This window comes from Takifugu flavidus, chromosome 7 (assembly GCF_003711565.1).
Source record: "Takifugu flavidus isolate HTHZ2018 chromosome 7, ASM371156v2, whole genome shotgun sequence".
NCBI classification, from domain to species: Eukaryota; Metazoa; Chordata; class Actinopteri; order Tetraodontiformes; family Tetraodontidae; genus Takifugu; species Takifugu flavidus.
The window spans coordinates 4830035-5071279 of record NC_079526.1 but is presented as its reverse complement, the minus strand read 5'-3'; the positions used below and the strand labels follow the sequence as shown (position 1 = coordinate 5071279).

Below are 241245 nucleotides of genomic sequence, written 5' to 3'. Positions count from 1 at the left end.
AGAAACGTACAGATTTCTCTTCACCTGTTCTTCAAAATGTAAAAAAAACAGTTTTGACCTACCATTCTTTTATTGATCGCTTGCAATAAGTTATCCATGATAAGTTATAGTTAGTTTCAGGTTTTAGCAACAAAATTAATATTTTCTTCGGTTGTAGTAGATACAGACTAAATATATATACGTAGGTTTGGTAAAATGTACAGATTATATATATATACAGTATATATGTAGGTTTGGTACAATATACAGTTTGACTTAACCTTTTATAACCTAGCTCTTTCATATTTGTTTTCATGTAGTAGGATCAAAAACCTTATATATATGTGTGTGTATATATATACACACACACACACACACACATATATAAGGTTTTTGATATAAAAAGGTTTGATAAAATGTACAGATTTTATTTATATATATATATATGTAGGTTTAGTAAAATATACGGTTTGACTTAACCTTTTATAACCTAGATCTTTCATATTTGTTTTCATGTAGTAGGATCAAAAACCGTACTTTGATCCTTAAATTGGTGACCAAACTTTTTTGCATAGGACCAAAGTAGATAAAGTGAAGCTCCGCGAAGTTGAATAGCTTGGTCAGGGTTCGAGCTTTGCTGAAGTCTTTTGATGAAAGATTCTCTAGAGCAGAAATCAGGACTGTTTTAACAGATAAAAGACTCATCAACTCTTCACAGTTCTCTGAATACTTCGGAGGGAGATTCTGAATGCTGCATGATTCCTCTTTCTGCTTGTTGCCAACAAAAGTTTCTGTAAAATTCTGTGGTGCAGAATCTGCTGTTGTAAACGTGGCAGCACGTGTCCCTCTGAACGGATGCTGGTTTTCATTGTATTTTATCTGTAAGGGTGACGACTGGAGTGCAATGACAACTGACTCTCGGGGGCCACTGATTTCTTCCTGTGATATAGTTGCATTGACATAAGACTGACATTTTTCACAAATTCACATGCGCTTTAAGCGATAATACCGGCAGGCCAGCTCTAATAGTCAATTGGTATGGCTTCTCGGGCCAAATATAATTACATTGCGGGCCAAATTTGGCCCACGGGCCAAAGTTTGACACCTATGATGTAGGGGTAATGAGGAGCCAGAGTTTCACACCAGAAAAAAAAACAAGTCTTGGATCAATTTCTGCCTTCTGTGTCGCTATGTGTTTAGAATGTTACTGTCCGTCTTTGAGCTCTTGTCACATAAGGTGCCCAGGACAGTCTGCTGGATGTGAGGCTAGCGGTACAGATTGGTTCATTTGTCTTTGGAGGATATTGATTTTAGAGGAGTATCAAAGGCAACCCTGATACTAAAGGCAGCCCCGATACTACTCCTTCCTATGCCATCCCCTGCCCTTGTTTTGCGTGTGCCACAGCCTTTGCACACCTTCTCTAGTCATGATAGGGGCAGTTTGGGCGACAACTCCTGAAACAGTTCTTCTTGAATCGCTACACCTTGCCTGGGCAGATTGCTTTTAACCACTCCAAACTATTCCAACTTCTTCATGGTGGTGCTTCTGATTCCTTGTAGGATGTTGCAATGATCATTTGGACAGGGTCTTTGCCATACCACTGGCTTAGGTTTGTTCAGTATGAAATATGAGTGACTACTGTTTACAGTCGCTTAGATTTTCATTGTCAGAGAAATGTTGCGGATAGGTGAGGGCGAGACAAGTGGGTAAACTAACAACAGTTTATTTGTTGGGGGTCAGGTTTGATTAAATTTCTCCCAAGAGGCAGCATTTTTGTATTTAGGTGGCTTTAATTGGTGTAAATGCCATAGCGTCAGCCAAAGCCTCCTTATTGTTTTCTGGCCTTCCTGAGGTTGCTCTTAATCCTGTTACGGTTCTTTTCATATTAAAGCCAAAATTTTCTCTGTGCCGGCTTCATCATCCAAGTCATTAAGGAGGGCATATCCATGAGCCCTGTAAAAACAGCAATCAAGAAAATGTGTATCAAATGTGTTTTATCTGTTCAAAGTGGATGAGGCACAATCATGATCTAACCAACAAGTTTGTTTCTAAACTTGGTTTTAGGATTTTTTTAAAGTGTCATTCTTTATTTGACATGATCGGCTGATAATCTGTCCCTGCATGGCTGGCTGTTTCCACAGATGCTTGGTCTAAATATTTTACATCGGCTTTAATGTAGCTTTAAAAAACTGACTAGACTTAAAACAAAAAGTTTGAGCACCTGTGATAACTAGTTACTTGAAAACCAAGGCAATCGCAACAAAGGCAAATAAGAGCTCTCCTAATCCAGTGACCATGACAGAAAAATAATTTGTTGTTGTTTCTGTTTAACTGTACCTGCTGTGGATGGTGACAACAAAATGAAACTCACCTGGTTTTAGGAGAACTGTCCAAACACATTTTGGTGATGACAATGATAAAGCTTTTTGACTTCAGGATCTTTGTTATGCCCATTTTTTTGCCAGCAGAGTAAGAAGATAAGCTGTGCCATCCCGGACGGCACCGCAACGGTGGCTGTGGAAACGCAAAGGTAACGTTTAAATTTCAAGCTTCTACATAAATTCTTTTAAACTGATGCCCACCTTACCTCATGCCTTTGGACAGCAGAAAATCTAGAACTTTGTTTGGGTTGCAATGGTCAACCATTTTTTCTAGGGTGATGGTGGCTCTCTCCCGTAAACCCTGTAGGGAGGCGAACCGTGCCAGCAGAGGAACGCCTGTTAGATCCACAAGTCTGTTCATGTCTGGCGGCAGGTGTTCATAGAGAACACCCATGGTCTCCATGGCTTCGCAGCTGACAGCAGAGCGGTTGGAAGAAATCTGAAGAGTAAGAATAAGCTTTAACATCTGTAAACAAAGATGCAAATGGCGAGAGGGAGAAAGAAAGCATAACTCAGTACCTCAGAGCAAATTTTGACACACACTTGTTGAAGTCTATCTTTCAGGATTGCGGGATGGTCCTGCGCCAAAGTTTTGAGTTGCAGCAAGCCTTCCATGTGCTTCTTCCTGTACAGAGGTGTTGAACATCTTGATACATATCCAGTTAAAGATTTATACGATTTATATATAAACCAAAGTGCATCAGTTTTCAGCTTGGCATTCAACAAAATTTACAGGGGAAAAATATTGATATATTGTGGTGTGCTGTCAAACTTACCAATCTTTTGATGAAAAATTCTCTAGAGAAGATATCAGGAGTGTTTTAGCAGATGAAGGAGTCATCAACTCTTCACAGTTCTCTGAATACTTCCGAGGGAGATTTTGAATCCTGCATGAATCCACTTTCGGCTTGTTGCCAACACGACTTCCTGTAAAATTCTGTGGTGCAGAATCTGCTGTTGTAAACGTAGCAGCACGTGTCCCTCTCCCATGTTGAGGTGCAGAGGCCCTTGGTGCCACTTTAGCCATTGATTTTCCAACATGCTTTTGTTGATTGCCTTTCATCTGGAAAGGTGGCGGCTGAGGTGCAACGACAACTGTCTCTCGAGGGCCAGTGATTTCTTCGTCTGATATAGTTGCATTGAAGTAAGACTGAATCTTGCCAAAGACTCTCTCAAACGTGGGTGTGACGTTCTGGAGTCTGATACCAGCCACACGCTTTTTTCTGGAGAAACATCAGTAATAATCAGTTACTTTTGGTTGTCATTTAATATTGAATGCAAATATTACTTTAATTGCCAAAATGACTAATCAAAGACCATTGTTGATGACCTAAATATGGTCCACTTATTTTTGGGACTCAAACCCAAACTCAAGATGACAAATCTGCTGTTTAAAAAGCTTATAAGCGCAAAAAGAGAACATTTTTTAACCTATATGATTTGTGCTGTCATGTGTGTGAGTTGTGATTGACTAAATCCTGATTGGTCAAGCTAACCTAGGGAACAACCTATTATTAGAACATTACTTTTTATTTTTACAAGCACTCTTTCTGTACTATGGAAAACACTTTCCTAAGTAAAAATCAAATGAAAATAAATTTGGAGAAAGGGGAATTTGGATAGAATAAAAAAACTTTCTCTTTTGTGATGTGTGTCAAAAAACTGACCTGTCTTTCCGTGACAATGCAGTACAGGTAAATAGGATAATTTCACTTTAGGTTTTGAGGTAAGTTGTGGTACTGAAGGCCAAGGAGTATTAATTAATGATAGTTCTGTTTGCTCAAGCTTTTCCAGGCTACCGCACTTACTCCTGATGACATTGAATGCCTGTAATTACAAAGAATAAAACCGAAACATGATCAATGTTCTAACTATATACATATGTATATGTACATAGGTATTATGTGGAGAAACGTACAGATTTCTCTTCACCTGTTCTTCAAAATGTAAAAAAAAAACAGTTTTGACCTACCATCTTTTATTGATCGCTTGCAATAAGTTATCCATGATAAGTTATAGTTAGTTTCAGGTTTTAGCAACAAAATTAATATTTTCTTCGGTTGTAGTAGATACAGACTAAATATATATACGTAGGTTGGTAAAATGTACAGATTATATATATATACAGTATATATGTAGGTTTGGTACAATATACAGTTTGACTTAACCTTTTATAACCTAGCTCTTTCATATTTGTTTTCATGTAGTAGGATCAAAAACCTTATATATATGTGTGTGTATATATATATATACACACACACACACACACATATGTAAGGTTTTTGACATAAAAAGGTTTGATAAAATGTACAGATTTTATTTATATATATATATATGTAGGTTTAGTAAAATATACGGTTTGACTTAACCTTTTATAACCTAGATCTTTCATATTTGTTTTCATGTAGTAGGATCAAAAACCGTACTTTGATCCTTAAATTGGTGACCAAACTTTTTTGCATAGGACCAAAGTAGATAAAGTGAAGCTCCGCGAAGTTGAATAGCTTGGTCAGGGTTCGAGCTTTGCTGAAGTCTTTTGATGAAAGATTCTCTAGAGCAGAAATCAGGACTGTTTTAACAGATAAAAGACTCATCAACTCTTCACAGTTCTCTGAATACTTCGGAGGGAGATTCTGAATGCTGCATGATTCCTCTTTCTGCTTGTTGCCAACAAAAGTTTCTGTAAAATTCTGTGGTGCAGAATCTGCTGTTGTAAACGTGGCAGCACGTGTCCCTCTGAACGGATGCTGGTTTTCATTGTATTTTATCTGTAAGGGTGACGACTGGAGTGCAATGACAACTGACTCTCGGGGGCCACTGATTTCTTCCTGTGATATAGTTGCATTGACATAAGACTGACATTTTTCACAAATTCACATGCGCTTTAAGCGATAATACCGGCAGGCCAGCTCTAATAGTCAATTGGTATGGCTTCTCGGGCCAAATATAATTACATTGCGGGCCAAATTTGGCCCACGGGCCAAAGTTTGACACCTATGATGTAGGGGTAATGAGGAGCCAGAGTTTCACACCAGAAAAAAAAACAAGTCTTGGATCAATTTCTGCCTTCTGTGTCGCTATGTGTTTAGAATGTTACTGTCCGTCTTTGAGCTCTTGTCACATAAGGTGCCCAGGACAGTCTGCTGGATGTGAGGCTAGCGGTACAGATTGGTTCATTTGTCTTTGGAGGATATTGATTTTAGAGGAGTATCAAAGGCAACCCTGATACTAAAGGCAGCCCCGATACTACTCCTTCCTATGCCATCCCCTGCCCTTGTTTTGCGTGTGCCACAGCCTTTGCACACCTTCTCTAGTCATGATAGGGGCAGTTTGGGCGACAACTCCTGAAACAGTTCTTCTTGAATCGCTACACCTTGCCTGGGCAGATTGCTTTTAACCACTCCAAACTATTCCAACTTCTTCATGGTGGTGCTTCTGATTCCTTGTAGGATGTTGCAATGATCATTTGGACAGGGTCTTTGCCATACCACTGGCTTAGGTTTGTTCAGTATGAAATATGAGTGACTACTGTTTACAGTCGCTTAGATTTTCATTGTCAGAGAAATGTTGCGGATAGGTGAGGGCGAGACAAGTGGGTAAACTAACAACAGATTTTATTTGTTGGGGGTCAGGTTTGATTAAATTTCTCCCAAGAGGCAGCATTTTTGTATTTAGGTGGCTTTAATTGGTGTAAATGCCATAGTGTCAGCCAAAGCCTCCTTATTGTTTTCTGGCCTTCCTGAGGTTGCTCTTAATCCTGTTACGGTTCTTTTCATCTATTAAAGCCAAAATTTTCTCTGTGCCGGCTTCATCATCCAAGTCATTAAGGAGGGCATATCCATGAGCCCTGTAAAAACAGCAATCAAGAAAATGTGTATCAAATGTGTTTTATCTGTTCAAAGTGGATGAGGCACAATCATGATCTAACCAACAAGTTTGTTTCTAAACTTGGTTTTAGGATTTTTTTAAAGTGTCATTCTTTATTTGACATGATCGGCTGATAATCTGTCCCTGCATGGCTGGCTGTTTCCACAGATGCTTGGTCTAAATATTTTACATCGGCTTTAATGTAGCTTTAAAAAACTGACTAGACTTAAAAAAAAAAGTTTGAGCACCTGTGATAACTAGTTACTTGAAAACCAAGGCAATCGCAACAAAGGCAAATAAGAGCTCTCCTAATCCAGTGACCATGACAGAAAAATAATTTGTTGTTGTTTCTGTTTAACTGTACCTGCTGTGGATGGTGACAACAAAATGAAACTCACCTGGTTTTAGGAGAACTGTCCAAACACATTTTGGTGATGACAATGATAAAGCTTTTTGACTTCAGGATCTTTGTTATGCCCATTTTTTTTGCCAGCAGAGTAAGAAGATAAGCTGTGCCATCCCGGACGGCACCGCAACGGTGGCTGTGGAAACGCAAAGGTAACGTTTAAATTTCAAGCTTCTACATAAATTCTTTTAAACTGATGCCCACCTTACCTCATGCCTTTGGACAGCAGAAAATCTAGAACTTTGTTTGGGTTGCAATGGTCAACCATTTTTTCTAGGGTGATGGTGGCTCTCTCCCGTAAACCCTGTAGGGAGGCGAACCGTGCCAGCAGAGGAACGCCTGTTAGATCCACAAGTCTGTTCATGTCTGGCGGCAGGTGTTCATAGAGAACACCCATGGTCTCCATGGCTTCGCAGCTGACAGCAGAGCGGTTGGAAGAAATCTGAAGAGTAAGAATAAGCTTTAACATCTGTAAACAAAGATGCAAATGGCGAGAGGGAGAAAGAAAGCATAACTCAGTACCTCAGAGCAAATTTTGACACACACTTGTTGAAGTCTATCTTTCAGGATTGCGGGATGGTCCTGCGCCAAAGTTTTGAGTTGCAGCAAGCCTTCCATGTGCTTCTTCCTGTACAGAGGTGTTGAACATCTTGATACATATCCAGTTAAAGATTTATACGATTTATATATAAACCAAAGTGCATCCGTTTTCAGCTTGGCATTCAACAAAATTTACAGGGGAAAAATATTGATATATTGTGGTGTGCTGTCAAACTTACCAATCTTTTGATGAAAAATTCTCTAGAGAGAAGATATCAGGAGTGTTTTAGCAGATGAAGGAGTCATCAACTCTTCACAGTTCTCTGAATACTTCCGAGGGAGATTTTGAATCCTGCATGAATCCACTTTCGGCTTGTTGCCAACACGACTTCCTGTAAAATTCTGTGGTGCAGAATCTGCTGTTGTAAACGTAGCAGCACGTGTCCCTCTCCCATGTTGAGGTGCAGAGGCCCTTGGTGCCACTTTAGCCATTGATTTTCCAACATGCTTTTGTTGATTGCCTTTCATCTGGAAAGGTGGCGGCTGAGGTGCAACGACAACTGTCTCTCGAGGGCCAGTGATTTCTTCGTCTGATATAGTTGCATTGAAGTAAGACTGAATCTTGCCAAAGACTCTCTCAAACGTGGGTGTGACGTTCTGGAGTCTGATACCAGCCACACGCTTTTTTTCTGGAGAAACATCAGTAATAATCAGTTACTTTTGGTTGTCATTTAATATTGAATGCAAATATTACTTTAATTGCCAAAATGACTAATCAAAGACCATTGTTGATGACCTAAATATGGTCCACTTATTTTTGGGACTCAAACCCAAACTCAAGATGACAAATCTGCTGTTTAAAAAGCTTATAAGCGCAAAAAGAGAACATTTTTTAACCTATATGATTTGTGCTATCATATGTGTGAGTTGTGATTGACTAAATCCTGATTGGTCAAGCTAACCTAGGGAACAACCTATTATTAGAACATTACTATTTTTATTTTTACAAGCACTCTTTCTGTACTATGGAAAACACTTTCCTAAGTAAAAATCAAATGAAAATAAATTTGGAGAAAGGGGAATTTGGATAGAATAAAAAAACTTTCTCTTTTGTGATGTGTGTCAAAAAACTGACCTGTCTTTCCGTGACAATGCAGTACAGGTAAATAGGATAATTTCACTTTAGGTTTTGAGGTAAGTTGTGGTACTGAAGGCCAAGGAGTATTAATTAATGATAGTTCTGTTTGCTCAAGCTTTTCCAGGCTACCGCACTTACTCCTGATGACATTGAATGCCTGTAATTACAAAGAATATAACCGAAACATGATCAATGTTCTAACTATATACATATGTATATGTACATAGGTATTATGTGGAGAAACGTACAGATTTCTCTTCACCTGTTCTTCAAAATGTAAAAAAAACAGTTTTGACCTACCATTCTTTTATTGATCGCTTGCAATAAGTTATCCATGATAAGTTATAGTTAGTTTCAGGTTTTAGCAACAAAATTAATATTTTCTTCGGTTGTAGTAGATACAGACTAAATATATATACGTAGGTTTGGTAAAATGTACAGATTATATATATATACAGTATATATGTAGGTTTGGTACAATATACAGTTTGACTTAACCTTTTTAAACCTAGCTCTTTCATATTTGTTTTCATGTAGTAGGATCAAAAACCTTATATATATGTGTGTGTATATAATACACACACACACATATATAAGGTTTTTGATATAAAAAGGTTTGATAAAATGTACAGATTTTATTTATATATATATATATGTAGGTTTAGTAAAATATACGGTTTGACTTAACCTTTTATAACCTAGATCTTTCATATTTGTTTTCATGTAGTAGGATCAAAAACCGTACTTTGATCCTTAAATTGGTGACCAAACTTTTTTGCATAGGACCAAAGTAGATAAAGTGAAGCTCCGCGAAGTTGAATAGCTTGGTCAGGGTTCGAGCTTTGCTGAAGTCTTTTGATGAAAGATTCTCTAGAGCAGAAATCAGGACTGTTTTAACAGATAAAAGACTCATCAACTCTTCACAGTTCTCTGAATACTTCGGAGGGAGATTCTGAATGCTGCATGATTCCTCTTTCTGCTTGTTGCCAACAAAAGTTTCTGTAAAATTCTGTGGTGCAGAATCTGCTGTTGTAAACGTGGCAGCACGTGTCCCTCTGAACGGATGCTGGTTTTCATTGTATTTTATCTGTAAGGGTGACGACTGGAGTGCAATGACAACTGACTCTCGGGGGCCACTGATTTCTTCCTGTGATATAGTTGCATTGACATAAGACTGACATTTTTCACAAATTCACATGCGCTTTAAGCGATAATACCGGCAGGCCAGCTCTAATAGTCAATTGGTATGGCTTCTCGGGCAAATATAATTACATTGCGGGCCAAATTTGGCCCACGGGCCAAAGTTTGACACCTATGATGTAGGGGTAATGAGGAGCCAGAGTTTCACACCAGAAAAAAAAACAAGTCTTGGATCAATTTCTGCCTTCTGTGTCGCTATGTGTTTAGAATGTTACTGTCCATCTTTGAGCTCTTGTCACATAAGGTGCCCAGGACAGTCTGCTGGATGTGAGGCTAGCGGTACAGATTGGTTCATTTGTCTTTGGAGGATATTGATTTTAGAGGAGTATCAAAGGCAACCCTGATACTAAAGGCAGCCCCGATACTACTCCTTCCTATGCCATCCCCTGCCCTTGTTTTGCGTGTGCCACAGCCTTTGCACACCTTCTCTAGTCATGATAGGGGCAGTTTGGGCGACAACTCCTGAAACAGTTCTTCTTGAATCGCTATGTATGAACATTTGGCAAAATCAAGCACTTCTTATTCTGGTGATAAGCACAACTTTCATCTTTGCTTTTATAAGCTTTAATCAAAGTTTTTCTTTGATCAGACTTATATAGTGGCATTAACCCTTTGGCAAAAATAAATTTCCTTGGGGTCAATATTTTCTAATGTTTAATAAGTAATGCATAGGTGTCTGTTATTTCCTCCACCAAGGGAGGAAATTATGTGACAGCTGGTGGTTTCATGTCTATTCGATTGTGAACCAAACAACAAAAGTTATGAATAGATTGTGAAAATACTCAATCATCCAGGTCATAGTTATCCAAATAAGATCTCTGTGTTGACTAAATTTGTTAACATTTTTCTTGAATGCGTTTTGCCTCCTGTCCAGAAGGGGAAGAACTGAAGAAGTCTTCTGGAGAGAAGGCGAAACCTATCCAAGAAAAACCCTAACAAGTCCAGTCGACACAGAGGTCTTATTTGGATTCCTCGTACTTCGTATCACATCTACAGGTACGTTATATCAACATTTCCAAGAAAGAAAGCACTCTAGGGTAATACAGAGGAAAATTTGGTCAATAGTCATACTCCAGATTGAGGACAAACCATGCTATTTTAGGTCATGACAAACTGGCCTAGCTCTATAGCCTAGGTGGGCAATGAGCCTGGTATCACTCTGGCAATGTGACTGTATGCTTGCTAAATCTTCTGCAGCTGAGATGAGCCAGGTTGGCTCCTGATGCACATGTCTGCAGGATTCGAGCAGATGAGTACTTATACTGTGGTCAGGTAGGACATTTTGTTGCAGTCTGTGCGGCGTCACCAAAATACCAGGCTTATTATTCATGTAGGGGTAATGAGGAGCCAGAGTTTCACACCAGAAAAAACAACTCTTGGATTAATTTCTGCTTTCTGTTTCACTTTCTGTTTAGAATGTGGTTGTCCATCTTCAAGCTCTTGTCACCTCAGGTGCCCAGGACAGTCTGCTGGTTGTGAGACTAGCGGTACAGATTGGTTAATTTGGAGTCTCTTCCTACACCAATACACCGACAGCTCTGGACGGGAGTGATTCGGGAGTGATTCCTAAACCTTGTTATTTCTGGTAACCATTCTGATATTGTCTCATTATTTGTTATCTCAACTCACAACACCTCCTAGTTCTCAGTCATCCATGGTTTCACACTCATAACACCTAGATCGATTGATTACAGCCAAGGCAATAAGATGGAGCCCCCACTGTCATTCCACCTGTTTGAAGTCCACGCTTGCTCCTAACTGTGGTCCTGCTCCTCCAAGACCCCATGATCTTTCAAATGTGCCCTGGCAGTACCACAACTTAAGAAAGGCATTTAGTAAGGAAAAGGCCCTCTCTTTGCCTCCATACCCCCCAAATGACTTTACCATGGATCTGCTAGCTGGAGCTCCTCTTCCCACCAGCCATCTGTTCAATCTATCACCCTGAGAGAAAGCCATTGAAAGCTAAATTGCAAATTTGCTCACTGCAGGCAATATCCATCCATCCCTTTCTCCCCTCGGGATAGGTTTTTTACTTGTTGCGAAGAAAGGTTAGACACCAATGCCCTGTATTGACTATTGGGGCTAAATAATATCACCAAAAAAACAAATATCCACTATTGTTAATTTCTTCAGCATTTGAACCTCTTCACAGGGATAGGAGTTTCTCCAAGATGGACCACTTAATAACTACCACCTCATCGGGATTCGTGATGGGGACGAGTGGAAGATGGCTTTTAACACTCTCTCAGGCCACTTTCAGTACCTGGTTATGCCTTTCAGCCTCCCCAATGCTCCAGCAGTGTTCAGGCCTGTGTCAATGATGAGTTGAAGAACTTTATCAAACGATTTGCCTATGTATACTGTAATAACATTTTGATTTTCTCTCAGTCCATCAGGGAACATGTTGTTCACGTCAGATAGGTCCTGAAAAGATTATTGGAGAACACGTTGTTTGTCAAGAGCAGCGAATTTCACACTTATTATTATGTTCTTTTCTTGGGCTTGTTCTCTCTTGTGTGTGTGTGTGGAGCTGGAGAAGGTCCGAGCAGTGTTGGAGTGGCCTGTAAAAGGGGACCCAGAAGGAGTTGCATTTCCTGGGATTTGAACTTCTACAGTAGGTTTATCCATGACTATAGTAAAATCCTCACCTCTCATGAAACGCACCTCAGGTAATATGAGTTTTAGTTGCTCACCCGAGGCAACTAACACTTGAGAAGCTCAAACGATTGTTATCCGCTGACCCGGTCCTGGTTCAGCCTGAAAATTTATTGTAGAAGTAGAAACCTCTGACATTGGGTCAGTATGGTGTTGTCTCATTACACCAACCCAGAAAGTTGGCTGCACGCCCATGCCTTCTTCTCCTGCAGATATATGTCTGCTGAGTGCAACTATGTTGGTGGTGATGTGGCTTTCAAAGAGTGCATGCATCTGCTGGAGGGGGCAGAATGACCCTTTGTTGTCTGGACTGACCATACAAACCTTGCCTATATACAGTCTGCCAAGAGGCTTACCTCACAAGAGGTCAGATTCTATTCTTTACCTGTCACTATTTCACCATTACCAACCCTCCTGGGTCCCGCAATCGTAATGTCTTCTCCCATCAGCTTGTCTCAAAGCGTTCTGCGTGCGTGCGTGCGTGCGTGTGTGCGTGTGTGCGTGCACAACATATATAGTAAGTAAGTAAGTAAATTGTAGGGCAGAAAGTGTTCCCGAATTGTGCAGCATGTAATCGAAGATCAAGGAACAATCCTCACTGAACTGTCCTAAAATGACCTTATTGTCCTCCATTTTGTCATGTAAACTTTGATTTTAAAACAGTGAATTAGGTATGAACATTTTCACTTTAATATATTGGGAGAGAAAGCAATGATTGGATAGTTGTGTGTGTGTGTGTGTGTGTGTGTGTGTGTGTGCCTTTATTAGTAAAAAAAAAAAGACACCTGTGCCATGCCATGTCACTGTGATGTCATGCTAGTTAGGAGTGCATCTACGATGAAAGGACAAAATGTATTAAGCTGCTAATATAAGGACTGTGCGTACAGGTCGAACATGCAGGTTGTTTTGTGTCTTAAAACCATCAATGTTTATCACATTAACTCATTTATCTCATTCTCATCCAATGAGATGACCCTGCTTGTGGTCACAGCTGATCAGTGAATAATCCTGGTATATGTATTTATTTACTTATTTTGTTGATTTCCCCCCCCCCTTCACTCCAGTCTACCATTTGTTGTAGCTGCCCTAAGCTTTCCGTGTTATATTTGTTTATGTTTAGCTGGTGAAGGGGAGGGCTGAAAACTGCAGAAAGAGGAATCATTGAAGTGTGAGCCAGTGTTTATGTTTGTGTCTGGGTTTCCATCTCTCTTTTCCCTCATAGCCACAACAGCTTCAGTTTCTTCACCAAACCCCTCCTACCCCTCCCACACTTAAGTACAATTCAAGACGGCCCCGGCTGAACCTGTCTCTCCTTCACTCTCCCCCCAATGTCCTGCTGTCTGACTGTACACCTGCCAACTCCAGTGTCCCACCTGTGTTTGTGCTGCAGTCTGACTCTTGGCATGGTCTGTCTGGACAGCGAGGAGACGGAAAACCTGTCAGGTGGGAGGAGCTCTGAGGCTGGGAAGAAAAGATCGCCTGTGGTGTGGCACAAGCTTTTCGGATTTTCCATCGCTGAGCGCTGAAACCCAGACGTCTGAGCAAGCTTTATCAGGAAAAAGGTTCTGCCAAATGGACATAAACCAATACAGAATGTGACGTGATGGAGCTTGCCCTCCCTGTTCACACCATGAGTCAACCTCTACGGTAGAATGCTTAATTTGCATGAATTAATCATGTTTCACCCCACAAATACACACACACACACACACAGACAGCCACACAGCAATCATAAACATACTTTAAATTGTTAAGAAAATCAAAAATCAAATGTAAAAAATGAGTTGTAAACATTCCAGGGAGAGAATAAAATGTGTAGGAAAAACATCGAACAATGGTACTACATCAGCTGAAGAAAAAAATGAATTTTTGCATTATTTTCTGCTTTACATTGTTGTTTTTGACAGCACACATCGGCCTGCCTTTTAAAGCAAACCCCCTCGCTGCTGTTGGAAAACTTATATGTTATCGCACAGACAGAGCTTTCTGTCCATTTCTGTCCTTTCCTGTGATTTTCACGATACCTGTGGAGCTTTGCAGGCTTGCTCTGCTGTCAGAAGATGATGGAGACAAATAACCATCCATGCATCTCTCATCACACACATTAGCATCAGTGTGGAATTTGAACCCCCCACCCCCCCAAACCCCACACTGTCTTCAAGTCAGTTTGTCTCAATGTTCGAGCGTCCCCCCAGGTCATAGTCTAGAGACATGTGACACCAGAAACCAGCCATTCAGCCATTTACACAGACAGGTATGACACCTATCATCCTACAGCAGAAGTGAAGAAGATATATTGGCATGCAGCGTTATTTTTCATTTTTGATTAAAGTTATATGTCTGTTTGATGCTTTTGTCAGATGTACACGTCTTCCTTCTGAGTTACCTCAAACTGTTGCAACAGCCACCTGCTAAAGTGAACATTCTGAGTGCCCGTGGGGGGAATGGGGGGGAAATTGTGGCTTTTCCAGAAGATAGCTAACCGTTATTTAAAATGACTGGTTAGTCACTGTGTGGCCTCAAAAAATTGGTGTAATTGTCAATTACTGGAAGTGAAAGGGGCACATTTGAATTCTCAAATTTGAATTTGCATGTCCCTCCCCCAACTTTTTTCTTTGGCATGACATTGTTGTCAGTTTGGCTGTGAATATAATGACTATAATGTTTAGCAAGATGAGGATTGTAAGGGTTTGCAGCGTGTAAAAAAATGTCAGGTTAGTTTCACCTGAAATCAAGGACAGATTGTTCTAACCAAAAACTCTCTGACTCTTTCTCATGGGACTTTTGCTGTAGTTTACCAATTAAATATGTAACCACAGAGTGCTTTCTGTCAACTTCTGCACCAGATGCTCCCGTATTTTCAACCTTTCAACCTGACCCCCCACAACATCATCATACCCCCATTTGATCACGGCTGAGAAGGATTCCCAGAACCCCCCCTTGCTTCACACTCACCGCCCACCTCCTTTGTGGTTTCTCCTGCCTACACTGTGGTAAGTGTGCAGCGCTCATGAGTCAGCTTAGTGTTACGGTGGAGACGCCGTGTGGTTAGTTGATCTTTACATTTTCCCTGATGAAAATCCATAAAATGGAGATATCTGCCATTAGTCACTCACCACCACGTAGGGTCACACAAACAAATGCAGTGTCTGAGCATGTGTCTCATTTATGTAGAAATGAAACCAAGTGCAAGTGTCCTCCTTTAAAATTTGCTATCTGTGCATGTGTAATTTTTTGATGAGAAAAATAAAGCTTTTGGAAAAATTACATTGATGTAACCTATTTCATTAATTTCGTTAGCTTTAAAAAAGCGCTGGTGACATCTGATTGGTGTCCTTATGTATTTTTTTTTCTCCATATCAGTCTAAAAGGTTTATAGAACAGAAAGTATGCTCGCATATCAGTCGAGATAGCACACTAGCAGTATGAAATGTTGTAACTCGAACGTATGGGCTTTATAGATATTGCAAATATTTCTGTCTCTATTTCTGAGTTTCTATTCAATATGAATAATTGCCTCAGACGGTTCAAGAACAACGTAGTTCTACCTTGGTGCAGGACGCATTGTTTCTAACCCGTCTGTCCTTCATTAACACCAGTGGACTGTGGGAGGAAGTCAGAATACCCAGAGAGAACCCACACAGACAGGGGGAGAAAATGCAAACTCCACGCAGAAAAGCCCCCGAGCCCCAGGAGGATTAGAAGCCAGAACCTTGCACTGTGAGGCGACAGTGCAACCCACTGTATTTTATTTCAGCTGTGTGAGTGAGGGAAACCCAGCAGAGCGTCACTCACTCTTGCCGGAGCCTTTGCATGGAGCCCCTGCAGTGTGGGGGAGGCCTGCCCCATGTCAGCTTAGCACTTCTGGGGGATTCCACATCTGTTGCACTCACATATGTATAACTTCAGTAATACAGGAACGTATTACTACGTATTATAACGTATACAGGAATTCACATTGTGATGCAATGCTGCAAAAATGAGCAGCACCGAGCGTTTAGGTGTTATCAACTGCTGGATCAATAATGCCCTGGGAGTTTGCCTTTATACACTGTAGGTGAGCCTGGGCAACACCAAATGGCATTAGGCTGTTAGGATTTGTTTGATTTTATGTGTTCCTGTTCTCCCCAGCTGGCCTCGGGCTGGCCAGGGCTGCTCTTCTTCTGGCTCCTGCTTGCCACCTTCACGTGCCTACAGCTCAGCCGTTGCGATCATCTCACCTGCGCAGCCCAGCTCACTCATCTACTCCTTGTCTCTGTTGACCAGCCTGTGGTCACCGTTTGGCTTCTGAAAACATTGTTTTTGCCTACAAAGTTACTGAGATTCACCTGGCTAATCTTTTCCCTCTTCTTAGTTCACCTGTGCCTCCTGTTCCCTCCATCCTCGTCCAACCTTGTGTTCCAAGCCTCGGCAGTTTCCAGCCCTGCATGCAGCCTATTGTGCAAGTCATGCACCAAATAAAAAACGTGCAAGCAATGCAGACAGCTGCGATCGCAATGACGACCACAAAGTGTTTCTGCATCTCTTTTTCATTTCCTGCTGTTGTAGACTGAAAATAGTTCAATACATGAAAGAAAAAAAAGAACTTAATAGCAGTCAAAGCAAGGTGCCAGAACCCAAGGGACAAATATAAGAAGCTAAGGAAGGAAGTGTTTTGAGTATATTGAGTATTGTTGAAAGCGTTGCATTTCAACGAGTTGACCCAGTGTCATTTCTGCCTTTTACATTCTGGGATTCTTCAGCACCAGCACAATAAAATGTTCATGTGCTTAGAAAAAAGTTACATGCTAAGAATAAACCACAACCCCCCCCCCCCCCCCTTCCCCTTTTACATTTTGTGAGTTGCATCACAGCGTTGTGGCTTTTTTCATTGTCACACACAGTCAGCTAAGAGGAACTATGAGAAACCAAACGCAGGTTGGGAGGAGCTGAAGGCAGCTGAGCAAGTATCCTGCAGCTGAAGAGCCGCGGTGTGATCATTAACCAGCGAGTGTTAGCATGAACTTGGTGAGGCTGTTGTTCTCAGCAAGTGGGTGTCCTGGTTGATAATTAGGTCAGTGCAGCCCTCCTGGGAAGAGAGGGCAGAGGGGACAGCGTAGACACCCCAGAGCCCCAGCACAGCCAGATGAAAAGAAAACACTCCCTGTACAGGTTCCACATGTCAGAGCGAAGGCTGAAAATGTGTTTTAGATTTCCCCCCTCCGCCCTCCTTTCTCCCCCAAAATTAAGTAAAGCTCCTACAGCACCTCAAGTCCCGCTGTTTAAGGTTTATTCCAACATTATGTGAGAGTATGAGTAGTGCGGCATATCTGTTTCTTCCTTCCTTTGGGTTTTAGCTAATCCACTTCTCCAGGCTTCCTTCCCAGAACAGCGAGACCTTTCTAAAGAAAACAAAGCAGAGCAGCACCTTGGAAATCCTTCCCCCCTTTTCATTAAAGAGCAGGATGAAGACAGAGTTGATTTTCTTGATTCAATTTAGGCCCGTGAAACCGAGACGTGAGCCCCCGCTACTCTGACAGAGCCCTGGAGGTGAGAGAGCTGGAGATGGACAAACTGTGAGAGGTGGATGCAGGGTCTTTGGTTGGTGCAATGAGCTATGCTCAGAATTGGACTTCGGCGTCTTGTCGGAATTCTTTCCTTGTCCGAGTTTACATCATCTGATGGTGAGATGTCCTCCCTTTCAACACTAGGGGGCGATATGCATTTTTTTGGGCAGGCTAATATGGCCCCACAAGGTATCCCTTGTGGTCATATACTGATTTTGAGAGGCAGACAAGAACGCAATACACTAATGCCGGCTGAATGGTTTTGTTCCAGGATCATACGCCAGTATGGAGGTTGTGGAACATTTGTTGTCTAGTTTAACTCAGATTAAGGTGTAGCATTTTTCCGATTGCATTATCTGCATGTCTTAGCCGGATAGGGAGAGCACCGATATCTGTCGGACTAATACGTTTACATGGACTTCAGTTGTTCAGTTACAATCGGATTGAAGGAATAATTAGTTTCTTGGAGTGTTATGGCCTAGAGGAGACTGGTGGAACATAAATGGGGCTAGTCACATTTACCCCAAAACACAACCAGCATCTCAAACTGTAAATAAGAGCAGCCTTCATTTGCTTCAGGTGTAAGCAAATCATCATTAACAACATAATTAACAAAAGAAGTTAAGTTCCCTGACCTTGGTTCACAAACATATCAAGCAGCATAAGGACAGGTATCATACCTAGCTTCCTAAAATAAAAATAGGAGGAAAAAAATCCAACATTAAGGGTTTAAAGCCTTGGGGCACTGGAGGACCCAATCAGGAGACCAGCAACCAGAACTCCTTCCTACACCCACTGACAGACAGCAGAGTTCCAGCAGCATCCTGTGAGCATTTAAAGCAAATCTGCATCCATTACATTATGCGTGGTCAGTGTAGCTTAATTACCCATTACTGGAGGGCCAGCTCACCCCTCCCCAAAGTTACAAAAACTGATGGGATGTTTTTACACCGAAGGAACTGAGAATTATTGTCATTATGGGAAGGTCTTCTGGGGGGAAATCATTTCACGATGTATGTTGACTGGGCGAACTCAAAAGAAAACCAGCTGTACGATTACTGAAAGGCTCTGAGGACTAACAGGTTAAAGTCGATCACAAACGCTGAAGCGAAGGTCGACAGCATCAGAGGCAGGCTGTGAGACACAGGGGGAAAGTTAGGTCGCTTGAACCAGACGTCATCTCGAGTAGCTCGACCTGTGCGCTTGAGAAAGTTAATGACAATCACGTTAAACTGGGTTTAAGAGAGCAGTTATACAGATGTCCTTATAAAGAGGAATGGAGCCAAACATAATAACAGAGGAAGCGAGCACAAAACTGTATGAGAAGCAATTAATTCATCTTTACAGATAAACATGGACGGATCCTTTGTGGTCACATCCTGCACGCCCATGCTGCCCCACCTGATGAGCCACCAGCACAAGTGCACGTGAGGCAAATGACAGACCTCGAAAGTTAAAGACAGTTCTTATGTTCGTGTAATTCAACTAATGATCAGCTGTGGCCACGCTGATCCTGCCAAGATGAGCATCTCCTCTGTAATCACGCTCTTCAGGTTTGGCCTGAGGACCGGAGCAGCACTTCCTCAGGTCTGCCAGGCCTCTCACTCAACCAGACCCCTTTGTTCATCAAGATTTATGGTTACGTAAAACCAGGATATAAATATATATGAAAAATAAATTAAGAATAGATTTGGGACCATATTGTGCAAAGAAAAATCACTGATTCATTATTATGTTCTCTTGGGGAGGGTAACAGTCATTGGAATGGTACAATATTTACAAAATGTTTTTTACCAAAAAAGACTGTTGTCAGTGACATTAATTTGCACCACTGTCTAAGTGCATTCTGGGAAACAAACACAGCATGAGAAAAACTAGCAATGTGGAATAAAAGTTATGGATGAAAAATGGCCGAAATTACGCCAAATATGTGCACGTATGACCTCACATTAAATGTCAAGATTCAATTTGTCAGGGCTACTGTCACAGCACCGGTGTTAGCATAGTGACGCTCCCACTAAGGGCTTAACCATAAAATGTGGCATTTTCTCAAAGTGTCTGTTGGCCTATCACAAACAGGCCAAAAACTTTTTTTTTTAATTGTAAAAAATTAAGAAAAAGGTTTTAGCCAGTCCAAAACTGGTAGTGTTTACCGGTAATGTGGGATTTCCCACTTGATGCAGTCTCATTAAGAGGTCGCGATAATCAGCAAAGTTGGCACAAACACATAATCATGTGGGCAAAGTGCAAACTCGGCATTAAATTGTCAGGGTGCAACACCTCAGACCAGAGTGGGAGGCTCAGGCGTTGAACGTAGACCAAGACTGTTTTCACAACTCAAATCTGAGACTTTCCCCTCTCATCTGGGACTGCCGGCTGTGTTTCTGTTGTCCTCCCCCCGTTTTCTGTCTTTTCGTTGCATATTAAGCACTGACAGGCTTCTCGGAACACTGTTGAAACGCTTTCGTCGTTCTGAGTCGAGGCGTCTGCATCTCTACGGTGCGTCCAGACAAACATGAGACCAATTCAAGAGCGTTTACACGGTGGAATTAATTCCTTGGCTTCAGTTAGAACGATGCAAATCTACATTATTTAGAATAAATGACACGGTGTGACTAATTGAGCGAGTTCTGTTGTGCAGATGAGTCTGCGGTGGATCAAAACCTGCCCCCACTTTTTCAAATGTGAGAAGTCCCTGTACACCCCCTTCAGGCTCTCCTGGGAGCCAGTCCAGGCAGTCTGGCTCCAGCATTCTGAGCTCTGAGGCAGGGGGGTCTCCGTGGTGGGCATACCCAAACGGTGAGTGGTTCCTGGGGGCACGAGCACACTCATCAGCCTGGAATCACAGAGCGGGAGGAGGGACACACGTGTTCATAAACACTGTACGAGCACAGATAATGAGTCACTGTAAAATCTTGATCTTGGCTGGCGTCCTGTATTGTTTGGTGGAAATTCAGGCAGGAAAGTAACTGTGGAAAGACCTTCGTTTTCTACGTGCACCAAGAGCAACATCCACCTCAGATAATGTCGGAAAGAACGTGAGTTAGAGAGGGAAGTTATTACTTAAAGGCATGACAGTAGATCCACTATATGGCCAACAAAAATGAAGGGGGCATATTGTTCCCTAGACATTAAAACACAAGTCTGCTTTTCTTTGATGATGTCAACAGCATTCCTCAAAATAACTTAATTAGGCAGAACTTTTTGGAATCTTTTGAACTATGCGAGCAAATTGCTGATGTCAAATGCTAAAACCTTCCTTTAGAGAAATCAGGTTTCTTTGCTTTGTTTCTGCAGCCCCAAGCAGATCAAAATGCATCCAACCTGTTTAAACCTTGTTCATTTGTAGGACGCGTCCCTCCCACTGACTGCTTGCTCAGCTCGTGCGTCTCTGTCCTTTGTCCTCTGGACTCCTCTGTTGTCTTCTCGCTGTCACAGATTCATTTGTGAATTGCCCCGTTAGAGACCCACAGGCCACTTAGAGCCTGTTGCCCTCTGGCCTCTGGGAAGGGTTAAGTATGGGAACGAGGGGTCACAGAGAAGCTAAGGTTAATTGTGGTCCCTCTTAGAAGTAATCGCCAACATCTCCCACGCCTTGTTGCGCGCCTCAAAAAGACACAGACGCTCGCAAGCACTTGACAGACAACTTGACTACAACAGTGGCGCGGCTCTTTATCTTCTGCAGCGTCCTTTCATATCCCGCCTGCAGGCAAACAGTCTCTCTTTTTATGTAGACGGATAGATCTTGAGCTTGTTTCCTGCTACATATTTAGCATACCACTGTGTTACGAGGTCATGCTTTACCCAAGCCATTCTGCCACAGGGACTTGATATGGACTGTATGCTCGGGTCACCCAAACACACAAGCAGGCCACAGTCTCAGTGATACAGATATCCCTGGAAGACTGATCCCAGATCACATACAGCCCACGAATGATGCCAAATGCCGCAGCAATTAACTGCTAAGAGGAATGTTAATTTGTGGGAATTGGACTGGAGATTTATTTTCTTCGACAGTTGCAATTTGACTTGTGTGAGATGTGAGATTTTCATTGAAGGACAAGGGTGTGTGTGCGTGTGTGCACGCGCACGCGTGCGTGCAGTGGATGCGATTAGAGCACTACAGCGGGGTAAAAGAGGGGAGATGAAGAGACGGTGGAAGGATGGCTGGGAATGGGAGGGTAATTGGCTGAGATGAAAAATGAGAGTCCTTGACCTTTTGTTACCCCCAGGGATGTTTGATAGCACAACAGCCCATCCAATCGACCCATCCCCACACTACTCCCGCACCCATAAAATCTTTAACTACAGGGAGGGACGACAGGAGGGAGGAAGGTAAAATCAGCTCAGGAGGGGCGGTTCTTAAGTTGCTAGTTGCTTTTGAGGTGTGGTTGTCTTTCATTGTTGGTGTCAGTGCACACGAGTGTGTTTGTGTGTGTGTGTGTGTGTGGTGTGTGTGTGTGTGTGTGTGTGTGTGTGTGTGTGTGTGTGTGTGTGTGTGTGTGTGTGTGTGTGTGTGTGTGTGTGTGAGTGAGGGTCTCAGCTGTTTCAGCCTCCATTAGTCTCTAAAAGGGCTGTCACTCCAGGCTTTTAACTCTGCTTGTTAGCATGGCAAGCAACCAAGAAACCTGCTGCCCCTCTCTTTGTTTCGCTCCCAGTCCTGGTCCCACAGATGTCCCCATTAGTGCCGCTCCTCACCAGTTCACAACTGGACGTGATGGCTCCCGCACCTCAGCCGCAACACCTGCGAAAGAGTAAGATTCCTGACGGCGTCCTTGGGAGCCGGTCCACACGCAGGCTCCAGCATGTGATGTGTCATCCAGTTTTAGTGGGAATTCCCCAGCGTCCCCAGTATGACCTGCTGCGCCTGTATATGCTGAGGTGACAGGTGGGTCTGTTAATTAAAGCTCAGAGCTAATGACAGGGCAGAGACCTGAAGCCTGCTTGAAAAGAAAAAGGGGCCCATGGGATGGAGGTTTGTCAGCACAGGAGGGGTCATGCGCTAAAGCCTTTACTGACAAATGCCTGACGGTGGGGAAAAGAGAGCACAGATACAAATGTAGGATCTCGATCCGCACGGATTCATGCTGCTCCGCGGCTGTGCAGCAACAGGAAAGAGCAGCCTGAGTGAATTAGCCATAAGAAGCTTTCGGCAATATTGTGGACTGAAAAAAAATATGGCAAGAAAGAGCTGAAGGGTAGAAAAGAGCGAAAAAGGCAGAGAAGAGAAGTACGGAGCCCCAGAGAGCAGGCAGCTGTGAGGAGGTGCGGTTTGTCCTTGTTAAACTCGCAGCCATATGGCCGGCATCTGAGTTGGTTCTGGAGGTGATTTTTATAGCTGCTTTTATAGCTTGGCGAGCTCTCCGGGGGTAGAGCGCCTTCCTACCTGCCAGTGCACAACGATTCAGCTGATGGAGAGGAATAAACATGAGTAATGTTCCTGAACCCCCTTCTGCATTTGGAATATTAAAAGCACCGAGACCCACTGAAAGATGGGTTGGGATACGACGGCGGCTCCTCCGCTTTGGTCTTTCCGATATTTCTGTCCTCTGCTCCAATCAAATGTGTTGGAAATTAAATCAAACACTTTAAAACATTTTTTTGAATTAACTATGCCCTCTGTGCACTCTGCAGTGGACCGAGACCAAATCACAGATGAACATTTTGCCAACAAACATGCTCAAAGATTGTTAAAAATAAAATAAAATCTTGCATTTAGAGGATAAGCACAAGGTTAATAGTTCATAGTGCAAAATGCTGCACATATTTTCTTCCTGCCTTTTCCATTTTTCGTCTCCCCAACCAGTTCCACACCTGCAGTGGTTGGCGTCGCGGTGGAGGGAAAAAATGCCTTTGTGTATTCCAGGCTTGCGGTTTGGAGATAATGGTTTGCAGCGCCTGAGCGCGGCTCTGCAGAACTTCTGGCCGATTTAATCCACACTGCCTCCTTCACCCACCAACAGTGTCCCTTCCCCACCTATGCATGTCTCAGAAGTTATTTTAGGCTGCGAGACTTTCTGTTATCAACAGTCTGAACGGTCTCAAAGAGGTCACAATAAGCCGCTGGTGGGAATAAATACAACCATCCATCCATCATCTGCCGCTTTATCCCTGAACAGGGTCGTGGGGTCGTGGGGTTGTGGGTGGGGGGGGGGGGGGGGGGGGGGGGGGGGTGCTCTCCCTGCTGCCTTCGGCTGAGAGGTGGACAAGTTGCTAGCTCAGTGCGGGCTAACATACACTCACATTCACATTGACAGTCAATTTCAGAGCCGCCAATTCACCCACCCTCAGTTTCATGTCTTTGGACTGAGGGAGGCAGCCAGAGGACGCACACAGACATGGAGAGACCATGCCACCTCCATGGCCGCCTTGCTGGGACGCGCCAGTGCTACCAGGGGTGTGAGGACGGTGGTGCAACATTGGCAGGCTGATGGTTTAGAAGAGTAATAATGTGTCAGCAGTTCCCGGAAAGCCTCTTTGAACTCACCTAAATTTATGCGCGGCTCAGCCAACAGGTATACAAGCATCATCCGTGTTTGACAGGATGGGATTTCACTCGTGGTCAGATTAAAACATGTTTAATCCTTGTTTTTCTGAATCCAGTTCACTGGCAAAGGACACTAAAACCATCTAAGGCAGCCTGACAGCTGTTATCCTGTCCCGTCTAAAACATTTAGGCTAACGATTAGCAGATTTTGGCTAAGTGAGCTTGTCTTAATTACTGCAACATTTGGGAGAGGGAACACAACAAGTGTGAGGCTGGAATGTGCAGAAAGACTCGATCTCAGATTTCAGTGCTCATGATCTCTGTGGGAAAAACAGATCAAAATGGGAGCTAGCTTTAGAGCTGCGTGAGTTCAAAGTGAAAATGACGCACGCGTTGGCCACAGAGGTGACTGAGGAGAGCATTTGTTTACCTTGACCCAGGTAACCGCATCTGTGGGCCCCGCGTTCATGTTTACGTCAAGATAATAGGCTCTGAAACAGCCTCTGTATTCGGATTCTCTCTCATCTTCGTCTCCCTCCTTCATGGATCATGGCCAGCTTAAACAGTTCCCCATTTGCCACCCCCCCACCCCACCTCCCACTCGCTGTCACATCAAACCCAACCTTTACAAACCGACTACAGTCCTGCTTTAAGTGTATGTTGTGGTTTTTGGCAAATGGGAAACAGCGAATACGTAGGAAGAAGGGGGGGGGGTGAGACTAAAAGGCAAAAAATGAGAGCTGAGAGGAAGAAAAAAGATTCTGGAGAAAAAAAAGAGACTTGATTTAACGGAATACATGAAAATGTCGGCAGGCCAAGAAGGAGAGGAGCCGACAAGAAGGGTGGTACAGAGCTGAAATCTGAACTCCTGCCAAACTATTGTAAGTGAAGCCGCTCTGCCTGCAGCTGTTCTGCTAATCTTTCCCACCGCTCGCCCCCCCTCCACATCTGCCCCTTTTATGCTTCTTATTCTTTGTTTTCCATAAGAGAAAACCAAAAAGGTGGCCGTGCGCTGTCATGCAGGCACCGTAAGGTTCCTGCCTAATTCACCGATATGTGGTGAGATCTGTGAAGCGCACGTTCCGAAGAACGAACCTGAGAGGCGAGGTGGAAATTACGACCCCCACCCACACACACACACACACCCGCCCTCCCTGATCTATGCTGGCGGGGTGAAATGGAGGAGAATGGAGATGTTAAATGGAAAATGGCTTCATGCCAAGTGGCAAAGTGCCCTTTCAGCTGTCTGCTCAGTTTATACACACTCGAGTACAAGCACGGGTGTGTGTGTGTGTGTGTGTGTGTGTGTGTGTGTGTGTGTGTGTGTGTGTGTACCAGCAAAAACTTGTTCCTTTGACCATAAAATGTAAAAAAAAAAAAAAAAAAAAAAGCTTTTGTTCTGCTGAGGGACTCCAAGAAGCGACTATTTTGCTCCACAGATGGGCTCAGGGACGTGGAAGCTTGTAATTTAGAGCCGTACTTCCTGTCAGAGACTCATAAAGACGGATGAACGGATGATAACACGCTCATGTGGATACGTCTGTCGCAAACCAGCTGACAGGGCAGTCTGTGTGTGTGTGTGTGTGTGTGTGTGTGGGTATGCCTGTAAGCACGCTCATCACTCAAACTCCTCTCCTCGCTGTCTGTGTTCAAAGGAGAGCATTGTCTGCCCCTATCTGTGCATCTGTGGTTGGAGGACAGTGGGAGCTGCGGGGTTGTGTTCAAACCCCCCCGTTGTCTCCTTGTTTTTAAGCTATGATTCACATTTACCCCTGAACTCTGGCCTGAGTGACAGACCGCATATGACTGAGTGCGGGTTGTCACTTTTGATGAAGAGATCGGGCCTCTTCACGGCCTTTAAACGCACTTCTGCCTCTGCTTGTCAGTCATGTGCCGCCGTTTTAGAAGAAATAAGACACAAACACGATGAAATATCGGCCTCTTAGCTGATGGATCTTATACGTGCACGTATGGTTCACTAATCCTGACTGGGGGAGCCGCTCAGTAGATTGAGCTAAAGACTCTAGTGTGTCTTTTGACAGGGCAGCAGTGATAGAATTGCGTGACCTCGACAGGCAAATGATGACAATGGAAATTACTTTCACTCCTTTGGAGAGTTTTGCCGTGTTAGTAAGTGTCTAACGTTAAAACCCGTTTATCAAAACAACCTCTTGAACCACAGTGTTATACTGATACTTTCCATTCCCGTTGGTATGTTACAAACTTTACGCTACCAAGTGGGCCCTGTGTGGTGGTACTGGGACAGTATCAGTATTGTTCCTGCAGCATTTAGAGGTCCCCGCTGAGTAATAACCACAGTAAATGCAATAAAACAAAGAGCGCTGTTTGAAAAAAAGGCGGTTTGCCGTTAAACTGCTGGAGCAGCGACTTGTGGCCTTTGCCCAGTGTGTTCTGTTATGGGTATCAAGTCCATTTTTGTTGCTATTTTGGAGAAGAAAGGACCCCACATTCACTGTATCCCAGCGAGCCCGACTGTCAGCTCCAACATGGGAAAACCTGGCTCCGGGGGGCCAGCTGTGCTCCTCTGGGAACCGGAGAGTCAGAGGTACAAAGGCTCACTGTGCCGCTGCGCCTCGCAGGACCGTGACCTGGCAGATGCTCAGAGAAATGATCGGGATTTATGGGGAAAGCTGAACAGGAGCAGTTACACCTGTGCTGGTGTGTTTTCACTTAGCAAGAACCAGTTTGTGTAATAAAGTTTTCCACCTCACGTCTGCAACTATCTGGGCTGGGCGACGGCGGCCAACTTTGGCTCCTCATACCTGCACTGATGACTTGGCCATTGAAACCAGTTCCATCTGAGGCTGTTGTCAGGGTTACATAACCTGCTTTCTTTCCCTCCCTCTCCCCTCTCAGCACCAATGTGATTAGATCGTCCCCATTGACGAATGTTAGCTTTGTTTCCCAAGGAAAAGTGATGGAGAGCAAGTTGGAGGGAATTTCCAGGCTGGTGTTTTGCATCAGATGCCATGGCGACGTGTTTATGATGGCATCACTGCATGGACGGAGGCCACATGGAGGTGTGAACCTGAAGCCCTGTTCACATGACGTGATCTCCGCCCAGTCACAAGGTCGCCGGCTGGTTGCTGCTCTCCTCCAAATCGGAGTGAGGCAGTCATTCGCTCGGTGACAACTGGATCAGTGCGTGTGAACACCAGACACCAGTCTGCCCAACGAGTCGCCGACCAAAACTGGATATCTGGTGTGCAGCAGCGTGAACAACAGCCGCAGCAGCATCGGTCTTTTCTTCTTTCTTTTTTTTGGGTAAATAACAAGGCACAAACCACCCACAGGGCTCTTTTGTGCTCCGCGCCCGTGTTTGCAGTGAAAATCTTCAGCCTCCCGTGAAGCGTTTGGAGACCAAGTAGAGCGGTTGGCCAAACCTGCTGATGGCGAGCCGGGTAGCACCAGCGGCATAAATGGTAGCCCGTCACAGCGGGGATGAGGGGTCCTGGGTGCAAGTGACGACTCTGGGAATTCCCCGCCGAGGTCACAGCCCCCGTTCTGAGAGGTGAATCCCCCCCTCCAAGCACTCCGGCTACTCCTGCCCTCCCACCTCCAACCTCTGAAGCCTTTAAAGAAACCCCAAACACAGGAAATGTCACTGCGTCTGTGATGCACCTGATGGAAGCTGGTTGTCCCACTCTTTGTACAGCTGCAGGCTCTGTCTCACTCTCACAGATGGCTAAATCACACCGCAGAGGAAAACACAGGAACCGTTGTGAAGAAAAATGTAACCCTGTGGGACATTTGTGACATTTAGCATGATTTGTGATAGCAGAGGGAGCCAAAGAATGTGGTGGACTTAGCTTTGGCGCTAATCAGCTTGTGACCACGTCACAATTGACTCAAATACCCGTGTGCAAATAAAGAACAGCCACAAGTATGAACACAACAGAGGCTTTTGAGGCCTATAAATAACCAGGGTTACTCAAACAACTCGCCCAGTTTGGCCACTTTGGCACCTGCCGCCTCTGAATGTGGGAGGCTTGATGAAAATCCAAGAGCAAACAGAGAATGTTTGACTTAGATTTGATTTAGGGAGACGCTAGCATGCCACCAGTGCAGTGGCGCTGTGCACGGACACATTCAGCGCGGCCTACTCTGATGCTCTGAGTATCACCCGGCGATTCTGCTCGATAGCTTTTACTGTTTGTCAGTCTGGAGAGTGCGTTTGCTGACAGACGTCTGCATCCAGCTGAGCCCTCAGGTGGGACCAACCTTCATCTACGCAGGCAGAAAGGGCAGCTCCCGACCTCTGACCATATAAAGTTTCAGCTCAGACCAGAAGAGATGAGACGCCACCCTCAGTGGCTCCGTGTTCAGCGTGTCAGTCTGAGCTCAGTATTGTGGCCGCCGGCTCAGTCCGAGGTGTGAATCCGCTGACCCGATGTCTAAGCTGCCATTCTTTTTCATCCCGAGCTGGTTGTTGTAGCACAAACACAAAAATCTAAGTTGCTCTGACTGAACCTCCGTTTCCTTCTCTTCCAGGCCTGAACGCGATTAAATAAACACGTGTAGACGGGGTTGAGCCTCCTTTCCTCTTTGCCGTCCCCTACTTAAATAAACACGCAGGGGGAAGTGAGGGGTTAATAGGGCCAAGTTTAGGGAAAGTTGGCGAAGGGAGGGAGCGGCTGAGGAGGGGTGAAGGTGAGGGAGGCCCAGGGGAGCTCATTACGCTCACACAGAGGAGACATTAACTCACACACACCTCCAAACTTCTTTAACACACACACTTATTACTCACCACGCGCAGCGAATTCTGGCGTAGAGCTCCATTAACACAAAGTTTTATAAGCACGCTTATTGCAAGCAGTAACCCAGAAAAATCACTGGTTCCTGGTGCGCCGAAGCCTGCGAGCTGCATTTCGCCCAGAGAGTCGAACGCATGGAGACTGTTCATCTTATTCAGCTGCTTGCTGCAAAGGCTGTGTGCTCTGCAGTTTTTAGGCATTTCTCGTTGTACGGTACATGAAAAAACACGCAGATAATTATCTCACAATAATGTTCCAGTGTTCGTTCGGCCTGAATTTGCCTCTCTGCTCTCCTGGCAGTGTTTATTTACAAGTGCTTGTTTTATGATCATCGCTTTAATTGATAGTTAACTGTGGCTCCGCTCCCCCACCGTTGGACGAACATAAACAAGTACTAAAGGAAAACACGTGTTACTCTCTCGGTTCTGTGTGTGTGTGTGTGTGTGTGTGTGTGTGTGTGTGTGTGTGTGTGTGTGTGTGTGAACAGGACCAGGGATGTGAGAGCCAGGAAAGCCACACTGCTCTCATTATGCTCCAAACAACCCCATTATGGTGTGTGTGTGTGTGTGTGTGTGTGTGTGTGTGTGGTGTGTGTGTGTGTGTGTGTGTGTGTGTGTGTGTTTGCAGGATGGGGGTCATCTAACCATTAAACAGCTGCCATAGCAACAGCAAATCACCTTTTTTTTTAAAAATTTTTATTAAAAAACTGGTTCCTCTTCTCGTCGTTCACCCCTGTGTCTTGGACCACACCTGAGAGCTCACATTAGAGCTGCTGAGCTTCACTGCCAGGCTCCATCTGCCTTCCGCTTAAACACAAATAAACCAGTGGAACAGAAGAAGCAGGATGCCCATGATTTATCTTTTTTCCAGTACTCCTTCTGACCCGTAAGCGTTAGCATTAGCAAAGCAGTATCAGTTCTCTTAGTTCCTCCACTATGGAATCATTTAAACCCCCGAAGATTCAACTACAAGACTGCTCGTATATTTTTGATGTACATAAAAGGAGGAACAAGACAATCCCTCGTCGTGGCTGTCATAAGTCTGTGTAAAACACTTGTTCTCCACGCTAAAAGTAAACAAACCACCATTTCCATAGCAACTCCATATGTCGGATAGAAAAACCTTTTTCTTTGGAAACCACTAAAGAACAAAGAGGTGAAAAGACAAGATCATGTGAACCTCTAAAGATTCATGGCAGAGCTGCTGTGTTTGCAGGTTTTATTTTTTATAGTTGTCATTCCAGTGAGTTCAGGATTTAAATTCAGACCAGGTTTGAGATGTTTGCAGAGGCAGTTACACTTCCATGGATGCCCCCACCTCCCAAACGTTCAACCGGAGCTCAGACTTTCTGTCAGAATGTTGTGTTGAAACGGCGAGATTGTTCATTGGCGCAGACATTTTAGACATCGCCGCTCTTGTGATTTTCACCAGCAATTAAATAAAACTATTTCCAAACACGTCCAGCTCGCGACCCGAGAAAACAAATGGGAGAAACTGTAATCTGATGCATAAATATTTCAGTATTCCTTTGGAATAGTGAATACGGCACACACACAACACACACACACACACACACACACACACACACAACACACACACATACACACACGCAGGCTGAAAGCATTATTAATGACTTAAAGTGGTCTAGCAGAGCTGCAGGTCTGCTGGTCTGTGATCCTTACTGGGTTGTGTTTGAAGTCATGCCCACACACACACACGTATGCATGCACGTACACATGCACGCATGTACATATGAGATGCAGTTTATTATGAGAGCAGCCATTTGTCCTGTCGCTGTGATAAAGTTCTTGGCACTCTACCGGGGGTTGTTTTAAAGCCCAGACACCCTCAGCCATTACTCAGGTGATATGCCAACAGCTAGTGATCAATGTGTCTCTAATAGAAAGAAGCGGGGGCGGGGGAAGACAAAGATATTGATAGAGAAACATAAAGATAAGCAGAGAGACTGATTGCACTTTTACCTTTCGCATCCATCACTACCTGGCCCCGTGACGCTGTGCAGTAATAGCCTGTCTGCGCGCCATATTTACGAGGTGCCATCAAAACAACAGCATCCATCTCGCCGCCCGGTTCATACGCCTTCATCACTTTCATCACTTTTATCATTATGATCTCCCCCCTTCCCCACCACCCACCCATGAGCGTACGTGCAATTCAGCCGAAAAGGCCTACTGACCCGTGCTGCAGCCCGAGCGGCAGCGAGGCCGTTAATGCCCCTTAAAGTTCAGCTAAATCCTGAGGTCATCGTGCATGTTGTTATTTATGCGTTTGACCTTCACGCTCGTCGGGACATCCTCGCTGCACAACGCTCGGCAGAGTCCGTTTGGCACCGCGGCTCATGGGGAGGATTAAAGACAGAAACAGAGCAAAGAACGGCGACTGTGCAGCCTCTCGTCTGTGGGAAAAGGAAGTCGAAGCAGGGGCGCTGATAAGCACAGCCAGTGAGGCAGCGGAGGCGTTACGGTGTGTGTGTGTGTGTGTGTGTGTGTGTGTGTGTGTGTGTGTGTGTGTGTGTGTGTGTGTGTGTGTGTGTATGTGTGTGTGCGTTGGGGGCTTTGGAGCATGACGGGAGGGTGAGAGTGCCAGGCGATGTAGGAGGGAGAGGGGAAAAAGGAGGGCGACGTCTGGAAAACATCAAGCTTTACCTCAGCCTAGGTGGGAGTGAGTGTGTGAGTGTGAGTGTGAGTGTGAGTGTGAGTGTGAGTGTGAGTGTGAGTGTGAGTGTGAGTGTGAGTGTGTGTGTGTGTGAATGTGTGTGTGAATGTGTGTGTGTGTGTGTGTGTGTGTGTGTGTGTGTGTGTGTGTGTGTGTGTGTGTGTATTTGGTTGCTTCTCTGGTCTCTGGCTTGTTAACCTGCAGGTCAAAGGCAGCTTCAATGTCTGGCACACAACATGGGAATAATGACCTCTTCCATCGCAAAGAACATGCTCTTGAGTCAACCCGCGTGTTTACCCACACATGTACGGCGAGCGTGTTCACTGCGTTAGGACGCTGTCGCCACTTTGGCCTGCAGCACCTTTATACAAATACTTAAGGAAATTCTGGCAAATTAGCGAGGCGTACTTGAAACATGGCGAAAGAGCCCTCCTCAGGAAGCACTTTGGATTTAGTTCCTGCAATTTGCACACAAATAAAGTCGCTTGATTGAGATGCGTTGATCATTTACTGCTGAAGATAAATGATTTTAGTTCAGATGCAAAACAAGCTTGATGTTGTTTTGTTCAGATTAAACAGCAAATGCAGAATAATATGCACTGAGTATAATAAAGCGTATTCCATGTATTTGGAAATGTGTGTGTTTTCCTGCTGTTGAAATCCAAGCCACATCAAACCTTCAGTGTCTGTCTTCATGCCACATGTACAGCCGCACCTTTCCACGGCAACGTTAGCGTCAGGGTGCTCGGTACGGGTCATCGTGTGGTTATCACTCGCCGGGAAAACTTCTGGAGGAAAAACATCCCTGTGATTAGTCATGTTTGGTGGAAGGTCACAGCTTTCAGAGCCCTGTTTATGTCTTTGATCAGCAGCCTGTGTGTGTGTGTGTGTGGTGTGTGTGTGTGTGTGTGTGTGAGCGAGCAGCAGCTGGTGTGTTGTTTGTTGCCCCATGAGACCTGGCCCGGTGTTGCGTTACATGTCCCAGTGTTACTGAGACGATGTGGGCCAAGTTGGCTCGGTGGCCAAAAAGTGAGAGGTGACACATGAAGGGGGGGGTTAGGTGGGGGGCATTGGTTGGTACCAGGCAATTAAGCCAGCGTCTGACACCCGGAGTGCTTCTCATTCTCTGGCACAGACTATTGTAGTCTGGAATGTGAGAAATGCATTTGATCGCATGGCCATGCCTGCGTGGGTGTTATTTTGGACGAGTCCTGAGGACTCAACAGTCACCAGAGAAGGAAAAGAGAGAAAAGGCAGATAATGGGGGGGGGGGGGGGGCAGGTTTACCTGGTGTTTTCTTTCAGGGTGCAGTTGAGAAACAAGCATCTACTGTTGTTCTTTCTTCTCTCTCTAAGAAACACGTACTGAGCGGGCTATAAAGTGAGCGCCTGACTGAAAAGACAACATTCCAATTCACATTGTGTGCATGTCAAAAGTGAAAGGGGTGTGTGTGTGTGTGTGTGGGGGGGATTTTTTATCTGGCTCTGCACGCTCTCCGTCTCCCTCTTCGCTTTAAGGGAATCCCTTCTTTTCTCTTTGACCTCAGTCATTCCTCTGACTCACAGCGAGGGCGTGCATCGGCACATGTGTTCAGGAGATCAGTGTTTCACCTCTGGAATGGTCAAAGTCATTAATACCGGTTGGTTTGGAGGGTCGAATCACTCGGCGTGAAACCTGATGCCACACTGACGTTGCCAGCTTCTCCGCAGCGGAGACCTAACTCAAAATTAGGATTAAAATGAGGGGCAATTGTGCATTAAATTAAAGGTCTTGCAAAACGGTTGATGTTCTCTCAGAAGTACACTCGCTAACTGGAGCAGCTTAACTGGGCCCCTTCCAGAGGAGCAAAGGTTATCAAGGAGAAGTCCGTGGATCGTTTCAAACACAACATTTTATCAGAAACATTCTCATCTTTTATAGGACTAATAAGGGAACCATGAGAACCGCCCTCCTGAATTCACAACAGTTCATATTTTAGAATATGGCTGAAGGTTGAAATTTGTTCTCCAGGTTTTCACTATAAGAGCCCATTTACTTGATTAGAATATCCTAAAAAAGAAGTTACGATGGTATATTTTTTACCCTTTAGCGGACAGCAGAACATCTGCCTCTGGTGCTGAGGTTTAAGCGCCGTGCAGAGGAGGCTGCTTGAAAAACGGGGAAATATTTAGAATTGTTTGAATTTCTGCGACGTCAGTGAAGAATTGTAGCATAACCAGAGGAACCTTTTAGGGGTGAAGGTCATGTAGCGTAAGCATTCTGTTCCAAGGATCTGCATGCTAATAAACAGAGGTTAAGGCCCAGGATCAGCAAACCATTATCTGTTGAACGTGATAACGCCGTTTTTTACTGGTGGAAAACATTGATGAGGTCAGTTTATTCTCAAATTGACGCTACCACAAAGCGTGTCCTCAGTGGAGCCCAGTTTTTAAAAAATGTGTCGTTATTCGTGGAAGCCATCGAAGAGACCCTGTTGATTCCCCCACCTACACTCTCAGGTATACAGCTGGATCATGACATTTAAAAACCCTGGATGCAAAAGACAGACCAATCAATTAAAAAGACCAATCAATGGTGCATTAAGACATTTAGAGGCATTAGTCTGAGCTGAGCTGGCACAAAAAGAAAATAAAAAGGTTTAGTAAGCCTCCGTGGATCCGACAAATCTGCCTCAGCAGCACTGATGCAAGACCACATCAAGTTAATGTGGACAGTCCCATGTTTAATTAATGAGAAATGTAAATACTACTCATGACCAGCCATGTGGCACCACCGTCAAAACAGGAGCCGCCAGCAGATCTCCAGTTGAGCAAATACTGCCACCTACTGACCAGAGATGGTCCTGCGACAACTATGGAAATCTTTATTTAAGTAAAAAGGAGCTCGGAGGACACCCAGTGGCACGACCACTCACGACAGGGGAAAGAACGTACAAAAGGTTCTTCCTACAGCAGAGACGAGACCATAGACCTGTGTGCGTGTGTTTATTATAAGGAGGTAAACAAGGCACTGGAATACAGCTCTTTAATGAATCCTGCTAGAATGAAATGTTGTACAACTTGAGAAAAGCAAAAAAACAAACCACCTAGCCAAGTTGCCCATTGTTAGCTCTATATTTAACCCATCAACGCGTCAGATCAATTCAAGAGTGATGATTCAGGGCTGGGTGTAGCGCAGGTACGACTTCCCGGAAGGCATGGGTTTAGTGGTCACGCCGCTGGGAAAGAGAGCAGCAGCTTCAGCGTCTGAGAGCGAGGGGATGACCATGACCTTGTCACCTGGCTGAAAGAGAGAAGAGCAGAGCATCACTTGCTGTTGGGACGCATCTTTGTGAATGTAAAAGGAGCCATTTTTTTCCTGCAACTCTGATACTGATGAAAATGTAGTACAGCAAAATAAATAAAGACAAGGTGCTGAAGTCGTTCATACAAACGTTCGAGTTACTATGGCGCACATGAACAGTTCCAGATTCTAAGAACTATTGTGATGTGGTGTACCGAGTGTGTCCCTGAAGGTTCTCAGTCATCATCCAGTTTCAACACTCCAACTGTTGTGCCGATTGACCTCGAAGAACAATGAGCTGGGAGGTTCCCCAGAAACTGATACGATTTAAAGTAACCGACAGGCCAAGCACCTAAAGGACGCTTAGACAAGAGTCTAGTCTGAACACAATGCTGCCTTCTAATCCACTTACACGGTGGCACTCTTGTCAGTGAGGAACCATCTGAGCTGTGTCATCAGGGTTCCATCCAGGGCTTCATCCATGACCCTAGCAACACCTGACTGGCACCGATTACAAAGACACACCTTTTCCCTCTCAAGTCCACGTCGAGGGTTGAAGTGCTCAACAACACTGCTGCCAGGGAAGCCACCCAACAGTGATGAGCAGGCTCAGGACTGAAACCACCGCTGTATGGAGATCCACGAGAAAGGGGAATAGCTGGAAGAATTCAGTACCCAAGGAACCAGCCACCCCAGGCCTGAATGACTTCTGCCCTGCTGCACTCACACCCACCCTGAAGTGCTTGGCACGTACATCCACCTGACCCCACAAACGACGTGGACAATATTTTTAATTGTCAATTGTTCTGAGCAAAATATGGAAATTCTTCAACCCTGTCACTGCATTTCAAACTGCTTTTCTGTTCAGTGCAATATTCTCCTGCGTATTCATCTTTTTATACAATATATTCATGTTTCCGTTGATATTTTACAGCCCAGGAAGCCAAATCCAGTGGAACTTTCTTCCCAAATGCACTGCTGTATAATTTCTGTAATGATAACAAAGGCAGTCTAAGAGATAAAACCAGGACTGACTCGCCACCCGTCCACCGCCGTCTCTACAGTTCAGCGTGGCGGCACAGCATGACGGTGCATCACCGTGTTGGCACAGAGATCCTGGTTGCAGCTGAAGAAAAGCTGAGTGGAGCAAACCATTGAAAACCTGATCCAGAGAGCTCAGACTGGGCCAAATTCTTGCCTTCCAGTGAGACAAAAGGGTCGTTTCTGTAAACGACCTTTAGTGAACCAGCCGGGGAACCCTGAAAACGGCCCCTTCCAACCCGACTAAGCTCGAGAGGGAGCAATGCAGGTTACTGCTGTGGATGTTTAACGAAGCAGTTGGCTACGCGTCCACCAGTCGCCTCCATAAGGAGGCTGCTCCTTATGGAGCACCCGTTGCCTCACAGTTAGCATTGTAGGTCATGTTTTGGTGGAAAGCAATCCGTCGTGGTGAACTTTGCACAGCTCTTTGTGATTGAATGACAGCTCCCATTGAGGTAATGATTAAAGAGCACAACATATTCAATACAGTTTTAAAATGTACCTTCCAATCTACAGGTGTGGCCACCTTCTTCTGCGCAGTGAGCTGCAGGGAGTCGATCACGCGGAGCAGCTCGTCGAAGTTCCTTCCCGTGGTCGCGGGGTAGAGGATGGACAGCTTCAGCTTCTTGTCCGGGCCAATCACAAACACCTAAAGTGGGACACGTCCACATACTTGAGACAAAGAGCAGCCCGGACTCGATGCACGATGGCTATGAGTGGGTCTTACGCAGCGAGCCGTGAGGGGGATTCCATCCTTATCCAGCTCATCGGGGTCCAGCATGCCCAGCTGGACAGACAAATGCCTCTTATCATCAGCGATGATGGGGTATGGCAGAGGACTGTCAGGCTCAGTGTTTAAGGCCATCACATCCTGGAAGGAGAATAAACACGTTCACATCTGGGTCACGATGATGAGTTACTCCACAGGAAATGGGAATTTTTAACTTTATGGTGATGAATAAACCGAATGAGCTGCAGGTTACGCAAGACTGCGGTTGCAGGTCTGTTGCAACACAAAGTGCCGCAGCATTGAATATTTTAATGCTTTAGTTTAGATAGATTATTTGTTTGTATTAAAAAAAAATTCTTAGTCAAGTGATAGGAAAATGTGTTAATGACACTCTTTCAAAAGAGGTCAAGAGATTAAAGAGATAGGTCTTAAATGTGTGGTTATCTCCCAGCTTTAAAACTCAGGCAGGTAATAAACACCAGAGTTCTACATGTTTTCAGGCTGGTTTAAGCTAACTGGCAGTGTGTGTGTGTGTGTGTGTGTGTGTGTGTGTGTGTGTGTGTGTGTGTGTGTGTGTGTGTGTGTGTGTGTGTGTGTGTGTGTGTGTGAGACCTTGCTCCAGCTGCAGTGATCCTCAACACTGTCGACGGACAAAGCGATCATCTTCACATCTCTCTTCTTGAACTCGCCGCTGAGCTTGGCAGCTCGGGCCAGCTCTGTGGTGCAGACAGGGGTGAAGTCCTTCGGGTGGGAAAAGAGAATACCCCAGCTGAAGGAGAGAGTGCACGTGAAACATTTAGGAGTTGGGTCAGCATTTTACACACAGGTGTGAGGCCAATGCACGTTTGCAGCTGCCACTGACAAAGCGACCTTCCAAAAAATAAAAAAAACCTGTAACTTGCAGAACTTTATTTTATTTTATTTTTTTAAATGGCAAATCTGGGGCAGGAATAACCAAAAGCTTTACAGTTGGGTTCACATGATGCGACCCCAGTGAGGAAGGTCTCCGTTTAATCCAGTTGCAAAGTTCAGGTAAACATAGTATTAATAAAATATATAAACGCAAACATATCGCGTCTGCTCTTTTCCTTAGTTGCAGTTTAGAGATTTATTATATATTGTTGCGTCAAGCCTGTTTACCCAAGTGCGTCACGCTCAGATCAGAAGTCTGGAGAATTACGCAACATTAAACGCCTAATTTATAATCAATCCTTAAACAGAGAATAAATCAGAGGTAATCAGTGGGGAGATCCGAAAAAAGGTTCGTTGTTACTGTGGCGCGTGCACAGTTCTATCAGTTTGTCAAAGCAGAACACGCCAGATGATAATGACGTCACAAAGCCAAGGTCTGCGCACTCACGAGCTGCCCAGGAAGTCGTGGAACTTGATCCTGCCGATGGTTGTGTTCGCCTCGAAGTTGGGGAACTCGTCTCCGAGCAGAATTCCAGGCATGGTGGCTTTTTTTCCAACACAGGACCCGAGACACTCACGCGCTGGGCTTTACCCGGCTGGACCACGTGAAGGAACCCGGAAGTGTGCCTCCTCATCCAATCAGAGCCTTTATGTTCCCAACGCGCTCCAAATAAAAAGTAATTAATACATGTAACATATACACGGCGTTAAATTATGGCGTGAAAGCATTTTAGGATTACAGTTGATCGTCTTTTAGATTTACTATTTTCATTATTCTTTTTTTGGAGACAATTAAAAATGGATTAAATTGGGGAAAATATTTTTATTTGGAAACGAAATAAATGCAGTGAATTTGTATTAATTATTTCTCTCGTGTAAGATGCTATATTGTTTATAAACATGTAAGGCTGCAAATGGCGCTGCATATGTTTTTAAAGCCGCAGATATACTGAAATCCACATTGAAAGTCCAATGTATTGACATATGGACACATAGGGGGACATGGAGATTAATGAAACTGAATGAAATATTTTCTCCTTATTCAACTAAATAAAATAATCAACTCCAGCAGTTATATATAACTTGATTTGTGAGCAACGTTCTATTATTTTTCACCTGCTGTTAGAGATTTGTATATTTGGGGTCATTGTTCATTTATATATTGACACTGTCATTGATTGCAGTCGAACTTTCCACTAAGGACAACGTCCGTAGTGTAAAAGGGTTTGTCTTTTAATCGTTTTATTTCGCGTAAGTAATTTGCGTTATTTGGCAGTTGTAATTCCACCAAAACACCAGAAGAGGACAGTCACGTGTGTTTTGTTTGGAAAAGAGGGAGAAAAACTCCAATTCCCATGAAGCTTTGCAAACACGGCAACAAATATGGCGCATCAGTTCTGGCGACTGTTGTAGAAATGAATTACGGATATTTCAAGTAATCCGAAAGAATATTAGCGTGCACAATTGCACATTTACCTCTGCGATAAACTACACTAAGCTGTCCGGCCTGTGAGCAGACTGATAAAATGCCCTCTCCTAAAGCTAAAAATCCAAATCGTAGCGGTGGAAGCCCGGTGCTTGGAGGTACCGGCGGCCGCTGCGACTTCATGCCGCTGACGAAGCCGCTGAACCGTCCGTCACCACAGTCGCACCTGCTCCAGCGGCAGGGATCCGACCCGACCACCGCCCGTCTCCGAGCCTCGGAGAGCCCCACTCGTCGACGGGGCTCCAGCTCCTCCACGGGCTCGGCGAGTGGTCAGGGGCTGTCAGACGAGGATGGCATACGGCTAAACCCCACTTTCCTGGGCGTCGCGCTCAGCTCTCTTCTCGCCGTCGACCTGTGGCTTTCTAAGCGGATGGGGGTCTGTGCCTGCGAGGACTCGTCCTGGGGGAGCGTCCGACCTCTGATGAAGCTGATTGAGATATCTGGACACGGCGTCCCTTGGCTGGCTGGCACTGCCTACTGTCTGTACAAGAGTGACACTGTTGCGGGCCAGGAAGTGATGCTGAACCTCCTCATAGGTAAATCCTGCATCCTCTAGAGATGGTTACCACAGCGAGGAGTTTATTTACTATATGTCTCTACGAAAACTGCTGATATGCATCAGTCAGCTGTCATTCCTTTGTGTCTGTTTGTTGGCCATCAACAGAGGAGTCACCTAAATTCTTTTGTACTGTTTTTCTAGTTACCTAAACTGGTTTGTGATCAGCACAAAATGATGCCATGGTTTGTGGCGTGACTCTCCTGGTTCACCAATGATGCCATGGAGGATTTCTATCAAGCATTACTCGTGCCAATAGGTGTTCAGCTCTCCTAAGCACTGAGAAGTTTCAAATGATATAAGATCTTAACATGAATGAACATGTTATTAATTGATGAGAGATTTTTTTTAAAATTACATTATGAAACTTCAAGTCTTGAGTAACGTTATCTGGATAAATGACAAAGGTCGATAAGTTCTCCTCCATACTGCTTCTAAAATGTGCACAATTCCATCTATAAGGTTCATTGAAAAGGTTATCTTTTATAAACAATAGACTAGCAAATTGTCAAATGTGAATTAAAATCACTTAAACAATGTTTGTTGAATCCCATATTTCCTAACATTCAGACACTAAACACCTAAATTTGGTCAAATACGACAGAAAATCCAAATATATTAATTTTATTTGCCGAGCTATACATAAAGTAAACATTGTCCCCTTCCTGCTTTCCAGGATTGTTGCTGGATCTTGTCCTGGTTGCCATGGTTAAAGGCGTGGTTCGCCGACCCCGGCCGACGTACAACCGCATGGACATGTTCGCCACCGTTTCCGTGGACCGCTACTCCTTCCCTTCAGGCCACGCCACCCGTGCAGCCATGTGTGGACGGTTCCTCCTGGCTCATTTGGTGCTGGCAGCGCCGCTGAGGGTCCTTGTCCTGCTGTGGACGGGCCTGGTGGGCCTGAGTCGAGTGCTGCTGGGCAGACACAATGTGACTGACGTGATGTTTGGGTTCTGGATGGGATATTGCCAGTATAATCTGGTGGAGATGCTGTGGCTCTCCCCTCAAACCCTCCTGGGACAGTTAACATAAGTACAGGAATGATCTATTGGCTATTATAGTCTATAGTCCAGAGAAAACTTCACTCCTGTGGATTTTACGGTCAAGGTTAAATTGATGTATTTTTGTCTAAATCATTCTAAACTATGAATTGATTTTTAAAACAGATTAACTTCTGAATCACAAACTCAAACACACCCAGATCATATCTCATATGGGAGCGGCACTAATTCGTCTGAGTTTAAACTTCTCACGGAGCCGTTGCCGTTTTGGCTCCAGTCCTGGAACAGAAATGGTGGGGTTTCTGGGTCACAAGGCTTAAAAGAAAAAAATAAAATAAAAGTAGCATTAACCAGTTGGCCAGGGTGTTTAAAATTAACAAGTGGAAATAGAAAATAATCATTTTCATTTTCTTCAGAGACATCATGTTTGGTGTCAGTCAGAATCACTAAGAGTTTGGGTTTTATGCTTGAAGCATAAATGTCTAAATCTAACATTTCTTGATGTTATAACAGCGGGTTTGTTTGTTTTAGTTGGACTTTCATATTGCCACCGAGGCTGCGGACATGTACATAAAACAGAGAACAGATTTGGGAGTGAAATAAGGGCAGGTTGCCTCTCACTTTTTACACACAACACAACACACACATTTTCTATTATCATGGGAATATGTGAACTTGCTTTGATTTCTGTGTAAAGGTGTTTCCGTGTAACTATTGTCTTCTTTGACAGAAAGAATGTAGACTGTTTTGACTGTTGATATGCACCTGGGCTGGAGCTTCTGATTGTAACATTTATCCAGCACCGAGCCTCTCTCTGACATTTAACCTCCAATTTACTAAAAGCTGAGGCAGTTTGTAAAATACCAAATAGATTAAGACAAAATGCTCTTCCAAGTTTTCAAATAACGATCCAAAGCGTTCATTCGGCACAAAAAGACTGTATTTAATGTTCAATCTCACGAGTTTAGTACGTATATAAAGGCTAATACCGTAACTTACTGCAGATTGAAATAAAACAACAGAGCAGTGGACTTCTGAAAGAAGCAAAAGGCAAACGGTCTACTCTACATTTTAGCTTGTCTACTAAACAAAAAAAGTAGCATGGCCACTTCTTTGGCAGTCACTGCTTATATTTTCATCAGTCTTGGTCACCAAGTGGCACTTTTAGTCTTATAGATTGTAACTATAACAGACAATCCCCCATGTTTGTGACAACCGATACCAGATCTGCGTGGCATAACTGACACAGTCGCCTGTTATTTTTGGAACGAGGGTTGTAATAGCCAGATTTCTGGTACAGACTGTTTTATTGAACTCTTATCTGCTCTGCTGCAATATTAGCTCGGTGATCTTGCCGTGGGCAGAACCTCCATTTGCAAAATTCATTGTATGTCATTCCCCTTGTTGCATATCTTAATTGTGAATTTGTGACCAATATTTTTTTTATTTGCCTAATAGGATTATATGGATTCACATTTCTCACTGTGAATTAACAGCAGATTTAAACATTACCAGCAAACATCTCTGCACTCTTTTACCTGTTGATTACTTTAAATGATGAGCTGTTTTTGTTTATTCTTAATGAACATGCCTGTGTATGTGAATTATTCTCTTCTATGTGCTGTAACAGGTTTACTCATTGGTGCTCTGATTGTAGGTGTTTTATAATTAAATGGCATTTAGAGCGAAAACACACCAGTGGGTTTTACCCTCTCTTTGCATAACAGAATCCCATTGGATCCCATTTTTAGGCAAGGAAGGTGGTGAATATTGATTTGATAAAAGGGAGCAGTGCTCCCGTCTGTCCTCAGAAAACCACAGAAAGGTAGGAGGTAAGGCTGATGTCACTCTGAACTATTTCACAGCTTTTTGTTTTAAATATTCTAAGAATATTTGCACTAATTGGGCGAGATTTGGAAGCTTGCAGAATTGGGTGTATATTTTTTCATCATCCACCTTAAAATTTGCAAGAAAGATCAGCATCTTTATCAAACTAACTGACCAAAGGGTTTGTTAATTCCTCATTGGTGGGATACCAAGACTGTGAAGTGAAACAGTTAACAGGTTATTTTATTCTATATAACGAGAATAATTATCGCTCAGGCAATTATTTGCCTCTTGCAAAATGCTTTGTGGATGATCTAAAATGTTTTTAACGTTTGTGAGCTGAGACCAGAGTTGTGCTTGAAGATTTATATCAAGCAGTTCTCGGGTTATAATGAGATCAACACGTCAAAAAACTGAGAAGGCTCTTATTATACAAGAAGAATGACTAAGCAAGCATCCTGTCATTTATTCTATACGAAAGAAAAAAAATATCCAAAAAGTCACAATGAAGTGGCAGCTAATGTTAAGGTATCAAATATATTGTTCTGATTTTGAAGAATATTGAAATGTAATAAATAATTAACATAATCCTGCTATCAACTCTGTAATTTAAAGTTTATAAATTAAATGACACACAGACCATGTTCCAATGAGCAATGTTTCTGAAGTGGTGACTTTTATGGTGAACAGCATAAGTAGCCATTTTCTGCATTGTTTGTAGAGCTCCACCATGGTTTGCAAAGTCGCGATAATCGGTGCAGGGCCCGCGGGGTTAACAGCCATTAAGGCTTGTCTGGAGGAGGGCTTGGTGCCAACGTGCTTTGAAAGCGGCGATGATCTGGGAGGACTATGGAGATTTAAGGCAAGTAAAAAAATAGAGGAAAAAAGGCTACCCGTTCATGAGAAGTAGCCAGTCCCTCTCTATCAACCAACAACCTTCTGTGATATTCTCTTCACTGGCATTCTCTGCAGGAAGTGTCAGAGCCAAACAGAGCCAGTATCTACCGTTCCCTCACCATCAATATTTCCAAGGAGATGATGTCCTACAGTGACTTCCCCATTCCCGCCAATTATCCCAACTACATGCATCACTCCAAAATCCTGGATTACTTTAGGACGTATGCAGAGCACTTTAAACTGACACAGCACATTCACTTCCAGGTAACACCCACACTGCGCAATGAGGAATGGTCCTTGCAACGGTATTTAAAAACCACTTTATTGACAACTCCAGACCTTGGTGAAGAGTGTGAAGCAGATGGCAGATTTCTCACGCACCGGTAACTGGGAAGTGGTGGTTGAGAAAAGAGATGGAGAGGAGCAGAAGCATATCTTCGATGCAGTGATTTGCTGCTCGGGCCACTACAGCTACCCTAACATGCCACTCAAAGATTTCCCAGGTAACCACTTAGCGTAATCTGGCTTTTAGATCAGCACAGGGCGCTAGTAGCAGCACCACAGGATAACCAATAAGTTTAAATATTCTGAAGGAATTGAGACCTTCGAGGGGAAATACTTTCACAGCTGGGACTACAAGGGACCTGAAGACATGTACGGGAAGAGGGTGGTAGTCATCGGCATTGGTAACTCTGGAGGTGACATCGCTGTGGAGACCAGCAGAGTGGCCAAGCAGGTTGGAGCATTTCATTTTCACTGATTTCCCATCCTTCCTCATGTTGACCGATGCGTGCGTCTCGCTCCTGTTCCACAGGTGTACATGAGCACTCGTGGTGGGGCCTGGGTCATCCGTCAGGTTTCCGATAACGGCCTGCCAGTGGACATGAAGTACAACACGCGGTTTGTCCACATCTTATTCCAGCTGTTTCCCATCAATTTCTTCAACTGGTTCGGGGAGGGCAAACTCAACGCCATGTACGACCACACCATGTATGCCATCAAGCCTACACACAGGTACTGCTTATGGGTGCTGAAGTGTTACAAAGAATAATGTTGCATGCAAATATCACTTGGCAAATCTGTGCCTTGTTCTGCCGTCTGATTAGACTCTTCAGTAAGATTCCAGTGATCAACGATGATCTGCCTTTGAAGATTTTGTCTGGATCAGTCATTATCAAACCGAATGTAAAAGAGATCAACGGCTCCACCGTGGTATTTACTGATGGCAGCACTGTAGAGAAGGTCAGATGAATTCCTTTTCTTAAATATTTGTCATTTGAAACATTGTTTAAGATCATCTTGCACCTTCTTCTCGCAGGTGGACACGATTGTATTTGCCACAGGTTACAACTACGATTTTCCTTACCTGCCAAACAACACCATGTACAGGTCAGGCCACCGTCTGGGTCTGTACAAGCACGTTTTCCCTCCAAATCTGGAGCACCCAACTCTGGCTATTGTGGGCTTTGTCCATGCCCTAGGAGCCATCATGCCCCAAGCTGAGATGCAGGCCCGCTGGGTCGCTCGTGTCTTCAAAGGTGAGGCTGTCCAACACTTGGATAGTTTCCAATCACATCTGTGTACCGGTAATTATTTCTCTCTGTCTTCCCATCTTTTCAGGACTCAATAAACTTCCCTCGACCCAAACTATGATAAAAGCTATTGAGAAGGACACCAAGGACATTGAGAAAAAGTCAGCCTCAAGTTTTCCTTTGCATGATTATTTGCTATTTACACTTTTTGAAAAGCTAAATTTAATAAAACATAATGCAAATGCAGCTTTTCCATGAGGTCACTGCTGACATCGTACATTAACTTCGGCTTGTTCCTCTCCGCAGCTACATTGTGTCAAACCAGGCCCCCCTTCAAGTGGACTTTGTTTCCTACATGGATGACATTGCCGGAGAGATTGGGGTGCGACCCAGTCTCCTCAGACTTTTACTCACAGATTACTCACTGTTTAAGAAGGTTCTGTGGGGGCCTGTGACAGCTTACCAGTACCGGCTGATGGGCCCTGGGAAATGGGATGGAGCCCGCAGGGCAGTCTTCACCCAATTTGATCGCATGTACCAGGCCCTGAAAACCAGACAGGTCGGACCCTACCATTATAATTTAGGACTTAAAATAATAAATCTGCACTGTAAGGGAAAGGCATAAACTGAATTAACATCTCTTCCTCCTCGTATTGTTTGCAGGTGAAGGAGCCAGAACCTTCCGTTGCCGGCCGCCTTTTAATCTTCAGCCTGATCATCTCAGCCGGAACAGCTTCCATCTATTACATCCATGTTCGTTACCCAGATACCATCCCCAACCTTTTGACCAAGATCCACATGCAGACAAGCTCACTTATGTAGGATAAGTACATGAACAATATAACTGTCATCTTATTAAAGCTAATCATATTAATCAGACTGATTTTCTCTGTTGTTGTGAGCCACAAATGATAAATGACAAAACCCAGACTTATACATTTACCCACCTCGTGTCTAGATGGTGCTGACAGACAGACATAGGGATGGACAGATGCACGGACAGGCAGACGGGCAGGCAGACGGGCAGGCAGACAGACAGACAGGCAGGCAGGCAGGCAGGCAGGCAGACAGACAGACAGACAGACAGACAGACAGACAGACAGACAGACAGACAGACAGACAGACTACACACAAACCCCACTGCTGCTGTTGCCAGAGCTGGGATCAAGGGTTGCCTTTCCTTATTTCATCAGAATCAGAGTACTTTATTGATCCCTTTATTGACCCCTTTAGGATCAATAAAGTACTCTGATTCTGATGAAATAAGGAAAGGCAACCCTTGATCCCAGCTCTGGCAACAGCAGCAGTGGGGCTGTTGATTTCTGTGGTATGTAAGCTTTTTCATATGACATATATATATATATATATATATATATATATATATATATATATATATATATATTCATATATAATTTACATGGACAGATCACTAGATCATCAAACATTAGGAGCAAACATAGTTATGGGTTACCGGTAAATATTTAACTGTTAGTCACAAAGAATGTGGACTGGTTTTCCAGCATTAATATATTCTGTCTTTGGGTTTTCCACCTGTGTTGGATCCAAGAAAGCAAAAAGTAAATGTGACTAATAATCGTAATGATATTAAAAGTTTACAATAAAAAATGATGTCTGTATATTATTTACACCCACAGAAAAAAATCACCATTCACAGGTTCTGTGGATAAAGTATAAACATGTTGCCCAAAGCAGTACATGACATGTTCTATGGTCTTGTAGAGATCTAGAACTATCTCTACCATATATCTAGTCATCAAAAAGCCACCTAAGGAGGAGTGTGCCTAGATGATTTTCAACAACATAAAGGGTTCTGAAGACCCAACCCCAGATCAAGCAGACACCTAAATACCCCTAACACACCAAGTGCGTGCAATTATGAAGGAAAGTGGCAACCAATAACAAGGCTGGACAAAAGTGACCATCCATGGTGGTCGTCAGCAGTGGCTTATCGCTAACGCAACAGGAGAAATCCTTGCTCTGACCTCAGGGGATGTCATACGGCTTCCTTCTCGAACACCAAGTATTGGCCATAACTGCGTTCTGAAAAAGGTCGAAGATCATCCCAAGTCAGTTACAGTCTCAATGTGTGTCTTTGTGAGATAACAGACCAACCGCACACTAAGCAGAACATTGGCCAATTAGTTGCGATAACAATAGGTCATCATGCCCTGTCAATTTTTTTTGTTAAGCTAAGCAGTTCTTCAAAGTTTATCGTACCCCTCACCCCTGTGGTAAGTACCGCCACTTGGTACCTTGTTCTTTCCTTGAAGTTCTCCAAGCTGTAATTGTGCTATTTTTTTTTACAGTTTGTCTGTTGGTGATTTACTGTTTTGTCTTTCTCCAGTAATTTATTTTCTAAACTACTGACGCCCAATCAGAGATAGACCTATAGCATTCTCCAGCCTATTCTATACTGTAGTCCACATAGCCTCGTGTATGGCTTTTTTAAACAGTGCCACCAATACCGTGGTTCTCTTGATATCTTCTTCAGTCTTTTGTCTCCAATTTTTCTTCTGTTGGGTAATGTGAGCACCTTTGTTTTCAGTTTCTAAGAGTGGCTCCCTGGAGTCCACTCTAGTAGCGTGCTCAGCTTGTAAAGCGGCAGAGCTATGACTCGATATGCATTAAATCCAGTTCCATCTGCAGAAGGCTGCAGCATCCACCTGCTGCTACTATGCATGGAGATATACAGTAGATACTGATGTAGATTTGTATATCTGTTTTGTAGGTGTATGTCTGGTCTGAATCTAAGGTTTTATTTTTGGAAAAACCTTTCACGATGTACCTTATGACCCCTTATTAACCTTATTAATCCATGCCTTCAACACATCTTGGCTGGATTAGTGTAGCATCAGACAGACCTCCTCACTGTCCATCAATCAATTAATTATTTCAAGCCCCAGTGCAGACAAAACATGAAAGGTGTTCTGGTAGTGGGGGGAGGTGCTAAGGCTCAGCCGATTTACCCTGGAGCAAGATCCCGAACCCCCAAATGCTCACATTAGCTGGCACCTCATTCGGGAGTGCATCTTGCCATCACCCATATGCAGCTGTGATTGACTCCCCCCCCCGACTATGTCCAACCACTTGTTTCAGCTATGGTTGTTTTAGAGCGCTGTATAAAAAAAGATGAATTGATTTGAGGTGGCTTGTTTTAATTCTGTTTCTTTTGGACACATTTTGTGGCCTGAGGTAGGAACCCTCTCCTGTTGGTGGTGTTTTTCACATGTCTTTTAGTTTGGTATGCAGTTCACGGGCTTTGGAGTTTCTTTTCCCTCTAACACCACCACGGTCAGCCTTCATCCCTATCACCTTGAATTGTTCCCCTGTTATTATTGAATTTTTTTCGATTGATTCGTGGAAAATTCCCTTTTTTTCAGGTCAGCAGTGCAAACTTTTATTCCAGTTCTGGTTCATTGACCGCGACTTCAAAAAATCGCCCAGTATAGTTCACATAATGTTGGTGGCTTTGGCAACCAATGGTACTCCACTTTTTCATATGAGGTCTTCCACATCAAACACAGCAAGGGCATGGTCAGCTGCTCCACTCTGGAGTTGCCTGCTTGGTTTCTGAAAATACTTCTGAAAATACTTCAAATCGGACCGACCCCAGACTGTATGCTTGAGCTTGGGCAAATTTAACTTGTTAGATTAGGTAAATAAAGCAGGGCAACAAAACCAACAAAATGCACGCAACAACACATCAAGAGTGCAAAGTACACATTTTCAATACTACTCAAAGTAACTTATAAACCCAATTTCTGAAGCATTGCCCAGTTGGACATTTTCTGGGTGTTGACTCTGTGGTTTTTAATCACATGGCACTGACAAATGATTTGCAAGGCTCAATGAATAAAACAATTTTTCTAAGAAAAAAAATACATATAACTTTAAAAGCCTTGACATATTAATTGCCAACAACAACACTATACTTTCTTTACACAGAGTGCCCTACCACCCGTTGTAAGGTAAATGACTACATAAATAAATAATTTGACATTTAACATGGTTTTTATGCATGACCTGGTTCATATGCCTGACTGATTCTGATGTTGGCTGATTCCAGATGCTGAATGTTCTGACAATCAAGTCCTAAATTCACTAGGTACATTTCAACTATACTGGAGGCAGAAACTGTACATGAACTATTTCCCTCACTTGGCCCTCACGGTGATCAAGGTGATCTCCACTGCAAAGTAGGGCTCCTTGATAACATTACAAGTTTCAATAACTATGCAATCATCATGAGCTGAGGTGGGTGCAACATTTCTGGTTTGTGTGTTTGTATACATGGCAGTGAATGCTATAAACAATAGGAGATGCGTTATCTGCGAGACTAAGTAACTACCCTGGAGCAAGGACTCATTTAGGGCCCTGAAAAATTCCTCTAAATGACCCTTTAAGGGAGGTTCCTGCAGTGGAGATGTACAGTGTTGGATCGCGATACCTTTCAAATGTAGCTGCCGATCCGCGTGTTCTTTGAATGAAGACTTCGAGAAGAAAAGTACCAATTTCAAAATGTATTTAACAATAGAACCAATTCCAGACACAAATATTACAGAGCTCCGGGCCAGTTCATAACCCTAGCAACAACAGAGTTAATTGTCAGGGCATGAAGTCTGACAACCTAACTATCCCTTGGCCCAGTCTTTTATAGTAACACACATGCAAATTCACAATGTTCATGCAATCTAATCCAGATCCCCTGCTGGGATGGCCTCGTCCTCTTCCTCCAGTCCCATTCGGTGTTGGTAGAGTTCTTCTTTTCCATTGTTTTCCCAGGTGGCCAGATCCCATTCTTCATGCAAATGTGATCATCAACCCCCTGATGTCCTGTATACAATGAGTGTTTGACACCCCCTGCCTGACTGGCTCCTGAGATTACAATAGAACAAGCAACAATCCTGCAAATGGAATGTCTCTGTTCTTTATTACATTTACCAATGAGTCTACCTTGCCTAACTTCTAAGAGAAGACAGAAACATATGGTGAAACATAACAAGATAAAGACAATTCTCAACAACAGCAATGGCCCCACCCCCCGAAAATTAAAAGGTTCTGCAGTCCAAATTTTCCTGATGGCCGTTTTCATCACCCCGAAATATGTTTGACCCTTAAATACTTTGTTTAATATTTCTAATGAGGTTTTACATCTTGTGGCAAAGAACTCTGTGAAATATTGTAAAATATTTTTCCTTAAATGCCAAATCTGATGCTAGAAAACAAATTTTTATGATTTAAGCTTCAACATTAGCAATTTGTTTTTTAATTTAATTTTTGGTGTGCTTTTTTTTGTTTTGGAATATTTTTTATTGAAAAAAATAGTTATATATAGCTCTATATGCAAAGTTTAAGGAATTGTTAAAAATAATTTTTTTAGATGGGGCGGTTCTGGCTGACGCTGGGGTCACTATAAATGTTGCTTAGACATTCCAACATGCCCACAGTGTGAACCAAATGCTGCAGCAGGAGAGTTGCTTCTCACTTCAGAAAAGGTAAGAAATTTTGTATGCAATGTATCTGACAGTGGGAAAATAAAGTGCTCAATGCTGCATGAGTTTGGGTTCAGTGCAAAATTATAGAAAACATAATTTAATATTGGTTAACCATTTTTAGTAGCAAACGTTTTGTGTTTTTTGGTGAGCTGGAAATGTGGTCTAAGATTTGTTAAATATTCATAGTGCAATCATTTGTTCTGATTCTTCAGATCAAACACTTTTCAGGCTGATCTAGTTGATCACGCAGCTGCAGCATGACTCGTCGTGTGGCCGTGGTGGGAGGAGGTTGTTCAGGACTGGCCTGTATCAAATGCTGCCTGGATGAGGGGCTGGAGCCCGTGTGCTTTGAAAGCGGCGATGACATGGGTGGGCTGTGGAGGTTTAAGGTGAATTATGAGACATTATATAGTAAATTAAAACTAGAAATATTTGTTCTGACGTGATGTCTGTTGCTGCAGGAGAACCCAGAGTCAGACAGAGCCAGCATCTATTACTCTGTCATCATCAACTCCTCCAAGGAAATGATGTGTTTCAGTGACTTTCCCATTCCAGCACACTTTCCCAACTACATGCACAACTCCCTCATCCTGGACTACTTTCGAATGTATGCTGACAACTTCCATCTCACCAAGCACATACGCTACAATGTAAGGATTCTAAGGTGTTTACTGTCATTGGCACAGTTTCTCTGCATAGTCAATTTCCTTGGTCTCCAAAAATAATTGCCAGATAAAAACAGAAGATCACTAGTTTATGTATTGGAGCATCACAGACATGCTGAGAGTAGTACAATATTAGATTATATGTAACCTATTAAATTTTCATGTATGAAATGTACGTATTACTACAGCTGTGCAAAAGGACAGGATTGCAACAGCACCTTCATAAGGTAGCTGTGTTTATAGACTCCTGTTAGCTTTTTAAGAAAGAGCTCTTAAGTATGGAAAGGCTTTCAATGCAAGCTGTTGGTTGTTTTAGCTATTGACTGAATATTGATCATTTTGTCTTATCTTTGGCCATCTTTTATCTTTATATTTCTCTCTACTGAGCAGACCAAAGTCCTGCAGGTGAAGCAGAGGTCAGATTTCTCTCATTCAGGCCAGTGGGATGTTGAGACTGAAAACAAGAATGGCAAAAAGGAGAGACACATTTTTGATGCAGTGATGATCTGTATTGGACATCACTGTGATCCCAACATGCCACTACAAGACTTCCCAGGTAGGTCCCCCTGGCAAAGAAATAAATAATCCAAATTCAATCATTGACACAGTGACATGAGCCTGTGACGAAACCTTGTCCATTCAAAGCTTATATAATGCCTCACTGCCCTTAAAGGGGAGTGGTATCAGTACAATGTCTTCAGTCTTGTCTGAAATTGTGTTTTCAGATCAAAGATTATTTTGTCCTGATCTAATCTGCTTCTCATAAATGTCCTTCTTTTACAGGCATTGACACCTTCACAGGGAAATACTTCCACAGCCGTGACTACAAGACTCCCGAAGAGTGGAGGAATAAAAAGGCTGTGGTGATCGGTATAGGAAACTCTGGAGGAGACATAGCAGTGGAGCTAAGCCGAGTCACCAAGCAGGTGTATATGAAACCCAAGTAACACATTAGTAATGTGCTTTTATAATCTAAAATTAAAAACAAAATGGCCCCAAACATGAAGACCCAAATTACACTAATTCATCTACAACAGCAACATAAAGCCTCACAGTCAACAGTAAATGACTATTAGACGGTAGCACAAACACAGATAATGTCATCCTTTATTTTTCTGCTCATAAGACACAAGACGTTTTCTTGTACAGCTGTCTGGTCTACAATGAAATTATGAAGATACTCCTGGATTCAAATACTGTATCATGGAATGAATAAGTCACCACATTTGAATTGCAAAAAACAAAACTGCAACAATTTAAATATTAAAAAAGACCAATGTACAGTGATTTAAACAGCATGCTAAAAACAGCGAGGGTGAGGCACAATGTCCATGGTTACCGTCTCGCTCATTGTATAAAGGAAGTGTATTGCATAGTTTGTATTGCCCTGCCACATTTGTGTGGTATTGTTGCTGTTAATATCCAATTGAATATTGAGCCTGTAATACCTCCTAGCTGTTTGGATGCTACACTTAAGGTTGGCTCTTCTGAGGCTGCAATACACAGCGTTTTTAGCCTTCTAAGCAGCATCCCTGATCTTCAGTAGGTTCCATAGTTAAACCAGGGTTTCTGGTCGGTGAACACACAGATTGACCTTGTGAGTGTTGCAGTGTTTGTTCCAAAAGTTGATATCGACCAGAAGTGAGGAAGTGTACTGGTCTAAAGCAAAGTCATCCTGGACAAAGACAATTTTTTCTAAGTTTTGTGTCTAAGCACCAGGGACTGATGTAAATACAGTCTCTGTTGATCTGTCGCCATCTGAGCATGCTAACTGCTGGCTCCACCCACAACACCTGAAGCTTCCTTGTTCAGCCATGTCTCAGTGAAAATCCAATTTCACAGATTCCAAATTAATCATTGTGGTTGATGACCTCCTCATCTTCTTTCAGCTTTACCTGAGCACTCGTAGGGGAGCCTGGATTCTGAACCGAGCTGAGGACAATGGGTTGCCCTTTGATTTGTCTTTTAGCAGGGCACTGGATTTTATCACAAAATTCCTTCCCTATAGTGTTTTCTGTAGTCTGGGAGAGCGTCGACTCAACCAAAGATTTGACCACAGCCTCTACAATCTCAAGCCAAAACATAGGTATGGCTTTTCATCGATGTGAGAAAATGTTCTGTATCCCCAATAGTCTATGAATGGAAATCAATTTTCGACTAAGGCAGCAGTAGAACCTCACAGAGTGAATATTGATTTCAGGTTGTTCAGCCAACATCCCACAATGAACGATGACCTTCCCAACCGCATCCTGTCGGGAACGATTCAGGTGAAACCCAACATTCGCAGGTTTCAGGGATCCAGCGTGGAGTTTGATGATGGAAGTGTAGTGGAGGATGTTGACCTGGTGGTACGTAATAGCTGCAAAATCTAACCCTACTAACAGTTTAATAGTATCATGAAGATACACAAACACCTGGATTAATCATTAAGCTTAATCTCGGTCTGGGTCATTGCAGGACAGAACAACAGGTTATAGTGTAGGCTGGTCAACCACATTTGTGTCACTAAAATGCATCTCTCATCTTGCAGGTCTTTGCCACAGGATACACATTTTCTTTTCCATTTTTGTCCTCACATGTGATCTCGGTGTCTGAGAACAAAACATCTCTGTACAAGTACGTGTTTCCACCTGAATTGCAGCGCCCCACTCTGGCTATCATTGGGCTGGTGCAGCCCCTGGGGGCCATTATGCCCATCTCCGAGATACAGGCCCGATGGGCCACACGAGTCTTCAAAGGTAATGCCAGCTCTGAAAAACATAATCACAGCGAGTCACTCCATGTGTCAAGATATTCCGATTTTTATATATATGTATAAAGGCTGCACCAAGCTTCCCTCAGTGGATTCCATGATGAAGGATATCAAATACAAGAAGCAGAAAATGGCCCAGAGGTATTTACTGAAATGATTAATTTAGAGCTGAACTCAATTAACTCAGTTAAAGTTGTGTCTTTTCCTCAGGTATGTCACCAGTTCCAGACACACTATTGAAGTCGACTATATCAGCTACATGGATGAGATAGCAGAGCAGGTGGGTGTTAGACCCAACATCCTGAGGCTCATTCTGACTGATCCCAGACTGGGATGGAATGTGGCGTTTGGTCCCTGCACACCGTACCAGTATCGACTGAGGGGGCCAGGAAAGTGGGCCGGAGCCCGACAGGCCATCCTCACCCAGTGGGAAAGAGTGGTTCATCCCATGCAGACCAGACCCTGCAATGATCCCAAACCCAGGAGATCATTAATGTGGCCCATAATTCTGTCAGCTGCTGCTGTAGGTTTGGCCGCATATGTCAACAGAAGCAGCCTTCCAGAATTTCTTCAGGATCCCACTATTCTGCTTGACAAGATAAAAGCATGGCTGTCTACATCATAATAACATGCAACAATCCACAGAGATAGACTTGTTAAGGTGGAAGCCTCAGAGTGAATTTATGATACATTAAGTGGAAATTTTTCAGTTATAAAGATGCCACTGCTAAACATATTTGTGCAAACCAAAATGTATCAATCTCTTACTATAAAGATGCCACTGCTAAACATATTTGTGCAAACCAAAATGTATCAATCTCTTACTGTCTTTGAATGTTATTATTATTTTTATTTCAAACCCATAAATAGATGTCTATTCCCCACCAAGTATCTATTTTGGACAGTATTCCTTAAATGTGAGCTTTGCATTGTATTTCCCTTAAAGACAATTGATATAAAAATACAGTGTATTGACAGTGTTTTTAACTTTTAAATGGGGCATACAGTACATTATCTCTCTTTTTAATCTGTATTCATTTTTACTTGTGTCTTTAATGCCTTGTTCACACCTTAAGACTCCCAAAGAGATGAGAAAGAGTTGCATAGTGTGAACAGCACGGCAACCCAACCACTCTAATATTTGTGTAGTGTGAACGAGACATAAGGCAGATGACCTGCATTGATGTATGTAAGGCATGTACACATACACTTGTGTCACCACAGTCATTCTTTAATTCTATAGCCGCAAGGCTGGTAAAGCTAGTGTTTTACCTTGGTCCTCTCCATCAGAGAACAGAGGTTACAGTAATAACATTTTAGTCCATTTGAGTTGATTCCCCGACACAAATTTTATGGGCCATATATGGTATATACGCCCTGCAGAGCATTTACCGAACCACAGTCCAGGACTCTAACGCATTGTAGCCCCAACAAAGAGGATATCGTTACTGTGTAATTGAAGGGATTGATGTATCTGAATGATAAATCCGGACCAAAAGTATGGAGTTTTGGCCAGAGCACAGATATCACTCACAGATACCCATTTTTAAAAAAGCCCATTAGGTTGGTTGAATATGTGCTCACCCTCTGAAGCTAACTGGGTATAAGTGAGACAACAGACAACACATGATGGTCATCTGCGTCACAGCTGCGGGCAATCATGCCCATGAGTCACTTCGCCCCGCACACCTGTTGTGCATCTGGACACTAATGAGCCCCTTTCTTAATCGCAGGAGGCACACCTGCTCCCTGCCAGATCGTTATTCATGTTCCTATGACTTTCCAGCGTATTCCTGTTTGCCTGCCTGCCCGGCTCCAACCTTGCCTGTCCCTGACTATTCTGTGTAGCCTGCTCCCCGGTGAATTCTGTCTGTTGTCTGTTTCTGACAATAAAGCAGTGTTCAGCCAAACTCGTGTGTCGCATTTGGGTTCTCATCTGGTCTCATCTGCTTGCTTTGCAAAGGTTCTAAAATTGAGAAGTAGTGCAGTTTTTCAATGAGAGAAATTTCATAGCAACATACTCAATAGGCTCAAATGTAGGTCCATAAAGAGCCTTCATCACCAGAGCTAAATCGCATGAGGGAACCCTGGGATTATTTGCCAGTCTCAACCTGTGGACTCCTGTCAGGAAACACATGGCAAGAAAATAGGCAATATGCCAGGTGGATATGGCTGCCAAATAGGTTGCAACTGTAGAAAGAGGGAGACCCTTATCCAGCATCCAGAAGAATGTTAATACATCCGAAATTAAGCACTGAAACAAGAGAACGTCTCTTATCTCTACTGTTGAAATGCCTGCTAATTGAAGGCATAGACAGGATATGCGCCATCAACTAGAAAGAGGTCTTATTTGTGCACCCTCTGTAGCACAAGTTCCAATTTTCTGCAGCATTGTGGGTGAAGAGCAGCCACCCTGTGGGGTGTTGGACCCTTTTGGATGCTTGTGGCAGGTCCCTACTCCAAGCCAAGTGTTGTGGAGTCTGACCACATAATCCATAGTGTATCTGACATGATTGAGGAGGGGAGCCAGTGAACTGTCCAGATGCATATTTGTCCCAAGCTTTGCCAGACACATGTGTTGGTATGTTTGTAGCTTAGTAATGATAGATATTTTCCAGCAACCATGCTGAGACCCAATAGTGGTAAAAACTGTGATTATGGGACAAGGCCAGAGAAGCTGTCACGGATCCTGCCTTAAGCAAACCCAGATCACCCCACCACTGATAGAGCTCTGTTGTATATACCCGTAGCTGCCCACATTAAGTTTAGGTCCCTTATGCTGACCTACAGAGTATTAGCTGGATCTGCCACTTCTTACTTGAGCAATCTTATTTGAGTCAGTGCTTACCATTGTCCACTTGTCCCAGCTGGCATCTTTATCTGGCAAAGCCTTCTATAGACTATTTTAATACCTTGTTCCCCAATGGTAGATCAATTTCTCAAGCTCTGACAAAGCAAGGGCACCTCGCTCTTGCTTTTAGAAAATCTCAGTCTACTATCACTTCTCCTGAATGACCCATTGAAAAATGAATTTCAGACAATTTTACAAATTTGTTCTAAAAAAGAAAAAATGAGATTTTAAATTTATCGACATTCACACTCTTCAAGCTCCTTTGGTAGAGATTACAGCTGTATCCTCTATCAAAGTAGATGGTCAGGGCTGGATTTCGCACCTGTCATGATCCTGTGTTTTCTGCTTTACTTTTTATGATTGTCCTCTAGGGACGTGGTTGATCTGTTTCTTGGCTCATGCTGGCTGCTTCCCAATCTGCAGCTTATCTGGGTGATTGGGAGTTCTCTTAAGCCGCTGCCAATCTGCCTCAGATCATTTCGTCCATGCCATTGGTCTCCAATTCAAATCAAATCAAATCAAATAAATCTTTATTTATTCTTTTACAATCAAAATTGTTTCAAGGCGCTTTCCAGAATCCCAGGGCCTAACCCCCAACAAGCAACAGTGGCAAGGAAGAACTCCCCTTTAACAGGAAGAAACCTTGAGCAGGACCAGGCTCATGTAGGGGGACCCTCCTGCTGATGGCTGGCTGGGTAGAGAGAGAGGAGAGGGGGGAGGACAGGTAGATGATAGAGAGGAGAGGAGAGGAGAGGAGAGGAGAGGAGAGGAGAGGAGAGGAGAGGAAATCATGACCCAGTGGGGTGACAGAGGCCTGTCAGGTGATCATGTTTCCGGACCCCGGCAGCCTTGGCCTATAACAGCATAGCTAAGATGTGACCTAATGATTAGACGACCCCCTAAGTATGATAGTTTGTCTGTCTATGATAGTAACTGGAACTGCAGAATTAGTAACAATAAGCTTTTTCAAAGAGGAAGGTTTTAAACCTAATCTTAAAAGTAGAGATGGAGTCAGCCTCCTGTACCTGGACAGGGAGCTGGTTCCATAGCAGGGGGGCCTGGTAGCTAAATGCTCGGCCCCCCATTCTACCTCTAGAGACTCTGGGAACCACAAGTACACCAGCATTCTGAGAGCGGAGCGGTCTATTGGGCTGATAAGGTATCACTAGCTCCTCCAGGTAGGATGGAGCTTGGCCTCTGAGGACCTTGTAGGTCAAAAGAAGGGTTTTAAAAATTATTCTAAATTTAACAGGCAGCCAATGAAGAGACGCCAGTACAGGAGTTATGTGATGTCTTTTGTCAATACCTGTCAGAACTCTGGCTGCAGCATTTTGGATCAACTGGAGGCTTCTTAAAGAGCTGTTTGGACACCCTGATAATAAAGAATTACAATAGTCCAGCCTGGAAGTAACAAATGCATGGACTAACTTTTCAGCATCATGGTGGGTCAGTAGTTTCCTGATCTTTGTGATGTTTCTCAGGTGAAAAAAGGCACTTCTAGAGACTAATTTAATGTGTGAGTTGAAGTAGAGATTTTGGTCAAAAGTTACTCCTAGATTCCTCACAGAGAGACTAGATGTTAATGAGATACCATCTAGAGTGATCATGTGATCTAATCTATCCCTGAGAGGTTCAGGACCAAACACCATGACCTCAGTTTTTCCTGCATTAAGGAGGAGGAAATTTGAAGACATCCAGGACTTTATGTCTTTAAGACAGGTCTGAAGCTTCACTAACTTCTCTGTCTCCTCTGGTTTCATGGATAAATAAAGCTGAGTGTCATCAGCATAACAATGAAAATTTATCCCATGCTGCCAAATAATGTTCCCTAAGGGAAGCATGTACAAGGTGAAGAGGATTGGTCCAAGTACAGAACCTTGAGGAACTCCATGGCTAACCCTACTGTATGATGAGGGAACACCATGTAGATGGTATCTATCAGATAAATACGATCTAAACCAGTCTAGTGCTGTCCCTTTAATCCCAATCACATGCTCCAGTCTATGTAACAGGATGCTGTGATCAACTGTATCAAAAGCAGCACTGAGGTCCAGCAGAACCAGCATAGAGACCAGTCCATGATCGGAAGCTATGAGAAGATCATTAGTGACTTTAAGAAGTGCCGTTTATGTGCTGTGATGAGCTCTAAAGCCTGACTGAAACATCTCAAACAGCCTGTTCCTCTGCAGGTGCTCCAGTAACTGAGTCACCACCACCTTCTCAAGTATTTTAGAGATAAATGAAAGGTTGGATATCGGCCTGTAATTTGCAAAGACATCAGGATCCAGTGATGGTTTTTTAAGGAACGGCTTAATCACTGCCACCTTGTAGGACCGGGGTACATAACCTGACGCTAAAGAACCATTGATCTGGTCCAGGATAGAACTGCCTATCAATGGTAAAACATCCTTCATCAGGTGTGTTGGGATGGGATCTAAAAGACACGTGGTGGACTTGGATTTCTGAATAAGCGATGACGCCTCAGAAAAATGTATAGGGCTAAAGGACTTTGAGGGCTCGTTCCCCCATTAAGAACACAGTTGAAGACCGCCGTTCCCTGTTGGGTTTTGTTGCATGATTCACTATGGCACATCAGTCAGTGGGCACTATTGTAAATATTGTAAATAAACTTTTCACCTTGGGATTTTTTGCCTCCTGTCTGCATTTTGGGTCCCGTCACTGTGTAAAAGTCATTTGTAACAGCACCATCTGTTGGACAGAGCACCACCCTTCCATAAAAATAAAATGAAATCCAGGTTAAAACAGTTAGCTGGGGATAAATTGTTTTCTCATTTGGCAGGACTTCTCCATTCTGTCTAAAAAAAAACCCTATAAATATATGTATATATATCAAAATCGAAAACATAGGCAACAACTTTGGGCAGGTATCAACAGATGCCATAGATGCCTTTGCAGCAAGGAAGTCCAGAGTTCGGGTTCAAGTCTGTTTGTTTGTTTTTTTCATGTCTTTACACTTGCATTTATAAAAAAAAATCTGACTTAAGGACTATCAGAGAACCGATGGCGTTTATTTTGTGTGCTTGTTTGTTTTATGCAAAATCCACAGTCAGAGAATGTGGTACAACATGTGTGCTACTGCTCCTTATATGTGACAAGAGGACAGTGCTGTGTCAGCCTTTGTGCAGGCTTTATTTTTGCAGTGGTAATCGTGATAGCTGAGTGAGTGGGTGGGCGAAAAATAATTACGTCAAGGTAGGCTTATCTGGAAAGCACAGGTATGCAAAGGGAAAAGTGATGCAATGCACCCACAAATCCAATTTAAAAAAATAGATTAAAATAATTGGGCTCGTGTAAGAAATGCATAGCCTTCATTAAAATCAGAGGATAAATGGCTAAATAAAAGCGCATTTTATTGCAAGAAAAGCCTCAAGAGGAAGAGATTTCATGCCTGATTTTAAAGAGGAGGCAGTCTCAGAACACCAACAAGTTTGTTCCACCAGTGAAGATTATAAGACCTAAATGCTGCTTCACTGTTTTTTAGTTCTGAATCTGGGAACAGTTGTCAAACGATTGTTTATAGCCAAGGCGGGGCGGTTCTGGGGGTTAAGATAAGGTCCTCGGTCCGACTCCGCCCACAGTGCGGACCAAAAGCTGCAGGGACGTGTGCTTCTCACTTTAGAAAAGGTACGAGCTTTTCAAATGTGTCTGACAAGGTGGAAAAGTAAAAGGTTACATTTTGCATGAATTTGCTTTCAGTGTAAAGTTCGTTTGACCGTTTCAAGTAGTTTAGGCTGCATTTACTCGGTGAGTTGGGCGTCAGTGCGGAGAAATTGAAACGAGACAAGTATTTAAAATTTAAACGTAAATGGTTTGCTATTTCGGATTGTTTTTTGGTGTGATAGTGCCATTTTCCCGTTGGACGTGAGATTTCCTCACCAGATCAAACACTTTTCAGGCTGATCTAGTTGATCACGCAGTTGCAGCATGACTCGTCGTGTGGCCGTGGTGGGGGGAGGAAGCTCAGGACTGGCCTGTATCAAATGCTGCCTGGATGAGGGGCTGGAGCCCGTGTGCTATGAAAGCAGCGATGACTTGGGTGGGCTGTGGAGGTTTAAGGTGAATTACATGATATTTGATGATAAGTGAATGAAAGCTGGGATATTTGTTCTGACGTGATGTCTGTTGCTGCAGGAGAACCCAGAGTCAGACAGAGCCAGCATCTATCACTCTGTCATCATCAACACCTCCAAGGAGATGATGTGTTTCAGTGACTTTCCCATTCCAGCACACTTTCCCAACTACATGCACAACTCCCTCATCATGGACTACTTTCGAATGTACGCTGACAACTTCCGTCTCACCAAGCACATACGCTTCAATGTGAGGATGCTCCACTAACTTCCTGGTGCTGTCGTAGATCTCTAGAGGGGAAATTGCTGTACTATTGCTGTGCTATGTTTCTGATGTTCAGACCAGAGTCCTGCAGGTGAAGCAGAGGTCAGATTTCTCTCATTCAGGCCAGTGGGATGTTGAGACTGAAAATAAGGATGGCAAAAAGGAGAGACACATTTTTGATGCAGTGATGATCTGTATTGGACATCACTGCAATCCCAACATGCCACTACAAGACTTCCCAGGTAGGTCCCCCTGGCAGAGATGAAATCATCCAAAATCCACCATTGAAACAGTTACACGAGCCTGTGATTGTTGTTTTTACAGGCATTGACACCTTCACAGGGAAATACTTCCACAGCCGTGACTACAAGACTCCCGAGGAGTGGAGGAATAAAAAGGCTGTGGTGATCGGGATAGGAAACTCTGGAGGAGACATAGCAGTGGAGCTAAGCCGAGTCACCAAGCAGGTGTATATGAAACATAAGTAACATATGAGTACTGTGCTTTTATAATTTAAACTTAAAAATGAAACAGTCCCAAAAAATGCAATAATACCAACAAAAAGTCTCCAGCCATGTTAACAGTGAACATGGTTATATGGTAATGCTAAAAGCTTTGTGTCTGCTAGGGTACATTTTGTTATAAACGATGGTGATCAGGCTGGAGTCAACCGTTACCATTTCTGCAGATTCCAAATGAATCGTTGTGGTTGATGACCTCATTATCTTCTCCTTCCAGCTTTACCTGAGCACTCGTAGGGGAGCCTGGATTCTGAACCGAGTTGCAGACAATGGGTTGCCCTTTGACTTGCTTTTTAATCGGGTGGTGAATTTTATCATAAAATTCCTTCCCTATAGTGTTGTCTGTGGTCTGGGAGAGAATCAACTCAACCAAAGATTTGACCACAGCCTTTACAATCTCAAGCCAAAACATAGGTATGGCTTTTCATCGATGTGAGAAAATGTTCTGTATCCCCAATAGTCTATGAATGGAAATCAATTTTCGACTAAGGCAGCAGTAGAACCTCACAGAGTGAATATTGATTTCAGGTTGTTCAGCCAACATCCCACAATGAACGATGACCTTCCCAACCGCATCCTGTCGGGAACGATTCAGGTGAAACCCAACATTCGCAGGTTTCAGGGATCCAGCGTGGAGTTTGATGATGGAAGTGTAGTGGAGGATGTTGACCTGGTGGTACGTAATCTAGTCAGACCTTTTTTTTTCTCTTTAAAAAAAAAAAAAAAAAAAAGATTTTCAGTGAATATCAAAACAGGATGATGAAACGTGACCACTGCCAGCTCAAACGCCGGTACCAAAAGACTCACAGATGCCACAGTACTATAGAAGCCCAGTTTCAAGTAGTTTCAGGAGTCTCAAGGTGCTCAATTAGTGTGATAAGGCCCCTTATCCATCGTGAAGAGGGGTAGTTAATCATTAACCGACCCATGTGTATGTATCATTATATACATAATGCAGAAAACAAAGCCAAATCTAACTAGCTTACTGCCAACTTCCTCCCCGAACTGATGTAATCCACAAATCTCCATATCCCTACAAATTTAAAATAGGCGTCAAAAACTGTGTGCCAAATTTCCTCTAAATGTGGACAAGAAACCATGGTGATCAGCTGATTTTTAAATGGGGGAAGAGGCTGATTTCCAATCTTTAAGATGACCTGCTTTGCAACATCCAGACCTGACATAAAGGGCCCGTTCCTTAGATGGAGGGAGAGCTTGATAGATGCTGGATCAACCCATTACCACCACCGCAGCATTCATCTGCCCCCTTCTTAGGCACACAAACATCTAGATTAATCATTAACCTTAATTACATTGCTGGGTCGTTTTCAGGCCACAACGCTTAGCAAAACAGACTGTCTGGAAAATTCAATCTTTGTGTCTAACTCGGTGAAGAAAACAGTTGTGCTTCAAGATTATTGCAGCAAGGAGACAAATTGCAGGCTGACATGAAGATGTGTGACTACTGTCCTCCAACAGCACAACTTTCAGAGTTTCTGGATCATTTGGTCCTGTTATCTGTAGTTGCAATCAAAGGCTAAAGTGTGTAGATGGGGTAGTTCAAGGGTGACGTTTTGGTTCTTCTGCAGTAAACCAAATACCATTAGAATGTCATTAGCTTGTACATCCAGGCCTATAATTTTCATTACACCGGCCACATTTGCGTCACTAAAATGTGTCTCTCATCTTGCAGGTCTTTGCCACAGGATACACATTTTCTTTTCCATTTTTGTCCTCACATGTGATCTCGGTGTCTGAGAACAAAACGTCTCTGTACAAGTACGTGTTTCCAGCTGAGTTGCAGCGCCCCACTCTGGCTATCATTGGGCTGGTGCAGCCCCTGGGGGCCATTATGCCCATCTCTGAGATGCAGGCCCGATGGGCCACACGAGTCTTCAAAGGTAATGCCAGCTCTGAAAAACAAAATCACAGCGAGTCACTCCATATGTCAAGATATTCCGATTTTTTATATGCATGTTTATATATAAAGGCTGCACCAAGCTTCCCTCAGTGGATTCCATGATGAAGGATATCGAATGCAAGAAGCAGAAAATGGCCCAGAGGTATTTACTGAGATGATTAATTTAGAGCTGAACTCAATTAACTCAGTTAAAGTTGAGTCTTTTCCTCAGGTATGTCACCAGTTCCAGACACACCATTCAAGTCGACTATATCAGCTACATGGATGAGATAGCAGAGCAGGTGGGTGTTAGACCCAACATCCTGAGGCTCATTCTGACTGATCCCAGACTGGGATGGAATGTGGCGTTTGGTCCCTGCACACCGTACCAGTATCGACTGAGGGGGCCAGGAAAGTGGGCCGGAGCCCGACAGGCCATCCTCACCCAGTGGGAGAGAGTGGTTCATCCCATGCAGACCAGACCCTGCAATGATCCCAAACCCAGGAGATCATTAATGTGGCCCATAATTCTGTCAGCTGCTGCTGTAGGTTTGGCCGCATATGTCAACAGAAGCAGCCTTCCAGAATTCCTTCAGGATCCCACTATTCTGCTGGACAAGATAAAAGCATCTCTGCCTGCACAGTAATTACACTAACGTGTATTTTAATAGTGGTTATTTTTATTTTTATCTTTACAGAGATATACTTGTAAATGTCACTGCCTCAGGGTGAATTTATGAAAAAACATTATGTTTCAATATGCAGTAATTCCACATCTGAATGTTTCCGTGCAAACCAAAGTGCAAGAATATCTTACTGTCATACTGTGAATTCTTAGTCTTATTTCACACATTATTGGATGTGCTTCTGTCCGCATAAGCTTCAGTTTTGAACAGTACTTGATGAATTCAATCTAATGTAGTTTTTAACTGTTCAATAGAACCTATTTTATCTCTTTTGTATCTGTTCATTGTTTTAATTTACTTGACTTTTAACTTCTGTCTTTTTGTATTAATTCTAATAAAATGATACAGTCAGATATTTATCAGTATGACAATACATTCCAAAATGATCCTTGAGGGGCAATTAAGCGGGCAATGAGCGACACATTAAAGGAGCTCTTTTATATGAGTGATTGTGAATGATCCTGGATGATCCTTTGAATCTTGTTATACTCACTCACTTTCTACCGCTTGTTCCTCCACTGAGGGTCCCGGGGGGACTGGAGCCTATCCCAGCACAATGGGCGGAGGCAGGGTACACCCTGGACTGGACGCCAGTCAATCGCAGGGCTAACACATATAGACAAACAACCATTCTCTCTCACACGCACACCTACGGGCAATTTAGAGTTTCCAATTAGCCTAATCCCCAATCATGCATGTCTTTGGACTGTGGGAGGAAGCCGGAGTACCCAGAGAGAACCCACACAGGCACAGGGAGAACATGCAAACTCCACACAGAAAGTCCCCAATCAATCCCAACCGGGGATCGAACCCGGGGCCTTCTTGCTGTGAGGCAACAGTGCTAACCACCACACCACCGTGCCGCCCTCTTGTTATACTTTATATTAATATTTATATCATACAATATTTAATTATTATAAATGTGTGTTTCGTAAAAGCACAAAGATTTATCTCCAGACAGAAAACCCTAGATTCTGGCCCTGTTTGCTAAATGGTGAAACTTGCTAACTGCTTTTAAGTGTTTGAAAAATCTGTCTCAATGTTGACACCAACGTCTTGTGCTTGATTTGTAACTTTCAATAAAAATTGAGCCAATAAAACCAAGCTTGGGCTCAATGTAATTGCATTATTGCACTTATAAAGACAGAGGGTGCACTTTCATCAGCAATGGTTTTCCTGCCCATTGGGTGGAACAGATCTTTATGGTTTTTACCAGATGTAGAGCTTGACCCAACCTTCCATTTTCAGCTCCTTTTGCTTTAACTGGAAGTCTTGCAATGTCATTTGATCAACAACAGAGGACAGAGCTGCTCTAATGTACAGACTTGGACATACTGTACCTCACATGAATAGTAAAGGGTGGAGTTTGCATATTCTGCTTGGTTTCCCTCCAGCTACTCCAGCTTCCCCCCACAAAGACATGCATTCCAGAGCACAGCTGACCTGACTACTCGAAACTGTTCCTCGGTGAATGTAAGTGTTATTCTTTATATTCCCGCAGATCAGGGTGGATATTCTTGAATAGACACTAGAATTCCAGCATATCATTTAGTTTCTTTAAAAAATGAAGGAACTTGTTTCAATGACCAGTTGACCAGAGATGTGTGGTCAGATTAGAAGTGTACTCAGGAAATACTGCTTGAAAAATGTTGTTTTGCTCATTTTGTTCTAGGAAAGAAGAAAAAAGATCATGTGTACTTGATGCCAAAGATCTCAATTTACTAGTAACATTCCCAGTTGTGAGCTCCAGGAAGTTTTTATGCACTATTCAATTCATCAAGAAACCAAGTTAACTTCACTCCTTACCACAGATGACAGATTAGAAATATGTGCCAACAACAACAAAAGGGACAATGCAAAATAGGAATGACTTAATACAGGGTGTTCTCTTCTTGCCTGACCTCTCCAAGTCCACCTCCTGCAACTGTTCAGGTTATACAAGCGGGACCAGGACCAGTTTCTGTTTGTCTGTCTGTAAAAAACCTGTTGGTAGTGTGAAACATGACACACTTAATGACACACTCAATGATTGGGATGTGACTGAATTCCTTAGGTGGATAAGGAGGGTTTCCTTTGATTTTTCTCCTCATGTCAGAACAGCAGCAGTTCCTCTCAGGAATGTTTATTTTGCTGGAAGCACTGTGACACATCAGTCAGTTGAAAGACCCATTCAGATGTTTGGATTTGTTCAGATGACTCAACATTATATTTACAGTATGTCAGTTGCTACAACAAAACTGGCTGGACCCATTTGCAAACAGTCACTCCGTTCTTTTAGGTCAAGTCTGTAGTTTTTGTAGTTTTTCCGTTCATGAAAAACAACTTATTGTTTTCTTGTGGAACAGACGTCCACTCTTATATTTGGCTTTGGAAAGAGGTGGGCTCAAGTGTCCGAACCTCCTATGATATTATTGGGCTGCTCAAATAAGAGGAAACAAGTCTCCCCCCATTGAAACACATAGAGAGATGCTGCTCCTTTGTCAGCACCTGTTAGAGTACTAAAAAAATGCACTAAAAATTCTATAGTCGAGAACAGTCGTTCTGCTTGGTGCACGGTGTCTAAATATCTGGCAGAAATCCCTACTCTGTCAGGCTTTAGTCGCAGGTGCAGCAACAGCTTCTTTACACCAGGAAAAGGAGACATGGGGAACAAAATTTGGGCAGCGAGAGGGTTACAGCAAATTGGGAAATTATTCACAGCTGATGATAAAAGATTAATGTCATTTGAAGAACTAGTTGTTCTATATGCCATCCCTCATAAGTATTTTTTCAAGTATTTGCAGGTGAGAAACTTCATTCGACCCTCCCAAAGTCAGTCTTTATCTATATCTCGCCTGTCTATAACATGTATGCAGAAAGACAGTTTGGGGAAAGGTGTAATTTCAAATGTGTAAGTTATCTGCTAAACCAGTCCGGTGAATCCTTAGAATGCAAACTTGCCTGGAGAGAAGATACAGAGACACTCATATCCTTAGAGGAATGCAGTAAAGCATATGCTAATGCTCAAACAAACTCACTTAATACTGGGTTTAGACGACTCTTCTCTCTCTAAAATATGCCATATTATGTAATGAATTGCGTATCTTTGTTTGTGAGGATGCTGGCAGCAACGATATTAGCTTAATGTAATGTATATTAATGAGGATCTATGCACTTTTCTTTAAGTACTATTTATGATTTTTTTATATGGCTCATGTTCACATATTCATATTTTATTGAAGTATAATTTCCAGTGCTAATCTAAACATATCTACAAAATACATACCCTCATTCTCTCACTATTAAACCTGGGGAACAGGCCAGTGCATAAGCCCGTTCGTCATCTGCTAACCTCATTATGGCAAAGCTGGTGAACAGTTAGGCCACAAAATCCAGGCCAGAGACCCGTCTGCAGGAGTCATTCATCACTGCAGATGGAAGTGGCAAATGTTACTGCTTCTGACCAGTAATATAAAAGCACATCACCCTGTTGTTGGCCTGGAGGTCCGCTCGCACAGGAAGACTTTTGTTCCCATGACAACCAGAAGGGAACCTCAGCCAATGTTACTATTGTGATGTATGATAATAGGCAGTTTTTATTTTCAGTTTTGGTTTGTTTTTTCAGGCCAAGGAGGCTTAATGCCATACTTAGCTTGCTTTTTGGTTTATGCTTAAATTAAATTAGACTATGTTAATATGTGTAAAAACAAGCACCAATGTAAATCTACTGCAGGAGAAACTGTGAGTATCTTGTGTGAATCTGCGCATTAAATTTGTACAACAACCCTTTCAGAGCAAACCAAGGGCGACGAGCCTGCATTCATTCATTCATTCATTCATTCATTCATTCATTCATTCATTCAGTCAGTCAGTCAGTCAGTCAGTCAGTCAGTCAGTCATTCATTCATTCACTATTTAACACAGTAGTGATCAGAAACAGTACAAAGCTGGATGGAGCAGCAGCAGCGGAGCAACATGGTCACAGAGGTAGCGAAGGGTTAAAAAATTCAACGCTGAAGTTAAAACTCTGAGTTGTCAAAATCTCGGCCTTGATCGGCCTGCAGTTAAACTCTGTGTGTGTGTGTGTATTAGTAAAGTTTAACCTCTGACTCCTCATATGATCATCTTACATAACCAACTTAATCATTATAGCTATGATTCATATTAACATGTTATAATGTGTTTTGCTTAGTTCTCCTTATCTAATCATCGTCTGTGCACTGACTGCTCAAGAGTTTTAATGATGTGTGTGTGTGTGTGTGTGTGTGTGTGTGTGTGTGTGTGTTATGTAGAGATAAGTCGTCTGCTAGACGAACTGGTACCTTTGTAATTATGACCAGGTCCATTCTGTTCTATCTTCTGAGGCAGAACTGCTGAGCAGTTTTGACAATTCCTTATTGCTATTTACATAATCGTCTCACAGCCTTGAGGGCCGTTCCAAAACACAAGATACTTGCAGGAGGCACCTGATCATAAACTGACCTTTGACAACACTCCTGATTTGAAGTATAAGAACTAGAAGTTAGCTGGCGGGGGAATAAGGCGTTGTTCCAAGTCCAGGGAGGTACAGTTGGTTTGGTGCGTTCAGGTACCTTGGAGACCGGAGGCGGTGCAGCGGCGACTTAAGTTCCAGTCAACTGATTTTGGTTGGTGATTTATCACTATATTAGCTTTGTATTTCAATCTTGATCCATTTGGCTGGTGCATTTTCGATCCTTTTGATCTGGGAGCCATTTTGAAAAGACAACTGGTACTCTGTGTCACTTTTTGGCACAAATATGCAAACAGGTACCTCCTGAAACACAGGGTCTATTGTTACGAAACTAAGGTTAAAAATTTCTGTCGGTAGAACGAGTCGTACGTGTACTTTTACACCCTCAACACCAACCAAGCCAAGTCATCCCAAGCACACTGGCAGAAACGCTCTTCACCCCCAGACTTCCTCACAGAGACACAGGGCATCAGGCACAAAGACTGTGAGCATAGGAACACCCCAAGGCTCTGTGCTAAGCCCTTTGCCAAACAAACACATCCATTGTCAAGTTTGCACAATAAACCTATTGAATTGAGTCTGATCTACTACATACACTGTGAATGAACCAAGGCAGGTGCAATTCCACGGCACAGGGAATGTTATAGTAAATAACACTTCCATCAACAAAATGACTAGTGGAAAAACAGTGAGGTAACATTAAACAATGTTTAACACTCTTGCTCTTTTCATTTGCTTTTTTGTTCAGAATTGTCTATTTGAATGTCAGTAAAAGGAATATATGAGCGGTCCCAAACGTTCTTCGTCAAAAAGCCCCAATGCAGGCATATGGCACATTTTATTTTACACTTTATTCTTTTACATTTTATTTTTATCACAGACAGGTAATTGCATTTCTTGTTGATTTTAACACCCTAAAACAGCTTCTTAATTTGCAATAAATTCCAAACATTGTTTTAACATGAGAGTCTAGTACAATAAGTTCATGGCACTAACATTCAGAACATTTGAACGCTCTCGTGCTTCAGGGAACTGTTGATCAGGTCAACTGTTGATTCGCTACTGATAGAAGATAAGCTGAATAAACACAGTTGTTTGTTTTCCTAAAGTGGCTGATTTCAGTGGAGGTAGAACAACCTTGACTCACAGCTGAAAAGCTAGGACGGTTTCTGTGATTCTAGATTTAGTCCAGACATCCACCAGCCATTAAACCTGCAGGAAATCTGTCGCACACCCCAGAGAAATCCAGTTATCCTGCCAAAGCGAAATATGCTTCGTTATGTGTTAACTGGATTGCTAGTGGATGGTATCATATTTGCTGATCTCTCCGAGTCCTTTGACATGTCAGGTGGTTCAGAAAGTGTCAGGGCAAACTCGCCATGTATCAGCAGAATGTTACCCGTGAATTTTTTTGCGAGGGATTTTTAAGCGATGTTCAATTTTGGCAAAAGTTTTATTTTCTTTTTTGAGTAATAATATGGAGAAAGGCACGGCTTCATGGTCTCTAATGTGTCTTATTAAAAAAAAGGCTGCATCCTGGTCTGCACCAAGTGTCTGGAGAACGCCACAGGATGGGGCTAAATCACTCAATCGATCTTTATTTATATAGCGTCTGTTGCAATCAAACTGAAATGGGCTTGTCTGATGTGCGTGTGCATGAGGCTGTGAAGGACACAGAAATGAAAAATCATTTTTTAATTCGATCCATTTTAAAATTATTTGACTACACCACAATAGTCTAAAAGGCAGGCAAAATAATTATCTGAACACAATGTTGATTTTTGCATCTCCTACCTTGTAAGTAAGGAACTGTTTGACCCACACATTTTTTTCGGTGAAACCAAAACGCAGTGCCAAATAATATAAAATAAAAGAGAGGAGCCCATCTGAGTTCAGAATGGCTTCCATGTTGGCTGGTAAGCCCGTGACTGCCAGTAGTGTCTCCAGTCTCTCAAGTGGGATGATGGTAAAGATTCCGCTCACAACATTTTCTCTTTAACAGCTACAGAACCCCAATTTTCTGGACATATACCACTCAATTGTTTTTAACCTCTAATTAATCCTGAATCTGTGCATGGTTTTTCTTCTGCGGCATCTCTTGCACATTGTATTCAAGTCTGTCCGAATTTTTAATTCCAAATTGATACATTTCAGCACCACTGAAACTAAAAAGAAACCTTTGAATTCGAGTGCATGTCGCCCATCCACAGACGGGACTAGTGTTCAGGGGTTTCAGCTCGTAGGGAGAACTGTTCACAGCAGCGATAGAGGACGAGAGGACTGAGTTCATATGAGTCCCGTAATTCCGCTGCCGCATGATTAGATTTTTATGAACATTGACTAGTTTCTTCTACCTTATATTTATTGTCTTTATGCCAAATACTTATTGGTTCCTGGAAAGGTTTTTGTGGTCTGATAATAAACTGTTCCCCAGAACAGCTCTTTTATTGAGACTGATCTTGAGGCCATAACTGTTTACATTGACTGTTGGGAGGTGTTTGTCCATAGTTTTTTAAATGTATGCGTCTTTATTAATGTAATTTATTTGTAGAGATAATTGTTTTTCAACCTCTCTCACCAGCTCCCCCGATCAGCAATCTAATGAAACAGATCCTCGTGTATTTGATGTTACATTTATTGCTGGAAGGTGTTTATCCATTGTTTTTCAAATTTAGATGTTTTATTAATGTAATTTTCGTGCAGGAATCATGTCTACGAAACGCATCAATCCCAACTTCAGCAAGTCTCAGGCTGCTGAAATCACCAAGAGGCTCTTTGATTTAACACCGAGTGAAATGGACCCGCTGCCGAGCTACTGGGACCAGAACTTCTATTTGGCGACTGTAGACGGTGGAAAATACGTCCTGAAGATATTCAACTTTAAGGACAGTGAAAACCCCACACTTATCGGGGTTCAGGTGCAGTGCATGTCATTTCTGTACCAGAATGGTCTGCCTGTTCCAGCAGCCGTACCCACCACCTCAGGGCAGCTCATGAGCCTGGAAGAAGCAGGTAGAGTTGAACTAAAGGAGTCACATCAGCCGCATGCTTAAAATGATGAATATATTCTATATAAATATAGTTGCTGAACCTGCAACAGGATCATCTATTTGACTCTGATAGTTATTACTAAGCTACTACTACTGTTACAGTTTCTGCAGCCTCTGGGATATGTAGGTCACATTTTCTTTGTTTTTTATTTTCCTTGTTTTGTTTTGTTTTGTTGTTTAAGGACAATTTCAGTGAATCGCTCTTCTTGCTTTTCCCATTAACAGACTTTGGCTGTGGCTACCAGAAATACCTGGTGATTCTGTTGACTTTTTTGCCTGGAACAACTATCTCTAAGGTTCCTTCAACACCACAGTTGTTGTATGAAGTTGGCAGGACTGCAGCAAGAATGGATAAAACCCTACAAAATGTATGATGGTGAACATCCCTGCCAAGCTTGCAGATCATTTCTGTTTTATTACTATCTGAGCTTTAGGTGCTCCTATTGTAAATCCTTGCGCCTCCGCCTTTTTTAGAAGAACCCTTCCAGGGTGTATTTAGGCAAATTCTATCTGTAAAGTATTTTCAACTGCTTTTTCTCTGTGGAATATTTGCTCTAATTGTATTTTATGTCACATCAATGCTTTTTCACAGCAGTAGGTGGTGCCTCTTGTTAACATGTCATTTCAAACTGGAGTGTCAAGGACACTCACAGGTTCAAGGAAAAGGTGACAGACCCAGGGACACTTGGGAAACTTCTACCTAATTTTATATATAATATCTTGCTTAAAGAGACTTCAGGGCAGTCTGATGTGCTGTGTCATGTCCTAAGAACAATTATGTGCCTGCTGCTGTCTCTGCAGGCATTGAGGGAAACTCACCTGCCCTTGCAGTGACAATGGCACAAAAGCAGCTGGAAGAGGATGGCTTTTTTCCCCCATAAAATGCACACCCTCCCTTTAATATTCACTTTGTGCATTGGACATCCTTCAATGTGGCCCAGAACACCTTTTACAGTGTGTGAAAACTCCTCAATTTATACTTTTCATGAGAACTAACCATTTGTGATCAGGTTATTTGACCTTTTTGCCCAGTGTTACGAACTTATTTCTGTTAATGTATATAAAAGTGAATCTGAAACATATTTATATATGGACGTATATTCAGTTTCAGCACCCTCATTATGATGAGCTGCAGAGGGACCAATTCATCTGGAGTCTGTCGAACATTCCGCTCCTTGAAGGATACCTGCACGTTCTAGATGGAGATCCTCTGAAAGAAGTTGTGGAGGCTCTAATTAATCAGTACAAGACCTCTGTCATCCCCAAGCGCAGCAGCTTCCGTAGCAGTGAGTATCAGGTCCATGCCTTCTGCTCCCAGCTGTTGTCTCCTTTCTAGCTTCTTATCAGCAATATTCACTTGCCTGTCGCAACGAACGTTACCTTTGCCAAGGAGGTTGACTATTTGTGCAACTGATTTGTTAACAAACTAACAAAAAAAAGTATAAATGGTTTTCAATGACATTTTTAAAGAAAAGTTGATACCAGTAATTGACCAATGAAGAGACAATTAAATTTGGATGATGTTCCCATTCTGGAGGGACTTTAGATCTTCCAACAAACCAAGGGGCTTTGATCAAAAAGGAACCTACTATGTTACCTTATGCCTTCAGAGAAGGCCTAAAAATTCTGGACTGATATTAATAATAATTAGCAATAATGCAATAATTTCACTCATCACTGTGTTAAGTACATTTACTTTCAAGTTCACATCTCTTCTGATATGTATATTGTATTCACCCTCTGTACTATGTACAGGTATACAGGGGCCGAGTATCCATTTACCTGGATTATTGTAAATATACATCCTCTTTGTATATTCCAAATTCTATTCTATTCGATTTTATCTTATTTTTCTCTGCGTGCTCTGCTGTTGTTGCACTGTAAATTTCCCCCGTGTGGGACAATAAAGGACCTGAATCTGAATCTGAATCAGCACTGAAAGGGTCACTGCACTGAAAACACGCTATTCAATCATACGCGTCATCTCTATCAAGGCTTGGATAGCTGTCATTAATTGTTTAGGACTTCATGAATCCCGGGGAGGACCAAGCTATGTATTTTGTTTGAGAGTGACGGGCAGATTGACCAATCACGGTTTGATTTTAATTGGGTGGGACAAAAAAGAAAAGCTCGTAGTCCTATATGAAATCCTAATGCTAGGGACACACCAGCACCTGGGTGACACTCACGTCACCAGACGTTTGGCGTCTGGTGTATTTTATGCAGGAGCCGTGAGCAGGAAGTCAAACTAAGAAAATGAGAGAAATGAGACAATCAAGTCCATTTTCATAATAAAACTATTTTTAAAATATAACACCACGCTCGCACTGTGTTTGTGTGCATTTATATTTGTCAGTATCCAAACAGAGCATGAGACACACACATACCCACACACATGTACACAACCACAGGAAATAGAGAACCACAGAGTGGGCTGGCTATGGCATTTTAAAGGACTGTTAATTAGGCCAAATGTTACCATAAAGTATTATATTAACTTTGGAAATATAGCTGGAAGGATCCAGTTACCGCTTTTATTTAAAAAAAACAAATAAATAAAATCATAGCACACTAAGAAAACTGTCGATATTGGCTTTTCTATGCTCCAACAGATCAACTTATTAGTGTCAATTTGCACTGCATATTGTGCAGGTAAGAATTTCTTTTAATGGAGCTTTCAATTGTTTTTGTTTTTTTCAGAAAATTAGCCCAGTATTAATAAGGCATACTTACCTGAAGACAACCTGATTAAGGGACAGTGCTAGCTTTCATTGCCATGCTGTCTCTCATCCCTCTATGGCCATCAGTTGTTACCATGTTCCCCACATTAGATCACGGCCACGAGTTTGACCCTGGACTGAAGAAATGCTTTGAAATTTAAAAAAAAAAATGGAGCTGAAAATTTGTAACACCTCTTTGTATTTCAACATCAAAACCTAAAGTTTCAGTTTCAAATGTTAGTTTTTGATTTAATTTAAATGATAAATCCTTTTAGCCCTGATTTGTTTCCCAAACATTCTGTTTTATTAATGTGCTTTGTTTCTTTTAATATCAGGCTTGATCCACGGAGACTTCAATGACCTTAACCTTCTAGTGCAGCCTAAAGAAAACGGAGCTCACCGGCTCAGTGGCATCGTGGACTTTAGCGATATGCACATTGGTTATTACATCTATGAGTTAGCCATCACCATCATGTACATGATGATGGAGCATCCTAATCCCATAGAGGTGGGTGGACCCGTGCTGGCCGGATGGGAAAGTGTTCTTCCTCTCAACGAAGCTGAGAAAGACTGTCTCTATACGTTGGTGATTTCTCGCTTCTGCCAGTCGTTCGTTTTAGCACGATACTCGGTGCTGCTCCACCCTGAGAATGCAGAATATCTGATGATAACAAGTAAGAAGGGCATTTCCCTTCTCCATCAGCTCTGGGCGCGAGGGAAGGAGGAGGTGGAGAAGGTCTGGTTTGAGGGGGCTGCTCAGTACAGTGATGAAAAATGAGACCCATTGTTAAAAAAAGGAATTGAAAGTTCTAACCTCCATTTGACTCAGAGTGAGGCTTGCTCATGTATTTTTTTAATTGAACCAACACAGCTGTGAGAACTTACACAGACATTTTTAATATACAGTGTAAAACATTCAATTGGAGAGCAGCACATTTAAAGTTTTGACTGTGTTGATTTTAAGACACTAAGTTGTGCCTTTAACTTGCAAAGGATTGTAGCCATGAATGCAGCTTTACTGTTTTTACTCAAATTCACTGAATTAAAAAAAAAACATTTGAAATCTGGCTTTCTCGTTTATTTGTGTCATTTTGCATATGTGGTTGGTATGTAGTCATACTGCTATAGGTGCCCAAGGAGAATAAACAGGCCTCGACTCTGTGAAGAAATAATATGCAGAATTCAAAATCTGTTGTGTCAATGATCTTGTCGTCTCAATGTGTCATGAGACATGATGGAAGGAACATCTCTTTATGTAGTCTCTGTCGCCATCTGTGTGTGTCTCTCTCTCCACACACACATTTATGTCATTATTGGAACACTGGGACATCATCCTACATATCTAAACAACCTTGATTGTTGGCCATTAAGCAACAAGTTGTCCATAGGTGATAGACTGAAAGGTTTAATGGAATGGTTGTGTCCAAATATGATAATCCTTAACACTTCTGATGTCACTCTTTACCAAGATCTTTAGTGAATATTTAGATCTGTGTTTTTTCGGTGTCCTTTCTCCATGTATGGCAAGATGAAGGTAATTACACCACAAGGGACAATGCCAATGACCTTTGAAAGTGTTGGTGCTCTTGTAAGTGAACAATGTTTCAGACTGGAGGGTAAGTGATGATGGTGCCTCACATCGGACCTCTGTACAGTCAAGAATGACTCATACATTTGGGCATTCTTTGCCACCTTTGAGGCAGAAATCGGATGTGGGATCAGAATTCCGCAGCAGTTGCACAGTACCTGCTGCTGTTAAGGGTACTACACAGATTCCTCATTTGGCTTTGACACTCCTGACCTTAGCTTCCACTTCCCTGATGGTTTTGGCAGCAGCACTACACATGCGGGGTCGCGGGTATAGATGTGATCTGAGCCCTGTTCCTTATCGACATCAGTAGACTGTTCATCCTCTTCCTCCACAGGAGAGTCCCTACCATTAGCCTGACCCTCCTGACTCCAAGTGATACAATAACTTGGTAAAATATTTACTGGTGAATGGTCCGTTTCTTCCCCCTGCTATTCCAGGGAAAATGGCTTGGTGTAGCATTGTTTTTAGCCTCTTCTCTCGCTTTCACAACCACTCACTGCAGAATTTTATAAAAGCAGGTAAGGGACACTCTCTCATTGTTTTACTTACTGCAAACTAGGTTACATCACTTCCTGCTTTGTGTTCAGCATAGTGTGATCTTTTCAGTGGTTCAGCTGGTTGTTCCTGTAGCTGCATGTTGCTCACATCTCCGTATTAGGCTGCACCATTCTGCATCAGCTGTGTGCTCCCAGCAGCAGGTAAGTGCAGGTGTCTTCCAAGCAGGATTAACCATGTGGCAAACTGTCTGTTAGTGTACAGATAATCCTTCGCTGTGTCAATAGCTTTGTTTGATGTACATTGACGTACCAAGAATTGCCTTCTGTGTGTGTGTGTGTGTGTTTGTTTGTTTGTGAGAGAGAGAGAGAGAGAGAGAGAGCGAGAGAGAGATACCCAGTGCTGGTAAATTTTGTGAGAGAGTAGGTGAGTGAGTGATTTGAGGTGAAAGGTGACAGTGATGTAAATTTTATTTTCTTTTGTGTGTATGTTTGGTTGTTCATTTGGTTGTCATTTGATTCACTTTTCTGGTTACTATGGGTGACATTTATTCAACATTTTCTTTGTGATTAGATACACGTTTAGTTGCTTACTGGTATATTGACTAATTACTAAAAGACCATCAATATTTGAAGGGTACCATGTAAAATCAAACCTTACTGCCTTGCTAGCTTTCACAGTTCTCTGGGGAACTACCAGGGGACTATGACCAGGGAAATCAGGGACCCTACACCAGAGAATAATAAATGAAGCCCTTCCTTATCAGTCTTATCCAGTGAGTAGCAGGGTAGATCAGCATGGCACAGCTGCCATTGCTTATTTTATAACAAAGGTAGTGAATGGAGGTGCAAATACGCTGCTCTGCAAATTTTTATGTCCCAGAATCAACAAGTGTAAACAGCAAGTGTAAACAGCATGTTGCTCACAGTGAGAAGTGCGCGGATGCTTTGGATAACTGGTTCTGCAGGGAGCCTTTTCTCTTGAGGGAGAAAGCCATCTCGGCCCTTTGGCTCTTCTGCAAGACTTTATTTTCATCACTAAAGGAATTTATTGAAGAAGAGTGAGAGGCTGTCCTGGGTGTTTCTGGCCTCACTACAGCACCTGCCTGATCTTATTTCCTCTACAGTTAGCCCATATGGTGGCATGTTGACCTGATATGAAATAGAACAGATGGTTACAAAAGATAACTAGGGCTCTACAAATGAAGTTCAACACACCAGCTTGTATTGTCAGACCGTAGGACTCACTCAGAGAAAAAAGACAGGGCAGGTAATCATGCAGGTGTTTAACTAGGCTCTGAATGTGTTGGAAGCCAGAAGTATTAATTTGCCAATTTTATCATGAAAAAGCTCACTCGTGGAGGGAGGGAACCAGATGGTGAAGTGTTGACTGTCATTCATAGAACCACAGTTACCTTCTGTAACCATCCATTTTATTAAGGAAATTAAGAAAAATTAAGAAAAAAAAAAGATCAGATGATGATGTAAACTAGATGACTGGTAGGTGTGCTTGTGACTGCCAGTGAGTCAATTAAAGCAAAGATCGGTTTACAGTCTCTCAAGTAGGAGGCTGTAGTCCTACCATTAGCACCTAGTAGAGCTCTAATTCTGTCCAAAATCCTCTTCCACCTCAGAATCAGAATCAGAATCAGAAGCAGATTTATTGCCATTGTTCATGTAATACACAGTATTACACAAGCTAGGAATTTGTCTTGGTGTGACGCTGCGACATTCAACATAAAGAATAACACTAGAATAAGATAAATAAAATAAGACATATATACAGTATATATATAAATAGTAAGAAATAGTGCAGGTCAATGCAGGAGTAATGTGATGTTCGTGAGTCCGACTGGCTGCTGTACATGGTGCTTAAGTGATAAGTCACTTGGTGTTCAGCAGCCTGATGGCAGAGGGGAAGAAGCTGTTCATGTAGCGGGAGGTTTTGGTCCGAATGGACCGTAGTCTCCTGCCTGAGGGGAGGGGGGAAAACAGTCCGTGACCAGGGTGGGAAGGGTCGGCCGTGATCCGACCTGCACACCTCCGGGTCCTGGAGATATACAGGTCCTGGATGGATGGAGGCCTGCAGCCGATCACCTTCTCGGCAGCGCGCACGACGCGCTGCAGCCTCAGTCCGTCCCTGACGGTGGCACCAGCGAACCACACGGTGATGGAGGAGGTGAGGATGGACTCGATGATGGCCGTATAAAACTGGGAACATCCTGGGAGGCAGTTTGAGCTTCCTCAGCTGCCGTAGGAAGAACATCCTTTGCTGGGCCTTCTTGATGAGGGAGCTGATGGTTGGCTCCCACTTAAGGTCCCGGGTGATGGTGGTGCCCAGGAAGCGGAAGGAGTCTGCGATGGTGATGGGGGAGTCCATGAGGCCAAGGGGGGGCAAAGGGGCTGTGACTTTCCTGAAGTCCACAATCATCTCCACTGTTTTCTGAGTGTTCAGCTGCAGGTTGTTGTGTCCGCACCAGGACACCAGTCGAGCCACCTCCCTCCTGTAGGCAGTCTCGTCGCCATTGGAGATGAGCCCGATGAGGGTGGTGTCATCAGCAAACTTGATCAGCTTGACAGACTGGTGGCTTGAGGTGCAGCAGTTTGTATACAAGGAGAAGAGGAGGAGGGAAGGACACAGAGCTGGGGTGATCCAGTGCTGATGGTGACGGAGTCCGAGACAGTCTTCCCCAGCCGCAGATACTGCCTCCGATCCGTCAGGAAGTGAGTGATCCACTTGCAGAGGGAGTCAGGCACACTAAGCTGGGACAGCTTGTCCTGTAGCAGAGCGGGGCGGATGGTGTTGAAAGCAGAGCTGAAGTCCATGAACAGGATCCTCGCGTAGGTTCCCGGGGAGTCCAGATGCTGCAAGATGGAGTGAAGGGCCAGGTTGACCGCGTCGTCCACAGATCTGTTAGCTCTGTAGGCGAACTGCAGTGGATCCAGGAGGGGGGTGGTGATGGACTTGAGGTGTGGCAGGATCAGGCGCTCTAAGGACTTCATGACTACAGAGGTGAGCGCCACAGGTCTGTAGTCATTAAGCCCAGTGATCCGTGGCTTCTTGGGGACAGGGACGATGGTTGAAGTTTTGAGGCACCTCAAAACCGCAATCTCTAGCTCCACTGATCAAATGTTCTATTGAAACAGATCCTCATGCAATTGCTGTTAACGTTCATTGTTGAATCCCTTTTTCCATTGGTTTTAAATTTATATTTTATAAATTTCTGTGCAGAAATCATGTCTGAAAAGCGCAGCAATCCCAACTTCAGCAAGTCTCAGGCCGCTGAAATCACCAAGAGGCTCTTTGGTTTAACACCGAGTGAAATGGACCCGCTGCCGAGCTACTATGACCAGAACTTCTATGTGACAACTGCAGGGGGTGCAAAATACGTCCTGAAGATATTCAACTTTAAGGACAGTGAAAACCCCACACTTATCGGGGTTCAGGTGCAGTGCATGTCATTTCTGTACCAGAATGGTCTGCCTGTTCCAACAGCCGTACCCACCACCTCAGGGCAGCTCATGAGCCTGGAAGAAGCAGGTAGAGTTGAACCAAATGATGAATATATTATGTATAGCTGATTAGCCTGCAGTTCGATCTCGTATTTGACTCTGACAGCTATTACAAAACTTACTAAACTACAGTTGCACTCTTACAGTGTTTGCAGCCTCTTGAATACGTCAAATTTTCTTGTTGTTTAAGGACAATTTCAGTGAATCGCTCTTCTTGTTTTTCCCGTTAACAGACTTTGGCTGTGGCTACCAGAAATACCTGGTGATTCTGTTGACTTTTTTGCCTGGAACAACTATCTCTAAGGTTCCTTCAACACCACAGTTGTTGTATGAAGTTGGCAGGACTGCAGCAAGAATGGATAAAACCCTACAAAATGTATGATGGTGAACATCCCTGCCAAGCTTGCAGATCATTTCTGTTTTATTACTATCTGAGCTTTAGGTGTTCCTATTGTAAATCCTTGCCAGTCCAGGTTTACTTTATAGATTTTCAACTGCTTTTCCTCTGTGGAATATTTGCTCTAATTGTATTTTATGTCACATCAATGTTTTTTCCACAGCAGTAGGTGGTGCCTCTTGTTATCATGGCATTTCATTGTCATTGTCAAGGAAACTCACAGACAAGAGACCCAGGGATTTTTTATAAACACAATTGATAACAGTCTTCGAGCTCATAGCTACAGGACGAGCCATCCACAACAAATTGACCCTGAGAGAAGCAGAATAACTGCGACTTATGTTAATGGCCAATCTCTCATCTGCTGAATCACCTCTATCCAATGTTACTCCTTAAAAGAGGAAGGCATCTTTCCAGAAACACAAAAAATGAAAATCCTACATGCAGATAAGGGGAGATACACAGTAGTTTTAAATACAGCTGACTAAGAGACTAAAGTCATCAGGCTTCTAAGCAACACAACAACCTATGTAACACACACCCACCAACATCTACAAGAAGAGGGGGATTGACTTCTGATAACATCTTAGATCTTTGAAAAGCTCCAGAGTGGAAGTCAACCTGAAGAAGCTCTTCATCAGTGCCCCCATCAGGAATCTCAGCCTCCTCCTACTACTATTGAAAGGACTACTAGTATAGAAGCCATGCTGGTGAAGATGCAGCTATGCTGGGAAGGACGCATTAACAGGATTGAGGATCGCCATTTACCAAAGATCTTGCTGTATGGTGACCTCTCTTCTGATAAATGTGATGTTGGTGGAGATGAAAAAAAGATTCAAGGATTCTTTCAGGAATTACATCCACACTTGCAACAACAACCCCTTAAAAAAACAACTCAGGACCGACCTTGGAAAAAAGAGGCAAAAAGGAACAACCCAACCACCAAAAAAGAGGCATTTACCTGCAGCCACTATGGCCTAGAGTGCAAAAACTCTTCAATATTGTCTATTTAAACTAACCACTGGTGATCAGGTCATTTAAGTTCATGACCAATGTTACAAACTTAATTTGACTGATGTTTTTAAAATTGAATCTGAAACATGTGAGATCTATATTCAGTTTCAGCACCCTCATTATGATGAGCTGCAGAGGGACCAATTCATCTGGAGTCTGTCGAACATTCCGCTCCTTGAAGGATACCTGCACGTTCTAGATGGAGATCCTCTGAAAGAAGTTGTGGAGGCTCTAATTAATCAGTACAAGACCTCTGTCATCCCCAAGCGCAGCAGCTTCTGTAGCAGTGAGTATCAGGTCCATGCCTTCTGCTCCCAGCTGTTGTCTCCTTTCTAGCTTCTTATCAGCAACATTCACTTGCTCTGTGTCTGAACTCGCCCCCATACCCTATATAGTACATTCAATAGGATGTGCACTAATTTGTGAATGCTTAGTAAACCTGAATGTTAAGTGAGGATCGCTGGACTCTATTGAGTTCACTCATTTTATCCCACAATGCATTGTGAAAATTAACACAAGCCAATGTGAGAAGGTACATGTGACAGTAGACATGACACTAATTATCAATTAAAAATTAAGTTACATATTAAGGACATAGTGATAAATTACAAAAACAAATGACCAGTGATGAAAATAAATGAATAAAATTATAGGGTACTGGTCAATGTCGCTGCTAAGCATCACTATGATGCTCGCTATGTCAACACCACCAAATACCATTTTTCAATAGATGTAGCCACATGTAAAAATCCTGCCTTCACACACTAATTTTGTGAATTGGGTACAAGTGTCCAAAAGTAGTGTTCCAGTAGTGTTATCAGTGATAGCACTAAGTGGTTCTCACAAGCCAACTCCCTAGATTGTAACAATGTAATGGGGCATATAATAAAGCTCTTTATTATACTTTAGTAAAGTGGGTTTTTTTTCTTTTAATATCAGGCTTGATCCACGCTGATCTTAATGACCTGAATATTCTTGTCCAACCGGATGAAAATGGAGATCATCTGATCAGTGGTATCGTGGACTTTAGCGATATGCAATTCGGGTATTACATCTATGAGCTAGCCATCACCATCATGTACATGATGATGGAGCATCCTAATCCCATAGAGGTGGGTGGACCCGTGCTGGCCGGATGGGAAAGTGTTCTTCCTCTCAACGAAGCTGAGAAAGACTGTCTCTATACGTTGGTGATTTCTCGCTTCTGCCAGTCGTGCGTTTTAGCACGATACCTGGTGCTGCTCCACCCTGAGAATGCAGAGTATGTGATATCAACCAGTGAGAAGGGCATTCCCCTTCTCCATCAGCTCTGGGAGCGAGGGAAGGAGGAGGTGGAGAAGGTCTGGTTTGAGGGGGCTTCTCAATACAATCATGAAAAAAAGGAATTTAAAGTTCTAACCTCCATTTGACTCAGAGTGAGGCTTGCTCATGTACTATTAAATCAACTAAGTCATGAGATTTTAAACACCTATTTAATACTATAATACTATATAACATTACATTTCAGAGCAGCTTATTGACTCTTGTGATTACTTAGTCTCTGATTCTGTGTTGTTATGACTTGACTATGGTCAAATACTGTCTTTTGTTTTCACTCAAATTCACCAAATTGAATAAAACCCCTAGTTGAAATCTGGTTTCCTGGTCTATTTGTGTTTTTTTACATACATGGTTGTATGTGGTCATGATGCCATATATATCAGGTAAATGACAATGAACAGGCCTCAACTGCAGCATAAAAAGTGTGTTGTTGCACTACAAATCTTGGTGTCTTGATGTGTCATGAGATGCGACGTGAAGGAACAGTTATGGCCAAAAACAGCTCCCAGAAGCTCTTGTCCTGTGTGTTTTTACATGACATTCAAGGGTTTATCTGATCTGAGAAATCATAATAATGGTGGTGGTGGTTCCTTTCATCACAAATCAGTTTCAAAATTACCATCACCTCATAAAACAGACATTGCACAACTGGTACAGGTAGGTTTTAATTTTGGGTGAAGTTTCGAAACCAGGTTTTGGAAGTCAGCTGTCTAAATATAGATATTTATGGTGTTTTCTGGACAACAAATGATCAATTGTAGGAGGACGTCCAAGAAGTTGCTGTTTTTTGTTGATTTTGAATTTCAATGGGGACATTTAAGATTAAGATTAAGATTAAGATGTACTTTATTCATCCCCGTAGGGAAATTGAATTGTAGTAGCAACCTATACAAAGTATAGAAACAGAATAAATAAATACAAATAAGATTAGAACGTTATAATCATATTTACAGCATATATATGTATACAGCATGTATGTATTGCTGAAGCTGCTTCTCAGTTTGTCCACTGTGTTATGGAGGGGGTAGGAGAGAATGTCCATGATTGTCCGCAGTTTCAACACCATCCTGTCCCTCACCACCTCGTCTAAGTTTGCAAGTTTGTTGAGTCTGTTGGCATCTTTTGCTTTAATGCCTGCACCCCAGCACACTACAGCAAAGAAGATGGTGCTAGCCATGACAGACTGGTAGAACATGTGGAGCATCTTGCTGCAAACACTGAAGGACCTGAGTCTCCTGAGGAACTAGAGTCTGCTCATGGCCTTCTTGTAGACAGCATCTGTGTTTGTGGACCACTCCAGTTTATTGTCCAGCTGAACACCCAGGAACCTGTAAGATGGGACTATTTCCACATCTTTCCCACTAATGCAGACTGGGGAGGGAGGGGACTTGCTTTTTCTGAAATCCACCACCATCTCCTTCGTCTTGGTCACGTTGAGCTGCAGAAGATTCTCCCTGCTCCACCTGACAAAACTCTCCACAAGGTCCCTGTATTCATCCTCCTGTCCATTCTCCACACACCCGACTATGACTGTGTCATCCGAGTACTCCTGGAGGTGACATGTCTCAGAGTGGTACTGGAAGTCAGCTGTGTAGGTGGTGAACAGAAAGGGGGAGAGCACAGTTCCTTGGGGAGCTCCTGTGTTGCTCATCAGAGGGTCGGACACACAGCTCTGCAGTCTCACAAACTGTGGCCGACCTGTCAGGTAGTCCTCGATCCAAGAAACAAGGGGAGCATCCATCTGCATCTTCTCCAACTTAGCCCTCAGCAGTCTTGGCTGGATGGTGTTGAAGGCAGAAGAGAAGTCGAAGAACATGACCCGCACTGTGGTGTTTAGTCTGTCCAAGGAGGAGTAAGCCCTCTGCAGCAGGTATATCACTGCGTCATCAACCCCCACCTTGGGCTGATAGGCAAACTGCAGAGGGTCCTGAAAGGAGCTCACCAGAGGTCTGAGGTGTGACAGCACCAGCCGCTCCATGACCTTCATAATGTGGGAGGTCAGTGCTATCGGCCTGTAGTCACTCGGTGGCACAGGATGGGTCTTCTTCGGCACCGGGACCAGGCAGGATGTCTTTCAAAGCACTGGGATCCTCTGAAGATGAAGGCTCTGGTTAAACAGGTGCTGCAGTATTCCACACAGCTGCCTGGAGCAGCTCTTCAGCACTCGTGGGCTGATGCCGTCCGGTCCGGCAGCCTTTCTCTGGTTGAGCCTCTCCAGCTCTCTCCTCACCTGGCCAGACGTGAAGGATAGTCCTGTCGGGGGGATGGGTGACATGTTGGAATCTATGTAGGGTGTCAGCAGGGGGGAGGGGGAAGAAGTTGGCAGAGGTGTTAGGGGCTCTGGGAGGTGTGAAGGGGACCCATTGTTATCCAGAGGAATATTGGGACAACTGGGGGGGGAGCTAGAATCAAACCTATTGAAAAACTGGTTCAGCTCATTAGCTTGGTCCACGTTCCCATCAGCTGAGCGTATTCCTTTCTTCTGGAAGCCAGTGATCGTCCTCATCCCATTTGTGAGGTAGGGCAGAAACGGATCAAGGTTCAGTGGCAGAATGACGTTACTCAACTATGTACAAAGTTAATTTGTGACATGTGATAGTGACCTGATCGTTAAAATCATGCTTGATTTAGTCTCTGCAGATTATTGACGATCACGCTAATAGTAGTCAGTGCATATGCAGGTTTTCAAGTGCTGATGGTAGCAGCTGTAAAATTAAACCTTTATATCATCCCTTTCGCACAGATTTACAGCTTTGGGTAAATAAAGCTGTAAATCTTTAATTTATAGTTTGCACATCTCCTCTATCTTATGTAAATAGCTAAATAGCTCCTGCACTTATAGTCTAAGGCATTTAATGTAAACACCATCTGTAAAATATGTTTATAGCACAACCCGGTAAACGATTGTAAAAATAACCGCACATACTGTATTTATTAAGTTATTATCCTCACTTGCTGCTTCTTTTGCACTTCTGGTTAGATGCTAAACTGCATTTTGTTGCTCTGTACCTGTACATGTGCAATAACAATAAAGTTGAATCTAATCTAATCTAAATATATATATATATAATATATACACATACACATATACACATACAGTATATGGTATTTATTATGATATTTACACACTGGGTAAACATGGGGAAGAACGTTTGTGGTTAATTATGTCTGATACTTTATGTTTTAGCTTATTTTTAATATATCCAACCCTTAATGGCCTGAAGGGAAGCAGCTTTTTTTCAGTTCTTAGTGTGAAGGAACAGCTTGGCCAGCCTTTCCAAACACATCTGGGAACCATTATTCAGCTAAGGCTTGGCTCTTCTCATGCATTTCTAGATATGCAGCTTATTTGTGTCTATTTTCCTACCATTTCAGCTCAGCATTGTGAGGACGATGAACTACATTGCTGGCACAACCATTGCAGAGACTCGTCATACTGAAAGATCCTAAAGCAGTTGGTATACATACCCAAAAACATCTAAGACATACAAATATATATATTTCCAAAGGAGTGAGAAGTATAACTTATGAGCTCCCACCCCGTCTCCTTCAATCATAAAGCACAATATGGAGCTTCAGGGTTCAAACAATTTAAACCTTTCCAGATACTATATTGATAACCTGTTGCAAATTATCTGTATTGCCAATTCTTAAACTGCGCTTGGTCGGCTGTAGTGACGTTTTGGGCTAGGCTTGGTGTCATGGTTTGAATTCCCGGAGTCAGAAGACGAGACTGTGTTTACTAGCGTTTATTTACACAGAATAAAAAATAACTTGCAGATATCTGATTTCGGAGCAAGTCATGGTGTCCAGAGGCTGAGCTGGGACTGGGATTGATCCAGGAACTGTCACCAAAAAAATGGGAGGAAATAAAGCAAAGTTCAAGGAAGAGTCCTAATGAAATGCAGTTGTTGCCCTAAACTCCAGTTCAGTATTGTAAGTATGGTGAGAGTAAAGAATGTGGAGTGATTTCTGATCCAAATCCTTCTTGATTTGTTTTTTTTTCACAATATTTCTTGAGACTTTAATTTTTACATGATTAATGAGTGAATTCCAATTAACCCTGTCATCTCTGTTTAATCCCCATTACCAGACAGAATTCTTTTTTTCTTGCTCAGATTTAATGATAACCTGTTTCTGTCAAGCCTTTTTCAAGTTTGTTCATTTATACAGTGCCTTCCTTCTGTAATTTCTGTAAATTGTTCCATAAAATATTTGTATCATCTTCAAACTACACAAAACCCCAATACTCATCTAATACGTCATTTTCTACGCTCTCGGGCTCAACACTGACCCCTGGGGGACACCACAAGCATTGTCCAAACATGATGAAACAGTCACCCAATTTCTGGATTTTTCAAAACTGCTGTCTGCTGCTAAAATAACCCAATCCAGCACTCTTCCCCTGACATAATATATTTATTAAGATTCCAGGCCTATGTTTGATAATTGATGTTTGTTTCAGTCCTTGAAGTGAGGTATGACTCTTGGTATTTTCATTTTATTTTGAAATGAACCAGTTTGAAATTATAAATTACAGATGGACGTTAATGGTTTAAAATCCCTTTTTTTCTAACCGGGCCCAGATATTATTACACTCAGTGGATTGTTTGTTCTTATGTTTTTTTGACAATATTCAAATTTTCCTTTTCATCATTAACTGATTGAAGAAACAATGAACAGGGATTTCTCACTGCTAAATGTTCTTTGTTCTTTCAATCCAGGATTTTTTACTTTCTTATGCTTACACAGAGTGAATGAAAGCTTTTTGCCACAAATTTTATGTTACAGATTTTATAATCATCATCAATGAAAAAACATAGGCAGACTATTGCATTTGAATCCATTACTTGTAATATCATTTAATATTTTCCTTATTCCTCTGATGTTATTCCTATTATCTAATATTTTCCACATTCCTTTGATGTTATTCTTATTATTATCTAACATCCTCTTTCATTCTTTTATTCCATCCATTTACCCACAAGACCACAGTATTATATTGTATATAAGTGAATTACAGCATACACACATCTGACCACTAGACGGCGACATTCTCACATAATGTGTTAAATGTATTTTGCATAGTAGCAGCATTAAGGTGGTTAGGCATGTGTTATTTTCTGGGTGATTGGAAAGATTTTGCATCCAGTAATTTAGTTTGAACGTGTACGTGGTGTCGTCTCTCCTTGTTTTGTAGTGGCCTTGTGAACAAGGCCATGACAACAGTACAATAAATACATTTAGCATCAGTTACAGCCCGCTTGGGTATGATGCCACAAACTTTGCACACCTGGATTTTGCACACTCTTCTCTGCAGCTCCTCTGAATCTGTCACATCATGTCTCATTAGAGATGTTAGACCGGCTTCCAATTGGAGCACTGGCTGGTTCCGTTATCTTTACCACCTTTGTGTTGTCATGGTTGTGTGTTTAGGGTCAATTTTTTACTGGAAGGCAAATTTTCAGCCAGGACTGGATCATTCCAGTCCTGGCTGAAAAGAAGGTGTAAGATGCACTGTTATCGTTCCTCTGTGCTAAAGTTCAGCCCTCTTGTATATGAGAGACGATTGTTGAGTCAGCTTTTGACTTTGTAGGGTTGATATTTGCTCCGTGAACCATAAAGGGAAGGTGAGTTACTGGGTGCATGAAAATAATTTAATATGTGCTGATTTTGTTGTGAAAGACTGGGTGGCTCTTGTATTAAATCTTGTCATTAGACTTTGCTGACCACTTTGCTGACCACCCAAATGGTCTTTTTAATGTGGAATTTGACAAGTCTCAGGTGGTCCATCTATAGACTTTATTGGTAGCATGTTTGGATAAAAGGTCAGCTTTTGTTTGCAGTCTGCTGTCCTCCACATTCTATTTATTTTATGGATCATCCTTAAACAATGTTATTGCATTATTACCTCCATAAATACGGGTGGTGACGTTTGATCTGCAGTGTTTTTCCTGCTCGTTATAGTAATGAAGCGATTTTTTACGACGTTTTCCAGAGATGGAGCTTGACACAAAGTATTTTTGACTCCTTTTTGCTGTAACCGTGTAACCTGCAGTTTCATTTGACCGCCAACAGGGGCAGTAGTGTTCCCAGTGAAACATCAGGGGAGATGTTACATGAACTTGTTCCTGTATAGATGCAATAACATCAGCAATATCAGTCGGTTTGCTTCAAAAACCAAGAAATCCATTACTGTGTTGATTGATCGATGAAACAGGCACCCAGTAATTACTGGTTGGGGGAGGGGTCATTTAATGGAAAAAGTTGGTCACGGTTTAGAGAAAAGATGATGCGTCCTTGACTCCAAGAGGTTTCCATCTCAGTTTTCCAACAACACGGGGTTTTTATTTGTGGTTCACCTCAGGAAAGCTGTGGTCATTATTAGAGGATTACAATGCTTAATACAGTGAGGATTTATATTTTCAATAACACATTTTCTGTGAGTGTGATTGTTTTTTAATGGCTCATTAATGCTGATGGATTATAAATATGCGCTAAGGATCCGTTTTGGAAGTCAGCAGCATGTTCAATATGCCATGCTTAGTATTTTAAATATTAGATTACTATATTATGTGTGTTAATGTGAGAAACAAACGGCTCAAGTTGGCTGCATAACTTTGAATGAAAGCGTCGAGTCGGACACGTAATCCGTCCTGTATTGTGTGAGGACGAGTGGGGGGCGCTTCTGTGCTGAGCACTGTTGTTGCAATCCGACTGCATGCCTTCACTTTCATTGCTTCAACAGAATAATTTGGAGCAGCATATTTGGCAGTGTGCATTCATCTCACTGAGCCATCGAGCTCTGCAGCTGAGTGTTTGCAAACTCTTGGTGCAAACGCTTGTTCGCGACGATCACGGCCACATTTTAGGTCGCATTTTAACCTTGCAAATCCGTCGAAATCCGACAAGTGGTGTAGATTCCCAGCTTCTCAGCATCGCCTGCAGTGGATTGACTCTGTTCTGGTGGTTTTTCAGGCCGACCGCTCACGCAGCTGCAGCATGACTCGTCGTGTGGCCGTGGTGGGGGGAGGAAGCTCAGGACTGGCCTGTATCAAATGCTGCCTGGATGAGGGGCTGGAGCCCGTGTGCTATGAAAGCAGCGATGACTTGGGTGGGCTGTGGAGGTTTAAGGTGAATTACACGATATTGTTAAATGAATGAAAGCTGGAATATTTGTTCTGACGTGATGTCTGTTGCTGCAGGAGAACCCAGAGTCAGACAGAGCCAGCATCTATCACTCTGTCATCATCAACACCTCCAAGGAGATGATGTGTTTCAGTGACTTTCCCATTCCAGCACACTTTCCCAACTACATGCACAACTCCCTCATCATGGACTACTTTCGAATGTACGCTGACAACTTCCGTCTCACCAAGCACATACGCTTCAATGTGAGGATGCTCCACTAACTTCCTGGTGCTGTCGTAGATCTCTAGAGGGGAAATTGCTGTACTATTGCTGTGCTATGTTTCTGATGTTCAGACCAGAGTCCTGCAGGTGAAGCAGAGGTCAGATTTCTCTCATTCAGGCCAGTGGGATGTTGAGACTGAAAATAAGGATGGCAAAAAGGAGAGACACGTTTTTGATGCAGTGATGATCTGTATTGGACATCACTGCAATCCCAACATGCCACTACAAGACTTCCCAGGTAGGTCCCCCTGGCAGAGATGAAATCATCCAAAATCCACCATTGAAACAGTTACACGAGCCTGTGATTGTTGTTTTTACAGGCATTGACACCTTCACAGGGAAATACTTCCACAGCCGTGACTACAAGACTCCCGAGGAGTGGAGGAATAAAAAGGCTGTGGTGATCGGAATAGGAAACTCTGGAGGAGACATAGCAGTGGAGCTAAGCCGAGTCACCAAGCAGGTTGGGAAATGTCAATTGTTCCATCCTGTTTTAATAAATCTTTAATTATTTTATCATTAATAACACACCTCTAAAATGATGCACTGATTTTATAATTCCAGGTATATTTAAGTACTCGAAGGGGAGCGTGGATTTTGAATAGGGTTTCAGTTCAAGGCTTCCCTCTTGACATGCTCAAAAACAGGATTATGTCTTTTTTAAGTATGATTCTTCCCTTTGGAACGATCTGCAGTGTGGCAGAGAAACAGCTTAACCAAAGATTTGATCACAGTCTGTACAACTTGAAACCAAAACACAGGTATCTTAATCTGCAGTACGGTGTTTCATAGCTGGCGACACCGTAGTCGTAAACAACATTATTACTGATTTCAGGTTGTTCAGCCAACATCCCACAGTGAACGATGACCTTCCCAACCGCATCCTGTCGGGAACGATTCAGGTGAAACCCAACATTCGCAGGTTTCAGGGATCCAGCGTGGAGTTTGATGATGGAAGTGTAGTGGAGGATGTTGACCTGGTGGTACGTAATAGCTGCAAAGTCTAACCCTACTAACAGTTTAATAGTATCATGAAGACACACAAACACCTGGATTAATCATTAAGCTTAATCTCGGTCTGGGTCATTGCAGGACAGAACAACAGGTTATAGTGTAGGCTGGTCAACCACATTTGTGTCACTAAAATGCGTCTCTCATCTTGCAGGTCTTTGCCACAGGATACACATTTTCTTTTCCATTTTTGTCCTCACATGTGATCTCGGTGTCTGAGAACAAAACGTCTCTGTACAAGTACGTGTTTCCACCTGAGTTGCAGCGCCCCACTCTGGCTATCATTGGGCTGGTGCAGCCCCTGGGGGCCATTATGCCCATCTCTGAGATACAGGCCCGATGGGCCACACGAGTCTTCAAAGGTAATGCCAGCTCTGAAAAACATAATCACAGCGAGTCACTCCATATGTCAAGATATTCCGATTTTTATATATATGTATAAAGGCTGCACCAAGCTTCCCTCAGTGGATTCCATGATGAAGGATATCGAATGCAAGAAGCAGAAAATGGCCCAGAGGTATTTACTGAGATGATTAATTTAGAGCTGAACTCAATTAACTCAGTTAAAGTTGAGTCTTTTCCTCAGGTATGTCACCAGTTCCAGACACACCATTCAAGTCGACTATATCAGCTACATGGATGAGATAGCAGAGCAGGTGGGTGTTAGACCCAACATCCTGAAGCTCCTCCTGACTGATCCCAGACTGGGATGGAATGTGGTGTTTGGTCCCTGCACACCGTACCAGTATCGACTGAGGGGGCCAGGAAAGTGGGCCGGAGCCCGACAGGCCATCCTCACCCAGTGGGAGAGAGTGGTTCATCCCATGCAGACCAGACCCTGCAATGATCCCAAACCCAGGAGATCATTAATGTGGCCCATAATTCTGTCAGCTGCTGCTGTAGGTTTGGCCGCATATGTCAACAGAAGCAGCCTACCAGAATTCCTTCAGGATCCCACTATTCTTCTTGACAAGATAAAAGCATCTCTGCCTGCACAGTAATGTGCAGTAAATATTGAATTCTGATTTGATGTTTTTGTAGAGATTGCACCACACTATCAGTATTTCATTGCCCACTGAATATCTCTGATCATTATGTGAACATTACTTGGAATGTATCTTATCACTTTTGTCATTACAAGTTTTAACATTTATTTTGTCTGTTATCTTATTAGATAAATGTACATGTGCCATATATAATACATTTGACTAAACTTACTAAAAACCATCGTGAAATTACTGACATTTTTAATTGATGTTTTTGAGAAACAAATAAAGTTCTTTTAAAGGACGGAAGTGTTGTTTGCTACATGAATTTTAAATGCGTAGTGCAGTTATGTACGTAAAGGGACGAAATTCCTTTTCAATTCCGACATAAATAACTGGACTTCAGACCTCAAACTGGCCGCCTCCCGCAAACTTCCGGTAGACACCGGAAGAAGAATGGACACGCGTGACTCTTCAGGCGTCGGTTGCCATGTTGTGCAGACTGAAAAATTGAGGGCTGGACATGCGCACAGTTTCCGAATGGCAGTGGCAGCCCTGCCCTATTAATTGAACTACTTCTTTTTAACACATACGTGTTCAACGAAAAATTGTCTCACCAACAACAATATATAGCACAAATTATTACATTACATTGAAAAATTGCACTTGGACTCAATCAACAAAATTATCAGTTCATTTAATAAAGTGCGCGCACGGGGAATCAACATAAATCCTTTGTCTTGTTATATTTTGAGTCAAACTTTTATATATATCAGTGGTATTTCGCGCCTCGTCGGTGTTGTCTGTGGTCCAGAGTATCGTCTGCCTGTTTACCTGTCAGCCGGGTTCGTATTTGAAAGGGGGATACAACGGAACAAATCTGGCAACTCCAGTCTGCCATCTTTAATTGTGCGACAGGCCGCGGCGCGAGCGGGCCCTCACTGAACCAGAAAAACGCTCTGGCACGAGATAACGGGCGGTGGGCTAGACTGAACCACGGGACAGCCGCTTACCGGCCCCGCAGAACCGGCCGGATACGCGACTAGCGGCCAAGGACAAAAGAGCTGCGAACGGGGTATTAAAGTGGAGCCGTGCATGTGCAGAGGGGTTTGTTGGCATCCAACGAGCGAAGTAGCTAGCCGCTGCTAGCCAAAGTAGGTTAGCAGGCTAGCCAGGTTTTGTAATCCGCCGGTTCGACATATATAACCGTCCCGCACAATCCAGGCCGAAGCGGGGTTTAAGTTGAACCGCACGTCAACAAGAAGCGCAGCCGGTGTGACAGGTGAGTGGGTTTGACTTGCGAATTTGAGTATGTCTAGTGCCTGTTGACTTGGTCCTCGCTAGCTGGGTAGCATGCTCCGGCCACCGAAATGCTGGAAGTGGATGTGATGGCGACTACTAAGAAACGAAACTGTGCTAAACGATGCACGCTGGCGGCCTGCTCTTTGTCATCTCCCTGTGTCATGCTGGACCCAAAAGAATGTACCCATCTCAAGGTGACAATGGGACTGTAATGGCCTCTTAACGTTGGTGTCACTGGTAGGTGATTTGGGCTCAGTCTAGTCGTGTTCCGGGCGGAGGGCCGCTACTCCCCACCGGTGTGAGCGATCCATCGTATTAGCAGAGGTGATACATGAGGGAGGATGGACACGTTTTAATGGCTGAGATTTGTAGCAACACCATGACACGGTGGGGAATTCTCCTCGTCTCTGCTCGTATCGGGGAAAGGGTGAACGCGTTCGATCCAGTTCATTCGGATTCGTAGATTTCGAGTTTACGTAAACGGCGAGAGTTGAAACGTGAGATTGAAGGTTCTTTGTGGAGACACACTTAAGCATGGACTGAAACACCTCGGTGCGATTTTGAGGAGCTCCCTCAGACACGTATCGATCGAGGGATGGTTACTTATTGATCGGCTGGTCAGAGATATTATTTGGACAGAGCCTCCAGAACTGCTTTGCTAAGAAAATGTTAATTAATGGTCCTATTGTGGTTCTTGAGGCATAAAAGTGGATATCAGACCAGTCGGATATACCATGCAGTGATTTCCTTTGCAAAGTTCTTTATTTATCCATGTGAAATTTAAAAAAAAAATCGTCTTTATTTGTGTGGAAATTCACCTCCAAGTTTCTTGCTGGCATGTTCAAGTTGATGTTCAAGTGCAATATTAAAGCTGAAATCTCCATTATGGATGTATACTGATGACTTTTTGTGTGTAGATATGATGTTTTATTTCAGGCATCCACAATTTGCTCTTTGTGTTATGAAAAAGTATTTAGACAGCTTCAAAATTGAATATTATCTGTCAGAACTTTGGCTAGACCTGCTGCAGGACCCGAGGAAGCTTGAGCTCGCGTCAGGTTTCGAATTGCTTCAAGAAGCAGCCACAGACCATCATGTTGGTTTGATGTTTTTCTGAAATCCTGTCCCATATGTATCAGGAGGCGCCCCTCCCACAATTTTGGCAGTCCCACCGAAGTCCTGGAAATCCCTTCTTTTTTGGCAAATTGTGAATGGAGACTGTCTTTTTGTCAGCAGTGGTTTCCTTCTAGCTCTTCCACGGATGCTCAGGCCATTCTTATTCCTTGAGTGAGGCTAACAAGGCCTGCAGTTCTTTTTGCTGGGTTCTTTTGTGACACCCTGGGTGAATCTTCCGTGCCCTCATGGAGTAATTTTGCTCGGCTGACCACTCCTGGGAAGGCTGACCACTGTTGCAAGTCTTCTCCATTTGTGGATAATGGCTGTCACTGTGGCTCGCTGGTGACCCAATACCTTAGAAAGGGCTGTGTAACCCTTTGCAGACACATTTATATTAATGACTTTGGTTTCCATCCATGGGTTCCGTTTAAGCGATTTCTTTATACAACAGGCTTGGGTGTGGCAAGTGAAATTAAGCTTAGCCTTTAAACATTATGGTAGTCCATCATTGGTTCATGATTTGACAAGTCGCTGCCTACATTTTCATTCTTAAGGAAATAAATCACCATTTTAAGCTGCTACATGTATTTCCTTCAGTTATCTTTGTCATAAATGATCCTCTCCATATAATAATGGTTTTACTGGACCTACTACAGTTTTAATTGTGAATGTGTTCTGTCATGTCCTGTCCAGATTTTGACGATCAAGCTAAACTGTTCCTTGGATTGTGCTAACTTATTCTTAATTGGGCTCTAGGAGGCTGGTTCTGGGGACGAAGCCAAAGGACCAGACTCAATGAATTTCCAGCGAAATGTCCGAGAAGTCAGGGCAGAGCACCAAGGCAAAGGATGGCAAAACAAAGTATGCATCCCTTAGCCTATTCAATACCTACAAGGGTAAATCTTTGGAAACCCAAAAAACAGCAGGTAAACCTTGGTATTTCACATTAAACATGCACATTTTTATATGCAAAAAAATTCTAAACTGTCTTCTGAATCACTGATTGATTTATTTAATTTTTATCCAAGTGGCTGCCAGACATGGACTCCAAAGTTTGGGGAAAGTTGCTGTCAGCCGCCGCATGCCCCCTCCAGCTAACCTGCCCAGCCTGAAAGCAGAAAACAAAGGAAATGACCCCAACGTCAGCATTGTTCCCAAAGATGGTAGCGGCTGGGCATCACGAAGTGAGGCAGGGGAGGAGAGGTAACGCCAAAGAATGTTAACATTGGTGTCTGTTGCGTTAGCTGCAAATAGTCTGCTAATTGAATGGAATCTAAACCAGACTAACCCAGTTGTAAGAAGGCCGAAATATTCGTGTTCTATCCTGTGTTATTAACAGTCGCCGCTCTGTCAACAATGGTTGTATTTTCTGTTCGAAGGCTCTGCATAAAATCAAACCTAATCTGAAAATGACCAGACTTTCACACCATACAGTTTTATAACCGTATACGCTGGTAATGAGGCAGCGTGATGCTGGAACCAGGAAAACATTGCTTTTAGTTCTATACTGCTTATACACAGAACACAGGCTGCCTTTGTAGTCTTTGGACATTTTTCAAATTGACTGGTTTACAAATATCTATATAACATTTTCTGTTGATCCAGACAACAGGAGACGCCTCCACCCCAGAACAAACCAGTAGTGCCACCGACACAAGAGCTTTCAATTGGGGGAAGCCGCTCCTGGGCCAACAGCAAGCAAACACAATCTGATGGTAAATTTGTTCTCCTCTTGCTCGGTCAGTGTTTTATCTTGTCCACTGGGTGAAAAAGGGCCAAGAAATTCCAAGCCTTAGAAGTTATGCTCATAGTTAAATGTAAATACTCCAAGAAGAAATAACCATTAGCATTTTTGTAATTGGTGACAGGTTTTCTTCCCGTGTTGGCTGTAGCACGGCAGCCTACTTCATTCAAATGTTCTGCCCTCTTCAAGTACATCAGATTTCTTTGAATTTTCTCAAGGAATCGATTGCTGGCCAAATTCAGTACACTTCTGTTCTCAAGTGCTCTCTAATCAAGTGAACCAGATTTTTGAGGTTGGAGCTCCTCTCCAACATGCAACCGCCCTTTTTTCAATGCAATGCAATCTGTTTTTATCTCCACTACATTCAGTGTTGATATGAAAAGGGAGGATCCAACATTTGTCGTTCATTGAGATTTTATTATATTCATAGTCTCTATTTTTGTGTATTTCTAATGTTTTTAACATTGTATGGTACAGGAGCTCGTGTGAGCAGCCAATTTCACCAGGAGTTTCCCAGCTTACAGGCGGCTGGTGAAGTAGAGAAAGGTGACAGTCAGGAGGAGGAGCCTTATGGACCAGGCCCTAGCCTCAGACCTCAAAGTATGACCATTTACTTTCTTTACCCACCTCAAGAAACCATCTCAGTAAGTGAAATTGAGCATTATATCCATCTCTTCCTGTGTCGTGTTAGATGTGGGAAGCTGGCGTGAAGGCGGTGGAAGAAATTTGAACACCGCGCCCAGCCCTCCTGAGATGGACAACAGGCCTCAGGAGGAAAGCAGTGCAGGTCTTGGGAACTCTACACCCCCGGGGGAGGCTGACGAGGTCGGGAGGACCGCTGCCTCTGATGGTCAGAGGTTGAAGAGGGAAGGCAGGGACAGGGTGCCCACCGCTGGCCCCTCTCAGGCTAAACTTAATGGTGGGCAGCAGCCTGCAGGTGGGGTGCCAACTCATTTTGACCCTGCTTTCAGGAGCATGATGCCACCCTATGTAAGTGACATCAGTACCTCTAGTCTCGTCTTTGTCTTGGTGACGTCTTGATTCTCCATTAAATTTCATTGTGCTTTTCTTTTAGATGTTCCACGCCTACCCTGAAATGTCCTTTGCTCAAGGTCAAGGAAATCTCAGATACTCTGTACCACAAGATGGAGCAAAGTGAGTTTCCTTTTTTTTTAACCTTTATTGGTTTTCCTGACATTTATCAACATCTGTTATTTTTAATTTAATTAAAAAAAACACAGTAAACCATGGAGTTTTCTTAAAATATTATATGATATTAACCAATATATCATTTATAAAACTCATTCCAACAACTCTCTTATTTGCTATTTTGTTGGACGTTCAGGGTTCCTCGTTCAGCACGACAACAGCAGCCTCCCCCCCAGTCTTGGCACCAGGACCCTAACAGACCCTCTATCGTGAGTGCAACTGAACTGAAGGAGTTGGACAACTTGGACAATGATGCAGATGAGGGCTGGGCAGGTTTGTATATATTTTTTATTGGTTTAAATAATTGGTTAACAAAGCACCCTCTAGCATCCGTCTATCAATCCCATTTTCCCTGTAATCCAGGAGCTCAAATGGAGGTGGACTACACTGAGAAACTAAACTTCAGTGATGATGAAGAGAACCAAGCTTCTAAAGATAAAAGAGACTGGTGAGTTGATTCAGCCTATCTGCTTCATTTTGCTTATGTCTGTATTCACCATACAAGCTCTGTTGCAAGTTTTTTCTTAATTAATAATATAAACCTCCATTCTCACCCTCCCGTCTTTCCTCATTTTAATGAGTTAAACTTGTTAGAAGAATGCCAGAAATTAATAGATTTGACCAGCAAAACAAATTAAACTACATGTTTTAATTCATCCAAACCTACTCAACAATAATTGTGTAATGTTTGTTATAATTTTATTTCTATTTTATTCTATATTTATGTATATATGCTTATAATGCTTATAATATGTATATATTATATGTATATATATTATATATACATATATATGCTTATAATATATGCTGTATATATGCTTATAACATTCTAATCTTATTTGTATTTATTTATTCTGTTTCTATACTTTGTAAATACAAAACCTAGTCTACAGTTATATTAATTAGGCTGCTACTACAATTCAATTTCCCTACGGGGATGAATAAAGTACATCTTGAATCTTGAAGCAATTTAGATACCAGGCATAAGTGGGTTACTGCTAGATATGGCAAGGTTTGAACTGACATTCATTTTTTAATTTCAGTGTCAACTTGCATACAGAAGATTTGATGTGTACCATGTGGTGAAAGATATAGTTGTTTTTGCTTTACTTTTATCAGGGACTGGATGGGTAAAGTAGAGCGCGCTAGATCTCGGACATCAGACACTCAGGAGGGCTGGAAAGAAGCTTCTGAGGACCACGCAGCCAATAAAACTTCGTGGGCTGACAGTGGTGATCCCAGAGCACCATCACCTGCCAGTATGGGGCAGTACAAGTCAACCTCTCAACAAGATCCTCAGGTAGAGGCAAATGCACCATATGTAAACATCTACACTAGCAAGCCAGTTAGTTTCAAAATCTTGAGGCTTTTTTGGTCTTCTTTTCCAGGGTGGTAGTCGCCCTGCTGGTGCAACTTCACGTGGGGGCAAACCACAGGCTGCAGTGCCCGAAGAGGACTCTGAGGCTTGGCGACACAAACGCAAGAAACCTACAGAGGTTTCTGAAGCTGTAGAGCGAGCAAGACGGAGGAGGGAGGAGGAAGAGCGCCGGATGGAAGAACAGCGGCTTGCAGCATGTGCTGAAAAACTTAAACGTCTCAATGAAAAACACCGCCAGGCAGCTGATCCCAAATCTGCTTCTGCTACCAACATCGATGCAGCCGTTGCTCATGAGGAAGTCTCATCAGTTCCCGCAGCTGCGCTGAGTCCTGCACCTTCGGTCCCAGTTTCACAATCGCAGGTCCAAATCATGCAAGCACCCCCGATGGAGCGGGTGGACAGAGACGCAGAGAGGGTGGACCGAGAACGAGATAAAGAAGATCAAGGTGTAGAGGAGGAGGATCACTTGCTTCATCAGCCGAGTCCCCTGGTCCAGAGACCAGGCAGTAAAGCTTCAGAGCCTCAGAGTGAAGACTCTCCAGCAGCTGAGGTAGGCCCTCTGATGGAGAACAAGGCTGACGGTACAACAGTGCCTATACGGGATTATTTCACCATGGAGGACAACAGAGGTGGGCTTTTTTTTAGAATTGCAAATGTATAGATTAACGTTTGATCATTCTTAAGGGAACTAAATGTGTTTGGGTTTTCCCCCCCCCCAGAAGAGCCCCACCTCTCTTTGCCTCATATAGACACGGCGACCAGTGAGGACGTCGCAGTGGTCTCACCACCACAGCTGGAAGGAGAAGCTGCAGCTGCAATGCGTCCATCTCTCTCCTCGGGCTACCCCAAACAGTTTCAGAAGTCTTTGCCACCTCGTTTCCTCAGACAGCAGGTGTGGGTGCATGTCAGTCTTTGAAGGGTCACGTTAGTATGTTTGGTTTATCTGACCCTTTCTTTTATGCTTAAACCCAACAACTTTATGCCATCACATGTCAAACTAAAAACTGTTCTCTACTGGCATAGCACCAGTGTTTGTCTTTATTTTTTGCTGTACTAAAATGGTGGCATGAGAATTTCGATTGATCTCACTTCCTTCTGCAGTGTTTGAGTGATCTTTTTTTGCCCACCTATTTATGTACTTTTTCACAGGTTCACCACTATAACTTAATAATACATAGATATGTTACACCCAGGTGCAGGTGAAGGCAGGGTGCACCAATTCTGCTAATGTGTACACTTCCCATGATCCCGAAGGGTTAAAGGGGAAGGAATAGAGATGAGACGTTCCACCAATTATTCAAAATTGTGTTGCTGTTCCTCATTGATGTTGTAGGAGCAAATGAAGCAGCAACAGTGGCAGCAACAGCAGAGTGGGGGCTCTGTGTCACCTTCAGGCACCGGTGGTGGAGTTTCAGCTAACCAGCAGCAACAACACCGGTCCATGTATCAACCTATGGGTCCCCATCACCAGCATCTTGCTTCAATGGGCTTTGACCCACGCTGGCTTATGATGCAGTCTTACATGGATCCACGCATGATGTCAGGACGCCCACCAGTGGACATGTCCACAAACATGCATGCTGGTATGTGTATATATATTTTTTTTTTATGCATTGAAAAAGGTTAAATATTAAATCAAAGATTAGAAATGGACACTTTATTTTAAATAAATCTCCAGGGAGGATGCCACCTAAGCAGATTGTGCGCAGAGAGCCTGGTGATAACTCAAGCTCAAGCTCCGACTCCTTTGACCACTTGACACGGCCAGTTCGTGAGCATGGTATACCCTCAGACTCCAGGATGGTATGGGGATCAGACCCATACTCGCAGTCGGAGCCATTGCCTTCTGTAACCCCTCCAAAAGGAAGAGATGACAACAAGGATTCAAGGTAAATATGACCTGAATCGTACAAAAAGCTCCTAAATGGCTTGTTGTGTGCACGTACTTTACTAATAATAATGTCTTTACAGGATGGACTCTGGCTTAGATTTGGACAGGGGTCTTCAATCTATGTATCCCCAGGACCATAGTGCATTGGACTCTCAGAAAAGTAATTTCTTCCAGGATGCCACTGAATCCTTATCTACATTTAATCAAGCCCCAGAGGGTGCATCGAGACCCCTTGATAGGGTTCCTATGGGATCTGCTTTTGATTCAGAGGAGCCCAGACTTCCCAGTGGTGAAGGGGTAGAGACTCTTGGTCAAGCTATCCTTCAGAGGAGCGTTTCACAGGGCTCCAGCCACTCTTTGAAGCTTGATGAGTCCAGATTTGAAATGCTTCCAATGGGTACAAAAGCTCTAGAATTACAGGATACCGGAGAGAGGGTTGATGACAAACAGAATGAGCTTTACCCTCAAGCAGCAGGGACTAACAACAGAGCTACGCCACCTGTTGATGGGTTACACAAACAAGAGAAACTGCCCCTGCCAGTCCCAACCAAGCAGAAGGCTGAACTGCGTTGGGGTGGAAGATCAGGTGCTGGACGCAGAGAAGGACCAGGAGGAGAGAGGCCTGTCAGAAGGTCTGGACCTATAAAGAAGCCCGTCTTAAGGGACATGAAGGAAGAGAGAGAGCAGAGAGAAGAACGTGAAAAGTGCCACGAACGAGGGGATCGGTCCAAAAGAGATCAGCTAGTTAAAGCGCCGTCTGCAGCTGCTGTTGTGTCTGAGGGCCCTAGACCTCAAGCTGAGGGAAAGAAGGAAGTTACTCAGGGTGAGGAAGGGGCGACCGGCCACCAGAGAACTAAAGAGTCCCAGCCATCATCTTGTGTCCCCACTTCATCCTCTCAGGAAGAGAAAACAGAAAAATTGCCTAATAACGACAAACGTGCAGAACCCAAACTTCCTTCTAGGAAAGAGTCCAGTCTTCCTCCACGTGCATATCGCAGAGACGAAAGGGAGAGGGACCGTGACAGGGAGAGGGACAGGGAGAGGGACAGGGACCGTGACAGGGAGAAAGACATGGACAAGGACAGAGACAGGAGCGGTCTAACTGACTCAAATTTCAAAGGACGTGGCCGTGGGGAGTATTATTCCAGAGGGCGGAGCTACAGGGGGACATACAGTGGCAGAAGCAGGGGGAGTCGAGGCCGAAGCCGTGCTGAATATCCGTACCGAGAACCCCGATCACGGTCTGATTTGCCCGCAGGAGGTGCTGCTGCATTTCGGAACAGAGAGGAAAGTGAGACGCGCAGCGAGAGCTCGGACTTCGAGGTTATTCCTAAGCGTAGAAGACGCCGCGGATCTGACACAGATTCCGAAAGTGAAGGTGGACGAGAATCTGCCAGTGATACTGGGCCCTCTGACCGTGAGCCTAGCACCAAACCAAGCCGTCCATTCAGACGGGAGCTATCTGGGGAGGTCCGCTCTGGGCCTCACAAGCCAGGCTTTGGACCTCCTCACATGGGAGAAAAGGTCGGCTCTAGAATGGATAATGAAAACAGGCCCAAGCCAGGATTCCTCCCTAAAGGAGAGCCTTCTCGTCGAGGAAGAGGGGGGTTGTACAGCAGGCGAGGTGGAACGAGGGACCGTGGGGGCCCTCGTTCCGCCCCAATTAGACGGCCGCCGGCAAGAGAGTCTTCCTCTCAGTGGCCCTCCAAACCCATGGAAACCTTCAGACCCGAGGACACTGACATCGCTCCGAGATACGACAATCCTACTGATCGACGGCCACCTAAGTCCGATTGCAAGAAGTTTGGGGATGTTGCCCCTCAGAGTAGCAGAGAGAGGCCTCGTCGATCCAGGCCAGCAAGACCCCCAAGGCAAGATAAACCACCTCGCTTCAGGCGCTTAAAAGAACGGGAGGCTGCAGTTTTGGTCGGCGGGGAAACGGCCCCAGGTCCCCCTGTCCCCCAACCTCCAGTGCCTGCTTCCTCAGTTCCTAGTTCTACCTCTGGCTCTGCTCCAATCTCTGTCTCCCCAACTTTGTCTAGAGCTCCAGGAACACCAGTTAATGTGTCAGAAGTGGGATCCACAATGCCTGTCCCAGACCAAGCCTCTCCTATCGAAGCCGGGTTGGCAGAGACCAGCACCCCTGCTGTCACTGCAGCTGGCACAAAGTCCCCTGACTTGTCCAACCAGAACTCTTCAGATCAAGCCAATGAGGAATGGGAAACTGCCTCTGAAAGCAGCGACTTCAATGAAAGGAGAGAGCGAGAAGAACGAAAAGGAGTGACTGAGGCTTCTACCAACGCGTCCTCTGTCCCGGCACCAGGACCGCCTCAGGGCTCCATAACCCCCAGTAAGGGTCATCTTGAAGGTGGTGCTACTCCTAAGCGTGAGGGAGCTCCTGCAGCTAAGAGAAGTTTCTCGAGTCAGAGACCTGCTGAGAGACAGAATCGCCGAGGAAATAGCAGCACCAAGCCAGGCCGCAGTTATACCAGTGGTAAGGGAGAAAGAAGAGGAGGGGCCAAAGCTGGACGCAAAGGGTGAGTCAGTGTTTTGGTTTTTTTCTTTCCCTCTGAGTTTGCGGAGTTAGGAGGACCCTAAGAGGCAGCATTGCTTCACTAATATTCTTCTTTATAGAAACCTGCAGCATGAGACTAAAGACTATTACAATGTTAAATTGTGAATATAAATCCTTGTCAATGCATTTCAGTTCTCATGCTCTCTGTGTCTTTAAATCAAACAGCCCCCCTGCTCAGCAGAACTCTGAAGGGATGGCACCAACGGCAGGAGGAACAGCAGCACATAGGTCAACTAAAGAACAGTCTGCTCGACGCAGAGATGACACCAAACAGGCGGCCAAGAAGCCAAAAGAGAATGCTCTTTCTCAATTTGATCTTAACAACTATGCCAGTAAGTACTGATCTTTATGGTATTATGCTGGGAGTAATACCAGGTTGCAACTGTGCTTGTGACTGAACTTTGATGGCCGGATGTTTCTTCTGCTGTAGGTGTTGTGATCATTGACGACCACCCTGAGGTCACCACGACAGAGGACCCACAGTCCAGCGCCAATGATGACGGCTTCACCGAAGTCGTCTCTCGTAAGCAACAGAAACGCCTACAAGATGAAGAGAAGCGGAAAAAGGAAGAGCAGACTACTCAGGTGTGTGGGGGAGAACCCACAGCTAAATATAGACAAAATTAAAAAAAGAAAACTAATATATTTAATATTTTACAGAACACAAGCAAAAAGAGCTCAGGAGAGAAGGGTAGAGGTGGTGGGGGGAAGCTGCCACCGAGGTTTGCAAAGAAGCAGTCCTCGTCGCAGCAGCAGCAGCAGCAGCAGCAGCAGCAGGCGGCCTCGGCGGCTCAGCCTCCTCCTGGTCCCACGCCGCAGGCTCAGCAGCAGTCATCCATTTCTGCTCCCCAGCATGCTCACCACCCTCCTTCCCAGCCTGCTGCAAATCCTCCGGCTCTAGAAGCAACGGCGGCTTCCCCCTCGACCGTGGACTTTACCACAAAGAGCCTTCCCCCTCCACCTGCACAGGCACACAGCGCTCTAGGTACAGAACTATGGGAGAACAAGGTAGCGGGATCTGCTGTGCTACCTGATGTCAAGAAGCGTAAGTAGCTGTATTTCCTGGGAAAATGATGTGTTTTTGTGTTGGAGCCAGTATATGTTGAGCCTTATAAAGGAGTTTGGCCAACAATTGGATCTAAATATTCTACCTGTGTTGCAGTTGGTCCGATCAGTCCTCCACAGCCACCTTCTGTGAGTGCCTGGAACAAACCTCTTACCTCCTTTCCTGCCACGGTCTCCTCTGAGGTCTGTGTCACATCTTTGCTGACGTTTAGTCATGAGTTGCCCTTGAGACATCAATGAACGTTGGACGTTTTGTGCTTTGGCTTCAGGGCTTAAAACCAACAGAAAGCAGCGTGGAACTGGCGATAGATAGTATTCAGTTTGGAGCGCCGTCGTCTGCAGGCAGCACCGACAGCGACGGAGTTTCAGCAATGTTAGAAACCGCTTCTGAAAACAAACTGCCTGCTCCCAAAGAACAGAGACAGAAACAACCTCGAGCCGGTCCAATTAAAACACAAAAGGTAATCTGTCCATGTTGAAGAACTAGAGTTTGAACGTTTTCAACGACCGTGCGTAAGCCCTTTTTATTCTTCTCGGCTCCATTGAAAACGTGAATCTTTTATCTCCCCAGCTTCCAGAAATGGAACCAGTGGAGACCAAAGAGTACAAACCAGGTCCCATTGGTAAGGAGCGCTCTCTAAAGAACCGCAAGGCCAAAGACTCGCGTGGAGGGGAAAGTGAGAGACTGGAGGGAGGCGGTCCTGGGGGTGCTGTCAGTAGACCCACCGACTCCAGTCCTCCGACCACCGACGCCACTGTGCCTGAGTTGGGAGGAGATATTGAGGGCATGATCACAGTCCCCTCTGCAGAGTACAGCAGCAACTCCAAGGTATATTAATACAACATGGCATTTTAGAGATTTACATTTTAATGAACGTCCATATCGGATGGAAGACATTACTGTTTCTAATTACGTGAGATCAAATTTAGACGCGCTGGTGTGTGGGGTGTCTGACAAATCTTTTTTTACCTCTCTAGGAGTCCGTCACTGATTACACAACCCCCTCGTCCTCATTGGCCGACAGCGTTCCTACAGGAGGGAACAAAATGGAAGAGAGTTTGGTGGCAAATGTAAGAACACTTCTAACAATCGCCGCCACAGATTTCTGGCACTCGAAGCGGGATTTATTTATTTATTTTTTGGCGTGTTTCAGGTGGCTCTGACACATTCGTTGCCTCTCCCTCACCGAGAGACCATCCAGCAGAGCTCCAGCCTCAGCACCGTCTCTCCTGCGACAGTGGACCTGACACTAAAGGTAAACGATGCTGCCAACACTGCGTCTTTAAACGCTGCTGGAAAATCTGACCCAAATATTCTCCCATCGCCTCCTTCAGATGGAATCGGCTCGGAAGGCATGGGAGAACTCCCCAAGCCTTGAAAAGAATTCTCCGGTCACTTCATCGTCTTCCCCAATCACCTCCTGCGCGTCCTCCTACTCAAGCTTCTCCTCAGCCTCGATGTCTCAGATTCCCGTGGCTTCCGTCACCCCAAGCACTTCGCTGTCAGGTACAAGTTTTCCAAGCTAATACAAGCATATGCCTACACCATTGGAAGTTTATTACATCACTAAGAGGTTTCAAGCCCTACTTGTCTACACAGTTATCATTAAGACTTTTATATCTCCACCCTCTAGGTACTGGTACCTATACAACGTCATCCCTTAGCACCAAGACCACCACAGCCTCCGACCCACCCAACATTTGTAAGGTGAAGCCCCAGCAGTTGCAGGGTGGAAGTCTCTCCTCCAGCAGTAGCAGCAGTAGTAGCAGCTTTTCTCAGCTGGGTTGTGTGCCGCCTCTGCTGCCGCAACAGCAACAGACGCCTCAAGTTTACGTTTCTCAATCTGCAGCAGGTGAGAGGCGAAACAAAACGCAACTATATATTTCAAAGTTGGCTCCCTTTAAATGTTTCCCTGTATATCAGGTCTTCCTATAACTGATAGTTCAGTGTCAATGGTGCGTTCAGGTTCTGCAGCTCAGATTCCAGCCTTCTACATGGACACGAGCCACCTCTTCAGTACCCCCCATCCCCGACTGGCTCCTCCCTCTTTGGCGCAGCAGCAAGGCTTCCAGCCTGGGCTCTCTCAGGTACGGTTCTACACTTTTATAGTACAAGCAAACTTGCGTGAGATTTAATTTGAAACGATAAACATTTCCCCTCTTGTAGCCAACACCAGTGCAGCAGATTCCTATCCCCATCTACGCTCCACTGCAAGGTCAGCCGCAACACCAACACCAACACCAACACCAACACCAACACACACACCAGGCTCAGCTAGGACTTGGCACTGGACCACCTGTGTCCCAGCCACAGGATCTGTTCAGCTCTTCTCTGCAGAATTATAGGTAACCATAGCACCGCACATCTTCATGGCTCATGGGGCCAGTGGGTTCATCTTAAGGCGTGTCCTGATCCGTCCTCCCTCAGGTCTCAGGCGTTTATGCAGAGCAGCCTGTCCCAGCCCTCCATGATGCTGTCGGGACCATCCCTACACAGTTACCCCGGTGTCCAGGCGCCAGAGTTGGGCAAGCCCCAGTCCAGCTTGGCCTACCAGCAGCCGCCCTCCACCCAGCACATTCCCATTTTGTTTGAACCGCAGCTCAACCAGCCCTCTGGCATGGGGGGCTCTCAGCTTATTGACACACACTTGCTGCAGGTAGCTGGAAAAAGTGTTTCTCACCGTTTTATTCCTGTTGGGGATGTGCCTGTATTGCTCCTGGTATTTCCTGTGTTTCATTCAGGCGCGACAGGGAATGAACCAGCATTCAAATCTGTACTCCGGGCAGGTTCAACAACATGGCCAGAGCAGTTACTATAGCAACACACAGTCTCCCAGCTCTGCGATGCAGCAGGTGACAACTAATAACTGAGTTTTCATCAGTTGCCATTGTTGTTGGGAACATTACTCAACATGGACCAATAGTTCTGTTGCTTGTGTTTTTGACATTTCGCCTTGATCTGTCCAGGTAACGGTCCCTCTGCCCAGTTCCCAGCTGTCCCTTCCAAACTTTGGCTCCGGTGGAGCCCAGCCCCTCCTGGCACTCCCCCCAACGCCTCCCCAGGCGCAGCCACCCAACATCAACAGACAGCCCTCTGTTTCCCAGCCCTATAGAGGCATAATGGGCCCCAACCACAGCATGATGCAGCCTCCCACCAGCAAGGTGTGTCAGTGGGTGTTGCTGGCTGATTGATTGTTTATTTCCTGTTTGTTTATCGTGTTTTGACTTGGGATTTAGCATTTTTCCTTACTGCAGATGGACATGGACCTAAAACTCTTTGGCAGTGGAATGGATGTGAAACCTGGAACCCCTCCCGTCAGCGCCAGGAGCACGACGCCCACATCCAGCCCCTACAGGTACCCTTTCTGGACGCACGCATGTTGATGCAGAAATTGTACATCAAAGTGTTTTTAACCCTGATTATTTCATTTGTTTTCCCTGATCCTGCTGTCTGCAGGGCTAACTCCACCTCTCCTAGCAGCCAGACCAGTAAGATGAACAGTATGCTCTATCAGAAGCAGTTTCAGCCCAATTCTGCCGGCATGAGAATGGCCCAGCACTTCCCTGGCCAGTTTAACCCGCAGGTACTGGGCCGTTTTGACGACATACATAATGCACGCCATCATCGCCCTTCTCAAGTGAAGCAACTCTTCATTTCAGATCCTGTCTCAGCCAAACATCGTCTCTCCTCTGGTCCGACCTCCTCATGCTAACTCTTTTGCTGGAGGCGTGCAGCGCTCTCCCATGGGCCCTCAAATGTCACCAAATGTGGGTGGTGGTCTCATGCCTCATCCTAGGCCTCAGCACGCCCAGCACAGTCAGCACCCTCCCAGAGGATCTGCCGGCCCCTCCCTCGGACCCCGTGGCACACAGGCAGCCCTGAAAGCTGAACAGGACCTCAAGGTCTGTTAGCATGCTTAACTGGATTGGACACGTCTTTTTTTTTTTTGTTTTTAAGGTGTAACTTTTAATTTTCCTCCGAACCCTTTAGGCGAAACAGCGGGCTGAAGTGCTCCAATCCACTCACAAGTTCTTCTCAGAACAGCAGCAGCAGCAGCAACTGAAGGCAACGCAGGTCAACAAAGTGCCACGCCTTGATCAGGGAGGAAAGCCCTCGCACGACCCCTCCACCCCCAACCACCAGATGGGAGGCGATCGCACAGAATCTGAGAAACCCCCCATCTCCACGGCCAAGCCCATACGGACTGGTCCCATTAAACCACAGGCTATCAAACCAGAGGAGGGCAAGTAAAGAGCCGCTGACCCTCTTCCGATCGGATCAATAGAAGACAAAGAAACGAGCACCATTCATTCTCAGCCCCGGGGGACAGAGTGGGGGAGGACGAGGATGAGATGACACCCATACTGTGGTGGTTCCAGAGAGGAAGCACCTTCAGCATTTACATAATCCTCTTCTTACTCTCCTGACGTGTCCCACTGTAGGTGGGGGCATTTGAGTTGGATTCTTCCATCACATTTTGATGCAGATAATACGGCTGCACAAGAGGTTCCTTACGATTCTACTGTGATGGTAGATAAGAACGGGAGAGGAAATCGAAATGAGTTGCTGCTATTTGCCATTTTAAAGCTCTTCATTTCTTTTATTTTGTCCCAAATAGGAACACATGCGAGGGCAAATATCTTTTGTTAATGAGAAGTGGGGTTTTTTATTTTTTTGTTGTCAGAACAATCACATTAATGAAATGTCATATAGTGACTCACTTTTTGTTGCCCGTTCTCCATCATGACATATCCAGAGATCCGAGCACGGGGACGTGCACTACATCACCATTCCCTCATTCGATGGTTTCATAATGGCACAGGTAACGGGGGGGGGGGGATCTGAATATTTTCATCATTTTTTTTGTTTGTATCAAATTTTACCACAAAGGAAATGTGAAAATAGCCGCATTTAATTGAATTTTTACGGTTAACGATTAGTCTGCCTGTGAGCCTTTGCTCCCGCCTTCTGCTCTCATCTCCTTGCCTGAAAAGTGTTTGCGAGCACACGTCCTGGGTGTGTGTTTGCAGTCAGAACGGAGGGGCGCTCGTCGTCGGTCTCCTGCGTATTTAGCCAAAGGTTAAGGCAGCGCAGAGATGATGTCACAGCCTTTTAGGAGCGTTGTTGCTGTGATTCGAGTTGACCTAAGATTATATGGTAGGTGCATGATGAATGACCACGATTTTCACTGCTTTCACAACCGTTCTGGCAGACAGACACCTATACACACGTCACTGTAAAGCACCCAGAGCTGCTGCTGCTATTGACTGATTTCTTTTTTTTCCCAGTGCCCTTAGCTAGTTAATAGCAGGAAAGGGGCGATTAGAGGAGTAGAAACCCGGTGAGAAGTTTGATTGCTGATACGGTAGAAACCTGAAATGGAAAGCCTCAGTTTCTGAAGTGTTTGGGCTGAAGAACACTTGTTGTTTTGTTGTCTTTACTGATGAGAACAATCAGTGCTGTTTTTGGTCTCTGCCTCACCTCGCTGGCTGTCCACCCACAATGCTTCATCTCGGGGTTGGGGTGACAAGGGTCCTCCTTCAGATCTGTACCTCCGCTCCCTGAAGTGGGTACGCTGTCCTGATCATCTCAACCCTCGTCAGGGGAGGAGTCCTTGCTTTATACGATGGATGAGGGAGGGAGGGCAAAGAGTTTTTTTTCCTTTTTTTTTTTCCAACTTGTACAGGGGTTTCATCGCTGTATTAAAATATGTACGGTCTTATTTGCATTCTCTCAGTTTGGTTACAGAAACTAATAAAATAATATACTGTAAAGAGGTTTTTAGTACATCTTTTATTCATTCTCGGTCCATTTTGCAAATAAAGTAGGAACCTCAACTGGCCACTGGGTGTCGCTGCAGCACACGGGCCTGGATCGAAACCCCAAAAAATCTATGGTCCCTTTTTCAAATTGGTTATCCAGATATTTTTAGTGATTGATCAGTTTCTTAATAAACCAAAACACAATCAGTTTTTGTTTAAATGAATCTTAGTTTTAACTAAGATGAATTGTCAAATGTAATGACCACTTTGTTGAAGAAATCTCTTCATATTTTAATGGAGCTTCTACATAACTTAATGTTACAAATAAAGTGTGAATTCATAAATTGTTTAGGAAGGTATTTATTCATAACAATGTTGAACATAACATGGAGTTCTCTACAATGGTCGGGTACATGCGATATTCAATAAATGCTGTGGGAGAAACACTTAAGCACTACAGCCTCACCAGGGAAGTGTCAGAATCTCCACAGCACAATCACACATCTGAGTGAAATAAAGTACAAAAATAATATCTCTAAAAATGCCAGCACTGCCGTGTTTTAAAAAGCCCTTCGGGGTCCCCCCTCCCCTATTTCAGTGTTGGGTTTGTAGGTATTGCCGCCACACGTTTCTTTAAGCACTGAGTCTTTGAAGCAAGCTACACCAACAGTCTGTAAAGGTCAACTTAGTTGGCCTTCTTGCGCCCCAGCCTGATGTCGTAGGACACCATGTGGTAATTGTCCCAGGCGAACAGCTTCCTCTGGGCCAGGTTGTAGTCGATCATGCTGTTGTAGCGGTATTTGTTCTTGAAGGGGATGCTCACCACCTTCCCCTGGCCAGCTTCGGTGTCATAGACGTAGTTGATGATGGTGTCGGTCGCCGTGTAGCTGGCCACCGTGTAGAGGCGGCCGCAGATGATGAAGGAGTTGGCCACCGAGTTCTTCCTGATATTGGTCTCCCAGCTCTTCTTCACTTCCAGACTCTGAGGGTCCAGCTGGGAGATCACGATGGCTCCTTTGGCCTTGTTGGTGGAGTACACGGCCCACAGGCCCTGCTCGTCCACGGCCAGGTCGATGTCGGTGTAGCCCCCCCAGGAGTAGGGGAACTGGCCGTGGAAGCCAGCGTGGGGTAGGTCACGGCGGGCCGCCACGCTTTCAGAGGCCAGGTCGTAGCGGATGATGGTACGGCTCCGGCGTTTTTGGTAGTAGAGAGATCCTTGGTACACGGTGGCGCCGGTGCTCTCCACCTGCTCGGGCAACAGCAGCACCTGTGGCGGGAGGACGATTAGAGAAGGTTCGTCTAAAAATAAATCAACTTGTAACGTACGGATAGACACAGCTAGCATCTCTACCTTGGATGGAAAACCTCTGGAGAGCTGGTCCATGCCTTCGTACCCAAACAGCTTCCTCACATCGGCGCCGATGGCGTCGATCCTCCAGATCATGCCAGGGGCGTACGGGGCCACGGCCTCAGGGTCCTGCATCCAAACGCCATATTTGCCTTCTATATTGTCGGCCTTCCGGTGCACGACCGGCTCACCCACTGAAACCAGCTCCCCACAGCCTGTGAGCAGGAGGCGGAAGAAGCACTGAGTAAAAAGATTTATGATCCGGAGAGGTCACAGGACACACACACACACACACACACACACACACACACGGACAGCATGGAAACACCCAGTTTTTCACATTTTTTAAATCCTCTAACATGACGAAGGTTCAGTTTTAGTTCGACCCAATGAGAGACTGTAATTAGTTTATTTTTTGCTCTATTTTTAATTACATTATATAACGGCAAAGGAAACAGGAGCGCCTATCAAGGCTATCATTGGGGCATCATTTCCTGTCATGGAGGCAGACAGCAGGTCTGGAGATGCCTGACATCTCTGTGGGCACCGTGCCTAAAATACACTCCCGCTCCTGGTCCAGGACACGCTGCAGGGCTGGATTAAGGCTCGGACAGGAACAAGTCGTATAAATACACCTTTTGCCCAGTGGCTCGGTCTCATCAGATAATGTGACTTCACGTGGCGACCGCACGTGGACTTCGGGGATCTCCCCGACCCACTGGACCCGCCGTGAGCTTACGCTGAAGTCTGAATGCCAGTAAGGGAGACGCCTGCATTAATGGAACTTCTCCAGTTGACAAAGCAAATATAATGGATACGACTCTGGCATTCTCGCCCCAGATGCTGCAGTATTAATAGCAGTATTAGCTTTGGTGGGGGGGGGTGTCATATTTGCCAGGTCAGAGGAGGAAGAGGAGCAGGGGGTGATTTAGATGGTACAGTTGCTTTAAAGTTAAAAACAACAACTTTGATTCTGTCTAAGGTCCCATTCATGGAGGCTTTTCTGCACTTTCTGTGAGATTTTGCACGAACGCATCACTTAGGATGAAAGCGACCGCGGGAACGCTGCGTCACATGTGTGCACGTGTGTCATTTCGAGTGTGTCCGATAACAGGGGCCTGACGGGGGAGGGGGGGCTTAGAGTTATGGGAAGGAGCAAAGCAGGAACATCTGGCAGGTGAAACGTTTCCTTGCGTCTCAGCCAAAGCTTCGTTTTCTTCTCTAATAAAGTTGAGCCAAACGTTAGATGATTTCATGACCTCAATGCTGGAATTCACTGGAATTGTTGGAAAACATGGCAGTTTATAATAAGGAATAACGGTTCAACCTGTGGCGTCTGGAGAGCTGTCAGGGGCAGGAACCTCCGTCACCTCCGCCTTCAGCTCCTGGAAGCCCGGAGATCCGTGCTGCCACGGCGAGTCTGTCGGGAAGAGGAGCAGAACATTCAGAAGAGCAGAGACTCAGCGGAGGCAGAGCCAACAGAGCGGAGACGTTTCCCACCTATCAAACTGCTGCTGTCTCCCTGCCTGTTGGGCCTGGTCATCAGATGAGACATGAAACCTAAACACACACACACACACAGAGTTCTGCAGCGTTCGCATGCACAATGCCTGAAGGAGTGTTTGTGTACTGGAACGAGGCTGCGGCTCCACTGACAGCAGAGAATGGGAGTGAAGGAAACCAGCGCTCCGGAGCAGATTCCCAGCTGCTCTGGAGTCAGACAGTCCACCGTAACACACATGCCTGACACCTCATCTCGCCTCGGGACTGTCAACTTCGTGTCTACATAATACGAAAGCGGCCATTTGCCCTTCCTTCCCTTCATCGCTGGCGCCGTCTCCTCTTGGACCCTGCTGGTGGGCTGTCAGAGCCCAGAACCTTGATGAAACCATTAGCAGCCCAATGTAAACAACGTTGCTGTAAACGGCGCCGAGAATGGATGAGGACGTCTGTGTTTGTGTGTCTTGTGAGTGTGCAGCGTCCTGTAGTTCCTTAATGATGCAGGGAGGATTAAACACAGGCATCTGGAGGGGGGGGGGCATTGATGAAGAGGGCCCACACGGGAACGCTCCTGAGTTAAACAGGAAGTACTGGTGGGAAAAGAGTTTAGAAGCCTGGAAAAAGAAAAGTTGGCTGTGTTGTCAGATTCGGGAGAGGTGACGAATCAAACCCGTCAGAATTTTAACACGCACAAACGTTTTCATCAAATCAGGAGAAGTTCTTTTTTTAAAAACACTCGGCTGCATAAATGTGAGGATTCGTCGTCCTCTTTTCCTCTATAATGGTGAATGACGGGTCTGCAGGTGCAACTCACTTTGGGGGGGGGGGGGGGGGGGGTGATGGATGACGCTTTACGGGCAATAACCCAGAAGTAAACGCCGCCACATTTTCACCGGGATGTGAGGCATTGAGACTAATTAGTCCAATGTTTGGGCACTGCAAACGCAACATACCAGAGCGTCACCTCGGTGGCTCCCACATACCTCTCAGGCTCGCTGGAACCCTTTAATCTGAGTCTGGAAGTATAGTGTTCTTGGCCCCGAGACCCCTGACGCCCCCTCAGCCGCCCCCACCAGTCCTGACCAACCACTTCTACAGAGTACATCCCATTACAGCCCCCCCCACCTCTCGACTAGACTATTCGCACCCTCTCCGACATGCAGAGGGAAACACCGGCCATAAAGAGGGAGCAGGACCGGCTCATAAATACTGAGTGGACCCTCTCTGGCAGGCCGCCATCAAACGCAGGGAGCAGAAACCTGAGAAGAGCGTCCCTGCAGCCCCCAAACATCCACTCCACAAAAGGCCCCCACACATGCACAAGCGTGCGCACATTAGGTGCGCTGTAAAACCTTTTTCAGCCACATATGGAGAGTAAACTGAAGGAAATGAAGAAAGTTCTGGCTGAGATGGTTCGTAAAAACCATAATTTTGTCCAAGGTGCAGGTTTTGTTTTTTGTTTTTGGAAGTTGGCACTCAAATATTCTGGTCTGACGTGTGTGCTGGTCCTTACCCCCAGCAGGTCTCAACAGACCGCTGCCCTGCAGAGAGGGGGCCGGTGGCACCGCGGGGGTCTGTGGAGGACACTGTCTGTCCTTCAGCCTCTCCGTCTCCCTCCTCATCTCCTCCATCAGGCGCTGGACTCTCTCCATTTCTTGCTCCAGCCGCCTCTTCTCCCCCTGCAGAAGGTTCCTCTCCCCCACCGCCCGCTTCAGAGCCTCCTGGAGCTCAGGCTGAGATGTGGCCCCGGCTCTCTGGGGGTTCCTCTCGCCCCCACCGACCAGCTGGGACACCATGGCCTCCAGAACGCCGAGCCTGGCCTTCAGCCCCTCCACCTCGGGGCCCGCGGTCTGCGGGCAGCTGGCCTCTACAGGGCTGGGCACAGTGAAGGTGTAAAGGCAGCGTCCACCTCTGTCGTTTCCCCTCCACATCGCCGCTCGCTCCTGCGCGGCTCCTCGCAGCAGGAGGCCGCAGATGCACATCAGGGGGAGCAGAAACATCCTGCTGATGCTTAAAAAAGAACTGAGTTTCAGCGCAGCTTCAAGGTGCCAGATCTCTCAGGTGTCCCCTGCTCCGGGCTGCTTCCTCTGCGGACAGGTCTGCAACTCTGAGCTCTCCCCAGCGGCTCGCAGATATTTATACAATCAGCAGGGAGAGGAAGGAGGGAAAGAAGGGAGAGAGGTAAAGAGGGAGGAGAAAAGACTGGGAGGGAGAAGGGGGGGTCAGAAGCAAAGAGGGAGGCAGGGAGGAGGATGTGAAAGTCATTAGATGCTGTTTTGGGGACAAAATCTCACAAAACAAATCCATTCCTTTGAGCTTTCCCCCATTTTCCCTTTATTTATTTTTCCCAAAGTGAGTTTTTATCCGAGGGGGGCGTTATTCTGCACCTCTGGTGGGGGTTCAGCCGCCTGATTGGTGTTGGAATATATTAGGGTGAATAAATTAGGTTTAGCACCGGTGCAGAGGGGACAGCGGGGCCTGGCCGGATAGAATTACGGCCCCCGGGAGCCAGTGTCCCCTTTCATATTGACAGGGGGGCCCCGTGACGTAAGCAGGTGGTGGCGGCTGTCGTTCCAAGAGGGTCGGGGTGAAGCAGCCATCGATGACCGGACACCCGACCCTGACTGGGGGAGACCAGGGAGCCTGGCCGAGCCTGGTTTATGTGTGTTCTGAAGCCTCCCTCGCGACTTATTTAGACATTTGGATTTAATTAAATGCGAAGGGGGGCGGGATACCTCCCAGAGCCCCCCCCCACCCCACCCCCCCCCATCCCTGCTGCCACTGCCAGTCTGAGTCTGTTTCTCGTCTCAGGGGTCTTTTTCTCTTTAGCTCAGCATCACAGCGAGGCGCACGTCTGCGGTCACGTGGGAGGGATGATCTCTTGTTTATTTTCAGAGAGGGGGGGACGAAAGATATGAAAGCGAGACCAACGGACATGCACGCGAGGACACAGCAGGTGTGCAGTCACACACACACACACGCACGCACGCACTCAGTTTCCTCATCTCCTGCCTGTTTGCTGGAGTTCCTAAAGTCCTGGGTGCTCCATCTGCTTGCATCCACCTCTGCTGACCTCTGCTGACCTCTGCTGACGTGCTGGGTCACCCTAAAACCTAAAACGTCACCTGACCCACATGCCTCACTTCATGGAGGTCAGAGGGCAGTGTGGCGCAGGGAAGGAAAGGAGACGAGCGGAAGCGTGGGCCTAAAAAGAGCGCACTTCCTCTCCACCGTTGGGGTCAAGCTTCAACTTCTGTTGACTCTTGTGTACTGAATAAAAGCGACTGATGCCCGAGAGAGATGTGATTTATCAGACAAGCCTCTCATTTGTAAGGCAGATGGATACACGGGCGCATTTCAAGCCTCTGACTCCGGTTAGATCCCCTGACAGGAAATAACTGAACAATGAGAAAGTGGCGAGAGGGAGGAAGGTAGGACACGTGAAAGGGAGGATGGAACAAATGATCAAAAGAAAAAAGATGGGCGTAAGAGCCCAAGACCTCGGGGAAATTCAAGAGAAATGGAAAAACCAAGGATGAGTATTGTTTTCACTGGAATCCCAGTTAATGCGGAGAAAGAACTCTTTATCAGATTTATTCTTGACTTTCTCTCCAACACGCCCATCTGTCCACAGTCCAAATCCTCCGCTGGACAGCTGTGTGTCCACTCTTCTCTTCCGAGGGTCTCTTTCATGGGGTTTGAATAACTGCTTCTATCCCCAGAACAGGCATAAAATCCAACTGGATAAGAGGTCACGTTGGGGTGGCAGCGTTGCGCAAACAGGACAGAAATGTCCCCTGGACAACTCAAAGAAAGTAGAACCATTAGAACCATTAAGAAGAACACAATAGTCACTGGGCTGAGCCCCAGAGACGGGAGAAGGTCCCAAAAGTCAACTGTCACCGCAGCTCCATCAATCAGACATTTATGGCCCCAGTGGACAGAAAAGACACCCGAAGGTCCATCAGGGGTTTGGAGACCGCTGAATATTAAAACCCGATTCCAAAACGCTGTGGACCTCGAACTGGGCTGAAGGATCGCCGCGAGACAGTGACAGATAGGACGCAACAGGACTGTGCACCTTTTGAAGCTGGGCCAAACATGGGTTCTACGTTCCCAGCCACATACTGGACGACCAGTTAGAGGACTGGAAAGACATTATGTCCAGATGCTCAGTGCAGGCGTGTAGAGGCTCAGGCTGCTTCAGAATTATTCTGTTTCAGCACGCTGACCTGGCTATTATTACCCATAATCCTCCAGACAATGCTTCCCATCACGTGTGACGTAAATATCAACAAAAATGGAGGCAGCTGACGACGCCTGCGTGTAGTTCCACACCACAGGAGCAACAGACACGATGGGGTCTAAGGTTATGGGGCTCCAGTTTGATGCAGGGCGTCCTAAAAGTTCTTGCTGTGATCACAAGTAGAAGCGAAAAGCCAAAGGTCAATGGCCCAAAAACGGGGCGGTTTTCATCTGGCTCGGACAAAAGGTGGAACTGTCAGTGTCGCTTCCAGACCCCTGAGGGAGAGAGAGAGAGAGAGAGAGGAGAGAGAGAGAGAGAGGAGAGAGAGAGAGAGAGAGAGCTTTTCTACTCCCCTCATCCAGCTTTCCATCGAGATTTGCATCTGTCTCTGTACCGATGTTGCTTTGCTTCTAAGAAGAAGAGACAAATGTGGTTTAAAATCCTTTTATTCAGGAGCCAAACGGATCTTTATGTCACAGTCTTCCAATGCAAAGCCAGGCCAATGTACATCGTCACAGTCGATATTTACAGCTAAAATAAATTACAATCAGAATAATAAAAATAACAGTTGGGGTGTGCAATTACATATGTTATTAACCCAGACAACCTGTTATGATTCCCTTAAACCTTCATAAATAGGATGAAACAATGCAGCAGTTCTGTCAGAAATACACAAATTATAAATAAATGCAGCATCATAACCCAAGAGAGCCATGAGAACGAGTGTTTGGTGCAAAAAGGAAAGCCGAGACCCAAGTGGACCTGGACCTACGGGCAAAGATGATTTGGGAGAAATGTTGAAGTCTCGAGCACATTCGTGGTGTGCGTGTATGTGTGCGTGTGTGTTCCAACTGTAGAGTAAGACCGTGAGGAAGCAGCAGGAAACGTGAGCGCAGAGATTGATGGGGTAGAATAGGCAGGATGCTGTGGGAACAGATGCTTTTCTTTACTAAACCCTTTCACTATGGCAGGCGCCCATCGGGGGAAACGCCATCCTGACGCGTGACGCACTTTTGCAGCAGACACACGAGCCTCGGTGGTTCCAGACCAACACCACACGAGTGGTTCGTTCCCACTAAGAGGCAGCAGCATCTACATTCATAAACGCTGCCTTTACAGTATCTACCTAAATGGAGCAGGATAACCTGGAGCTTCCCTGTTGTCCAGGCGATGACGGGGTTTATATTACATTCCGTGAAATGGAATCTTTCACCTTGACTGGAGGGTTGACTTTTCTCAGAAACTGCAGTGAAAGTCCCTCGTTTCTACTGCGCTCCGTATTCCATAAATCGGGGATCAAACCCAGCCTTCGTGCTGATCTCACAGCAGATTAGTGTGAACATACCAATGATAAGACCTGAACCAAGGGCAAATTGAGGCCAGATGGATGCTGGCAGGCGCCCCCTTGTGGGAGTACAGAACAGTGTGAAGGGACGGAGGAAGAAGAGGAAGAAGAGACAGGTCCTCTCTCCGTCCTCCGCTAACTGGACATTAGCGATATCGGAGGATCACGGGAACTGAATGGGGAAAGAAAAGTCCGTTTTAGCAGGTGCACGAGTTAGACGTAAAGTGTCCGACTCTATCTGTACCAGACACTCACTTATGATGATGAGCAGGAGGGCGAACACGACCAGGGCGATAATCAGCTTCATCTGCGGAAAGAGCGACACCAGTGAGCTGCAAATGAGGACAAACGCCGACGCGCGTGGCACTAGTGAGACGAACGCCTCACCTTCATGTCCCTCCACCACATCCTCCTGTGCAGCTGTTTGGCTCGGCTACTGAAGGCCGACGCGTTGTCCGACAGGCTCTCTGGATCAGCGCACAGCCGCAGCACAGATGGGAGCGCATGCGGGCAGGACAACAAATTGGCAAAAAGAGAGAGAAGGAAACCGTTAACTGCTATGTAAACATTACTTTGCCCGTTTTGATGGTGGTTTAAGTGCCTCGGCGTGTTTGGAAGGTGTTGGTTATGTAAGCCTGAGATCATTGCGATGGAGTTAATGAACATACAAACTTTGGTTCAGGCCTTTTCCCTTCTGTCTCTGTCATAACAACGCTGTCCAAAAAACCTCGCCCCCGCCGTTCCCCTTCTTTGTCTCTTAGATACTTGATGTTTCGGGACCTTACAGGGAACTGCTGAGCCTGCAGAGAGGCACGAGTCGCTGACATGTGTGTGCCACTTGGCCATCCGTGTGCGTGTTACAGACGTGAAGTGCCCAGACGAGCCCTCTGCGGAGATGCTCGTTAACGTGGAGGAATTTATAGGTTAGCCGACCGAGAACGTCAATCAAAACCCGAAGCAAACCCTCAGACAGAAGAGCGAACACGTGTGATCCACGTGTGCTGGTCGAGGTTACACAACATCTGCGTGGATGTCTCGATGAGCCCTAATGATACGAGCGCCTCTCCTCATCCACAAAGCAGGATAGGGGAGGACAGGCGGAACTGGAAGACCCGCGCGTGTCTCTGAATCGCTGCTAGCGAGCTACTGCCGATTCAACCATGTGTAGAACACATTGAAAATGTCCCAAGTGGGGTGTGGAGTGCAAGATCACCGCGATGGTTTCAGATACACATCTGAAATCAAAGCTACTGAATGCATCTCTATACTTGGATGCTGCTGGAGTAAACATGACTGAGCCTGGAAGACATTAGCTGCATGAGTGCTGCTGGAGTTCTCTGCGCATCCACTGATTAACAGATTACATGTTTTAAACGGTGAACTGCAGCTCTATTTTTCTAGCACATTCAAAAGGCTGTTTCCAGACCTTGAACTGACCTCATTAGTGATGCTTGTCTATTGAAAACAGACTCACATTACATAAAAGGCTCCACAAAGTTGCAAACTGACCGTTTTCTCTTCCAGAGAGTGAGGATAGTTATGCTGACAACAATAAGCGCAGCATCTAGAGGAACCTAAACATTAACATTAAATAGGATGTTTGAATATAGATGCCGTTGCCTACATTTCCCTTGTGGACTTGCTCACAACAACACGTGCTGACCCCGGCTGTGGCCACTCACCCGACTTATCCTGGAGGTCATCGAGGCGCTCGCCTCTCTCTATCACCTTGGAAATATTCTCCTGCATCACGTCGATGACCTCATCCACCTGCGACTGCACCCTGGGGACACAAGTGGGAAAAGCAGACATGAGTCACAAGTGCTTAATGGTATCATTTGTTAAGGAATCATAACTTCTTTGTGCTCTCAAACACCTGATATCCCAAAATCCCCCTTTCTGTGTTTAACTCTGTCCAGTTGGCCAGCGGTAAAAAGGCCTTTTTACGATTTAGGTGTAATTCCAGTACCTCTCTTAAGGACAGACGATCGGAGTGTGAGAGGACATTGGCGGGGAAACCAAAAAGGTTGAGACTCTTAAGTCAGATACAAGAAAAAAGTAGTTTGTTTCCTCCAACAAGGGATCAGATTTTCCATCAGTAATACCCTAATTGCACCCCATCAGCCTTGGACTTAAACATGATTACTCACTGCAGCAGTCATACTGGGACTGCCAAAATAAAGCCAGATTTTTAAAGAAACACAATGAGGACGACACATGGGCCACCACCAACACACAAACACATGGCAAAGACGTGACCGGGGGGGTAGGGGGGGATTAGGGTTTGGAGCGATGCAGAGGAGTCTGGGCGAATCAACAAACAACATTCTTGGATTGAGCAGCGATGGCATCTGGTTTCCTGCGCTCACAATGACAAACTGTCAAGAGTATGAGCAGAGCATGGGGAAACAACTGTGTGGGCCAAATTGTCTCAACAATGGCCTTCTCTGCTCTCTGGCAAACCCTGACTGGAAACCAAATGAACAGGGACGGGCCGATATACTGGGAGTGTTACACAACCAATAATGGCCTCTCTTACACAACTTAAAGCTCCTGGTAAACACGACAGGCCGGGGTTGCGTAACAGCAAAACAGAAAGCAGAACTTACTGCTTCATCCTGTCATTCTGAGGTCCAAATCTGGGCCCCGTGGGTCCTCGCCTGCAAAACACATATTAAAGAAGCTGTGATTTCAGATTTATATTATTCTCCCTTCAATGCTTTTGAACTTTGCTAGTTTCAACGTAACCTGGTAAAATGTATTTGGAACACAAGGTATCACGCAAACTTACAGAAAGAAGTCTTCTTCCTCATCTGAGTCTTCCTCCAGCAGGTTCCTCTGTAAAACAGAGAGATTGATCTCCATGTTAAATGATTACTGGAGGCGTCCCCGTCACCAGGAGAGCGTGTTTGTGGTGATGTGCCGGATCTGGTGTCCATCAAACACAAAATCTCGTCCGATTCTTCTAAAAATCTAACTTTTGATTCCATTTTCTTGCCTAATCGGTTAAAGAATCGTCTTGAAGCTGATCATAAAGGCCTCTCTTATGTCTCTGGGTGAACTTTTGTGTGGAGATCGCTTGTAACTGCATTAAATCTGCATTAGATCAGGGGGATCCAGGCAGTTGCCCCCAGCCTCACTGGTTGGCAGACAGGGTCAGTAGGTACTGTAAGATCTCCCTTTTTATGGAGGATTATCTGAAGTCAGCAGGGCGTCGTCAAGATCTGAAGAACGATAACCAGCAAATAATAATATTGGTAGGGGTCTGCACATGCTGAGCCAATACAGCTGTTTCATTTTCTGTTCAAATCTTTGTCAAGAAGCCTGTGAGGACGGTGGACATTAAGTCCCCTCAAAGCTCAGGGACCAACACGTTAATGCTGTTGACTATTGGAAAGAGGAATCATATGGGAGAACTGGGAGCTATTATCAGAGAACACGAGGCAGGGCCGTAAAAGGAGCCCAAAAAGAGAGAAGAAGATGGTGGGAGACTCTGTAAACTCAGCTTTGATCCCATTTAAACACAATAACAAGAAGGATTACAAGGAAGAACCGCAGATGAAACACAGGAACGATGTGGAGACGGGGAAGGTGCAGGTGGGTGGGATGGAAGGATGGCTTTAATAAGCAGCAGGCATTTGGTTACAGGAGTCTGTTGAATTCCCCCATTTCTGGATTCCTTTACTTCTGAACTAATTTGGGGATTAATGCAGAATGGAAAACAAACTACACTTAATTACTTTTACAGTGTTTACCCGCTTCAATTTCCTGGATGGTGTTTACTTCTTCTATGGACGGTTACTAAACCGTATTTATATAGAGCTTTTAAAGTTATCTTTAAAAAGTCGAGGATTTTCCAAGGTTACACCAAAGACACACTAGTGTTGGGGTTCAGCATCTTGCTCAATGTGCAGTTTTTAAGTAATAGCTTTTTGTATTTAAATGCTCATTTAAGCATATATTTCATTTTATTCTTCAAGACAAAAATGTGCTGTGGGAGATATGAAACTGCAGTCAACAGTTTTTATAAGGTTGTAAAGTCTGGCTAATCAATCAGAGCAGATAACAGGAATAACTGCAGCCAAACCACAAACATCACCACTTCTGCAGTCGCGTCTCACCCTCTCACTCCGAATCGATCCCGTGACCTCGTCATCATTGAGGTGCCGCTTAAACTTGGGGGGCATGTTGTCGTCAGGCTGCTCCTCGTGATCTGGCTCCCTCTTTAGGAGAAGACAGGACAAAAAGAGGACGTCTGTGAAGCCCTGAACTGCTCTGAAATCCATAATAGACAAACACAGTTAATCCTTCAAACACTTTAAACAAGTTACGACTGTCAGAATGCTCCCATGTGCACCAAAGTTGTACTAATGGCATCCTTTTAAAAAACAGCTTATGTTTTTGCTGTAAAGCGTTCTACATGACATATAGGTTCCTCAAAGTGCCTCTGTGGTACAGAACTTGGGACATAAAACAAGACCCATTGGGAAAGGTCACACACCACACACACACACACACACACACACACACACACACACACACACTCACAAACATATACCATTGAATCCAGTTCAGCCGGACAATGTGGCTTTCTCAGCAGTGTCCGTTTCTTGGCAATATGTTAGAGGAATAAAAAGCCTTATAATGCCCAGAAGAGAACCCAGTAAACAGAGAAGAGGTGAATTCGATCTGACGCAGGGTGGAGAAAGACAGAGGAAAAAAGCAAAAGAGAAGCAAAGGTCTTCCAGGTTAGTATTGCAGAGAGAACTCTAGAGCGAATATCTAACATTCACCTCAATACAGTAGTGAGTAGAATATCAAAATGATTGTGAAATCCGTTGACGTACAAGGAATTAATGAACCTGTGGGTTTAACAAAAATCCAAACTGTTTAGGGATGATTACAGTGATACATTTTTTAATAATTCTAAATAAGAAACTAATGCAATATCTACTTGATTGATCCAGTGAAGGTGGAAAACAATGCATTTGTCACAATATAGTCGATGTTTTAACATATTACTGATGCTACACTCGTCCTCATTCATTCCTAAAGGGACTAGAAGCCAGCCCCCCCTACAGAAAACCAAACATTATTGTTTTTGATTAATGTAGCTTGTTTACCTGTTATCTTATAATCATGTAAGTACCTGAAGCTGTACATTCACCATTTAATGGTCCAGTTTAATCATATACAATATAAGCTACTACAAAAGGGCCTCATATAACCGTCCAAATTGATAGCTAATAGCTGCGTTACCTTGACGACTCAGCCCTTTTATTTCGTTGACAATGTTACCTACGCTAAGCTAAATTAAGCTAAGCTAAGGATGCTAACGCAGCTTATTACCCGTTTCCTTCGATTTGATGCTCGCCGGAGGTGGGGGACGGACGCAAACGGACTTGTACTCCCCCCTCCTCTATATTAGCGGTTCGTGGTGGATTGAAGAAGTTCTGTTTCTCATCTCATTTCGTTTCCAGTGCTGCCCTGGTGATGACAAGCGGACGTCATTCTGGACGGTATCGGGATACCAGTGCCGGGAGCTGCCAACTCCCCAATAACGAATGACGCTATTGGCTGTTCAAACGGTCGCTGGACGTCGTCAACTGACGTCAACATCCAATCTGCGTAGTTTATTTTATTTACGTTAGTGTAATAGCGAGAATGATAATGCCCTGTCAGCCAAAAAAAGAGCAAAAACAACTGTTTTGAATGATACATATTAAGCTGTTTTGTTGTTTTTTTCTCGCGTCACCAGCCAGGGGTGCGTGCAGGGTTGCGCATGCTCGGTGAGGCCGGGAACGGCAGAACGTGCTTTCGCAGTAGTCTCTGAAACAGCAGAAAAGCCTTCAACACCAGAAAAAGTCGCTAGATTTATCGCAAAGACGCTTTGGAAAAATCGCCAGAGTTAAGTTCGGAAGAAGGCAACGCTGCTTCTCCGTCCGTTCCACCTGAACAGGAAGTTATCATAAACATCTTTAGGAGGACCGAGACCCCCGCACTCGTCGAAGTAGCTGGGAGAAATCCGTGTAAGTGTATTTTACTTGACTGGCGCTGATTTTCGAACGCTGGTAGTTTTTATTTTCCACACAGGTTGGGTCACTGTCTGTTTTACGTCTCTCCCGCCGGTAGGGGGCAGCAGTGTTGATCTGGCTAGAATAAAATATAAAAAGAAAAAGAACCTGTTTCAGAAAACGGTCCTCGTACAATCTATCTTATGACGTTATCAATCAAGTTCATATAACAGTAAAGGTCGTGTTGCTTCTTAGATCTAGTTAAAGTAGATTGTTGTGTGTTGACTGTTTCCACAGCTGCTCATGGAGGGTGCTGGCGGCAGCGCGGCACAGACGCGCCCGCTGTTCGGTGGAGCGCTTTCGGCCGCGATTCCCTCCAGCGCCACGGACATCAGCGACCTGAGGGAGATCCCAGACAACCAAGAGGTGTTTGCCCACCCACACACCGACCAGAGCCTGATTGTGGAGCTGGTTGAGTACCAGGGACAGGTGGAAGACCAGGATGCTGCCAAATATCACTTTGAAGATATAGCAAGTAGCAATAAAGCTTTAGCGGCGGGTGCGTTCGAGGTAACAAATGTGGTACCCTTGTCCAAGTCTGAGGTGTCCCTGTCTGACTGCAGCACGGCCTGGATGCTGACTGGGACGCAGTGTGTTTCTAAATTTAATGAAGAGGCAAGGAACATGGTGACCCTTCACCTCGGCCTGTTCCGCTTGCCCCAGTTCTCCACAGAGATCTTGGTGACGTTCAATGACCCAGAGAGGATCAATCCCGAGAGCAGCAGCGCTGCTTCAGTGGAGACGCACAGAGAGCCGTGGACAGTGCTGGACTTCCAGCGTTTGCTGCAGACCCTGACTCTACACAACCCGGGGTTGTTTGGGTAGAAAAAACTTCTTGATGTGGACTCTGATATCTACATCAGAGTCGTCCTCCAGCAAAGGTTCTGGTTCTTTCATATTGTGTGCTTGAGCAGTTTTTGTGACGAATGGATGTTCATCGGACATGTACGTGATGATAAAGATGTTCTATTTTGTGACCATTCAAGACAAATAAATGTCATAGGCTGGCAAAGTTTTTGTTCTTCTGTTCCTCACCACATCACTCTCTGTCTAAAATCCTTCGAGTCCACATCAAAGACCTGTTAGGAAGATCTGGTACAAAGAGGCAAGGGATATAATAGATACAGCTTTTGTTGTGGAGTCTAAACCTGTTGGAATGGAGACACTCTTTAATAGCTTCATAAACAGTTAATAGAGGGGTGGAAAAGCCCATCAGGAATGTGTAATATTCAGTGACTTTCAGCATTTTCTGCACTGACTTTGTGGCGCATTGAGCAGATACCGACCCTTTATAATTGTACCTCTGAAGTCAAAAGAAGCCATCTAATATATTGGAATTCTTGAGTAATACCGTACACGATACAGAATATCTATCCTCAATCTTTTGGCTTGATCATATTGGGGATATTCAGACAAATTGTATAAATAAGAGGAAGTACAGCCTGTGTTAACAAAGCCGCATCAAGCCCTTCTCATCTGGTGGCGCAATCGTTGAGAATTAAAATGTCATAACGTCAGACATCCTTTCCTCTCACTGTTCCAGAACATTCCATCCTCCTTTTAACAGCCAAAGAAAGCTTTACACTTCATACAAGGGCTGTTAGATTAACAGATTTTGGATATCTGGGTAGGATACCAGGTGGATACCAGGATATTGCGATGGACATCATCTCTGTGTCTTATGATACTTGCCGTGTGTAAACATGACAGTGGTCAACAGTCTTAGAGTGTATTTTTAGTTTTTATCTGCAGAAAACAAGAGATTAAGATGAAAAGAAGCTCCAAGGCACAAAGAAATGTTTGTTTTCATAAGGATGTGTATCGGATTAGTTTTAGTGGATTGGTCTGAAACGAGCACAAATAGAACTACACAACTGTCTATGTGCATTAAAACAGTTCATTATTGTAACTGGAGGCCTGGATGGAACCATCAGATGATTCTGTCAGTAATTTACAATGGTTTCCACTGAATTATGTGGTACTGACAGCAAGTATGTTGACTTTAAGTCACGAAGGAAGAATGCAGGAAGCCTTTATAGGCGATGTCTTTGACTTCTAATGACCCAATGTCTGCCACTCACCTTCCACGCTAAAAGAAAATCCTGGCTGACTGATGAGGCGAAGATAAATGCACCTTTCCTGTTCCTTTTAACAACATTGTGTTACGTCCTAAGGTCTACAATCTATATGGGAGGTCTGAACATGAAGTGGGTTGAGTTTAGTCATTTTTAAAGCTGCGTACCTTGGTGCACCCTCATTATTAACCATGTTAATAACTAGAAACCTTTGCTTTTTTCCACTTTAAAAAGTGTTGCTAAGATGCTGCATGTGTTTGTGCATTTCAGGAGATCTGGGGGGAATTCATGCTTCCTGCTCAGAGAGCCCCACAGTCGTTTGTTATCCGTACGACCGCTGTTATCACTGCTGTGCATGTACCCCCCGCCCTGCTCCTTCAGAGACGCAGGCTCTGCCACAGAGTGGTCTGCTGCTCTCATCAGGACTCCGGAGGTCCTGTTTTCATGTAGCATATCATTTACTGAGCCTCCTTTGAGGGACCCACTGTCTAACAATTAAAATAATATATGTCTGTCATATACAAAATAACCTGGATTATAACATTTAGATACAATTTCAAAGTTAAAATGTTATTCAGAAGTTGATAATTTATTGAAAATGAGGTAAAAGTGACATTGTTTGAAACCCACTCTGTTGCCGATTCTAAAAGCACACATCTTTAAAAAAAAAAAAAAAGCTAAACCGTTTCTAATTGTTTTTTTGTCCCTAAAAATAGGAAATATTGCTTTCCATTAATGAGAGGTGTGCCCATATCTTTGTCAGATGCAGTCCATCACCCTGAATTTTAATATATTTTACTTCGTCAATCGTCCTGCTTCTTCTTCTTGCTCTCTGGTGAGGTATCATTGTTTTGGGAGAAGTATTCAGACATTGCAGCCAGAGCCCGGAACCGGTGCGAAATAGAATTCTTCACTTCTTTTGGGAGTTCAGCATATCTACAGATGAGAGGAGTGGTAAGTATGGACATGTCAACACTGCTAAAAAAATACATTAGTATTTAAACACTAGTATTCAGCTTCACACTGGCGCATTTAGGTTTGTGGACGTTTCGTTCTTCGACCAAATATACTGATCTCTGGCTCCCCCTTGTGGTAATTCTGGAAAAAGGGCCCTTACGTTTTGTCGTATCCATCTGGCTGGAAACAAGGATCCCACCCAAAGTCACGAGGCCCCCTGGGTTCCACAATTCGTCCCTTAAAACATAAAATATTAATGTGTAAATAGACAGACACATACACACAGGCAGAGTCCTGAGGTTCTTACCTCCGTTTTCCCTCTGAAGAGCTGCACCGGTTCATCTTTGCCAGCGGAAAAAGCAAACGTACAAAGAGCCCAAGCTGATTTATCTTCAAATCCAGTCAAGAGTTTGTACAAACCTAAAAATAATCATAAATGGTTTTAAATGTGATGATCAGCTCCATTCATCTATTAGATGCAAGTGTCCACATATACTGTTCTAATCTAATCTATTAACACACTTACCTTCAGGCTTGAGCTTATCCAGGAACCATTTTCTACATAAAAAAAAGTTAATGGTAGTTAATCGTATCAAATACAACTTTAATGATACAACAGCATTATGTTGAAGTCGTTACACTAACATATAAGGACCAGGCAGTCCTCCCAATGCTGTGAAGCATAGACAGGTGTCCTCCACTATGACTGGTCCATCGATCTGAAGTAGACACCATATTGTTAGTAATTAAATACAGCTATGCATAGATTCTTTTTTGTGTCACTATCGAGCAATAGTACCTCTTTAGCAGCCTCTCTACACTTCTGTATGGAAATCTCATCAGGCTCTCCTTGGTATTCAGGCACTTCATTGAAAGTTAATTACGTCAACTTTGATTGTGTGTGTGTGTGTTTTTTTTATTCTACCAATGATTCTTTTTATTCTGAAATCTTTTATCATACTTACAATCAATCTTTTTTGAGACAAGTTTGTAGGGAAATCTGTCTCCCAGGATCTGAATGACCTGATAGGAGTGACAAAACGGAGAGTCAGATATAAAATTAATTTGGACGTTTTCTACAAAAATAAGAAGAAGAGCTCTGCTTTCAGTTTAGATAACAGTCCCTGTCTATATTTAGCAGGCAACGAAAGGTAAAGGCAACGAGTAAAAAAAAAAGCTGGATAGATAGACATGCAAACTTAAATATTCTCGTTAATCTCAAAAATGGGTCTCTTTTACCTCTTCAAGTTTTTTTGCATTTCCAGTTACGAAAACCACCGATCTTCCTGCTGGCACAGCCATAGTGGCAAACACCCGGAGGACTAAGACAAACGGACCACATACTTCCGGGTCAGCAACAGCCAATTAATTTATCGCCAAGAACCTCAGCCAATTATCATGCCGTGAATAACCCCGCCCAGTACAAATCTGTCCAATCAGCGATTGGTGCTACAAACAAAACTGTCCGACTTAAAAAATAAGCAGGTGACATGTGGAAAAGTGTACTCCTATGCAAACGCTCCTAAACCATAGTAACTTGTGTTGTTGCCGAAATGAGTCTTTTACCTCGCACTGCAGAGGAATTCAGCTCTGCAGACTATTGGGAAAGATTCTTTAAGAAGCGCGGAGACAAGTCTTTTGAGTGGTATGGAGATTACAACAAACTCTGCGGCGTACTCCACAAATATATCAAAATCCAGCATAAGGTAAGATACCGTATAGATCAATGTACAGGGACTATACTTATGCAACCCCTCGCTCTATCAACCAAATATACCGCAGTTTAATTTTGCCTAGTTCCCCCAGTATCCAGTTTTGTAATAATTATTGCCCCGTCCAATTAAAATCATTGAACAGCAATAAACACGAAAAACCCTACAGATTTCACGTTTATTTACCAAGTAAATAACAGTAGAGACATGCTAAAGTTAGTATACTCCCTCTGCACGTAGTTAATTTATACTAATTCAATCTACAAGTTATTTATAAAGCACATATTAAATAACCATCGCTGTCCCTCTGATTTTCAGGTGTTGGTGGTTGGTTGTGGTAACTCTGAGCTTAGCGAGCAGCTGTATGATGTTGGCTACAAGCAGTTAACCAATATTGACATAAGTGAGACAGTAGTGACCCATATGAATCAGCGGAATTCAGAACGCCGGCCAGACTTAACCTTTCAGAAGGTGGATGCCACAGAGACTCCATATGATGATGCTAGCTTCCAGGCAGCTTTAGACAAGGGCACATTGGATGCCATGGCATCTGAAGAAGAGGGCGCACTTGCAAGGAAGATGCTGACTGAGGTGAGAGCCTCGCGGTCGATATTTTCACCAAATGTGAAGTAGGAGATAAATTTTGCAGTTTGATTGTGTCTGCAGGTGGGTCGTGTCTTGAGTGTTGGTGGTCGATACATCTGTATAACATTGGCTCAGGAGAGTGTGATCAAATTGGCTGTGGAACACTTTGTGCAGCTGGGGTGGGCCGTGAGGCTCCACTGCTTGTTGGAGGAAAGTGGCATTGGGGAGAACTCTTTTGCTCTCCCCGTATTTGTTCTGGTTTGCACCAAATTCCGTCAACCGATGCCTTCACCTATTCTGGAGATGTGTATTGGGGACGATGGGACCCCTATTCGCCTTACACAGGTATCGGAGCTGCTGTCAACTGTGAGGGAGCACCAGGCCTACTCAGTCTTGAAAAAAAGACTGCGTACAGGCACAGATGCCAGCTCAAATGTTTCACTCACCCTCTGCCACACCAAGACTGGCCTTCCTAGATACACTCTCACAGTGCAAGACTGTGCCCCAGGTGCCAAGGTGCCAAAGTCAAATCATTTTGCTATTTTTATTGGTGAGCATTCTCGCTGTATTACTAAATTTGTGTTTTTTTGGATGCTTCCACAATTGTTAAGCATATTTCCCCTTCTTTTCAGTGCCTCAAGGCAGTGAGACAGCCTGGCTGTACAGCTCCAGTGAGGGTCAAAAGCAGTTAGCAGCTAGTGCTAATTTTCGCCGCCTGGTTGTTGTTACAATGCACAGAAATCAAGAGTACACAGATATGCAAGCTGTCCAGTCAGAACTTTCTCCAATGGTGATGGATCTGGCACCGCCAGCAATGCCACCTAACCAGCAGGTGAACGAGCAGACTTTCTTCTTAGTGTTGCTCTTTTGCATTGAAAATGAAAACATTTTAATTGTTTTTAATAAACATTTGTCTGTGTATTAATGTGAGGACTCTTGCGCCCCTAAGGTGCCGTTTCTATCAGTTGGAGGTAACCTAGGTTGGCGAGAGGAGGTCAGCAGGGGTGTGAGTAAACTAAGTGGGGAGTATTTGGTGGAGAATGTCAGAGGGGAAGATGGAGAGTTGTATAGGAGACTCATTTTCCTGTCCAATACTGCCATCGTTCAGTCCGAGAGCCGCCTTGTCTCTTCAGTTACTGGTTAGTTCTTTTTATCTTGGTCATTTTTATGCTTTTCTGCTGATTTTTTTTTTTTTTTTTTCTTTCTCGTGAACTATTCAACCCTGATTTTTGGTTAGCTGGCGGCCTTATGCAGAGGGGTAATTAAATGTTTTAATTTAAGTAAATCGATATTTACTATGGAGAAATGAAAAAGCATCATTGTCTTTATTATATGTTAACAGCTGTACTGACAGACACCTATTAAACGAGCCAGACAAAAGTATTAAATATTCTAAAATGTAGTAAATCCTAAAGAATTCTAATCATTAAAAACACAATAAATGTTAATCTTATTCCTACTATTACGTTATGATATCGCATTTTTCTTACAATGCTCTGGTGGTTGTTTATGCAGCATCCAATAGTAAGAAGAAAAACAAAAAGAATGTGAAGGCAACAGCGGCTCCAATATCCTCTTCCTCTCTGTCTGTGGAGAGTGGCTTCCTCTGCCTCTCCTACCAAGAAATTATGGTGGCCGGTCTCGCCATGCTCGAAACATCCCCAGACAAAAGTGAGTTAATGCCTGCGTATTCCACTCTCATGGGGAAGACTGACCTAGCATCTTTATCCTTATCCTTCATCTCTCAGACAACCCTGTGTCAGTGCTCCTGGTGGGACTTGGTGGGGGAGCGCTGGCCCAGTTTCTACGGGACTTTGTGCCCAACGTTACTGTTGAGGCGGTGGAACTGGACCCGACTGTGCTGGAGGTTGCTACGGAGTGGTTCGGATTCCGACCTGACGACCGTTTGACTGTCACTATCGGGGATGGCCTTGAACGCATCAGTGCCCTTGAGAAAGAAGGTTCGATAAACCTTGTGCAGAAAATAAACACAAAACTGGAACAAGGACGATATTTATGGATCGTATTTATTGATATTGCAGGTGGACGTTTGTTTGACGTGATAATGTTCGATGTTGACAATAAAGACAGCACAGTGGGAATGAGCGGTCCTCCTCCTGCCTTTGTGGAAACCGCATTCCTGCAGAAAGTCTATAACCTTCTAACTTCCAGAGGTACAGCAGATATGATCATTCTCTCACAGTCAATGTAATTTAAAAGAAACACAAGACAAAATGGATTCCTTATGAACATTAATTTGTGTGTTATGTTTTCTTCTTTTCTACCTGTGTGCCACTGGACCAGGAATATTCATACTCAACCTCGTTTGCCGGAATGTGGCCTTGCGGGAAGGCGTGCTGGAGCGTGTCAATGCGTTGTTTCCAACCATACTCTTGAAAAAGATTGACGAAGACGTCAATGAAGTCCTCCTTTGCTCTCGCAAGGAGAAGAAGTCCCCGGAGGCCATCTGCAACCCTCCATCGTTGAACCAAGCAGCCAGAAGTCTGCAGAACAAGCTGCGCTTCGACGGGAGTGGAACTAGCAGCCCGCATATAGACATTGTGGAGTCGTTAAAAGACCTTAAATTATTGTAAAAGGTGTCGATTTGATTTCACATGCCTGAATGAAAGGAAAATAAATCATTTTTACCATATTATGATGTAGTCAACCCTTAGATCTCTCTCTCTATATATATTCAGTATATATATAATCTTAACTGCAGAATGAGGAATTTCATTTCCTATGAATTCTCCGTTATTTTGCAATAACGCGAATTGGCTGCTTTTACTTTCACTTGCTGAGTGTTCCCACTCCATTGACTCTCACTCCCTCATTTCCAAAGAATCCAGGCGGGTTATTTACAGTAGATGAGTCTCCCACTTTGGCCCCTGTTGCAGCCCTACCCCATTTGAATATGTGATATTTTGGATGGCTGCGGGCCGGAGGAGTGGTGGCGTGCACGTCGTCTGATAAGTCAGGTTACTTTCATAATTAGCTGAGGAGTTGTCCTGGCTCCGAATTGCCGCGCCACTGCGCATGCGCGGGCAAACCTCGGTTCCATGTCGGTGGACCGTTTTCCTCCAGTCTGGACTCTGGACGCTGCGGGAAGCCCCCTAACTAAACGCTGACTTCAACGGGAAAAGGTCGCGCTACCAACCCCCCCTTTGGGCTCTCAGCGGCGACATTTCCAGGGAGTTCTTCCCAGAGACTTGTGGGCCGCGTTGAGCAGAACCGAGGAAACTTGGGTCGTTACACTGACGGCTGAGTAACTCCGTTACTCTCGACTGACTTCGCCGAGACCACCTGGAATAAGGAGCTGGTAACGTAAATTTAAAACCTGGGACCATTTAATTCTGAACCTTTTTATCCTTCTTGAAACGCACCATGGAACTCAGAGGACACCACTAAACGGCAGCATCGTTCGGAAAAATAACTGGAACGTAGTTATTTAAAACAAACTGGAATGACCCCGGCGTCTGGATGGTACATCCCGTGAATGTCGGAAACACCAACGTTCCGGAGTTGCTGTCGGATAAACCGACGTTAAACTTCGCCAAACCTCCCGATTTCCTTTCAGTTATGGGGATGGTCATTCCTGTGGCGAGGAGAAGTAAAACGGGATAAAAGGAGTAAATAAAAACGGAAAGGTGGGGTAAAGGGGCAGGTAAAGTGGCTGCTCCGTTGCGATGGGCAACCAGGGGATGGAGGATCTTATCCCGCTGGTCAACCGTCTGCAGGACGCCCTGAGCAGCGTGGGGCATCTCTGCAACCTTCACCTGCCCCAGATCGCTGTGGTGGGCGGCCAGAGTGCAGGAAAGAGCTCCGTCCTTGAGAACTTTGTGGGAAGGTAAGGACCCTGAAACTGTTTACTACCCAAACGAGGCGCCTGGGTTCAAGCGTCGCCGTGGTTGTGCACAGTGGCGGAGACAGGCTTTTCTCCTTGGGGTGGCCGGAGGGTGGCCGAGGCTTTTTCGGGGGGGGGGGGGGCACAAGCTTTGCCAATGAATTTGTTCTTCCAGCAATGGATATCTGCAACTGTTGGAATGTGTTTAAGTACATGTTAGGCACAGAAGAGTGGCTGTAATTTGCAGTTTATTAACATGGTGCAGAACCTGAAACTTAACTCGGCCAACAGTTTCCAACAAACAGTTTTTAGCTGAATGAAACCGCACACACATACACTTACTCAGGTTGTGCAGGCTTCCATCTAGGTGTTATAACCTGGTCGTATGATGAATGGAATGAAGGAATTTGTTGCTGTAAATCTCTGAGTTGTCAACGATCCCCTTTTTATAATACAAGTTGCTATGTGCTGTTAACCCTGTGGTCCAGGAGGTGAATCAACACACATGCGTCCGTGCTCTAACCCCAACGTACAGGCTTCAGGCATCTAATAATAATCAATGCCAGCATGTCCAGGTGGAGCTCCTCCCAACACTTGTGAAATATTGCCCTGGTGTGAGGAGGTGAGTGCACGCTGTAGGTGCCCCTGGCAGCTGGAGCGGAGCCAGATCAGATTAGAACATCATATTTCAGCTATGTATGTGGTGGAAAAAGAGATGGACATAAAGGAATTTGCATGTTTCCAGTTAACCCACAGCTGTTCTGGGGTTGCACAAATTTGCCGTATCACCATTTTGTGCTACATGTAAATCCAGCAGCGTTGCACTGATTTGGGATGGTTTCTTTCTTTTATTTACACACGCAGGTTTTATTTTTTGTGAGCTTCATCACAAGACTAGAGACAGACAGAGACTTGGCTTTCTTCGGATGCTCGGAGGATTCCTCTCTTTTAAAACATTCAGACACTATTAATGACCAGGAGCTGCTTTCCAGTACTGTTAAATACACACTCCCGCGTGTTTTAGACCGTTGATTTCAGTGAGAGCCAGGGAGAAGTTGAGACCGGATGGTGCGAAATGTCAGCAGAAATGTCAAAATACCCTTGCAACCACATTGTTGCCACTACAGAATGGTAAGAACTGCAGAAAGCAACTCTTTCAGTCAGCTCAAATGAGAGGTCGCTTTCTACAGTTGTTCAGTAAGTTTAATGTAAGTTTAATATACTTCAGGGCCTTTTGAGCATCCAATACATGTGATTTTAAGCGCTTGCGTGTATCTTTTTTTGTGGTAAAGCTTAATCATTTCCATCCTGTCAGAGAAGAATGCCGGTGTGTAAGTGCCTTATCACAACACAGTGGAGCTTTGAAAGTATTGACCACAATGGTGTGGGGGTGGGGGCGTGGGGGGGGGGCAGATAAGAGTATAAATAGAAGCTACAGATGTTGATGGTTGCTTTCCTGTGCGTGTATTGATATTTTCATCAGACCCCTAAGTTCTTTCAGTGCTAATGTGCTATGGCAGCCTTTTTACTGCGGACCTTGTCACGGTTTTGATGCCACAGGACACAGGAAAACACACTTCCTGATTACAGTTTCAATAGAAGACACAAGGATTTGCATGAATCTGTGTTGTGTTTCTTTGTTTCTGATACGCCCTTGTGTTTCCACTCTTCCCTGGCAAAATATACCAGTATTTCAGATAACCCTGCTGGTTTTTTGATACTAAAATGAGCCACTAGTAATGCTCACAGGTTTTTATTGGACTATTTCCAGACAATTCTCTCAATACTTGGCATAAGTGTCTGTGAAAGTATGTGTTTACATGACTGGTCAGCATGATTGTCTACATGAGCAACGTGAGCATGTTCCATGTGTGCGTGTAAATCTCTCTGGGCTTTATTTCTTCCCCGACAGAGACTTCCTTCCAAGGGGTTCCGGAATCGTCACTCGTAGACCCCTTATCCTTCAGCTACTAAACGCTAACACGGGTAGGTCAGACACACCCATATAGACTCGCACGACCCTGTTTATCTTCTCTAGCCTGCACCGGCTGCAGCCACCAGGTGGCAGTGTGATCTTTTATATAGTGTAGGAAACAGTAGAAGCAGATCTGTCTATCTGTCTGTCTGTCCTTCCGTCTGCCTGCCTGCCTGCCTATCTATCTGTCTGCCTGCCTGCCTGCCTGCTGCCTGCCTGTCTGTCTGCCTGCCTGCCTGCCTGCCTGTCTGTCTGTCTGTCTGTCTGTCTGTCTGTCTGTCATCTATCTATCTATCTATCTATCTATCTATCTATCTATCTATCTATCTATCTATCTATCTATCTATCTATCTATCTATCTATCATTACTAATAGTTCAGATGTTATGACTGACTGATATTCTAACAGTGCTTCCATTTCTTGTCATTTTTTAGAGTATGGGGAGTTTCTGCACTGTAAAGAAAAGAAATTCACAGATTTTGAGGAGATCCGTAATGAGATTGAGACAGAGACATGCAGGCTAACAGGGTCCAACAAAGGCATCTCTCCGGTTCCTATCAGCCTCCGGATTTATTCACCACACGGTAATGTCACCCTCTGCAGGTGTATGGCAGACTGCCCAGGTGTTTGATTCTACACTTTGTGTGTGTGCTTGTGTGTGTATCTTCTCAGTGCTGAACCTGACCCTCGTAGATCTGCCTGGCATCACCAAGGTGCCTGTCGGTGACCAGCCAGCAGATATCGAGTACCAGATCAGGGACATGATCATGCAGTTCATCTGCAAGGAAAACTGCCTCATCCTGGCAGTGACACCAGCAAACACTGACCTCGCCAACTCTGATGCACTGAAACTGGCCAAAGATGTTGATCCCCAGGGTAATCCACCTGTGCCATCCACCATATGCATATATTAATTGACTTTACCGCAATTAATATACTGTAAATATTTCTGCAATGTTAAGTTATAAGTTATATTGCACCAGTATGTAATTAATAATGTTCTTCCAGGTTTGCGCACAATTGGCGTAATCACTAAACTGGACCTGATGGATGCAGGAACAGATGCACGACAAATCCTGGAGAACAGGCTGCTCCCTCTCCGCAGAGGTATGTGGGTGTTTTGTTTTTTGAATCTCCAGATTCTCACATGATATTCACATCCAGACAAGACCGTTTAAATCATTTAACAGCAGAATCTGAACGTGATTAAAGGGAATTTCCAAATAGTTATGTGTACGTCATCGCAAGACGTGGAAAAAAGTGTTCCCCTTCTCACTGGTTCATGTCTTAAGAGGTCCTGTAATGATTGTCCTAACTACATTGTTCACTTCCTCAGCGGCCTTGTTTTTTCTTCAGTCTGGTTTTGTTCACACACATGAATGAGTAAGAGGGATGGAAAGAGAAGAAGGCAAGACGGAGTTCTTCTGTCACAGTATGCAGACTTTGTAAGCAGTACCAGGTGCTGGATCCTCCATGCCTCTTCTGCAGTGTTAATGCATTCGCTATGGAAGCCCACTGAAAGCACGGCCCCAGCACCAGTGTGGAGCTCAAGCATTAGATATGGAGCCTGCTGCTATTACAACTATTAACTGTATTCAATACTGGATTTGGCTCGCTTTATACTACCTTATTATGTTACAAAAACAGATCCATTTCCTATTTGTATGATATGCTATTAAGCGTGGGAACAGTTTTCGGGAGTCACGTATATAAAAAAAAAAGAAGCTGTTTTTCATCAGATTCCTGGATTTATCCCAACCTTTGTTGCATCGTATGGTCTTTACAGTGAACACACGGTCTTTGTTTGCCTAATTATCTTTTCCTTTCCAGGTTACATTGGGGTGGTGAATCGCAGCCAAAAGGACATTGACGGGAAAAAGGATATTAAAGCAGCACTACATGAAGAGCAAAAATTCTTCCTGGCCCATCCGGCTTACAGACACATGGCTGAAAGAATGGGCACGCCGTATTTACAAAAAATGCTTAATCAGGTCAGACACACAGACACGTACAGCACGGTTATTTCACACTATAAACAGTCTGATATACAACATGACTTTAACGAAAATATTTGTTTGCAGCAACTGACAAACCACATCCGAGACACTTTGCCAGCCTTCCGCAGTCACCTGCACAGTCAGCTCCTGGCCTTGAATAAAGAAGCTGAAGAGTACAGGCAGCACAGTCCTGATGATGCTACACACAGGACAAAAACACTGCTACAGTGAGTCAGTCAGACACCACGTCTGGTGTCTTTAAACTCCTTATATGTCTTTCCCCTTCTTCTCTGGGTTTCTGGCATCCAGCTCGGTTCAGCACTTGGCTGTTGATTTCGAGAAGTTGATCGAAGGCTCGGGAGACAAAGTAGACACGGTTTCTCTGTCGGGAGGGGCGAGAATCAACCGAATTTTCCACGAGCGCTTCCCCTACGAGCTGATCAAGGTGTGTGACGGCACCTCTACATTTGAACTATCGCATGTGCTGCTTCACACCTTGTTCTTTGTAAAATAAAATGCTATATTCGTCATTTAGATGGAGCCTGATGAGAAGAAGTTGAGACAGGAAATTAATTATGCCATCAGAAACATCAATGGAATCAGGTGAAGGTCACTGTTTCTTGAAATCTTTTCACGCTATTTTAGTTTATTTTGGAGGGGGCTTAGTTTTTATTCCTGTCCACCATCTCTCTTCTTTCAAGGACGAGCCTGTTTACTCCCGACATGGCCTTTGAAACCATCGTGAAGAAGCAGATAATAAAATTAAAGGCGCCGTGCATCAAACTTATCGACATGGTCACGGAAGAACTGATCACCACATTGTACCAGTGCATCAGCAAGGTACACATTTGTGGCAGCAAAGTTTACATTATTCATTTGCACGTCCATTTTCACGCTTGATTTTAAACCCACTCTCCTCTGCTTTGTCTCTTTCCTCTGTAGCTCAGCTCCTTCCCCAAACTGCAAGATGAGACAGAGAAACTTGTAACCACTGAAATACAACATCAAGAGAGCAAATGCAGAGAGCAGGTCAGTCGCACGCAGACGAATTACCACACACACAGAATGAAGCAAGTTAAATGGATTAAGTTATAGGCCTGTTTCCTGTAGTTAATGTAGTTTGGTCTCCAGGTCCTCCTGCTTATTGACATACAACTTGCCTACATAAATACCAAACATGTGGACTTCATTGGCTTTGCAAAGTGAGTAAACGTGTAAACGATATGTGTGGCGGTGTCACAGACTAACCAACGGGGGTTTGTCCTCTCTCAGTGCTCAGCACGCATACAACCAAGACAATAAGAAGAATGCGAGAATGGCAGGGAACCAGGTGAGGTTCTGAAAACTGTTGTGCGTTCATCTGCTGCAGCTCTACTGTTGGGGAAGTGGTTTTTAGTCGTTCATGTTGGTGCCTTCATTCTGTGACTGCTAATTCAGTGGAGCGAGCGCGTTGGAGATATGCTAACATGCTGCATTTACATTTTTGAGGTTAACTTGCTGTCGCTCCTCCAGCAGCCTGAACCAAGAGTTGCACCGGCAGCCAAAGGGGTATTTTTAGGAATTTAGTACGAGTGAAATAAACCTGATCTATCTAAAATCCTACAGGCTGCTTTGGTGTATGTCCTTTTGCGTTATTGCATCCTCGGCATATATAATATCCGTATGCCTGCAGCGAGTTCAGAAATCCGTTTCTAGCCCAAGACTCTTTTGTTTGACGTGATTTCCAGCTTTCAACAGCAACTCAGGTCGTTACCAATATTCACATAGAAATGTACAGACATTGAAATAGCAAAATCAGATATTGTCTGTCTAAATGTGTGGCAGTTGTTCTTAAATGTGCTTGGAGGAACTAGAATAGGAGCCCTGAGTAAAATCAGGTACGGCTGCCTGGAGATGTAGAGAGGCTACCGGTACTTATAGTTCCAGCACCTGCAGCCACTGAGGCAAGGAAGAGAAAAAAGAATCCGTTTTAGGCTTGCTTATAATCATTTTAGTCCAAAATGATTTAAATTTCCAACAATAATACTAATGATTTGATTCAACTGTCTTTTTCCCTAGGGTGTGGGCCCTCTGTCAGATCTAATAGTAGGAGATCAATTTCGTTATTGTTCGCCGTTGCTGTTCTCTTTTTCCATTTTTGCTCACGTGTTTCATATTTCTATTCACACTTCTCTCATTTGTTGATATATCTGATCTTCTCTTCCATCACTTGTACTTGGTGAAATATTTTAACGGTGACACGCGGCTCTTTTTAATACCTCAGGAATGTTTAGGCTGCAGATGCCTTTTCTCAAAGTTCTACCACTTTCTGACTGCTGCTGCTTTTTTTCCAGCATGTGATCTTCTGGCCACTCTTTTGAAAATGTTGAATCTTAATTGTCAAGTTTTCCCAAGACTTTTAAGCCGTTGTGACGATCATGTCCCTCCTGTTGTCTCTGAGCTCCTCACCCTTGGCTGCTCTGCAGGTTGTAAGGAAGGGCTGGTTGACCATCAGCAACATCAGCATTATGAAGGGTGGAGCCAAGGAGTACTGGTTCGTCCTCACGGCTGAGAGCCTTTCCTGGTTCAAGGATGATGAGGTGAGGCCTCCGCATTCGAGGCGATTTAATGTTGCACGTTGAAAGAAATAACACGGAAATGAATTGAGACTATCCGTCGTTTATTTAATCAGACCTTTTATTGAATTGATAAAGCAGAAGGGGGAGGCTTTACCAGTTGTGATCATCCTGGGAACATTTGCAGAGCAGCGGGGGAGCGTGTAGTTCTCTTCTGATGTCAGTGGGGCTGCCATCTGTCTGCCTGTCTGTGCCTGCTGTACAGGAGCAGAAGGTCTGCACAGCAAGTGTAGACAGGCAGACACACCACAACAGTCTCATCCTGCCACAGCTGATGTCACGGGAAGAGGAAAGAGTAGAGTGCAGGAAGTGATATCAGAGGAGAAAACGCGGCATCCCGGCACAAAACCTCCGCACCGTCACATCCAAGTGGGACCGGCGTAGCCGGTTCTGTCCTGGCGGTAACAGACCTACTTCTTTTCCAGAAGGTTGCTCTTCTAAACAATGCTGGAATTGCTCAGTGGTCAATTTTTGGGCTGAAACTGCACAAGCGGGGTGGACATGCGACACCACTGAGTGCTTTTTTAACCCTGATTGTCTGACCCCCCTGCTCTCGCCCCATTCGTCTCGCTCTCGGTTCAGTGTTCCCCTCACTCCGCCTTTTCTTCCTCTTCTGGGAGTTCAGACATTTGGAGCAGCTCACTTTGACACAGCTGGAGCTGCCCCAAGCCAAACTTAAGACACACACACACATACACACACAGTTTCGCCCATGTGTGCACAAACACACACAAATACACGGTGGGACCGACTTGTATATACAGTATACAGTGCACATGTGGAGTCTGGTGTAAACAACCTGGCACTGCGAATCGTGGAGAAAAATATACACTCTCTCAGACAGACACACGGCCACTTTTCATCTAAACACTGGACGGTTCGAACACAGTGTTCCTAAAAACAGCCCCAGGCATGCATATTATACACACATGGAGATGTAGGTTTACAAATCAACCCTCACACACACTCAGGGAGTGAGAACATCTGCTAAAATGAATATTAACAGGAGGCAGTCAAATACATGTCAAGCATATCAGAACGTCATCATTACAATGTAAACCTTTGATATGTGGATGAGTCATTCATTGATTTTTTTCACATCTTTTCTGCTTTGGAAGATTGAATCCAGTTGTTACCAGTTGTTTTTAAATGCTTGAGAGCAATGTCAGCCATGCATACTAGCGAAGAGATTAGATTTGATGGTTCCTCATCACACTCGCTTCCTCTCTGCTCTGTCCCGCTTCCTCTTCAGATCTCTTTCTCCTACAACTGTATCTTTTTATTTTCTGTCTCTACCTAAGTTGCCTTCTCCTCCTTCTGTCTCCCCCTCTTTTTCGCTCACCCCCTTTCTGTGGTTGGCAGTCTCCCTGGGACTATGCACATTCCAAGCTGGAAAATCTGAAGCTTTGTCCAAACACCAGCCTCCAAGATCTGCCCAGAGAAATCCCTCATGGCTGTCTCCACGCTGCAGACCTCCCTGTTTGCCTTTCCTTCACTTCTCTTCGGCAGCTTCTCTCACATATGAGCTTGTTGAATGCCCCCTCTACTTTTTGTTTAACTTCTATTTTATTTTGCATCATTAAGTCCATCTCCAAATGGGATCGTGCACTGACCTCATATGGAAAGTACATCATAATAGTTCAGAGTTTAGTCTCTGCAGCACACTGAGCAGGCATACATTCCTTCACCCCTCGACTGCCAGGGCGGTTTGAAGAAAAACAGATGGCTCATGCATATACGCTTAATCTACACACTCCCCTCTGTGTGTGTGTGTGTGTGTGTGTGTGTGTGTGTGTTTGAGAGGCCTGTTCCAAATCTCAAATCCATTAGTCTGTTGGGAGAGCAGCTCCAATGTATGATATTTCACAACCACCCTGACATCACTGGGAATATAACACAGCAGATACACACATGCACAAACACACACATGCACGCACGCAAGCACACACAATACACAGTGCCATGATGTCTGTCAACGCAACAATTATCTTAGTGCCACAAATGTGCATTGCTGGAACCCACGTCTATAACAAATGCATAGTGACAAATATTCTCACACGTTCACACGTTCACTCACGGAGAATGTTATTTCAGAGAGTTTCGGGCTACGTAGTTAATGTACCAGGCTCGCTCTACTACCACCTACTAAGAGTGGAACACTACTGGTACTGTATGCATATATCAAGGTCTTTGCAATCATTTAAGCAGAAACATCAGAGAACATCAGACTCTAGCGCACATGCATGTTTTCAAGCTTTCCTCAGTCCTACTGCTGATGCACTTCCATGCACTGTCTAACCAATGTGCAGACTACTGTACACCAGTAAAATCCTGAACAGGTAGTCTGAACACTGGGATGACGGAGCAGGAGCTTCTCGTGGTTGTCCGGTCAGCCTCGCCACTGCGACCGTGTGCTAGCAGTCTCGCCTGCCACGGAGCGGAGTCAGCAAAAGTTTCCCTCAGTAATTCTTTCCTTTCTTATCCAGCCCTGGTGGTGGGTTGAAAGGTACCTAAACTGGACATCTACTCCAATGGGTGTCCATCCTCAGGAGGCGTATGGTGTGTCTTCAATCCCCAGGGCTGTGTCCTGGTGTAGTATCCAGTCTTGACGTGGCACACTCACTCATTCACTTTGGGATCTGCCCGTTCACTTTGGGAAGGCGTAAGGAAAGTCAGGGAGTGAAAGAAGGAGAGAGAGTTAGGGAGGAACTTAGCAACCATATATGGGTTGATGGGACCCATGGGGAATCAACTGCAGTTTCTCCTCACTTCTCCTGCATGCTCACTCCTGGTCTCTATGTTCCTCAGCCCTTCCTCTTCGACTCCAGCGAAATCCACCTCCCTAATTCTCTCCGTCCAGGGCGATTCCGCTTCTCTACTTTCTGTTTCTACCCCATCAGAGCACACTATACCCTCTCCAGTCTCCTCCCCCTCCGTCTAAATCGATCCCAGATGTTGCAGCATGAGCGCCAATTGCGTTCTGTCATTTTTTTTTTCAGCCGATGTTACAGGAAGTGGGCCCCTTTGGAAAAAGGAAAGAGGAACGAAAGGAGGAAAGTCATAGGGTTCAAGGGAGCACTGAGAGGGAAGAACAAAAATTACCACCATCACACTTAGGACACCTCATAACACATGTACACAAAAGTCTCGAGCACAGACCCTTGCTCACACACGTGTGCGTCCCTCTCTTTAGCGTCATGCTTAAGTTCTCTTTTGACGTTTTCCCGATCTTCTGGAAGATGGAGCCAGCCAGAGATGCGAGATGAGGGGGGGAAGGGCGTCTTTTTAGAAGAAATGTTGTGTTAGAGTTTGAGTTTGAGTAATGATTTTCACATGTGAGCACGCCCCCCCCCTTTTTTTTCTTCATACTTCTCTCGTTCCCTCCCTTGCTGCCTCGGTTCTCCGTACCCGTCCTCTGTACTGACTGGGTCTTCTCAGTCTGCTCATCCCACTCCTCCAACTGTCGCCTGTCATTCATGAGTCCCTTTGCTGGTGAAGAGAGAGCATAGTCTCGTTGCATCACTCTCGCCACTTATTGGGTCATTAATACCAGTTTTTCCAACAGGCGGAGACACCATCTGACATGCTCTGAATCTCAAGTTGTTTTCTAACATTTCCCTCATAATTATCTGGACTCTCTGTTTCTAGGTTTTACCTTAAATGTCAGTCAGAAGACAGCTTCATCCCCCATTTATCCCCAGATTAATCCCCCATATGTCTTGCGTCGCTTTCTGGATATCAACACCCGTGCTGCCTCTGTGATGTCATGCATTAATCTGCATTCCTCTGTCAGGGCTTATCTCCACGTATTCTGTCTTTTCCAGGAGAAGGAGAAGAAGTACATGATGCCTCTGGACAACTTAAAGTTCAGAGATGGGGAACGGGGCTTCATGTCCAGCAAGTTTGTCTTTGCGCTCTTCAACACCGAGTTAAGGTTTGTGTCCGTGCATGAAGCAAATAACGGCAGAGCCGCTGGTGGCATTCCACTCTTCCTTTGACCCTGTTCTTGCCACCGGAACAGAAAAAAAAGCTAGTGCAGGCTCCAGTGGGCTTGGTTTCCTCTTTTACACCTCCAGGAATATGCTGGTTGGTGAAGGATAGAACAAATTTAGATGGAATAATTCATGTGTGTTAAACAAGATAAAAAAAAGGTCAAAGTGAGCAAGAAAGAGAGAGAGAGTTGGACTTTACCCTGATTTTACCAGAACATCTGAGCTTTGTTTGTAATTCTGTGCTATGATGCATTCTGGATATGCAAACTGGATTTGTGTGTGTGTGTTGACCACAACATACCAACGACAGGCTCATTAAACAGCTAATCAAAGCCAGAGAGATTGGATCAGAGATGAGGCTGCTCTTGTTTGGAAAGAATTGCTCGACTCACCACAAAAAGGAGGGAGTACGAAGAGCTGAGAAGAGAAAGAAAGCGGGAGACAGAGTTTTTGGAACCACTGGCCAGGAATGTGTCAAAGTCTGTCCTATGGCGCCCCCCTCCCCCGTTCTTACACCCTCACTCTCCATTTCTCTTGCTGTATTACGTGTGTGTGTGTGAGGCATTGCAGCGTTTTTTTCCCCCTGTCTGACAATAATCAAAACCTCAGGAAACTCTTGAAATCTCCAGCAGAAATTCCCCAGTACGAGCGAAAAACCCCACACAGGCCTCAGGTTGAGGACAGGACGTTGAAGTCAGAGATACGTTAATGTGAGCGGTGACTAAATATCAACAGCAGTTAAATAGTCTCGTCCTCTCTGGTGGGGAGACGTGCGAGCGTCCTGAGCCCAGCCCGACAGCGCTGTAGCGTTGTCATCACTGGCTTCCCTCTGCGCCTCAAAGCCACCACACCCTGACTTCTTAGCTTCACCGAGTCCGTGCATTAGATCTAGAATCTGAGAGACTTCGTGTGGCCGGATGGTCGTGGTTCAGGCTGCAGCGGCTCCTCTCATTCATGCAGTTCGCATGTTTGAGGATAAATCCTGGATTTTGTGAATGTGGAGAGGGAACAAAAGGAGAAGAACCAAATGGGTGATTAAAGGGGGAAAAAGCTCTTACAGATGGGCTAAAGACCGCCTGCTTTGTTTCCCCGTCCTAATGTTACTGCGCGGAGATGGTGTGATGTTTGGGAGATCGAGGGGAGGGAAAAGAGAGGCCGAGGAATAAATAACACAGAGAAAAGAGATGATACAGATAAGTAGGTACATTAGAGCAAAGACAAGTTAAACTCAGAGGAAAGAGTGTTTTTTCATTAAGGGTTGTGCTCTGACTCACTCCAGCAGGATTAAACTCTTCTTGATGCATAAAGGAGTGACTTGTTAAACAGATAATAGACCCTCCATCATTTTTACTGAATCGTCTTTCCGTATTTACTCCACAAGGTTCTTTTCCGCTGAGAACTTTGTCGAGCGACGTCGCCTCAGATTCCCCGTTTCAATTCGTTTTTTCCAAAGAACCATTATTGGATCATTGCGTTTAATTCGCCTCAATCAAAACCGTTTTTTTCAGGCTCGCGTGTGGGAAGTCGTAGAATTAGACCAGAAGAAATTCCAGCCGCCTCAGGGCAGCTTTGGTGCATTTTAAATGCGCTGAATATTAAGAATAAACCACAATGCAATTGACAGTTTTCGCTGTGAGTGAGCAGGGTGAAGAGGAGGAGACAGTATTTTGCTATAACGGCTACAAACATCATTGCTCAGCTGGAATTATCCCACGCATCATGACTAAAGCGCTGCCTTCAACACTTACGCTGAGACATCAGTAATAACATGTAATTACTGAAAGGCCAGAGTTCCTATTTTGGATAGTGTTTGTCATATTTTACCACGCCGTACTGCAAACCTGGATGATTTCACCGTGTCCACAAAGTTCGGTGGATTATTTAATGGCCCGGGTTTTATTTAGCTTTTTGTGGAGCGGGTGTAAATACTTTTGGAGAAGTCTAATGCTGTTGCGCTGCATTTGCAGGAACGTGTACAAGGACTACAGATGCCTGGAGTTGGCCTGTAACTCCCAGGAGGAGCTGGACAGCTGGAAGGCGTCTCTGCTACAGGCTGGAGTCTATCCCGACAAAGTCACTGTTAGTACTTTGACCCTTTTTACAACCAAAGTGACCAAACCTGCACATTTCAGCCATGCAATCACGTCGTTTGCTCGCTGAAACCCCGGCCGTAACCCCTTTCTCCCCTCACGTTGTGTTCCCCCCTTTCTCCCTCCCCCTGCCAAAAAAGAAAAAGTCCCCCACCCCTTCCATCTCACTCTGTCGTTTGGCTCTTCAACACAGCATTCTTAGTCCATGATGTCACACCAATATGTGTGTGTGTTCTCGTCTGTTTCTAATCAGAAGTTCTTCACCCCCTCCCCCTTTCCTTCTTTTTACCCGTTCCTCCTAAACTCCCTCTATTGAGTTCACTCTATACGGCCCTGCACGCAGGCATAGAATGATGGCGAGATATGAAAGTTCACAAAAGGCGTTAGTCAGTCCACCATCACATCCACGATGAATTGAAGGATTAACAAGTCCTTTTATTTTTTACAAGGGCTGTAATATTGTTGTGCATGTGGCACAATCTGAGGACAACCCATTGTGTTGTGTCTCACCCACATGTCGTTATCACCAGGTGGAGGGGCCGGGGGACGAGGACGCCGAGATGTTCTCAGACCCCCAGCTGGAGCGTCAGGTGCAAACCATTCGCAACCTGGTTGACTCCTACATGAGCACCATCTATAAGACCATCAAGGACCTAATGCCAAAGACTGTCATGCACCTCATGATCAACAGCGTAGGTTACGTAGATGAGCGGATATAGCCAGAAAGTCTCACTGGCACGCCGTTTTTGACTCATGGCAGCTGTTTGTAATCCCTCTCTGTAGGTGAAAGAGTTCATTAGCTGTGAGCTCCTGGCTCAGCTCTACGCCTTGGGAGATTGTGCAGCCCTGATGGATGAGTCACCAGAGCAGCAGCAGCACCGGCAGGAAGTGCTGCGCAAACACGCCGCCCTGACAGAGGCCCTCGGTGTCATCGGAAAGATCTCCACGTCCACCAGCACCACACCTGTGCCCCCACCTGTGGACTCCTCCTGGATACGTCCAGCCAGGTATCGACACTCCCAGACCGGCGGGAAGACGGTGGCCAGGGGCCCCGCCCCTGCCGTTCCTCAGGCGCTCCCTCACAACCAAGCCCCCGCCTCCCAGAGCACCGGCGGTCTGAAGCAGCTCGCTATCAAGCACAAAATGGCTCCCAGCAGCGTGCCAAGGTGAGGTCCAGCCCGGTGTCCCGTTAGTTGGATTCTGGTGTCAGTCAAACGTGCACTGGCATGTGTGCAGGCGCTGGCACTACTCAGGGTCAGAGGGAGCTGATATTCGAGCTGGGGGGGGGTTCTGCAGAATGTGTTTCACATCTTCTGTTTCCCATCAACCTCAGCAGACAGGACCTCTGTCTGGGCAGCCTTTTACTGGAGCCAGACAACAAACTCAGCACACAGCCAAGTTTTCATCCCTCTGTCCTCCATCCTCCCTTTCTGTCTTTCTCCCAGCATGCATTTTTATTGCCTCCCCCCATTCCCCTCATGCAATAACTTATTTTTCACTTTTATTCCCTCCCTTTTTTCTTGTTCACTTCTTCACTTTCACTGGTTCCTCCCCTGCTTTTGGCCGGTCTCTCCCTGTTCTCTCTGCCTCATTTCCTCTGAGCTCTCCAATGGTTCTTTAGGTTCTTTCCCATATACAACCTCCTTCTTTCTTTTCCCGCCTCTGTCCATCCAAACCTCATGGCTCTTTCACCTACAGCAGTGGGTGATGTGGTCGAAAATTCCTAGATTTTTCAATGGAACCAGGTTTTGGTGTTTCAATCCCCACAGAAGCAGCCATCTCCTTCAGTAAAAGGAAGCCCGTTATTCAAGAATAGCTCGCGTGAAGGATGTTGACATGAAATGTGCACCGTTATTAACTATTAAGTCCTTCCTTTGACTTCTTCTCTTCAGGAGGCCTCCTCCAGCCGTGCCAATTGTGAAATAAGAGCCGTTTGGTTCTGAACGCCGTTACCCTCGTCCCATCCGGATCCTTGCAGCTGCAGCCGAATACCTAGAGACGCCCACTAACCTGCATGATGTGTAATCCAGCTGAAGCACTGCTGTGCTTGACTCTGTCCGCTGGGAGCTGCCATCTGCAAAATCCTGGAGCCTGTTTTCTACATATTTATTGTCTGCTGTAAAGGCTGGAATGTCCTACGCTGTGTCCAAAGTCATCACAAGTGCCTAAAGTTTGTACAGAAAAGCTATGATTTTTTAAATATTCTATGAAGAGAATATACAGAAATATTTTTTACTGTTAGGGAATGAACAGGTACTGCGGAGTATCATCAGCTGAAATAGGTCAATGATAGTTTTACCTGACTTCCACTACCTGAGTTTATCTCTCCATTCAGACTGTTACGTTGCCATGGCATCGCTCTGCAAGTTCAGAAAGTGTAACCATAAATGTACTTTTTGTATGAACCTCTCATCTTTGCTAAACCGTTTTTTCCCTTTCCAGCTCATTTGGATGGAGTTATTATTTTACACTTTTCATGTTATTGACCAAAATGTTATTTTTTACCTGGCTGCCATTAAAGTCAACATAGTTAAATGCTGCTCTGCTACCACATGTACACTATAATGTTGCGTCTATACAGAATAAAAGAACAGTGGCCAATAATAGTAAAAAGGTGTGCTTTTATTTTGAATCTAGTGATTGTATGTTAATGAACAAGAATACTGCAGACAAGTTCAGGATAACCACAATCATTCAATAAAACCTGAAATAAATACTAAATCGTGTTTTGTTACAAATACTGTAAACTGTTAAATGTTGCATATCATGCAACGCAAGTGGCAAAGTTATCATAGGTTTTTACAGTAACAATGTACTGAATGCATAAAATATCCTTCACAACATAATAAAAGATCCCTCGTGATTGTTAAACTAAAGAAAAGCTTAAAAATCTGGCAGCAATTACTTGATCTTTTCCTGTATAAACTCTTAGGTTAAGTAAAAAACAATAGCAGCTTGAGCGTCTTTGACATTATTAACATTTTTAACATTATAGAATAATCTGTGAGAGAATTAAGACTTCAAATGGGTCCAAATGGATGCTGTACAGCAGCAGCATGAGTAGCAGTATCATGAGTGGAGGATGTGACCCAGCTCCTCGTGAATTTCGGCCTCATCCCAGGGTCCGTGGATGTTGTCTTTGTGCCGCTGCAGCCTGACGAGTAGAAGGGGGCAGAACAGCGTGACGGTCCCTAAGGCCAGCGCTAGCAGCACAGCTCCCCCTGGTGACTGAGACGCCAGACCAACAACCCCTCCGACGCACACCGCCACGCACAGCCCGGTGAACTGGTTGGGCGCGTACTCCCTCAACCTCTGCAACAGACAGGGCCACAGGGCGAACACCAGCAGGGCGCAGCTGAGCATGGCGAAGGTGTGCAGCGCCCCCGGTAACCTCGACGCCAGGCACACCGAGGCAAACAGGGCCGCGTTGAGGGAGAGGCTTCCGGGGGGAGAGGGGTGAGCGTACGGGAACGACACCAGGTGAGCGAGGAGCATCACAGCAGACATGGCGTAAACCGTGTCTGTGCTCACAGACTCGGTCAACGTCTTTAAAACGGGCGAGAATCCAAAAGTGAAGGAAAGAAAAATAGTGGCACTCTGCAGGTCGGCCAAGCGCGTACGAAGTTCACAGCCGGACTTGGTCGGGGGCGTCAAAGTCTGATGCAGTCCATAACCCAACAAGGTAGAGAGCAGGCATGTCAACAGCAGCCTCTCGGGAGACAACAGGCCCTGCCAGGAGGAAAGAAAGACGACCGGATTATACGTCAGTGTACTTTAGAGATCTTTGTGAGGACACATAAATAGTTACCTGCTCCATGTAGAGCCACAGGGTGATGAAAATGGCCACGCTGGAGAGCTGCTGCCCCACAAAACCTGCTTCTTTCACCACAGCCCAATAGCGGTACTGTCGGATTCCCTCATTTCGCCGCAATTCTTCGAGGAATCTGCGGTCCACGTAGTTATCGGGGAATGGTTGATGCTCCCACAGCACCTTCCGCCAGGGCACAACCTGGCCCGGAGCACCGTCTGGTCCCATCTCCCTGACCACACATGTCCAATACAGTATATTATCAAGTTTCACAAGGGTGAAACACAGACAGCTAAAGTAAATATAAATGGTTTCAAGTTATGGTTTTCATTTATTACATATAAATCAGTGATAAAGCTATTCCCACGACTGTCTAGTTTATTCCCTTTTGACAGTTTAGGTAATGCTCTGATGTTGCTGGCCAGCATTAGCGTGTTAAATGCGATATGAATAAAGAATAGGCAAAAAAAGGATGGTCCAACCCTGGATGAGTCGCCAGTTCATCACAGGGCCCTATATGAGCAATTGTGGGATCTTGCTCAAAGGTACCTTGGCATTACTCTGAAGATGTTCTGGCCCCTTCCCCTACACCAGAACACCTTCCATGTTTTGTCTGCACTGGGGCTTGAACCAAGAACCCTCCACATCTCAGTCTAGTTCCTAGTCATGAATGAAACTTGAGTTACAGGGTCATTTGACCCTCTGATAAATACATTTTTGCTTTTGTCCTGTAATGATAAAAGTATTGTACCCTTTTATCCTTTCAAATGTCATATCAAACATAAATCAAAGATCAAGAAAAATCACAATTGCTTGAGGTGCTTCTTACTCTCCACCTGCTTCCTCTACCAGGAATCTCAACAATGTGCAAATGTGGCGAGTTCATCGATATCATTGTATCAGTCTTGCAACCTTGAGTATCTGCCGACTGTCACACAGATTACATCATCTAATTATCTTGGTATTTTTGATGATTCTTTCACCCGGAGCTGATGGCAGATCTTTAATCTGCGTGACAGATTATGTCTGAGTTGGAAAGGATGATCAGAAGGTTCTCGTTGTGTTTTTATCAGACAGTCTTAATTATTACTGACTACATCTGTCTGCACGCTGGATTTTCCATCAATCACCATCACCATCAATTAATCCTTACGAGATAAAATGAACAGGCACACACGTATGTAAAATGAGCGAGAACCTTATTGATGATTTTATGCATGCATTTGTGCATTTTATGAGTTATGTGTATAAATATTGTGTAAGTATAAAATAAGAAATATAAATATACTGTTATTCACATGATAGTATTAAAATAAAATCCTCATTCTAGACAAATATAGTTGCTACATAGATCAGCGTTTTGGATGGTTTCTGTAGAGTAGAAGATACATTTTCTCTAAGAAACCTTTTCAAAAACTAGATGCCATTTATTGTGCGTGACGTCATCCGTAGGCGCAGGGCCGGTTGCGCAACCGGAAGAGACTCTGGACCGATACTGTCGCTTCCAAAAGCGTAAAGACGATTTTATTTGAAGGATTCTTGACTGTGCGGGTTTGTCATTTGCAGGCCTGAGATGAGAGAGCGGCCATGAGCCGAGACTTGATCTGAGGTCAGCACCGGAAGCGGCGTGAAGCGAGAGCTCTGCAGCAAGATCCCTCTCGAAAAATTCCAAGATACTTCTGCACCGTTCAAACTTTAGCCATAGATTTCGATTGCCTGGGAAGCAAACCTGACATTAACGCGTGCTATGTTAATTTGGAATTTGGCGTGGTTGTAAACTTTACAAACCTTTTTAGCCCAGGCTTTGCATGTTTACATTTACCGGACCGAACTGACGGTGCTTCCGGGTTAAACTAGTTTCTTTTTTCCCTCTTTAACGCCATAGTAAATCAGGAAATCCAATAACCAATACTCGTAAGTAGCCATCAACATAATACCCAGCAACATAATATACATAAAGACTTATTCACCTACCTGTAATTTAATTTTGTTCGAGAGCAACGTTAACATCTCAGCACGTCTTTATCCCGGAAGTAAGTCATTTAAATCCCCACAGCGCTCCCTGCTGGCGAAACATCAAAACGACTGTACGATTGGCAAAAACGGCGAAAATTGAACGCATTTATTGGTCAGATTAAAATACCCGTTTCAACCGCACCACTCTGACAGGAAGATACATAGTCAGTAGGTATATCTGCATAATCGTGCGCACTGTTTGAATATACAACCAAGTATCAAGCATCATTTTTCTCAGTCAAGACAGCACAAATCAGAGAGCAAAAATGATTTTATTCTACACGTATTTATAACTACATGTCATTAGTTGAATAAATATCCCATAATATAGTCCCCATTTTCCAACTGCACCATCCAGGGTGATCATCTTTTTTCCCAAAACAGTGCAGTCGTTACAAAAACCTGAATAATCTCCTAAAACGTAGAAATATCCTTTTGAATATTTGTGACTTAAGGTATTGGTGAACTTTGTACCACACAAAAAACATTTTAAAAAATAATGTCAATTGTAACCCATGCACAAGACACTGGTCCAACATTAATACTGTCAAACACTTGGAAGGCATTGATTGGCTGCATGAGCTGATTCTCTAGTCAGAGTAATGAATGACCAGGCTTTGTCTGAGGAAATTAGTCATCTCGACATCCCCACCCGAGAATTATTTTCTACGCTGTCTTAACACAATACCATTCAAAGCCCTCCTGATTAGTGCCTGTCCGTCACAAGTCTGAGGTTGACAAACCTTGAAAAACAATCACAGATCCATGATGTTAACAAGAAGACAATAGGAAAATAAGAGATTCGGTTAGATTAGTTTGTTGCGACTTGCACCATAATACAAATAATGAAGCAGAAGTGACAGCACAGGAGCTGGAGCCCATTCAGTACATATTCATTTGAACATAAAAACCACATAAAGGCGGTAATGACGGTACACGGATGTCAGTACAGAAATAGAGAAGGCTTGACATCATTGCACTATGGGAGTATGTAAAGAGATACCTGTCAATGAGGGGCAGGTGGTTAAGATTTAAGAGTCACAGACTATGGCAGTGGTTAAAAAAATGCTGAGAAGGGCCCATTTCTTGTTCTATTTGGGTGAGGAATCCTGACTTCTCTTCCCTACACCACATGATAAATAAGTCTAGCAATAAATGTTCCCATAAAAAGTCCTGATTATGTTACTTTCTATGCATTACAGCAGTTAGAAAGAACTATACAGCAATGAAGTGAGACGAATAGAATGTCTCAAAGTTACAGTAGATTAGGTAGGTCCAAGTTCCTGTATCAAACCGGTGTGACCTAAAGCTCCAGTGGATTGAAGACTCAAGCAACAACCGTGTCTGCGTCTCCAAGTGTCACAAATCAGGAGCTCTGGTGGAAACTCGATGTCCTTCCAACCACAGTGATGTTATGTGCGGATTTTCCTCTTGTCTTCAAAGAGGGAGCGGACCAGGTAGACCTGGACCGCCGACACCAACATCATCACGCCGAGGTTTACAGTGGACCAGAAGTTGACCCTATCAAAGTTACTCTCCTGGATGTTTCTGTCACGGGCCTCGAACGCCCGCAGCAGCGTCTGGATCTGCATGCTTTTACCCAGCCGACTCTTCACGTTGTTGATGGTGTCCTGAGGTCGGTAAAACATTGCTCAATGTTAAATAAAATAAGGCAATAACTGGTCATGAACAGAGATAAAAAAGCTCTGTTGTAACTTCAGCCTGTTAAAGCACAGCTGTTTGACAGATTTCCTTTCTTGTAAAAGAAGTCTTATTGACGAGTGTCAAAGAGAGGGTGAAGCTGAAACAATGGCTGACGTTATGTCAGTAGGTGAGGGGTCAGTGTATTGTCTCCTGTTGCAACACTCTTGCTTTAATAGTAGCATAATTATAATCCCATTATAATAAGAACTTAAATATCAATAGAGAAAGATCATTAGCCTAAGCTGCAGCAATAATGCTTAACTATTAAAAGAAAATAACTATTCTTCCTGAACTAATGTTAAACTTTTAGTTAAAAAGTTGCCACTATTAACATTATTAACTATTATAACTCTTAATGCCTCCTGTCAGACCAAAGCAGACCTACATGTTAAGATTGATATAATTTTATGGTTGCAGATGCGAAACATTGTGCCCATTGCATGGCACGAACAATTCCTATACATTGGAAAACATACTCCTGTGGTAGAATATTTAGTACTTTTATTGTGTTTTATGGTCTATTTGCACCTAGCATGTCATTCTGATCATGTTGATGGCATAAATGACTCTTAAAGACAAACAAAGAGAACGGTCAAAGTCTAAAACACCCAAAGGAACAAACCAAACACAGACTACCGGTACTTGTGGACTTTGCATCACGACACAAGTGCATCCTCACCATGATGTCTTCTAGCTTTATGTCCACCATGTCTGTTCCATGGATGTACTCTTTCCAGTTGTCTGGGTCTTCAGCCACTTCCATGTTGTCCAAGATCAGCTCGAAGAAGATGAGCTTCTCGGAGACGGCGCTAAACGTGTTGTCGAAGCAGAACATGTAGTCTCCGTCCTCAGTTTCGATGCTGGTGAAGAAATCCCAGGAGGAAAAAAGGAAATTACAAATCTGCGCCGCTAATGTCCATAACAGGTCGCACCAGCAACTTACGTGTGGACTCCATCTGATTTGTGGTAGTCACTGAACAGAACATGTCCAGATGGGGAGTAGATAAAGAAATCTACATCAAGGCCTGAACCATCCAGCACCTGTGAGAAATAAAAGATATTTGAGAAAGTTGAGAAACACTAAAAATAAAGTCACTGGGCTTAGCAGAATTCCTTTGGAGTGTATTTCAAGGATTGCATGCGATGAATGTCAAGTTCTGTCTTTCAAGGACGCCATCATTCTCCACTGAATGAGATAAGACTGAATACCTTTTTTCTATGGTAGACAAAACAAACAAAAAAGCAACCTTGGGACAACTGTCAGGCAGCAGCAGCAGATTACAGCCTCCTGGCATTATTCATCCTCTGTGTCCACATCAGCCAGTCACATTTCAGGCCGCAAGGCAGGTAAAACTGGTTTGTTACGCTGCTGAATTTTGAGGGGTGTGTCTCATAATCTGCTCTTTGTGTTCAATACAATATTTATCACAGCCTCCACGTCAGAGCAGTGTAACTTAACCATACTGTAATTTAACCAAATGAAAACATGAGGAGCGCATTTGGTTTTGTGACAGTATCAAACTACTTTCAAGCTATATGATTCTGAATGTGATGACTGCAACTTGATTGAAAGAAGCTGTTGATGGAGGTTTCTTCTTTGGACAGTTCAGATTCTGTTGTAGCACTTTATCTTGCAGGACGTGTTTCTTTCACTCCTCTTTGCACCTACAAGCATCAAAAGGTCAAGATGATGTCCAAAGAGAGCTCCCACCTATTGATGTGATCCAAAAAGACTGAGAACACAATGGTGGAAACAGGTATAGACCTACAAATGAGGACTTTATACAGAAGAGTGAACACCAACTGGCATTAAATTGAAGCTGTCGGATGTTGTAATGTAGCGTTGATGGTAACCATAGCGAATCTTGTTTCTAATTTGGGACGCACTGTACAAGAATAGCTTCACGAATTAGAGGCAGCAATTGGTACAATTTAATACACGGTTACATGACTCATGGTTTCCAACCTGGTATTCAATCTCCAGAGAGGCATCTTTCTTCATAGTTTGGTAGAAACACTCCTTTCTCCCAGCGGGGAGAGTAAATGTGAAGTCGCTGTCCGTCGCCTGGGAAAAGGCGGCCAACACTACACACCTTTCCGAGATCATAGTGATAAACACCGACTGGACACAAAAAAGTAAACGGAGAAATTCCATGTTAGAACTCGCCCAAAGGGAGACGGATTTTCAGGGTTACTTCTTAACTATCAAAGGGAGCAGAGAAAGAAAATGCCGAACTGCCCTTCCAAACTTTACTTGTGGTAAAAATATTCTCACAAGACGCCGAAGGTTCAGGACCCCGCCTGTGTAGAATAACCACACGTATTATTTATTTTTTGTTTTTAACCTTTAACTTGGATGGAAATTACTTATCACACTAAATATGATTACTGTGAGAGTCTCCACACTTAATCTGACAATGTGCATTTATTAAAAATAAAATAAAAACGAACGCACATTTTAGTGGTCTCTCCGATTGTGTTCTGGGATATGTAGTTATACCAGATTCTTCAGATGAAATGTCACGTGTAAACTCACGCTATTACTTTGAAAACCGGGTACTTTCAATTTTAAATTATGCACAAAAAATAATATTGGTGTGCAGAAATAAAGCCGTTTGCTAGTGAGATAGTGCTGTAAAAGCGATATTGAGACATTTGTGAGGATAATGATACTGAAAAGATTTAAACGATTACTAATTATTTTCATTAATAATTTGCATTCATGACTATGTAAAGTAGAAATTAGTTCTTTTATAGAAAGGTGCCATCCAATATAGTCAAAAGAACACAGTGTTCACTTTCTTCCCATCATTCACCTCCTGGCCATTTTTTTTCAGAACAACACAAACGTCAAATACTATTAATTTCTACAGTCATACAATTGTAGAAATAGTTTTTAGACCTTCTGACTGTCGCAATAACTTTCAAATATTGCGTGCTTTGATGGTTTGCTTATCATTTAAAGGGTGACGCGTTCGGTTCCACATCAACGTCTCAATCACCCCCCTTCATCCTGAGGGCGGGGCTTTGTGATGTAACTTGACGTCATATCGCTTCTGATTGGTTACCACACCTCAAACTCGAATATCATTGGCTGAGCTGGGAGGAGGCGTTGAATTTACCAGGAGTCAGCCACCCGTCAACAGCAGTTGCTACCGAGGCTAAAAAGAAGCTCTCATCCCCATTGAGAATTAGTCCACCTAAGGTGTAGTTCAGTAGGAGCGGGACAGTCGTTTATTTGTGGGCGTCGCAGAAAGTGAAGTAATTTGTTGTTTTGTTGTAGCCTCGAAATATCAACCATAGCCCAAAGAGCGAGGATGTTGGTCCCCGCGGGAAGATAATGAAGAGGCTGCGTGTTTTGTTGCCGTGCCTGATTGTAGCTCTCCTGTGCTGGTAAGCCTGGCCCGACACCTTCACTTTACTATTCATTCAACATTAAAGGCGCGTCACACAACTGCGATTCTACAATGTTTCGTCAGAATTGTGCCGGCCATCCCATCTGTGTTCCTTGATGTCTGCCGCCGCCTTCTCCCCCTCGCCTGCTCCCCATCGTTCGTTGACATGTATTCTCAACTGTGGCCAGTTGTCAACCTCACATTTACTGTTAGTTGCTTTTTTTATGAACAGCCATGTCAATTTCTCACATAGTTCGGAAGGGAACCGGTGAGGTCTGGCGTTCGGGGGATTTTAGTGGGTCAGTAGGTTAGCTAGCCAGCTGTTGAATAGCAGTGCAGCTAAATAACAAATACCGCCAGCAACCTTCAGATAACATCGACTGATTCTTAAATAAGTCACGCTGACATCCTCTGTGTCTTTATAATTACTGTGTCACGCTTATATATATGTATATATCCCCCCCCGCAGAACTTTAACCAATCGATGTCTCATTGTTGATTATGTTTTGGTGAAATTAGCTTGATGGTTTCCCTGAGTTGATACAGGCTACCCTCATTGGGGGAAAAAGCCATTTATTGTTTGTGATTCAAATGGCTTTTATGGAAAATTGGTCTCAATTAGTATTATGGATAAACACGCAAATAGTGACATTTGGAATTTGCTTAATCTCAGAGTCGCTGCCCAGGTGCAATAATATGTGAAACTGGATTAGCAGTGCAGCAAACATGCCACTTTTATCCAGACTGGAAACACAAGATTTTGCGGTGTAAGATTAGCCCCTCTTGCCCCTTTTTCTCTGAGCATAAGCCACATGCCATCTCCTTTTTAATAAGGAATACTCCAAGATCTTGTGAAGAGAAATTGTTGTGGTGCAGAAGAGATGCAGGCTGGAATGAACTTGGGCAGACTTTGGTCGGACCAAAGAAAGAAATCCCAGCTAAACCCACTTCTTGGCCCCCATTTGCAGTCTGTGTATCTTTGCTTTCATCTACGTTCCATTTAGAATTAGGGCAAAAAGGTTGGGGTAGTGCTCCACATATAGTTCGTGAGTTCATTTCATAAACGTAATTAGTTTTTAAATGAATAAAACCTCTCCTTTTAAGAGCAGGCCATGACGTCACCCCCCCATGTCATGCCATGTTTTTGCTTCCATTAAACCACTTTGCATTTCTTTTCCCCACAAATACCATCAATTAACAGGGACCTGTTAATTGATGTGCAGGCATAGTCGTCATTTTGACGCGAAGCCTTTCTGGTGTTCTACTGCCAGTTTCTCACTCCTCCCTGCCAACTCTCACACATCCCCAGGGGAATGCAAAAAATAAAAAAAAATACACAGCAAAGTTTGAGTGGTCCCAAGGTTTTTAAAGCAACAGAAATTTGATGTAGAAAAAGAGCTCTGTGTCAAGGCTCTGTGTTAGGCTTAAGGAGGGGGGGAGGCATTTTGTTTTCATGGTTCACGTGGATATGGAGCTTTTATTTTAACCTTGAATTTCTTCAAACGGCCAGGACTGCTTGGATTTCCAGTTCAGTGGTATGTTTCTTGACTGGCTCTTGTGCCTGTGTTGAAGTGTACTGTTCGTTGTACTCGGTGCGTCACACTGCTCGCACAGTCGGCCACACAGAGCTAACTGTGTGTACGGTGTGCTAGTTTAGCCTGTTGACAACAGCAGGAACAGTTGTGTGACTATTTGAGGGCATTTATGTGAGGATGCTCCTTCTGCATCAGGTGAAATCTCATTTTAGTTTCAGGTGTGCGCAGTTCAACCTCATCTTTAATTTAACCTTGAATGGTTTGGGATTGTTTGCATAAAAGCTGGGAAATGATCAACTGGGTTCCCTTAGATGATCTGTAAGTCAATGTGAACAGTTCAGTCAAGATTATAGCGTTTGTACAAACGTTCAAGAGCCGTGGCAACATGACATCAGCTCGTTCTTTCCCAGTGTTGTAGGATTATTATGTGCACAGGCATTTGGAAGATTATTATGATGCCACATCATTCTCGCCACTTGAGATAATTCTGCAGCCAATTGACCAGCTGGGGATTTTAAATTACATTCCAGTGTGGCCAGGCTCTAATCAACCACAGAATTAGAGTATTGATCCTGAGGATCGGCAGGAAAATAGTGCTACTTGAATTTGACTAGTTGCACCATGATGGTGATATTTAAGCAGTTAAACCTCCTTTAGGGTCCTAACGTGTGTCTTTTCTTGTGCTGCTTTTCCAACGGCATCAGTCATCTGTGTGTACCGCTTGTTTAGAAAGCAGTGTTTGCGTTCAGCGGCGTCGGTGTTGTGGTTTGTCCTGCATGTGCAGAGGACGTCTGCTCAGACGCTGAAGTGATTACCCAGCAAAGGATTAAAATGATTTTTCTGCTGTGGTCCTCCGTCAGAACAACGGCCTCTAAAGGTATTGTGCGCATAGCTGCAGGCTCCCCCGTGAAAGAACTGTATGTTCTCCCCACATCGTAAAAGTTGCCATGAGGCAGTTGTTGCATAACTATCCCTCTCGCGTGGCCCATGTGCATCAGCGGCAGAGAGCCTGATGTCACCAATGGTTACGCTCGTATTTCCTGCTGTAGACACTCGGCATCACCTGTGGTGGCACAAACAAACAGGGAAGCCTCTGTGAAATGTTACATAATAGCTAATATCTTCTTTTGATGAGCATAGCTTGATGGGTTAGGTTCACAAACTAGCATCAGTTTTACCATAGGAGTCAATTATCATATCATGGGATTTATTTACTGGCGGCAGGGAGCTCAGCGTATCACGCTTTTGCTTGCGTGGTCATTTTCTTGGAACAGTTGTGCAGAGAAAGCTGAGCGGCCAGTAGCCCGAGGCTCCATCAGGGTAAAAATGCCACTGTTTACTCTGCTCCTGAAGAGTAGCATGAAGGGGGAGTTTTAAAGGAAAAAGTTGCATAAAGACTCCAGAAAAACAGGACTTTTAAAAGGGCTGAGCTCGGATAAAGTCGACAAAACTCACGGGTTTCCTTTTGTGCACATGTCCACATGTTTTAACTCTAAAATGAAAACCAAACATGCTCTTCTTTTCTTTTAAATAAAAAAATTTTTTGAGGTTTTTGTTTTTTTTTATATGGTAGTTTTGAATTTCTAGCAGGTTTTTCCCCCCTTTTAGAACTGTGGCTTTTTACCTGCCCTTCCTCCACTTTGGACACTTGACTCCTTCACCTCCAACAACGACTATCTTGTTGTCCTTGCATTGCTTGCATACGCCTGTTCAATCTTCTTCTTTCAGCATTTTTTGTAGGAGTGTGTAGGAAGCATGTTGTGCGTCAGCGTGCCCGCGTGCTGTTAAACTTCTCTTGGGGGAGGGTAACTGGCTCAGCCACTGAAGAACACTGTGTACTAAAGCTCATATCCTCTCAGATGGATGGATGGATGCATGGAGAGATGGATAGATAGAGCTTTAGTATGGCGCCCAGTGTTTCCCATATAGAAATGAGTAGGTGGAGGGATGTTTGATGCCACGTTATCATCCTGCTCTTTCATCCCTGTAATAAAATATTGGTTGGTATTTGGTTGCCATCCTTGCTGATGCACACATACTCTGGAACAAAGCACATTGTGGGATCCACGCCCACCCTCACTAACCCTGCGCTGCCAAGTGGCTTTTCCTATCGAATTTCATTACATCACATGACTGCATCCCTCAGACCCATTGTCCCGGTCTGACGGTCCCGACGTCACGTTCCCAGTGCTCTATAATCCCAGTCTGTGGACGATCCACACCTTTACATATCACATCATATTAGTGTTGTCGGAGTAATCAGAGGGCGCTGATGTTTCTCTCAGTGCTCACGGTGTTTTCTAGAGAAAGAACTGAAATGATTACTATTATTATTAACATTTGGAGTTGAGCGGGGGGGGGGGGGGGATTGATTAAGTTTAGAGGGAACATTTAAGTGGTGATATTACTGTTTTCTTTGTTTAAAAGATTAAAAAAGAAAATTGCCTAAGTCAAGTAGAAAGAACTGTGTAATTAGTAAATGATGTTTTTTTTGTTATATTAAAATGTTCTGGTTTTACAACTACATTATTTATAATATGTTTGTTTATATTCATATAAGTATTGTAAGTATGGTTGTTTTTTTTAATACTTCCAGGAGTGTGAGGAACCGTCTTTACTTGCCATAATTTTATATAAATTGTTTTAGATTTGGTGTTATTTATTTTTAACTCAACGTCGGGAAGAAAATGTCTCATTATCTGTTGGCTGAAGGCTTGTAAAAGTTATTTTTCCGGGCCGTTCTGTACCTGGTGCCGCAGGCCACCTTCCAAACAGAGGTGTGTCTGTTCATTTCACCCGGGAAAAAAAGCCATGTGTAAATTTTTCAAGGATTATTTCACGTCACCGTGTTGGCGTAGTCAAAGGCAGATCCTTTTTAGATTTGGGAAAACAAACAAGCTTTAGAAACGGCCCAAAGGCCTGTGCAACATTTGTGCTTTATTGATTGCAATTATCTGATGTCATCTCACAGAAGTACAGGATCTTTACCAAAAGGTCTGGGGAAAAAATCCGGTTTTCATAAACAAATAAAATATCTTATATAACTTATTCCAAACTTATATAAGGAAACGTTAAAAAATAAAAATGGTGAAGGTAAATAAAATGACAATTTTAGCTCATATGAAGACTTTATTTACAGTCGTACTACTTTTTATTCCTAATGTGCACTTTTATTGATGGATTTTAAATATGTATGTGGGGTTACTTTGACTGTAAAAAAACAGGATTCACACCTACAACTCTTTGATGAACGAGACAACCGTGAACATCCTTTTATTTTTCATAACTGGAATTCTCTCCTGCATCCCTCTGAGGTATTTTTCGCTGTTTATTTGGTAAATATCGACCATTAAACCCCCTAGTTTGCATCATTGTCACGGACCTACTGAGGTTTATTGAACACAACACAATTATAATCACTGTTTTTTTTTATGCTGCTGAAGTGGAAGAAGGGAAAATATTAACTTTTTTTTATCTGGCTTATATTATTTTCATAATCTTTAGAATCCAGAAGAAATGAAATTGTTAGATTAAATCATTTATCCCCACTCTGGATCAAATGGTTTTAATAATGGAGCTAAAAAAGGGGACGGCTCAGCAGCAGAATCCAACATTGCCTATAAATAAATGTAGCATTGCTTCCTTTCAGTGTGTTTGACGTAGTGATATGCATGTACATAAAGGAGAACTCTGCAGCCTGTAGATTCAGAAAAGGATTCATTTCAAATATGATGGGATGTTTCTGACACCTGCTCCAGGCATGTGGCTTTGCCTGGTTAAATCTACTGCTGAGACTGAGAACCGTTGGCCTGTTCCCCAGTGTTAAACTGCTCGCTCTCAGCTACACCAGTACGGAGGATTAGAGGACGTTTAGGTGATTTCATGCTCCGATATGGGAGGAAAAAGGAACATAAAAGCAGCGCGCACAAACATGTCGCTCCCCTCGGGGTCAGATTTTGGGCTTTTCCCTCTCTTCCCTGTGAACTGTGACAGCAGGTTTTTGTCTGGCTGGCAGATGTACTGGCCTACTTTCAGTGGTGAGCTCTGGCACATCTTCCTGCCCCACAATCCATGCCCACGTGGAGGGATTGTCTCTCCTGGCTGCTTTCTCCCTGCCCCCATCCCCTTTGCCTGCTACATGAAGTTAAAAGTGGTTTCGGTCTTGCTGAATTATTTAGGTCTCTCTGTGAGAGTTATTGGGCCTTCTTTGTTAGCGAGTGTTGAAACTTGCAAATGGGGCCAGTTAAAGGAAGCTAATGTGCTGATTCATCTGTTTTAATGTGAACTCATTTCAAGGATTCTCATGTCAGACACGATTTAGCTTACTTTTGTTTAGGGCTACATAATCGAGCTGAAAAAACCCCCCTAAATATAGTGTAATATCAAAGATGCTAAAGCTACATTATGTTGCCATAGTTGAGATGGGGACGTGGGGTGTGGCTGATTTAGCAAAAATAAAATGGTAAAATGCTTTAGTACTGCACATGCTATTAGTTAAAGGCTGTTTGTAAGGAGATGATAAGCAGCAACAGACTGAGCTGAGATTTAGGCTGAGCGAGAGAAGCTCCAGCTAATCTGTCCTGGTTCAGATAATGAGGTGTGTTGCAGGGTCGTGCCATTGGACACAGGTTTACACCTCATCCTGTTAGATGCTTTGGAGAAGAGCAGAGAACTTGGTTTGCACGCAGCTGGAGCGTGTGTGTTCGACTTCCTTCTCGCGGCCGAGTCTATTCTGAGAGTTGCCTCTGCAAATTCATCAACTCTTTGTCCAGCCCAGTAAGCTGGCACGGAACGTTACCGTTGATTTATTCCACATCTCTTGCTTTTGAAAAGTCCTAAAGCCAACCGGAAATATCGCATGACCTTGCTGCTTGGAACACAACAGAGGCAGTGCTCCGGGATGTGTGCTCTAACCAGTGGTTGCGTGTGCCTGCAAAATTAGAAAATGTTCCGAAATTTATTGGCTTTTCCTTGGAATTGTTATTTAAAGCCGTAGACACAATAGCCTTCTGAGATCATCCCTTTTCTTTAATATGTGGCAAACAAATATGTGGCAAACAAATTCACTTAAAGACATTTGAATGTTATTAAAGGAGTTTTAATTTTTTCCTGTTAGACTTTTGAAAAAATATAAAACCTCCAAGAAATGAATGATGAAACGAAACTCCTTTTTGCTTGTGGCTCTTAGGTAACTTGCCATTTTTGCCTGTTCCTCCCAGTCTGTTCTTCCTCCTGTATATTCCATTAACCCCTGGGTTAATTGTGTGCACTGTTTGCTGGCTAAGTCAACATTTATTCACTGGGACACGTTGCGGAAGTCCTTCAGGTTTGCATCAAGGAAGTTTGTTCTGGGCGATTTACTTTATGACGTGTTCATCTAAACTCACTCTGTGGTGTATCACCTGCTTCTAATCCTGTGTGTACAGGTGGTTTCTCATCTAGGGAGGCAAATGCCGGAGAATTGGAGCATATGCAGACGGCAAACTAATTGGTGAATCAAAGAGCGTTTAAATGTGATCACTTAGCTTCTCTATTTCGCTCCTTTTTACAGAGAGCATCACTAATGTATAGCTAAAGAAGGGTGAATACTAGGCTTATCTCATATATTATACGCAGTTCAACACAAAGATATGCAATTAGTGTATTTTTTGCATATGTAAAGGCATAAAAATCCTTTAAATGGAAGTGGATTTATATATTTGTGCATTATACATCAAATAAATACATAAAATCTGCACATATGATATTTTATAGCTTTCTTTTGTCAGGACTGATAGATTTTTCTGCCCATTGTCTCATGTTTGGCAATCTGCTTAGCTTCCCTTTAGCTTGTTTTGGTTAACAAGTGCACAGATTTGAACTCATAATGACAGAGAATCTTATTTATTTTCAGCATTAACAGCTGCTGGGATTTCTGGTTTATGTGCTTTACATTTTGTCTCTTAAAATGTTCAGCTGGCCTTGTCTTCTTATGTCTGAGTGGGAGACAACACAGGGACGAGTTGACCTGAAGCTTTGTAGGTGTTGGAATACAGACACTTTATCATCTGCAGGGATCCAAAATAACTAAAAGGCAGGGCGGGTTTTCAGAGTCAGCTGTTGCGAGCAGGTGCTTCTACCAACGTCGTCCTTGTGACATTTCGCTCCTGAGCACTTCTACTTTCACACACACTCTCCAAACCGAGTAAAAACCGCATGCCGTTTATTTTGGTTATGGTGACTAATATATTGCTTTTATTATTGTTATATAATTATTGCCTGTTAATTAGATTGTCTTTGAAGTCTCAGCTGAATGAGCGACAAACTCCAATGTTAATGTCATAATTTAATATGGAGAAGCTGTGATTGACGGGACACTGATGTGTGCAAAGTATTTGTAGTCAGGCTGACAGGGCGCTAACATGACTGTCCATGTGCTCTCATGTCACCGAAACCAAGCCGCTCTGGTTTCATCGTGGTCGGGAATAGGGCTGTGTGCTTCATGTCACTGTCAAAAGGGGTCCGTGTTTCTGTAATGTATAGAAACTTGCGTCATACAGACCGGGTCCTCTTGACACGGTGTTGTTCCGCCTCTTGCGTTCGGTCTTCTGACTCACTCTCATCATTGCTTATCATAGTTTGAGGACATTCCCATCATCCCATTCAAAGACACTGCCCTTGCTCTCTTCTCTACTGTATATTTAACTCCTTCAATGAGGGAATAAATGCATAACCAGCTCTTTTATTTATGGTCATTGGAGACAGTTTTGTTTTTTATGGTCACCCTCATTATCTAACAGAAACCTGCTGTAGATTTGCATGCGCTGTGAAAGAACTCATTGGAAATATACCGACTCCACTACAGTAATTTGTACTGTTGTTGAGCATAATTGAACGCTGTAGCTGTTATTGTGTAAAAACTCCTTCAATCGTTCCCTCTTGTATGAAATATCTTTTGTTTTGTTTCAGGTACCCCAGCAAACATGCGGATTGTTCAGAGCAGAGCTTTTCAAACCCAGATCATGCTGCTGGGGACCAACACCCCAGCAGGCAGGAGCCGGAGCCGGAGCCGGAGCCTGAGTCCGAGCAAGACCAGGTGCCTTTAAACTTCCGCATCTTTTTAGAATTGATCATTTGCATCTAGCGTTGGTATCACCCTTCACTGTATGTGAGGTGCTGTATTCTCACTGGATCACTAATCAGGATGGGCTGTGGCTTTTGTGGTTATCAAAGCACAGGACAGGAAGTGAACAATGCTGATACAGAAGGATCAATATTACCAGTTTGTCTTGCTGGCTCACTTTGGATTAGTGTGCAATATTATATTCAGCTGCAGGTCAGAATACACATAAGAGCTGCTCTTACTCATTTTTCCAGCTTATGTATATCACTGTACTTGTATTCTCTTCAGGTCATGTGATTAGGTCAAACATGACATAAAAGAAACCCTGTTGCACGGCACAATGAGCAAACTGTAGGTTTGCCTCAGTGCCCCATAGATCTGGATATGCTTCTTCAGAGTCTTCAGAGTGCAGCTTTACCAACCAGGCAGGTTGAATCAGGGAGACCGATCTGACCCGATGCTGCCACGGACTGAATACGTAACAAATGAATGTGCTTTTCTGAGAATATCGGCAAATAGTTTTGCATTCCAGCAACTCCTAGGGCATGTCACGGCAGTTTAGCAGGCCTCAGTCATCAGCTCTTATCACAGCGTCTTAATGTGTCAACAGAAAGTCTTTCTCACAGGCCTGAGAGGTAACGGCTGTGCAATTTGCTGGGAGGCCACACTCATCACCTGATTGTGCTCTTGTTTGCTCTGAGAGGGTTCATAAGACTGCAGTTTTCAATAAAGTGCTAACGTGTATATTCTGTATGAAGGTGTTGGAAGATTGGGCAATGCCCGCGTCGTACGATTTGGGACTAGAGACAGAGAGAGCTGCCCTAGAGAGGCTGGAAACCCAGCTCGTACAGCAGGAACAGGTAACTTGTATCTTTCATTGAGTTTTTTTTTGGGGGGGGGCGGGCATTTCTGATTCGTTGTACAACACCTGCAATAAATGAATGAGGTGGAAATAACAAACATTAATCATGGCGCTGATGTTTAGCTGTCGATGAATAAACTCGTCTGCTTGACCCCTCCAGACTGTGAATCTTCATGAAGATGAGGTTAAGGAGACCAAGCCCGACCAAGTTTCTGATACTGACCCTATTGCTCCTGAGCTGGAACTCTATCCAGACCCCGCCAATGAAATAAATGTGCAGGCCTTCCCCCAGGACCACATCCAGGAAGTCCCCGCGTCCTCTGCTCCCGAATCGGTTCCAGCTCAGGAACATCTGTCTGCAGACAAACTAGCTCCAGGAGAACTTTTTATTAATAGCCCTGATTTGCACCCAGGCTCTGAGTCACAGTCAACAACACCCCCAAATGATGCTGAGGACACACCTACCTCCCAGAGTGCTGAGCCACCACAGCCGAGGTTAGCTCACTTTTACTTCTGCATTCCTGACAGCTTCTCTCTGGCACTGAAACTTGGCGGGAAAGTAAAATTCCAAGCAATCAGCAAGTGGATCCTTATAGGTACACATAAAATGGTTTATGCTGCTGCCATCGCCATGCCAACTAGCACGTTTCCTTTGATGTTCTAGGCGGCTCATTCATTGATTTTCTGTTTTTTTTTTTTTTTTAATCCTGGATAATACCTGAGAGGTAAAAGGGAAAAACACTAGGCAAGATCCCGTCACTGTATCGGATGGCTACATTATACTGATACTTTTTATGGGCTTTGCAAGAGAAGTTCACTCAGCGGTGGAAGATTTTCCCCGGGGGAATTTTGAGTGTGACATTCTGCGCACAAAACCTGTTCCTCAAAGCGGAAATTTAAAAGGAGCACGAGAAAACTCTCCATTCCTTTTGACCGTTCATTCACCCTCCCCTCTCTCACTCTTATCCCACACACACACACACACACACCACACACACACACACACACACACACCACACACACACACACACACACACACGGCTCCTCTCCTCCTCATAGCTCTACCTTTCTCCACCACTTCATTCCGCTCTCTGTACCTTACCCAGTGAGTGGTGGTCTGGTAAAAGCCGTGTATTTTCTTTCCCTCAGTGCAGTGTGGGTTGCCAGTGAAGGAGGTGAACTCCCATTAGACACCTTTGTGTTTGCTGAACAGTCACAGTGTTGGGTCTTTCCCCCCAAACTGGCAACCTGTGAAAACGCCCCTTTTGGCAGCCCTCTCGTCAGGTGAGTTCGTAATCGCCCTCAAGATGCCAGTCAAAGCGCGGCGGCAGGTAATCAAGTCGCCAGCTAACCTCTCTGCTGTGAAAACGCGCCGACCTGCTGACCTTGCTCTCCACTTGCTTTTGAATTTGATTGGATTTTATTTGAACTTTTTTTTTTTTTTATTTTTAATCTTTCAGACATTTTGGCTGTACACAAGGACTGTCAAAGCTTTGGAAAATATGGAACATTGTTGTACTGGCGTTATTTTGTGTGTTGTGTTTGATATTTGATTTGATTTCCTCAATTATTCGTGTACATTTGTCTCATTACCTCCCCTCCCCCACCTTCTTTTTATGTCCTGCAGTATGGATGAGGCTGTTGTAGAAGAACCGCAGTTGGACCAGAACCTCAGCTCTGGTCCTGGAGCCGAGTTCCAGTCTGGCCCAGATCATTTGGACCAGGAGCAGCAGCAGCAGGATGGACCAGAGCTGGAAGAGGAGCTGCCTGATTTGGATCTGGAGGACAAACCTTCACACCAACATATACAGAAGGTGAGTTGCAACTTATGCTTCAGAACACAAGATTTTTTGTCTAAATACATTATTAAAATTGCTGCCTTTTTCTTGGTTGACATCACGTTAGTGTAATAGATTATGGAAGGAAAGAGCCCTGCTGTGTAGTTAGAGGCCATTCAATTTCTATTTAAGGCTTATTTTCCTAGCTAATCAATGTCTGATAAAACAATCAAGATTAGTCAACAAACGCACGTTATCTTAACTACCAGCTCTGTGGTTACTCCAGTTATACAGGTTTAGCTAAGGCCTATAGCGCACGTCCTTGGAGATTACACCGAAATGTATCGATGTGGAATGAAGACATTTATTTGTACAGGACACCCTTCAATCTATTATGTTGCAAACTCCAATTAGCATCAGTCTGCTTTGGGTTAGGACCTGGTGGAGTTAGTGTTGGGGTTAGGGTTGCTAAGAAACATGTGGGGAGTTATTTGCCTCACATTTTTGTATGTTCTGCTATCTTGAAGCAATAAGCCGCTGATTAAGTGTGGTGACAAAAGTGTCGCTCGTGTTGGAGTGTTTACGGCCTGAGTTCTCAGAGCGGCTGTATCGCACAGTCCAAATGGGCGCTTACATAATCCATCAAATTATTATTCACAGCTCAGTGCATCTCCATGCTTCAGTGGCTGGAAGCTAGCTGATGCATGCCTGTTAGGTGGCTAGTCAGTGCACGGAGTTCTGAATGCCAGGACATGGGCATGACATTTAAGACTTTTTATATGAGAGCTTTGTCTTTCAGATGGCTTTCAGATATACCAAATTAGCTTGGTAGCTGTTTCACATAGGCCCCGTGTTGCTGTGTAAATACTGTACTAAAACTACAGGGGAGGGTTGAGTTTGACAGCACGACTGGGTCGCTCCAGGGTGAAACTTCCCATCCATCACCCTTGGCAACAAAGATCAAATTGTGTGCCACAGCACAACTAAAAGCAAAAGCATTCAAGTCTGATCATAGACTCTAGTGCCTTGCACTATGGTCAGAAAGATAACGCTGATTTGATATTCTGTATATATTTTCATTTTCAAAATCTTCTTTGCTTTAGTTTGATGTAATCAAATAACTGAAATATTCACAATATGGCAACAATCTTCGCTCTTTAGCTAAATTAGCAGACTCATATTTTCAACCATTGGTGGGGCTGCAGCTTGCGATTTGATTGGTTATCGTTGAGGGCGGCGCAGCGGAGCAGCATGGAAGTCGACGGCTGGAGGCCGTTTCACCCTAGAGCAGGGGTCTACAACCTTCATTATCAAAAGAGCCATTTCGCCCCCTCTTCCACCCAAAGAATAGTTTGGAGCCGCAAAAAATAATCTTTTATAATTTATTTTAACCTGTTACAACCATTGAGTACAACAAACAGAAGTGCAGTGTGCATTTGTGGGCCTACTTTGAAATAAATTGAGCTGTGAACTATTTGAGTCCTTTATATGTATTTGTAAAAAGTAAAATAAAAACTAGTCCCTTTTAATAGAAATAAAACAATTAGCTGCAGGTTTAAAAAGAAATATAAAATTGGGAAATTTTCTGATCAATTTCTCATTTGTTTTTAAAGTCAGAGAATTGATGCTCTGATATTTTTAGGAACAGTTCTTTTATATATAGTCTCCATCTGTGAACATCTTCCCCCTCTTTACAATCTCCTGAGCTGCCACAACACCAGCAGCTGTAGTTGACGGGGAGCTGATCCACTTCCGGAAAGGTAGTTTGTTCTCTTCAGCTTTTCGTCGCAGTTCCAAAGTTGCTCTCGTTTGCTATTTTTGGTCTGATATTTTTCAGCAAATGCTAAGTGCTTGATTTGAAGATGTCTGTCAACGTTACAATTTTTGTAGTTCGCTATTTTCTCGCCACATATCAAGCACACTGGTACGCCAGCTTCTTTGGAGGTGAAGGCAAATGATGTTCACGCTGAATTAAACTTTTCATCCGAGACTTTTACTTTTTGGAATTTCTTTCATGGTTATTGCAGGGTTCACACATTAATATAGCCACCAGCAGCTAAAGGCGATGGCTATTGACCTTGATGTATATTTAAGTTGACAAATTCTAAATTAAAAAACTAGATAAAATTAGATTGCATCAGCTCAAACTCCAAGATAACTGTGCAAGAAAATAAACAAAAAGATTATATAAATTAAGAACCTTTATTTTTGTGGGGGGGTTTCTGTCAAGGCCAGAGGCAGCCTCTACAAGGAGGCTGCCGACCTCTGCCTTCGAGCTACTGAATCAGAGGGTTGGGAAGATTGTGGCGCTGTGATTGGTCAGAGCTCTGTGGGCGGGGAAAACACACAGGTAACAGGTAACCACCGACTGGAAGATGACAGCAAGGGCTCCACACTCTACTGAACCTTATTTAGCAATAGTAGATTAATTCACAGCATGCTGTTAGTTTGCTTGTTGAGGTATAAGGATATTAGGAGATTAGTTGAGGTAGCTGTGGCTATATGTGTGTGTGATATTCATGTTTGTGTGGTCCAGGCCGGGGATGTTCCTACATCCAGGGAGACCGACCCTTCAGTGCCCAGCAAAGAGGATATTCCGACTTTTGATGAGTGGAAGAAGCAAGTAATGGAGGTGGAGATGGAAAAAAGTAAGTGCTTGCATTATTAATTAGACATGAATAGAAAGTGACGGCTAAACCGGTGAACCCTTAATCTATATCGGCCCAGATGCTTGCATGAGCGGCGTGTCATGTTCTCGTGCATGTTTGATTTGCATCCTTTCCTCCCTTCTATTTCTGTCTCTTTCTCACCACCTGTCTTACTTGCTGCTCCTTCCCCGTGCACACTGTGTGGTGGTCAGTAGAGCGTGTTTATGCAGGTTGTGTAATCCAGTTACTCGTGCCTGCCGGGCAACGTTTTCCTTTTCCCTGCATTTGCAAATGGACCTAATGTCAGACACCACTTCCAGGTCAGTCGCTCTATACCTCAACCACCGGCAGCCCCAATTCAGCAAAGAAGGTCCAGAAAAACTTCAAGAATAACTACGCCTCTGTTGAGTGTGGGGCCAAGATTCTGGCTGCCAACAGTGAGGCCAAGGTCAGACATATCCCCTTTAAACAACACACACACACACACACACACATGCACATGCAAACACACACACACACACGCGCACATGCAAACACACACGAGGCAAACATTCAACGAGGCATTAGAGCGTACACACAGCACTTTGATTAAAACAATATTTGTAGCTGTTGAATCATTGAGATGAAATGAGAATTTGATGATGATGTTGATTTTGACTGCTCCCCTTTGACAGAGCACCTCAGCTATTCTCAAAGAGAATATGGACCTTTATATGCTAAATCCCTGTAGCAACAAAATTTGGTATGTTTACGTCCAGATGATTCACAATTTGTGCTGTTTTGGTTTCTATTTTGAACTCTTCCCTTCTTCTCTCTGCTCAGGTTCGTCATCGAGCTCTGTGAGCCCATTCAAGTCAAACAGCTGGACATTGCTAATTTTGAGCTCTTTTCATCAACACCTAAAGATTTTTTAGTGTCCATCAGTGACCGGTAAACTCGCTGTGATGTTTGTCTGTTTCCTCCGTTAACCAGTCAGAATTTTTACGTAACATTCCTTTTTCAACCTCCAGATATCCTACTAGCAAGTGGGTGAAGCTGGGGACTTTCCACGCACGCGACGAGCGTATAGTTCAGAGCTTCCCACTGGATGAGCAGCTTTTTGCAAAATATATAAAGGTGCTGCATTTATTCTTTCTTTGCTCACAGAAATTACAGATGCATTTGAAAGGAGGAGCTGTGCCCCATTTAATTGTTCCTTCTACACACTATATTACAGTTAAACGTTAAAAATGATGCGCACACACATTAACATCCCTCTGGTAAAGCTGTACGACAGAGCTGCAGATAAATCCCATGAACAGGATGAGGACTTGAAGGACAGAGTTTAGGTGTAAAAGACTAAAACACACATTCGCTACAATCAGCCTAACTACATTTGAGTTTTGGGTGTCGTACTTTTTAGGCAGACGGACACCCTCAAGCTTCTGACTGAGTGGAAGTTAGATTTTCAATATGTATCATGAAAGATTCAGAATAGTTTGTCTTTTTCTAACCTCTTCCTGTCCTGTCTGCAAAGGCTGTTTAGTTTTAGTCTGTCAAATGTTTAATTTGCACCACTGCATGCAGGAGCTTTTATGTAACAGCTGTCAGCAGGGGAGGAGGGTGGTGTGCTGAGAATGTGACAGTTCAGTTCAGGTTTCACTGTAAGCTGATCACCTTTTCACAGACTTTGACTACATCTCTCCAGTTTTCCCATCCTGTCTATCAGGGATCTTCCTGAACATTAGATTTCCTTTTGTCTGTTCGATGTAACCAAGCTGCTTGAATGATGATCCTCTGCCGTGTTATGACATCACGTGTTATATGCGGATTTCGGCTGTGATTCATGTGCTTTTTTTTTTTTTTTTTTTTTTTTTTTGTTTTTTTTTTTTTAACCTGCTGTCGAAGCATTCTTCGTCTTGTCTCTTTGTCTGCTTCCTGGTCAACTGTCTCATCTGTTCCTCTGTCTTTTTGACTCATTTCGCTAGTATTGTTCTTGTTGTAGAAAGTTAGCCCAGCAGAACACTTGCTTGCTGTTTGCATCAGTGCTTACTGATTTCTTTTTCTCTTTTTTAAACTTTTCTCTCTCCTGTCTTCTTTTGAATCAGATGTTCATCAAGTACATAAAGGTTAGCAACTTTCTCTCTCTGTCAGAGGTTGACATGATTCAGATTAGGGCTGCACAGTATTTGAAGAATCCATTATAGCAGCATCAACATCTGCAGCGTAAAACCTGCAAAGACTGCTTGATAGTCTCCACCTTAGATGGAGACACGACTGTGAAAGTAGGCAGTTTAGAAATAAACAAATAATCAAGATCAGGATTTGCATCTATTTAACATTCGAACAGTCTCGGAGTAAAATTCAACGTTTTAAGTTCACCTTAACATGCACATAAATTATGTGTTCCTTTGAATTGAAAGTGGAAATCAACATATTTGTAAAAGGTGATATAGTGATTATATTATGTTTGATTTAGAGATGATATACTTTCTTTAATGTCCTATTGGGGAATTCAATTATTCTGAATTATCTCACCATGGCTTTGCCTGACAGTTATTTTCTCGGTATTGTGCAGCCCTAATTTCAATGGGTGCGATGTGACAGATTTTTATTTTTAATGCATGTGAACAATATTAAAGTGTAACATGTACACACTCCATAGCAGAAGTGTTAGCACTCTGATATTTAGTTTTATGGGACAGTAATAAATCATCTCGCATGGTATTTAACATTTTGTCTGTTTTTCCGACAGGTTGAGCTTCTTTCTCACTTTGGATCAGAACATTTCTGTCCTCTGAGTCTCATCAGGTAAATACTGTAAAACCGTGAAATCCAGTAGCTTTCTTAAGCCTGGACATGACAGGCTCCAGTGTGTTGATTCCTGCGAGAGCTTTAAAATAAATAAACAAAACTGGTATCGTTCTGACCTGAACAGCACATTTAATCTGACTCATCTGTGAGTTCCTTTCAGTTTCTGACCTTCTGCTGTGCGTAGGCTTTTTTCTGTAACGGTGTATGTATGTGTAGGGTGTTTGGAACCAGCATGGTGGAGGAGTATGAGGAGATAGCAGAGTCCCAATACCTGTCAGAGAGAATGGAGTACTTGGATGAGGACTATGGTGAGATATAACATGCATTGTATTATTTGGTGTTACTTACATGGTTTGCTGTTGTATTCTTTTAGAAACAATTATAGGTCATTCAGTGGCTCCTTTGAAATTAACCTGACGTAAGAGCAATTTTAAGAGTAAAATACCCTAAGATGAGGTCAAGTGATACTTTGGGGCTTCCATTAAACATAACAGACTAGTCACTTGTTAATGTCGGCTAATATTTCCTGAATTGAGACAACTTGTGGAAAACTGTTTAAAGAATGTGTTTGCCGTTGAATGTGGTGACTTTTTCTGTAACTTTTGACAGACTATCCACCCGGCTACCAACTAGCTGATGACAATCCAAACGGTTCCAAAAATCTGCTCGGCTCGGCAACCAGTACGTGAGACAACAACACACGCTGTGGTGACATAATCAATCTGATTAGATACCAATTAAGAATTTTGTCGAGCAATTTGTGAGGGTAATTTAACTTGGGCTCAATTTATCTTGTTTTGATTAACAATGTAAAAGAACATACTATGCTTACTTGTCATTCATCTTGTAAATGTTATCGATGTGTTTCTGTGTAATGAAGTTTTAGTCAGTGCTGCACCCACAGCTCATGTGGATATGAATGAATGAATGTTGTGCCCCGAGTTACTGATTGTTTTCATACTGTCCTTGTAACTGTTGTTGGTGTTCCTAGTTAACCTCTGTGCATTGTTCACATTTTAGATGCTATTCTGAACATGGTGAACAACATTGCTGCTAACGTGCTGGGTGCCACACCAGAACTGGAGGGTGGAGCAGAAAGTGAAGGTACCCATCTGTCGTCCAGCTTAACCTTCCGGTCTGACTGTCACCCTGTCATTCTGCATTTTCACATCTTTGTTCATTTGGTCTGGTTTTATCTAATGCCTATGAAATAAATCTTAAAATCTCTCTTGCGTCATTTTAAATGGACAGAAAACTAACTGATCTGGTCACTTTTACTTTACATTTGTACTCTTGGATGCTTTTAAGGTGATTGTTTCAGGAGACTCTGTCGTCATGGTTATTCTGTAGAGTAAGAAAAGTCAACTGAACTTACTTGAAGTGCTGTTTTTATTTGAGATGTCAGGGTTCTGAGGTGTAGTCTTATGGGACTCTTGCATTGTTCTTGAGCAGCCACTCCTTGTAGGCAGGGCCTGGGAGAACTAGCTTCACCCAAATAAATCAATCACCTAAAACCTGTAAAATCAGTTTAGTGTGAATCGGCCTGCTTTACAGTTTGGGTGGCTCTACACACGTTTCCTGTTATTCCATCTTCCCTAGAGTACAGTTGCACACATTTTCCTCTACAGAACTTAAAGCAACCTGCTGGACCGGCCTTCCTGTTCCCTGTTACTGCTCTCTGCCATCTTGCTGCCTTGCTTCATATTGTTTCAATTATCCAGCTCTAAAACTTCCTCCAGAGAGATTTTAAAAGACAAACATACTCAGAGCCCTAGATGTTAATATTTGCCTGAATGCATAGAGACTGATGCTTATTTGGTTTAGGCAAATGCAGGATCGAGCAGTGTGTCTGTCAGTCTGTGTTTTAATCAAGATTAAGATGTGCCTGATGCTCGGATTTCAATTTTTATATAGTTTATTCTTTCGCACAGTTCATTTTAGATGCATATTTCTATCCTTATACTATAGGAGTTATTGTTTTACATTATCTGTCACTGCTGTAACGGCTACAAAGTCTGAGTTCTGCTTCCATGTGAGCAGGCAGTCAGAAGACAGATGAGTTCAAACTGGACTGAACTGGTTCACAGTATTTCTGACTTTTCCAAACATGGCCTTGCCAAACACGCTGTGCAGCAGAAAGTGTCTCTCTGTTCTCGTGTGTTCCGGACAGCCACATAAAGTTGAAGAAAGCCACCAATGTTGTGCAGTGTTTGCCGAGCTGTTATTAAAGTTCTCTTCTGAGTTTAATTCGTGCTTTTCCAAATGACAGATAATATTACAGCAGAGGGGGCTGACAGAGGGGGCACAGAGGCATCTCCCGACTTTGCCTTGTAAGACAAATCAAACATTTACACACATCACCATCAATTCAATTTTATTTAAAGTTTGATGATTAATAATATTCTGACATCTGACCTTTTCTCATACACAGGCTGGCGTCTGCAGAACTGGAACATCCTGCAAGTCAGGAAAACTCCAGTGAGTCCAGTGGCCCTTCTTCATCACTTAAAGACTCTCATGACGACCGACAAATTGTTACTCTGGTAGAAGAGGAGGAGGAGGAAGAGCCCAGACAATCTACTGTCACCTTGATGGAAGAAGAGGGGGAGGAGGAGGAGGAGGAAAAGAGAGAGGAGGAGACGAGGGATGCGGACAGGAAGCAGCGGGACAGTCGCATCTACTGCCCTCTGTTTTCCTCCCTGTCTCTGTCCTGCATGGCCAGTTTGCCGGAGCTGCTGCACCGCTGGTGCTCTGCACGTTTGGCCAAGGAGAGACTCCACAGCCTCAGGCGGAGGCAGTTGAGCATTCAAACACACGCACACCCTGGCCCAAACACACCTTCCCACACGCACACGCTTCCACTGATCCCCGCCCCCGCTGCCACACCTGTCAAAGAAGATGTTCCTCTGACTGAAATTGTCCCGGAGCCCAAGGTGCCTTCCATGCCCCAAAGTGATGGTAAAACAGTGGAGGTTCACATCGAGCCCAACTTTCCTGACACACACACTCCAGAGCTTAACATTCTTCTGGAGCCTAGTAGAACTGTCATCCCCACGCACGGCTTCTCCGACCCCCAGAGCTCCCAGATGTGGCCTACATCCACCGAGGAGGTGAAGGTTCTCGTTGCCCAGGCCACGGGCTCCACTCCCCCCCTGCAAGCTGCCTCTATCCTTGAGACACAACAGGCCAGCACTGCTGTTCCCACCCTCAGTGCCAGCATTTCCTTGCAGTCTTCTGAGGTGGCCTCCTCTAGTGATGTGGTTCTTCCTGGCTTTGAACAGCCTGTTAAGCCTGTTCCTAAAACATCAAGGCCCGAACCCGTCATCCCTCCTCTGGGTGAACAGCCCGCAGCTCTCCCTCTGACTGACGTCCACGTAGATAAGTCAGCTGCAGACAGTGGGGACTCGCAGGGGCTTAATGTTCAGGCTTCACAGCCTAGCAAGGAGCCGTCAGACTCTGTGACGCAGAGCGGAGAACCTCAGCAGGTGGAAGATGTGGCGGACGAGGACCTATTGAGCTCCAGTGGGAACAGCAATGTCCAACGAACAGCTACAGACTTCTATGCAGAGCTGCAGAGCAGCGGAGAGCCTAATGCAGGAGCAGCAAATGGCAACGGGATATTATTGAATGGAGGAGCTGTGCATGGCTCCAACCAGAAGGAGAGCGTATTCATGAGGCTGAATAACAGAATCAAAGCACTGGAGATGAATATGAGTCTGTCCAGCAGGTACCTGGAAGAGCTCAGCCAGAGGTAAGCAAAAGAACCCAACCAGCAACAAACAGAACCCAGCTCTGGAAAACAGAGCCTCAATATGTTTAGTAGCCTCTAACTAGTCCGAGTTGCTCAATATGATGGCGGACAGACAACAGGCTCTTAGCCTCTTGCAAATTCAATATGTCCTCTTGTGTATTCTAAAACTTTTCCATTGGAAGAAATACTGTGTCCAAGCCTGCTCAGCATGCTGCCAAAGGCTGCGATCATACTGTTGTGCTTGGAAGTTTTCGAAGAATAATTACATACTGTTTCTAAGGAAAATCCTAGGACTTTCTCCATAACTTTTATTAGGTTTTACTAAGGCTTGGTGGATAAAAGTAGCAGCTTCTTTCTTCTGATATTTGTATTATAACTGCAAGAATGAATGATTGTAATTTTCCACATTTCTGTGATTCAGATATCGTAAACAGATGGAAGAGATGCAGAGAGCATTTAATAAAACCATCATCAAACTGCAGAACACCTCTCGCATTGCTCAAGAGCAGGTGAGTTCCAAAGAGTGAGCCAAGAGCCTGATGGGGTTTGCCACAAGCAGAGAATGATGAGCTGTTGTGTGTTTTAGGACCAGAAACAGACCGAGTCCATCCAAGTTCTGCAGAGCCAGCTAGTAAATATCACCAGACTGATGCTCAACCTCACCACCACAGTCGGCCAGCTCCAGAGAGAGGTGACCAAGCTGCCATTGATTTATACTCAGCTGGTGGATTTTACACAAATTAACGGACATTTAAAGCTGTGCATAACAAAACACCTTTCCTGTTGCTCAACCGCACTTAAACTAAACATGTTATCTTAGCAACACAACAGTATTTGAACTTTTCTGTAGTCCAACAGCCGCCGGGTAGTGAAGCTGTGTAGCCTGTTTCAATTTAAACATGCAACAGTGTACTTGAACATGCAAATACTGGGGAAACCAATGCAGAGCGAGGTAATGGCTGCAAAAACTATACTAGTTGTAGCTGAAATCCCCCCCCCCCCCCATCCCAGCAAAAGAAAACCAAACACTCGTTATTTCGTCTGTTTAAACACTACACTTAGATGTGGAGGTGCACAAACTACAGCACAGCTGTTGCACATGGGAACATTTTTTCCCATGAGAATTTAATTATATGAGAAACCCATAAGAATATGAAACCTAAATTCTCATTAAATAGACACAGCTGCCCACTGCAGATTCCCATCCATACCCTAGTTACAGTTATTAAAAACATCGTTTAAATGTTCCCTTTCTTTCAAACCCTCGAGTGAACTTTAGGAAAACAAATTTCCAGAAGAAATTGTTTTGTTTCCTTTCTGTTAGTTGTGATGCCGGATGCGTTTTTCTAGATTTTTAACTCTGGGAGTGTTCCTGCAGGTGTCCGACCGTCAGAGCTACCTGGTGGTCTCTCTGGTTCTGTGTCTGTTTCTGGGCCTCCTGCTGTTTCTGCAGTGCTGCTGCAGATCTTCTCCCAGCACCAGCAGCACCAACAGCGCTCCTATTCCCAGGAGCAACCACTACCCCAGCCCAAAGAGGTCTGACACTTTGCTTTCATTCAGAATTTCAGAATTCAGAATTATTTTGGAGTATTTTTATCTTCCATTCTTTTATACGACACGGGTTAAAACTTGTGTTTAAGGCCATGACTTAGGTTTTAAGGATGTTAGTAATGTAATTGACCTCTTTAGATGCTTCTCCTCCTATGATGACATGAACCTGAAGCGCAGGATGACATGTCCGATTATTCACTCCAATTCCCTTCCATTGTGTTCTACAGAAGGTAAAAAACACACCATAAAGTCTTTCCTCTTTTTCTTTGTTGTTCTCGCTGCTTTACACGCTAATGCTTACCATGTAACCTTTTAGCACTGCCCAGTTTATGTCCATTATTTATTTCTGTCCAGCTTCCCCCCCCCGTTCCCCTTATTGTGTCCTTGCACATGCTTATAGGCTGTTATGCCTGGAAGTGCCAACACAAAGCAATAAGCTGGCCGAGATGCATGCAATCAAATAATCCCCCCCCCCGTTTCCACTCATCTGTTCGTGTGTGCCTGTTCTCACTTGAGGCAGGAGGCCTCCTCCCATCTCGTGTCCACATGCAGGCTTAAGGAGTATAATAACAAAACAGGATGCTTTCTGAGCATATTACAGATCTTTGCAAGTAGGAATTGCTCCTAAAATAACCCACTTCAGGTGTGATTCAGCACAATATTTAAAGCCAACCGTAATTAAATTGCTTCTTATCTACAGTAGAGACATCCTGTCATGATGAGGTTTTGAATCTTTGACTGAAACTACTTGCAAGGTCGCTACATGCTTACATTTGCTGTTACCCATCATTAACCCAGTCCCTCTCTCCCCTCCCCAGTGGGTCCAGATGACTTGTACATTGTAGAACCTCTGAGGTTTTCTCCAGAGAAAAAGGTATAGTGTTTGTTCCATCTGCTGCTGCTGTGCTGTGACATCCACTGTGTCTATTCAAGAACAATATTCTCTCCATTTTTTATTCATCTTTTATCCTTTATTTTCACTTATGTGACTGACATTTATTGTGAATGTGATATTGGCTTTAAGTAAAGATATGCAGTATAAAGCCTGCTGCTTCAGTGCAGGCTGAAATACCCCCGGGCCTTCACTGGTGCACTTTTGTAAACACATATAATTTATGTTACTCACGGGTGGCAGTTCTTCCTCTAAAGGTTTCTTTGAATCTGCCTCTTTTCTCTCCTGTAGAAAAAGCGCTGCAAGTCGAGGTCTTTGGACAAGGTTGACTTCCTGAAAGAATACAATTCCTGTGCTACTCTTACAAATGGGGGTCCAAAATGCAACGGGTTCCATCCTTGCCTCTCACTGCCCTCTCCCCCTCCTCCTCCCCTGCCACTGCCGTCACCCCTTCCCTCTCTCCCTCCCCCAGTAGAAGAGGTTTCTTCCCTTTCCACTTGCCCCTCCATTGAATCCCACCCAGAGGCCAGCAGCTGCAGCTCAACCGTCAACTCTGAGGAGTCCCACGTGAGCCGCCTCGCCCTACAAACTCCCCCGTACACGTCGGCCAGCCTGTGTAACGGCCACGGGCTGACCCTCGATACGCAGCAGCTCGCCACCATGTCGCGCCAGGAGAAGCGTTTGCTAAAGAGGCGGAAGTCCCGACAGGCAGAGCTGCCGTTCTCTGCTGTGCCCAGCCTGCAGCAGCTTATCAAGGGAAACAAGGAGATCAGTGTTGGGACCATTGAGATGACGGCGGTCACCGGACATTTCTGAATACATAGTTTTACGCACAGAGACACAAACACACACACTCACACACACACTTGTACGCACTCTATGGTAGCAGACTTGAAAAGTAGGGAGAGAAAGTCCTAGGACACCCCAAAGAACCACATTGCCCACGGGCACACTGGCACACTTTGGAGTTGGAAGTGTCTCCACACCATCAAGTCTTTATCCACTCCAGTCCAAAACCCAGTTCTGAGTATGTGCCTTTATACCTGTTCAAATGCTGAAAAGATGATATTTAGATAATGGTGTGACGCGAGAGACACTGTGATGGGGAGAGAGACACTGACAGAATCCCCCCTTACTGTATAAGCACATTTCCCCATTACAGCAGCAGTTTATTCCCAGTTTGAGCACAGTGAAGATATGCTGGCTCCAACTGGACGTTCCTTCATGGAATAGTATTAGGAGGCTCTTTCCTGATGGAACGCACCGTTACAAGAGAACCGAGGAACGAGACAAACTACTTTATTTTTCTTTTCCTTTCTGTTAACTGACCATCATTGTCGTTCTTACTTTGTGTGGGACCAGAACTTGTCTCTCTGTCTCTCTTCTTTCATCTGTTTCCAAACAACCAATCAGAGCTGAATGATGAACAGCGCCTTCCACAAATCTACAGCATCTTTTAACCTGGTATTTTAAGTCCAAGCGCATCAGTGTGTCGATCTTCGAGGTGCAAGGTGAAGTGTTCCGTCAATAATCGCAGGGGCTTTGGGCTGGGCCTGAAAAGCTTGATGACACAAAGTAGATGTTGTGACTGCGAGGTCGGGTGAAATGGATTCAAACAGGCACACTTTGATTATTGTTTTACATTTTCTCTCCTTTGTCTTCATCCCCAACTGAGCCACCTCTCGTCACTGCTGGACTGCTTTATTAATATTATTTTAAATTATTCTCCCATCTTTTGTGGAGGTAAATCTTTTCTCTCGCCAGGGTACAGTGTATTTTAGGAGTATGGGCGAGTTGAACGCCTGTACCTGCTTCTCGCAGACACACGCATCCTACTGGGACCCTGCAGGAGAGTTTCTCTCAAGCCAGATTAATATATTTATTTATTTATTTATGTAAAGGATTACAAACGTTCTAATCTTGCAATTGACTTTGAGAGTGTCCAGATCCTGCAGTGTCACAGTAGTCAGCCTCTGTTACATGGAATAATAGAATTATTACATTGCAATACATTTATCCCACTTCTCCATAGATACCATTTAGTTGAGCCTGATTTTTAAATATTCTTTAGGCCTGAGCAGTCACATGTTCTCAAGCACCGACCAGATAAGCAAGTATCGATTAGGAAGTCCAGGGGGTCATCACACTGTTGCTCTTGTGCGTGCTCAGAACTGCCGGCCAGTTAAGTCATGGTTGCCGCATCTGTTAAATCATAGCGAGTGACATTATTCTCACATCTAAAAAAAAACAACTGCGCTGAATTGCAGATGTGCACTTTTATTTTTGAGTTCTATTGAAGTTTCTGAGTAGCTCTGGTTGGTTGTACGTTTTGAGTAGTCTGTCTTTGTAACTCACACTCCTCTCTGTTACATATTATCCACTGAGGTCATGTGACCTCCTCACCCCTTCTGCACAACTGTGAAGAAAAGTTTTAGGTTGCCTGCTTTTATTCCCACTCTGATATGATCCCAGTAGGAGTTGAAAATGCTCAACCAGTCGTCAGGCCTGCTTGATCCTCACTCATGTACACTCTTAGTCTTTTATTCACCTGTCGTTGCTCTGTGATTCTTATGTGTTCACGTCACCTCAGAAGATCCTTGTGAGAAGAGTATAAATTGAAAAGGGAACCCAGCACAGATGGTTATGATTTGGAACACTATTAATGTGATTCTCTATGTTCCGTGGGCTGAGATTTTTATAAGTCTTTATGAATGTGTGATTTATTGTTTGTGTGGGAGTCTTTAAACCTGTATGCATGTGAGAATTTCTCAGTTTGATCTCTTGTATGTGTTTTTGTTATGACGAAAATTACTTTGACTATATATCCTAACACTGCAAACAGGTGATGAGAAATTCTAGCTGAGTATGCACTTTGTATAACTCCCAAAGCCTTTCTTTGGTTCTCTTTCTGTTAAGTGCTCTTTTCTTTCTCCCTTTTTTTCCCCCCTCTGCTCTCAAGAGCTGCACAGTACTTGTGAGCAGGAGCGTGCTACTACAAAATTGTAGTGCCATTAGAAACTGTGAATTTCTAAATAAAACCTTTTTGTTGTCTTTCACTTTGTTTAATAGTGTCATTAAAAGAACAGAGGGCATTTAGTTGATTTTAAACACCAGGAAGAAGTAGCTGGGTGAAAAACGATGTCCAAACTGTTAAGAGCCATGTGACCTCATAGTCCGAATATGTTTGAATTAAAGATCACAGCATAAAACAAGTGTTGGCTGCAGATGTACAATTGTTGCTTCAACTGTAGGGGCATAAAAAGTCACTCACACAACTGTTGCCATAAGACTTGTTTTACATAGCTGTCTCAGTCTACACCGGAGGGTTTTTTAAATTATAAGATTATCATGATTGCCTGCTGATGATGACTCGTGAAGCATTATTTAATAAACATACGAATTGCAATGTGACAGCGAATAAATGGACATACCTGTATATGTGCGTCCCCACTTCCCACCACTGGGTGTCGCTGTGGCCGGAGCGGCTCGCCACTTCTCAGCCTGACTTCCTGCCTATTCGTTGTTTACAACATGGACGACGAGGTTGATGTTGACATCGAAGGAGACGAGTTTCAAAGCACCGTTAGGTCAGAAACCTGTCAAAACAGACGAATTTAACTTAAACTATTTATGCTTTTCCCTTTTAATGCCATGTACAGTAGTTTCCGTAGACGTGGCTCTTGTTTTCAGTCAGTCGGCAGGGAGGGCTAATGTTGTGGCTAGTTGTGTGCGGTGTGGCTTCTATTTGATGCTTTAGAACAGGCGTTTCCTTATAGCTTCTGCTGGTTGTGTTGCAGTGAGATTGACGAAGGATGTTTAGCCCAAGAGCAGTTCATACAGTCTGCGTGGAAGAGCAGTGCTGGGATACTGGTAAGAGTTTATGAAGCGACTGGCCCTTCCTTTAACCGTGCGGTAAAGGCTGGTTCTGATTGTTGCCTCTGTGCTGTGCAGCCCTGGGAACTGGACAGCTCCATCAGCCCCGAAAACAGACAGGTGATCGAGAAAATGCTGCTGGAAGAACAGTATCCTTCCTTTAAGCAAGAAATGTAGCTATTATATGACATATTACAAATCAGCAAAACACTTCGTGCAGAGTTCATGACCTCATACTCGTTTGGAAAACATTTCAGTGATAATCAACTGTTAAAAATCACTTTTTTCTGCTTCAAGGCTGAAGAAGCTCCTCGATGGTATGCAGTTCAGAGTTTGGGAATAATACAAGAAGCCATGTGTCGCTCATGTTTACTCTGTTTTTGTTCAACCTCAATTTCTAAAATGTCAAGTTCCAATAAATAGGAATCCTCACTAACCGTTTTATAATCAATAATTAATACAAGCATAATACACAAATACAGCATAATTAAACAGGATCAAAATTAGAAAGGTTAAAACGAATTAGAGCTGCAGTCTATCAAGTTTTAATGTTGGCTGACAGTGTGTGTTGGACACACTGGGTTAAGTTAATCTGTTAGTCCTTAATGTATATTTAAGGTACTATTTGACAGGTGAGAAGGTTCATAATCACATCTGGGACAGTAATTCAAGCAGCAAATCAAAAGCAAAGAAGTAAGTAAATCTTTTGTTCCTTCAGAGACGAGGTTTAGCCTTTCACAGTTATTTATTAGAATTTGTTGGGTGTTCAGGCCGCCAGTGAAAACTTCAGCCTCAGCGTCTAGTGCTTCTTCCCGTTGGTCCAAACAGGAGAAAGAATTGTTTGAAAATGGACTGGTATGTGTTTCATGTTTAAAAAAAAAAAAGGTGTATAAAGAGTCTAATTTTACACTTCACACTTGTATATGAGGCAAAATGGTGTGGTGTGCTTCTATGCAGGCTCAGTTTGGTCGACGGTGGACAAAAATTGCCAAGTTGGTGGGCAGCCGATCTGTTCTGCAGGTCAAAAGTTATGCCAGACAGTATTTCAAACACAAGGTAAGACTTTGCATACAGCACGAGCACGAATGCTGCAACATATAGAACGTATTGAAAATTTCCCACCAATGAATTGGTCATCAATCTAAACTTGAATGCATTTCCTATTAATTAGGAAACAAGATCAACACTAAACAGCTGTTATTTTTCATTTTGCTCTTTAAGGCTAAGTCAGAACCTAGGGCTGCAGCCTCATCTGCAGGGCTCTTGAAATTACAGCACGCTCAGCCTGCCTCATCCACTCTGGCAAACACTGTGCGTATAGAGAAGCTTTCTGATGAAGAGGATGAGGAGGTAGACATCACTGACGACCTTTGTAATGATGGCGATAGTGACCACAAACCACCTGTTGATAATTCCTCTGAGTCTGAAGGACTGGAGGGGATTCCGACCCAAACAGAAAACCCCAAAGAGGAGCAGGATAACGGTCAGTCTATGAGCTCGGATCATCTTAGCCATGCCGGTAGGGAAGAGACTGGTGTGAGAGAGAAGTTATCTCCTCATGGACATCCTCTGATGGCAGCCCTAACAAACTCAGAGCTAATAACACAGGAGGATGAAAGCTTACAATCTGAAGGCTCACGGCAGCCTGGTCAACGAGAAGAGGGGGGCAGTGATGACGCAGGTAAGACTGCTGCTGTGACGTAAATCCCCTTACTGTGGGCAGCTCTACTCTGGTCTCATGGGAAAATGCACTCTCCCCAAAGATTCGGCTGATAAGACTGGGCAGAGTCTGGTTGACGAACCAACAGAAGATGAAGAGGAGGAGGAAGAGGAGCTAAAGGTACCCGAGCAGGAAATAGAGATGGACATCGAGACCATCACCGAGGATGAAAAGCAAGCCATCCCAGAGTTCTTTGAGGGACGACCGGCCAAAACTCCTGAGCGATACCTTAAGATCCGCAACTACATCCTGGATCAGTGGTAACGCTTTGTGTTAAACTGTAGATTGTACAAAATGATCAGTTATAGTAGCAGAAACAATTCATGTTTCCTTTTTCTATTCACAAGGTTTAAGAGCAAGCCCAAGTACCTGAACAAGACATCCGTCCGTCCTGGACTCAAGAACTGTGGGGATGTCAACTGTATCGGACGAATCCACACCTACCTGGAACTCATTGGAGCTATCAACTTCAACTGTGGTAATGAACAGATGCTAAAATCGTAGCATAGATGCTATGCTACAATATACGACACAAGTACCATTTGTTCTTTCACAGAGCAAGCGGTGTATAATCGCCCAAAGGTGGTGGACCGGTCCAAACACAAGGAAGGCAAAGACATACTTGAGGCCTACCAGCTCGCCCAGAGGCTGCAGAGCATGGTTGGTACCCATCCCCCCACAGATCCAGCGCCACAGAGAGTGTTAACCACTGACGTGGTGTGTGTTGTTGCAGCGAACGAGGAAGCGGCGCGTACGTGACATATGGGGAAACTGGCGCGACGCAAAGGACTTGGAGGGACACACGTATGAGGTTTGTTACATACACACAAGGGTCCAATTGGTGACAACCTTTTTTTTTTATTCTGTTTGTCTTTGTGTGCATCAGCATCTCAGTGCTGAGGAGTTAGCTCGACGAAGAGAAGAGATGAAGAAGCATCCTAAACCTTGCAAGGTCTCCAGATTCAGAGGGTCAGTGTGACCCCCCCATTACTGAATTCCCAAAGGTCTTGATGTGTGTCTGAGTAAATGTATACTCCCGCATTCATTTAGGTCTGTGGATCCATTCCAGTTGATTCCCTGCAGGTCCTTCGGAGAGGAGGTGCAGGTTAGTAGCACAGATAAGATACACATTTCTTTTATTTTTAAGTTTTAGGTAATGTTTAAGTGTCAAAGGTCAATTTAACAAGTCGGCGTGTTATGGTTGAGCTTTCATTTTCATTGTTTGCTGCTCCCCAGGAACCATTCCAAATTGTTGTGTGTGCAGAGACGCTTCTGATAATGGACATGGTATACGTCTGTACATACGTGCACCCATACCATTGCTATGTTCTCTTGGAAAAATATACACTAGAAAGAAGGGTTTAAACGCTGTCCTGTTTGTTTGTTTTATTTCCTAAAATTGTTCCAACGTCACTCAGCATGCCCACGTTTCCCGGAGTGAGGTTATCGGCTTGTTGGGGGGAGTTTTTAACAAGGAAGAGAACCTATTAAAGGTAGGCAGTATGTGGAAGATACAGACGTGTTGCCTGTTGCTATAACAACAACAGCTGAGCTGACCTGTGTGCAGATCAGTGCGGCAGAGCCGTGCAACAGCGTGAGCACAGGGCTGCAGTGTGAGATGGACCCGGTGTCTCAGACTCAGGCCTGTGACGTGCTGTCGTCTCTGGGCTTCAGTGTGGTGGGCTGGTACCACTCACACCCCACCTTCCATCCAAACCCTTCAGTACGGGACATAAACACCCAGGACCAGTTCCAGGTAAAAGGGACACAGCCGGGAGGTCACCTCGAGCGTGTCGTCGGATTCTCATTGTTTTTATTGTTCCAGAGTTACTTCTCACGCGGCGGCGCCCCCTTCATTGGGATGATCGTCAGCCCATATGACCCAGCAAACCCTTCTCCACACTCTCAGACAACCTGTTTGTTGGTGAAAGCGAGCCAGGAACCTTCAAGCTCGCAGAGTAAGTTTAACACCAACGCCATCCGAAAGTTACTCATTTGAAAAGTTGCGAGTGTGGATGGGTCTTTTGAGCATCTCACTCAGTCTTTCCATCCATTCTTCCCCAGAGCTGCCCTACAGATTTGATTTCAAATCGTCACCAGACATTCCAGACTGGGAACAGACGATGAGGAGAGCTCAGTGGATCATCCACAGATACTGCCAATCAGCAGCGTGAGTGCCATTAACACCAAAGAGGTTTTGAAGCGAGTTTAACCTTGTCAAAGTTGACAAAGCATGCCCAATTTAGACATAACAAAGGTAGTTATTAACTTTTGACCACAGTAACCTAAACCACTCACTTCCCCTTCTCTGTTGCGAGGATTATATTATGAACTACTAGTACTAATGCTAATGTCTAGTAGCTAAAGGTGTCCTTCTCTCTGTAGGAGTGTGCCGATGAACAGATTTTTCCGGAAAGACTCCCACCTCACTTGTCTCGAGAAGGTCGGTGATTGTCATAAAGTAATTTAGTTTTGTTTGTGTGACAATACTTTTACACAGCCTTTCATTAATCACTCCCCTCTTTAGATGTTGTCCTCTCTGGCCAGATACCTTGAGCCTCTGCCAGATGAGGAGGGAGATGCCTTCCTCACCCAGATCCAGACCCTCTTCCAATCTGAATTTATTGCCAAGCAACTTGTGCCTGACCAAGAAGAGGGAGAATCTCTAAACATTTCATCCCAAGCAGCAGAGGGACTTGCTTATGATCGTCTCATCACTAAGAAACAGGATGAGGGAAGAATAGATTCTGACCAAGAGACCGCATATAAACCCACTGAGACAAGCAGTACCACCGTGTTACATATGGGCTCTGTGCTGTCTGCTGAACATGACTATTTACTGTGAAACGTCATGTTTCATTTTTCATGTTGTGATTCATATATTCATATCAGTATGAAGCATGGGTTTTGTACTAATATTACCATTGTGTTATAAACGTTCCTTTTGAATTACTAATAAAGAGCATTGTTATTGCGTGTTTGTCTTTGTAGACGTAGTCGAGAGTCGCACATTAAAAAAAAATAGTGCTGAGGCCGGACCGTTTGTCACCGATGTGTTTCTGGGGGAAGCTTTTGAGTGCACACCCAATATAATTTTTAGGAACGCGTAAGGCGTCTTTTTACACACAAGTTAAGTTTAGTCTTGGGTTTTTCCCACTAAATAATTGGATCAAGAGAACTCTTTAGGGTGCCAACTCAACATTTAGAGCTTATGTAACGTACAGCGGTATATTTCTCGTAGCTAACGTTAGCACTTGTGGTAGCATTGACACTGACATTGACAGCTGACCACGGTCGACCGGGCATAGGACTTATAATACAGCGTAAAAAAATGAATCACTCTCACGACGAAGATGATTTTACACGAAAATGCGGGGTTTCAAGCGGGTTTTACAATAGTCGATAAAAGTCGTGTGACGTGCAGCAACTTCTTCGCAAGCTACAGAGTAAAATAGAGCCGGGGGCAAGAGGATGGCATTTCTTTGCGTTAATGCTTTGAAGCGGAGTCGCTTCTGCTTTCTTCCTATAGATGTGTCACGATGCTTCCAGGTCCGTATGCAAACTGGACATCGGGTAAATCAGGTGAGCACGGTGCGCTGTCAGGTTAGCTGTCACAGAACAGCAAAGGTTGCTGTGATCAGAGACTTCCGCCATACAGTAAGATCCGGGACAGGACGGCCGCCGCTGTTGCCCCGCAGCTTTGTGGAGACCCCCCCATCTCTGCATTCTCCACCTGTTCTGAAGCACCATGGGCACCACTTCCACACCTCTGCCCATCTGAAGGGTCTTCCTGCTGCTGCTGTATGGATGGTGCTGAAGCCCCTGCAGAAACTAGCTGCTGCTATACTGGGCAGGTAGGAATAAACAAACAAACAAACGTGAAAAAGGACTCGCCAAAACCTACATACGCATCAGTTCCAGTTTGGATCAGCACAGATTGGATAACAAAGTAAAAATGTACTGAAAACTGATCACAAATGGATCCAGAACATCACGTGCAAATTGATACAAGTAAACACTTAAATGAAGCAATGTGCCAATTCCCTATGCAATGTTTTTTTCCCCCATTTGTCTTCATTTTAGTACACAGAGAAAAGGCAAAAACACTCTAAGTGCTTAGTGCTTCTTCCGTCCTTAGTGCATTTGTTTAATTAGTTATTTTAACCTTGTAATTTGTGCAATCTATTACGTCCAATTTCACCAAATCGGAATCAATGGTGTGATTATCCACCAGGATAAATCACTCTCCTGATGGAATTTGGCAACAGAGAATCTCTGAAGCCATATTGGACAACTGTTGCAACTGTGGCTCAAAGGGGGGAACAAAGTAAAATAAATAACTAAATAACCCCAAAAGGAAAATCATGTCTGTGTCATCGAATGTGGAGTGTGTGTGGTGGTGCAAGTGGTGTGCACGTGTGTGGATGTAGAAGAAAACACCACCAAACAACCCCACGTCATCAGCCATGACAGCAGTTGGCTGCTCAGCCACTGGAGAGAGCAGATTAATGGAGGCGACCCTTTATAGTGAAACTCCCCCAGATGTGGTCTCATCTGGGCGACCCACTGGTTCCAGGTTTTAATGGTCCCGGTCCAAATTCCCGTCCTAATTATATACTGTATATCCTGAGTGGCTATATTTACATTTTATTTAGATATAAATTGTAATTGCCACTGCTTTATTAAACAAAGTAAGTGAAAGATTTGTAAATATTGTCCTTTCTTATTTAAACATTTACATTCTTGCATTTCTTGACATTAAAGGAGGTTTTATTCTGAGGTCCTCCTCTCTCAAGCTAGTTGGACAACCAAATAACACAAGGTTCTAAATTAATGGGGAAAACAAAGCATAAAATGCCTCTTTGTTCTGTTCAACTTTGTACAGGAGTATAAGGAAGTGGTGGGTAGCTTTACCAGCCAACCGCAGGCAGTTGTTTCGTGAATGGGTCTGGCAGCGGCGCTGGCATCTGGCAGCCTTGGCAGGGGTTGCTATGGTGATCCTATCCCTCCTACTCCTGACCCACCTGGACGAGTCCCCGCTGACAGGCAGGACTCGCCTTCTGGTGTTCAGCAGAGAGAGCTACTTGGAGCTGGCAGCTCTGACGGCAGAAGCGGTGAGAGGATGAACCAGCCCAAACACCACCAGATTAATGAAATTAAGCCAGGTGGAATGTAGCGGGCTGATGAAGGACGAAAACATTTATTACGATGAATAAACCCCAACTAACCGCAGGTGTGTGTGTCTGTGTGTGTGTGTGTTTCAGTACATGGAGGAGTTCGCGGAGCTGCTCCTTCCAGTCACTGATGTTCGTCACCAGGTGGTGGAGCGGGTGGTGCAACACCTGGCTCAGAGAAACAAGGACATCCCTGAAGTGTCCGATGTCTCCTGGACCGTCCATGTGGTCCAAGGTCCCACTGTCAACGCTTTTGTCCTCCCGGTCAGTAAAAGTACAGCGGACACATTACGTTCACCTCAGTTTCCAACGCAGTCGAAATAGCAAAAGCAGCATTTTCAAGTTAAACTTTGGTTCTTTTATGTGTTTTGATATTTGCCCTTGTGTAGAATGGAGAAGTCTTCGTTTACACAGGAATGCTTGAGACTGTGACAGATGTTCACCAGCTCACCATCATCCTGGGACACGAGATGGCTCACGCTCTGTTAGGACATTCTGTAAGTATAAAAGCCTCCGTTGCCCCCCCCCCCCCCCCGTGTCATTCACTGTGATACTCGGGCAGACTATAGGAGTCAAATTAGTCTAACATTCAAAGACAGCCTCCCTGTCGGAGTCTGCGTGGATGACCTTGGAAGGCAACACACACAAACATAACAGCTGGGGGTTTGATGCAGAGCACGCAGGGAGGCTCTTTAGCTCAGAGAGAATGAATTCAGCTGCTGAACCCGCGCCGCCGTTTGCCCTCATAGACTCCTTTTTGAGTCGAAGTTAAAGCTGGAAGTCGTTCCGTCTCCCCTCGCGCGGTCATAAAATATGCATGCGAGCCCTCGCGCAAGTACGTGGCTTATAAACGGAGTAGCGCTGACCGTTCATCATCAGTGGACCCTTTTCCTGACGGCATAAAAATGGCTGAAGTGGCGTCGGTTGCATCGCTGTTGCATCAGCCGCTGATAAAGACAATCGCTTCCAAGCACCCACTAATCCTTCCCTGCTATAATGACCAAAGTCCTGCCAACTCCTGTCATGTTTGATTAATTCTCCGCAGACACCCCCCACCCCTCTAAAAAGGCCCATTCTTCATTCATACCTGTGGGTATTTCAAGAGTTTTAAATACCCTGAGAGCAAAGGCTTGAAGGAGATTTTAATTAGATGGAGAGAATGAACACTGATGGGCTTGGTGTTACCCAGTAGGTGTTGGATCGGCTGTTTAAAACCCCTAAATCTGCTCTAATGTAGAACAATTGGAACAATCAATATGCTCCAAGTGTTGTTGGTGACCTTCCTCAAAAACAGCCTTTCACCTCTCTTCCTTCGTATCCTGTTCTTTTCTTTCCCCTCCTCGACCTTCCTCCGTAACCCCTCTGTCCCCTTCTCCTCATCACGTCTGTGTTCCTCCTCTCCCCCAGGCAGAGCAGGCCAGCCTGTCTCACATCCTGGACCTCTTGTCCCTGGTTTTGCTGAGCGCCATCTGGGCTCTGTGTCCCCGAGACAGCCTGGCAGTGCTGGGACACTGGGTACAGCAAAAACTTTCTCAGGTGAGTGCTACTCAGCGAATGCCAACGTTTTCACACTTCAGTGTTTTGCATGTTCCTAAATGTCCTCTCTTTAAAGTGGTTGTGACGCCCTGATTGTGTGTTTCTCCACCAGCTGATGTTCAGTCGTCCCTACAGTAGGAAACTGGAAGCTGAAGCTGATCAAGTGGGACTGCAGCTAGCTGCGAAGGTAACATTCTCTTGGCTTCATCCTGCTTGAATGAAATATTTACGACATAAGAAAAAACGTAAAAAGTTCCGGTCCACTTCCTCTCTCCTTTGATGACATCGCCAGGATATCTTACCCTGAAATTTAGATGTTAAAAAAGATTTTAAGACTTGCATTGCAAAAGTAAGAAATGGACTAATTAAAATGCTATTAAGTAACATTATTTAAAAAAAATCCAAATAGGATTTTGGAGGTTCTCATTCAGTTTATCTCTGCTTTGAGACTATACAGTCCTGACTGTAAAGTCCTGTAGTAAAAGCTCCAATCTGGCTGCTGGACTCTAGGGGGCACTGTTGTCAAACAAAAATAAACAGGTTTCGAATCTGGTAAACTGTGCGCGCGCGTGTGTGCATGCAACAGGCCTGTGCCGATGTGCGAGCAGGACCCGTTTTCTGGCAGCAAATGGAAATAAGAGACCAGCTGAGTGGAGAACCCAGCCTTCCCGAGTGGCTGTCCACACACCCGTCGCACAGGAACAGAACCACGCACCTGGACCGCCTCATACCGCAGGTACAGATCGACGCAATCAAACAGCAACGGTCCTTGAGCTCCTTCTTGGTAAACACGTTTCTCATTAAATAGAAAGCCTCTTCATCTGCGAGAAGAGAGAGCTCTTCACCTGCCTGCCATTGGGGAGAACCCGTGTAGCTTTAGGAGATGTTGGGTGGAGCCCTAATGGAACTAATGAAGCGCCTGGAGAAATGAGCGTCCGTGTTGCAGTGATGTAACCAGGAGGAGAGAGAGAGAGAGAAGTGTAGTTTAGGACGGCGACGTGGACAAGAACGGACAACCGGCGGCTACAAAGGCTGCTTCACTGACAGGGTGCAGTGTGTGTGGGACACTACGCAGGTCATTTAACCTTGTGAGACGGACTGTTGATTCACCGTTTGAAGCTGTGAGCACAAAAGAACAGATGGATGAACCTCTAATTGTCCATCAGGTGTCATTCAGTGTGCACATGCAGTACACATTTGGGTGGGTGTGTGTCATAAGAGACCCCTGTGTGGTAGATCACCCTCTAGCCGTTGGCAGGGCCGGGCCGCTGCCACGAGTGTCATCTGGGGCGTTCGTCCATCTGCGTTGTTGCCGTGGCGAACAAAGTCTCTGGCATCTTCAGCGCTCCTTCGGGCCAAACTGTTGGACCTCATGTAGAAGCAGTAAACATGTCGGCTCTGTCGGGCAAAAGCGCCGCATAATGTGATGTTTTTAACCTTGCGAGGGGGTGACAGCATCAAGCTACTTAACCCGACTCTTCTGAGGGCAGGCCGCCTCCACCAGTGTGCTTATCATCCTTGAGAAAAGCCCATTAAGTCCCCGGCTAGCATGAGAGAGAGCCTTTTGAGTGGGTTGCCAAGTGAATGTGTGTGCGATCGGAGTCTTGTAGGGGATCGTGAGCGAGAGATTAATGAGTTAGTTGTGCGTGTGGGTGTTTGAGATGGAGGAAGAGGTTGCAACTGTAGGAGAGGCCGTGGAGATGGTCTCAAAGAGAGATGGTCTCAAAGAGAGATGGTCTCAAAGAGAGATGGTCTCACATTTCTGTGCTCACGTGTGTGGCGGTGCAGCTTTGGTCATGACTGAAGGCACAGAATGAATTGAAACTCCTCACCTGTCTTGTGGTCTCCTACCCCACCCACAGGCTCTGGAGCTGAGGGAGAGCTGCGTCTGTCCCGCCCTGCCCGCCACCGACCCCCGCGCCGTCTTTTCCGAGACGGTCCGAGTGTTGCTGGAAAAGAACAAGCGGGAAGAGGCTCACGCAGCAGCGCCGATTCACGGGCTGCCCCCGGTCCCCCTGGGCTTCCTGCAGCTCTCCTGGCCCCAAACTCCCTCCCTGCTTCCTCACATGTGCATCAGGAAAACAAAACGTCAGTGTGACCCCCCCCCAACGGCATCGGAGGGCCGGACCAGAAACCAGAACACTTCTGTTGACTTCAGCTTGGTTACTTAACCCGGAAACAGAAAATTCAGCACGATCCTCAGCACCAGATCCATACCTTTCAAGATTATGGGATGCATTATTCATTGACGCGCGGCAGCAGCCAGCGCTTTTTGGGCGCGCACGGCGGAGGTTGTGACCGAGGCAGCTGCGTTCTCATCGTGACTGCTTCATTCTCATGCTCAAACGCCTGCCGCCTGCCCAGCGGGACGCCACGTGTATATTTACATCCACGTGTCCGCAACAGGAACGCCAATGCACAACCGGTCTCATTTAACAATGCTAGTGGACTGAAAACATTGTTATTTACAGGAACATCTCAGCCAAAAAATGGTCTGGAAACTCTGGAGGACAGAGCAGCCGCGATCGGCGCCCTGACTCAGACGGGGGTGAACTCTGGGATGGGAAAAGGCCGACTTTCCATTCGGGATAAATAGCCTCCGTTGTCATTTTTTTTTAGTTTCAACATTTACACCAGACAGATGCTACTGAAACGGCAAAATATTTATTTTTCTGTGAGAGTAGGACGTGTCGGATGGGTTTTTCTGAGAACGCAAGAACACCAAGCCAAGAAAAATAACATTTTCACTGTTTTCTTTTTGGAAGTAACTGAAGAATAAACCAGGGGGTGACGCAAACGAGCCGGCGCGCTCATCTGTACGCCGCTCGCATCTGTACGCGTGGCAACGACATCGGCGCTTTCCTGCTGACGGCGCCCTCCTGGGTAGAATCCTCCTCAGCCTCTGGCAGCTGATCACACGTGTCGCGTCTGGGAAACTCGCGCGCAGAAATCACTCCAGCCCGGCTGCAATTAAAAGGAACAAACCGAATTCCAGTCAGCCGGTTTCCGCGGCGATGCCTGCGCCGCGTCTGCCAACTGTTACAAGTTCCTCGAGTGTCAGATCAGTCGCGGTATATCTGGGGATCAGAGTTAGGGTCGCGGGGGCCTCGACATGTATGATAAATGATCAGTTTCCACTGAAGGGATCTTCAAGAGAGATGGACACAGCCGTCCTGAGGAGGTAGACGTGACGGGAGACACCTACAGGAGACACGGAGCACCGGCAAACTGCCGGCAGGTAGCGAGCGAGGAGGCTACACGTCCGCCCTCGGAGGCGGCTGAGAGACGAGAACCTCAGGATGGTGTTTCCCCACCAGAAACGCTCCCAGGGAGAGCGGCGAGGGAGCGGCGCCGCACATCTGCTGCGTAGGCGGCGCAATGACGTCCCAGGATGCAGTCTGGCCGACCCCTGACCTCCCCGTGGAGTGCTGCTCATCCATTCTCATCACATGCATCGGCGGCGCGTCCAGGAGAGCCGCCGACGGAAATGTGCGCGCGGTAAAAGTTGTTGTTGTTGTGTCCTTCGGCTGTGCATTAATTATACATGTGGCATGTGGGTGTCTGATTGAAATGAATATTTTACTGCTTTTAATCACAGCCATTGCCAGAGTGATGGAGCATCTGGCTGTGTAACCTGGGTAATTAAAGATGCTGTCTCACACGCACACGCCGCATTCTCAGAGGTTGTGTCTGCGGCACCAGACAGAAGTACTCCGGGGGTTTACTAATGAGTCACAATTAGATTTGGGATGTTTTAAAGCAATGGGAGAAAATAAAGAGGCTGCTCATTCCGCTCTCGCCTTTGTCTGGCTTTGACTGGCACACAAAGGCCAGGAGCCACCGAGGAAGCTCTTAGCTGATGACGCGGCGTTTGGGTGCGCCACGCGCACTTTTGGTTTTATTGTGCCGAGCAGGGCGGAGCTCTGGCATTAAAAACTGCCGGGGCTGGAGGGGGCCGTGCAGTTTCTCCACATTAAAACCGTTTTAGTATATGGGAGCACCTAGCTGGTCACGGCGTGGTCTGACGGCAGAAACAGGCAAAAACAGTGAAATTTGAGTTCTGACACGAGGTCGTTTACAATGTGGGATCAGAAAGGCTATGAGTGCTCTGCTGAAGGCTCCATGCGAGGCCTCTAAAGACTCTGTTCACTCTCTTATCTGCTTGATCTGTTCTCCAGTCTGTGTGTTCGCGGTTGAATCGGTGACGGTTTTTATAGTCTGGCTCTCTGATGCTGTTAGAGATTAGGATGTTAACACACTCCTCCATCTGACTACATCGATCCGCACCCTGGCACCGCAATCGCATTAATGCTAACGACGTCAGGTACAAGCCTTGCAGCTCTCGTTACCCCCTCCATCTCCCTTTTTACATCTGCCTCTCTGTCAGCGTTGATTTAAATTTGAATAACCGGCTTTCTTCCCGACTCTTTCAACCAGGAGAGGGTGCGATCTAATGAAGGAGATGAGGAAAGGAGGAAGCGCAGGAGGTGGAAATGAGATGAGATCAAATGGTTTAAATCAGTCTTCTGCAGGTGCTCTGACACTGGTGGTTTTTTTAATTTTTATTTTTTTTTAGTGTTTGAATCCATAAATCAGGCCACAAGTCAGAGTGAGTATATTAGGATAGGGAACAGGTTCCTATCGCGGTGCCTTCAGGGACAGGCACACGCAGGATTTGGATGACAAAACAACAAGCTGTAGTGAAATGTGATGCAGTGAATCAGTATTAAGGACGTCTAAAAAATAAAACACAGAAACGTCATTCAAACAGTGGGAAGTCATTTTTTTGCATGCTGCACCAACACACAGGTCGTGTTCCTCTGCATCTTCACGTGTGCAGATTCTTTTTGTTTGTTTTTTCTATTCACTGAGCCACTTTACTATGTTTAACTCGCCACAGCTGCTCTCCAGTGAGCACTTTTGGAGCGTCACTGGGGGCTTCTGAGGGTGCAGGTGTGGATCTGATGAATCCACATCTCAGTTGAAATATGAAGGCACATTACATGTTTAAAATAAGCAATAACTGTGATGCAAAATGTTACAATAGAGTTTAAAATGGCTGCATTCACGATTCTACTGCAAAAATTAGCCAATGAGAAAACACACTGATCAAATGCAACAGGAGCTCCACTACAGACTTTTCAGCAGGTAAAAAAAAGAAAGAAATATATCCAGAATTATAATCTTAAGGCCAAGAAATGGTAAAATAAAGAGATTATTAGTTTTCGTTTTGCGCATTTGAAAGTGTTTAAAACGCAAATCTGTAACCTGTGGTGGAGGCCTCGGCCACAAGGGGGCAGACACGAGCCTAATGGATGCACAGGTAATAATCACTTTAAATACCCCGGCCGGCCGCCATTATTACAGGTGAATTAAGTTCCAAACTTACAAGAGAAAAGAAAAATATTCACAACTTGGACGCTGTAAGGAAATTCAAATGGAAGTCAAACACCAAGTTACGTAGCAATGTTACTCACCTTGGGTTTAACTAAGCTTAACTAAGGGTTAACCTGTTGCGTTCATTTACGCCACAGGTTCAAGTCCGTTGATGCCACGTCCATATGATATATGTCTATATGATAAACTGTAAAACAATGAGGAGTGATCTTGTTTATGCATCCAAATCTCATCATTTATACATTTTCTAGTAAACGCCCGTCGCTGTTTATCCTTGCTGAGCGACAGAACATGTCTGATTGAAACAAGACTCTACAGCAAGTTCTATTTTTACTCTTTTAACCCAAACCCATGTCAGAAAAATGTTTAAATAATCAGACTCTCGCAGACTCTCACGGTAATGAGTCCCGGTGTCACCGTGTTTGAGGGCTGTTGTGCGTGCGCCTGCTTACAGCGACTTACCAGAGATATTATGAGGGATTAAGTCAGGAATAAATTTGAATAATTTCCCATTAATCCTCCTACCTTTGTTTCTGTGACATTTGTTTTAAATTTGACAAAATAATTCCAGCTTACTGCCGGGGAGAACCTGCGTAATGTCTGAAAGCTCACGCTGTTCGCAAAGGTTCTCAGGGACCCACTGGCTAAAGCTGATTAGCCAATAAAACGACATGTTGTCCGTTGCTTTTAGTCTAATTCCGTGTTGCTGTGGAACCCGAAGGAAAAGCCTGCAAAGCACGTGTGAGGATACCGAGAACCTTATTTCTGGGCTTCCTCCTCGCAGAGCTCCAGTCAGTGCAGCTCTGCTGCAGAAAATCCCACCCGTCCATAAAGCCATCCATTTAGGCGGCGTTATCTCTGGCGGTCTCGTTGCCATGGTTTCAATCATGCTCTCTGCCTGTTATGGTGCTTGAAGGACAAAGTGTTAAAGGTTTGCAGCATTTGGAGTGTCCGGCAGAGGCAAAGGGGGCAAAAGTAATAAATGTACCTTTCATTTTCAACAATTAATAAATATTAAATGTCATCCCTAACTCACTCACACGCGCACAAACACGTGCGCGTACACAGCCATCTTCTATCCACAACCCCACTGGTGTCGCTCAGCAAGTCTCATCTTTAACTCGTCGATAGGCAGGAGCTTCTGCCCCCCCTCCGCTGCTCCCGGCCCGGGCTGCAGGTCCAGCAGCCCCCCCGAGTCACGTTCCATGACTCGGCCGCACGCTGCGCAGCTCCGCGGGGGCCCGCTTGATGAATGTGCGCACAGCGTGGAGACGCGTCCCCGTGAAGGCTCCACGTTGTCAGACATTAGGCTAAAAATGGACCTAATGTAGGTGACCTGGTTGGAGAGTGAGGGGGAGGGAGCAGCGGAAGGATCTGGCCACGGTACGTGCAGGCTGGTAAAAATAGAAAAAAAAACAGAGGGAGGGAAGGAAAGAGCTTAAATCCTCTCTCACCCCACAGCGCCGCGTGAACCCCCCCCCCCCCCCCCACCTATCTGTCTTATTGTGAGGGTCTTAGGGCCTTCCATAACTTTAATAACAGTCTTTAATAAGTCCCCAGATTGTGGCTGGTTGGTCGGAGCTTCCATTTCACCACATTGCTGCTTAATCTCTCTCCAAAACAGATCCTTCCTTCCTTCCTTCCTTCCTTCCTTCCTTCCTTCCTTCCTTCCTTCCTTCCTTCCTTCCTTCCACTCCGCCTTTTTGCCGCATCTCTCTGCATTTCACCGCAAGATTATGGACGGGCTTAATTAACGACCGGAGGGATCAGAGGAAGCACGATGTGTGCAATGCATGATGGGGGATGTTGCTACGACAGAGCATCAGCACCGACTGGCTCTCACAGAGGAACCCGTGACTCAACCATTGTACGCTGACTGAAACCTGCCGTCTCTGCTCCTGCCGTCTGCGTGGTGACGCTGTGGTGCGCCCGTGCGCCACTCTTTAGTTTCAGTCTCTTTGGCCTACTTAGGCTGCTTCTAAGTAGCACACTGAGCTGCTTCTGCTCTCCCCATAGACTCGAGGCTGAATAATTGAGTAATTTTGGAGGCACGGTAATAGGCTATGCTGCTGCTGTAATAACCTGCTGGACAATGTGCACGCCAGACTGTGCGAGCGTGGTGCCCGTGTGTGATAATGGCAGCTATTACTCCAGGGCCTCCAAAGCAGCCACATACTGTATGAGGAGCCAGATACAGTGTGATGCTGCTCGCCGTGGGAGCCTCTTTGGGTCTCACCATTTTGGATTTTCTTCTTCTTTTCGCAGTGGTTTTGTCATTTGGTGACGGTATTTCATGAGACTTGGGTTTTTGTTGTTATTTTAAGCCAAAAAATCAATAGAAAGACATATTTAAAGTGTTCTTTACGATTCACGATAGTCTTAATTTTTGGATTATTGGTAATGAAGGAGCAGCTGAAGCTCTGAAACCATCTGATTTGTTTTGATGTTGCTAATATTTATTAGCTACCGTTAATGATGGAATGTAGGAGATCGTAAACAAGTAGCCGTTGTAATGGAAACTCTCCAACCATTATAGCTGAAGCCGACTCCTGTTTCAGGCTTGACTGGTCAAATTGATGGATTTGTTCAGTCTAATCAATAAGGAAATACCTCAGTGATAAGCAGAACACCGTAGTCTCTCAGAGGTTTGTGTCACACCTCTTCCTACTTCATATCGCTGCAGATGAAAGCGACACCTCGCGGTTACCCGGAGTTGCCAGATCAGAGGGTGACTGTTAGAACAGCGTTTCATCAAAAAGTTGGAGCTGACAAGAGTTTAGCGCAGTGATGTGTGTTTATGCAGGAGGTGAGCGCGTCTTTGCCAGCTTTATGTACACTTTGAAGCGCGCCCTGCACATCTGTCCTCAGCAAGTGTGCTGCAGACAGACGTGCAGACATTTCCTCTCATCTTCCTCCCTCTGCTGTCAGTCATGTTTCCATTTTGTTGCCTCGTGTCGACAGTCAGTATGATAATCTGTCATGCTAATCCTGCTAACAAACCCAGCTAATGAACTTCTCTCTCTCTCTGTCTCTCTGTCTCTCTCTCTCTCTCTCTCTCACACACACACACACACACACACACACACACACACACACACACCCAGACACACAGCTGTCTGAGACAATATCTCATGTTTATCATTTACATACACGTTTAACATTCTACATTTGAAGAAAAAGCATTTTCCAATCAAACACTGCACTTCTAGAGCTAAAGTCCTGCGACAGGAAGGAATAAATCAGTGTTCCGCTCTCAAAAAGATCAGAACGCTTTAGGATGTAAGGAGGAGGTAAAGTGATGACTGCAGAGTGAAATGATGAAGGATGAATACAGCCAGACACAACAGGTCTTGTCAGGATTTGGGATTTTGCCCGGTTTCACCAAGTTACCCGTGGGCCAAAACTTTCCCTCAACTGCAAACAAGTACCTGACCCGGGTCTAGCGGTGCTCCCCCATGAGGAGGGGAGTCGCGCGCTGAAGAACACGGGCCGGTGGAACACCCGCAGCCTTTAGTTGATGTATACAAGCAGCACGCTTTGATCATTTTCTAAATAGAGCAGAAGTGAAGCTACGAGAAGCGGATGGACAGCAAGGTCGGGGCTGTGTTGAACACACATGCCAAGGAAATTCAGCCGGCCTTTGAGAAAATTTGACTCGCACAACTACTGATTCTGTAGAAAAATAGCCAACAAGCTGGTGGAGCCAAATGTCGGGCGCACGTCTGAACAAATTCAGCAAAACGTAAAGAATGTTAGAGCAGATTATGAGGAGATGAGGAACAGGCGAGGGAGGTTCAGCCCCACACCAGAGCAGCTTTTAACACCTTTTTCTTGGAACGTGGAGGTGTGTTGGAAATGCAAACCCCAACCATTAGCAATGTGGCAAATGTTGGTGAAAAAGAGTCTATTTTTAATCAGACTATTAAAGAAATATGTTTAGAAACACTCACATTGCTGTAACATGGAGAGAATCTAGCAGGAAAAGAACAAGATTTACCTCCTAAAAGTAGTGTGGGTGAAGTTTTAGGCAATTTTAATATTCTAAAAATGACTAAGTCAGATTTGAGTTGGTTTCAATTATTCTGAAACTTTCAATGCTCCAAATCACCAAACCTATTATCATCATATCTGAGGGCTAAAGGAACAGCCAGAAGTGGCTTTCTTTCTTTAATTACGGGAATGAAACGTTCAAACATTAAATGAAGCTTATGAACCAAGGAGAGGATATTGTCATTGTTAGACCGCCAAAATAAAATCATCATGAAGACAAATGCCAGAAGTCACTCAAAGAGAGAAATGTCTCTTAATCACACTGGAAATACCCACGCGGGTTTGAGCAACCACCTTTGATGGAGACTCCTCAGAACTCCCTCTATAGGACCCCCCCCCCCCCCCAACACACACACACACACACACACACACACACACACAACACACACACACACACACACCCTAGTGGCTGATAAAGACCTTTGGCTGAGACTTTCCTCTGTGCTGTGGGCTCATTAATGCTCAGAGTGTGTCTGTATGACTGAGGACTAAGCCTACAGCTCTTATCAACAACACCAGGCCTGGCCGCTACACACACACACACACACACACACACATTCTCTCTCTCTCTCAGGGACACACAAATACGGATACACACATTGGATTATGAAGAGTGTTGATAAGTTGTCAAAAACATCAGTTTCGATATCCCCTTACAGGACAATGACAGAGGCCCATCTCTCCACTGTTATTGTGTGTGTGTGTGTGTGTGTGTGGGTGCGTGTGTGTGGGTGCGTGTGTGGGTGCTTCTTGAGGAACACTGGCATTGTTGTTGGTGTCATCTGATGACAGGATGACATAACTGCTTACACCTCCGGTTCTTGTGGACTGTATTTGTTTCCAGCAGCACACAAAACTGTGAGTTATTAACATATTTATGACTGCGTCTGTGCCTCTGAATTGATATGGCGACGCATCCTTGGCCCCGCATATTTGTAATCACGTGTTGGAGCAGAGTAATGGTGGAGGCCCAGATAGTGAGGACTGTGGGCAGCTCTTTCAAACTGGTGTGTGTGTGTGTGTGTGTGTGTGTGTGTGTGTGTGTGTGTGTGTGTGTGTGTGTATGAATTGTCTGAGCCTCCGGCTGTGTTTTGCCTGGTAGATAATTTAATCTTTTTATCCTCTTGCTCGGGTATCATTCTCCCCATACATTAACAGCAAGGTCGTGCTGCAGCCCCCTTGGAGGCATGAGCCGTGAATCCTTGACCTTCTGCTGATGATGGACTCATTTTTTGTTCTGTCATAGAAGTTAAATCAACAGATGAATGTTTGTAATGTTGTTTTTCTCATGCTATGAGTTGCAGATGGTGGATATATAATATTTACTCTTTTGTATCCATGCATATATCCTAATATAGAATATATTTGTGTACCATTCATGTTGGTCATGTTTATAAAGTGTGGTTTCTGTGGTTTCAACTGGCCCAAATGTCCTTTGATGGCCTCTAATCCCTCTGAAAGGTGGCCAGATAGCCTGCAGCAGGCAATAACTGGCCAGCCTCAGAAACTCTCTTCCAGAGGATTTGAAATTTTACAGCTGAGGGTAAATTATGGACGGCTGGTGCTAATAATGTTCCTCCCCGGTTTATGGTCAGATTCCTCATAGAGTCTGACCGGTCGCATGGCTGGCTGGTTCTTCGCAGCTCTGTTGCTGTGGCCGTGCCTAATTAGAGGCAGCATCTGGGGCCGGCACGAGCGAGAGGCAGCACCAGTCGTGCAGCTCTGGACACAATCGGAGCTCAGCGTCTGAACGCTACGCTGGCTGATGCTTGTGATTTATTTGGTGTGATGCAGGGGAGCGCCATCTGAATCCGTGGCGAGAGCCCTTCGGCAGGTCTGGCGAACGTGTGTTCTTTTTGTCTGTTCTGGGAGTTGAGAAGCATCTCTTTAATTTGGTCTGTATTTGAATTTGGCCCATGGGCACGAAAGGCTCTACTGAGAAATGGCAGAGGATGAGAAGGAGGCAGAAAAGATAGATTTAAAAGACGGGAGGAACGGTGGCAGTGCAAGGACAGGAGTGGAAAAAGCGGCTCGGCACACGGATGGATGGAGGAAAATATAGAGAGAGGAAAAGGAGGTGCAGGAGGAGGCTGAGGCTGGACACGGCATTGCATCCTCAGTCATCTGTGAGACTTCATAAGTACTGTGTGCATGGGCGAGTAGCTGGCAGTCAAGTCAATATGACATATGAATATTGCAGAAGCCATTCTCTCCCCTCCTGCCCTCCTCCATTATTAATGTGCGGCTCAGAGTTGGCACAACTTTACTTGAGACCTTCCTCTCCCTCACTCCAGAAAACAAATGAGAAACACAGAAAGATGGACGTGGATTATGTTGTCCTGTGCTGCGGTAATTTATTTCTGCAGGAGAAACAGAGTATACTAATTGCATTCTGCAGCCCGCTGTCACCGAGGACCGGCCCGAGGCGCCGCCACGGCGCTCATTACAAGCTGCTGCACAAACGCAGCCATTTTAATTACCTTGATTTCCTCCATTTATTTTGCTACATTAACTGACAGGTTCACGGTGCATCACGCTCGATTTCAGGTTAATCATAAAAGCTTTTTTTTTTCTTTCTTCCCCAAAATCAAAAAGTCTATAGCTGCCAAAAGATTTGACCTGTTCTCATGTGGCACTTTAACACAAGTTAAAATTTGTGTTCGTATGTGTTGAAAGTGGAAAGAAAAGTCTTGAGACCTCGTGAAATAAAGCTTTATGATTTCTGAGGATGCCTCAGGTTGTGTTTTTTGTCGTCAAACAGGCTTTAGTGGTTTGATTCCAGCTAACTATGTGAAGTTATTTCCTCCCACAGTCTCACAACATCAACACTAGCTTGATTAGAGACCCTAAATTGTTTCTAGGTACCAGTAAAACTGTGATGACTGGTGATGTGTGTGTGATTCCTCCCTCCCACCCAGTAGCTACTAGGAAAGACCCACAAGTCTTGAATTGTCTGTGTGTGCTTGTCTCATGGACCCATCGCCATGGTTACAAAGGTGTAAAGAGTAATTTACCGTATGTGAGTAAAGCCGCGCTAAGGTGCTAATAATGGCTATTGTGCAACAGCAGGGGGCAGGACGCCAGAGAATAGTTTCCACGGTCTCCCAGTCTGTCTACACATTCCACACAGTGCCCATATACGTACGCGCACACAAGCAAACACAAATACGTGCACACGGTTTTCAGCGCTGACCTTGCTGGGCTGACAGTCAGCAGGAGCAACACCTGTCCCTGCCAGCTTCATCTGTTTGCTCAGACCACTGTTACCGTGTGTGCTTCTGCACCGCGTTTTTGTTTCCACTCACTTTGAAATATGAAATCCAGTATTTATCTGCTAGTTGAGGCAAAAGAAGCAAAAGAAGCAAAGGCAAACAGTTCAGCCAGACAACTCTGGATTAAACCAAGAACTTTATTGCGCAAATTTATTTGCAAAACTAGTGCAACAGCAGCTTTGGCGTCTCATGCCTTCATTCACTGATAATAGGGCATTACAGGGAAGGAATATCGGACCCCCCCATGGGGCTGGACAAAAACAGAGCCCACAGGAGGGTGCTGGAGAGGCGGCGGGGTTGATCTCTGAATGGCAGCACAGAGCAGCAGAACCCGGGGCAGCAGAAGGCGGAGCAGCATGAGCAGCATCCACCAAGCACAGCAGCAGCATGGAGCGATCAGGAGAACCAGGGGGACTTAAATACCTGCCCTGATCAAGAGAGAGGTGCATGTGACTGATCAGCTGATCCGGAACCTGAACCACCTCCGCGGGCTTCGCACCATTCTGGATTTATCCGTGCAGGAAGCGTGTAGCATAAATCTCTGTGTGCATCACCACATGACCGAGGTGTTTAATTTTGCATGTTTGAGGGCTGCATCTGTGCGCGGCAGTACTGCAGCTCCCACGTGCAGCTGCAGATGCTGCAGCAGTGATTGACGAGAAGGGTGACTGTGCAGCAGGAACAGAGCTCAGCCCCGTCCGACGGCTCTGTAAATATTTCCCATTTCTGCCGCCTCAGCAAGTCTCTGCTGGAGCACAACACATGGATCAAATTGGCAGGTTCCAGGCAGGGCGGGAGCGGCGTAAATAAAGCACAGCTGAATGAGAGCCGAGGTCAGGGCGGCAGGGATGGAAAAACGCTAGGAGAAAAGGAGATTTAGGAAGTGGGGGAACAGAGGCCGGATGCGTATCAGAGCCGCGACGTACCGCATCGCACCTGCAACTGAGAAGGAACGCGGCTGAAGATAGGTAGACGGCGAGCACTCGGGCTGGGACGGGGACGGAAATGCCTGGCTGCAGAGGAAATGGACACGTTGATATTAGACTGCAGCGGAGCATTACTTTGTCATTTTCTGGAGTAAAAGGAAGCCCTAATTGTGACCTTTACGGGTCGGTTTCTTTCAGAGTCGCCGTATGGAGCGTTTTACAGTGGAACTAAAATCTCCAAAAGCCACATTGTAAAGTTGGCCCGCCGTCGGAATCCACCCAGTGTGAAATGAATTTGAGCTTGCGGGAGGTTCGCGTGGATCCTGAGGCCTGCAGGTCCTTTAAAGGAGCAAAGGTTTGACATAAAGTAGCTTTGTGGATTGGGTGAAACCAGGGCCTCCGTTTTTACTTACGCAAGACCCTCTACCTCCTCTTATAAGGCGCCTCCCCCCTTCCCCGTCGTCCTCTGACCGAAGCACACAAGGGTGACGTCAGCGTGGCGATGCCTTCACGTTAGCGCTTCCGTAAAAGAGCTCGTTTCAGCTAATGACTTGGCTGGTGTGCCTTGCCCCCAGAGCGAGGCAGCGCTCCCTCCAAACGTGGCTGATGAAAACCTTCACATCCGTCTTCCTCTTCAGACTGAGGCAGCCTGTTCTGTAAAGACTCGTCTTCACAGCATTTAATCTGATTGTCACCCACACTTAGCCGCAGCATCAACACCTCACAGACAAAAGTATCTTTTTTTTTGATCAAGGTCTTTTTATTTTGTTTTTTCCCATTTCCAGGAAATTTGGCAGGAATTTATAATACTATGTTATCAGCATCTATATCCTCAACAAATGTTAAGAAAGGCTGCCAAATATTATAACTTTCCAAGCAGATCCCCTGATTGTATATCTGATCTTCTCCGACTTGATGTGCTGGAGGTTTTTGGGTCCTTCCATGTCAATAATATCTGTCTCCTAGGTAACAGAACAGAAAGCCAGCACAGGTTTTTCCTTTATCTCAAGTTGGGATCCTGTCCACGCTACGCCGAAAAGTGCAATGAATGGAGACGGCGCCAGTTCTTTACCAAAAATCTTGGAAAAGGGATCCAAACATGTGTCCAAAGCATGTGTAAGAGAGTAGCTGGGTCTCTTCTGCATCGGTCCCAAATGGGATCTATTTCAGGTTGGATTTTGGAAAGTCTAACTTTAGACCAACAGAGTCGGTGTACGTTGAGTTCAAGATTGTACTCTTTTGTGCCGAATGTCATCTGTGTTCATTTAAATCCGTCTGCCACTTATTCTTTAGTAAGTCTAAAGGGATCAAGTTGTGAGAATGCAATGTTTCATATGCCATCCTAATAGACAAAAGGAACTTTTAATACATTCTGTATTTGCTGTTGTAGTTGTTTATCACAGTGGTCCCCAACCTTTTTATCACCGCGAACCTGTCAGCGCTTGACAACTTTACTGCGGCCCGGGGGGGGTTGAACTACCGGATAAGTGTGCCCACAAAGACTCACAAGCGCTACTCTCTCCTACTCGCTACGATAACGTTTAAACATCCCTTCAAAATAAGCTACAGATACGCTACAAAGACGAATATAAAGAACATTTTATTTTCATGAAAACTTTAACTCACCATAACGACAAATCAATGGGAGCCCTGCGCTTGTTTCTCTGCAACGAGACGGTGATGGCAGACAATGACACCTGAAGTGTGTTGCTTATGCCCAGTCTACCCGCTTCACACAGATAGGATGTCGCAAATGGCAACCAGGTTTTCAGTGCTGTGGTGGCGGTTTCAGGGTATTCTGCCATGACTTTAATCCGGAATACTGGACCACCAGGTACGATGCTCTCAGTGCGTTCACATTTACTGATGTGGTGGCCCTTCTTCTACCCATCGTGTTCCTGTTTTTTTTCCTTTCAAAATACTCCAGGGGCTTGTCTTTTAAACTAGGGTGCTGGGTCTCCAAGTGGCGAAGTAGTTTCGAAAGCTTCATTGCCTCATTAGTGAGCCGGTCGCCGCAAATTACGCAGAGTGGGCTTTAGGTAGGTTTTAAGCCGAATCTTAAAAGTAGCGATGGAGTCAGCCTCCCGTACCTGGACAGGGAACTGGTTCCATAGCAGGGGGGCCTGGTAGCTAAATGCTCGGCCCCCCATTCTACCTCTAGAGACTCTGGGAACCACAAGTAGACCAGCATTCTGAGAGCGGAGCGGTCTATTGGGCTGGTAAGGTGTCACTAGCTCCTCCAGGTAGGATGGAGCCAGGCCTCTGAGGACCTTGTAGGTCAAAAAAAGGGTTTTAAAAATTATTCTAAATTTAACGGGCAGCCAATGAAGAGACGCCAGTACAGGAGTTATGTGATCTCTTTTGTCAATACCTGTCAGAACTCTGGCTGCAGCATTTTGGATCAGCTGGAGGCTTCTTAAAGAGCTGTTTGGACACCCTGATAATAAAGAATTACAATAGTCCAGCCTGGAAGTAACAAATGCATGGACTAACTTTTCAGCATCATGCCGCGTCAGCAGCTTCCTGATCTTTGTGATGTTCCTCAGGTGAAAAAAGGCACTTCTAGAGACTGTTTTAATGTGTGAGTTGAAGAAGAGATTTTGATCAAAAGTTACTCCTAGATTCCTCACAGAGAGACTAGATGTTAATGAGATACCATCTAGAGTGATCATGTGATCTAATCTATCCCTGAGAGGTTCAGGACCAAACACCATGACTTCAATTTTTCCTGAATTCAGGAAAAGGAAATTTGAAGACATTTTGCAGGATTCATGTTGTTGCAGTGACATATTTGCTGTGTTAGCAGAATAAATGTTATTTAGCTTTATTATTCAGAAACCTCACATCAATAGGCTTTAATCAGATAAAAAGGGGTTTCCTGAAGGTTGATCTTATGGGTTAGTGTAAGAAAGATGGAAAAAAGTCCCCAAGTTGGCGATAGAAGAAAATGTTGTGCATAAAAACAGCACTCTGGAAATGATCTTTTCGGATTCACTAAATCTAGGGTTCACTATCTTGCTAACAGACATGTAAATCGGGGGTTATCAAATCATGATTTGGTTTCAGCACATCAAAGTGCTTTTACAGCAACTCAAATCAATCTTTATTTATACAGCATCTGTTACAATCAAAATTGTTTCTAGGTGCTTTCCAGAATCCCAGGGCCTGACCCCCAACAAGCAACAGTGGCAAGGAAGAACTCCCCTTTAACAAGATGATCCGAGACAGAAGGGGGGAAGAAACGGCTTAAAAAGAGGAGGTGGAGGGAGACGGAACAGAGACGTTACCCAATTACACAGGAGGAAGACTTGTCAGGAAGATGTGGATGACACCCACCAGAGTTCAAAATAAAACAGGACGTGATAAAGACAGGGACAAAAACCTGTACAGGAGAGACACTTAACACTGGTCCTGCTCGTCTGGAATTAACAACATACAGTTGGAAAAGCCTGAATTTTTTTCTTCTCAATGTTTAGAATGAATAATGACGTGTTATTAAAAATTTACACTAAATAAATGTCTGTCAAGGCCACCTGGGTTTCTTTTGGATCAGAGCCTCAGACTTTTTTTTTTCAGCCGTTCGACACCAAAACATGGGTAACATTTATTGAGTAACCTCTAAAAGCATTCCCCCAGCCCCAAGTCCACCACATGGTCCCCATGTTGGCCCGTCTGGGCTGGGTGTATAATAAAAATAGTTACCTAGAAACAAAGCAGAGACCAGACACCAGTCATTTTCTCAGGTATTGTGAGATGTAGGAGAATAGTGTGTTTATTTAGGCAGTGATGATAAATGGTTACAGATCATTATAAGGTTCACATTTCTTGAAAAGTAAAGTAAAATAGAGGGACATCAGCTGTCAACGGAACCATGGGTGGCACAACATCTGTCCCAGGGTAAGGCGCTGATCTGGGTTGACGAGCAAACAGCTCATCAAAAAGTTCTTACAGTCTGAGGAGGGTAGATGGAGAGAAAAGTGACCGTTAGCACGAAAGCTGCATTCATTAATTACAAGTTCAGACAACTGCAAAATATTAACAAAGAAGAAGCAGTAGCATCTCTTTACCTTCAGACACTTTCAGCTCCATTATGGTGTACATGAGGACATTTTGGCAGTGCTGCATCCTTGTTACAAACAAGTCAGTATTTACACTGAGAAGTTGGAGGAGGATGCAGCCGAGTTGCCAGACGGTGGTCGGGCCAGCTTCATATAGTCCCCGGTGGTCAACCTCTGGAGGAATAGGTTCCTGTGAGAAAAGAAAAAGGTTTTGAATTAAAGTGTCCACTGAAAAGCTCCAAATCAGACGTCAGCATGAGTTCAGCCGTACCGGAGTAGCTGCAATATCCCGGCGTCACAAACCAGCCACAACCAAAGTCAATGACGCGCACTCGAGGAATGCGCCAAGCATCATAGAATTGGAGGAGTAGGTTTTCTGCTTTTAGATCGCGGTGGAAGACGCCTGCCTTATGGATTTCAATTGCAGCTTCCACCAGCTGCCTCATGAATTCCTGATGGACAGAAAGAAGAGTTAAAGAACATCCAAAGATATTATCAGACTGAGCTCTGCAGCGGTGGGAGGCGGTCCACCGTAACATGATAACCAGCATTATTACCTTAGCCAGGCGTTCCTCTATTTGGCCATTGTTGAAGTCGAACAGGCTCATGCAGTAATTTGGCCTCTCCATAATCAGCAGGACTTCATAATCAAGGTCAGTCCATGCTAATGGGGATACCGCTGCATTTTCCCCTACAGAGTCCCTTGCTGCCATCGTCATCAATACCATCTCCAGTGGGGCGCAGCGTTCCTCACCGTTTATCACCTGAAGAGAGGAACACAACATGCTCGTCTGTGGTTTACTGCTGGTCATCAATGAAAAAGGAGCAGCTCCACACTAAGTTCAACAGCTGATGGTAGCATCAAAGCTAGCCTTACCACTGGCTGGAACTTGACCATGTCCTTATCAATGTGCTTGATTGCCACCTGCAGGAAAAAATCATGTGTCAAGGAGATCAGTGATGATTAAATGTGTATGTGTGTTTGGTGTGATTCAAATAAAAATACTTACTGGAAATAAATCGTGCCTTCTATAACCACTATACACTGTTCCATAACCTCCTTCTCCCAGCTGTGAATCTTCAATATATTGTTTCTCATATTCTTCTGCAAATACAGATTTACTACAGCTATAGTGCACACAAACACAAACACACACACACATACACCGTCCACAATAACCTCACCTCTGCTGAGTGGCTCCAAGATATTCTTGGGCTTTGCTGTGCTTGATGGCCGCAGCTCGGGAAAAGACACATTGTGAGGAACCGTCACTGGTTCAGTCCTCTGTCTCTTCCTGGGTGCTTCTGGGTCTGACTGGGCCTTTCTTTTTGTGCCCCGGTTTGACACCTCCTTCGGTGCCACTCGAGTAGTGGGTTTGCTACAAACTGTTCGCCTGCACTCAGAGCCGACCTTCCTCCTTTTGCACACCGGCCTACCGTCCTCCCCTCTGCTGGTGGTTGGACTGGTGCTGGTCTCTGATTTTGAGGATTCCTCACGTTTGCGTTTATGTGATGAGTTGCCCATTTCTGCTCTGTACGACAGCTCAACAGCCAATGTTGCACAGTTGTTAGTATATTGAGCAGGGGAACATTATTGACTATACCTTTGTCTTTCATTCAAAGATTCTTTCATCTTGACTTTGATGTCTTCATGTATGTCTTTTGAAATGGCTTTGGTATTTCTTTAATGTTTTGACTCTGAACAAAGTCTATATGCTTTGATCCCAGCCATCGTTGTGTTTTGCGTGTCTATTCAAGGTAGTTTTCTGTGTCAACTGGACTGTTTTTCTTCTCTTTTGAAGACGTTTCGCCTTCTATCCAGAAGGCTTCTTCAGTTCTGAACTCGCTGGGTACAAAATATAGCCCTTTTGCAAGATTTGGACGACCAGTTTGCATTTATGGACAGAACCAGCTTGTGTTGGGAACAATGGTATTAAAAGCTGAGCTGTAATGGGATGTTATGGGGGATGTTGCTGCTCAGACATTTGTCCTGTTGTTCAAAATGAAAGAATGTGTAGCAGTACCTGCCCCCAGCTCGGCCAGACACGTGCCTCTAGTTGGCAATCTAGCCTAATAGTCTTTGGGGGAGGCTATAATAGGCCCTGCCTGCACACCACTCGCGTGTCGGTCGCTCGCCCTGAGACTTCCCTTGCTCTCGCCCTGAGACCTTTCCTGGGTGGTTCTTTCCGTCGGTCTTCTGGGTGCCGCATCGCGTTTTGGTCCCTGGCTGACAATGTCCTGCGGGTCGTTAAAGCATTCGTGATTTGTGTCATAGCAGGAAAGACATTGTTTGACCACTGGTGTGATCGCCTTTGGGTACGTGCTTCTTTCCTGAGGGTTTGGTCCGGACGTATGGCGGAGTCCATCGAGAGGAGAGCGCAGGAGGGTGGCTGCTTCGTTGATGCTCGCTGCTCCTGATCGGGTGGCTGCCGGTGAGTGCTGCCTTTGGTGTTGTGGATCTTTGGCTACGGGACTGACGAACGCGGGCTGCCGTGTAGGGATTTGGTGCTGGCTCGCTGGCTTCCAGGCCGTGGGCGCGGAGGTGACAGCTGGATTCATCTGGTGGCCGGGGGTTCCCCATCTTGGTGGCTGCCGTCCCCGCTGGACATTGACCTGGTGCGTTCGTTGGGCTCCTTGCACCTCCTCCTCGTTGGCGGCGGGATTTATCACCAGATTGGGTGGTAAAAGTTGCAGCTGCTGCATCCCTTAGACAGCGATCGTGGGTCTCTGGTTGAGCCTGACCCCAAACAAGCAACAGTGGCAAGGAAAAACTCCCCCTTAACAGGAAGAAACCTTGAGCAGGACCAGGCTCATGTAGGAGGACCCTCCTGCTGATGGCTGGCTGGGTAGAGAGAGAGGAGAGGAGAAGGGGAGGACAGGTAGAGGAGAGAATAGGCATAGATCATAGAAAATACATACAGAAATACATTATATTAGGTCAAGTAAGCTGCCGGCAGAGTCAAGTTGAGTGGGTCAACGGGGTCGGAGGTCACTATGCAGCTCTGAAGGCAGCGATACCTGTAGATCAGGGGTGCCCACACTTTTTCAGCATGCGAGCTACTTTTCTAATGACCAAGTCAAGATCTACCTACTATAAACTTGCGACACATACATTTATTCATAATTATATTGGGAATTCTTTATATGATCCATATACAGTATGTTGGTGTACCTCGCATAACTACATGAATCCACATTGATCAATGCAAATCTGTGCATTTTTTTAGCATGAGAGCTACTTACAAAATGATCTACCACCACAAAAATGCAAAACATCTAATTATTTTCAAATGTATTGAGGATTCTTTGTATGTACAATGTATGTTGATGTACCTTGCATAACCGAATGAGCCAATATTGCAAAACACACATAATAATTAACTAATTGGCTTAAAATCAGAGGTACTTCGCTGAATAGCTTAGTGCTTAGCGCCGTTGTTTGCACATGAGCGGTGACCTAATCATATAATAATGATCAATGCTGGATACCCCCCTCCTGTAAGGCTCGAACAGGCTCTGGCTCCTCAGTCTAGCAATGGATGTTGCTCTTTCTGTATTCCACCACCGTTTTTCTCCATTCTCGCCAGCAGTTTTGAGCTAAGAAACCACGCTGGAACTGTATCCTGTACTTTCACTGTATTTGTGTTGCTGTTTGTTTGAAAAGAAATCCTTCAAAATCCTCCCAAACGTTTCTGCCTGTGTTTCCTGCTCAGGTGTTACTGAGGGACCCATCAGAAGGGGTCAGGGGGCACCAAGCGTGTCGTGTTTTATTAACTGTATTCTTTGCAAACTGTTCCGATATAAGAGAATAATGTGATTTTGTTTATATTTTGGGCACCTCCCTATTATGATATTAGTTATCATAATGTGTTTTTGCTAACCTCTGATCCTTTGGTATAGGCTTAACTGCAAATTGCTTTTTCTTGTTTCTCCCTAATTTGTTCCTTTGCTGTTTCCTAATATTTGCTGATGCAGTGGGCCGGTACCCACAGGGGTGGTTAAACTTTCATGTCCAATAAATTACCATTTGTTTGTAGTTGTTCTGTCTCTTTTGCAGTGCAGAAATATCGGTGTCAGCCAAGAAAATTACGCTAAAATCTTTCCACTTTACTTCACAATTAATTGTGGCTCACTGTTGCTCCTTGTAAACCACAGGAACGGGCGACAGGAGACGTTTCTCCTCCATTTCATCCGTTTGTGACGTGGCTAAATGCTGCTCCCAGTTTTCTGCTGTTTGAGGGTCGAGATCTGTTGATTTTAGGGTGAAGGCCAGAGTTGTGTGCACGTGTGTGCGTGAGCGCATGTGTGTGTGCATATGTGTGTGAAACCAAGGAGTGAAAGGTGGGATTCTCATATCAACATGACCTCCAGTTGTCCTCTAATTAACAGATAACCTTTAATAAGGTTTTTGTCTTACAGGCACATGCAGAAATGTCACCCTTAACTGGGCCGCAACACATCTTAGGTCTACACACACACACACACACACACACACACACACACACACACACACACACACACACGTACCCGCACAGATAAAAGTACACACATGCGAAAACAGCAGGGAGGGCGTTAAAAATGTCCTGTCGCAACAGAAATGTCACCTGACTGGGATGTGGAGGGCTGCATCACTGCTCTTTACAGGCAGAACGTGTGGGTGGGCTGAAAAGATCAGCCTGTCACATTGTGTTGACTTCTTCTCCTCAGAGCAGCGCGAGAACAAATTAATATAATTATTAGTGGGAGTTTCTGATTGAACCGAGGATGCTGCGGCGCTGCCAGCGTTTATTGTGTCATTAGTAGTGACGATGCTGTCAGAGTTTACCCTCGGACCAGTGGCAGGTCTGTGTATTCTATAGATTTAGCTGACTGGACGTTTTATCACGCTTCTCTCCATTTTCTGCTGGTTTTGGCGGCCCGTTGACGTAAAAGGAGATGAATATATGTGGCTGAATAGGTTTGCTCATACAAACAGAGGTTCCCTCCCAGAGCTGAGCAGGTTTCCAGTGATGTTTGTACTCAGGTTAACCTCTGACCTGGAGGGGAAGGGGGGGGGGGGGTCACAGAGGTCAGCTCCCCACATGAGAGTTTCCTCATTTCTCTCCAGTTAAATCTTTGAGAAAAAGCCCAAATCTCTCTTTAACGGCTCTGCTGTCCGACTGCTGCGGGAGGCTTTTGTACTAATCTCCCGGGAGCCCGATGTTGATTTATTCCAATATCCACGAATCTCATCATAAACAATGAAGATGCTTTATTGAAGTTGAAGCTGAAGAGAGGCTTTTAAATATTGACAGGCAGTAGATAATTGGAGGTCTTCAGGTTGTTGTGGAGATACTTATCATCATCTATATCTAATCAACTTTATGGCTCGTTGGTGCTGAAAGGGAAACATACATGTTTGGTTCCTCCCTGGCGCCACGTCAGTCGAGCTTTGTGAGTGCGTTGTTTCGCTGTAAATCGGTTAGGAAGTGGAAATGTCAGCGCACATCAAGCAGATGTGTGATAGCTTTTGAATCTTGAAGAGAGATTGTGTGGGATTGCGTGGGTGTGATTGTGTGTGTGTGATTGTGAGTGTGTGAAGCTTTGTCAGGCTCAAATGCGGAGATACATTCATATTGTATTGACCCATCCTTGTATGCACAAATACACTCACTCAAACGCATGCTGCACACGTACCCCCCCCCCCCACACACACACACAAACACACACACACACACATACGTGTCAAAATATATGAACAGACACAATCACATAGATATTCCCCCTGCATCTCGAGCCCTCGTCACACCTCCCTGACTCCCTCTCATTGTCTGAATCTGAATGATCGCGCGCTCACTCACACACACACACACACACACCACTCACACACACACACACACCACACACACACACACACACACACACACACACACACACACACACAGCACAAATCCTACCAGCCATAAAACACATTCTTCTTCAGGTTAGAGGACAGTTTGTTCAGCGTCTGTGAAATTAGACATGGTTTTACAATGTAGCCTTTTCAATACTAATCACTGTCTCACAAATACAAACGAAGCTGCTGTGCTTTTCTGTTTTCAGTGTTTCTGTTGCATTAAAGGTTTCCACTGACTGAGGTGACCAACTGCGTGCTTCTTTACATATTAATTCTCTATTAAACTGTGACCAGCTTCGAAGCGTTTTCCTCTGCATTTATTGCGTTTTGTCTTGAACTGAAGTTTTGAAACCGTGGTAACGAAGCATGAATGAATGCAAAATGCTTCTTTTTCCCCAATTCTTCGTCTTTCCTTCTCTGTGGCGTTAGTATGAGCTGAAGGTTTCAGTGAGCCTTTAGTTCTGCGCTACAGCACCTGTGATCATTTCATGGGTGAGGAGCAGAAATCGCGACTGTGTTAATATTGACCCCTCCGGCCTGCTGTCCGGGTCGCCGCTGCAGCTCTAGCTGCAATACCAGCGTTGTTTAGATACCTCTCTGTGGCGTTTCAGAGGGACGGAACATCCTATCTGATGACAAAAATGAATTGAGCTTTAAATTCCAAAAGAGGGAAACAGACAATCAGGGATTCCCTAACAGAGCTGAGCGGATCGGCCCACATCCAGCAGAGAGCTGATGTCTGTGGTAAGGTTAACCTCTGACCTGGACATGGTCACGGAGGTCAGATTTTCTTTATTCTCTTTGTGTTCAAATTTTTGACAAAAGCGACACAGTCACTCTTTAAGGGCTCTGCTGTCCGACTGCTGCGGGAGGCTTTTGTGCTAATCTCCCGAGAGCCCGATGTTGATTTATTCCAATATCCATGAATATTATAATGGAATACATGGACGTTTCTTTGAACTAGATGTTGGAACGATTTTGAGGAGCCAGGGAGGTTTTCAAATGGCGACACACACAGCAAATAATCAAAATGCAATAAACATTTAAAGTGGGTGAAATCCTGAAAAAAAGCACAGGAGTGTCCAGGTTTTGAAGAGCCTGGATCTCTGGGAGGGTGTTTTTGGGATGAGGACAGAGACACTGTCCACCCCAGCTCCACTACGTGAGGAGACCATCAGTAATCCTGGTTTATGTTTTCCACATAACAAACTCACCACCGTGTGTGTGTGTGTGTGTGACATTTTCAGACTGATTTTACGGTGCAGATGAGCAAAACGTGTAGTAAAGGAGATGATGGAGACATTTTGGCCAGCCACAACTTTAAGTAAAGGTAAGGTTGGGACGGATCAGGGTAAGAGTTTGTTGGGGGTTAGTGGCTGCGTGATGCATGTCAATGGAAGACAGAAGCGTGTGCACGTGGCTTTGTGCCTGTGTGTGAAAAACAATGGACACCAATAAAATCAAAGCTGCCTCTGTGCTGCTCCATGAATCCCCCGTCGATGAAAACTAAGTTAGTCTGGGAGCTAAAAGAGACTGGTGAATTATTAAAGCTGGCTGAAGCCAGAGGACCAGCAGACACCATAACACACGCACGCACACGCACGTGGCAGTCCAATATGAAATCCACAGGGTAGCGTGTTCACAATCCGCACACGCGAAGAGCGTCGGCTGCTCATGCAGAGCAAAGCTGGTGGATTTCACTGTTCGCAGCAGCTGATGGACGGCCGCAGCCTCTCAAACTTCCAGCTGTACGCTGCTATTACTGCAGCTCCCAGCAGCAGGGAAGAACGGAAGAAAACAGGCCGTCCTGCCCCCTTCACCGTATCTGCAGCGTCCAATTGCACACCAACTCCACAGCGTTGCTGGTGTGTCTCTCCGACCTGCTGGAAAACACTCGGAATTGATTCTGGGTCTCAATATTTGAAATTGAAGTCAGTAAAAATATCAAGAACTGCATTCTCAAGATAAATTTATAGCTAGCAGGATATATATTAAGGAAAATAAAACACATTGCAACACATTCCTATGAATGGATAAATTAACCAGTAGCAGCAACATTAGGCCCATTCCTCCATTTGAGTAAATTGTAAAATAAATTGATAAATGAATGATGAAATAAAAGGGTTGTTTTATGGTAGCCAGCGGCTTCAATAAGATGCTGAAAAGAGATGCTTTTAGAGTCATTTATGCCCCATAAATGAGCCAGCCATCAGGTCTTTGTGCCAACAAAGACCTGATGGCTGATCAACACTAACATTCAGAGTAGCTGTTTATTTAAACGTACTAATTTATGATATTTACTCCTCCAGCATTCTGGCTACATCATGGAATTAACCTCTCTCAGTGACGCTGATTTAAGCATCCAAACCAATTTTACACCCTGTTATCACTCAAATGACTGCTGTTCTTTATATTAGTTATCTTCTATCACATAAACACCTCAGTGTTAAACAGTTTACTTCTGGAATAGCTGGAACCTCCAGGCACTCAGGGTGGAGCTATATCCCCAAACCTTCCATTCCAGGAAGGTTAAAACAAATGCTCTTAATTATTCGCTAATGCTATTTACCAAAGGTCTCGATGTCATTGTCCTTTTAGCCATCAGGTCGGCCACATTTTGATCCTACAGTTGCTTTCTGGCCGTACTTCCCTGTTGTACGGAGTTTAATCTGCTTGTGTGCAACGCTGGAGAGTCCCAGCTTTATTGGCCTGGTCAGGCAGCTCCATCCACTGTTGCTGGTCAAGCTGGCGTTCATTATCAAGCGGGTAATAACCCAGAGCCATGGGTGTAACTCAACCGCCAGCATGCTCATTAATATAAACAGGACCTTAAACCCAAACTCAATTTATTTGAAAGCTTCTTTGGAAATGGGGGGGGGGGGGGGGAGGGTCTTCCCTAAGTGTGCACATGTGTCTCAGAAAGGAATTAATCATTCTTTTCTCAAAGCTCACCGCGCAAATACGCAGCGCGTGTGCGTACGTACGTGCATTACAAAGCTCCAATTAGATAGCTGATCAGTGGTGTATATTTAAAGAGACACTCTCTCCTCCCTCCACACCCCCACTCATATCTCTGCCATTAATGACTCCAATTAACAAAGGCAAATATTTACTTTCAGCTAGCTTTGTGATTTATCACAGTGTTCCCTCTTAAAAACAAACAGGCTGCGTCGTTTGTGTGTGTATGCATGTGCGCGCAAATGGTTCTTCTCCCCATATTCATGGCGCCACGTCAACTCATTAGCCCCCCCCCACGGCGCTAGATCATCAGCAACGCGGGCAGAGGAATCAAAAGACAGTTAAAAGTGGGGGAGATGGAACGTCACATTATTCCTCCCTGCAACATTTAGCGGTACACACACACACACACCACACACACACGCACGCATGGACACCCGCATGTATCAGTCATTGATTTAGGATGGTGACTGTAATGGGTACCACTCCACTGCCATCAGATTAATGACACCCAGATGTCGCAGGAGGCACAGGGAGGAGGAGAAGGAGCAGGGGGAGGAAAAAGGAGATTACACTGAGGGAAACAGAGAGATGGTCTTTCAGGGAGTTACTGCTGCGAGGTACTTAAATTTGCCGCACATAGCATTTCAAAACACCGACATATATCACTGGCAAATACCTTCGCCTCCTTCGCGGAATCTACTGTTGGTCGTTTTTCACAATAAGTGCGGGTTTTCTTGAAATCTCGTCTCCGTCGGTTTGTCTGCTGCCTCTTTTGGCTCCCGAAGCCATTCGTTCGGTGCAAAAACAACCTCATTTGAGCAACTTTGTGATTATTAGCCAAGTTCCTCAAGCACATTATCGTGCTTGCATATAACAAGTTGTCAGCTGTGTTGGCAAGAGGCTCAGTCATTTTAGCTGCTAGCTTGCTGACCTTAACTCACAGTTGAACTCATTAAACCTCACGACAGCACGGAAGCATCTTTTTGAAGTGGGCTTATTGTTAAAGCAACAGCGAGACAGTGCTCTGTCTCTTTCCAGGGGAAAAAATGTGCAGATTTATATGCTTTGCCATAGATCCAGCATGTCGGTCACCAGAGAATAAGAATAAGAGACTTTTAAAGGGCCCAAATCAAACACTAATACATTCCAGAGTGTGTACCAATTACATTATATGATTATCTCTGACCTAAAGGTGGCTGTGACAGATTGGAATTGGTTTCTCATGTTTTGCCATAAATGTGATTTTTGCAATACACTGTAGGTGTGTGTGTGTGTGTGTGTGTGTGTGTGGTGTGTGTGTGTGTGTGTGCTCTAATCTGTAGACTGCAGCAATATCAGCAGATATGTTTTATTCATCCAAGAGCAACCAGCTAATGGAAAAAGGAGGTGCCCAGGAGTGCACATGTGATTTTTGATTAGCCACATAGATAGCTGCTGTATAAGCTGTCTGTGGAAGGTTGGGAGGTAGCACAGCGGGGAGGGGGGGCACGCAGTAAGGAAATTAAAGTAGGGGGCAACTGTAGTTGGAATATGCTGCAGTAAAGTTATTTAAAAGGACGGCTGTGCATAATACTGCCCTGCTCCATACACAGCTGTGTGTGATGTTCTGTAAATGGCTGCTGAGTTCAGCCTGTGGACGCCTCCAGAGCGGAGCTGCGGCGCTGACGTCGCTCTGCAGGACATCATCATAGAGACGTTCATGACTGGGCCCACGTTGTTGTGGACAATGATGCACTCCCACATAACTGAAGTGATGAAAAGTGAAAACATCTATGTTGTGAATTCGCTCATGTATGTATGGAAATCCTGATCAACTTTAATGGTCATTACAGCGCACAGTTATAGTGGGAGGATACCCACTGTTGCCCTCCCCTCCCCTCTCCCCTCCCCTCCCCTCCCCTCCCCTCCTCCTCTCCTCTCCTCCCCTCCCCTCCCCTCCCCTCCCCTCCCCTCCCCTCCCCTCCCCTCCCCTCCCCTCCCCTCCTCCTCTCCTCTCCTCTCCTCTCCTCTCCCTCTCCTCTCCCCTCCCCTCCTCCCCTCCCCTCCTCCTCTCCTCTCCTCTCCTCTCCTCTCCTCTCCTCTTCCTCTCCTCTCCTCTCCTCTCCTTCCTCTCCTCTCCTCCTCTCCTCTCCTCTCCTTCCTCTCCTCTCCTCCCCTCCCCTCCCCTCCCTCCCCTCCCCTCCCTCCTCTCCTCTCCTCTCCTCCTCTCCTCTCCTCTCTCTCCTCTCCTCTCCTCTCCTCTCCTCTCAGTGATGTCTGTGTCTCTTCTGCTCTTCCTCCTGTCTCCCCATCTCTTCCCGACCTCTCTGGCCATGAGCAGCAGGATCTCCCACATGATCCTGGAGCTGACAGCTTGGTCCTATATGAAAAGTCTTTTTCCTGCCACTGTTGCTTGCTGCCTTGCTCAAGGCTCGGGGTATCTGTAAAACACTGAGATACAATCTTATTGACACGATACTACATGAACTAGGGAAAAAAGCAAACCTCCGCCAAGCTCTACATACAAGGTTACACAACATAGCAGGTCGCTTCATTATTAAAGCCCTTTGGCCAAAAATATAACAAGCTCCTCTTTGGTCTAGTATCAATATTTCCTGGAAATTTCATTAACATACATTCATAGCTTTCTATTTTGCTATCGGACAAACAACTGCCACTTGACCGCCATGGGAGAAGTAATAGCAAATTAATATTAAGCTCCTATTTGGCAACAGCCTGGATACAACACTAACCGGGACTCCACCAGCTCCATCGAGCAAACCCTGTCAGTCTAATACATAAAACCAAAACTTAAGGTTTATGAACTGGGTGAAGCACGGCCCATGTTTCATAATAGACCACTTGTGATATCTTGCTAGAAAGACAAATTAAATTTCCACACATGACCTCCGGGTTGGCTTCCAACTCTTTGAAAAAAATGCAAATTTAAATTAGTCTCTGGAATCACACTAGTCCTCATAAATGGTACCAATCATAAGAGGGGAACGCACAGAACTGTATTAATTTGCAAGAGAAAAAAAGTATAAATATCTTTCAGCAGAAATATGTGCCACAAAGAAAAGTGACTCGATTTATTCATTTTCATATATTAATGACTCTATGTGATCCTCTATCAGCAGAAATGGAACCAACACCAACATTTACCCCTTTGAGCTCCAGCTGTGCCTGTTAAATGATCTGTTTCACTCACTCACCTTCATAAATATACATCAGTTATGGCCTGTTTCCACATTAGTACCTCCCTTCAGTTCTGCTGACACTCAATACTCTAAAGTATCTGGGAGATGAAGCAGAGTTCCACATCCTTCCCTCCTTTCCCAAACGATAGTTAACAGTCGTTTATCCGTCCGACCCTTTGGCCACACGTGACTGCTGTCAATAGATGACGGCCTCCTGACAACAATGGCATCACCAGGCAGTAGATGGATACAGCGTTCCGGACGAAACTGATTTCCCAGATGTAATGAGGTTCCATTACCCTTCTTTGTGTATGGATTTGTGGGAAGGCTCCTTGCTTTTTAATGAAAAATGATGCTGGTGAGGAGGACACAGTGGGTAGAAGTTCAAGCTATTCAGGCACTCTGGATAGAGAGCAGCAGCACAATGAGGTTTATTGCTGTGGTCATAGCAACAGCCACGAGGAGAGATGGAGATGACTCTTTCTTTCTTTTTTTTAGCGGTGATGCATCAAACGTCCTTGTTCCGATGAGAGTGAGGGATGTTGAGAGGAGGGAGGAGGGCTGCAGGATTTTGTTCATCTCACATTAAATATGTTCTGGAAGCCTGAAGAACAGACTCAAAGAGACCCGAGGACTTTCCGTTGCTTCTGTTAGAGGTTTAATCATCAATTTAAATCAAGGGAACATTTATTTTTCTATTAACTGAGGGAACTCCTAATGTAATCCCATCAGCTGGAAGGCTGCGTGTTAATCATTTCTGTCTAGTCTGATACTGCTGCTGCAGTCATAAATTCTCTGCATTTCTCTCCTTCCCAGTGGGCAACTCTCCTCTTTACTTCCCCTCCCACTGTTTATGTGCTCATCTCTACCTTCCCTGATGTGTGTGTGTGTGTGTGTGTGTGTGTGTGTGTGTGTGTAGTCTGTCTGTGGCTAATCTATGTGTTAAGGAGGGCTGAATAAGCCCATCTTTGTCAGGGCATTATAGGTTTGGAGAGGATGAATATATTAAATGATAAATGATGGCGGTGAGGGTGGCAACAACTGGATTTGTGAATTAATTTCAGTGGCACAGACCCTCTTCCATTTCTCCCCTCCCCGCTGTCATGGTTTGCACTGATGTGGTCTGCATAGTTAAAGGGTCCTTTGACCCACATTATGAATGTTTGCGACATTACTTTGTCACAGATCCTTTGAGATTCATGTTTCCTTCTGCCTAAATTCTGTTTAAAATTAGGTTTTTAGATACTTCAAATGCAATGCTGAAGAATAAATCAAATTAAATGTGTCCTTGGTTTGGCACAAAAGCATCTGGAATGGAGTTCCCTGGGAATGGATCTCTGACCATCCCACTCTGTGAACTAAGGGCCGTTTGAGGGACTTTACAGAACTTAATCCTTGCATTTTTGAAAATGTAATGCAAGTACAGTAAACCATGAAATAAGCCATTAAAATACACTTCCAAAATTATAACCCGCAAAGCCGCATTAAAGTTAATCACCTTGCTGGAGCCATGAGGTGTAACACGAGAATTAAAGTGCACATACAATGGACATGCTTCTGGAATTTAAATACTCTGTTCAAACTTATCATTGGTGTAAAATGAAGCTATATGAGATCATGCTGGCCAGTCTCAAAGGACCTGATGGAAGGAAAAGTCGTAGAAGGAAGGATAAGAACATGTCTTCTTGTTCCCAGTGGCTCGTGATTGCAGCTCAAACAGGAGCCAAAACAGATCTGCTGACTGATGTTTCTAGCCTGTTGATACAAGCCCGATTCTGTAGTATTGGGTTGGTTCTGGTTAAAACATGTAGAAACACCAGTTCTGCGGCGATGCCAAAAGAAAAGTGCATTTCAGGGACTTATTTTAATGCAACACTTGGTGTTTATTGAGCCACACCAGTTAATGGTAATAGATTTCCAACAGAAATCTTCCCAACAGAACGGAGCAGATGGGAGGATTCTGCTATTAGGTGGAATGCGGTAACTGTGAGTGAGGAGAGGAGGGTGTGAAGGCAGAACAAGAGCAGAAGAGATGTGGGCGTGTGGGTGGGGGGTAGGTTGCTGACTCTGAGCTTTGCTGCGGTGAGCTGTGAGCTGGTAACTCTGAGCTCTGTCTGTCTGTGGGCTGTTGTGCTGCTGACTAGCCTCGCTACATTAGCCTCCCTGCAACTCTTCCACAGGTCATTCAGCCAGGAGCTCCGGTGTGCTTCATCTGCAGTTGAGCTCCTGTCTGTGCGCCTCTCCATCTGAAGCTGAGGATTTCCCGTCCCCCGCAAGAATTCTCTCTGTTTTTCTGACTGAATCACAGAATGGCAAAGAGAGAGACAGAGTAAAAAGAGAGGAAGAGGAAGACTGGAGGAGGCACAGCAGTGGGCTGGCAGTCATCAGCGAGGCGGAGGAAATCTGGAAGAGGGAAGAGAACAGGATCCATCAGGTGTGTGTCGGCACTTAAAGGGACGTGGAAGTAAGAGTGTGGAAGCATCTGCTGTGGGCTGGATTGATGGCTGTGCATGCCGCTGTAGGAAATTTACCTTATGCACAGACAGACAGATACATGTTGTAACTACTTTGAATGTAGAAGATGAGACACGTGCACGTGAAGAGAGGCGACCGTACGAAGAATATGGAAGATGACATAAGAGGAGACAGGCAGTAGATGCATGTGGGGCCAGGTAGCTTGTTGTGGGCGTCACAGACATCTCGTGTCCATTTTACCACTTATGTGTGTTGCTTTGAGCTGTGGACTGCGTCAGGCTTTAAGAGAGACGTGCGCTTTCACTGCTTTCTGTCATGCAATATATGAAGATATTAATCACTGCATTAGTGCGTATGCCTGGTTTATAAGGCCCTTGGTTGGTCCCAGTTGGTGGCATCTTTATACTAAAATATGTTGATGCACTTTGCTGAAACAGTCCACTTAAGGGCCATTTTCTTCTAGAAAGTAAATAAGCCGTATCAGACCTCTTTGTTCTGTGTTATAGATGAGTACATGTTCACACACACACACACACACACACACACACACACACACACACACACACACACCACACACACACACACACACACACACACACACACACACACACACACACAGATGGAAGAGCAGGAGCGAGTCAGGGGTTCATTCAGGCTCATCTTTCTCTGCCACTCGATTTTCCTTTTGCCATCACGTCACGATGCAACTCCCTGTTCATCAGCCTCAGATCCATTCTGCATCATTCATGACTCAGCAACAGGCACGCACATATTCATGACACCCACATTTGGAAGCTGCTCAGGTCTGAAGTCGTTGAAATTCTGCTCGTATGGCCGCCGGGCTGAATATTGACTTTGAATATTGGCACCATAATTGAGTGGATATGAGCTGCAATATTAGTTTGTTTGAAAATAACAAAGGTCTACTGTATCATAGTGGCAGTTTTAATATTACACTGTTTGCCATACTGCATTTTCTGTGTACAACAAGTAGCCCTGAATGGGTATACAGGTACTGCGTAGATCTCATAACTTTCAATCCTCTGCACAGCAGAACGTCATCTGTTAAACCAAGAGGGGGAAAATCCAATTACATTCTCCCTACTCTGTCTGCTAACAGTGAGACCAGCTTTTTATATCTTGGAACATAAATCTAGTTTGATAATCGAATGGCTCAAACGTACCTAAAAACATCAGGGTTGTGTCCTACTCATTTTAAATGCGACATGTCTGTGTAGAACCTTATGGATAAATGTTTCCCCCTGTGGGAGTGAAAGCCTGCTTTTTCCTTAATATATCCTGAAAGAGAATTCCATTAAATACATTACATACTGTTTCTTATTTTCAGCATATAAATATGGGTTTAAACAGGTGAGCATGCCTATAAAGAAGCAATATAAATGTACATGTTCTATACTGCAAATGTTAATGTAATTGCAGGCTTCATAAATGCATGTTTAGTGTTTATCTGCAGGATCTACTATGTCCTTTGGTGTCCTTTGTGTGTTAAGAACCCTTGGATATGTTAAATGATGGACAGAGAGCATTGCTTCCTCCCGTGCTGCTGGGTACAATCATGGTCGTAATGAAAGCTCATTTATCTCCATCTCAGCTCCATCTCATCCCTCACAACTGATTGCAGGAGCTCTGGAATGAGGGTCAGTGTTTGCAGGGTTCAGTCAATGTTTGAAATGCGGTCACGCTGGATTACCTGTCGAGCTCTCGTCTCTGTCGAGTACAAAAATGCATCAGGTTAGCAAAAAAACGGGTCATATTGGGCTGTTTTGGATCACCGGGAGATGTTACGGCCACAGTTGGATCGGATAAACAAAGGTCAGACGTTGGGATTGTGTTACCTAAATGTGGTAAAGGACACGCCGAGAGAGAACGAAGTGAACAGGTGACGGACGCACAGAGAAAGCCAATTCTGTGCCCTGCTAGATAAAGGCTGAGTAATGCCATAATACACCCCGTGTCCTCCAGGTCTGATTAAAAGCCTCCCAAACCGGCCCTGTGATAGGCCAAGGTCACCGCGAGTCACATTGCAGCGCTGATGCTTAACTGCACCAGGAAACAGAGGAATCTAATTTGGCCAATAGGCTTCCTCTCCACGTCAGATGAAGCGAATGATTCGCTTCCCCCCAGGCCGCCGCCCGACGCTGACGGCTGGGCTCAAGCCTGGGCGGCTGAAGCGTGCAGCGCCCGTGTGGGTGTGTTCACGCGCTTCCCTCACACAGCTCGTGCGGCAGCATCATATCACTTGTTAAGGAGCCTGATTTAAGTGAGTGGCAGGATGGGATATTAGTTTGGGAATTCTGAGAGTGCAATAACTCCGTGGCGTTTGCCTCTGGAGAGTGACCCCCAGGTAATCGCATTTACTCAACACAATCGTTGTCTCTCACACTACTGCCTGGACAGGACGGCGCTCCTCACTTCCTCTGTCGCATGTCGGGAGTTCTGAATGAAAGTGTTGAGATGGGGGAGGGCACAGTGTTTGGATTCAGATTTTATTATGGGTGTATGTGGTTATATAAATTGTGTAGAACTATTGGTTTGAATTGTACCAGCGCCGTTCTCTTCACAATAACATGCATCACAACAGGACTGATAAAGGAAAATGATTCAGAAATAACAATTCAAAGCGGTTTGAGAGCATCTGTGTTTTGCATTGTTATAAACTGAAGCAGGCTGCCTCATTCTGCTTCCTTTAAGGGGTTTGCTCATCAACTGTTTGTTAATCGACGCATCAGAGGGAGCATGCGTGTAATCGTCGATTTTGGAGTTTTATTGTTTTGTACTTGACAGGTGTCTTTGTCCCAACATGACAGTTGTGGCGGATCTCCTGCCATCGCTGTAAAAGCACTTTGGAAACCAGACATCTGCTCTTCTGCCCTCTTCCCCGAGGTGTTTCCCCCTCTGTCCATTTTTATTTCACGTCGTCATTTTCTAAATGAAGCAGTCACCATTTTCTGTTGCGGTTAATGAGCGGCAGGTGTCTGAGTGCAGCTTATCTAACCAGGGCTGGGACGCACGGAGAGACATAAGAGGCTTTTTTTCTGTTTTAAATCACTATTAAAAGAGGAAGGGTCTGCAACGTCTGAAATCATTAGCAATCATTATTGTTGGAATTGACAGAGCCCGGTGCGCCGCTGTAGCTGCATAGTCAAAGCACACGGCGACGTGATCTATTCCACTCAGTTGTCTGTTCGTTCTCCAATAGTCTGGATGAACGTCTGCTATTGTTTACCAAAGACACCGACCTTCATCAGAGCCTCAGCAGGTCTCCAGCTGGCAGGTTTCAACCCCGTGGAACCTTCCAGCAAATCAAACGGAGGAGGATGCTAATTGTAACACTGGCTGGTTAATGATGGGATGGTGGTGCTGCAGCACTGCTCTCCTGAGCCCAAATCCTTTTTTTTTTATCAAGCGCACGCCCTTGGGGGTGTTTGATTGTGCTGATGCATATTTGTGGACTTCTCACTTATCGCCTGTGACAGGTTTAACAGGGATAATGTCATTTATAAACTGCTGAATTATATTTCATTGAATGCCTGACCAGAAGGCAGATTATTATGGATCAGTGTTACACTGTATTCAACAGGGCCTGTCATGTCAAATCAAGATGATTTACCTTCTCTGAGGACGCGTTCCATCACGCACCAGCGTGAGGACACGGAAATGGAAACACCGGTTCACAGCTGAGAACCAGAAACAACACGAGACCACTGAATTTCAGCTGTAGGAAAGTGGTGGTGGTGGTGTGTGTGTGGGGGGGTTAAAGGCTCTAGTGGGCTGTCTTTCATTCAGCATCTGTGTAGGAAGGGCTCAGGGAGATCACCCACTACAATACAAACCTTCTCTGCGAACAAAAGCAGGCAAACTGAACGTGCTTTGCCACCACTGCAGGATCCACCGGCTGCATCAAAGGTCTCTCCCACCCCACCCACAGCACGTCTCTGCATTCAGAAGAGTGATGTCAACAGAGGCAGAACCTCCAAAGGAGCAGCACTTGACTCTTATCTCTGCCTCTCTCTAAGGAGCTCTGCGTGTCCCCAGCGTTCCCCTTTAAAAAAACTGACAACAACTCTTCATGCTGATTTTAGTGTCGATCAACGCTTAAAAATTGACTTATAATGGCACACCTCCGGACCCCCTGCTGTTCAGCAGCAGAACTGTAGATGGGGGTGTCTCTTTCTTCTCCCGGTCCCTCATGGGACACCCATGGCTGGAATCTGGTTGTGTAGATGCGGCTCTCCCAGTTCTGGACCAACTCTCCGAATTTAGCAGGTATGAGACCACCCACAGGTGGATCACACCTTGTCCCTGTACACACACACACACACACACACACACACACACACACACACACACACACACACACACACACACACACACACACACACACACATTTACTAATCTTACGATAAAACCGCCCACTATCTATACTACCCACAATCTTACTTAACAGCTTAAGTGGGCTTTTATTAATGAGCACCATAGAACCAGTGTTCAGAATGTTGTAGCTACTATATTTCAGTGACAGCAGTGACATACAAGGGGGCATTTATTATAATATGTGTAATTAATTGTAAGCCCTTTTCAGGGGGTGATGGGATAATCTTTTTCTTGGCAGGTGTTTCTGTAGACTAATGTTATGTCTTTCTTTAGCTGAAACAACGTTATCTTTATTGTTCTTGTTGGAGCAAACTAACCGTCCCCGTGACTTGGTTAAGTTTTCAAATATGGCGGGTGCCATTTCAGCGACAATATTTTTGACATTTCAACATGGTTCAGTTGTTCGATACCACGGCCGATCTTGTTAAATCTGATTGAATAGTGCTGCCGCTGATTCGCTGGGATTTGAGAGGAAACACACACACACACACACACACACACACACACACACACACACACACACACACACACACACACACACTATGAATGTGCTCCATTGCAATAAATGTGTATCCGGTCTTTTACTGCTGAATGCATACGATTGCAGTTTCACAGTTTGGTTTTTTAAGCCTCTTCCATTCACACTCTCCTCCCCTCCACCCACTCCACCCCCTCCATCCCCTCCACCCCCTCCACCCCCTCCCTATGGTGTGCATGAGCCAACCCTGGATGAGTTGCCGTGTCAGAGGAAATTCAGTAGTGAGCGAGGCAAAGCTTTATTTCTCAGTAAAAGATGTATTTTTCTCTTGTCAACAGGCGCGGCTGCATCATCCTCTCCTTGACTCCCCCTGCTCCCAATTTCCATCGCGCTCTCATTCTCTCTCTCGCGCCCTCCCTGCCTCCTATCTTTGGCTGTACAGAGGACAGATTGAGGATATTATTTTACTTGGACTGAATTTTTCTGCCGTGCAGTGATAGCGAAGGTCCCGTCCTGTGTCCAAGATAAATCAAAACATTTTTCTACTGCTGCAATCAATGCTCAATCCTTTTCCTCAACAGTTCTACACTTTCCACCTCTCGCTCAGCCGCATCTGCTCCCTCACTTTCTTCCCCCTTTTCTTCCTGAGGGGTGGTTCTCTGTTGAACGCTGACATCAGATAGCCTTCCTCAGGCAGTCCCCTCCTCTGGGAGGGGTTTTTAATCTCATGTGCATCTCATTCCAGGATTAATAGATACTGCGCTCCATCCTGACTAAGTGAGCAGAGGAGAAGAGGGAAGGAGAAGATGGCTTTGACAAATTGACCCCAAACATGTTTTGGTCTCAATTATTCTAATTTCTTTCTTACATTCCACCCAGAAGATTCACAATTGTTTAAAACGTGCTTTTCTTTCTTTCTTTCTTTTGGTTTATTACCAAGAGACAATGATATTCAGAAAGTCTCTGGCATTTATTGCCTTATGCAACAGACTATTTTTGTAAATGCATATTTGAGAGAAAATGGTGAGAGGGCCAGAACAGCAACACTGACGATTGTCGTCTGATGACTTGTTAGTGGTCAGGAATGCTCCAGACTTGGGAGGATTCAATGTCCCATCTACAGTACTGGGAAGAATTACATGTTTTATTCAGGAGTAAAACTTTACAACTTCTCAAAAGTTGGGGATTGAGTTTTGGACTTTTGCCACCTACATGTATGGAAACAGAGCACAATAAGAGTCAGCCCACCAAACAACAACAAACCAACAACAAACTTTACCCAACAAACTTTTAACAACAGTCAGTCTCACAAACTCTGACAGCCTCTGCTGCACAGCAGAAGTCCAGGATTGTAACTGAACGGTGCTTTCTGGTAGAGCTGCTCCACTATGGTATCACCGATATTCCCCTTGTTGAATATTACTATTGATATTACAACATTTGTACAAACGAGCCACAAAAGACGGCAGATATAGAGGACCTGAAGGATACACTTTGTTTTTATTTGGATTTGTGTGCCTCTGTTAGCCGTAATTCAGTTACTTCCACAAAATGGAGAATTGATAGACAATTGCACGGCGCTGCACTGGACAAACAGAAGTTGGCGGAGTTGGAGCGCCACGGATCCGCAGCCGGTGTGCACGCATGCATTTATTGGACGAGAAGTGTGTCAGCTACACCGTCGTTGCTGAGCGCAGACACAACACAAGCGCGTCACACGGAGCTGGCTGCCCACGGCTCGAGGGTGAGAGGAAATGGTGGAAGTGTTCTAGCGATTCCCAAGTTTGCTTCACAATCTGTCTGTTACAATCATCCAAACAGTGTAATGGCGAGCGACTAAGTTTAAAACAATTAGAGATCTTTTTACACAACAGTCCCAACAAACTTATCAACTTCCCAATGTTCCAACTTCCAAAGCAGGTGAGACATTAACTCATCGCAATGACGTGTGGCAATCCTGTTTTTTATATACGTATAATCATAAATAAAATATTATGCTGCTGTTTTTTTTGCTCAGTGGGTTCTGAGTCATTGTATTCGTTCAGTGTTTTAAATTAGCAGACACCCGGCACACAACTGAAGAAAAAGTTTAAATAAGAAGTCAATGGAGAAAAACGAAAAAAGACCGTTTTGTAGGGCAGGGTGCACAGTGGTAAACCACAGGAAGTCACATTCAGAGGAACTGATATGAGCAAAACTGGAAGGGCGACATAGATTGCCCGATATTTACCATGCAGACAGACTGCCGGATGGTAGCACCCCTCATGGACAGAGTTCTCATATAACACAACAAAGACATGGGTAAATCGCTCCTCTTAGGCAAGATAAAAAGCTGGTAAAGACAAACTAAAGTCACCAGAGGAGGATTAACGATGACGGTGCTGTGTTTGAAGAGGTTTGGAACTGTTGCAGGAAGAGTGGAACACTTGCATCACCAGACAGCTGCAGCAGGGACCAGTCAAGGAGTGGGTCAGACAGCAGCGGGTCCACAACAATGGAGAAAGAATCACAGCATGATAGGAGAAAATAAAGCCTTTGAATTAGGTTGTACGACTGCACGGGTGTTCCACCTGCCTTGTTTTTCAGAACGCAGCAGGAAAAGTCACAATTACAGTTTTTAACCTTAAATTTGATTTGTTGAAAGCAGAACGTCTCAGGGCTGCTGATGTACTGTTAACAAAGCTCTGGCTATGGTGGAAGTCTCCATAGCGACTCGGTGCCCAGCGTCTTTTCTCGTAAGGTTAATGGGGCGGAAAATATGATGTGTGTATGTAGTCGTATCAGTCAGTCTGTGACAATCCTGAGATAAATCCCTTCACATCACACCGTCCTTTTTAATTACCTCATTGTGCTCCGTCGCTCCTCGGCTGCAAACTCCTGGAGGGAAGAGACTTTTTCAATTAGGGCTCCTACCCCAATATGAGCTACACACTGTCTCACGTTTGGTTACTCTGTGTGTGTGTGCGTGTGTGTGAGAGAGAGAGAATTATTTGGTATTACCTTACTAATTTCACACTTGTTAAGTTTTCTTGTAAAAGACAATATTTTAGAAGGAAGCCCTCAGGATGGGTGAATGTCATTAGTGATTTTGTGTGTGTGTGTATGAGTGTGTGTGTGTGTGTGTATGTGTGACAGAGAGAGAGGGAGAGGGAGAAAGAATATGGAATCAGGAGTCCTCTCTCGCGGAGACAGCAAATATGGCCTCACAGCTGCTGGTGCTGGCGATCCCGCTGCAGTGTGTATCTGAGATGATGATAATGCTTTCTTCCTGTTCGCCCCCCCCCCCTCTCGCTCTCTGTCTCTCTCTCTCTCTCCCGCTTTCTAATTTATGTGTTGTTGTTGTAGTTGGTGTTGATAGGCCCAGAGATGGCATTTAGCTAAAGAGCAGAGAGGCCGTTAGCTTCTCCATTCATTTAATCAATCTCACTAATGAAACCTCTGTCCTCTGCACAGCATCCTTCTTCCTTCCCTTCTCTCCTTCTCCTCTCTGCCCTCTCCCTTCTCACCGCTCTCATGCAATACCCCATCCATCCATCCATCCATCCATCCATCCATCCATCCATCCATCCATCCATCCTTCCTTCCTTCCTTCCTCCTTCCTTCCTTCCTTCCTTCCTTCCTTCCTTCCTTCCTTCCTTCCTTCCTTCCTCCTTCCGTCCTTCCTTCCGTCCTTCCTTCCTTCCTGCAACAATTTCTGTTGTTTCCTTTCCAGCAAAACTGCACCTCCTCCCCTCCCCCAGCAGAATAGTTGGTGGATTGACCCAGTTCTGTTGGGCTGGGCTGGGCTGGGGGGGGGGGGGGGGGGGGGGGGGGGGGTGCCTGTGTGCCAAGGTGTGTGTTTCTATTCTTAACTGTGTGTATCTCGTTTATGTTTGCATGTGATGCTGTGAAGGCTTTGCAGCACAATAATTGAGGGGTATCACTTTTTTCATCCCCAGGCTCAAAGATATTGAAGTTGGCCTGTTATTCCACATTTTCTACATTTTTTTAACCATGAAAGTCAATAAAATGAATAATAAAATAAAGCAATTAAAAGTGTGCTGCTAACGTTGCCGACGCTCACATACTGGTAATAATGTGATTATTGCATGATGGATTCTTCTTTCATCATCTAAAATGAGAGCAGGGCTGAGGATATTGTCCTGGGTTCTTTTTTATGGGTTTTACACACGTGCGCTTATTTTGTGTGCGTGTGTGCACATGCTGATGCACAGTGTGTGTTTCTGAGTAGCCTTGGAGTGTTGATTTGTGCTGGACAGGAACCCTACAGAGATCCTTTGTAGGGAAATGTTGCCTACAGCAAGGACGTGCCCCCCCTTTCTATCTGCCTCTCTTCCTCTCTCCATCATTACATCTCTGTCTGGCCACATTTGTTTACATTCACAACAATGGTGACGCTTTGTATCGCCCATCTTCACACTCCTCCTCCAACTCTCTGTTCTCACGGGACTTAAACAGTCATACAGTCAAAGACTCGCCCCACCTTGATAACCAGGGCCTGCCCCCAGCCAAACGGGGACCCTCAGCATGACTTCCAAGCCTCTCCTAGACTTGCCTCTCACCTGATGGTGCTCATTGGGCGTCTCAGTGCCTCAAATCCCAAACTGAGTCCCCCCTCTGCAAACATGGGGACCTATACAGTGTGTGCTCTGCAACAGGGCGTCGTGGACGGAGGACACGGAGAATGGCAGTATTTAAAATCTATTACAAGAAGAGGGGGCTCCATGGAATCACACTCTCAAACACACACACACACACACACACACACACACACACACACACACACACCACACACACACACACAACACACACACACACACTTGCTGACTGTGTGCATTTTAATAGTCCTGTCACCTCCAGCTATAATACCAGACAGTGGCTCTTCAGGCAGACTCTCATCTTCCGAAGTGTCTTTCATGCCTCTTGACAAACTCGAGCAACAGTAACTGGCTCACGCAGCACAATTATAGATGTCATCTGTGTGGTCACAAAGCTGTGGCAAACTGTAGCACAACAAGCCCCAGGCTAAGGCTGTCAAAATGTCACCTGGTCCGAGATGCACTCTGGGCGAGACGCCGATGGGGAGAGTGTAATAAATGTAATCTAATCTAATTCAACCCCCACCCCCCCGCCTTTCTTTCTCCAATGAAATGTGCTGCCAGCTTTATCTGCAGCACTAAACCCTGCACAGCTTGCCTCTCCTGCTTGAGATGATGGAGCTTCTGAGTTGATGCTGATGACATTTGCACAGGTATTGTGCACGTTTCCACACTTCAGACCGACTGCAGAATGTACTAAATACTGTGAATGCCAGTTGGAGTGGAACATACTGGAATTTTGGGAGAATGGGGGGGGATTTACTGTATAAATAACCATTGCCGCAAGGAAATCAAAAGGAGTCCAATGTAAGCTGCCTGAGTGTGTGTGTGTGTGTGTGTGTGTGTGTGTGTGTTCATGGAAATGCGATAATCAATGTGTTTGAATACACTGTGACAAGGATAATTGTGTTTGATTACTAAAGACCCAGTGAGTGCTGGCATTATCAGCCACGGTGTTCCTGTGGAGCTATCCTGAGCCTGAGTGGTGAGCTGCCATCAGTGTGTGTGTATTTGTCATCTGTCCTCTTTTGTTATGCAGCCTGGTAAAGTTTGCATTGATGTCGGCAGTTAATATTAGCAAAGAGTTCATAAAACACACCTATTTTGTAGTTGTGACATTTTCTTTCTTAATAAACTCACAGAATATATGAGCAGTAAGCAGATGTAGTGATGTTCAGATGAGGGGGTTAGGCAAGGTCAGGCAAGGTCACCCAACGGCCTCCAGGCTCCAGATTTGCTCCTGTTATTTTGTTCGACGCTACCACTGGTCAAACCTCTGAGGACGAACCATAAGAAATAAAATCAACTGCTGTCTTTTGTGCACTCACAAGGAAACAAAACCCAAGTAAACAAATCCATATCTGTTACGCTACAGGACAAAGTCTCTTCCATTTTACAGAAAAGCTGAGGTCAGGGTGTGATTCTGACCTGTTAGCCTGTCGGACTTTAGTTCATCCTTCTCTTTTTATTTATGACTGTTTTATTTACCCAGGCTGAGCGCTGCTGCACACATTGAGCATCTTGAGGCGTCTCTTTTCTCTCCAACCATACCCTCACTTCAAGCCTTACTCTGTTTCCTCCTCCTCCTCCTCCTCATCATCATCACCATCTTTCTCAGTGGATGGAGGGGGCAGATCTGATGGAGACATCTATGACTTCTCCGATGACTTCTTGTCTTTGCTATTAGTTTATCTGTGCGGCGATCGGGGTCTCAAGGCTCTGCTCCTGTTTTTATCGCCCCTCCACATGCAGTATTAATCCATCTGTTCCCAGTTTACCATCTGACTCAAGCTCATGGATAGCTATAGATTAGGAGGGCACGCTCCTGCCTCACTTCACATTAATTGAATTGACATTTATTCAACCGCATCAGAATCTTTCTTAACCCCCCTCTGACATTTTTATATGGACAGTCAATGGTTCTGTATTCAGATTCATCTTAATGCATCATAACTGACAGGGAAATCTCTCTTTTATCCCGTTCTCTGTGTGTGTGTGTGTGTGTGTGTGTGTGTGTGTGTGTGTGTGTGTGTGTGTGTGTGTTACCAAGTCCTGGTAAAGTGTCACTGTTGAGCCCTCTTGAGCGGTGAAATCGGCTTATTTTCAACAGCCTTTAAAAAACACCTCAGAGGTTTGTTAATGAAAGACCAGAAAGGGGGGATGAGCACTCTTCTAATCCTAACCCCCCACCCCCCACGCCCCCATCTCCTGTCTTAGGTTTTTGGTTTGACTCACTGAAGCGACACCCATGCAGAAACACCCTTTTCCCCTCGTGCACGTGGGCCAGTGGTTTCCCTTTACGTGGTTTTGTTCACAGACCTCCCCTCTTAAACGAGCTGTGGCTGCAGGTGTGTGTGGTGGTCGAGTGTGTGTTGTGTATTAATCAGCGTTTGGTGACTTTAGGCTGCGGCTCTATTGTGTCGCCTGAGGGCACCTCCTGATTTATTTCTGCACAACAATAATGCAAAAGCCCGTCTGTGCCCCCTGACCTTACATTTAGAAATGCACAGAAAGACGCCCTGTAAATAATCACTGCATAAAGAAATGGTGGATATGCTCTGGGTGTGTGTGGGACTCAAATATAGACAAAGCAGTGGGGGTTGAGTGGTGCTGATGCACCGTGAGCTGTGGGGCAGACTTATTTTAATGGCTGGACTGGGACTAAATGAGCTGAATTAATAAGGTCTGCTCTGAGCACTTACATGCCTGCTAAACATACATTTTACTGCACATGTGTGGGTGTTATTATTAATTGGGTCATCTTTCAACCATTTCATGCCCTCTTAACCTGCACCGGGGTTGTAGGTTTTAATCACAGAGGTGTTTCACGTGTTTAGAGAATGTTTCCACGTCCTTTCGATGACTTGGTAACCATTTTTTCCCCCCTTATTTTTTGATATAAATTCGTCATATTGTTATTTCCAATTTGTGTGCATGTCTGCATTTTTTTTTCGCTTATCAGAATTTTTGCAGACGTGCAGAATTTCAATCATGCATCTCATGTGTGTGTCCCTTGGCAATAGTGTGTGTTCACCAGGCTAAGTGTTGGCCTAGAATGAAAGGGTTATCCCCCAGTGGTTTTAATGAATCAGTCTGCTGCTTGCTCACTAAAAGACCCACCCCCATTCATCTTGACTTCCTTCATGTTTTTTTTTCTGTTGTTTGTTTTTTTTTTTTTTTTTTGCTCGGCTCATTTGCAAAGAGCCTTCAATCTACCAAATGTGCCCTCTCAACGAACTGGTATTAGTATAAATGTTTCATCTACTATGAAAAATACTGCGTCCCCCTGCTCTGGCTGGATTGGTTTATTCTAAGTCTGTCTCAGCAGGGGACTTACTCCCTACAAATAGAGCCAAGCATTCCACCATAAAAGGCTACAGCTACAGTTGCCTGTGTGTGTGTGTGTGTGGTGTGTGTGTGTGTGTGTGTTGGTGTGTGTTTGACTGCTTTTGTTGAAGCAGGCTTGTTCCAGTTGAAAAGGTATTAGTGGTGCAGGTCTTCTGTGGTGGAACATGGCCACATCAGGAATGTTAGCTGCGCTCTTTGAAGGATCCAACCCTGGAAACCGGAATCTGAAAGGACCAGTGTGAGGACGAAGTCTGGTCCGTTTTGTCTCCCTCTCTCTCCCTCTGTCTTCCATTAGATGATCTCCTGTCCATCTTTTCCTCCTCCCTTTTCTGCCCGTGTCGCTCTCGGATGTTGACGCCTTCGGGGTCAGGAAGGGGACAGGCTGCGTTTGACGGATGATGTGAAGAGCGAAAGGGCCGTGTTCAAACAAAGGGTCATTCAGACGGTCTTGTTCAATCCACAGGCAAAACACACAGAACAACCATGATTCACTTTGTCTCAATAGGAAAAGCCTCTTGGTTAGAAATGAACTCAGGCCTCCATCCGGCAACTGAAAGCACAGGAAGCTGTGGAAATACCCCTGCAAGGTTTTTGGTAGCTCAGGGGAAGTTCGTCACTGACACACACACACACACACCACCACACACACACACACACACACACACACACACACACACACACACACACACTTCAGCATAAAGGATATGGTACAAGTGTTTCTTCAGCACTATATTATCTGATTAGTCTAAATTAATGAGACCCAGTGGAATGCGTAAACTCTTTTGTATCCTTCCTTTTAGACTTCCCACCATCTCTTCATCCTTCATACCCTCTTTCTCACACTCATTTCAACCTAAAGCTCACCTCATCCTGAATTCCCCCCCTCTTCTTAACTTCTCTCTCCTGCTTGTGGTGGCAGGATGGAAGAAAACTGGTAGGGAAGTGTGTTTTATGGAGATTCCATCCATCCATCCATCCATCCATCCATCCATCCATCCATCCATCCATCCATCCATCCATCCATCCATCCATCCATCCATCCATCCATCCATCCATCCATCCATCCATCCATCCATCCATCCATCCATCCATCCATCCATCAAGCAGGGTCCTCCCCTGGATCAGTGGCCAGTTCATCGCAGGGTCCTATATGACCATTTGTGGGTTTGAAACCTTGCTCAAGGGTACCTCAGCAGTGCTCTGAAGGTGTTCTGGCACCTTCCCCTACTACCAGAAGACCTTCCATGGTTTGTGTGCACTGGGGCTCAAACTGAAAACTGTACTGTATGCGACAGCAAGAGTGTGTGAACACGTGTGTGGGCTTGTTGCGATATTTTAGAGTCATACCTGTTGTCATTAGCAAAGATGCTAGTTTTCCCAATACCCATTTGAGAAAACGCACGTTCACTGGAGTATCCACTAAAGTGGGAGGATTTATGTGGTATTGATATAATGGTGAGCATATTTATCGATCCTTTTCGCAGCATAGCTGGCTTTCTCGTCATAATCGTCGTCACCTTTAAAGAAAATGAAGATTTTACCGCTGCTCTCCGACAAAGTGGTTGAAAGAAAATTTCCTTTTTACGATTTCTGCTGCGGCTGGTTGAAGCCACTCCTTCGGTATGTTTGAATAACATCCCCACTTTTCCTTCTTCCTTTGTATGGATTTCCCATTTCCAAAGAGCTTTTCCTCCCAGCTGAGGCGGATCTGTAGCGTGATCGAGAATAACAAAACAATCAGCAAAGTACGTTTGATTTACACACGGAACACAATAGAGTTTCACCTTGACCTTGAAATATTAGTCAAGGTTATAGCATCTTCTCAGCCTTGAGTTACACTGCTGGCTGATTTTTCCCTATAGGTTTATCTGGAAGAGAATATGTCCTTATTAATTTTCTGTGTAATAAATCATCAATTATCAATGACATAAAGATGGATTGGATTCAAATAAATAAATGTAGGTAAACCGTTACTTAATAGCTTGGAACTGAATTTGAACGATGGCTGCGGGGGTGCAAAATGAATAAATAAATGAATTCTTACCTCACGTTTGCTCTGAACACGTCTTCTTTTTTTTTTTTTTTAAAAATCCACCACCCTCAAGATGAGGAACATCAAAAGCATCTTTGTTTTCCAGGCAAGCCTCAACAGTGATTAAAATAAACAGAACTAGAGGGAAAAATCAAGGTTAAAAATGTAATAAATAGTTATGGAAAATGCTGGGATGGAGAGAGAGAGAACAAAAAAACCTTTGTTTTTCTTCAGAATAATGTTAATGAAGTTCCCAGAACAGTTTCTAGTCTCAGTATAACCTGCTTTTGTGGTGACATGGTCGCATCACATATCACAAGTATAATCATGGCAGTATGAGCATGCACAATACCCGCACTGTAACACCTCAAGGACTATTACCTGTGCACGTACTCTGCGTGCACACACAATACATCTAACAGCCAGATTGAGTGACATTGCTCCTCAGATACACTCAGATCTGCTGTAAGCATTAAAGCTAAAGACAACGTCATAAAGGTTCGTGTACGTCGACACAATGAAGAGCGATAACGCATTACAGGAAACAGATAAGTACGTTTTCCATCTCCCATGGATGGCACATAGATTCTCCTGCAAACAGAAAGTTGTACTCTTGACAATTTTCCTTTGGTGCAAACTTTGCCAGCATGCTTGTACATTATTTCCATATTTATGACCCAATTGTGGGCACCTAGCTCGGTGTTGTGCTGTCCAATTAAACTGTGTGTGTGTGTGTGTGTGTGTGTGGTGTGTGTGTGTGTGTGAGTGAGTGAGAGAGATGGAGAGAGAGATTACATATGATGAGTGAAATTGAACACCAGCCAACAGGCATTTACTCCTCCCTGGTGCTCCACCTTCACAGTCACTCTGTGAAAGCAGCAAACTCTGTATCATTAGCCGATTGCATTGGCCTCTCCTTGTCAGCGTTCCAGCTAGGATGCCTATTAATATTCACAGCCTTAATGGAAAGAGAGCAGCCAACGACAGCATCATTTTGAGGAAAAATACACTGCTGTCTGGATATGATCAGGTTGTGGAGTACATCCAGATACAGGCCTGATAAACAAGCACCCAGATACATAAAACGTAGATGTAGCCGCCACCGTGTCTGGAGGACTAAAGGTGCGATGAAAAACAACTCTTACGTGTGATGAAATTGATTATAAATTGTATGAAAATACAAGAAATAAGCGTCACAAGATGACCTGGTCTCTGAAAATCCAAATACAGGGCCGCATCATCTGAAGCTTGGTCTCCTCTGCTGCGTTTAAGTGCTCCGTAAATGATGGTTGTTTGTTTGCGGATGTTTAATCATGTGCATTTTAAACAGGCATTGATGCTTTTCTTAAGGGTGGGATGATTCAGCAGGGTGCCTCAGAAGGGATGAGGTGTCGGTCAGGTTGTCCTTCCTCCATCTGCTCAGTGAAATGTGCTTTTATTCCTCAGATGCTGTGTAAATGGATAGAAGCTTTACTCGCCCTCCTACTTAGCGGAGCCCCCACCCATCCACCTTCCCCGCC

At 44.5% G+C, this 241245-nt stretch overlaps 21 protein-coding genes and 2 long non-coding RNA genes across 49 annotated transcripts in view; 16 read left to right on the top strand and 7 right to left on the bottom strand.

The window, feature by feature from the left end:
- Positions 1-6632: 6632 nt before the first annotated feature.
- Positions 6633-16677, top strand: LOC130529185 (uncharacterized). 2 transcript variants are annotated; one of them, XR_008951496.1, is made up of 3 exons: positions 6633-6786; positions 6945-7083; positions 10387-16677. It is a non-coding gene; the product is annotated as an uncharacterized LOC130529185 (long non-coding RNA). The 2 variants fall into 2 exon arrangements; XR_008951495.1 differs by having other exon boundaries at positions 6695-6786; positions 6912-7083.
- A 17984-nt stretch (positions 16678-34661) lies between these two features.
- prdx6 (peroxiredoxin 6) lies at positions 34662-38251 on the bottom strand. Its single transcript, XM_057039153.1, has 5 exons — positions 38065-38251; positions 37317-37473; positions 36702-36845; positions 36477-36623; positions 34662-34933 (listed from the first exon to the last, which is right to left on the bottom strand). The coding sequence occupies exons 1-5, from the start codon at positions 38154-38156 to the stop codon at positions 34808-34810; spliced, it is 666 nt and encodes a 221-aa protein (XP_056895133.1). The 5' UTR covers positions 38157-38251; the 3' UTR covers positions 34662-34807.
- Positions 38252-38971: 720 nt separating this feature from the next.
- On the top strand, positions 38972-42357 carry plpp6 (phospholipid phosphatase 6). Its single transcript, XM_057039135.1, has 2 exons — positions 38972-39638; positions 40335-42357. Exons 1-2 carry the CDS (start codon positions 39143-39145, stop codon positions 40691-40693), a joined length of 855 nt encoding a protein of 284 aa, XP_056895115.1. The 5' UTR covers positions 38972-39142; the 3' UTR covers positions 40694-42357.
- A 40-nt stretch (positions 42358-42397) lies between these two features.
- LOC130529135 (flavin-containing monooxygenase 5-like) lies at positions 42398-46547 on the top strand. Of its 2 annotated transcripts, none has more exons than XM_057039086.1 (11): positions 42398-42494; positions 43211-43351; positions 43462-43650; positions 43724-43889; positions 43980-44122; positions 44201-44400; positions 44493-44628; positions 44705-44924; positions 45007-45079; positions 45225-45477; positions 45582-46547. In XM_057039086.1, the coding sequence occupies exons 2-11, from the start codon at positions 43220-43222 to the stop codon at positions 45738-45740; spliced, it is 1671 nt and encodes a 556-aa protein (XP_056895066.1). In that variant the 5' UTR covers positions 42398-42494; positions 43211-43219; the 3' UTR covers positions 45741-46547. The 2 variants fall into 2 exon arrangements, with proteins under 2 accessions (XP_056895066.1, XP_056895067.1); XM_057039087.1 differs by having other exon boundaries at positions 43211-43355; positions 43466-43650.
- On the bottom strand, positions 46151-156358 carry tmed5 (transmembrane p24 trafficking protein 5). 2 transcript variants are annotated; one of them, XR_008951490.1, is made up of 5 exons: positions 156038-156358; positions 155015-155112; positions 154751-154931; positions 153497-153998; positions 46151-46172 (listed from the first exon to the last, which is right to left on the bottom strand). XR_008951490.1 is itself a non-coding variant. In XM_057039152.1 (4 exons), exons 1-4 carry the CDS (start codon positions 156224-156226, stop codon positions 153780-153782), a joined length of 687 nt encoding a protein of 228 aa, XP_056895132.1. In that variant the 5' UTR covers positions 156227-156358; the 3' UTR covers positions 152621-153779. The 2 variants fall into 2 exon arrangements, 1 of the variants encoding a protein (XP_056895132.1); XM_057039152.1 differs by lacking the exon at positions 46151-46172 and having other exon boundaries at positions 152621-153998.
- Positions 50290-55761, top strand: LOC130529136 (flavin-containing monooxygenase 5-like). The gene is made up of 10 exons (XM_057039088.1): positions 50290-50434; positions 50647-50823; positions 50896-51084; positions 51490-51655; positions 51883-52025; positions 52989-53185; positions 53300-53447; positions 53630-53837; positions 53920-53992; positions 54062-55761. The coding sequence occupies exons 2-10, from the start codon at positions 50692-50694 to the stop codon at positions 54474-54476; spliced, it is 1671 nt and encodes a 556-aa protein (XP_056895068.1). The 5' UTR covers positions 50290-50434; positions 50647-50691; the 3' UTR covers positions 54477-55761.
- LOC130529133 (flavin-containing monooxygenase 5-like) lies at positions 60198-64536 on the top strand. Of its 2 annotated transcripts, none has more exons than XM_057039082.1 (10): positions 60198-60347; positions 60619-60779; positions 60855-61043; positions 61135-61300; positions 61383-61525; positions 61797-61993; positions 62108-62255; positions 63273-63480; positions 63570-63642; positions 63712-64536. In XM_057039082.1, the coding sequence occupies exons 2-10, from the start codon at positions 60648-60650 to the stop codon at positions 64124-64126; spliced, it is 1671 nt and encodes a 556-aa protein (XP_056895062.1). In that variant the 5' UTR covers positions 60198-60347; positions 60619-60647; the 3' UTR covers positions 64127-64536. The 2 variants fall into 2 exon arrangements, with proteins under 2 accessions (XP_056895062.1, XP_056895063.1); XM_057039083.1 differs by having other exon boundaries at positions 60331-60467.
- LOC130529154 (hydroxylysine kinase-like) lies at positions 65396-75473 on the top strand. The gene is made up of 5 exons (XM_057039123.1): positions 65396-65638; positions 71340-71648; positions 71912-72054; positions 72792-72972; positions 74742-75473. Exons 2-5 carry the CDS (start codon positions 71345-71347, stop codon positions 75182-75184), a joined length of 1071 nt encoding a protein of 356 aa, XP_056895103.1. The 5' UTR covers positions 65396-65638; positions 71340-71344; the 3' UTR covers positions 75185-75473.
- LOC130529152 (hydroxylysine kinase-like) lies at positions 76434-83052 on the top strand. 4 transcript variants are annotated; one of them, XM_057039116.1, is made up of 6 exons: positions 76434-76515; positions 76585-76695; positions 79724-80032; positions 80238-80380; positions 81521-81701; positions 82355-83052. In XM_057039116.1, the coding sequence occupies exons 3-6, from the start codon at positions 79729-79731 to the stop codon at positions 82822-82824; spliced, it is 1098 nt and encodes a 365-aa protein (XP_056895096.1). In that variant the 5' UTR covers positions 76434-76515; positions 76585-76695; positions 79724-79728; the 3' UTR covers positions 82825-83052. The 4 variants fall into 4 exon arrangements, with proteins under 4 accessions (XP_056895096.1, XP_056895097.1, XP_056895098.1 ...); XM_057039117.1 differs by having other exon boundaries at positions 76499-76515; positions 76604-76695; XM_057039118.1 differs by lacking the exons at positions 76434-76515; positions 76585-76695 and adding an exon at positions 79366-79504.
- On the top strand, positions 88204-92386 carry LOC130529134 (flavin-containing monooxygenase 5-like). Of its 2 annotated transcripts, XM_057039085.1 has the most exons (10): positions 88204-88365; positions 89714-89869; positions 89941-90129; positions 90221-90386; positions 90469-90611; positions 90713-90909; positions 90984-91131; positions 91314-91521; positions 91604-91676; positions 91746-92386. In XM_057039085.1, exons 2-10 carry the CDS (start codon positions 89738-89740, stop codon positions 92158-92160), a joined length of 1671 nt encoding a protein of 556 aa, XP_056895065.1. In that variant the 5' UTR covers positions 88204-88365; positions 89714-89737; the 3' UTR covers positions 92161-92386. The 2 variants fall into 2 exon arrangements, with proteins under 2 accessions (XP_056895065.1, XP_056895064.1); XM_057039084.1 differs by lacking the exon at positions 88204-88365 and having other exon boundaries at positions 89441-89869.
- Positions 93031-110203, top strand: prrc2c (proline-rich coiled-coil 2C). 5 transcript variants are annotated; one of them, XM_057039002.1, is made up of 34 exons: positions 93031-93427; positions 95320-95489; positions 95592-95766; positions 96169-96278; positions 96785-96907; positions 96999-97297; positions 97383-97462; positions 97653-97789; positions 97880-97964; positions 98636-98816; positions 98905-99523; positions 99617-99786; positions 100228-100477; positions 100573-100783; positions 100866-103322; positions 103526-103692; positions 103791-103945; positions 104021-104405; positions 104523-104608; positions 104695-104886; positions 104997-105254; positions 105404-105496; positions 105580-105681; positions 105761-105932; positions 106060-106278; positions 106374-106513; positions 106593-106771; positions 106854-107082; positions 107168-107278; positions 107393-107587; positions 107663-107781; positions 107883-108009; positions 108086-108328; positions 108417-110203. In XM_057039002.1, the coding sequence occupies exons 2-34, from the start codon at positions 95375-95377 to the stop codon at positions 108675-108677; spliced, it is 8445 nt and encodes a 2814-aa protein (XP_056894982.1). In that variant the 5' UTR covers positions 93031-93427; positions 95320-95374; the 3' UTR covers positions 108678-110203. The 5 variants fall into 5 exon arrangements, with proteins under 5 accessions (XP_056894982.1, XP_056894984.1, XP_056894981.1 ...); XM_057039004.1 differs by having other exon boundaries at positions 99614-99786; positions 107681-107781; XM_057039001.1 differs by having other exon boundaries at positions 99614-99786.
- Positions 110533-115167, bottom strand: myoc (myocilin). 2 transcript variants are annotated; one of them, XM_057039106.1, is made up of 5 exons: positions 114550-115165; positions 113037-113096; positions 112864-112956; positions 111540-111751; positions 110533-111455 (listed from the first exon to the last, which is right to left on the bottom strand). In XM_057039106.1, exons 1-5 carry the CDS (start codon positions 115034-115036, stop codon positions 110874-110876), a joined length of 1434 nt encoding a protein of 477 aa, XP_056895086.1. In that variant the 5' UTR covers positions 115037-115165; the 3' UTR covers positions 110533-110873. The 2 variants fall into 2 exon arrangements, with proteins under 2 accessions (XP_056895086.1, XP_056895087.1); XM_057039107.1 differs by lacking the exon at positions 113037-113096 and having other exon boundaries at positions 114550-115167.
- Positions 117713-124209, bottom strand: vamp4 (vesicle-associated membrane protein 4). Of its 5 annotated transcripts, none has more exons than XM_057039163.1 (9): positions 123977-124209; positions 123186-123236; positions 122749-122850; positions 121419-121465; positions 121237-121287; positions 120310-120410; positions 119015-119094; positions 118883-118934; positions 117713-118799 (listed from the first exon to the last, which is right to left on the bottom strand). In XM_057039163.1, exons 2-9 carry the CDS (start codon positions 123186-123188, stop codon positions 118774-118776), a joined length of 462 nt encoding a protein of 153 aa, XP_056895143.1. In that variant the 5' UTR covers positions 123189-123236; positions 123977-124209; the 3' UTR covers positions 117713-118773. The 5 variants fall into 5 exon arrangements, with proteins under 5 accessions (XP_056895143.1, XP_056895144.1, XP_056895147.1 ...); XM_057039164.1 differs by having other exon boundaries at positions 123186-123265; positions 123977-124176; XM_057039167.1 differs by lacking the exon at positions 123186-123236 and having other exon boundaries at positions 122749-122902; positions 123977-124176.
- rangrf (RAN guanine nucleotide release factor) lies at positions 124320-126628 on the top strand. The gene is made up of 2 exons (XM_057039161.1): positions 124320-124656; positions 124939-126628. The coding sequence occupies exon 2, from the start codon at positions 124945-124947 to the stop codon at positions 125524-125526; it is 582 nt and encodes a 193-aa protein (XP_056895141.1). The 5' UTR covers positions 124320-124656; positions 124939-124944; the 3' UTR covers positions 125527-126628.
- On the bottom strand, positions 127345-129075 carry itpa (inosine triphosphatase (nucleoside triphosphate pyrophosphatase)). The gene is made up of 8 exons (XM_057039160.1): positions 128973-129075; positions 128699-128756; positions 128533-128597; positions 128379-128452; positions 128260-128291; positions 128041-128153; positions 127894-127970; positions 127345-127712 (listed from the first exon to the last, which is right to left on the bottom strand). Exons 1-8 carry the CDS (start codon positions 129033-129035, stop codon positions 127580-127582), a joined length of 615 nt encoding a protein of 204 aa, XP_056895140.1. The 5' UTR covers positions 129036-129075; the 3' UTR covers positions 127345-127579.
- On the top strand, positions 129194-132683 carry mettl13 (methyltransferase 13, eEF1A lysine and N-terminal methyltransferase). Its single transcript, XM_057039051.1, has 9 exons — positions 129194-129439; positions 129764-130036; positions 130112-130580; positions 130663-130862; positions 130980-131169; positions 131546-131701; positions 131779-131991; positions 132073-132204; positions 132335-132683. Exons 1-9 carry the CDS (start codon positions 129287-129289, stop codon positions 132622-132624), a joined length of 2076 nt encoding a protein of 691 aa, XP_056895031.1. The 5' UTR covers positions 129194-129286; the 3' UTR covers positions 132625-132683.
- dnm3a (dynamin 3a) lies at positions 132916-149156 on the top strand. 2 transcript variants are annotated; one of them, XM_057039039.1, is made up of 20 exons: positions 132917-133877; positions 135787-135860; positions 136284-136433; positions 136522-136725; positions 136858-136956; positions 137680-137840; positions 137931-138073; positions 138156-138291; positions 138382-138449; positions 138548-138686; positions 138789-138875; positions 138978-139048; positions 139119-139176; positions 139905-139931; positions 140312-140425; positions 144286-144395; positions 146421-146532; positions 147074-147235; positions 147327-147709; positions 148436-149156. In XM_057039039.1, exons 1-20 carry the CDS (start codon positions 133717-133719, stop codon positions 148467-148469), a joined length of 2493 nt encoding a protein of 830 aa, XP_056895019.1. In that variant the 5' UTR covers positions 132917-133716; the 3' UTR covers positions 148470-149156. The 2 variants fall into 2 exon arrangements, with proteins under 2 accessions (XP_056895020.1, XP_056895019.1); XM_057039040.1 differs by lacking the exon at positions 139905-139931 and having other exon boundaries at positions 132916-133877.
- pigc (phosphatidylinositol glycan anchor biosynthesis, class C) lies at positions 149148-152438 on the bottom strand. The gene is made up of 3 exons (XM_057039134.1): positions 152326-152438; positions 150352-150583; positions 149148-150272 (listed from the first exon to the last, which is right to left on the bottom strand). The coding sequence occupies exons 2-3, from the start codon at positions 150577-150579 to the stop codon at positions 149613-149615; spliced, it is 888 nt and encodes a 295-aa protein (XP_056895114.1). The 5' UTR covers positions 150580-150583; positions 152326-152438; the 3' UTR covers positions 149148-149612.
- Positions 156359-157182: 824 nt separating the features above from the next.
- On the top strand, positions 157183-183434 carry suco (SUN domain containing ossification factor). Of its 4 annotated transcripts, XM_057039013.1 has the most exons (25): positions 157188-157276; positions 157355-157464; positions 165950-166076; positions 166862-166963; positions 167126-167460; positions 168115-168249; positions 168593-168779; positions 171280-171391; positions 171712-171839; positions 172066-172133; positions 172214-172321; positions 172402-172507; positions 173479-173499; positions 174126-174181; positions 174401-174492; positions 174794-174865; positions 175205-175288; positions 176454-176514; positions 176616-177935; positions 178357-178444; positions 178522-178626; positions 179314-179471; positions 179625-179716; positions 180305-180360; positions 180670-183434. In XM_057039013.1, the coding sequence occupies exons 2-25, from the start codon at positions 157412-157414 to the stop codon at positions 181192-181194; spliced, it is 4191 nt and encodes a 1396-aa protein (XP_056894993.1). In that variant the 5' UTR covers positions 157188-157276; positions 157355-157411; the 3' UTR covers positions 181195-183434. The 4 variants fall into 4 exon arrangements, with proteins under 4 accessions (XP_056894995.1, XP_056894994.1, XP_056894996.1 ...); XM_057039015.1 differs by lacking the exon at positions 168115-168249 and having other exon boundaries at positions 157183-157464; XM_057039014.1 differs by lacking the exon at positions 173479-173499 and having other exon boundaries at positions 157183-157464.
- A 401-nt stretch (positions 183435-183835) lies between these two features.
- On the top strand, positions 183836-188945 carry mysm1 (Myb-like, SWIRM and MPN domains 1). The gene is made up of 20 exons (XM_057039038.1): positions 183836-183965; positions 184176-184248; positions 184330-184400; positions 184870-184944; positions 185022-185106; positions 185209-185307; positions 185473-185932; positions 186015-186231; positions 186319-186449; positions 186528-186631; positions 186705-186782; positions 186858-186940; positions 187022-187076; positions 187208-187258; positions 187390-187464; positions 187539-187727; positions 187797-187929; positions 188036-188141; positions 188357-188414; positions 188499-188945. The coding sequence occupies exons 1-20, from the start codon at positions 183910-183912 to the stop codon at positions 188814-188816; spliced, it is 2517 nt and encodes an 838-aa protein (XP_056895018.1). The 5' UTR covers positions 183836-183909; the 3' UTR covers positions 188817-188945.
- Positions 188946-189047: 102 nt separating this feature from the next.
- Positions 189048-211457, top strand: oma1 (OMA1 zinc metallopeptidase). Of its 3 annotated transcripts, none has more exons than XM_057039094.1 (8): positions 189048-189825; positions 190857-191085; positions 191236-191409; positions 191535-191642; positions 192553-192681; positions 192794-192868; positions 193268-193417; positions 211082-211457. In XM_057039094.1, the coding sequence occupies exons 1-8, from the start codon at positions 189443-189445 to the stop codon at positions 211235-211237; spliced, it is 1404 nt and encodes a 467-aa protein (XP_056895074.1). In that variant the 5' UTR covers positions 189048-189442; the 3' UTR covers positions 211238-211457. The 3 variants fall into 3 exon arrangements, with proteins under 3 accessions (XP_056895074.1, XP_056895072.1, XP_056895075.1); XM_057039092.1 differs by lacking the exon at positions 211082-211457 and adding an exon at positions 194544-197443; XM_057039095.1 differs by lacking the exon at positions 211082-211457 and adding an exon at positions 193490-194537.
- Positions 209825-211470, bottom strand: LOC130529184 (uncharacterized). Its single transcript, XR_008951494.1, has 4 exons — positions 211395-211470; positions 211262-211309; positions 210394-211148; positions 209825-210278 (listed from the first exon to the last, which is right to left on the bottom strand). It is a non-coding gene; the product is annotated as an uncharacterized LOC130529184 (long non-coding RNA).
- Positions 211471-224461: 12991 nt separating this feature from the next.
- The window catches only part of dab1a (DAB adaptor protein 1a), a 132541-nt gene continuing 115757 nt past the window's right edge, over positions 224462-241245 (top strand). For all 4 annotated transcript variants that reach the window (XM_057039063.1, XM_057039061.1, XM_057039062.1 and 1 more), the window contains exon 1: positions 224462-224833. The gene's annotated coding sequence lies outside the window, so the exon portion shown is untranslated. The remainder of the gene's footprint in view (positions 224834-241245) is intronic.

Excerpts from the sequence above, each read along its gene's own strand:
- prdx6 (XM_057039153.1), bottom strand. The coding sequence starts at position 38,156 with ATGCCTGGAATTCTGCTCGGAGACGAGTTCCCCAACTTCGAGGCGAAC. Across the intron at positions 37,474-38,064 it reads CACGACTTCCTGGGCAGCTC|CTGGGGTATTCTCTTTTCCC; the intron begins GTGAGTGCGCAG and ends TCTCTCCTTCAG. Across the intron at positions 34,934-36,476 it reads CCACACCTGTAGATTGGAAG|CCAGGTGACAAGGTCATGGT; the intron begins GTACATTTTAAA and ends TCTCTCTTTCAG.
- plpp6 (XM_057039135.1), top strand. The coding sequence starts at position 39,143 with ATGCCCTCTCCTAAAGCTAAAAATCCAAATCGTAGCGGTGGAAGCCCG. Across the intron at positions 39,639-40,334 it reads GATGCTGAACCTCCTCATAG|GATTGTTGCTGGATCTTGTC; the intron begins GTAAATCCTGCA and ends CCTGCTTTCCAG.
- LOC130529135 (XM_057039086.1), top strand. The coding sequence starts at position 43,220 with ATGGTTTGCAAAGTCGCGATAATCGGTGCAGGGCCCGCGGGGTTAACA. Across the intron at positions 44,123-44,200 it reads CCAGCAGAGTGGCCAAGCAG|GTGTACATGAGCACTCGTGG; the intron begins GTTGGAGCATTT and ends CCTGTTCCACAG. Across the intron at positions 44,925-45,006 it reads GGTCGCTCGTGTCTTCAAAG|GACTCAATAAACTTCCCTCG; the intron begins GTGAGGCTGTCC and ends CCATCTTTTCAG.
- LOC130529136 (XM_057039088.1), top strand. The coding sequence starts at position 50,692 with ATGACTCGTCGTGTGGCCGTGGTGGGAGGAGGTTGTTCAGGACTGGCC. Across the intron at positions 53,448-53,629 it reads TGGAGGATGTTGACCTGGTG|GTCTTTGCCACAGGATACAC; the intron begins GTACGTAATAGC and ends CTCATCTTGCAG. Across the intron at positions 53,838-53,919 it reads GGCCACACGAGTCTTCAAAG|GCTGCACCAAGCTTCCCTCA; the intron begins GTAATGCCAGCT and ends ATATGTATAAAG.
- LOC130529133 (XM_057039082.1), top strand. The coding sequence starts at position 60,648 with ATGACTCGTCGTGTGGCCGTGGTGGGGGGAGGAAGCTCAGGACTGGCC. Across the intron at positions 61,044-61,134 it reads CCAAGCACATACGCTTCAAT|ACCAGAGTCCTGCAGGTGAA; the intron begins GTGAGGATGCTC and ends TCTGATGTTCAG. Across the intron at positions 61,526-61,796 it reads TAAGCCGAGTCACCAAGCAG|CTTTACCTGAGCACTCGTAG; the intron begins GTGTATATGAAA and ends TTCTCCTTCCAG.
- LOC130529154 (XM_057039123.1), top strand. The coding sequence starts at position 71,345 with ATGTCTACGAAACGCATCAATCCCAACTTCAGCAAGTCTCAGGCTGCT. Across the intron at positions 71,649-71,911 it reads CATGAGCCTGGAAGAAGCAG|ACTTTGGCTGTGGCTACCAG; the intron begins GTAGAGTTGAAC and ends TCCCATTAACAG. Across the intron at positions 72,973-74,741 it reads GCGCAGCAGCTTCCGTAGCA|GCTTGATCCACGGAGACTTC; the intron begins GTGAGTATCAGG and ends TTTTAATATCAG.
- LOC130529152 (XM_057039115.1), top strand. The coding sequence starts at position 79,645 with ATGCAATTGCTGTTAACGTTCATTGTTGAATCCCTTTTTCCATTGGTT. Across the intron at positions 80,033-80,237 it reads CATGAGCCTGGAAGAAGCAG|ACTTTGGCTGTGGCTACCAG; the intron begins GTAGAGTTGAAC and ends TCCCGTTAACAG. Across the intron at positions 81,702-82,354 it reads GCGCAGCAGCTTCTGTAGCA|GCTTGATCCACGCTGATCTT; the intron begins GTGAGTATCAGG and ends TTTTAATATCAG.
- LOC130529134 (XM_057039085.1), top strand. The coding sequence starts at position 89,738 with ATGACTCGTCGTGTGGCCGTGGTGGGGGGAGGAAGCTCAGGACTGGCC. Across the intron at positions 89,870-89,940 it reads GTGGGCTGTGGAGGTTTAAG|GAGAACCCAGAGTCAGACAG; the intron begins GTGAATTACACG and ends CTGTTGCTGCAG. Across the intron at positions 91,677-91,745 it reads AAGCAGAAAATGGCCCAGAG|GTATGTCACCAGTTCCAGAC; the intron begins GTATTTACTGAG and ends TCTTTTCCTCAG.
- prrc2c (XM_057039001.1), top strand. The coding sequence starts at position 95,375 with ATGTCCGAGAAGTCAGGGCAGAGCACCAAGGCAAAGGATGGCAAAACA. Across the intron at positions 105,682-105,760 it reads CAGTGGACCTGACACTAAAG|ATGGAATCGGCTCGGAAGGC; the intron begins GTAAACGATGCT and ends CGCCTCCTTCAG. Across the intron at positions 108,010-108,085 it reads CTGGCCAGTTTAACCCGCAG|ATCCTGTCTCAGCCAAACAT; the intron begins GTACTGGGCCGT and ends TCTTCATTTCAG.
- myoc (XM_057039106.1), bottom strand. The coding sequence starts at position 115,036 with ATGTTTCTGCTCCCCCTGATGTGCATCTGCGGCCTCCTGCTGCGAGGA. Across the intron at positions 113,097-114,549 it reads TCTGTTGAGACCTGCTGGGG|GTTTCATGTCTCATCTGATG; the intron begins GTAAGGACCAGC and ends GTGTGTGTTTAG. Across the intron at positions 112,957-113,036 it reads AGACAGCAGCAGTTTGATAG|ACTCGCCGTGGCAGCACGGA; the intron begins GTGGGAAACGTC and ends TCTTCCCGACAG.
- vamp4 (XM_057039163.1), bottom strand. Across the intron at positions 121,466-122,748 it reads GATCGATTCGGAGTGAGAGG|AGGAACCTGCTGGAGGAAGA; the intron begins GTGAGACGCGAC and ends TCTGTTTTACAG. Across the intron at positions 119,095-120,309 it reads TGACCTCCAGGATAAGTCGG|AGAGCCTGTCGGACAACGCG; the intron begins GTGAGTGGCCAC and ends GCGCTGATCCAG.
- rangrf (XM_057039161.1), top strand. The coding sequence starts at position 124,945 with ATGGAGGGTGCTGGCGGCAGCGCGGCACAGACGCGCCCGCTGTTCGGT.
- itpa (XM_057039160.1), bottom strand. The coding sequence starts at position 129,035 with ATGGCTGTGCCAGCAGGAAGATCGGTGGTTTTCGTAACTGGAAATGCA. Across the intron at positions 128,453-128,532 it reads GTAGAGAGGCTGCTAAAGAG|ATCGATGGACCAGTCATAGT; the intron begins GTACTATTGCTC and ends TGTCTACTTCAG. Across the intron at positions 127,971-128,040 it reads TCTTCAGAGGGAAAACGGAG|GGACGAATTGTGGAACCCAG; the intron begins GTAAGAACCTCA and ends TTATGTTTTAAG.
- mettl13 (XM_057039051.1), top strand. The coding sequence starts at position 129,287 with ATGAGTCTTTTACCTCGCACTGCAGAGGAATTCAGCTCTGCAGACTAT. Across the intron at positions 129,440-129,763 it reads ATATCAAAATCCAGCATAAG|GTGTTGGTGGTTGGTTGTGG; the intron begins GTAAGATACCGT and ends TCTGATTTTCAG. Across the intron at positions 130,037-130,111 it reads CAAGGAAGATGCTGACTGAG|GTGGGTCGTGTCTTGAGTGT; the intron begins GTGAGAGCCTCG and ends TTGTGTCTGCAG.
- dnm3a (XM_057039039.1), top strand. The coding sequence starts at position 133,717 with ATGGGCAACCAGGGGATGGAGGATCTTATCCCGCTGGTCAACCGTCTG. Across the intron at positions 138,292-138,381 it reads TCCCCTACGAGCTGATCAAG|ATGGAGCCTGATGAGAAGAA; the intron begins GTGTGTGACGGC and ends TTCGTCATTTAG. Across the intron at positions 146,533-147,073 it reads TCTATCCCGACAAAGTCACT|GTGGAGGGGCCGGGGGACGA; the intron begins GTTAGTACTTTG and ends CGTTATCACCAG.
- pigc (XM_057039134.1), bottom strand. The coding sequence starts at position 150,579 with ATGGGACCAGACGGTGCTCCGGGCCAGGTTGTGCCCTGGCGGAAGGTG. Across the intron at positions 150,273-150,351 it reads TGTGGCTCTACATGGAGCAG|GGCCTGTTGTCTCCCGAGAG; the intron begins GTAACTATTTAT and ends TCCTCCTGGCAG.
- tmed5 (XM_057039152.1), bottom strand. The coding sequence starts at position 156,226 with ATGGAATTTCTCCGTTTACTTTTTTGTGTCCAGTCGGTGTTTATCACT. Across the intron at positions 155,113-156,037 it reads CTCTGGAGATTGAATACCAG|GTGCTGGATGGTTCAGGCCT; the intron begins GTTGGAAACCAT and ends TATTTCTCACAG. Across the intron at positions 154,932-155,014 it reads AAATCAGATGGAGTCCACAC|CATCGAAACTGAGGACGGAG; the intron begins GTAAGTTGCTGG and ends TTTCTTCACCAG.
- suco (XM_057039013.1), top strand. The coding sequence starts at position 157,412 with ATGAAGAGGCTGCGTGTTTTGTTGCCGTGCCTGATTGTAGCTCTCCTG. Across the intron at positions 166,964-167,125 it reads AGCTCGTACAGCAGGAACAG|ACTGTGAATCTTCATGAAGA; the intron begins GTAACTTGTATC and ends TGACCCCTCCAG. Across the intron at positions 173,500-174,125 it reads TGTTCATCAAGTACATAAAG|GTTGAGCTTCTTTCTCACTT; the intron begins GTTAGCAACTTT and ends TTTTTCCGACAG.
- mysm1 (XM_057039038.1), top strand. The coding sequence starts at position 183,910 with ATGGACGACGAGGTTGATGTTGACATCGAAGGAGACGAGTTTCAAAGC. Across the intron at positions 186,632-186,704 it reads CCCAGAGGCTGCAGAGCATG|CGAACGAGGAAGCGGCGCGT; the intron begins GTTGGTACCCAT and ends GTGTTGTTGCAG. Across the intron at positions 188,415-188,498 it reads ACCTCACTTGTCTCGAGAAG|ATGTTGTCCTCTCTGGCCAG; the intron begins GTCGGTGATTGT and ends TCCCCTCTTTAG.
- oma1 (XM_057039092.1), top strand. The coding sequence starts at position 189,443 with ATGGCATTTCTTTGCGTTAATGCTTTGAAGCGGAGTCGCTTCTGCTTT. Across the intron at positions 191,410-191,534 it reads TCAACGCTTTTGTCCTCCCG|AATGGAGAAGTCTTCGTTTA; the intron begins GTCAGTAAAAGT and ends GCCCTTGTGTAG. Across the intron at positions 192,869-193,267 it reads GACTGCAGCTAGCTGCGAAG|GCCTGTGCCGATGTGCGAGC; the intron begins GTAACATTCTCT and ends TGCATGCAACAG.